Source organism: Pleurodeles waltl, chromosome 11, assembly GCF_031143425.1.
Source record: "Pleurodeles waltl isolate 20211129_DDA chromosome 11, aPleWal1.hap1.20221129, whole genome shotgun sequence".
NCBI lineage: Eukaryota > Metazoa > Chordata > Amphibia > Caudata > Salamandridae > Pleurodeles > Pleurodeles waltl.
The window spans coordinates 698,375,560-698,663,917 of NC_090450.1; the positions used below are offsets into that span (position 1 = coordinate 698,375,560).

Sequence of the window (288,358 nt, forward strand, 5' to 3'; positions counted from 1 at the left end):
TCACTCCATGACAGTTGATCATCCTTTCTTTTTTACTTGACAATGGAGGAAACATCAAAGTAGAGGGTATTTAAATAGGCTTAGGCAGCAGCTGTGCTGTTTTTGAATACAAATAATTGTGAACTGCTGGTCAGATCTTTTTGAGAGAGTCCATCCAGCACTTCACACTTAGGTGAATATGTACAAGCAGCTTGCCCTGTCGTTGCGTCTTTATTTTTGATGCACCAGAGGTGCAGTAAGTACACCATATTTACAGTGCGAAGCATTTACACCAATGCGTCAATTTCTGGAGGCCTGCTTCAGAAAATACCTGTGCTAGATCTGGCTGTGCCCCTCAGATCTCAAAATATGCAAGGTAGGCGTTCCCCTCTTAAATTCTAATGTAAAAGTGACAAAGTGATATTTATGAGTTTTGGCAAAAGTGACGCATCTGCAAGGGGCATGCAGAACACGAAATGCATCAAAATCTTTGTGCATCGGCAACCCAAAGTAAGAAATGACACACTGGCTCTGGTACATAAACAGAACACACACAAAGCACCTTTGAAAGCTCAACTATGCTATGGAGGTGCTAATTTTTCAGCTCAGGGTAGTGAGGAGACCATGACCACCCTCACCACCACCACGTACGCAGCACAGGAGAAGGGAGCATGTGTACTGCCCGAGAATTACCCCCATTGACCTCAGGAGGATAAGGTCATCACCTATTATAGACTCCAGAGGGAGTCCATCATATGCCTGATGAACAACAGCTGGACACTAAGCAAGACTTTGCTGACTTTCCACATTTCTTGGGGGCAATGGACTGCACACATGTACAACTGGTGCCTCCTGCTATAACATCACATATGTACAGGAACCAGAGCGACACATAATCAATGTGCAGGCCATTGTGGACCATTGGGAGATCGTCACAAATGTGCTGGCAAGATACCCACGGAGTTCACTTGATGCTTACATCTTCCGGCACGCCATCAAAAATGACCATTTCTAGAATGGGCAATATGGGAAGGGCCTGCTTGTTGGTAAGCAAAACTGAAGTGCATTACAGATCAACTAGCAGTAACAAATGTATTACATAATACCCATCTCTGTGTCTGTTGACGAACATAGGGACATATCTCTGACAAGTGTGCCTCATACATGCACCATGCATCATGCTACACGAGTAATGCAAAACCATAGGTCACACAGGTTAAGATACGCAAAGCAACTTTCTGTGCCTTTGAATGGCATAAAGTTACAGAGCAATGCAACGCTGTTCCATATCTGTTCTAGGGGTGTCTACATGCAACTCACATGGAATGTGACACATAATTTGGGTTCTTCAGGTGATGTGTAACAAGGAAACTAAAATGAAGTCAGCCAAGTCACTAAAACCTCCTATTTGTGCTGCAGCTAGTGGCAAACATACATAGACAATCATGGCTTTGAGGGTACATCATGTGCAGGAAGGTACACCCAACTGCACAAAGACAATCCTGCATGCCATGCAGGCACCCAAGTGCTTTGGTGCAAATGTGTATGTGTCCATGCTAGGCAGCACATTGTTCCATATATATTGGGAATTGGCATAGAACAGTGTAGCATGTCTTCTTGCTACGCTGTCCCACACCAATATGAAAGAGCAGGAATGCATCAAACTACTGAAATACAGTGCATTCCTCTCCTTTCCTCCTGTGCTGGCACACAATTGGCTGTCTTGTACCAATGCAGGCACTCTTAGGCCATGGTGCAAAGGTGATTGTGTGACAATAGGAATTTATTTGCACGTGAAGGGGCAGCTTCCCTCAAATAAAAAATCCCCAGAGGCATATTCCTCCTGCTATCTGTGCTGCACAATGCAACACACATGGAAAGATAAATAAAAGACGAAAAAGGAAAAACTATTTCCTTATTATGCTTGTTCTGGAGAGGTGGAAGTGTTTGGCACTCTCCCAGGTTTATGTGTTTAAGTGAATCTGGGGCTGGGTAAAAGCTCCATGTGTGTTGTGTGTGAACACCCACCACAATGCACATTGAACACCTCCCTGGGGCAGAGTAAGGCAACGGAGCAACTTCTAATCTTTTGTCTCACACCATATTTGTGAGGCCATGCAAAGCAATACAAAGAGGCTTTGCATAGTCTCATACATAAGGTTGAGAGACTTGGGCTTCCGGAGCCTCAAAAAAAGTGACTCCACGGTGGGGCAAGCCTCTCATAAATATGCCCCATTGTCTACCTGTGTAGGGGAAGAGCACAGAGGTGTCATGTATGGGCAAAATACTGTGTACTAATGCCCTTTCTCTGAGCCACTTTGCTGAGCAGACAGATGACATGCACCATTGAATAGTGCCACTTATCCAAATATCTGGGCCCCTGTGTCCTGTGCACATATTGGGATCAATGGACTGCACTGTGTAGACAATGATGTGCCACAATGACATGCACTCACTAATCTGTCAATGGCAATAGTGGTTGATTGTCAGTGTGTATCAATGTGTCATTTCACTTTGTGTGAATGGATGGACCCATATCAACCACACTGGGAAATGAAGCATACATTAAATCATGTGGCATTACAGACAAGACAATTATGAGTGCAAAGGCAACACCAGACAAAGGTCTGAGGTGAGTGTCCCCACAATGGTGTACTAACTCTTGGTATCAGTCACAGGTCAACAAGCTCAGTGTTGTGTAAAAAAGTACTGTGGAAATCAGCAAGTGTGTTACACATGGCAGTATACTTGTATGCTGCCCAAAGCTGTAGGAGCAACACAGGAAGAAGTATGTGTAAAGCCCATGTGTGGCAAGCCATGTCAATGTAAGGCCTATACAAATGTAAATGTCAATCCTGGAAGACATTGTGCCCAACAGTACAAAACACACATGTCTTGGCGATACTATGTACACACATACATGTAGGCAGTCAGCCGCATTGATGGATGTAACCATTGTGATGGTTCACCTGTTGTGTGTAGTATGTTGCCCAAATGATACGAATACAGCAATGTGAAACTCACAAAGTCTAACACAATGCTGACAAACATTCAGGATACCAATCTCAACATGCATTTGCCACAGCAGTGTTGAAAAATACAAGCTATAGAAGTACATAGTCCTCTACAAGTTAGACACATACACATATGTTAAAAAAATCATTGTATTGCATCTACGTTTGTTGTACCCAGCTTCTTATAACAACATCACTGTGTCCCACATGAAGTTGGCCCACATTGCAATATATTAGTGCAAATCCAAGTGCACCATTACAACTTCTATGCCAAAAATGATAGCTCAAGCCTGACAATGAACAGCATAACAATCCATGTAACATGTGTGAACTGCACTACATGTATGCTCCGAAGTCAAATGAACAAGTAAGTGTACTATGAAACAGCTGTGCCAAACTCATTTAGGTCAACAATGACATGTGTGGTTTACCATGGACCTATGTATGTGTAAGCGTTATATATGTTCACAATGTGACTACCTACCCAGGGCGGGCCAACAAGCCAAATATTGGGTCATCAATCTGTCACTTCACACATGTGGTGAGTGCACCTAACATAGAGTGGTCAGAAACATCTCCAAAAAGCCAGCACAGAAAACTAGTGGATCATCATGAAAGTCAGGATGTAGAACTGTACAGTGTACCAGGCCATGCTCATTATGTGCTATTACACAGAGAAATTGATGGGACATGTGTAAACCTATGGTTAACTGTGTAAGTAACAGGTATTGTGATATATTGTAAAAACTGTGTCTGTTTGTTGGTGTACAGATAACACACATGGATGGGAATGTAGCTTTAACAGAGATCGAAGGCATTGACAGTTGCTATTTCTCCTCCACTTCCAGCTGACCAAGGATATGGTCTCCAGCCATGGGTCATGATCCCCATACCACATCCCAAGACTGAGCCGGAGAGAAACTACGATAATGCACTTATCAAGGCACATAAGATTGTGGAGTGGACCTTCAGTGAGTTCAAGTCCCGCGTTAGGTGTATGGACATGTCAGGGGACAGATTGCTCCCTCTTGTCCGAAAGATAATAGTAGAATGTGCCATCCTCCTCAATAACTGTGTCAGGACAAATGTCCAGTGGAACGGGGACCATCAAGAGCAGGACCCTGTAGAGGATGCGGAGGATGCTGCTGCCAAAATCCAGAAAACAGTGGCTGGAAATAGGTGATGCACACACATTGTGCAACATTTCTTTTCATGTCTACTTTTGTCTACTAGAAGCAGGCCTCAAATTTAACAACCCTGTCATCAGACCTGTCAAGCAACGTGCAGCCATGCCTCACATCAATCAATTGCACATATACAGAAGTGAGATGTGAAGCTGTGTACTGCATTTAAGGGACAGGCCAGCTATGCAACATTACAAATTACAAATTGATCAGCACTTTCCACTTGCACTTAAGCGGTGCACAGATGCACAACTAGCACTCTTGCTATGCTGTGCAGCAGAAATGTGTACAATAGATGGCACACACTGAAGTGTTTAATAAAACCCAACAACTTCCATACCAGAGAATAACTTCACAATGTAGTGTGTCTCAAAATGTGTGAGCATGCGTAATCACAGCATCTTCCTGGAACTAATGTTGGTGCTGATACCATCAGTGATAATGAGTGACAGTTGTCATGAACTAATGCCTAGTCTCATGGAAACATGTAAAAGATGTCACTTGCAACAAACTCATGCATGTGTCGATTTTCACAAAACACAGCACATGTAAACATTTTGCTGGCAGTGTCATCACATATCCCACATCATGCTACAATAGATAAATGACACATTTCTCATGCATTTCACAGCCTCGCAATAAGTCAATCAATCAAAAAATTTATAAAGTGCGCTACTCACCCATGTGGGTCTCAAGGCGCTTGGTGGGGGCAGGAGGATCACTGTTCGAACAGCCATGTTTTGAGGTTTTTTCTGAAGAACAGGAGGTCTTTGGTTTTGCGGAGGTTGGTGGGGAGGGAGTTCCAGGTTTTGGGGGCGAGGTAGGAGAAGGACCAGCCTCCTGTGGTGGTGTGTTGGATGCGGGGGGCTGTGGCTAGGGCGAGGATGGCTGATCAGAGGTTGCGGGTGGGAGTGTGAAAGTTCACTCTTTCGTTGAGGTGTCGGGCCGGTGTTGTGGAGGGATTTGTGTGCGTGGATGAGGATCTTGAATGTGATTCTCTTGTTTATGGGGAGCCAGTGAAGGGTTTTGAGGTGTGGTGAGATTCGTTCGTGGCGGGGGAGGCCAAGGACGAGGCGCGCGGCTGTGTTCTGGATTCTCTGGAGTTTGCGTGTAAGTTTGAGTGTGGTGCCGGCGTAGAGGGAGTTACCGTGGTGTAGTCTGCTGCTGATGAGTGCATGGGTGACTGTCTTCCTGGTCTCTGGGGTAATCCATTTGAAGGATTCTTTTAGAGTGCGGAGTGTGAAGAAGCAGGAGTAAGTAAGAGCATTGATTTGCTGTGTCATGGAGAGGGAGGGGTCCAGGATGATGCCGAGGTTGCGTGCGTGGTTTGCTGGGGTGGGTGTGGGTCCTAGGGCGGTGGGCCACCAGGAGTCGTCCCATATGGTTTTGTTGGGGCCGAAGATGATGATCTCGGTTTTTTTGGAGTTAAGCTTGAGGTGGTTAGTTGTCATCCAGTTGGCGGTGTCGAGGAGAGCTGCGTGTAGGTTGGTTTTGGCGGTGGTGGGGTTGCGGGTGAGGAAGAGGATGAGTTGGGTGTCATCTGCGTAGGAGAGGATAGTGATTCGGTGTGATCGGAGGATGTTGGCTAGGGGGATCATGTAAATGTTGAAGAGTGTGGGGCTGAGAGAGGACCCTTGGGGGACTCCGCAGATGATCTTGGTGGTGGTGGAGTGGAAAGGTGGGAGGCGGACTCTCTGGGTCCGGTCAATGAGGAAGGAGGTGAGCAAGTCTAAGGCTTTGTAGTGAATTCCTATGTTGTGGAGGCGTGTGCGGAGTGTGTGGTGGCAGACAGTGTCAAAGGCTGCGGAGAGGTCTAGAAAGATGAGTGCGACGGTCTCGCCTTTGTCGACTTTGGTCCTAATGTCGTCAGTGCATGCGATGAGGGCGGTTTCCATGCTGTGGTTCTTGCGGAACCCAGATTGTGAGGGGTCGAGAGTGTTGTTTTCTTCGAGGTAGTGGGATAGGCGGGTGTTGACTAGTTTCTCGGCGACCTTGGCGGGGAAGGGGAGGAGGGAGATGGGGCGATAGTTGGAGAGGATCTCTGGGTCGGCTTTGTTTTTTTTTTAGGAGAGCGGTGATTTCCGTGTGCTTCCTGGGGTCTGGGTAGGTGGCGTCGTCGAAGGAGGAGTTGATTATGTCACGGAGTATGGGGGCGATGGTTGGGCTAGCTTTGTTGTAGATGCGATGTGGGCAGGGGTTGGAGGGGGATCCGGAGCGGATGGAGTTCATGGTTTGTTCGGTTTCTTCGTGTGTGGTGGGGGCCCAGGTGGTGAGTGTGGTGGGGGGATCATGAGTGGGGGTTGAGTTGAGTGAGTGAGGGGTGTGTATGGTGGGTGTGTGTGGTATGAAGCTGTTGTGGATGTCCAGGATTTTGTGGTGAAAGTGGTTGGAGAGGGAGTCACATAGGGGCTGTGTGTGTGAAGGGTCTATGTTGCTGGCTTTGGGTTTGGCTAGTTCATTAATGATGGTGAAGAGTTCTTTGCTGTTTTGAGAGTTGTTGCCAAGGCGTGTCTTGTAGTGGTCTCTTTTGGCGGTGCGTATGAGTTGGTGATGGGTGCAAATGGTGGCTTTCAGGGTGGAGAAGTTGGTTTTAGAGGGCTCTTGTTGCCATATTTTCTCCGCTTGGCGGCATTTGCGCTTGGAGTCTTGGAGTTCGGGGTGAACCATGGGGCGTTCTTGATGTTGCGGGTGGCGATCTGTTTTCTGAGGCGGGCCAGTGTGTCTGCGCAGGTGGTGATCCATTTTGAGAGGTTGTGGGCTCCTGCGTTGGGGTCGTTGGTGTGGAGGGGGTGGTTGAGCCAGTTGGCCAAAGGCAAGTAAAATTAAATTATGAGCAGATGAAATTGTAGACGGTAACTAGGTAGAGCAGTATGGCAATGGATAGTTGATATGGAAACATCTGAACATTTGAAGAATACTGGAATGTCAATAGTGGAATTACACTTGGATTTAAAGGCAGAAAACTGTATGTGGTAGAGCCATGTTGGGGAAGGACAGAGCTAAGAACCTGTCCAAGGGAGAGTTTGGGGGCCTACTTTGGCTGCTGGTCCATTATGTGGCAAACATGATACCTATGGGGGGTAGGTTCAGCCAAGGCTACCCCACAAAGGTGCGCAAGAATGGCTGGGAGAAAGTGCGCTACCATATTAGCTGGGTGTTTGTACACCAGCTGAAGCACAGATGGGTGAGTGTTGTGAGCCGGGAAGCTGATCTATTGAATCACCTTGACATACAAGTTGGTGACCCCGTTGGTAAGTACATATTTTCCATACTCTTGCAGTTGTGTGTCTTTTGCAAAATTATGGAATAGATTTATCAACCAGCAGGGGCAGATATTCAGAGGGGTAGTATTCCATAATACAAGTTACATCTGTCAAATGGTAACACCATGTCCCAGAGTCCTGTTCACAGTGGCCTAACAATAACTGATGCAGACCACGCAGTGCAGGAGAGGATCAGAGGTCCCAAGGCCTCCTCTGGCACTGTACAAGCAGTGATGGCCCCTGGCCTGCTAGCTCATGACTGGATCCAGATCATGAGGGGCGACTGCCATGTATGCAGCAGGGGGCATACTCACATTTCATCACAACACTGGCTAGACATGGTGTTTTGTTCACACCAGATAAATTCACATGCATGTATTTGTATACATAACCTCAAATCACAAATGAGCCTGTACAAAGCAGGAGTGTTTAATGTTGAACTACCCTGCACTTATACCATGTAAGTAGTAAAGTAATGAAAATAACATATCATGTTGACTATCGGATGTGTGTTGTAATGTTCGGACCACGCATAGAGTTGGACATGCACTAGCCAAATTGATAACTTGCAGAGTGTGGTCTGTCAAATATGACTGTCACCATGTAGCAAGGAAGGATGTTTTGGGCATAGTACGCACTTTGTTCACCAGAGACATGACTTGTTTGATATTGTCCTTAAATACTTCATTATGGCATAGCAATGTCCCTAATTAAGCCATGTCAGTTTTGTCACATTCTATGTGTCCAACATGCAGACAATACCAGACACTTGTGAAGTCATTGTATTGTGCTTCATATGTACACAGTGTACATATTCAATATTCACAAAGCAATGTACCATGTTTTTGTCGTGTAGGTGGACCTGCACCATACACCCGTGCCGAGGGGGAGTCCTTCCGGGATCCCAATGCTACCACTAAGTGTCTCAGTAAGGATTGTGTGTGATCTGTGATGTTACTAACATTGTGCTGTATAAGGAGTAGCATCATTCACGGTGCACATCTTTTCAAATATAATACTTCTACTAGTGTTTAGCATCATGCCACGACCATACATGCAAAAGACCTTTAACATCGCTACCAAAATTAGTACAGTGTGAAAGACTCTAGGCATGTTCAAACATTCATGCTGTTCAAATACTTAAATGTTTTTTTATCCATACGTGCACCAATAGCTAGGAGTGTTGTCAAATTTCACAATCAGATAAACTCGGATGGCCTTGTGAGCCGGCTAGGCATCACGAAAGAACACTCCTTCCTATGATAAATATGTAGTTGTGAGGGGGCAAATTTAAACATAATCATTTATTAGAGTAATCACAGTGGCAAAATGGCATATCACTGTGTGTTGCTGTGAGGGTGTAAGTACATTGTCTGTAGGAATCATTCACTTTATTTCACCACTCAGGCCAAAATTATCATGATGTATGGCAACTGTAATCCGACCTCATGGGGTACCAGAGCATCCCTTAGAGTACTCCATATCATTAACATGTGAGATTGAGTGACAGCGGGCCATTTTCAAAGATTTCATGGGTGTTTTAAGGATGTAGGAGATAAACTCTGTTTGACCATTGAATTGAACATTTCATCCTCAGACTGCCTGTCTGATGTGCATTACTAGTGTAGGTGTCCACATGGCAAGGTATGGATATATGGCCTGGCATGTCCTGCAGGATGTGAGGAATCCTATTTCAGTGCAGACAGAATAGGTATGTGTCACATGTCACTAGTTTTCACATAGAAATACAGTTAAATGCCTGACTCGTGGTCTCATAATCCTTGTAGGGAGTTTTTCAAATTAGATGCAATGTGGAAAGGACCAAATGTAGGTCTGCAGCATACAGCCCATTACACAGTTCGCCTACTGGTGGTGTTACCCCTACTGGCTAGCAACAAACCTGTCACCCTTGAATCATAGTGGAAGATTACCTGCGAAATACAGCACAAAGTAGTTATAAACATGTGATCTACAGCATGCATGCGCACACACATGATCCACAGCATGTATCCACACACGCATTACATAGAGATGTTTTTTGGTAATGAACATTAAGGAAAGAAGCCTTGCTGACATGTGTGGACAGACACTAGGATATGTAAATGTCCCCATGGTATTGTAGGAAATGTATTACAAAAGTTATGTGTTAGGGTTCCTTGTATTTCCATGAGTCAATATTGGAAAAGTGTCTAACAGGTCTGTTTTATGGGAGGTAACTAGACACCCTTCATTTATGCTTTAAAGACCTGGCACAGAGTCAGTCAATGCAGCAATGTGTGTGGCCTTATGTATTTACCATACAAGTTAACCAATGTTGAGGCACACTACCTGCAGTTGCCTGACATAACTCATTTCACATAGACTGTTGACCATAAAACATACCCTGTTGCATGCTGCATAACAAACACCAGTGAATCCCTATGTTGACAATGTGTTCAATTCCATGTCTACACCACATCATAGTTACAACTCAGTCTCTTGAGTGACATGATTATAGGTTTATTTGTGTGGACACTGCCATTTTATATGCCTACAATGCCAGCACTTGAGTATGTTTGTTTTGTTACATTAGGAGAAGTATATGTTTAAAAAAAACATTGGTCATTTCTCTTTCACTATATGTTGTTTTGGCTGGACATGCCACATGTGATGTTTCAAAAAAGTAAGCCTATTATTGATGTCAACATGTACAAGTTCAGCTTTGTCTGATTCATATTTCCTTTCTTTCCACCACGGAACATTATGGCAGAAGAGGAAAAGGCCCATATAATTTGTCTTGAGGCTACCACAACATCAGGCATGTTACCAAGGCCTACAAATGTCTGTGGGCATGAACCATACCGGAGTCCCAGAGGCGGTTCCTGGCACATCAGCTGCACTGCCAGACCAAGGACCACAGACCATGACCACGACTCCTGCATTGAGGTCATCGTTTGAGACACAGGCCCTGAAAGACCTCATGGAACTTACGCAGAGGATGGCTGCAATGGAGGGTGAACTATCTAGCCTGCGAGCCATGATGCAGGCCTTGCAGCAGGCAGTGGACCGAATAAGTGCCCAAATTTAGATCTCCATCAGGCTTTTCCCTTTCCCCTGTTGTTTCTCTGTTGCTTTTATAGTTTAGTATTTTTAACATAGGTTAGAATAGGTTTTAGCATAGGTATTGATTAGGGTAGTATTCATTATTTTAAGATCTTATTAGTGAGTAGTTTTTAGGTGGAGTATGGTTGGGTATGTTTTTTAGAGGGTGGGGGATTGATGTATAATGTGTGTTGTATAAAACAAAAAATATATATGTAATAAAAAAATTGAACAAATATATATTTGTTTAGATTTATATGTTAAGTTGTGTATGTTTAGGATGTTTTTTGTCTTTTGTGTTGTGTTGTGTTGTGATATGTGTCTTAAGGGGAGTAGGGGTTGATGTTTAACATGTCTGTTGTGTTACATGTGTAGCATAGGTTAGGCTACGTTTAGGTACGTTAAGGTAGTATTAAGATAAGTTAGTGTAGGATAGTTATGTTAGGTTAGTTTAGGCTTAGGTAAGATAGTGTTAGGTAGTGTAGGTTAGTTAATTTTAGGTAGTGATAATTAAGATTTTCATATATTAACAATCTTTATACTTTCACAAAAGTATCTCCTGCATAAGTTGTCAGGATTGTTAACATTGTTTTGAGTACATGATATGAGATTTGCCTGCAGTGTTTGTAGATATTTGTAACTTAGTGAGAGGCCTATGAACAAGAGTCAGTTAATGTTACAGTGGAGTTACTTAGGGAATCTTCAACATTCTTTGGGCACTGTAACTGGCCCTCATTGTGTGACTGAACACACATCCCAACACAGATAGTCACCTACTGTAGGACTGTGTGTTTGTCTATATACATGTCCTGGATGGATTGATCTGTCACCCCATGGTACCTAATCATGCCTGTGTTGGTACACGCACTGGTGCCTGGCACCTACGCAGTCACCCTAGCAGCAGTGTAATAGTACGTCATTGTGGTTTGCTGGTTTGTATCCATGACAGTGGCTCCCACCTAACTGCAAACATAGATCATCCTTGCCAATGAGTACTTGCTAGGTTTGGCACTTCCTGCATGGGAATTAGTGCACCTACTTGCTAATTTAGAATACACAATTGTATGAGATTTCCTCTCAGCCTAGGAATGTGTAGCTTGTTTCAAAGGTCTGTGATCTGGTTCCCCTATGGTGTCATGTGTGTATATAGTACAAACCATGTCATGTATGCTTACATTCAATGCATGTGAGAGCAGTCACTGCCAAAGACACACATTGTCCCTATGTATCCCATTGAGCCATGATACACCATTTTTCATTTTACACAGGTCCAAATTTACTTAGTAATTGCAGTTCCTGCTTAATGACATCCGAGGGGTAGCACTGAACTTCTTCATCATTGATTCACATAGAAATTATGCTATACTGAAGGAGTCTGGACATTATTATGGATATAATGTCAGTGCTTGCATTATGATAGTACTAATAGGATATGTTCAATGTAAGCATTGAGGCTGACATATCTGCATGATGGCATTGTCCCTCATTATGACATTGGTGCTAAGTCCCGCTTACTGCCATGCCGCCCGCCGCCAACATACCGTCGCAGCGCTTTACCGCTACCCATATTAAGAAACACACATAGCAATCCGTCACTATACAGACACACACAAGTCCGCCAGCCCAAAGGTCAGTGATAAACTGGTGGTACCAAAACCCACACTGTTACGCCAACAGAACTACGACCACAGCATTATGACCCACAAATCACAGTGGCGGACATTGAACCGCAGTAAACCATTGGCGGTACATACCACTGAGCTCAAAATACACACACACATACAAAACACCACCATATTGGACAATTCAAACTACACACACCACACCCACACACCCACACCACTATAAAACACACACCCACAATACCCACAACCCCTTACGACGAAAACATATTGCCAACTGAGAGAGACAGACTAATGAGCACCCACAGAACCAGAGCTACAAAACACCATCACCTATACACCATCCAGGTACCTTACAGCACACACCCTAATACATCACCCCACACACCCTCACACACACCACTCACACTACACCCATGGCACCACAAAGACACCTCAGTTTCTCAGAGGAGAAGCTAAGGGTCATGGTGGAGGAAATCATCCTGGTAGAGCCACAGCTATTCGGATCACAGGTGCAGCAGACATCCATTGTTAGGAAGACAGAGCTATGGCGGAGGATCGTGGACAGGGTCAACGCCGTGGGACAGCACCCCAGAACAAGGGATGACATCAGGAAGAGGTGGAACGACCTACGGGGGAAGGTGCGTTCCGTGGTAGCAAGACACCAAATAGCAGTACAGAGGACTGGGGGTCGACCCCCACCTCCTCCCCTACAACTAACAACATGGGAGGAGCAAGTCTTGGCAATCATGCATCCTGAGTGCCTGGCAGGAGTAGCAGGAGGACTGGTCTCTGGTAAGTAAAATCTTTACTACTATCACCCACTACCTGCATGCCATCACAAACCCCCGCCGTACCCTCACCCCATTACTCCACCACCTCTCACACACCCCACCCATCCCAATACCAAGCCCTGCATGTAACACCAATGCACGGACCCCCATCACAGACCTGCATGGACTCACATCACTAAAGCATGCACACTTGAGACAATCACCTAGCCCACCAAATCACTACTCACACAAGGCCAAGCTGCCAGGGCAATAACAACCATAGAGGGCAACACACCCATGCACAAGATGGCACACAGAAACAATAACAATGCATTTACATCCGCCACAGGTCCCCCATCCAATGTAACCGGAGAGGAGTTGCCAGGTACATCCAGCACCCCCCTTCCCTCCCCCCCCCCCCCCCCCCCCTAGAAGAGGCCCACAGTGATGACAGCAGCTCTGGGTGCCTGGATCTGGATGACCAACCTGGCCCATCAGGGACCTCCGGACAGTCGGTTACCCAGGTACAGTCCCATACCACCACAGAGCCTCCCCCCTCAGGAAATACCAGCACAGTACCCACCCAGCAGACACATACCACTGTCCACAGGACACGTCAATCAGCAGTGTGTCCACCACTACAGGGACCCCAGGGCACCCCACAAGAACAGGACGATCAGGGACCTGGGGTCAGTGGCAGTGGGCACATGGTTCAGGGGACAGAGGCACAGGAGAACAGGGAAGCTGGGAGGACTGCTGTGCGACAGGGAGAGGACAGGCCCAGGGAACCGACTCTCCAGGAGGCACTCACCAACATCCAGGGAGCATGCCACCATTCCCAGGAGACGATGGGCCAGATACTGTACATGTTGCAGGAGACCCAGCGGCTGAAGGAGGGACAGTACCTGGGGATCAGGGAGGACCTCAGGGACATCCACACCACTCTGGTCACCACTGCAGGGGTGCTGGCAGACATGGCCAACACCATGAGGGAGGCAGTAGCACACCAACGGCCCCCTGACACTAGCCACACCGATGAACAGCCCTCCACCTCTGCTGCCGCTAGTGGACAGGAGGCCCTGCCACAGGAACAACAGGCCACCAGCACCCCTCCCCCTGCAGAAGGAGAACCACCCCGCAAACGGTCCCTGCAATCCAGGCAGAAGCCAGAGAACATTGCTAAGACCCCCGCCAGGAAATAAGACTCTCCTGCGTGTCACCCTTGTGTCCCACTCTGTCACCCTGTCCACCTTGAACTGTCATTGCTCCACTTCCTATGCCCCTTCGGACAATGCACCTGTGATACAAATAGACTGGACTCTAACCTGGACATTCTTCCATCAGCAACCCAGCCCATTGCAATACCCCCTCCACTTATAAGCACCTAAATAAAGACCCTTGGAAAAAATACAAGTATGGAGTCTGTCAATTGATTGAACTATGTATATGTTTAACAAGCTTTAAACATTGCTATTCAACTGTATAGTAATGTATACATAAGTATGACCTGTAGTTGGCTGCAGTCAACACACCAGGAGCCAGAGTGGGGCACAGATATCTGGAAATAGAGATGCCAAAGGGTACAGTAAGTGGCCATAGTAGTGTGAAAATCAGCCTGCCATGTACAATGTCCAACACAAAACTGTCAATGGAAGGTGAAGTTACAGTGTCTTACCTGTGTGTCACTGGAAGTACTGGCGTGTGATTGTTCTGTTGTCCTCATCCTCATCCTCTGCCTCCTCTTTGTCACTGTCCACAGGGTCCATTGCTGCCACACGCCCATCTCCAGCCTCATCCTCCTGCAGAAAAGGCACCTGGCGTCTCAAGGCAAGGTTTTGCAACATACAGCATGCCATGATGATCTGGCAGACCTTCTTGGGTGAGTAGCACAGGGAACCATCTATTAGATGGAGGCAACGAAACCTGGCCTTGAGGAGGCCGAATGTCCTCTCGATTCTTCTTCTTCTTCGCCCATGTGCCTCATTGTAATGTTCCTCTGCCCTTGTCTTGGCATTCCTCACAGGGATCAGTAGTCATGAGAGGTTGGGGTAACCAGAGTCACCTGCAAATATCAAGGGATACCTGTTAGCCAAACACTAACCCTTAGGGCCAACACCATACCCATACACCAACATATACTGGGTGGGAACCATGGGCTCACCTATTAGCCGCACCCGGTGCCTCTGGAGTTCAGCCATGACATATGGGATGCTGCTATTCCTCAGGATACAGGCATCAATCACAGATCCAGGATACTTTGCATTGACATGGAAGATGTACTGGTCCGCCAGGCACACTATCTGCACATTCTTCAAGTGAAAGTTCTTTCGATTTCTGAACACCTGTTCATTTCTAGGGGGGGGGGGGGGCGACAAATGCAATATGTGTACCATCAATAGCCCCAATAATGTTGGGGATGTGTCCCATTGCATAGAGGTCAGCTTTAACCTTGGCCAAATCCTCAATCTGGGGGAAAACAATGTAGCTGTGCATGGTTTTATCAGGGCAGACAACACTCTGGTCAGCACTATTGAGAACATTGGCTGAGACATTCCTGCTGCCAAGACCACTGTCACTTGGAAGAAGCCAGTTGCCAGGAAATGGAGCACTGATAGGACTTGCACAAGAGGGGGGATCCCAGTGGGGTGACGGATATCAGATATCAGGTCTGGCTCCATTTGGGCACACAGCTCTGTGATTGTGGCCCTCTAAAGTCTGTAGGTGAGGATAATGTGCCTATTCTCCATTGTTGCCAAGTCCACCAGGGATCTGTACACGGGGGATGTCTCCGTCTCCTATTCATCTGCAGCGGTTGTAATCTAGGGGGCAAAACGGGGAGCAGCTAGTCAGTATTCCACATTTCCAAACTGTACACTGCACTGCATGTTGTGACTGATACAGTATGTTGTTGGATAGGCCCAAATGGTGCCTATGTGTACTGTGATGCAGTTAGGTGCCATGGCCTGCCTCCCCCCTGAAATGGCATCCGCCTGTCCTGTGTGGATGGACACGTGGAAATTAGGTAATGCAGCTGACGTTGTGCGCCGTTGCAGGAGGCGGTCGAGTACCGCCATGCAACTCCTCATTGGTTGTCATTCGGCCCTATGGGTTACAGTGGCCAATGGTGATGTACGCCGGCGGTGACGGTACGCACCGCCGCGGACGTGACTGCCATTTTCTATCTGTTCTCTCACTTGCTACCTGACCTTCAACAGGAGTTCTGCTGTGACCTGTGTCTGGAACCGACCATGGCTCGAGTCACTGGGGAAAGGGCCCTTGCCTTCACTGCAGTGGAGTTGGAGAGACTAGTGGCTGGGGTCCTACCCAGTATCGAATGCTGTATGGGCCTCCAGACCAACAGGTGAGTACACTGTGAGCACGATGCATGGGACATGAATGAATGGAGTGCTGTGTGTGAGGGCCTCGTGTAAGGTGGGGGGGTTGGTGGAACGGTCCTGGGCAGCTTGCTGCATGTATGGTGGGCAATGTCTGCGCGTCAGGGGATGTGAGGGCTGTGGTGGGCCATGGGTGTAACAGGCCGGATGGTATGGCTGATACCTTTTTCTATGTTTATTTGTCTGCAGGTCAGTGCCCATCAGAAAAAGGGTATATGGCGTGCCATCGCCAAGGGCGTGCAGACCCTGGGGGTCTATGGCAGGCGGAGCACCCACTGTCGCAAACGGTGGGTGGACCTGAGACGCTGGGCACAGTAGACGGTGGAGGCCCAGATGGGGATGGCCTCCCAACGAGGAAGGGGTGCCCGTCGAACCCTGACCCCCTGATGTTCCGCATACTGGCGGTGGCCTATCTGGAGCTGGATGGGCGCTTGAGGGCATCACAGCAGCCACATGGGGGGGGGAGTACAGTTTACAGATATACTACTTGCGTGTGGTGGGGTGGTCTTCGGGTGGGGGATGTGGGCCTGTGGGTGCCCCTAGGCCAGACATTGCAGGGTAGGACCCATGTTAGGCAGGGGCTGATGAACACCACCTTCTACAAAGCTAGGAGGCATCCACTACTGGGCAGGGGTCTGTGGGTGTCAGGTATGCTGCTATTGGCATTAGGTATTCCTGTCCTTGGGCTGGTGACTAGCATTGTGACTGGTAGTGCATTGCATAGTGCGTAGGCCTATTCCTGTGTGAGAGTGCTATGTACGCCAACGGTGGTGTTGGTGCAGCCATTGACCAAGTGTATCCTTTGTCTCCCTCCCCCTTTTTGTTTTGTCACCCTGTCCTTATATGCATTAGCATCATCTGGTGGAGGAGCAGAGGCACTGGCGACGGAGGGAGTTGCATCACGCATGGCCCATGAGGCCGAATCCACCAACGGTGAGGGAACCAGTGGGAGGGAGGGTGAGGGGTGCACCATGACAGAGACAGGAGGGGACAGTTAGGACAGTGATACCTCCTCCGATGGAAGCTCCCTGGTGGTGGCGGACACCTCTGTGCCCACCCCAACTACAGGTACAGCCGCCATCCCCTGTATCAGCACTGCCCTCCCAGCAGCCCCTCAGCGTGTTTCCCGTGCCCGCTTACCCAGGAGGGTGGGCATCTCCTTCGCCCCAGGCACCTCAGGCCCTGCCCCAGTTAGCCCTGCTGCCCTGAGTGAGGAGGCTATTGACCTCCTGTGATCCATCTCTGTTGGGCAGTCAACCATAGTGAATGCCATCTAGGGGCTGGCAGCTCATTTGCAACAAACAAATGCATTCCTGGAGGGCATTCACTCTGGCATGGCGGCCCAACAGAGATCAATCCAGGCTCTGGCCTCCTCCCTGATGGCAGCCTTTGTCCCTGTCTCTAGCCTCCCCCCTCCAACTTCCTCTACCCAGTCCCATTCCCCTCAACCTCAACCTATCCCAAGCACACATTTAGACCAGCATGCACCCAAGACAGCACACAGGAGTGGCTCAGGCAAACACAAGTGCCACACATCATCCCACAGGCACTCACACAAACACCATCCAGATGCAGACACACCAACATCCACTGCCTCCACGGTGTCCCCCTCCTCCACCTCCTCGTCCACCACCCTCCCAGTAGCGTCTCCACTCACACTTGCATGCACTACATCCTCATCCACTACCGCCATCACCATCACACCTATCACTACATACCCCTCACTGGCAGTCACCACCCCCACATCCATGCACACGCCCCCTGTGTCCTCTCCCACTGTGTCTGTGCTCCTCTTCCCAAAGTACACAAATGCAAGCCCACTGGGCCCAAGGCCCCCCTCCAGAACCAGTGGAAGAAGCCATCCACGCTAGGATGAAGCACACTGGGCACAAGGCCCCCTCCAGAAACAGTGGAAGAAGCCATCCACTCACTCCCTCCTTGCCAGGAGGAAGCACACTGGGCACAAGCCCCCTCCAGAACAGTGGAGAAGCCATCCACTAGAGAGACTGTGGCTTTGCACTCCCCAGGACCAAGCTGTGGGCAGACCACCCACTTGAGAGACTGTGGCTTTGCACTCCCCAGGATCAAGCAGTGGATAGAACACCCACTTGAGAGACTGTGACCTTGCACTCCCCAGAACAGAGTGATCGGAATGTTGCCCCCTCCAGGACTAGTGGTGTTGTACCATCGTCCTGCTGAGAAGCCCCCCGTTCCCCGTCCCCCTGAGGTGCTTGTGTAATTTCAACCTGATGCCCCTGCAGTGTTCTCCCCGTGTTTTTGCAGGAGTCAAGTGGGGCCTTGGCCTATATAATGTGGCCCTGTGGCCCACGGACATTGTGGACTGGGCTGTGTCCCTCCATTTGTATATATGTATATACTGTTTTGATTTTGAAACACGATTTTCTACAATTCTCTTTTATTACACTCACTTTAATCAATTCCTTTTGTCCTTGCATTATTCCTGAGGGGTGCTTGGTGAGTATGTACTGTTACTGCATCTGCTTGTGTGTATGAGGGTTGGGGGGGGTGGTGTGTTGCGTGTGTGTGTCACTTTCTTTTTCCTCTCCCCTCCCTTGTGTGTTAGGCGCCAGTACTCACTGTGGTCGTCTTCGCCGGCGTTGGTGTTCACAGTGAAGAAGGAGATAGACGAGCATGGGGAACACATGCAACTCTGGCTCCATGGCGGCGTGGTTCTTCCTTGTGTCTCCAGGGGTGAGTCCTTTGCCTTCTGTGTACTGTTTCCGCCGAACTTTTGATGTCGTTGGTACCGCCCTGGAAAAGGTGGCAGATAGGCATGTTGTAATAGTGTGGGCGGTACATTGTCTTCCCCCTGGTTGTTGACGGTTACTGCCATGGTGCTTGTTGCTACCACAGTGGCGGTCGTTGTGTTAAAGTAGCTTTCTGTGTGAGTGGTTTCCGCCGTGGTCATAATTCAATTTTTTTTACCGCCGGCCTGTTGGCGGTATTACCGCAGCTTTATCACCGACCGCCAGGGTTGTAAAGAGGGCCATTGTCTTGAGAACCAAGCTAAAAATCTGTGGATGTGTGAGCATGTGTTAGGGGCTAACGTGTATCACAGACCCCACTTTGTGCAGTCCTTTAAATGTATGATTATTTGGCTTAATTCACTGTGTCACTCAAGGTACCAATGGTTATTGTCACACCATGACATACATTAGTTCAATGGGATTTGCAACATAATGCCCTGGCAGGGGATGTCCATTGATGCCTGACCTTGTCCAAAAAGAGAATGTGACGAGGACAGTAGCATGATTCCCTTTAGATGGTGTAATGCTATGTGTATTTGACCATCAACTCCATCTTGACCATTTTGTGCTTAGCTTCAGGTGCCGTCACAGCGGCGGCACAGGGTTTTTCCACATAGTTTGTTTTCCACACTGAACGTGCTTTCGCTCTTATCACCAAGGCAGGGTCATACCGTGCTAGAACTTATTATGGGGGTGGGGGATGCGAAAAGAGTATACCAGCCTGAGAATGTTTTAATCAGAGAAAGGTACAGCTCTGTCCCTGGAATGTGCACTGGGGCAGGGCCCGTTCCTTTGCGACACAGACCAAGTACAGCCAGCATTTGCATTCCATAACAGAAGGGAGGGGGGTACTAGAATCTTCCTCTCAAGTTAGTTTAAGATATAAAAGATGAGGGAACTTGGTGCTGATGTAGGGACCTGCCTGTGGAGTGGACACACTGCCCAGGAAAATCCCATTTGGTGAAGGTCTCCTGTCTCAGCCGTTGAGGGGCCCCCGGCTTGGTGCTGGCAAGGATGATGGATGTAACCGACATGGTGATGCATTTTTATTCTTAACTATTTAACATAATTATATATATACATATATATATATATATAAATATATACATTGCACTTTTTTGCCAGTAATTGTTTAACTGCTGTGAGTATTTTAGCATATTTCACTACATTTGAGTTAAATGCTTATTTTCATCTATTTGTGTGCTTTTATTTGATATCTGGGAAGTCCCTTAATAAATTCATTACTCAAACTAAGAATGCTGCTTACTTTGACATTGTTTCCTCTCAGTTTAAAGCAGAGCAACACAACTTGGTGTCACTTGCAGGATTCAACAGAAAAGATTAAAAAGTGGAAATGTTTGGCAAAAAATCAAAGGCAATTTCCCAGATACCAAATGAAATTCTGGGGTGGGAAAAAGCACTGTATGATGCACTTGCGAATGAGTGGGCTTGCGGTGCTGGGTTGAGTAAGAATTGGGACACATGTATGAAAGATGCGAAACCAGCAAAGGTATTAAATTGTTTGCAAAAAATGCCAGTAGAGAAGGGATGGGATTTATCTATCTTAGGCAGATGGAGTTGGATCCTTTTATCTGCTTATAAGAAAATGTATGAAAAATGTGTTCAGTTAGAACAGGAATGTCAGCAATTGGAGAGGCAACTAGTTGAAGCCAAAAATACCTCAACAATGTTGTCATGTCAAAATAAATTAATTAAAGATAAAGTTGATACTTACCAGACCATTGCAGAGAAGGCTGCAGTGGTGTGGCTCAATATAAATACAAAAAGCGCAGGGGAAGAGTTAATGAAAAGATAGTTAATTTAGCCATTGCTAAAGCAGTGCTAGACTGGAATCCGGATGATTGGGATGCTAATATTTGGGATTCCTCTGACTTTTCTGACTCTGGCGAAGAGTCTTTTCAAAACAATGGTGGTCAGGGCGAGGCAGATGAGCGGAAAGTGATTAGTGTGCAGCCCATAAACGGACAAAAGCTACAACATGGTCCCCAGTACCCTCGGGGGGATGCCATGGACTCTCTAGAGGATTATACTCAACAGGAAATCAATACTATCAAAGACAGATTCCGGCAGTGGTCTGGGGAAACATTGCTTACATGGTTGGTGCGATTATTATTTGACACAGGAGCATCTGGAGTGATGCTGGATGTAGAAGACGCCCCAAAGTTATGTATACTTGGCACTGATCCCACTGAGCAGGAACAGTTTAGGGGTTATCAGGGTAACCAGCGATCACCCTATTGCAGTTAGCAGTCACAGGGTGTAATCATAAGTACTGTACAGAGTCAGACTGGCCACAAAATGATAAGCCCTGGTATACATTAAGAGATGCAGTGCAGATAATAAAGGAAGAGGGCATGAAAACTGCCATTTTTCTGGGGGATGCTCACTGTCTGTTGGATGGACTGCTGACTGTGTCGGTGCGAAAGAAAATAATTCGCTTTGCTCCCCCAGTCTAGAAACATGTGATAATGACCCTATTAATCAATCAAACAGGTAATCCTTTACAGGATGTACAGGAGGCCATCCGTGAGTTGGGAGAGCTGGGAGAATGGATGAAACCTGAGAGAGCCTCAAGGTCTGAGGGCCGTACAGATAATAACAGAGTATCTAGGAGAGATATGTTTATGGCATTACTGAAGGATGGTGCCAGCAAAGAACAGATAGATGGGATAAATACCAGGAGTATGTGGGAGATGTATAGTAAGAAAGGACTGGACAGAAAGGAGGGTAGCAGAAAGGTGATTAAGTAGGATAACAAACAAGTGAATCAGGGCAAGTCACAGATGCAGGAGGAAGGAAAAGAGAGGAAGAAAAATGTTTCTCAGAGGGAGAAGGAGGAGGAAGATTTGAGTACTGACTGGTTGTCAGAGGAAAACAGAGAAGGAGAGGAATCTCCTCGTAGATATGAGAGTATATATCCAGACTTGACTTGGGAAAACCCTGTGACGCCGCTGTGATGGCACCTGAAGCTAAGCACAAAATGGACTCAATGGTCAAGATGGAGTCAGTGGTCAAATACAAATAGCATTACACTCCACCTTTTGACCAGTGACTCTCATAAAATACTGGTGTAAATGTAACCCTTTTTGGTCTAAAGATAGAAACTAGGTTAGGTATCCATTGTGTACAGCAACATAGCGAGTTAGCTTAAGGTATGAAAGACGAGGAGACTTGGCGCTGAGGTAGGACCCTGCCTGTGGAGTAGACACATTGCCCAAGAAAATCCCATTTGGAGAAGGTCTCCTGTCTCAGCTGTTGAGGGTTCCCTGGGTTGGTGCTGCCAAGAATGATGGATTTATCCCCCATGGTGATACATTTTAATTCTTAATATATATATATATTGCATAATTTTGCCTGCAGTTGTTTAACTGCTGTATTTTGACATGTACTTGTGTTTCACTGCATTTGAGTTAAAGGTTTATTTTCATCTAGTCGTGTGCTTTTATTTGATATGCGGGAAGTGCCTTAATAAATTCATTACTTAGACTAAGAGTGCTGCATTCTTTGGTATAGTTTACTCTTAGTTTAAAGCAGAGCAACACAGATGATAGAAATTGATTTATTGAGTCTGCACATCCACCATGGTATAGTTAGTCCTATCTGCAACAGACATACAACACTCAGTTTAAATGTAGTGCATTTATTTACAGGTGTGTTCATAGGCTGATTCGCAGTAGCAGTTCCTGCAGCAATAACCGCAACATTGTTTGAGAGCTAAAGGATGTCCAGACACAGTCGAATGGGGATACATGTCGTGTGACATATGGAGAAAAGGAGTATTCCAGTGAGAAGTAGGGCCAAATTGCCATAGGGCCCATAGGCCTCATCCACAGTCCACAAATGGATCAGACTAACAGGTGGGCAAACACAAAGGAGACAGTACCGTGTGACCGAGGCAATAGCATGATAATCAACACAGGTCCAATGTGAAACAGAACAAGAGCCACAGACAAATGTTACTGGCTAGTTCTCTGCCAGAAATTGGTAGAGTCCACATCTTCCTCCTCTGATGTGTGTTGTGCCTCCCTGAGGATGGTGGTTTTTGTGCAGGAGGCATCTTAGGCACACACACATCAGGAGCTGAAGATGTGGCTCCCCTGTCCCCAGCAGCATTTGCCTATGCCAACAAGGAAGGCTGCGCTGAGAAGCACAGCAACAACTTCACAGTGAAAGGTACCCATTGTTGCAATATAGGAGTCCTGCTTCCACTCTATAGATTCATAGTGCTCATAACCCCAGCAGGGTGGCAACCTCACTGGTGTCACATCAGCAAGCCTATTGTTGTTACCTCTGCCTCATGACACCAGTTCAACATTGATATGTAGGACCTATGTGACTTCCAGGCATTGAGGCCAAGAGGCACTTTAGTTGCCTTTCAGATGGCAGTATCTGTGCATTGTTTACACACCACTGTGTGCATGGGTGATTGTTTGTCCATACCACACATTGCAACACAGTTACACAGCTTGCTGGCCTGCCCTGCCAGTACGGGTAGGTTGAGGTAAGGTCCACATTTGCCTTGGAGATAATCTTTCTTTTTCATAATGGTGATACTGAATATGTTTTCTGGTACTGAAAGCACTACTGTCACATTGCACCAAGTCACCAGAGTACCATACGTTCCCATACTCAAGCTGCAGCTCCTGAGAAGGTGATGTGGGTTTGGTCATGTATTTAAATTGATCCTGCATTCTGCCTTATACATAATACACTACAGCAGGCTGCTATGGTATGCAGTCTTGCATGCACATTGTGCATTCCAGTGGCCAAGGGCGCATACTGGTCACACATCTACAGTACTCTACACAGCTAGCAAGCTTGCTACTCTGAGGGAATGTGTAAGGGAATGTGTAAGGGCATGTACTTACCATGGTTGTGTTATCTGTGTTTACTCATGGGATTTTATTACCCACACAGTTGCCTCCATAGTTGAAAATAGTGGCCAGTGTGTGATGACTCTGAGGGGATAGGCCCAGTCAAACTAGGTAGATTGCTAGCACTGATGCTCACCCCATTTCATCTTTGCCAGAGTTGGTTATCTGGTGAGTATCACACATCTTTTGACTCAGCCCTGCTTACTCGTACATGTATGTGACTCCTCTGGCAATCTTCATTTAGGCCCAAGGACTCCACTTACTGTCACACATGGATGGAACCCCTCATGTGACATCAAGCCCTACAATATGAGTCACCACTTCCAATTGGCCAACATGTCTGCTTGTATTTGAGGGCTGCGTGTCAAGCTGTACGCCCACATGCTAGTAGTTGTGATAATCAGTGACAAGTACCTACCCTGGTTTGTCACACAACTAAGCCCATACTTCTCAGCCTCCAACCATCACTGAATCATGCACATAGATGTGGCAACCAAGATCATCCTGTCACATCTAGATTCCCTGTTTGGCATCCTCCTGCTTTGACACATGTAGACTGGTAAGAGATTTCTTCTTCCATCGCCTTCCTGACATGTGCCACATCTTCACCCAGGTCCACATCACATGTAGGATGTAGTTCACCTATGTCCTCTTTTGTCATCCCTTCCCAGCTGCGACAGAAGTGTGACACTATCTGACACAGCAGTGCGTGTGTATTCCTTAGGCTACCTTGCAGTACACATGCCACTTCTCACCTCTTTGCTATGCAATGTGTCCCCATTCAGACACAGTGCCAGTTCAATATGCTCAGCTCACTTACATTGCACAGCACTGCCAGGGGCCCACCGTGCTCACACACCACCTAATGTTTGACACCAAAATTTCAAAAATCCAATTAGCAGAACCAGAGATATGCAATTTTATAGATTTAGGTAAAATTGCATATCTCCGATTCTGCTAATTGGATTTTGGACATTTTGGTGTCAAATAATTTTTTTAATTGTACCCTATTTTTTAAATTGGTGTGGGATTTTTTTTGTTGTCTTCTGTTTTCACTTATTGCCTTTTGTGTGCTGCATAAATATTTTATGCATTGCCTCTAAGTGAAGCTCGACTACTTTTGTGCCAAGCTACTAAAGGATTATGTACATGTTACTATGGGGTTTCACCCTGACAAGAATTGTGGTTGCTGCTTGGGTGGGGATTTGCCCCTCCCCCAACCACAAAGCACCACCTGTGGTTATCTGGTTGTGACGGACCAGGACAAAATCACAAGTTCAGAACGACCGCGATGGAGCACAGGTTGGCTACAGAGACTAAGTTAGGTCCGCTGACCAAAGCACCTTAAATCCTGGTTACAGAGTGATGCAAAGACCTGCGTAGAGGATGCTTCATGCAGCAGCAGTTCTGAGGAGCTGCAGGACTGTGATGCAAGCCCCTGTGTCAAGGACACATCACGCAGTTGCGTTTCCGAGGAGCTACAGGGCTGCGATATATGGTCCTGCATCCGGTTGCAGCGCGCAGAAGTGATTCAGAGAAGCTGAAATGTCCTGGTACGGGATGTGTTGCAATGCATTGGTCTGCTAGGACCACAGCTGGGCTGGCAGAGCACCTTCAGGCTCACTTCCAAGGGTCCAGAACTGGGGTGGCATCTCTTGGGGTGGGTTAAGTCTCACAGAAGGCAAAGCCCAGGTGCAGGGTTCACTGTGGTTTGCCTTTTCTGTACCTAAGGCTCTGATCATGAGGCTAGCCAGTTCAAGATGCAGGTCCAGTCCTTCTCACTCAGGCAGCAGGGCAGTAGAGTAGCAGCCCTTACTGTAGCAGAGCAGAACAGCAGCCATCTTCTGAGTCTCCCACAGTTCCAGATGTATACTGAAGAGGTGAGTCTGAGGGATCAATATTTTATACCGAGTGCCCCCTTTAAAGTGAGAGAAGCTTCTAGAGCCCTTCCCCTACAGAGGTGTCTTTAATGTCCTTCTTCCCTGGCGCAAAAGACTAGTGTGAAACCCTTTGTGAGTGTGCTGAGGTAGAGTCTTTTGATGTGCAAGTGTGGTAGGTGACAGCTCCTTCTCCTCATCCTGACAGATATGACCCATCCTGTCAATACATATTTCTCCTTGTCTCACTGTTTGGGAGTAATACACAAAGACCTACTGCCAGCTACACTCAACCGTGTGACCCAGGAAACAGACTGCCCGCAGCAATTGGGCGGGACAAGGAAACTCAAACTTTTTAAATGTGGCATTTTCAGAATTGTGACAAAGTCCAACTTTACCATTAAAGATGGTTTTAAATTACAATTCTTTAGAGTCCAAACTCAACTGTCCTACCTGTCTACCAGTTGAAATTTACAGCTTCTTAAATGTAATGAGGTACCCCAATGTTATCCTATTGGAAAGGCAGACCTTGCAGTAGTGAAAAACAAATATGAGCATTTTTCACTACCAGGACATTTAAAAGTTAAAAGTACATGTCCAACTTTTAAATACACTGCACCCTGCCCTATGGGCTTTTTAGAACCGAACCTAAGGCTGCCCTACATGCATTAAAAAAACAGGTTATAGGCCTGGCAAAAGATTTACTTTACCAAGTCGAAATGGCAGTTTACACAGTCTACAAACACAGACTGCAATGGAAGGCTACTTAAGTAGGTTGCACGAGTGCGTCAGGCCCACTAGTAGCATTTAATTACCAGGCGCTGGATATGTGTAGTACCACTTTACAAGTAAATTAAATGTACCAATTGAATGGAAGCCAATGTTAACATGATTTAGTGAGAGAGCACAAGCACTTTTGCACTGGGTAGCAGTGGTAGAGTGTGCAAAGTCCTAAAAGCCAACAGAAATGGGTTCAGAAAACAGGGAGGGAAGGCAAAAAGTTTGGGGATGACCCTACACTGGGGGGCAAGTCCTACACTATTCATCACAGGAACCTGGGTGGGAAAATATATGGCTCAAGTACTTCTTGAAGCAATTGCATCTGAATATTGAACTGTTACCCACAATTAACATGAAAAATAAAAAGGTACACTGGTGACTACCTTTAAGGAGACCTTAAGAGTCAACAAGATGGGAGAAGTGACAGTACATGCTTGTAAATCCCTTTTAACTAGATCTCAAATTCTGTCCCACATTTATCTGAAACTTCCTCTTGCTGCATAGACCTCCCCAACCACCAATGCAGCCTTTACACGTGCTTTCTTGAACACAGTATCAGATTTGTTAGTCATACTCTCCATGTATACTTGATGACCTAAACATCTGGATCGATAAACCAAATATACCTCACCCATATTTCACTATACCAAGAATAAACAGACACGACTTTTCAGTCCACAAAGCTGGGCATACGTTGGAATATTTTCCAACCTGGTGCTAATAACTATACAAAATTCACCAACCAGGTGGACTGACCACCCCCTTCTCAATAATATCCCAAATAAAATACCAACTGAATCCCACCAACCCACAACAATTTTCAGACAATTGAATACGATAAATATGCAGTGTCGCAATCTCACCTAACCAAATAATGCAGTAGAGAAAGGGCCATATGTACCAAAGCATTTTCCCGTAGACACAGAATGGGTAAAACCCTTTAATACATCTGGCCCAAAGTCTCTGAAGGGATGACCATAGCTTTTAACATACTAATCCCAATAAGAACTTCAAATCAAGAAAAAGAAAGGCATAGCTCATTGGAATAATAAAGAGTTGAAAATGATAGAAGGACAATCTCGGCAGTTCAGCTGAGGCGGCACATACCCAAGAACCCTCCAGACAAAATTAGTTTAGAAGACACAATAGAAACCACAAGTCATATGTAAAAGGTAATAAAAATCCACTATTCAAGCAAGATCAGCAATATTAAATGCCCAACCAAAGAACTCCACAAAATTCTGTCACCATTTTGCAATCCAGAAAGCAGACAAATATCCACCATACTTTCAGAAGAGTTCTGAAATTAGCTAGCAACACATTTTACAAACAATTCAGACACACTGGATTCATATCTAACAATCCAGGAAAACAACTGTACCCCAATTGTACAATCAACAACTGTAGTAGCAGAACATTTATATTCTTCTGTCAACCTTTCCAGAAATAACAACTTGAGAGTTTGTGGACCTGATAAAAGCCAGAAGCTCAACTGGGTGGCCATCATACCCCCTGCCCTCTGTCAACATCTGCAGCTATCACAGTCAGAAACATTATAGGAAATTTTACGAAAGGAATTGAAGCTGCCCTTTACTTAAGGAGAATCACTTGGACCTACAACAGCTACAACTCATTCTACAACAAAACCTTACCTCAGCAAATACATGTAGATAGCAGCTTTTCTCCAGATCTCGAATTTATTCTAAGAAAACAAACTACTCTCAGAATAACAACCAGAATTCCTCCCAGGAAAAGAGTCTGTATCAGCCCTAATTGCTACTTGGGATAACAAGTTACTTAGCTCTTACTTTCAGTAACACTCTTTCTAGTCGACACTCAATATAATTGCAGAATCTCCACCTTAGAATACTCCCTAAACACCATATTGAATCCAGAAACTTTTTCCAGCAATACTCCCACATGTGCAGAGTGGTGGCACTGTGCGGCGTGCAGCTCTGCACCACCCTCTAAGTGATGGAGTATAGCCACATACAGACCCCACCCTTGCATGCTGCTGTCAATTTATTGCATGTCACTTTCCGTACCCTCAGATGCAGAGTATGAACAATTCTCAGTATAAAGGTGCAGATTCCTAACCTGGGACCTCTTTAAATGGTAAAAAGAGGCTCCTGCACAGAACAGGGGGGTGGTGGGAAGGCAATGTAGAATCTGATGTTAGACAGAGTGCCCAACAGAAAACACATTATTAAAGGTAAGTAACATGTTCTTCTGATGCATATTTGTAACTGGAGGTTCATCACCAAAGAATACAACTAAAAGAGCACCTCCCCAGGGCACGCCCATTCAGTGCAAAAACAAATGCATCTTTGATCTGCTGATAGATACAGAACTGGACATACTATTTATCACAGAACTATGGTTGGGAAAAGATATGGCTCCCGTACATCATGACACTATCCCATCTGGAGATCGAGCTATTACAAACAACCAACATGGAAATAAAAAAGGCTGTCTGGTTACTGCCTTTAAAGATACTTTAACAGTCAACATGATGGAAGAGGTGACAGTACAAGGTTGTGTATCCCTTCTTACTAGATTCAAATTCAGCCTCACTTTTATCTGTGACTTCATCTTTCTGTATAGACTCCCCAAGCAAAAACAAAGCTTTTACACATGCATTCTAGGACACTGTTCAGATCTGTCAATCATACACTCCAATACATGTTTACTTGGTAACCTGAACTTCTTGGTTGGTAAACCAAATATGCCTCAACCAAATGTCGTTATTCCAGGGATAAACACGCACATTTACAGATTGTCTCCAGACCAGTCTGCACAGATGGTCATAGACTGGAGGTAATCTTCTCCAACCTAGTGGTAATTGCTGCTGAACAAAATTCACCAATAATATGTAGTTACCATCCCATCATCTCCTTCTCAGTCAAAATCACAAATAATATACCAACTGAATCCTACCAACCCACAACCACTTTCTGAAAATCGAATACACTAAAAAAGCAGGGTGAAAAACCCACTTAAAGACAAACACACATCTAGAGACAATAAACTCAGTAGGGAAAATCTGAATGAATGACCACCGCCTTTGTCATAATAATACCAATAGGAACTTCAACGTAAGGCGCCAAGAAATTAAAAACTCATTTGATTAAAAAAGAGTTAAATAAGATAAAAGAACAGGTCTTGGCACTTCATCTGAGATGGTACGAATCCAAGATCCCTCAAGACAAAATGAGTTCACACGACACAACAAAAAGACTAAATCATACATAAGAAGGCCAAACAAATACACTACTCAAGTAGTATGAACAGTGTCAGAGTCCCAACCTAAGAACTCCACAGAATTCTGTTGGAATTCAATTGAAATTCTGCAATCCAGAAAGCCGTCAAATATCCACCATGCCTTTACAAAACTTCAAAACTTCTGAAATAAGCCAGCAACATATTATTTATCTAAAGGAGGAACACTGGATTCACTGAACACACTGGTGGAGGTTCCCTGGAGTGGGGTCACACCAGAAAGCCTTTAAGGACATAGTGGGTGAAATGTCCTTCTTGCTGGACCTGGATGTCAACTTAGTAGTGCTTCATGATTGTATGTATTGACTCCAATGTCACAATCTGGCAGATGTCAACAACAAGCGCTCTACATGCCAGCGTAGTTGTAGCAGCACTAGCCGTGGTGTAATTGGATCTCAGACCTTCCAATGCCTCGTTCTTGACCAGTGCATATCAGACCTTATTGCAGAGGGTTGTCCCCCTCAACAGCGCCCTATTTTGCACAGGCTTTGCCCTTCTTCATGCTGGAAAACTCCAGATAAAGCTGATCATCCACAGTTTTCCATGGGACAATCAATATACAAGCATAAAACCCTTTTAGGTCCCACGTGCAACAGTGCAAATGTGCTGTCGCTTGTGATGATCTATTGTTTCTAAAACAAAAAAAACAAAAATAATAATAATAAAATAAACATTACAAAAAAATTTAAACCCAAGAAGGGTGTTCTAGCCTGCCCATTAATTACCATTTGTTGGTTTCATTGTCCCTCTTATTATCGTTCTTTTCACTGGTGAGCGCTGCCTGCTTCACTTCATCTCATGTTTTTGTTTTCTTCCCTGGAGCATGGATTATTTTTCTTCTGCTTTGCTCGTGCTCTTATTGTGGTAATTTTTGTGAGTATGTATTGTTTGTTTGTATGTACTTTTTACACACACCTATGCCGCTCCATCTTGTTTTTCAGCTGCTTTTATGGCCCTTCATTTTTGCTTTTTCATCTTGGGGCTGCCAATTCCCTCACTTGTTGTTTGCTTTCTAGATTTTTCAGAACTTCACTTTAAAGCAAGCCACTTTTTCCAGCCAGTTTTGTCCTAACCACATAACAACCAAGCACAATTTTTTACTTTTATGTTACAGTATTCACTAAGGTTGCACTTATTTATGACTCGTCCTTGCTTTGGCTGCATTGCCGTTTTCCTTCTCAACTTGGGAAAGCAAACATAAGTTACATGTTTTTAAATTGTACCAGATGATGGCATTGACGCTTGCCTAAATGATTGTGTATGGATGCTGTTAGTAGTTCATAGGTTGTATGCCTCAATAATACGCCATACTCATACTTATATTCATACCATTGCATTCTATACAAGAACAGGCCATGACAAACCATACAATAACAGCCCATAATATACAATACTATAAAATTACAGTCCATACCCTATCACAACACCATACCGCACAATGACAGGCTGTACCATATCATGCTGAACTCTCAAGTCACTCCCACCTCCCTTTACCTCAAACTATAACATAACCCACAGGCCACCCCTCCCCCTTTGCCTCAACCCACCCCTGAACCCTCAAGTCACCCTCACCTTATTTAACCTCTACCCACCCACTCCTGAGCCCTCAAGTCACCCTAGCCTCTCTTTACCTCTACCGTCTCCTGAACCCTCAAGTCACCATCACCTCCCTTTACCTCTACCCACCCCTGAACCCTAAAGTCATGCTCACCTCTCTTTATCGCTACCCATTCCTAAACCCTAAAATGGCTTTTTTTTTAAATATCATAAAAAGTATGTTACTTAAAAAAATTCTTACCTGCATGATAAAGTACAGAGGGGTGAAGGTGCAAATACCTACCTATACAGTAAAGGCCCTGTGTGGTAAGGCTGTGAAATAAACGCTGTTTCCCCTCAAGCAGGACCCAACTGGTTTGGGGACATTGTCGGTTGTTTTATGCTCTGCATCGCCTTTTTGATGATATCTTGAAGTGGGGCCAAAACATTAAACTTCAGCTCGGATGTAAGATAATTACATGTTTTTTGAGAAAGCAGTGAATAATACAATTCTAAGAAAATGGATCACTGCACCCTGCAGTCATTGCTGAACATGCCATACTGTGTTTTTTTTTTAACCTTTACCTGCTATACAACATGGCTAAAAGAAACTGAAAAAGCCAATATATTTTCCATAGGGAACACCTGTTGGCTCTGCCAATGCTTGTTGGGTTCAAGCCTCTCCTCTCCTTTTGAGGGGTGAGGAGAAGCAATGAACACAAGCAATGTGATAGATTGCACAATGTGGAAAGAAGTCACAACTTTATACAAGAAGGATGACCGTGTTCTCAATACCAGTTTATATGGGACAAAAATGGTTGTGTGGGTTGGTGTAGTGCCTTAAGTTTTCTCACGCAATGATCTGAACTAATTGAAATAAGGAAGATATTCTTCAAAGTCCAGAAACACATTGAGCACCTATGCAGCAGATATAAGAGCACTGTACCTTCACAAACGGTTTGGAAAGATACATGTCAACAAAACGTTTATAAACATCTTCACAACAGATCATTAAACAGGACAGTTGGTCTGGTAAATATTAAAAATGCTGAAAGGACTAACAAATAATCTTTAATAGTGCCCATTGCATGGCATTGGTGGGAGAAATAAAACAAAAACAAAAACAAAACATCACACACCTTGGCTTCTAAAGGGTCAGTCTTATTGCTTTATGGCTATCACATCAGGACACAAACCTTTCCCTATGTCCATGTAATGTAAGGTGGATTTGTAGAGTGCCTCTTGTCACCCGTGAGGGTATCTAGGCACTGAGCAAGGCATTGATTGGGCATTGGCGCAGACACCTGCATTATATCACAATCACGTAGGATGGGACAAGGATTCCCCCTACCATGTAATTCCTATTAAAAATCCACCCCAATCTCAACCTCAGTATCCAATAAAACATGATGCTAAAGCACCCGTGAGGGAATTCCTCACACAACTGGAGTACAAGGGCGTAATTGAACCCTGCGTCTCCCCAGTGAATAATACTTTATTCCCAGTAGCCAAACCGGACCATTCATACAGAACAGTCTTAGACTACAGACACATAAACAGTCATACCCTCACAAATGCGATACAAAATTCACATAGCACAGCACTGATGAGCAATATAGTGCGAAAAAACACAAAACAACACTGGATATTTCCAACGTTTTTTTCTGCCAAAATATATCAACTGAGAGAAGAGACTTAACAAGTTTCAGAACACTAGGCTCCCAGGGGTACAAGAACAGTCCAGGACTGTTCGCAACTTGTGTGACTTCAATCTTGCACGACATTGATCCTGAAGCATTGTCCTATGTAGATGATATCTATCACACGGATGATGAATTACTACGACATTTAAGATGGGTAGTCCGCATTGTTGTAGGATTTGCCGAGTTCGCCTACAAATTCAATAAAAAAAATAATAAAAAAGTAGCCTTCCTCTGTGTCCTGTTTCTGGGATATGAGCCATTGAGTGAACGAAGAACCCAGCGCCACAATTCTTGGAAAAATGTGCACAATTACAACCTCCAAATACCATTCAAAAACACCAATCTCTTTTGGGTTTCCTAAATTTTGGCAGAAGGTACATTCATGACTATGCAACATGCATAAAACCCCTCTGTGACTTACTATGCCCAGACTTTTCAAGTAAATTTTGGACAGTCGAACATACATGCATTCTCAGAGACCTGCAAATAGACATGCTTGCAGCACAACATCTACACACAAGGGACAATAAAACACATTTGGTCATCATCAGAGTAATTGCTGGTGCTATTGGTTTCACCTATGTAACGTTTAATAAGGGTGAGACAGTTCCAATTGCATACAAATCACACTTATACTCAGCAGCAGAACAACGCTTTGCTCCCACTGAGAAAATTCTCAGTGCTGTACAGATGGCTGTCATAAATAAAGACCTCTAGCCCACGGCAAACGCATTATTGTAATTTCTCCGATCCCAGCCCTTGAGGATGTCACCAAATCCAGCGTTCCAAATGCTAAAGCATTACATCCATGTTGGATACAAAGGGACACGTCTTTGACGGCCACTGATGTAGACTACATTTTCGACCCAAAATTACAAACTCAAGAATTTTTGCAATATGAACTACAACACCCAGTTCCTGCAAACACGCTGCCTATCGATCAATACCAAAGAGTCATTTACACTGATGGCTCAGCGCAACCTGCAATTGGCACAAAGCATCAATAGACATTTGTAAGTGGCTACATGGAGGATAATAAATTTTGGCCCCAACATACATATACGCAAACTCTAGGGGATTGCACAACACAGCTCGCAGAGCTAAAAGCTCTGGTGATGGCACTGGAACATACAGATCCCGCACAGCTAACACTGACTGTTTGTGATCCATACTGCTGTTTCCAGTCCTTCAATGAATACCAGCATTACTGGCGCCAGAATGGGTTCAGAAATTCTAAGGGCAACACCATTAAATACAGACTTTTGTGGGGGGAAAGTAGCGGTTCTAAAGGAAACGCTACCAAATGTCCATGTTGTACATACACTTGGACACAAGCGCGTTGGAATACACGTTGCTGGGAATACACTGGCGGATGAAGCCACAAAGTCAGCAGTCACTACGGCCACTGTTTGCGCAGTAACGTGCTCAGGTGAGAAGCCGGATGAAGACATATGGGCTGCTGTGAAAGTTGCGGCTGATGGTACGCCCTATCGAAAAGCATTTCCTGCTAAATATTCCTACCGAATGGGAGGCTGCCTGAACGCTGAGGTTAAGATACCAGGCGTAGGGGTTCGAGATATTCCCAACAAAGATATAAGACCAGAGTTGATTAAAGCAGCTCATGAGGGGGTAGCATCTGCCCATGCTGGTGTGGTGACTACAATATCATTGTTACAAGCCCATTATTGGTGGCCAGGCCTATACAAAGAAGCCAAGCAGTATGTCCTTTGTTGTGACATCTGCCAACAAATTAAAGTTTCCACTGCTAAACGCCCACCGCAGACACCCCTCCTAATTTCCAACAAACCTTTACAATGTGTGTACTTGGACCATTGTGGTCCCCTAACACCGGACAGTGCATACAAATACATCTTAGTCGCTGTAGACTCCTGCTCCAGATTTCTGTGGGTGTGGCCACAACGCTTGGCTGACGCTCGGACTGTTATAAAGATTTGCGAGTCTTTATCGGTACATATGCAGTTGCAGCTTTCCATTCGGACCAGGGCCATGATTTTGCCTCAAGGGCATTCAGGGATGCCATGGCTTTGGTGGGGGTCCAACTCCAGTACTCGTCTCCATTTCATCCCGAGAGAAATAGTGCAGTGGAGCAATTAAACTGTGATTTAAAGCAATGCTTAACAGCCAGAGTCTTAGGTACGGGTCATAGTTGGCTTAATCACTTGTATAGAGTCCAGAGAGCACTTAATATTGTGCCTGGAAGGTCCCTAGGGGGTCTACTTCATATGAGTGCCTGTACAGAACTCAAATGTATGTTCCAGATCATGATGGTCCTGGCGTGGAGGTGGCAGAAACACCCTTTGACATAAATGAACGTGCCACTGTCTTGCAGGAATTGCAACAGTTCTGTGATGACAAGGCTTCTGCAAGTGCTGTCTCCACAGGAATTAAGGATGTACCTGTTACGCCTACAGGCTGGATTCCTAAAGCTGGGGATCTAGTACGTGAAAAGGTTGCTGTGAAAAAAAGAGTTTGGTCCTTCTTATCGTGCACCAGTCCCAGGTCTTGGCAATACACTGTACCAGAACTGTCGTTCTACCACCATTGGCAGGTGCCAAAGAAAATCGCTTTGTATTTATCGACAATGTCAAACTACACCATGAGGCCGATCCTGCACAGCTGATCAAAAGGAACAGCCAGTAGTTCCCAAATCCCTCTCACTACTGGTCAAGACGTTCCTTTACAAGTTGTTAGCAGCAACACTGATACCTCTTCGAGCTTGGGGAGGGTGGAAATGCATTGGTTCCACTAGCATCAACTAATAGGGAAATAACTGATCAATTTACACAACTTCAACACAGACAGATGGCGTCATTTATTCTGAGCCACCACGGGAAACACCCACTCCACCTACTAACACGGCTCCAGTTTTTGCACAAACTGCTTCTAGATACTTTGCCATACTAATTCCTGATGGGATTGTTTTAGGATAAAGTAACATTTGATATATACGGCCCCACAGAGGTCATTCAAATACCATATGTGTTTATATTTTCAATGAATGATGTAATAATACCCAGAGTTGTTTCTGATTATTGGGATGTAAAAACAGTTGATTCTATGATGACTGAATTGCAGTATTATACTGTATTTGAAAACAAATATGTTTATCAATCTAAAGAGAATTACGGTGATATGTTTTGCTATATTCATTATGGGCACCATTTCATCCACATAGCAAGTAACCCAAAGACTGTTTTTAATTACACACACTGGGAACATTGTCCAACTCCACCTCAAGAGAGATCTAAAACATATTTTGAAAAGTTTACATATTTTTCTGGCCATGATTTTAAAAATGCTGAGTTGTATTATTTAACATTTGCCACCTACAGAAAATGTACACATATTATTGACACATACGAAATTTATTTATTCTGATTTTTTTGTTTCCCGGTTGACTATAGAAGGTTATGAATATTGGCTGAAGTCGATTGACTGAAAAAGTGTATGTGGAACTAGACATTGGCAAATACTGGGTAAGGAAGCTTTATTTAGAGCATGCCTGATACCTGTTCAAATGATTTTTTTAAATGAAACTGTACAACAAACAAGTTGTTTAGGTTTAGCAAAGAATAAGGAATTGAACACGCCCAATATTCCTGCCACCGCAAAATTTCATAAATGGCAAAAATATATCAATGCAACTGAAGATCAGTTTGATGGATGGGTCCAGAATGGTATATTTAATGCTTCACTGTCACGTCCTGGGGTGATTATTGTGGCCAATAGATACCAATGGGTGTCATAAGCGTCTTATAAACTCCATGGGGGGTTTTAGAACTAGTAGGCCAGACCCACGATACATATCATCCGAACATGCAGGTATAGTAACAACATCCAGTGTAGGGATCCTATGCCAGCAATGGTTAAAGAGTTCCTCACAGGATGCGGTTCGAGAACACCTCAGTCTCCTGTCTAATAATCTAATAATACTGATTTACAGGACTTCCTGTTAGGCCCCAGAAAACAATGCAGAAAGCGCTTCTTACATTAAGTATATTATGAGATTTGGAAGCTTTCCCAACAAGAAGCTGCTGCCCGGTTAAGGCAAATAGACCACGAACATTTCCAGAAGGCATTAGCTTTTGTAGATAATGGGTGAAATACCCTGTCCGACCGGATATACACCTCAAATAACACAGTCTCTTCTGCTATAGACATCATACAAACAGATATGTCTTCCTTACACCATGGACAGAGTCAACTAAGGTCCATTATGCAGTTCAGTTGGACACTTCAAACACTGAAGGCAGGTCTCGTTCCCTGGCAACACGTTAGCGCAAGGGACATATTTTCTACATTGAATTTAACGCGACAACAACTACTAATGGCTAAAAAAAGAAGCCACTTAGGTCATGCTAAACATCGAAAAGTTAGAAAAGAATGCCATCTGCTGAGTGGTTAATACACAGGGTCAATAATCTGCCTATTTCCACACTACAATTCACGTCCTGTTTAAAACACACTCCAGTAGGCAGGTATGAAAGGCTGGGAGAAAGTTACATCCATGAGGTGTGGTAGCTTCCCTTCTCTTACAAATGTCTCAGTGGCATGAAAGAAGTCTTTATTAGCGGTAGTGAATGCGAGACTTCATTACCGGACATGCGCATTGAGGGTGCGTTTGCTACGGGAAGCTGCTTATGAGCTGCTCTTCCTGGAGGATGCGGCTCTTAACTCATCATTGGGCACACCACGGAATGCTGCTGCCTTGGCTGAGGCTCAGGCTACGGAACACAACTGCTCCTTGGTCCTTCTTGGCGATGCCTTCCCAACGTTAACACCTGCCGAAGTGAAAAATTTCCTGTCCTTCATTGTCCCGGATTCAATTGGCAACTTTCAAAATGACTCTGACTCTTGAAATTTGTTCCTTTTTATGCCACATGTTAACATTTTCAATTGTCCTTTTATATATGCTCGTGTCTTTTTAACTTGTCATTATTAACATTTTTTACATGTATCTTAGGTTGTGTTGTAGTAGCTTTTATGTATATTTAGGCTTTGAACCACCTTCAACTGACAAGGGCAGGGTGTTGTGTTATTTTAGCATACTAAGCCTGCCGCTGTGCACTTTCACCTAGATATATTTTATTCAGCTTCATTTTATTATTCTTACAATAGCCACTTTTGTGGTCTTGTTTTATTTCTCTCTATCTAGCTGTTTTTGCCTAAGCCAGCACTACATTCTCAAACAAGACATTCTTGATCACTCTGTGCTTCTTTCAAGACTGCAGTAAGATAGGTTGCTGGTGAACGTGGTACAAGTTTTGTCTCCTGACATTCTTAGAAAAACACACATCCTTACGTAGGGACATTTTCTCAGAATATCAGCTGTTTTATTATAAAAAAAAAAAAAACACTTCCCTGTCCCTTATACGTTAGAGGGAGATTCCAGCCAGAGAAACACGACTGTATGCTGATTGCTTCGCTACAGCTGCTTATGGAGACTTCAGGCCTTTGCTCAGGTATGGGGGATGATGTCTTCCCAGGGGAACCTGAAGGGCAGAATTAGAGCTTAACACGATGTGCTCTATTATAGCCTACGTAGGAATTAGTCTATTGACTCAAGTGACAATACGGTAGCATTATTCCCATGCTTTACTCCCCTTGTCACAATTTTAATCTTGTCATGCTGTATAGTCCTGGTTATTGCAGCCCATGCTTTGCAAAGCTGCAGTCACTTCATTAAAACCTTATTGAAACATGTACTGCCTCTGTTTGTCATTGTGTATGTGAGACTAATGCAACTGAGCGAAACAGATGAGACCTGAGTGACCATGTTTTACCTGAGAAATCAATTATGTCATGCACTCGGCTGCCCAATCATCCCTGCCCTTGGGTAGAGATGAGGCACTGCTAGTTAGCCGGAGCAAAACCCAGATTGGGGCAACAGGTGTCACCTGTACTGGGTCAGACTCAGTCTCCCACACCGCAAGCAATTCTGCCGCCCAAAATCCAGTAATCTCATTAGAATGATGAGAGCCTATGCAACAAAAACTGTGGGGTGAGTGATGATCTCTGTGGGACTCCACAGAGAAAGTCCTTGGGTTCCGATGTGAACAGTGAGAGCCTGACTAGTTGTGTTCTTCCGGAGAGGACAAAAGCTATCCATTGAGTGCTGGTCCTTGTATTTCTGCTGTGTGTAGTCTGGTAATCAGTGTTTGATAGGAAATTGTGTCGGACGTTGCAGAGAGGTTGAGGTGGATGAGGACAGCGGTCTGTCCATGGTCAAGGGTGATGCTTATATCATCTTGTAGCAGCGATGAGGACTGTTTCAGTGCTGTGGTTGTTTCGGAATCCTAATTGAGAGTAGTCCAGGAGGTTGTTGTGTTCTAGTTGGTCAGAGAGTTGTCTGTTGAACATCTTCTCTGTGACTTTGGCTGGGAAAGGGTGCAGTGAGATTAGTCTGTAGTTTCTGTGTACTTTGTGATCAGATGAGGGTTTTTTGAAGAGGGTTGTGACTTTGGTGTGTTTCCAGCTAACTACGAACTTGGCTGTCGCAAGGGTGGTGGTGATGATGGAATTGAGGGCAGCGCTGATTGTGTCTCTTCCGAGGTTATAGATATGGTGGAGGCAGGGGTCGGTGGCCACAGATTTACGACTTCTTCAAGCAACACAACAACCCCGCTACCACTACCGACATCAGACTAGCTAAGTGGAGCCAGCTCGCCCCCTCCCCAGGCACCATCTCCATCATGAACTTGGTCCACTCCGGGACCACAAATGAGCCATGCCCTCACCACATCTTCAATCTAGGCGAAGCCAGAATCCGCCACATACTCACTGTTGTTTAACACCTGAGTTGCCACAGCCACCTTCCCCAAGGACTGGAAACAGGCAGAAGTCAGTGCCCTATTAAAGAAACTATTGGTAGTCCCTAGCAAACTCTGGAACGCAACCCCCTAATCATCTCCTTCCAATCCGGATTCTGCAGAAACAACAGCATGGAGACAGCCCTCATGGTGGCTACCAATGGCGTCCAAGCCCTACTCAACCAAGGAGAGACTGCAGCTCTGATCCTCCTAGAACTCTTGGCAGCCTTTGATATGGTCTCCCACTACACACTCATCACAAGGCTGCACAACATAGGCATCCAAGGAGTCACTCTCAGATAGATCACCTCTTTCTTCACCAGAAAAATGCAAAACGTTCGCCTTCACCTCTGAACCCAACAAAATCATCTGTGGAGTACACCAAGGATCCTCGTTCAGCCCCACCCTCTTCACCACTTACATAACACCTCTGGCCAGCATCGTCAAAACCCACGGACTCAACATCACAACCTACGCCAGTGGCACACAACTCATTCTCTCCCTCTCTGAAGGCACCACCAATACCAATTTCAACAACTGTGTGACAGACGTCGCCAACTGGATGAAGGACAACTGCCTGAACCTCAATGTGGAAAAGACAGGTCTTTGGAAACAAAAGCTCCTCATGGGATGCATCCTGATGGCCCTCAGAACTCAGACCTACTCCTACCCTCACTGACGACTCTAGGAACCTAAGCATCATTCTGGATAGCAAGCTATCCATGATGACCCAGGTCAGCTCCATCTCCTCCTCCTGTTTCTTCATCCTCTGCATACTTCATAAGAGTTTCAAATAGCTACCCCAAAGTTTAACCTACCATTACCCAGGCCCTTATCTCCAGCCGACCTGACTACGACAACACTCACTACACATGTATCGCAGCTCATCTCATCCGATAACTGCAGACCAAAGAAAACACCACAGCCATACTCATACTGGTTCTCCCTAGATGAACCCACATCACCCCTATACCTCAGGGAACTCCTCTGGCTCCCTGTAAAGAAAAGATGCCAGTTCAATGTCCTGACCCATGCATACAAGGCCCTACACAACTGTAGGCACGCCTACTTTAACCACCGCCTGAACTTTCATTAGCCCACCAGACAACTGTACCCCACTTCCCTTTCTCTAAACCTCACCCCCTGCATCTGATGTTGCAAATGCAGAGGTTGTTCTTTTCCCTACCTAGCAATAAAGACATGGAATGAGCTGTCCTTTAATCTCCAGACCTCCCCATTTCTTCCAGAGTTCTGAAAGACACTGAAGAGCTGGCTGTTCGGCTAATCAACTGGACCCTAACAGCATCAGAATACCCTGATGGGTGACAACAATCACTCTATAAATCTTCTGATCGATTGAGCTCCTGAGTGGACCGTCTTCATTATTGTTGCAGTGTTCTTGAGGGACAGAGAGCTCCTTGCTGTCAGTTGGTAGTCTTTGGTTGATGAGGTTAGAATGCGGGTGGTGATCGAAACTTCTGTAGATCTTGGTGATTTTTTCATGGAAAAAAACAGAGAGGCTGTTACAGAGTTATTGTGTAGGGGTGATGGTTTGGGTTGAGGCTGTTGAGTTGGTGAATTTCTTGACGATGGTGAAAAGTTCCTTTGGCATTGTTGGAGCTAGATTCAATTTTCAGGATCAGGGCATTTTTTTTGGTCTCTTTTACTTGATGGTGATAGTGTCTGACAGCGGCATTGCAGTCGTATCTTGTATTGGTACCTTGGGTGGTTCTACAGTTCCTTTTGAGTTGTTTGCAAACTCTCTTGGATTCTCTGAGGCCAGCATTGTACCAGCTAGCTTGTTTGTTGGATCTTTTGGGATTGATGTTTTTTCAGGGGCACCAAGGTTTTGGTGCAGGTAACGATCCAGTTGTTGAAGTTGTTTGTGTTGTTGATGAGGTTGCTAGTAGGATCTCGGTAATTTAGTTGGAGGGCGTTGAGCCATTCTGTTTCTGTAACTTTCTTCCAGCAGCAGCTTGGGGTGTTGCTAGACTCTTTAGGGGTGGTTGATGGCCCTGCTATGTGAAAGTGGGCAATGGAGTGGCCTGACCATCTGAGTTGGGTGATGTGACTGACTTTAACCTTGTCGCTGGAGGACAAATTGGGGTCCATAATGTCCAGTGATGTGGGTAGGGCCTTGTTCGAGCTGGATGAGGTTGATGTTTTGTAGACTTAAGATCAAGTCTGTGCAGCCTGAGTCCATGGGGTCATTGAGATGAAAGTTGCAATCCTCTAGGACTATGAAGTTTTTGGTGCCCATGGCAAGGGATGCAGTATGCAGTGAGGAGGCTGCTGAAGTGGGTGCAGAGCTCTGAGGGTCAGTAGGAGAAGGTGCCTTTGAAAGTGGTTTTACTGTCTGTCTGAAGCTTGAAGAGCATGTGTCCCATAAAAGTGGCTTCTGGGTCAGTGTAAGAGGTACACTTGATGTCTCTGTGGATGATGGTGGGTCCTCCTCCTGGTTTATGGGGCTAGTCCTAGTGCAGGATATTTTATTGAGTAGGGATGGCTGTGGCAATGTCTAGCTCCGATGTGGGGTTGAGCCAGCTTTCAGTGATGAAGAGGAGGTCCAGTTCTTTGGAGTCAATGAGGTCCCAAATCTCAGTGGAGTGCTAGCCAAATGAGTGTGAGTTGAGGAGCATGTATGCTAGTGAGTGTTGTTGTGCATCATACATTGCAGGGTAGCCAGGATTAAATCCATCACTTCAAGTGGCATATCAACAGCAATCAACTGCAGCCGCTCAGTCTCCTAGCATGAAGGTGTAAATTACATAGATGTGGGTGGAGGGCCCTACCCTGATACTGAGACAGGTCCTTGCAACGTGGCAGCCTGAACAGCTGCGGATGCCCATCCCAGAGCCACCAGGATGATACGTGTATGTTTGTTCCAGATCTATTTAAAACCTTGGGGAAGGAGAGGTAGAGGTTAGAACACATACATGGTTCCAATGTTCCATTCCAGTCTGAATTAATCTCCTAGAGAGCGCTCTAGCCACAACTCCAGCTCTCAAAACTGTTGACACTGTGTGTTTGACAGTTCCAAAAGGATGTAGCCATGGTTCTCCCCACTGTAGGAAAATACCCTGCATCACCTTGAGCTGTAAACACCATTAGTAATCTGTCTGAGCTCATTCGCTCGGGGGAAGGGGGCAAGCCCAGTGGCGTAGAGCAGCACAGCAAGTGACCTTGCTGCGCTGCCTAGCACCACTGGGAAAGAGCAGAAATACACTGTATCTATAAAATACAACGCATTTCTGTCATCTCCCCCTGTGCTAGTTTGTGACCCTAGGATTGCGTGAAATCGCTATGTTTCCCAGAGGATGGCATAAAATATTTTTTTCTCTTCGTTATTTCCTCTTTCTATGTGTGCCGCAAACTGCAGCACACATAGAAAGAGCAAAATATCTCAAGGTATCCCTTCCTGCAAAAATCAGTTTTCCTTGCAACGGTGCCTGTGTTGGTGCTAGGCTGCATGAAGTGCGCAAGCACAAGGAGAGAGAAGAAATGCTCCATATATTTGTAAATATGGAGCATTTCTGCCTTCTCCCTTTCACGCAACTTTGCTTGCTGCCCTGCATTGTGGGAAAGATTAGTAAATATGCCCCAGGGCTTGTAAATAAGACCCTAGGTGTGAGTCCTCATGTCACTGTGCCACTGGAACCAAGTTGTACCCGACTGGAGAGCCCCAACTAGGGTGAAACCAGTCTTGGGTGGCATGTGCTCCAGATCAGAGGGGTCATGCTAATTGAGAAGGGCCAAGGCTGATTTGCATGTAATAGAGTTTAATCTGAAGTGGGACAGCGGACCAAAAAAAAAATGGACTAGGATGCAGCCCTAAGGAATATACTAGTGGCTGAGATTAATTAAAGCATCCCACCCATCAGTTGCATGAACTCATCCTAATGACCACACGTGACTCCTATCAATTGAACCTACTGTGCACTCTTGTTGCTAATAAGTTGCATCTTCACCCTGACTGGGCAGAATGTAAATTAACTTGGAAATTGTAATTCCACTGCTGATAATTCGATTTTGGACATGTGTTAGGCCCTGTGCACTTGAGCTTTAAATGACTTACGCATTAATACTGGGTTAGGCCCAAAGCGGCTTACTCCAGTACAATGCACGTTAGCTGTTTCTGGGTATGACCTGATCTTACAAACATTGTTTCACTTGTTGCTGCTAGCTAGAGATATTGTATCGTTTCATTTTTCTTTTTAAATATGTTTTTATCATAACTTCTTTTTAATCAGTGTTGAATTATGATTATTGTTCCTGCTGTTATGTAGTAAAGTGAATTGATGACGTTCTGAACCTTCTACAAAAGAATTGGAGTACATGCATGGAATAGTTTTTTAGAGCACAAGACTATGGGGCATATTTACAAGCTCCTTGTGCCAAACTAGTGTCATTTTTATTACGCTAATGTGGCATTAAGGAGGCAATTTCCTCATGCCATCGTTACAAAGTAGGGCAATGCATGCATTGGGCCACTTTGCAACCCCTTGCGTCACATTATGCCTGCACCAGGCATAATGTATGCAGGGGTGCTTCCACGCAGGGAGGACCAAAAATATGGTGCTGTGAAATTTACAAGCTTTCACTGCGCCATTTGTAACGCCATTTTTAACACCTTGCTAAGTCAGGCATTGGAGTGACACTCCCATTGTTTTAAATGGGCCTCCCTTGACTTTGCAGGATTAGCGCCATCATTTTTGGGTCTAATCCTGCAAAGCGCCACAATAGCGTCAACATTTTTGACACTATTGTCCTAACGTGCACCATGGTGCGCCTTATTCTAAATATTTTGCACAAGTAGTGCCATTGGGGGGACGCTAGAAAAGTGACGCATCAAAGCATCCCCCTAAGTCTAATAACAACTAATAAACAAAACAAAAAAAACAATAACCACTGGAATACTCCAGTAACCTTGGGTTTCCAGAGCAGCATGCAAATCAACATAAAGCAGTTAATTCTGGATAGTTAGTACCAATACATGTTCCGCAGTCCTTTTACGAAATGAGAGTGGTCACTACCACACCTATTTTAAAGAGGCCTCGCTAGCACTTATAGAGTATGCAAAATCTGCAAGGTATATTGCATAAAACTTTCAGCAGCTGGAGGAAACTCCATCGAACTAGGCCACTGCTTTAAACCAGTTATCTAACTATCTTCTTGTCTCCACTGTTTATTGTTCACCTATTTCAGTATTTATCTGGAAGGTTTATAGCGTTTTAAAGGTTATGATGATATTTGCTTTGAGCCTCCTGTTATTCTAGTAAAGACGGTTTTTATGGCTCCTAGAGCCGTCATTTGATTACCCATCATTAAGGCCAGAACAGAAGCAGAGTCATACGTGGCTAGATAAAGATCCTCTACTTGCACGCTGCGCAACTCGAACACCGTGACTGCAGCGTACCCTGGTGGACATTGCTTGACATTGTTGTAACGCGCTGATTCCCAGTCCCAACGTTGCTAACCTTGTGTCTCAACAGGTACAGGGACTTTCCAGAAAATTCAGACTCTACCTTTTCGGTGAAACAGGATTTGAATTATTCAGGTGCCACACCCAGAGCCTCTTTAGCCCATAAATAAAATTACTTACCATTCGTAACATAATTTACATATCAATCTTATTTCTTCGAATAAAGAGCTAAGTCAGTACCCATATGTTAGTCTCAAACAAATGACGGGATGCCGAATGAATGAACATAACGAAACAGTGATGCTGAACAATTAACTATTTTGTAGATGCAGGTGTAGTGCGAGTACTTAAGTCCCATTCATGTGTAATGCACATGAAAAAAACACAGATGTGGTAGTAAAGTATGGATTTCGAAGTACCCAACATAAATTAGCATATTAGCAGTTTCTACTACGTGATACAAAATCCTAATTTCTATGTAGTGCTATATACACAATTATACACAATTTGAGCACTACAATTAGATGAGTATGCTCTGGTTACATTATAATGATGAATATTGTTTTCTACAAAAATTGAATTACAGATATTTATTTTGATTAACAGACTGGTGACGTTACAATCGTTCCAAAAATTGTTTTTTTTAATTTAGAAACAAAATTACTTGACTGAGGCATTAAGTATGTATACCGGTAGCCATAAATCATTTGTTTCACAAATCTTAACCATTTCTTGAAAAACAGCAATTTTGCAATAACCTTTAAAACAGCAACTTGCAATGTGGCAAATTAATATAACATTTAATTTAAAAAATGAAGGTCGAGATTAAGTTTGTAGTGGAAATTAAAAAATTCTGAAGTCCTAATATAATTTGGATGTGATAATCTGTAACCAGTTTCAAACTACGGAGATATTTGTTTAAAAATATAGCTCATTGGGTTCAGTGAACCCAGAGAAGAAAAGGAACATACCTAGTATAAGCTCAAAAAATTATAGTTTTCAAGATCTTCTACAAGAAATGTAAACTCTTCCTTAATAATGTGGCAAAAGCTGCCACTTTGGAGTAAACAGAGCAAGCAAGTAAAACACACACACACACTAACCATCAGAGCTGGTAAGAAAGAGACAACATGCATGACTTATTCAATTAGCAATCTAATAAACCAATGTAAAATCATGAGTAAGCACATAATAACCAGCAGAGGGTAAGAAAAGACTGACCATGGAAATTGCTGCCACTTTCAAGATTGCAAGAATGTATCACTTTCAATTCAACGGGAAACTTTACTGGATGCTCTGAGGGTGTGTGACCTTATATTATTTTGTATTATTATGATAAGGTGACACGTAAAAGGGCAGTGACATCTAATACCCTCAGAGGTCGACTCAAATCTTTTGACTCAGACAGGAGTTAGAAATCATCCAATCAAACAATAAGAACCAATAGCCATCAAACAATAACAACAAATGCAATAATGAGTCAGTAATTTAAACACCATGACCTATGTGACCATGAATAACCCCACCAGTTTAGTAAAGTTTAAACATGTATTTCCCTTAAATTGACAATACTAAATTCACTAGATCATGAGCAAGATCAGATAATAGAAGTACAAAAATAACATAGGTTGTCCAAAGCATCTCAATTTTGCCAATGCATTTAGCATCGAACACTCCAAAAGAACAACACAGAATAACAACAGAATTAAATGAAAAATAGAAATAGCATACACTTAGTATGTGCAGTTGAATTAATCACAATCGATTAATAAACATTTAAAATCAAATAATAGGTCAAGCATCCCTAGCTCTTACTTTAATTTGAAAAGCATGTGTGGGCTTCATGCAAAACATAAAAACAAGACGAGAATTAATTTGGAAAAAATCTAACTATGGCGTTAACCAAAAACATGCAGTTGGATTTTCTAAAGGGAAAACCTGCAAAGGAAAAATAAATGCACATTGGTTATAACGCTCCTAAATGAGACAGCAACATGCAGATTATTTTCAGCAGAGCATAGGAGCTGCAGGTCTTCAGAGAGAAGCATCAGACAACAGGAAAATGAATGTGGCAACAGTTCAGTAATAATGAGGCCTAATGTATCTGAACTGATAGAATCATAGGCAAAGACAAAAAGACGTATACCTCAGACCAGAACTGGAACAGAACTAACTTACGTCACCTAAAACTCTGCTATAGTAAAGTCCCAAAAAGTTACTAGATAAGCCTCTATTGGACAAGACTATGAGGTAGGTTAGGGTGCAGCCAATAAACTTTCATCTGTGCTTCAGATGTATCACTTTTCGTTCTTCTTTTGCTCCTCTCTAGTCAACAAGTTCCATAAAATATTACAATTTTATGAAGCAACATGAAATATGACATTGAGCACTGAAGCCCATTGTTAACACGTACAATTATTACTTTGAGGAAATATGACAAGTGCAGTAGGAACAGAACATAATTTTTCCAGTATGCAAGTCACACATGATTTTTAATAAAGTGCTTGCAAAACATTTCAGTGAAGTCAGCAACATTTAAAACATTGTGTTTCTAGAAAATGCTAAAACGTGGGCCTTTTAACTAATGCTAAACACGTGAAGATTAAACATTTTTAATTATAATTTCAAACCATTAGTTTTATAATTCATTATTAATTCATCTTTATAGTACATATAATTATGATAATTCAAAAATATATTGTCGTTAGACATTATAATTTCATATGAAACACGTTGTGGTGGACAACGTAATTCACTTTTTAAAGCTGCATGTTTATTTTTCTAACAAACATTTTCAGTTAGGCCTTTAAACACATTATTTCACATTAGTTTTAGTGATTCATTTTTATTTATAATGTTTGCTCTCTAACAATCCCGCCTCTGATGGTTATAAGTGCCGTCACAAAGGAAATATATATTAATACCAATGAGACAATTCAAAACTTAGTTTGTCTAATATAGCTACTATTAGGCTTCCTCAGTTTTCTCCATAATTCATGAAAAAATATGCTTCTCATCTTCTCCATTTTAATTTCCTCCCGTCTCTGTTCATTTTTCATCCTTTGTCTTTGTATGAATCTATACAATTTGTAAAATCCGATTATACAAATAAGACATAAAACCACTATTAATAATGGTTTCTATCATTCCCACAGCACCATGACCAAGATTTCCCAACCAATTTTGGATTTCAGTGAAGGTTTGCCCATATTTTCAGGTCTTTCAAATCAGAATTTAGATCTGTCAAATTTCTAATGACACTCCTAATTTCTTTACTGTTATCAGAGATAAAGGTGCAACAACATTGTGCTTTAAGCATCTGGTAGACTCCGCCCTCATTTGCTAAAAGGATGTCTAGCGCAAGCAGTTCTGAGAACCATCGAACATACCACAGCCAGTTCAGTGTCCATCACTATTATAGCTCCAGCAAAATCTGTTAGGATTCTATCTACAATAGTAGACAACTTTCTATTTTTCATGTCATTCAGAACAACTCCTACAGAGAGAATAATTGCTTCACATATATCCCCTACTATTTCCAAATAACATGCCTTTTTTGACCTTAGTCTTTGAATTTCAAGTGCGGTCGTCTATGTTGTCAATTTGATAAATCTTTGGAAAATACACTCCTAGGTAACGATGCCATCCCTTAGGGAGGCAATAATAAGCACTTTTTCCACAGATGTACTAAACCCCACCAATTGCAGGATCTTGTCCATTCAATATAAACTCCCATGTATTTTTACTAAATAAGAAATATATATCTCCATTAACTTGTTCCCACAAACTTAATATCAGTTCTGGATTGTGGCCTGTATATACTAAGCTTTCCTAGAAGTTGGTAATCTTAAGCAAGCTTCCCTTGTGTGTTAGTTACAATATATGCATGATCATTCCTAAATGTGTGTTTCACTAAACCCTTCTCTATTTTCTCCTTCATTGCCTTTCTCCTATAATCAGTTTGATCCAGGAAAGTTTTCTCCACTCATGAAGGTGTATATGTTAAATTATTTCTATGTGCATAGGCAGTTCCAAATGTTAGTGTAGAATCAAAGAACCCCCTGACAATGTCAATCTTTCTAGCAATAGTATTTAAGTGTTGGTTAACTGGAACAAAAGAAAAGACAATATCAAAGTTGGAGAAGATGCAATGTATGCATTCTTGATTATAAAACCTTGTTAATAGAAGACTACAACTGATGCCATAAGTTAGTGGTAAGCTATGATAAGTAATTCCTCCTTGCACTGATGAAGGAATTTGCATACACACATAACATTTTCTCACATCCATTGTCTCAACATATTAAAACAAAAGCGATAGAAAACTTTAGAGGAAAGATCTCCTCACCAGGGCTTATAAAATAATGTTTATAAGTTCCCTGCTTATAGTTACATGGCACCTAACCCTAGGGGCACTTAGGGCCCACCTTAGGGGTGACATATGTAAAAATAAGGTAGCTTAAGACTTTGGAAATACTTTTAATTACAAAGTCGAATTCACATATAACTTTAGTTTAAAAGCAGCCAGTAAGACAGGACTGCCTTTAAAATGACACTGGGCACCTCCGCAGTGCACTTATGGATGCACTACCTAGGCTGTGGTCCCTAAACCTACATGCCCTACCATATATTAGGGACTTATAGGTAGGTTGATACTGCCAATTATAATTAGCCTAATTTGCATAATCATTTTACACAGAGCACAAGCCCTGGGACTGGTTAGCAGTACCCAGGGCACTTTCAGAGTCAGGAAAACACCAGCAAAAAGTGAAAAATTGAGGCAAAGAGTTTGGGGGGCCTCTGAAATCAGCTCAGTTTTCTCACATCAGTCATCTGTTATGTTTACAAGTGCATTTGCAGGAAGAGCTGGCAATCTCATTGCTCTGCCCATTAGAATTTCATGGGGGGAGAGCAAAGTCTTTTTGTCAGGGGTACTTCACATGCTCATAAGAAGCAAAGGTAAAGCATCAGGCCATTTCAGACTAGTAGAGGCACACAGTTTTGCTAGTCAAGCCTTTAGAGTGCCATTAATTTGCTCTACTAGTCCAGAAGCTTCAGGGCGATAGCTACAATGCAGCTTCTGCTCAACGTTTAAGTCTGAACATAGTACTTTAATCACCTCATTATTGAAGTAACTTCCTCTGTCTGATTCTAAAGAGGCCGCAAAACCAACTCCCTAAGTAAAAGCTTTGCCACTGTGAGGCTATCATTTCTATTTTTAGCATAGGCTTCAATCCAGTGATTAAATATACCGATAATCACCAAGACGGATCGCAAACCACACACAGGCATTTCAATGAAATCCATCTGCATTTTGTTAAGTGGACTGCTCTTCTAATGTGACTAAAATTAACAACAGTTCTTTTTCCCACGTTCTTTTGTTGACATATAATGCATCTGTGCAAATTGCTTCAGCAACCTGTTTAATCTTTGGATTGAACCAGGATTGCTTAAATGTTGGAATCATTGCATCTCTGCCAATGTGTGTTTGACCATGATCGCATCTTGCCATTGGCATCAGTAGACAGTTTGGCAAAACCACCTGCCCTTCATTTGAAACCCACATTTAATCAATTTCTCTTTGAATGCAACCCAATTTTGTCAAGCTTTTATTTTCATCTTCTGGAAACTCATCTTGGAGTCTCTTTATCTCCTTCCAAGTATCAATTACTGTCAATAGATAACTTTGACATGTCTCATCAGTACTGATCACATTTTTCCACCCTTTATTAAAAGTGACACAGTTTAAAGCACAGAACTGAGCGACCTGATCGACATGGGAATTTCCCACAGAGATTAAATTGCTTGATTTTTGGTGAGCACTGCACTTAACAACATCGATCCTTTCAGGCAGCTGTAGGTCTTGTAACAAATCATGAATTCTATCACCATTTCTGATTGGTGAACCAGAAGGTCATAAAACCTTGCTGTGACCACAACTGTCCAAAGTCGTGCACTACACCAAATCCATATTGGCTGTCTGTAAGAATCGTACTTTTAAACTGTGCAGAAATACAGCATGCTGTAGTAAGACACACCAATTCAGCCACTTGTGCTTAATACTCTGTGAAGCCATGAAGCTTCGGGTACACAAGAAACAGTGCACACAGCATATCCCGATTTCAATGTTCCTGCATTATTTCTTAAACAGGAACCATCAACAAAAATTATTTGATCATATTTCTCTAACGGAGTATCCTGAATATCAGGTCTGGGTTTGGTGCACAGCTCAGTAACCTCTAGGCATTCATGTTTAACTTCTATTACATTTTAATTTTCAAATTGTCTATTGGTAGCAAGATTGCACGATTAAGTACAGTGCATCTCTTGAGGGTCACATTTGGGGATCCTAAAATCAACAATTCATATTCCGGCAACCTGGAATTTGTCAAATACTGAGTCTTGTTCCTGGTAAGCAAGACCTCAACTGAATGAGGGACCAGTACAATTAAAGGATGTCCCATCACAATGCTCTCGCTTTGAGCAAGACTAACACCAGCCACAGCCACACCTTTTAAACAGCCGGGTAAAGCTGCAGAGACTGGATCCAAAGTAGCAATAAAATACACTACAGGGCCATTTACACCACTATCTACCTGTGTTAGGACCAAGTGCACAGCAATCACATTATTGACTAAACAAAGAAAATGGTTTTGTGTAATCAGGCATTCCCAGAGCTATCGCTCTGCACAAACTCTCTCTCAGCTCAATAAAAGCTTTCAGACAAGCTTCATCAAATGGGACTGGGTCAGTAATATCTTTGTGAGTCAATCTCTGCAGTGGCTTTAAAATAACAGAAAGTTGCCAATCCATTGGTGACAATAACTCACCATTCCCCAAAACATCGTGACATCTCTTTGAGTAACAGGAGGATTAATTTGCAAAATAGCTGTAACCCTTTCTCTGGACATCTTCCTTGCGCCTTTTTCTATCTGATGTCCCAAGTACTTTACTTCTTTTTGACCGTACTATAATTTTGCTGGGGACACTTTCCATCCATCTTCACCAAAATGATTCAACAAGACAATAGTATCTTGCCTCCATGCTTCCTGTGTCCTTGAAGCAATTAATGTATTGGACCAATGTTGATTGAAAAGGGTTTTCCAATGATTCCAAATTATTTTTCAACACATGATTAAATATGGACAGAGATTCTAAAAAGCAGCGTGAGATCATATACCAAGAACACACACAATACATCATTTGAAACAGAAAAAAAAGTGGCTATCCTCATGTAGAGACACTGAGAAAAATGCTTGTGACAAGTCCACTACTGTGAACCATTCTGCATCACATGGAATTTTGAACAAAATCACTGCTTGATTGGATCCCACTGGACAACATTTGACCATAATGTTACTAATCTTTACCAAATCCTGAACAATGTGACATTTTCTATGTGATTTTTGCAAAACCATAATAGGTCAATTACATGGGCTGCTCAGCACTTCTTTCAAAACTGCTTGCTTAACAAAACAGGAGTAACTCCTTTAATTACATCTGGTGTCATATGATACTGAGGAGTTTTGGAAAGACCACATTAGGTTTGACTGTAACTTTGACTGGTTCAACTCCTTTAATTAGACCGATGTCTTTCCCAGAAATATCCCAAACTTTCAAAGTAACTGTACCCTATTGATCAGTTGGAAGGTATTGTACTGTAAATGCAGGATAAAAAGTAATTAGTGGGAATTCTTCATTAACTGGATTACAGTCAATTGATATGGATGATTCTTCATCGGCATCACTATTTTTCTGAATGAGAGTTCCATCATTTGTACAAGTAATTGAACATCTTGTTTTTCACAACAGATCTCTTCTCAGAAGGCATACTTTAACAGAAATTGGTTCAGTAATTGGATTTGTCAGGAATTGATTTGCTACTCCTACAACCTGTACTGTTTTTCCAGAAAGTGGCACATTAGGAACTTCTGCAGTTATGACAGTAGAGCGTGAAGCTCCTGTATCAACCAAAAATGAGACTTGATGACCCATTACTGTTCCATTTACATAAGGAACCCCTTGATCCACCTCTACAGAAGCTGCTAGCACACATTCTTGTTCATCTGAACTCTCACTCACAATTTCATCACTCAATTCATCCTCACTGAGTAGCGGGAACTGCTGAATTAACGTATTATTTTGACTTAGTCTTTGATCTGGGTTCTGCTGAGGAACCACTACCTGCTGCTTTGTCATTGGAGCTTGAGATATTTGCATTTGTTTATGTTGTGGCATTGTTTGCATCTGTGATTTAATTTGCTTTTGCTGTGGTACCTGAAAATGTGGCACCTGCTGTTGGGGAATTTGCATTTGCTGTGGAATCTGCATTTGATTATTCATATTCTGGACATTAAAATTAGGATTCTGAATTGTCGGTCCTCTCAAATTTGAGAAAAGATTATTTTCATTCATCTGCACAACACCCTCCTGTACAATCATTGGACACTCCCGTTTCCAATGCCCGAAACCTCTGCAAGTGTGACAAAGTAACATCTTTCTCATTGTCTGCATATCACCTGCATTATTACCATTAGTATTCAAGTCAACACCCACAACACGATTTCCATTTCTATTTCCATCACCCCGTCCTCTGCCTCTCCCCTGTCCCTGATTCAAAATCACTTCCTGTTCCTCTGGGAAAACTCCCTGCATTCCTGATTGCGCTGCTTTAATCTGCATCAACATTGCTTTTTCTTTCAATCTCTTTCGTTTAATTTCAATCTCCTCACTGCAGTATGTAGCAACTGTGATACTCCATCAACCGGTTTTGCTTGCCAGCAAATCAAATGACTCTTAAGCATGTGACCAACTTCAGGTCTCAACCCTTCAACAAATCTGCACACAAAATGAATCATATCTTTAGGTTCAGTTGTCTCTGTGCCACTGTAATGTTTAAATACCTGCAACAACCTTTCATAGTATGTATGTATTGACTCCTTTGTTTCCTGTGCTGGCCTATCTATTCTTTGCCAATCAATGTTTTTAGGGGAAATTCTTGTTTTCAAAAATGAAATCACTTGGTAATAGCTTCTCACTACATCAGGAGATGGAGCACCTATAACTGGATCTCGTGGAGGCTCCCTTGTTGGCCAGTCAACACTCCTTTTGCATTCAATCCATAAATCAGCTGGGAACACTATTTCTAACAAGGTATTTAAATCCCCTCACAGGTATTCTGCAAGTTTTACAAACGTATCTGTCTGCTGGTACCATTCCATTGGTTTCTCTCTCAATCTCGGGTAATCATTTGTGAATGACAGAATATCACTCCTGCTCCAAGGGACATGAATAGGATTCCCTCCAGGAATTTCTCTCATTGGTAATAGTTTTACTGGACTATAAGTCTGCTGTGTGTCAGTAGAGTTTGAATTTGCAGACTCTTTTCATTTTATCTCTTTTTCTTTACCCATCTGCCTTCCCATTTTTCTAATGCTCCCCCTGTTTTAAAACTTTGCATTCATTCTTTATTATGAATTTTCATTCCAGGTGATCTCATGTTCTCAGTGTCGTTTGGATCTAATTCTAATCTAAAACTCCTTTTCAGTGGTTTTGATTTCTCAATATCCACTTCATATTTCTCTGCAAGTTCTGATAACGTCTGATGTGCTAATCCCGCTATGTGACATCTTTACACATGACGCTTAACTCATCTTCATTATATGAGTCAATTCTAGTTCATTCAAATATTCCCTCGATCATTTCATTCTAATTTTAATCTTGCCAAATTCACTGTTCTTCCCTCTTCACCAACTGTTTTCACTCTACCTATTTTCTCCAACTAGTCTGTTAACTGTTGAGCTGTTAAACCTGGTAAGGAAACATTATTATTATTCACATTGGGCATGCATTGTGGAGTATTACATGGCAGACCCATTACTCTCTCAGTTGTCAAATTGAATTTGAATCTGAATTTGACTTCTCCAAATTTTGTGAAGTCCTGGAACAAATTAAGACTATAAGTAGACCTGTTCTGTCAGGATCTGTCCGCAATTCATTCTGAGGTGTCATTACAGTTCTACAGTGATACGCTCACCACACACAGCACATAGCACGTCCTAAATGTTTTTCTTTCGGTGACACGCATACCATCAAAGGTCAAATGTTATTACCTCGGATCCATGAACTTAACTATCATGCATGTCCTGAACCCAATCTTTTGGTGACACGCACATCATAATAACCTACAGTTCTGGCGGTGAGGAATTCTCATGCTTGTGAAACAGTACATGCACTTTTCACTACAAAGTCCCTGCGGTGACATGCACACCACAAAATCTCTTTATATCGTGTCCTAGTCGATATGGTGACATGCACACAGTCATACACACAAACTTCAAGAGGGAACCTTCACACTTCCCCAGTCTAATCTCCGCGGTGACATGCACACCAGAATACCTTGCCTCAACATGTCCTAAAATTTATTGTGAAAATTCATTCTTTTAAAGTCAAAGTGTGTGATATCTGAAATACAAGTAATATTGCCTTCTCCTGGCCATTTACGGTAGGGTCTCTAAAAAACGTTGTTGTATGCATAAGTCTATAAAAATATGAAGTGAGTACTGTTTACATACGTCGTCTTATAGAATATCAACATATTCTGACAATTTACAGTATCTACTTACCTTCACTCTTGATGTTTGTATAGTTCATTGTATTATTAATGGTCCCATTCTTCAACAATAGCACTGTCGTTACAGATTATACATCCTACAGCAAGTATTTAAAAGCATATTTATGCTAATATTACAGGTACATGATACATTTAATTACACCTTTATAGGTTTTAAATGTGCTTTTAAAATCCAGTATATAGTTCTTACCTGTGTACCATTTCCAGGGAAATTTAAATTTTCTTTAATAGTAGCTGCCAGTATGACAGAGCTCCCACCATTTTTAAACAAATTAGGTGAACCTAATGAACGGTGGAAGGAATGTATAAACATCTATGAATCCTACCTCAGCCATTGGGGGTGAACAATTCAGCCCAGTAAGGAAACAACACATTTTACTCCACAATTTAGGTACACATGGTAGGAAAAGTTTTGAAACACTTCCAGAACCAGGAATCACACAAGATAAGGTTAAAGAAGTACACCAGTACAAAATTACTTTATTAAAATTAGAAAATCCATTTAGTGACAAAATTACATTGTACTTGAACGTCATGAATTTTCAGCCGTGTCAAGGGAAAACAAGAAAGTGTAACTAATTGTGCAGTGGTGCTTCAAGGGTTGAGCAAGTTGTGTGAATTTGAGGAGTTGAATGACTGTCTAATTAGAGATCAGCTAGTGTGATGCACAAACAATTCCAAAATACAAGAGAAAATATTACAAAACAACCTAACTTACATGAAGCTATAGAAATTGCTAAGTCAACAGAACACACAGCTAGGTGTTTGAAGGAAATAAAAACCCCTGGAACAATTGAGCAAGTATCAGAAATAACCAAAGAAGAACAAAAAACAATGTGTGTAAGATAAAAGCGAAGAATGACACAAAGAATGAGTATGTGTATGTCAAAGGAGAAAATATGAAAATACTAAACCAAAACGTTATTTTTGTGGCAGCATCAATCATTTGGCTAATTACTCTAATTGCCAAGCCAGATCTGGCACTTGTGGGAAATGTAATAAGAAAGGTCCGGGCGTGGCTTCGGGCGTCAAGATGGCGGTCGCACTCTGAGAGTGCTCTGGATCCCTCCGTCATCCGCCCTTAACCACTGTGGTCCAAAAGAGCGGAAAAACGCTGTACATGGCGCCCCGGTGTCCCGGGGACCCGTAGAGAAGTTTGTTGGGGCGAATCGATGGAAAGCCGGCGGCTCGCCCTCATACGGCGACCCGGCTGCTCCCGTGAAGAGGAGCTCAAGATGGCGGCCGCTGCGAGATGCACCCGGCGGATCTGAGGTGGGCTTGGGGGCCCCGACGAAGTTGACTGCCGCGGGCTGAGAGGCGGCGAGTGGCCCGGTGAGAGCTGGGGGCGTGCCCCGAAAGTGGTTCCCTGCTGCGGGGGCGCCGGCGGACCCCCCCCCCTCCTGTCGTGGAGGAGGACGCGGGGTGAGCGGCGCCGCACCGGCGCGCGAGGCGCGAGTGTGACCCGGAGGACCGTGAGCCCTCCCTGACCGCCTCGGCGGCTTGCGGTACCGCGCTGGGGCTGTGGCGGAGACCCTGGCCCCCGAGATCCCCCTGCTGCGGGGAGTTTAAATTTGGAGGCGAGAGGCCCGGAGAGAGCTGGGGCGCGCCCCGAAGGTGGATCCCTGCCGCGGGGGCGCCGGCGGGCCCCCCGCCCTCCTGTCGTGGAGGGGGGCGCGGGGTGAGCGGTGCTGCACCGGCGCGCAAGTGTGACCCGGAGGACCGGGGGCCCTCCCTGACCGCCTGGGCGGCTTGCGCTGCTGCGCTGGGGCCGTGGCGGAGGCCCTGGCCCCCGAGATCCCCCTGCTGGGGGGAATTTAAATTTGAAGGCGTGCTGGGGACCAGGACCCAGCTGAAAAGCGGAGTGGTGCCCGGGGGGGCAGGGAAGTGAATCGAAGACCGGGGGGGTGGAAGGAGAAGACGAGCGGTGACGCCCCCGCCCCTCCCCCCCGTCCCTGCAGCAACAAGAGGGGACTCCGGGGCCTGGGGACTTGGCTCCGGCCTCTCTCGGGCCTGAGCCCAGGTGGAGCGCGAGCTGGACTGCGGCAAAATCTGGACTGCGAGCCGAGCGGTGGAGGGCAACACCTTGAGGCAAGTGGATACCCTGGGTTCCGGGTCGTGCTTGGTTGACTTTAGACCCTGGTCGGAACGACCTGAGAGATCAAGAGCACGATCGCGACGGCACGAGGCCTACAATGGAGGCGCAGAGCCCTTAAGGTGGAGAGACCTGGGTCTGGGTCTCGGGCGGGTCCCCCCCAACTGGTGGAGAGAGCGAGAAAAGGAGCTGAAAAGAAGGGGCCAACGGTGTCATTGCCGGCCGTCCTTACGTGATCAGACACAGCGAACCCACCCACAGTCCATGGTACTTAACAACGCACTAAATTCTCAGGCTTGAAACCGCGTTAAGGAAGGTGTGGCCCACCTGACGCCCGCCTCAAGTGCCACGATGGGGAAGGATAAAACGAACAAACAACCTCCGCCCTCCCAACAAAAAAATCGACCAGTTCACGACTGCGACGGGCCAACGAGGAGGGGGAGAAGTGGCTGGTGGGGGTTCAACCCCGGACGGGGTGAGTGCCATTCTCCAAGCTATTCAATCATCGCAGATAGCCGTGGAAACGAAAATTGGTGAGGTGCGAGTGGACATGGGCCTCATCAGACAGGACCTTAGAAATGCTGTAACCCGAATTACGGAAGTGGAAACCCGAGTCTCCCAAACCGAAACTGATTTGTCTGACCTCAAAGCCAAAGTAGCCCAGCTGCAGTCCCGAACCGGCGAGCTTCACCGTCGTGCAGAAGATGCGGAAAACCGGGCCAGGCGCAACAACCTACGCTTCATAGGTTTCCCAGAGGGCATAGAGGATGACAAGGCCGCCGAATTCCTGGAGACGTGGATCAAATCTTGGATGCCTGACCAATCCCTCTCGCCCTTGTTTGCAATTGAAAGAGCCCACAGGGCGCTCGCGCCTCGCCCACCTCCGGGCGGTCCGAAGCGCCCGATGATCGCACGATTCCTTAACTTTAAGGACAGAGACAATATCCTCAGGGAAGCAAGGCGGCAAGATGGTACGCAGTGGGAAAACCACAAAATCCTAATTTTCCCGGACTACACCAGAGAAGTCCAGACCCGCCGTAGGTCGTACGAACATGTTAAGCAAAAACTAAGGGCAATGCAGCTCTCGTACATGCTCCTTTTCCCCGCTCGCCTCAAAGTCCTCATGACTGGGAAAGCTTACTTTTTTGATTCCCCGGAGGAGGCTTGGGACTGGCTGACGGAGGAGGGCATTGGAGCCCGAAAGGGTCCCCCCGGGACCACTGGAAGAACCCCACATGTCGGGCCCTCACCATCAGAGGGGCCCCGGAGGAGCAGGCGGCGCACCAGATCCCGGAGAGGCAGACAGAAAGACACGATCGCTCCTGCAGAGAACGAAGCAGCCCGGGACTCTGGTCCTCAGACTAAATCTAACATTGAGACTCTTCCGGTGGCCCGAACACCGTCCCAACCCGCCGAGGATGGGCGATTGAGTCAGTCTCCGGTACTCGGCTGACAGGAGATGTAGGACCCCTGCGCGAGACGTAAGGGGATTCGGGCTTCGCCTGATCCTCTCAGGCGACCCCTAGCGAGATTAACATTGATGACTCCGGAGGCTTCCTAGAGTATGGTGTTGAACGCTTGTTTTGTGACTACTAATTGCAATTGATCCGAAAGAAAGGAGGGGTCCACCACTCCACCCCAATGACAGTTTTACTGGCTGTCTGGTTTTGGTTGGGTACATGGGCGACAGATGCTTCCGGGGGGGGGGGGGGGGGGGGGGAGTATGGGGAGGGGGGGAGTTTAGGGGGGAGGGGAAGTTCAAGTTAGGTTTAAGAGGCGACAAGTTGGTTAGCCTGGTTTGTAGATTTAAAATTTTACGGTCATGTCCGAAACGGTCATCCCTGGGCTTGCTCCCGCACATCCAAACATGCCCAACAGTGTTACACCTCACGCTTGGTCCTCAGTAACGCAGGTCCTCTCCTGGAATGTAAACGGCCTGTTAGACAAGATCAAACGATCGGCAGTATTTAACACCCTCCGCAGGTATTCTCCCTCAGTAGTTCTACTACAAGAGACCCATCTTCTTGGGTCCAGATGCCCTATGCTTGCGAGAGGAGGATACGATAGGGTATATCATGCAGGGTTTTCCAGAGGCTCTAGAGGAGTGGCCATTCTGCTCCACCGATCTCTGCCCATGGTAATCACTTCCACGCAATCTGACTCACAAGGTAGATTCATGGTGGTCACGGGGACTCTTCACGGACTACCGCTAAACTTGGTGTGCGCCTATGCGCCCCCGGCAAATCACGACTCCTTCCTACTTTCGCTCCACCGAGTAACCTCAGGATTACCCCAAGGAACTACCCTGCTGGGAGGCGACTTTAACGCGGTCCTTGACCCAAGGCTGGACATTTCTGGGGAAGCTACCATACATAGATCCAAGCGGGCCTCAGCCCTAAGTAGTTGGGCGGAGAGCCTTGGCTTGTGTGAGGTGTGGCGCACCTGGCACCCCAGGGAGCGCCAATACACACATACCTCGGCAGCCCACCAGACGCAATCCAGAATAGACCTGGTATTCATGCCCGCCCTAGATTTCTTAAAAGTAGCAGGAGCTGAGATTCTTCCACGGGGGGTCTCCGATCATGCGCCAATACGGATCCGGCTGGGTAGAGCAGACCCTGCCAGACGGCCTATGTGGCGCTTGAACGTGTGGCACTTACAAGATACAGAGTACACCCAAGAGATCAGGTTGCACCTCGACCAATATTTCGAATTAAATGAAGGCTCGGTTCGATCCCCAGGAATGCTATGGGCTGCTTGCAAGGCCACTATTAGAGGACATGCCAGAAGCATTCTTCGGTCCCGTGAACGAGATCATAATTCCCAAATCACCGAGCTAGAGAACAAGGCCCGGAGACTCGAATGCCAACATATAAACTTGGCATCGGCCACGACCATGAGGAAACTGACCAGGGTAAGAGAAGATATTAAACATATAATGCTAGATTCGGCCAAGCACATGTGGAGAGCCTCAGCAAGCCGAATTTATGGATGGGGGGATAAAAACGGGAAACTACTGCATTGGCTGGCCACCCGCCCCATGGCTAACAGTATTATACCAGAGATCTTAGATGACTCAGACACCCTTGTCAAAACAGCAGTGGAAATCGCACATAGCTTCGCCTCCTACTACGCCCGTCTATACGCCAGGCATCCACGCCCTGCTGTTGAGAGAGAGTCCCCCCTACTAAATGAGATTACCCTTCCCGTGGTAACTCCAGAGGCGAGAGATAGACTGGACGAGGCCATCGGTCTTGTGGAAGTCTGCAGCGCAATATCGGGACTGGCATCAGGCAAAACACCAGGCCCCGACGGCTTTCCAGCGGAATTTTATAGTAAATGTAGCGATATTCTGGGTCCCCACCTGCTCAACATGTACGAAGAAGCGGAGAATCAAGGCCGCTTCCCAACAGAGATTGATCAAGCCACTATTGTGGTGATCCCCAAAACTCAACCCCCATCACGACAATGTTCAGCGTACCGGCCTATCTCGCTCCTAAATGTGGAAGTCAAGGTGCTCTCTTCGATCCTTGCTTCCAGACTGAGGGAGGTAATGCCCACGCTGGTGCACCCTGACCAGTGTGGTTTTATGCCCACTCGTAGCACAAGACACTGCATCAGACGATTACATCTTGCTTTGGCGCACCGCAAAGTGCTATCGCATACGCAGTTGGCACTGCTTTTACTCGACTTCGAAAAAGCCTTTGATACGGTAGATTGGTCCTTCCTCAATCAGGTCCTATGTAAAAACGGGCTCGGACCTAAATTCCGGGGACTGGTGAAACTCCTATACTCTAACCCGACGGCTCGAATCAGGGTGAACGGAGTAGTCTCCGACCCAATCCCCATTGGTCGTGGGACTCGACAGGGATGCCCGTTATCTCCCCTGCTCTTCGCACTAGTGATAGAGCCACTGGCGATATTAATGAGAGGCGACCCACTGATCGAGGGCTGGCATTGGCCCTCTGGTTCGGAAGACAGAGTGGCTTTGTACGCAGATGATGTGCTCCTGTATATCTCTAATCCATCCAAAAGCGGCCCACGCGTCCTAGAGATCCTTAGACTTTTCGCGGAAGCCTCAGGGCTGACCCTGAACCCAGCCAAATCTTTACTGATCCCCCTTCATCGCTCACACGACTGTATAGATTGGCAACGGAATATCCCGGTACGGAGAAACAGCTTTAAATATCTTGGGATACATATCTCACTTCTCCCCGAGCTAGCGTGGGAACTCAATGTCACGCCGCTATCAAAGAAAATCAAAACCGACCTTCTGCGCTGGAGGGCCCTCCCCCTGAATCTACTTGGTAGAATAGCACTGTACAAGATGATGATTCTCCCCAGGATCTTATACCTCCTGCAGAATTTTCCACACCCCTTCCCCGTGAGATGGTTCAGGGAGATGGATTCTTTAGCACGCCAATTCATATGGAGTGGCTCACGTACAAGACTGTCGCTAAAAACCTGTCAGAGGGATGTTTATGAGGGTGGACTGGGCATGTCGAATATTCAATACTATTATCTAGCGATGCATATACTTGTAATTAATGACTGGATGGGAGGTGGATGGACAGACCCCGCATACCAACTAGAATTGCAGACAATGGGCTACCCACAGATCCTTGACATACTCTACGGGAGCCCGATACCCCGGGATACTCCAGATGTGACCAAAATGGTACTTCTGGGATGGCGTACAGCCCAGAAAGTGACGGGGTGGTGGGGGCGCCTAACCCAACAAACCCCGCTATGGCAGGGAAGCAGCTGATACATGTAGCAGGTCTGGAGGGCTTCCAGAAATGGGACACCATAGGGATCTCCACGCTGGGAGATATTTGGAGAGGGACACATATACGATCTTTTCAAGACCTCCAGAAACAATATTCCTTAAACAAAACACAATTCCATCGATATCTCCAACTACGTCATGCCCTACTAGTTCACCTGCAGACAGGAGACACCATACCTGAGCACAGCCCCATGGAACCCAAGGCACTGATGGGAGTCCTGGGAAGGGGAGGGGTTTCTCAGATTTACCGCTCCTTAATCACCGCCACTGGGGGACCCCTGAGAGAGCTTCGCCAAAGGTGGGAGAGTTGGGTGGGACCCATGGAAGAAGCGGACTGGACAGAAGCACTAATGGCCCCACGCTCCCTAACAATGGCCACACGCTTCCGTTTAATACAATCCTATTTCCTTCACACCGCATACCTCACACCCGCCATGTTACATAAAGCAGGCCTCCGCCCCACAGCGGAATGCCCCCGCTGCAGGTATCATACAGCGGATTTCTACCACATGGTATGGACATGCCAGATTATAATGGCCTATTGGGAAAGGGTGGTGCAAGAGATATCTGAGGCCCTACAGAAGGAGGTAAAGAGGTCGCCATTGCCCCTCCTTCTCGGGGTAATGGGAGATACAGAGCTACGAAGAGCAGATCGGTCCTTCTTAGGGGTGGCATGTCTGGTGGCCAAAAGGGACATAATGGCAGACTGGAAGGCCAGGGTGGCTCCGGCACTGACTAAGTGGAGACGGGGAGTGGATTGGTGTGCGCAGCGAGAGAGACTTGTGTACGAGGCCAGAGGTTGCTTACACAAACACAAGAAGATATGGGGGAAATGGGAGGATGTAGCGGGCCTTTAAGAGGGGATGGTGAGTAACATTAGAGATGAAAGCAGCAGGGACCGAGGACTTGACCATTATTGTATTGTTTTGATGCCCGTTGGCATCATGTTGTGCTGTATTCATAATTGTTCTATGCAAAATTTAATAAAATTTCTTTATCAAAAAAAAAAAAAGAAAGGTCACTTCACCATAGTATGCAGAGGCATAACTAGAAATGGGAAGGGAGTTGATAATATACCCGAAGAAATATCCCAGGTAGTAAAGACAAAAATTCTCCAAATGAAAGATGAAAGCACTATCAATGTAAAAAGATACCCGGAGTGAAATGTTTATTTAGATGGTAAACCCATTAAAATGTTTGCGGATTCACATTACCAATTTACTCTTATCAACGTATTGGATTTTAACTCTATGGCAAACAACAAAGATTTAATTCTTCAAACCCCAGAGCTTAGCTTGTATAGCTCTTTCTACCTGAATGTGATTTGCACAAGCTAATTGGCCAGCCAGTGCTACCCTCTGGGAATGGCAAACTTATTGCAGCTCTATACCATGCCCCCATAAACAAAGTCTATTTTCAGTCTCAATTGTTGATACACTTACAAGCTAGTTGGATTCAATATTTTATCATTTTCTATTTATTTTTTTCGCAATGTTACATAGTGTGAACTCAACCCGAAGGTATTGGAGTGCTTTACATGAGCACCAGTTGAGTTACACAGGGACACGTTCATTTTTGGTAGGCACTGGGAGTTTAAGTGATTTGCCCAGAATCACGGATGTTGGGTCATTGCAGAGACTCAAACCTAGTTCCCCACCTCCAGAGTCGGCATCTCTTGCCATTACTCCACATCCTCTTGTGTTTGAGTCCTGGCAGGTGGGTAGGAAAACGGTGTCATTATTTATGCTGCCCACTACGGGGTTGTATTTATTTCTGGCCATGCTCCATTTCTGGCAATTGTCCGTTAGAGTTGTATTGTGTTTGATATCAGCAATGCGGCTAGGTTCAAAGAATTCGCAATCAAAGTCATCTCTTCACACATGTTTTTTGACACATGCCCAGTACCCACGAAGGCATGGCACTTGTCTGCAATACATGCTTTGCTTAGTTTCTTTAGCACTCTGATTTACAAAGCTTTCAAATAAAAAAAGTACATGTATTTGAATTCAAATTTTGTTCGCCATAACCGGTTACATAATTTTTACCAAAAGTGATGCCATTCAATTAATATTCCACAGTGCTCTGGTCCTTTGATCATGCACTTATCTGAAAACAATCAGTTCACAGTGAGTAAGAACATTCATCTTTGTGAGACCCTTGCCTAGCTTTTCCTTTCCATGTGACTAATGTAATCCACTTAATACAGTGTTAAAAAAGACTGACTTATTTCATTAGGGTATTTATCTTTTTATCCACGCTATATATCCACACAAGGTCACTTGCCGATACCAAAGAATATTAGAAGTCCTGTGAAGTCCCTTCCATCTCCACCCTTTCATAAGGCTGAGAGGGTGGATGTATAAATAACACTCCATAGCCCTTCAAAAAGTGCTAAGGAGATGTAAAAAAAAAAAAAATTTGAAAAAATCAATAAATAAAACCGCCTGCTGATGGGCAAGGTGGTCAGTATTAAATTAAAACAGAGGCGGGGGGGGGGGGGGGCCAAGCATTCCTCCCCGGATGCTTTGCAAGACCAGGAAGTGCTGGCCTGGGATGTAGTGTAAAAATCCTCTCCCTCCCACCACATCGAGCCCCCGGTTCTGGCCAGGCTAGTAGCCTAGTGACTGTAGAGGGGGATAAGAGGATTGTCGATGTCGAAGCCTTTATTTGTCAAGACCTTTCTACAGTTTAACAGACTGCCAAACAAGATGGGGAGAAATCTATATAAGGGGGCAAGCCCAAGGCCTGCTCAATTAGGCATCATGCAGCATTGCCTTTCCCCCACAGTGCTGCATCTTTTGTTAGTAGTGCAATTGTGCATAAACATTTGAGTTGAGGGGTTTGTGATGTGTCAATTGCTCTTGCATAGTGGTTTCCTTTGTTCGCGATGGATTTTCTGTTTTGTCTAGAGCTCACACAGATTTCACGGAACTACAGCACTGGTAAATGTGGAAGATCATTCAAAAGTTTGCTTATAGCTAAAAAAAAAAAAAAAAAAAAAAATCACTGGACAAAAATTCATTAAACTGGGAAAAGAAACTAAATGAAGGAAAGGTGTTCTTGACAAAGCAATCGGTAGGCTTTTGTGTTTCTTGTTCCATTCAACTACAAGAACAAATGGGAGAAAAAAACGGTTAGATTTTTAAAAAGCCTTGGGACTGGCAAGCAAGGAGGGAGAAGATTGCCTAGCAAAGAATGATAAAATGCAAAAGAAATTAACATTAGAGTTAACTGAGTGACATCTCAAGAAGTATCATAAGGAAGAGAAGAAAACCGCTTTACTAAACCAGTTATTTTAGGTCGCACCTGAGACAGCATATGGGCAGTCACTTGCTTACCATTTGTTGGCTTAATTATCACTCATTCGCTTGCTTTTCGTTAGTCAGTGAATGCTGGCTTCCCTTCCTCTTCATCTGTTTGATCCTCCACAGGAGCATGGCCGACATATTTGTGTCCTTCCATTGCATGCCTTGTAAAAGCTGCTTTTGTTTTTGTTGAAATACTCCTGCAAATGCATGTGTTTGAGATTAGTCTACATCATGTGCACACCGATCAGTGTTGCGCTCTCTCCCATATGCTTTTGTTACCAGCATAGACTCATGTTCCCCTCTCACACATGTGCTTCTGCCTTTCCATTGCTCGCCCAACCAACCCTCCTGCTCCATTCCATTACTGCTTGCCTCTTGTCCCACCCCCGTGTTGTTGCTGGCCCCCACCCTCGGTCCTTCTTGGTGTTGTTTGCCCCACCCACTCAGTGTTGCTGGTTGCCTCCCTGCCCATGTTGTTGCTCAACTCCACTCTCCCAAACCGATCCGTTTTTGCTGTCCTGCTCCCTTTGATCTTGTTCAGTGTTGTTCTTTGCCCCCATCGTCCCATCCCGCTCTGTTTACCCTCCACCCTCCACCCACCATCTCATTCTGTATTGTCATTTAAGTACTCGTTCCATACTGTTGCTTGTCCCCAGCCTGCCTCCTATCTCACTTCATGTCGATACTTGCCCTCGCCTTCCCTCAGTCCAACTCTGTTGTTTCTTGCCCCAACCAATTTTGCTGTCCTGCTACGTAATTTCACTGTAAATACATGTGACAATGCCATTATGATTATATAGCATGTAAAATTATCAATTTTTTTAAAATCATGATGCCATCATTTCTTAAATGCATCAAAACATGCCCATAAACAACAGCCTGCTTAGTTTCACAGAACAAAACCATGTTCCCCCGTAGACTGACATATCTTTTGAACCCAAACTGCATGAGAGATTGATTTACAGATCAGCCTCACCAGTGAACCTGCTGTCAACATAGCAACAAAAATCAACGTCCGTCGTCCTAAGTTGAAAACTTTCAAATCTTACACCTATTCATGAACGGTTGTTTATATGAAGGTTCAAAGGACACCCGCAACAATGGCCTTTAGAGAGAACAGCCAGCTTGAAAAAAAGAAAAAACGCACACATTCTCTTACATTTTAGCTACACAAATCACACATATTAAAGGCAAAACCTTTTTGTTTTGCAAGTGCTTGTTTTTAACACAGCTTAACAGTCCACTATCCCAACATAGAAACCTTTTACAGATCCACTAAGTTGCAAACCTCTAATTATACAGAACAAGCATTGGCATAGCCAAGAGGTCTCGCCTTTGGGACCTTTCAAGTGTTCAACGATGCGCACGTGCTGCATGCTTACACACTTAGAAGGTCCCAAAGGCGAGACCTATTGGCTACGTCAATGCTTGTTTTTCTATGCAATCCATTGTTTTTTAGTGCTTGTTTAGGCGTTAACAGACATGCAAAGCTTAGTAATATTTAACCCTGTGTGATGCCTGTCGGCCAGGCAGCATGCAGTTTAGCATCCTTGCCTGGGGGACCAACCTATTATCAAATCTGCATCTCCCGGCAACACAAAGGGCGCCCAGATGATGCAGCGGTGCTAACATAGGAAACATTGAGGTGATAACACTTGCGATACATGCACCCATGAAAGGATGGAATTAATTAATCAGGAAACTATGATTAAATATTCCATAGTTGTGAATTGATAGACTGTGGTGCATTTTTTTTAAAAACTTTATGTTTTAGGGAAGCCAGTGTATTTCACCACCTTCATAACATTTGGATGTGGCCACTTTCCCAGCTCACTTCAGAGAGCTTTGCAGCCATTTTCGCTCAGCATCAAATAAGGGTGCTGACATATATTCTGTTTTGTTGAGTCTGAGTCTGATGGAGCTTCATACATTGGGTTGGAAGAGCCAGCACAGTATAAAAACACAGCCTGGGTTACTTCAGTGCCCAGCCGCGATAAGAAAGGATCCCGGCTGGGATGAAAGGCAAAATCAGACAGGGGGAGAAAGGTAAGGCCATCACACGCTCTAACAGGAGGAAGTGTGACATAGTGTGATGACCAACAAAAATGTTGGGCGGGAAATTGGCACGCAAAGGAGGGACATTTAGCACAACGCACCAATAAAAGTGAAGCATTTAAAGACATGTACAACAAGGAACAAGTTGCAAGAGTGGACGTGGTTAAATCCCATATACTGAACACAGCATGTCTTGCAGAGACAGCGCATGCGCTGCCTAGGCTCGACCTAAAAAGCACAAGCATTGAAGCCAATGTTTTAGAGCAGTCCACTACAAGTCTTTTCATTCACACTGGGTGAGTGCAGGAATTTGAGAAACATTGTGCAATATCACGTTAAATGTGATTTGCAGTACCTCAAATGAATTTTTAATGGAATAATTTGATATTGAAAAATCTGATGCAATATCGTCAGGACATTAGTTCAAGCATACAATGTCTGAAGTAAGGCATTTTCTTTATGAAATAGTCTCCCCAAGCCAATATATTCACAAAATCAAAGGAAGCCAAATTTGATGAAATTTTGCAGATTTTACACCGCAAAATTCTCAAATTTTGCAAGCATACTTAAAATTTTGTCCAGGTCTCATTCATACCAACTGAGAAGGTAAGATCACTTTACAGACCATTTTATATTTCATTAATTCCTATTTAATTTCTTTATTGCAACAGCATGGGACAGTAAAAGCACTGCAGCAAACCAAACGGGGCTCCCAAGCTTGGTAAAGCATTTGCTGCAGCAAATAACTTTTGTAGTTGGAGACAAAATCTTGAGACTGCCTTTCCTATTGTTAAAGATAGCAAGCTTTTGCAAGCTGTTTTTCTTTGAAGAAAGGAATTCTATTTGAAGTTAATCGAGAATATGAGAGATAAAATTGTTGCTATAGAATGAAGATACCATCTTCGGAAGGAATTGGTTCTGGAGATAACTCTGTCCTTGCTAACCTTAAAGAAAGAATCTTCGAGAATGCCATTTACCAAAGTAGCACAAGAGCTTCTTATGATAACATTGTACCATGAACTCAGAACTTTTCAAAGGTTTCTAGGCAAACATTAGGGTGTTTTCTTGCACATGTACTGTACCACCTGCTTGACTGGCATCAAAAGCAAGAACATCTGTCTTACCAATATCAAACCTCCCTAACTTTGGAGCTCTACTTAGATTTTACTTAAATATACTGAAAGTCTGTTCACCTTCTGTAGGAAGTTGGCTCTGTATGTGCTATTTCAAAGTAAGGAATAGCATGCACAGAGTCCAAGGGTTCCCCTTAGAGGTAAGATAGTGGCAAAAAGAGATAATACTAATGCTCTATTTTTGTGGTAGTGTGGTCGAGCAGTAGGCTTATCCAAGGAGTAGTGTTAAGCATTTGTTGTACATACACATAGACAATAAATGAGATACACACACTCAGAGACAAATCCAGCCAATAGGTTTTTATATAGAAAAATATCTTTTCTTAGTTTATTTTAAGAACCACAGGTTCAAATTCTACATGTAATATCTCATTCGAAAGGTATTGCAGGAAAGTACTTTAGGAACTTCAAATCAACAAAATTGCATGTATACTTTTCAAGTTATTCACAAATAGCTGTTTTAAAAGTGGACACTTAGTGCAATTTTCACAGTTCCTAGGGGAGGTAAGTATTTGTTAGGTTAACCAGGTAAGTAAGACACTTACAGGGCTTAGTTCTTGGTCCAAGGTAGCCCACCGTTGGGGGTTCAGAGCAACCCCAAAGTCACCACACCAGCAGCTCAGGGCCAGTCAGGTGCAGAGTTCAAAGTGGTGCCCAAAACGCATAGGCTAGAATGGAGAGAAGGGGGTGCCCCGGTTCCGGTCTGCTTGCAGGTAAGTACCCGCGTCTTCGGAGGGCAGACCAGGGGGGTTTTGTAGGGCACCGGGGGGGACACAAGCCCACACAGAAATTTCACCCTCAGCGGCGCGGGGGCGGCCGGGTGCAGTGTAGACACAAGCGTCGGGTTTGCAATGTTAGTCTATGAGAGATCTCGGGATCTCTTCAGCGCTGCAGGCAGGCAAGGGGGGGATTCCTCGGGGAAACCTCCACTTGGGCAAGGGAGAGGGACTCCTGGGGGTCACTTCTCCAGTGAAAGTCCGGTCCTTCAGGTCCTGGGGGCTGCGGGTGCAGGGTCTCTCCCAGGCGTCAGGACTTTAGGTTCAAAGAGTCGCGGTCAGGGGAAGCCTCGGGATTCCCTCTGCAGGCGGCGCTGTGGGGGCTCAGGGGGGACAGGTTTTGGTACTCACAGTATCAGAGTAGTCCTGGGGTCCCTCCTGAGGTGTTGGATCGCCACCAGCCGAGTCGGGGTCGCCGGGTGCAGTGTTGCAAGTCTCACGCTTCTTGCGGGGAGCTTGCAGGGTTCTTTAAAGCTGCTGGAAACAAAGTTGCAGCTTTTCTTGGAGCAGGTCCGCTGTCCTCGGGAGTTTCTTGTCTTTTCGAAGCAGGGGCAGTCCTCAGAGGATGTCGAGGTCGCTGGTCCCTTTGGAAGGCGTCGCTGGAGCAGGATCTTTGGAAGGCAGGAGACAGGCCGGTGAGTTTCTGGAGCCAAGGCAGTTGTCGTCTTCTGGTCTTCCTCTGCAGGGGTTTTTCAGCTAGGCAGTCCTTCTTCTTGTAGTTGCAGGAATCTAATTTTCTAGGGTTCAGGGTAGCCCTTAAATACTAAATTTAAGGGCGTGTTTAGGTCTGGGGGGTTAGTAGCCAATGGCTACTAGCCCTGAGGGTGGGTACACCCTCTTTGTGCCTCCTCCCAAGGGGAGGGGGTCACAATCCTAACCCTATTGGGGGAATCCTCCATCGGCAAGATGGAGGATTTCTAAAAGTCAGAGTCACCTCAGCTCAGGACACCTTAGGGGCTGTCCTGACTGGCCAGTGACTCCTCCTTGTTTTTCTCATTATTTTCTCCGGCCTTGCCGCCAAAAGTGGGGCCTGGCCGGAGGGGGCGGGCAACTCCACTAGCTGGAGTGTCCTGCTGGGTTGGCACAAAGGAGGTGAGCCTTTGAGGCTCACCGCCAGGTGTGACAATCCCTGCCTGGGGGAGGTGTTAGCATCTCCACCCAGTGCAGGCTTTGTTACTGGCCTCAGAGTGACAAAGGCACTCTCCCCATGGGGCCAGCAACATGTCTCGGTTTGTGGCAGGCTGCTAAAACTAGTCAGCCTACACAGATAGTCGGTTAAGTTTCAGGGGGCACCTCTAAGGTGCCCTCTGTGGTGTATTTTACAATAAAATGTACACTGGCATCAGTGTGCATTTATTGTGCTGAGAAGTTTGATACCAAACTTCCCAGTTTTCAGTGTAGCCATTATGGTGCTGTGGAGTTCGTGTTTGACAGACTCCCAGACCATATACTCTTATGGCTACCCTGCACTTACAATGTCTAAGGTTTTGTTTAGACACTGTAGGGGTACCATGCTCATGCACTGGTACCCTCACCTATGGTATAGTGCACCCTGCCTTAGGGCTGTAAGGCCTGCTAGAGGGGTGTCTTACCTATACTGCATAGGCAGTGAGAGGCTGGCATGGCACCCTGAGGGGAGTGCCATGTCGACTTACTTGTTTTGTCCTCACTAGCACACACAAGCTGGCAAGCAGTGTGTCTGTGCTGAGTGAGAGGTCTCCAGGGTGGCATAAGACATGCTGCAGCCCTTAGAGACCTTCCTTGGCATCAGGGCCCTTGGTACTAGAAGTACCAGTTACAAGGGACTTATCTGGATGCCAGGGTCTGCCAATTGTGGATACAAAAGTACAGGTTAGGGAAAGAACACTGGTGCTGGGGCCTGGTTAGCAGGCCTCAGCACACTTTCAATTGTAAACATAGCATCAGCAAAGGCAAAAAGTCAGGGGGCAACCATGCCAAGGAGGCATTTCCTTACACAACCCCCCCCCCAAACGAAAGAGGATGAGACTAACCTTTCCCAAGAGAGTCTTCATTTTCTAAGTGGAAGAACCTGGAAAGGCCATCTGCATTGGCATGGGCAGTCCCAGGTCTGTGTTCCACTATAAAGTCCATTCCCTGTAGGGAGATGGACCACCTCAACAGTTTAGGATTTTCACCTTTCATTTGCATCAGCCATTTGAGAGGTCTGTGGTCAGTTTGAACTAGGAAGTGAGTCCCAAAGAGGTATGGTCTCAGCTTCTTCAGGGACCAAACCACAGCAAAGGCCTCCCTCTCAATGGCACTCCAACGCTGCTCCCTGGGGAGTAACCTCCTGCTAATGAAAGCAACAGGCTGGTCAAGGCCATCATCATTTGTTTGGGACAAAACTGCCCCTATCCCATGTTCAGAGGCATCAGTCTGCACAATGAACTGCTTAGAATAATCTGGAGCTTTTAGAACTGGTACTGAGCACATTGCCTGTTTCAGGGTGTCGAAGGCCTGTTGGCATTCCACAGTCCAGTTTACTTTCTTGGGCATTTTCTTGGAGGTGAGTTCAGTGAGGGCTGTCACAATGGATCCATATCCCTTCACAAACCTCCTGTAATACCCAGTCAAGCCAAGGAATGCCCTGACTGGAGTCTGGGTTTTTGGAGCTACCCAGTCCAGAATAGTCTGGATCTTGGGTTGGAGTGGCTGAACTTGGCCTCCACCTACAAGGTGTCCCAAGTAAACCACAGTTCCCTGCCCTATCTGGCATTTGGATGCTTTGATAGAGAGGCCTGCAGATTGCAGAGCCTTCAAAACCTTCCTCAGGTGGACCAGGTGATCCTGCCAGGTGGAGCTAAAGACAGCAATATCATCAAGATAAGCTGTGCTAAAGGACTCCAAGCCAGCAAGGACTTGATTCACCAACCTTTGGAAGGTGGCAGGGGCATTCTTTAAACCAAAGGGCATAACAGTAAACTGATAATGCCCATCAGGTGTGGAGAATGCTGTTTTCTCTTTTGCTCCAGGTGCCATTTTTATTTGCCAGTACCCTGCTGTCAAGTCAAAGGTACTTAAGAATTTGGCAGCACCTAATTTATCTATGAGCTCATCAGCTCTTGGAATTGGATGAGCATCTGTCTTGGTGACAGAATTGAGCCCTCTGTAGTCCACACAAAACCTCACCTCTTTCTTTCCATCTTTGGTGTGAGGTTTGGGGACTAAGACCACTGGGCTAGCCCAGGGGCTGTCAGAGCGCTCAATTACTCCCAATTCCAGCATCTTGTGGACTTCCACCTTGATGCTTTCCTTAACATGGTCAGATTGTCTAAAGATTTTGTTCTTGACAGGCATGCTGTCTCCTGTGTCCACATCATGGGTACACAAGTGTGTCTGACCAGGGGTTAAGGAGAAGAGTTCAGGAAACTGTTGTAGGACTCTCCTACAATCAGCTTGCTGTTGGCCAGAGAGGGTGTCTGAGTAGATCACTCCATCTACTGTACCATCTTTTGGGTCTGATGACAGAAGATCAGGGAGAGGTTCACTCTCTGCCTCCTGATCCTCATCTGTTACCATCAACAGATTGACATCAGCCCTGTCGTGGAAGAGCTTAAGGCGGTTTACATGGATCACCCTCTTGGGGCTCCTGCTTGTGCCCAGGTCCACCAAGTAGGTGACCTGACTCTTCCTCTCTAGTACTGGGTAAGGGCCACTCCATTTGTCCTGGAGTGCCCTGGGAGCCACAGGCTCCAGGACCCAGACTTTCTGCCCTGGTTGGAACTCAACCAGTGCAGCCTTTTGGTCATACCAAAACTTCTGGAGTTGTTGGCTAGCCTCAAGGTTTTTGGTTGCCTTTTCCATGTACTCTGCCATTCTAGAGCGAAGGCCAAGTACATAGTCCACTATGTCCTGTTTAGGCTCATGGAGAGGTCTCTCCCAGCCTTCTTTAACAAGAGCAAGTGGTCCTCTTACAGGATGACCAAACAGAAGTTCAAAGGGTGAGAATCCTACTCCCTTCTGTGGCACCTCTCTGTAAGCGAAAAGCAGACATGGCAAGAGGACATCCCATCTCCTTTTGAGTTTTTCTGGGAGCCCCATGATCATGCCTTTTAATGTCTTGTTGAATCTCTCAACCAAGCCATTAGTTTGTGGATGGTATGGTGTAGTGAATTTATAAGTCACTCCACACTCATTCCACATGTGCTTTAGGTATGCTGACATGAAGTTGGTACCTCTGTCAGACACCACCTCCTTAGGGAAACCCACTCTGGTAAAGATACCAATGAGGGCCTTGGCTACTGCAGGGGCAGTAGTCGACCTAAGGGGAATAGCTTCAGGATACCTGGTAGCATGATCCACTACTACCAGGATATACATATTTCCTGAGGCTGTGGGAGGTTCTAGTGGACCAACTATGTCCACACCCACTCTTTCAAAGGGAACCCCCACCACTGGAAGTGGAATGAGGGGGGCCTTTGGATGCCCACCTGTCTTACCACTGGCTTGACAGGTGGGGCAGGAGAGGCAAAACTCCTTAACCATGTTGGACATATTGGGCCAGTAGAAGTGGTTGACTAACCTCTCCCACGTCTTGGTTTGTCCCAAATGTCCAGCAAGGGGAATGTCATGGGCCAATGTTAGGATGAACTTCCTGAACAGCTGAGGCACTACCACTCTCCTAGTGGCACCAGGTTTGGGGTCTCTGGCCTCAGTGTACAGGAGTCCATCTTCCCAATAGACCCTATGTGTTCCATTTTTCTTGCCTTTGGACTCTTCAGCAGCTTGCTGCCTAAGGCCTTCAAGAGAGGGACAGGTTTCTTGTCCCTTACACAGCTCCTCCCTTGAGGGTCCCCCTGGGCCTAAGAGCTCAACCTGGTAAGGTTCAAGCTCCAAAGGCTCAGTTCCCTCAGAGGGCAGAACTTCTTCCTGAGAAGAGAGGTTCCCTTTCTTTTGCTGTGTTGCAGTTGGTTTCCCAACTGACTTTCCTGTTCTCTTGGTAGGCTGGGCCATTCTTCCAGACTCCAGCTCTACTTGTTCACCCTGTGCCTTGCATTGTGCTCTTGTTTTCACACACACCAGTTCAGGGATACCCAGCATTGCTGCATGGGTTTTTAGTTCTACCTCAGCCCATGCTGAGGACTCCAGGTCATTTCCAAGCAGACAGTCCACTGGGATATTTGAGGAGACCACCACCTGTTTCAGGCCATTGACCCCTCCCCATTCTAAAGTAACCATTGCCATGGGATGTACTTTTCTCTGATTGTCAGCGTTGGTGACTGTGTAAGTTTTTCCAGTCAGGTATTGGCCAGGGGAAACCAGTTTCTCTGTCACCATGGTGACACTGGCACCTGTATCCCTCAGGCCCTCTATTCTAGTCCCATTAATTACGAGTTGCTGTCTGTATTTTTGCATGTTAGGCGGCCAGACAGCTAGTGTGGCTAAATCCACCCCACCCTCAGAAACTAGAGTAGCTTCAGTGTGGACCCTGATTTGCTCTGGGCACACTGTTGATCCCACTTGGAGACTAGCCATACCAGTGTTACCTGGATGGGAGTTTGGAGTGGAACCTTTCTTGGGACAGGCCTTGTCTCCAGTTTGGTGTCCATGCTGTTTACAGCTATGACACCAGGCCTTTTTGGGATCAAAGTTTTTACCCTTGTACCCATTGTTTTGTGAAGAGGCTCTGGGCCCACCCTCCTGTGCAGGTTTTTGGGGGCCTGTAGAAGACTCTTTACTATTTTTAGTTTTGGTTGTCTCATCACCCTTCCCCTGGGGAGTCTTTGTGACCCCTTTCTTTTGGTCACCCCCTGTTGAAGTCTTGGACACCCTTGTCTTGACCCAATGGTCCGCCTTCTTTCCCAATTCTTGGGGAGAAATTGGTCCTAGGTCTACCAGATGCTGATGCAGTTTATCATTTAAACAATTACTCAATAGGTGTTCTTTCACAAATAAATTGTACAGCCCATCATAATTACTTACACCACTGCCTTGAATCCAACCATCTAGTGTTTTCACTGAGTAGTCAACAAAGTCAACCCAGGTCTGGCTCGAGGATTTTTGAGCCCCCCTGAACCTAATCCTGTACTCCTCAGTGGAGAATCCAAAGCCCTCAATCAGGGTACCCTTCATGAGGTCATAAGATTCTGCATCTTTTCCAGAGAGTGTGAGGAGTCTATCCCTACACTTTCCAGTGAACATTTCCCAAAGGAGAGCACCCCAGTGAGATCTGTTCACTTTTCTGGTTACACAAGCCCTCTCAAAAGCTGTGAACCACTTGGTGATGTCATCACCATCTTCATATTTTGTCACAATCCCTTTGGGGATTTTTAACATGTCAGGAGAATCTCTGACCCTATTTATATTGCTGCCACCATTGATGGGTCCTAGGCCCATCTCTTGTCTTTCCCTTTCTATGGCTAGGAGCTGTCTCTCTAAAGCCAATCTTTTGGCCATCCTGGCTAACAGGAGGTCATCTTCACTGAGAGCATCCTCAGTGATTTCAGAAATGTGGGACCCTCCTGTGAGGGACTCACTATTTCTGACTAACACAGTTGGAGACAGGACTTGAGGGGTCCTGTTCTCCCTATTTAGGACTGGAGGAGGGACATTGGCCTCCAAGTCACTAATTTCTTCCTCTGTGATGTCATCATCAGAGGGGTTGGCTTTTTCAAACTCTGCCAACAGCTCCTGGAGCTGAATTTTGGTAGGTCTGGAGCCAATGGTTATTTTCTTTATATTACAGAGAGACCTTAGCTCCCTCATCTTAAGATGGAGGTAAGGTGTGGTGTCGAGTTCCACCACCTGCATCTCTGTATCTGACATTATTCTGCTAAGAGTTGGAATACTTTTTTAAGAATCTAAAACTGTTTCTAGAATCTAATTCAAACTTTTAACAAACTTTTAAACTCTAAAAAGACAATGCTAAACAGGGACTTAACACACAAGGCCCTAGCAGGACTTTTAAGAATTTAGAAAACTTTCAAATTGCAAAAATGAATTTCTAATGACAATTTTGGAATTTGTCGTGTGATCAGGTATTGGCTGAGTAGTCCAGCAAATGCAAAGTCTTGTACCCCACCGCTGATCCACCAATGTAGGAAGTTGGCTCTGTATGTGCTATTTCAAAGTAAGGAATAGCATGCACAGAGTCCAAGGGTTCCCCTTAGAGGTAAGATAGTGGCAAAAAGAGATAATACTAATACTCTATTTTTGTGGTAGTGTGGTCGAGCAGTAGGCTTATCCAAGGAGTAGTGTTAAGCATTTGTTGTACATACACATAGACAATAAATGAGATACACACACTCAGAGACAAATCCAGCCAATAGGTTTTTATATAGAAAAATATCTTTTCTTAGTTTATTTTAAGAACCACAGGTTCAAATTCTACATGTAATATCTCATTCGAAAGGTATTGCAGGTAAGTACTTTAGGAACTTCAAATCATCAAAATTGCATGTATACTTTTCAAGTTATTCACAAATAGCTGTTTTAAAAGTGGACACAGTGCAATTTTCACAGTTCCTAGGGGAGGTAAGTATTTGTTAGGTTAACCAGGTAAGTAAGACACTTACAGGGCTTAGTTCTTGGTCCAAGGTAGCCCACCGTTGGGGGTTCAGAGCAACCCCAAAGTCACCACACCAGCAGCTCAGGGCCGGTCAGGTGCAGAGTTCAAAGTGGTGCCCAAAACGCATAGGCTAGAATGGAGAGAAGGGGGTGCCCCGGTTCCGGTCTGCTTGCAGGTAAGTACCCGCGTCTTCGGAGGGCAGACCAGGGGGGTTTTGTAGGGCACCGGGGGGGACACAAGCCCACACAGAAATTTCACCCTCAGCGGCGCAGGGGCGGCCGGGTGCAGTGTAGACACAAGCGTCGGGTTTGCAATGTTAGTCTATGAGAGATCTCGGGATCTCTTCAGCGCTGCAGGCAGGCAAGGGGGGGATTCCTCGGGGAAACCTCCACTTGGGCAAGGGAGAGGGACTCCTGGGGGTCACTTCTCCAGTGAAAGTCCGGTCCTTCAGGTCCTGGGGGCTGCGGGTGCAGGGTCTCTCCCAGGCGTCGGGACTTTAGGTTCAAAGAGTCGCGGTCAGGGGAAGCCTCGGGATTCCCTCTGCAGGCGGCGCTGTGGGGGCTCAGGGGGGACAGGTTTTGGTACTCACAGTATCAGAGTAGTCCTGGGGTCCCTCCTGAGGTGTTGGATCGCCACCAGCCGAGTCGGGGTCGCCGGGTGCAGTGTTGCAAGTCTCACGCTTCTTGCGGGGAGCTTGCAGGGTTCTTTAAAGCTGCTGGAAACAAAGTTGCAGCTTTTCTTGGAGCAGGTCCGCTGTCCTCGGGAGTTTCTTGTCTTTTCGAAGCAGGGGCAGTCCTCAGAGGATGTCGAGGTCGCTGGTCCCTTTGGAAGGCGTCGCTGGAGCAGGATCTTTGGAAGGCAGGAGACAGGCCGGTGAGTTTCTGGAGCCAAGGCAGTTGTCGTCTTCTGGTCTTCCTCTGCAGGGGTTTTTCAGCTAGGCAGTCCTTCTTCTTGTAGTTGCAGGAATCTAATTTTCTAGGGTTCAGGGTAGCCCTTAAATACTAAATTTAAGGGCGTGTTTAGGTCTGGGGGGTTAGTAGCCAATGGCTACTAGCCCTGAGGGTGGGTACACCCTCTTTGTGCCTCCTCCCAAGGGGAGGGGATCACAATCCTAACCCTATTGGGGGAATCCTCCATCGGCAAGATGGAGGATTTCTAAAAGTCAGAGTCACCTCAGCTCAGGACACCTTAGGGGCTGTCCTGACTGGCCAGTGACTCCTCCTTGTTTTTCTCATTATTTTCTCCGGCCTTGCCGCCAAAAGTGGGGCCTGGCCGGAGGGGGCGGGCAACTCCACTAGCTGGAGTGTCCTGCTGGGTTGGCACAAAGGAGGTGAGCCTTTGAGGCTCACCGCCAGGTGTGACAATCCCTGCCTGGGGGAGGTGTTAGCATCTCCACCCAGTGCAGGCTTTGTTACTGGCCTCAGAGTGACAAAGGCACTCTCCCCATGGGGCCAGCAACATGTCTCGGTTTGTGGCAGGCTGCTAAAACTAGTCAGCCTACACAGATAGTCGGTTAAGTTTCAGGGGGCACCTCTAAGGTGCCCTCTGTGGTGTATTTTACAATAAAATGTACACTGGCATCAGTGTGCATTTATTGTGCTGAGAAGTTTGATACCAAACTTCCCAGTTTTCAGTGTAGCCATTATGGTGCTGTGGAGTTCGTGTTTGACAGACTCCCAGACCATATACTCTTATGGCTACCCTGCACTTACAATGTCTAAGGTTTTGTTTAGACACTGTAGGGGTACCATGCTCATGCACTGGTACCCTCACCTATGGTATAGTGCACCCTGCCTTAGGGCTGTAAGGCCTGCTAGAGGGGTGTCTTACCTATACTGCATAGGCAGTGAGAGGCTGGCATGGCACCCTGAGGGGAGTGCCATGTCGACTTACTTGTTTTGTCCTCACTAGCACACACAAGCTGGCAAGCAGTGTGTCTGTGCTGAGTGAGAGGTCTCCAGGGTGGCATAAGACATGCTGCAGCCCTTAGAGACCTTCCTTGGCATCAGGGCCCTTGGTACTAGAAGTACCAGTTACAAGGGACTTATCTGGATGCCAGGGTCTGCCAATTGTGGATACAAAAGTACAGGTTAGGGAAAGAACACTGGTGCTGGGGCCTGGTTAGCAGGCCTCAGCACACTTTCAATTGTAAACATAGCATCAGCAAAGGCAAAAAGTCAGGGGGCAACCATGCCAAGGAGGCATTTCCTTACACCTTCCTTGGTCTAATCATGCTGAACCGCCTTTTGGGTGATCCCTCTACTGTTAAGTTTTATCGCCCATATTCTCAAAGAACTTCAACAGGTTAATAAGGCTCAAAAGACACCACTTGTTACTGGTATTCGAACATCACATATTCAGAATATCCATTCCAAAACTTTATATAAGTCTTTTCCAATTTCTGCTATCCCAATACCCAGGTGATTTGGTTTCACTTTACACTTGCACATAAAGACTACAAGTTAAGAATTTCCATTGAAATCTAAGAAACTACTGTGAACCCATTATTATTTCCTACAGTGCCATTCCCTCCCACAAGACTGTGTGTGTCTGGTATTGTATTTATTTAGCACATAATACAATATCAACTACCCTCTGAAATAAGAATGCGAGCGACACCATGTGAAAGGCCAATCTACAAAATAACCTGCTGAGTTCTAGAACCTGTCACGTCTTTTGATTGAGAATGCAGCCCAGGCTGGTAATACACTGAACAAAGAACTAAAGTGGTGGGAGAATCTGCTTTTGCCCGCATAGTGACCATTTTTACCACCATTAGGCCTGCTGTGCCTTGCTTCAATTACACATCAAACCTTGAAAAGTCTATGCACAACCTTATATTCGCAGAAGCTTTCTCACAACAGCCGGACTAACCCACTCATTTGCCTCTATGTTGTCAGTGACCCCCTTTTTTGTACAATCTTACCACCAAAACGCCACGGCCGCACAATTGCATAATTTCAGAGGCGCTATGTATAACTCAGCACGACATGCATAACAGTCTCTTTGGGCCACTCTAATAGTTCACGGAACAGTGTCACAGGATGGCTGCCACTCAACTGGCTGTTCTCAGAGAAAGACATCATACCATGTGCTGTACGCAGCATGACAATATAGGCATTTGCAAAGTAACGTTGCCAAAAGTCATAGCAACACATACCAGCCTAAAGACAAAACCACTTTCTACAACTGATGGCCCACCTGCATGTGTACTCGCGGTACAGTTGATGTGTTAGGCAACCAGGGCACATAACCTCACGGAGAAGTAAAAACATGGGGCTACCCAGAGTACTGTGCAACTATTTAGAGTTCCACGCAGTGCCAGAGTTATAGGACTAGTACTCATACCTTTCAGCTGTGGACTCGCCTGCTACTCACTGATCCAGGTACAGTGCTCAGACCACTTCTTGTGCCGAACAGGGGATGCCTCCAACTGTTGTTCCCGATGATGAATCTTTGACTTGTCAGTTGCAGAGACAAAGAACAGCAGTCTGCGCAGACCTCAGCACTGGTCTAAACTTCTTGGTTCTGATACTGTGGAGTGCAGAATTTTTTCCTGTCCTATGCAGACACACAACAACAGACAAGACCCCAACACAAGAAACAAGTTCACCACCTGCATGACCTAAATTGCTAACTCGATGAAAGCCAGCTGTCTCAAGTGCAACAGTGACAAGAGAAGTGTTCTTCGGCAAAAACACCTTAGCATGGGCCTCCACATGGTGGCGGACGAACTCTGATCCACACCCACAGCCCATGCCAAGAACCTTGGAATAATCAACAGCAAACTGGTCACGGCCGCACAAGTCAACACCACCTCTGCATCCTTGCCCTGAAGATGCGGAGAACAATCTTCAAATGTCTCCCATGCAACACTAGAAAAACAAATTCATGCCCTAATCGGCAGCAAGTTAAATTATGGGAACACCCGGGATCATCATATTAGAAGAGTACAAACCATCTTCAACCTCTCACACAGAACTCCCACCACGTCACACCTCATGGAACTATGTTGGCTAGTATAGTATGTTGGCTCCAGATACAAAAACTTGCTCAAGTCAGACTCTTCTCACAAACATTCACGGGTACTACACGAGTCAGGCCCCACCTACCTGAACAGTCGCATCTCCTTCCAACAAACAGACAATTCTGCTTGATTCCTACTCGCACATATCCCATGCATACATAGAACCAGATCAGGAGGATGGGTGTTCTCTTATATCGCTCCTAAAGCGTGCAATTACCTCTTCCGCCACATTAGAGTTTCCTCCTCTATTTTTAAATTCCACAAGAAGCCAAAGACATGGCTTTTCAATTAACCAACCCGCCACAGGCAGCGCAAGGTGCATGCACACACCTGCCTAGCACCAGGATACCCTCGGTGGTGATAGTGCACTTTACAAATATACAGAGCTGCAGAAGCCAGAAACAAAAGGCTAAGGGCACCGCTAGCTAGTAAGTCCTTATCATCCTGGTTACATGCAAAAATGGTAAAGTAGATGCAGATAGACCAAGCAGGTTTATTAATTAGGCAGTAAAGTAAGAACCAATTTGTGCAGAGCTCCTGAAGTTATCACAAACTATACGTCTAACATTCTACACTTCAGACATACACAGTATAATCTACACTCCATTAAACTGAAATAACTCACTCTTTTGAGGTGGGCTACAGAAAATGCAATGTCCCTTCTAAAAAGAAACACCAGTCCAGTACTGCAATAGTTTAGCTTATCACCCTAATCTATCACTTTGAACCACAATTCCGCCCCTAGCCTTATATTGGGCCCACCTGCTTTCATTTTTTAAGCCCTCTCTTGTCACTGCTTTTTTTCTAATTGTTTTTCAACCCATCTGCTAGCAATGCATGCAACTCAAACTAAATGAATAAAACTAGTCACACATTGTTTTGTGGTCCAATTAAATAGTTTATTGCAATTTTCAATTTTGACTGTATATTTATAAAGGACCAGTAAATGTCGTCAGGATATAGGCAATGTGATGCAGTTTATTTCTGGTAGACAGCTTTGCTTTTTGAAATACGTTGTTTCTGGATCTCGCAAATGTTCAATGAAAGTCTGCGTTCCTGAATATTAATTAGGATCCCGAGACAGAAGTGGAAAACACACACACACACACGCTTACTTAAAAAAATAATAGTAATTTCAACATTTCTTCAAGGATATATTTATGTGCACCTTTAACGATTGAAGAGCAGTGCAGCAAATTGTAAATCACTTAAGCGGCAAAGTGAAACATCACTTTACATATCTATGTAGGAAGTATTTAACTTACACATGAAAACTAATTTTATTTCTGTTTTCCTGGGCAGGCACCAACGAACAATCTCAATGTGAGACAGTGTGCAAGTAAGAAGACACCTCGTGTATGGTGCTTCCTCGCGAGGTCTGCAACCGGGACCTAGAGTATGCTCAACAACTGAGTCCAGTGAGTCATTTCCACATACAGACTTCTATAGGGGCATGACCCCCGAAGAGGATATTCTGCAGGTCCCGGGGATCTAGTCCATGAGTGTAGAAAATGATTGTTTGCTGGAGTTTCCACCTCTACCCGATCTTCATGACTGCTCTGTTCGCTTTGGTTTCTGCTGACCTCTTTTTATGTACTTGAAGCTGCGTAGGGGATTCTGCTTGGTATAGGGCTGAAAGAGAAACCAGCATACAAATATTAACGTAGGTTTCATGGTCGCATGCCACGCCTATCTGCAGGACTCGGTCTGTTCCAGAACTCAGCTGAAAAGCATGCTAACTGGCCCATCTCTACTATAAAGGGCTATGGGATTTTAATATAATTATACAAACACAAGGCAGTCACATTCAAGAGTAGTGAGGCCACATGCTTGTTTTTTTATATTTATGTTTTTTTTATTCAGGTCCCTATAAAAGAACTCCTGTACATCAGCAATGATGGGATTCTTTTCCAACACTTAAAACATAAAAAGCCACTGGCAGTGCCTGCCATGTCACTGTAGGCAAAAGGAACAAAATAAGAGATTCTAAACAAATTCCCCTTTCAGCCCCCAAACTAAACAGTGCTTCAGACTAACAGAAAGAAGCTGATTGATATACGATATTCTAGCTACAGCCATTTCAAGAAATCAGTTTTCGATGCGGGTGGTGGCCTTTATGAAAGTGATAAGTGTGGATTCACTCTCCCAGCTTGGCGAAAAAAGGCAAATATATATATCCCAGTCCTCCTATCCCAATACATCTAATGCTAGTGAGCTAGTCACTAAGAAGCATGCTAGTTTTGAAATTATTTCTACCCTACTACAACACGTCTGCAAAATCATCTGGGTTTGAGGGTTCGTGTTTCCACTGGGTCAACCACAAATATACACATCACTTTTTTCTGACCTCATTTTTAGAATTCTTTGTAACAGTGGTATGGGAATGCAAACATAAGACACCAGGCTTTGTGCTGTTGCTTAGCTTGGCATTATGTGCACTTTGACAGCTATTGATCACCATTTACAAGCTAAGTATGACAACCTGCCATGTGTGTATCATTTTTCCAAAACTACTGGAAGGGGCTTCCAACAATAACCTGAGACAAAACCTTCATGCTTGAGCCGGGGTCTTTCTAGGAGAAAGTGAGCTCATGAAGTGTTCGAGCAGTTTGGGAGTTCCCACTGAGGTCTTTGAAGATTGCTTCGTTCAGGATACAAACTGGAAGCTGCTATCCTGGGACTTCTAAAGTGGTCTATTAACGGAGAGAAGGAATTCAGGCCTCATTTTATTGTTGGAGAAAACAAGAAAAGGGCAAGAATTTCTTACAAGGTCTCATATACAAGAGAATCAGGAGGTTGGGTTTGGATTCCGGGATCCAATTCGTCACCTTTTTGGCATGACAAGCATGTAACACCACCTAGATTTCATAAGAGTTAACCATAAAAAAAACAAGACCTATTGCTGCCTTTTAAGTCTTAGGTAGTGGAATGGCTGCAGATCTTTCCCAGTCTCACCAAACCAGAGACCAACCTTGAATGGCTTCTTGAAGTGACTGTTGGTGGCCCCTTGCTTCCTCCGCCTTTTCTTCTGGATCATTGGGCAGGCAATGCCACGCAGCGTTGGTGGAACTAGCAGAATAAAGAGAAAACAGTCAACAGAGTTCACCTTCATGGCAACAAGGGGAAACACAGTGTTTTGGCTCATTGTGTGCCATTATGCACATCTGGTACCATTCTCTGGTAGTGGGACAGGAGACCATTCAACAGAGGTAATCTGGGTGAGTACCTTTTGGCAGATTAGCGCTTGTTCATACCACTGTCCCTCTCAGCAAATCTGCTGTGAACCCACATGTTAACTAGGGTAGGTGAACATCCCGTTAGTTTTATGCTGAATAGAAAGAGGATGGTTTGGAAGTAAACAAAAGTGTAAGAAGAAAGTGCCAGTCAGCGCCAAGGTATTTTCCCCTTTCTTCTACACCAAGCTGTACCCCATTGTTAACCTGCTTTACTGAATACAAACTCGAGGTAGTTCAAGCAGTTGTTCCTCAAAAGACAATTTGGCCAAACGGAGCTTTGTCTTGCTAATTAAGTTTTCCTGGGTGTAATGTTTAGAGAATGCTTACGAAGACTTCCTTGTGCCTGCCTCAATGAAGCCCCCGGCAAGAGGAAGCTTCTGGAAAGCCAGAATTCATCAAGATATAATTTTCATAACTACTGTACTGTTGGAAATAACAACATGCTTGGCTATAAGTACCACAGATTATTTCCCTGCTGGTGTCCATAAGGAATTTAAAAACAGATTCCTGAGTTCTTTCAAGGTACAATTTAAGGATTTGTTGGGTATTAGCAATGTGAAGAACCAGACGTAAAATAGGTTGTGTGATGAAGGTTTAAATTAGTGAGAACCTCTAGCGCTAGTGGTGGAGGCAGAAGTAGTGGTCTACCACCGGAGCCAATCGTTGGGTCATAACCTTAGGGAAGCTTCAACATGGAACATCAAAGAGACTCAAAGGCCAGATGAGATCCTCTGTGCATCAAATTTCACAATTCCTAGTTTCCACGACGGCAATCCTAGGTATATAACTGAAATGGCCACACCTACTGCAAATTAAAAATTGCTGTCAATTGAAAGCTTAACCTCAATGTGTGGTCCATGGAGGTTGTTGTCTGTGTGTATCCTATTTCAGTTGAACAAATGTGTTTGAGGACTTGTGTCTATGATCCCAGAAAAGGAAGGAACTTCACTCAGAAGATCCCCAATTACAGATCCCCTCATTACAATTATAAAAAAAATATAACTATGCAGAGGGGTGACAACACACAGCACTCAAGCTGCCCAACAGATGGCATACTGATGCATGCATTACATTCCCAGTCCCCATTGCTTGCATCCCAAACTACTTAAATTTGCTAAACTGCAAGCACTTCTGGGGAATACTGACTTGCAAGGGTTATTTAGTGGGGAATCTAAACATCAGAGAATACCATATTCCTTTTGTGTAGAATACCTACTTAAGTAGTCTGGGACGTTCTTCAGATGAGGTTTCACCAGAGCAGGGTGGAGAGGCTGGTCGTGACGCAGCAGCTGAAAATCTCGAGGGTTATCTTCAAAGTAAGTCTACAAACAGGAAAAAGGTAAAAACAGCGAGATAAAATGATAACTACAATCTGAAATCCGATCTGGTATATCCGCATAATCTAAGGCCTCTTTTAGAAGGAACCTTATACTTGTGGGAGTGTCCTGGATTCTTCAAAAGGAACTTTATTACTAACAAGGCTCGAAAATATCCCAGACCCCCACCAACAATATGATGAATGGGGAAAAAGCAGTTGCTGATGCATGAGAGGGAAATACTGCATTAGTGTGTTCTTTAATTTTTAATTGTTGACCTGTCTAAAGCAGAAATTCACTTCAAAATTCAGACAGCAAGAGGGCAAGCAACAAGGATATAGTATTGGGCAAGTTAGGCATTTTGAGCATTGCCAGGTAGTGTTGGAGGGAAAGATTAATACGAGGAAATGCAAAGGGGTTATAGGATGCTCTTGGATCCCAGCAGTCATACTTCCTTTTGCCAGACACCACTCTCGCAATGAGCATCTTCTGTGTGGTGAACCTCCGAATTTTTGGCTTTAAGTTTCAAGGCTGTAGAACTCTGTGCACTTTGCCCCTACTAACCAGTGGTAAAGTGCCTGTGCTCCCCCTTTCATCATCATAAAAATGCTATACACCTGATTGGCATGTTTAATTTACCTATAAGTTCCTTGTTTATGATGCACTGTGCGCCCAGGGCCTTGAAGTTGACTGCCACTAAGACTGATATTGATAATATTTATTAAGCACACAAATGCCTGAATGAGTCTTGTAGTTGACATGTATCAGATATAAAGGAAGCAAAAAAAACCAGAACTTGAGCAATTTCTAAAACAACCGAGACTCTGCTGATTCTTGATTATTCCACAACTTACAACTGGAGTAAACAAAACTCCTACCACCCAAGATGCTTTATTGCATTTTGGAATAGAAACTCTTTTAAATACAGCTGAATGCAGGGTTCTCCTTGGAATTTAACAAGTGAACGTTTTCCTCAGATATTCTAGGCCTATCCCGTGAAGGGATTTATGTGCTATACAGACAGCCTTAAAGGCAACTTGTTTCTTGACTAGGAGCCATTGAAGCATCACTAAGGCCTGAGAGACTGACTGATATATAGGTATTGTTTTGAGGAGCGAACTACTGAATTCTTCAAAAGCTGAAGTTTATTTAAAAAATGCTGCTGAATGCCTTGCTAAAGGGCATTACAATAGTCCAACCTGGACAATACCAATTCAGTTACTACTGAGTTCGACAGATCATAAGGAATGAAAGTAAGAATTCTTCTCAAAGTTCTTAGGATAAAGAAAGAGCCAGAGGTGAGTTTGTTAATCTTATCTCTAAAATAGAGATAATCACCAAAGATCACCCCCCAGTTTCTTAACTTTCGAAACCGCGATGGTGAGAGGACCAAGAGACTGGGACCACCAGGACAGATTCCAGAATGATTGCTCTTTTCCCAAAAAGAAGGACCTCCATTTTCTCGGAGTTTAGCTTCAAACGGTTACATTTCAACCATGTGACAACCTCACACATGCAGCTACTGAAGAGGTGGGAGACTTGCTCCACACTGCTAGAAATAGACACAATAACCAGAGTGTCATCAGTGTATGAAATTGTCGAAAAACCGAAGGACTGAATCAATTTGGCCACATAAAAATGAAAAAGTGTGAGGCTCACTGACAACCCGTGTGGAACACCGCAGGGTAGTGAGAAGGGCTTTGACCAAAATTTTCCGAGGTAGATCGACTGTTCTCTATCCATAAGAAAAGCTCAAAGGAGTTCAGAGCACATCTGTGCAACCCTATATTGGCTAGGCGGTCTAAAAGGACAGAATGACTCTGTGTTGAAGGCTGTGGACAAATCTAAACGGATTACCACAGCCTTACCCTGTTGTCCATAAAGGATCTTTTCTCCTCTGTGGCTACAAACAGCGCTGTTTTGGTACTATGATTTGTTATAAAGCTGTGTTGAGCTTCATAACGAATTTCATTTTTATTTAAATATTCAGAGAGTAATATTAAGGTTTTTTCAACAATGTTCGCAGACATTGGCAAGCGAGCGATTCAGCAATAATTTTTATAATAACGGAAGTATGAAAAAAAAAATCCTGATCTAATACTATTCACTAGAGAAGTGAGGAGAGCTGCTGCAGTCTCTGCTACTGCATGTATGATTATTGGGAGGCAATGGTCTGATGGTGCTCCATATCTAGTCTGGGTAATAAGCTTGAGCACTCCTTAATAAAAAGAGGAAACCCACCAAGCGCCTGTTTGCTTGCTGCAAATGATTCTTTTCCCACAACATCAGTGTTAATATGGTAACTCAAGTCAAAGTCACCATATACTGCTTCCACCTTATCTTTAAAAAAAAGTTAGCTAGACTGACAAAGCAGCTGACTGAGGGCCATTGTACTAGTTGAACTAAAGCTGGAAAGCACGTTAATAGTTTTAAAAGGTTTGTTTGATGAGTTTTTGCTTGATACATTTTATGAGTAAAATACTGAGTTTTCTCAGAGATTTTTTACTTTTTATAATCCTGAATAAGCTGTTTATATTCAGTTCTTTTAGTTAACTTATAGCTTCTAGTCCACATCTTCTTGTCTGTGGCATTACTGTCTTAAAGCCCTTAGCTCTTGGGAGCACAAAGGCACTGTTGGCTTAGATCTATGGCTTTTATTGAACTTAGGTGGTGTGAGCTTTGATACTGCTGAACTGATCCAATGTGCAAACGTAATCTACTCTGTGGAAAGACTGAAATATAGGAGGAGTGGCAGATAGGATATTTGTAAGTTTACATATTCATTTTATGACATGCCTGTTTTTATAACTGGCACTGTTTTGCTTGATGGAGAATTCGAGGCAACAGTCTAAGCCGAAACACCTGCAGTACTTTTTGCGCCATCCGCTACAGTGGCAGTGCAAACATGGCTTCAGGCCTAACAGTAGAGCCAGCCTGTGGAGGTGTAAAAAACTGCAATAAGACTCGTCAAAATAAACCCTTTTGACAGGTCCAAACCTTCTTTCAATTATTAATAATTCAACCCTGTGTAGGCCTTGTCGCCCCCCAAGGCAGGGTGCATGGTGTTTAAAAGTAGGACAAGTAGAAACCTAATGTTAACATGTCCTTACAGTGTCCAGCACCCAAAAGCTATTTTTTCATTGTGGAAGTCCTAGCTATTTTATGAAGAAAACCTGAGTACAGATTAAGAATCCTAATATTGTATCTCAGGAATAGACTAGGTAGAAAAAAAACTAAATAACTATTTTAATAGGTATTAATAACCCAATTCAATGCTGAAGTCAGATTTATAACTAGCAAGAAAAAGTACTTTTTAGAAAGTTACCTTTTCCCTGCCTGAAGTTCCTGGAGGCTAGACTTGCATTTACCATCCCATTTCTACCAGACAATAATTAGCATTTGAAGAGATGTGAAAAAAAGATGTGAAATGCAAGGAGCAAACAATAGGCTGACCTGAATGGGGATAAATGACTCCTCTGAACCTCCAAGAATATGTAAGATCGGGACTGTGAGCATCCTTTTTGACATTACAGTGTCAAATATTGCTTGAGTGTCAAAGCCTGCCTGACAGGTCTGTTGTTTTTTCTACATACAACACTGGGAGTGCACTTGAAAGGAAGATAAACAGGATGCCAAAACAGTTCTTGGGAATCCACTTTCTGGTAGGTGGAAACCCTGGTTTGTTCTACCAGTCTTTTGTCTCTGGGTTTATTGAGGAACTGTGGGTGGACCCACTTCAGAACACTCCTTGAACTGTGGATGAACAGAAGTGAACTATTCCGGTTGTCTGTGATCTAAGAGGAGACTTGAAGGACTGGACCTGCTCCCTCCTATACCAAGTAGGATCAAATAACTGACCTCCTGTAAAAGCTACAGAGACCCAACAATCTAAAATAGGCCTTTTCATGCAACTGCGCACTGAACAGCGGCACCCAACTGTACCCTAGTACTGGTTTCTGCCATACACCCTGTGAGTCTTTAAGTGCCTCCCTTGTGGTCCTGTGGGGCTTTAGAAGTGTACTCCTGTGGTGGATTAGGAATTAAATGGTCTAAAGTCAGTTCACTGGAGGTCTCGTGTCTTTATTGAAGGAAGGCAGTCCTCCCAGGTTTCTGAAGTCACAGTTGCAGGACGAGTCGACTTTGGGGTGCAGATTTCAATGAAGGATGCAGACAAACCGGCAGGATTGGTACCAGGTCAGCTGTTTCTTTTCTCCTCTGCTGTTGTGGCTCTTTGGTGACCTTGGTCTTCTTAGGTCACCAGGATCTGCCTCTCTGGTGGCAAGGGATCCCCTAAATACTGAATTTAGGGCTGTTAGGGATGGGTAGGGTAGTAGCCAATGGGCTACAGACCGTTGGGGTCACTATGCCCCCTATATGACCACTTATTGTGGCAAGCTGACATAACTTTGTCCCAGAAGTCCAAGGTATGCCATCACAAAGATGGCTACTTCTGAAAAATCATATCCACCATGTAGTAACCCACCTTAGGGGTGTTACTAGCCTGGGAGCCTACCTGCCTAGCTCATTTTCCCAACTGTCCAGGTGCCAGATGGGCTCTGGCTCAGGGGGTAATGTCTTCCTCTTCTGTGAGGGGAACCAGATTTGTGTTTCAAAGGCAGCAGCCCTTTTAGACTTGCCACCTTAATAAGGCTAATCAGTAGGTCATCTGCAGGAGGGGGTGTTACACCCTCTTCCCAGACAGGCTGTTGTTCTGGGCCTCCTGAAAGCAGAAGGCTCTCACCCTAGGGGTCCAGAACAGTGTCTAGGCTGGCAGAAACTGGTCAGCAAGCACACTAGAGGCTGGTAGGGTTTCAGGAGGTACCTCTAAGGTGCCCCCTGAGTGCAGTTTTTAATAAATCCCTCAGTGTGGGTCCACCAATACGAAATGTTTGATACCAAACATCGCTATCCTCAGTGAAGCCATCATGTATCTGGGAAACTCATATTGACCAGTGACCTGCACATGCATTTATAACGGCTTCCATGGTCACTTGCTATGTCTGAGAATTGACAAAGACATAGTAGGAGCATATTTGCTCATGCAGATATACCCTCCCATGTTATATAATTCATCCTGCCTTTGGCTGTAACGCCTGCTGTAGGGGTGAGTTACATATATTGCATGGCGGTTATGGGAAATTACACACAGTCTGTGTGCCATGGTTGTGTTTTCAATTTTGTCTGCACCAAAACACGCAGCCTACAATGGCAGCCTGTCATTAGCTTGTTGAGGGGTCCCTTAGGGTGGCACAATTCATGCTGCAGCCCTTAGGGACCCTCCGTGGTACCCCAGGACTTAGATACCAGCGGTACCACTTACCAAGGACTTCTAGAGGGTGCCAAATGTTTTGCCAATCAGGGCAACAACCGGTTAGCAGGAACTCGGTGCACTTTCAGTCAAAGTCACGCCAAAAAGAGGCACTGTCCTAACACCAACCCTGAAGAATCTGAGACCCAGCAGAGTCAACACAACCGGAACAACCAGGCAAACGTCCTATTACTTAAAGAAACAAAATCACGAAAACCACCAAAACCTAAGTTTGACTGTGAATTCTGTATATTTGGCATGCTTGTTTGTGTTAGTGCCATGCTGAAAACCCAAACACACACAATGGACTGCTTGAGCTACAGGGATGATCTTAACATAGGCCTTTTCCAAGGACCTTTAACACTAACCTGTTTTAATTTTAGGAATGTGCTACTGTAGTGTGCATTTAGAGGGAGCATGATCACTAATCAAGTTAAATAAAAATAAATTATAAAAAACAGGAAGAGTTTACTTTCCTTTAACATGGCTGAAGTTTGACACACTTCGGTCACATACGATGTATACCTCACTAATAGCTGGAACTGTAACAACATCTTCCTGGAATGAAAGGTTTTGGGCATCGACGACAGGTGTAGTCTGATTAACTCATGATGATGGTGAACTATGCCACACACCTTAGATGGCAGATTTGTTTTTTCTTGGCATTGTGAATTAACTGAAGTAGTGAATGGAGTAAATGCTCCCTCTTCACAAGGGAGGTGAAAAATATAATCTTAATGTATAAAAATCTCTAGCTGCAAAAATATTCTTACAGTTAACAAAATGTGTCTTTTTGCACAGTGAACCTGTTCTAGATTCTCATGCTGTGCATCAACTGCAGAGCAGTATTCATCTATAAAGATTAGTGAGAACTGCGAGTGCTATCAATAGGATTTTTGAAAATAGTCTGCCCCTGTAGCTTTTTTCTTGCATGAATATTAGCTGTTCTGTTTAGTTTGTATGAATGGAAGGATATGCTATCACCCACCATATGTCCCAAGTGGGATTTTGCCAAGAATATACTGTCAGACTGGTTCTGCCACTGTCATACGAATATTAATTACCAATAAAGGGGCAGTGCAAAGATAGTGACCGCGTAGGACGTGTCTTACACACCCCCATCTGTCCTCTACCTAAAGAACAGACAAGGGGAGCAAGAAGAGCCCTGGAGCCACTTGGAGGACCAGCTCGATGTCCTGGAAGGCAAGTGACACCCACAGACGGTCGGAGCAGAAGTCTCTTGATGGCACAGAGGACAGGTGCAATTCTCTCTCTCTCCCCCATTACCCCCACCACCGAGCTGAGCTATGCTTTAATAAGATGTCAGCCAAGCTTAGAACAGGGAGAGGGGTGACTGAGCCCTGCTGCCGGCCTCGAATCCAACCTGCGCCGTGGTGACAGCATTGACGCTGGCTCTGGCCTGCCTTACAATGCCAGTTCTGAGGGTCCTGTGCGGCCGTAGAAAGTGACTCCTCCCCAAACAACGTACTGAGGCCTGCAGTGAGTCCACAGAGAACCTGTACTTGAGAATGAGTGTTGCGGTGTGTCTATAGCATCTGGTATATCTGACTGGGAGCTCCAGGTGGCGGTGTTCACCCGACATTGTAGTAAAGGATGCCCCTGAAGGGCCCAAAACTGCTCCACAGGGCACACCCACCAAATCAAAGCTACGGACATAGCCCGGTGCCGAGAGGAGCCCAGACCTGAGATGTGCAGATCCTGAATACACTGCCTTCTTCTCAGTGTTCCCATGGAGACTTCCTCTGTAGGAGAAGGGAAGTTTTGAGGATGACATAGTGGGGTGTTGACACCTTACTAAAACGACAGCCAGAGCTCCGCACATTGCCCCCTACGAGGGTCACAAGTGGCTGAATTTACAGGTCAATTCGCTGGGGGGGGGGGGGCTACTGGAGGAGGTATGAGTGGCCATCCCTAATGCCGGCACAACGGCTTGTCTACAGAGATACGGACACCATCACAGGGACACGCAGGCCCTGGCACAACCAACAACTGGTGAAACAGAAAAGTGTTGGCTCAGGCCACCAATTACAGTCCTCCCGCTGGCATACTGAAGGCCCGAGGCAGTTAATGACTTACCAGTGGTCTTGCATCCCCGTGCTTTGGAGTCAACCAGATGCACACAGAAAAAAAAATGCTCTACCCTCGCATAAGGAGTCTGGCATAGGATGCCACTAGACAAGGCAAGCACTGCCTGTCTTCTCACAGAATCAGTGTGCTTGTTCAAGGCAACAATTCTGATTCTTGCAGAGATAAACAGAGCATGACTCCCTCAAACGCAAGAAGGACCACAACCTCAGGGATATGCTGATCCGCTCGGTCAACATCTTGCCTAAGAAGGACCCCTCTCACAACCAAGCTAGGGTACGGATGCTGACACAGAGGTGGGGGCTTCAATAACCAGCTCCTTGATCCTTTATGGAATCCCTTTTGCCATGCTACGATCAGACCTTCAGATGGTAAAACAGGACTGGAAGCAAGTATTGAGGGATGAGAGGCAGGACTTCAATGCACAGGTGAGAGTGGTTGCACTGGAAGAATCCAAAAGAGCTAAAGGTTAAATAGTAGAAATTCTCCCGCAGGAGGAAGTGTATTTGCAAGCAAGCTAGCTCTCCAGGCCCGTACTGATTACCTATAGAATCGTTTAGGCAAGAGCAATATTAGAATCAGGGGATGCCCACAGGCGCGGAGGGGTTGGTTACTGGGCAGTACATGAGCCCTGTTTCTGCAGATTCTGGGGACAGAGAAGCCTCCAGACATTCACATCAACAGGATGCACAGGGTGGTTGGCCCATCTGCCAACAACTCAAAACCCTCAGAAATTCTGGCACATGTCCACAAAATAAAACAGCAGGATCTCATGTGGGCTTGAGACACTAACCCCTTAACATTCCAAGTTTACACACTATCACGGTCTGAAGACCTCTATCTAATAAAACTTCAGAAGCAGAGAGAATGCAAACCAGTCACCAACTACCTTAGATGCAAAGACACTACCTAAAGTTGGGACCACTCATGTAATATTCAAGTAGCAGGGATCAATTCAGCAGGTTCGTCCAATCGCTGCGGCACAGAGAGTAATAAGATTCACAGATGAGGAGACGCAGGCTGCACCCCAGCGCATGGAGTGACTTGCTTCATGTTGGTGCAGTTGCTGCATACTTGGCCTCTGATCAGAGTTCAGACTGGCTCGACCATTTCGGAGCTGGTTTTGATTGGCAGAGTGACCAGTCAGGGCTGCTCTCTTTCCCCATTGCTATTTTAAATGACAATGGAGCCCCTGGCGGCAGAGCTCTGACAACTGGGAGGCGCATGGTTTATCCAACCGATTGACAGACTGCATAGTGTGTCCCTTTATGCAGACGATCTTCTCCTGTATTTCAGAGACTTTCCAATGCTCCCAATGAAGTTGCTGTCACTCTGCAGCATTTTGCCACCCTGTCTAATCTGCACACGTACTGGGCAAAGTCATGCTTATTCCCTTTCACAGTGGACTCAATGAGACCCTAGCCTCGTATTCTCTGGTGTGCTTATTCCATGGCAGACCAGGACATTCTGATACCTGGGTGTTCAGGCATATCACTCTGTGGAGGATTTGCACAATGTGAATATTAAGCGTGCGGTCACACCTATCCGAGCTCAGACGACCTTATGGCAGACGCCATCTGAGAAGGGAGCAATAGCCCTTTTGAAGATGGTGGTCCTCCCTGCGGCTCTTATATTACTTCTCCAACTTACCACTGTACATTCCAGCCAGATTCTTCTGGGAATTGGAAACCAGGTTTAGAGAAGTCATTTGGACTAAATACCGCTGTAGAGTGGCACAGGCAAAATTGTATTCGTCACTTGATCAGGGCAGCCTCGCAGTGGCGAACCTGGAGCAATATTATTTGGCCTCCCAACTGCAATGGGTGGCTAAGTGGCTATCCGGCTTACAAATGTCGGACACAGCTACTGTCCTGCCGCCATGGACGCTGTCCAGGGTGTATCACCTGTTTCACCCAATTACACAGGTGGGGGTGCCAGACCCCCTGTTAGATGTGGCACATCGCATCTACTGTAAGAGCCTAGGTCTCATGCAGGGGACAGTTCCTTACGCACCTGCGCTAGCCCTACTGAGCATACACAGACGTGCCCTGTGAACGTCTGTTGCAGACCTTGAGCTCTAACACTCAGCTGGACTACACACCCTGGGAGGTCTGTATAGAGATGGCACACTAATCCTCCATCGAGCTGGTGGAGGACTCAGGCTTGTCAGGTCAGGTCAGTTTCTTCTGTACAATTCCTTACTTCCATCTTTGACCCAACAATAGGGGGACCTCTCCACCGAGCCATCAACAAACTTAGCGGTACAGTATCTGCAGGTAATGAGACTGGCGAAGTGTTTGTGCGATGGCTCGCCAGCTCGTTACATCTGCATACTGCCCCCACGCAGGCTGCCCTGCAAGCCAGGTGGGAGGGTGACCTTGCTCAACCGTACACAGATAAAGAATGGGTAGTAGTTCTGGAGGGCCCTACTAACATATTGTGCAACACGAGATTCCACTTGATTCAGTTCTACATATTACACAGGGCATATCTCACCCTTGACAAAATTAACCAGTACTTCCTTCGCACTGACGCAGCCTGTCCTCGATGTGCGTTGGTGGCAGCGGACCTGCTCCACATGTTGTCCTGCCCGTTTCTGCACTCCTATTGGCGGGGTGTTTTGGCTCAACTCTCTGCCTGCACGGCACGCCCACTACTGTACACATGGGAGGTGTGTATATTGGGAATGTTTCCTAGAGCTAAAAAACAAAAGGCGACCTCTAGGGTCCTAGACTTAGGCCTACTGATGGCCAAACGCCTTATCACCTGGCGGTGGAAGTCCCTGGAGCCCCCCTCACTCGAAGCGTGGTTGAGGTCTCTTGTGGTGTGGGCAGAAAGGGTGGCAATACGAAGGGAGGATAATCTGGGACTGCGAAAATACCCGCTGGCTTCTGGTTGGGACATAATGCTATCTGATCTCAAAGCGCTGACACATAGGTCTGAAGGAGACACTCTAGATCTGTGACTCACACTGGGGCTGTGTGGATGTGTGCTTCATACTCTACTCGTGGCACTACCGCCTAGTCTCCTACTCTGATATGGGCTAGATGAGTCATGTCTGGTCTGGGGCTTGCGCAGCAGGGAGCCTGGCAAGATGGGGCTGAGGGGAATGTAGGAGGAGAGAAATGGCTTGGGAGTTGCAGAAGTGGGCTCCAGTTATGGTTACAGTTGTTACTGTTGTTTATAGGGTTTTACACACTATGACTATGCTGAATCTTTTCTCCTTTGTCCTAATAAGATTATTCATATATTAAGGGACCACTTTGACTTGATTAACATTCGGCATCAAGGTACACTTTGAAGGTCAGAGATGCATAACAGTCTTGGGTGTCAGCATGTTGCTCTGTTTGAATTGTAACCCAACTCTTTTGTTAGCCGAGGTATGAAGCCCTGCAGTAACACGTTTTAATTGCATTAAATGTATTCAGGGCTGCATCCCTGACCTCTACCCTCATTGGAATAACTGTGTACTGATTGTAAACATCTTACATTTATGAAAATTTGAAATAAAAAGATTCAAGCATAAACAAATGTGACTCTTCACAATGCCACACATGGCAGAGAGACTCTGGTTCCACAGGCAAGCTACCACCAGACCCAGACACAATGGTGCATAACAGACAGACAGTGCTGAACTAGCGGTCTGAAGAAACTAGTAAAAACAAATATTTTGCAGTTGATGCCGTGAAGGAAGCATAATGTGAGTAGGCCCTGCTGGTCGAGGGAAGTCCGTAAGCACTAGCTAGCTACAAAAGATGCATGGCCTCACCCCGGTCTGAGTTTCACCCGATTAATAGGTCATATTGTCAGGTCAAACAGGACTACTCAAAGTGGCCGCAATTTAACTCTCCAGGCCTAGGAGGATGGCTGCGGTGCAAATGAACGCCTTGCCTAAAATCCTGTTTGACTTCAAGACACTGCCTTTAATTTCTGCCCCCAGTACTCTCAAGGCAAGGAAAATGTAGATCAATCCATTTGCATGAGGAAACCGGGGAGAGCAGAGGCCACCTTTGCACTACAAGCGGACCTGCAGGCACATGGTGGAGGGAGGCATGGGCGCCCCAAACACAGTCCTATATAATCAAGCAGCTCAATTACGCTATACGGTAGAGCGGAATCCGAGAAGCACTGGGGCTTCATGAACCGGATGGTAGCGGGTGTCCACCTCTGGAAAGTCACATGGCTACATAGGAAACATAGACCCTAGGGACAGTATTCCTCCCCTTTATCAAGAGTTAGCCTGGCAGTGTGGGATAATGAAAATGTCACTTACCCAGTGTACATCTGTTCGTGGCATTAGTCGCTGCAGATTCACATGCTATGCATAGTCCGCCGTCTGGTGTTGGGTCAGAGTGTTACAAGTTGTTTTTCTTCGAAGAAGTCTTTGAGTCACGAGACCGAGGGACTCCTCCTCCTTTGTTTCCATTGCGCATGGGCGTCGACTCCATCTTAGATTGTTTTCCCCGCAGAGGGTGAGGTAGGAGTTGTGTATGTTAGTAATAGTGCCCATGCAATGGAATGAATAAGTATGTACAAAATAAAGTTTAAGTAATATATTTACAAATGTACAAATGTTGAAGATTACTTCCAAACGGCTACAGGCTCCCGGGGAGGCGATGGGCGCATGTGAATCTGCAGCGACTAATGCCACGAACAGATGTACACTGGGTAAGTGACATTTTCAGTTCGGTGGCATGTGTAGCTGCAGATACACATGCTGTGCATGGACTAGTAAGCAGTTATCTCCCCAAAAGCGGTGGCTCAGCCTGTAGGAGTGGAAGTAGTTTGAAATAAAGTTCTTAGTACGGCTTGACCTACTGTGGCTTGTTGTGCGGATAGCACGTCTACACAGTAGTGCTTAGTAAATGTGTGAGGCGTAGACCATGTGGCTGCCTTACATATTTCGTTCATTGGAATATTTCCTAGGAAGGCCATGGTAGCGCCTTTCTTTCTGGTTGAGTGTGCCTTTGGTGTAATGGGCAGCTCTCTCTTTGCTTTAAGGTAGCAGGTTTGGATACACTTAACTATCCATCTGGCTATACCCTGTTTTGATATTGGGTTTCCTGTATGAGGTTTTTGAAATGCAATAAAAAGTTGTTTTGTTTTCCTAATTAGTTTTGTTCTGTCAATGTAGTACATTAGTGCTCTTCTGATGTCTAATGTATGTAGTGCCCTTTCAGCTACTGAGTCTGGCTGTGGAAAGAACACTGGTAGTTCTACTGTTTGATTTAAGTGGAACGGTGAAATAACTTTTGGTAAAAATGTAGGATTAGTTCTTAGAACTACCTTATTTTTGTGTATTGGAATAAAAGGTTCCTGTATAGTAAACGCTTGAATTTCGCTTACTCTTCTTAGAGATGTAATGGCAACGAGAAATGCAACCTTCCACGTTAAGAATTGCATTTCGCAAGAATGCATGGGTTCGAAAGGTGGACCCATGAGTCTTGTTAAGACGATGTTAAGGTTCCAAGAAGGAACAGGTGGCATTCTTGGTGGTATAATTCTTTTTAGGCCTTCCATAAACGCTTTAATGACAGGTATCCTAAATAGTGAAGTTGAATGGGTAATCTGCAGGTATGCAGAAATTGCCGCGAGGTGTATCTTTATGGAAGAGAAGGCCAGATTTGATTTCTGCAAATGTAGTAAGTATCCTACTACATCCTTTGGAGATGCATGTAATGGTTGAACTTGATTACTATGGCAGTAGCAAACAAACCTTTTCCATTTACTTGCATAGCATTGTCTAGTGGATGGCCTTCTAGCCTGTTTTATGACCTCCATACATTCTTGGGTGAGGTTTAAATGTCCGAATTCTAGGATTTCAGGAGCCAGATTGCTAGATTCAGCGATGCTGGGTTTGGATGCCTGATCTGTTGTTTGTGTTGTGTTAGCAGATCTGGCCTGTTGGGTAGCTTGACATGGGGTACTACTGACATGTCTAGTAGTGTTGTGTACCAGGGTTGTCTTGCCCATGTTGGTACTATTAGTATGAGTTTGAGTTTGTTTTGACTCAATTTGTTTACTAGATATGGAAGGAGAGGGAGAGGGGGAAAAGCGTATGCAAATATCCCTGACCAATTCATCCATAGAGCATTGCCTTGAGACTGCCTGTGTGGGTACCTGGTTGCGAAGTTTTGGCATTTTGCGTTCTCCTTTGTTGCAAATAGGTCTATTTGAGGTGTTCCCCAAATGTGGAAGTAAGTGTTTAGAATTTGGGGGTGAATCTCCCATTCGTGGACCTGTTGGTGATCTCGAGAGAGGTTGTCTGCTAGTTGATTCTGGATCCCTGGAATAAACTGTGCTATTAGGCGAATGTGGTTGTGAATTGCCCATTGCCATATCTTTTGTGCCAGGAGGCACAGCTGTGTCGAGTGTGTTCCCCCCTGTTTGTTTAGATAATACATTGTTGTCATGTTGTCTGTTTTGACAAGAATGTATTTGTGGGTTATGATGGGTTGAAATGCTTTCAACGCTAGGAATACTGCTAACAATTCGAGGTGATTTATATGCAGCTTCGTTTGATGTACGTCCCATTGTCCTTGGATGCTGTGTTGATTGAGGTGTGCTCCCCACCCTGTCATGGAAGCATCTGTTGTTATCACGTATTGTGGCACTGGGTCTTGGAAAGGCCGCCCTTTGTTTACATTTATACTGTTCCACCATAGAAGCGAGATGTATGTTTGGCGGTTTATCAACACCAGATCTAGAAGGTGACCCTGTGCCTGTGACCATTGCGATGCTAGGCACTGTTGTAAGGGCCTCATGTGCAGTCTTGCGTTTGGGACAATGGCTATGCATGAAGACATCATGCCTAGGAGTTTTAATACCATCTTTGCATGTATTTTTTGTGTCGGATACATGGCTTGTATAACCTTGTAAAAAGTTTGAACCCTTTGTGGACTTGGAGTGGCTATCCCTTTTGTTGTGTTGATTGTCGCTCCTAAGTATTGCTGTGTTTTGCACGGCAGAATGTGTGATTTTGCATAGTTGATGGAGAAACCGAGTTTGTAGAGGGTTTGTATGACATACTCTGTGTGGTGTGAACACTTTGTTAGGGAGTTGGTCTTGATTAGCCAATCGTCTAGGTAGGGGAACACGTGTATTTGCTGCCTTCTGATATGTGCAGCTACTACTGCTAGGCATTTTGTAAATACTCTTGGTGCGGTCGTTATACCGAACGGCAACACTTTGAATTGGTAATGTATTCCCTTGAATACGAACCTTAGGTATTTCCTGTGCGAGGGATGTATCGGTATATGGAAATACGCGTCCTTTAGATCTAAGGTTGTCATATAGTCTTGTTGTTTTAGCAGTGGTAATACGTCTTGTAGCGTGACCATGTGAAAGTGTTCCGATTTGATGTAGATGTTTAGTGTTCTGAGATCTAAGATTGGTCTCAGTGTTTTGTCTTTTTTTGGTATTAGAAAGTACAGTGAGTAAACTCCTGTGTTCCTTTGTGTACGTGGTACAAGTTCTATTGCGTCCTTTTGCAGTAATGCCTGAACTTCTAATTCGAGAAGGTCTAAATGCTGTTTTGACATGTTTTGTGTTTTTGGTGGGACATTTGGAGGGATTTGGATAAATTCTATGCAATAACCATGTTGGATAATTGCTAAGACCCAAGTGTCTGTTGTTATCTCCTCCCAAGCTTTGTAAAATTGGCTTAGTCTTCCCCCCACTGGTGTTGTGTGAAGGGGTTGAGTGACATGTGAGTCACTGTTTGGTTGTAGGTGTTTTGGGACCTTGAAATTTTCCCCGGTTTCTAGGGAATTGTCCCCCTCTGTACTGGCCCCGAAAGCCTCCCCTTTGATACTGTCCCTGGTAGGTAGACGGTGTTGATTGTGAGGTGCTGGCTTGTGTGGCTTGACCCCGAAACCCCCCTCTGAAGGGTGCTCTGCGAAATGTGCCAAAAGTGCCTCTGCCCTGCGGGGAATAGAGTGCGCCCATGGCCTTGGCCGTGTCAGTGTCCTTTTTCAATTTCTCAATTGCCGTGTCCACATCGGGTCCAAACAATTGTTGTTCGTTGAACGGCATATTGAGCACTGCCTGTTGTATCTCGGGTTTAAACCCGGATGTGCGCAACCATGCGTGCCTTCTTATGGTTACCGCAGTATTTATTGTTCTTGCAGCTGTATCCGCTGCATCCATAGAGGAGCGTATTTAATTATTAGAGATATTTTGTCCCTCCTCAACTACTTGTTTTGCCCGTTTCTGTAATTCTTTGGGTAGATGCTCGATGAGATGCTGCATCTCATCCCAATGGGCTCTGTCATATCGCGCTAGGAGCGCCTGAGAGTTCGCGATGCGCCACTGGTTTGCAGCTTGTACAGCAACCCTTTTCCCAGCTGCGTCGAACTTGCGGCTCTCTTTGTCCGGAGGTGGGGCGTCGCCTGATGTGTGCGAGTTGGCTCTCTTGCGAGCTGCCCCTACTACAACTGAATCTGGTGGCAGTTGTGATGTGATAAAAGCAGGGTCCGTGGGCGGTGCTTTATATTTTTTCTCCACCCGTGGAGTTATCGCTCTGCTTTTGACAGGTTCTTTAAAGATCTGTTTTGCGTGCCTTAGCATTCACGGGAGCATAGGCAGGCTTTGATAGGTGCTATGGGTGGAGGAGAGGGTGTTGAAAAGGAAGTCATCCTCGACAGGTTCTGAGTGTAACAACACGTTATGGAACTCTGCTGCCCTAGCTACCACCTGTGCATACGCTGTGCTGTCCTCAGGTGGTGAGGGCTTGGTAGGGTACGACTCAGGACTATTGTCTGATACTGGGGCGTCGTATTGGTCCCAAGCGTCCTGGTCATCTTGGCTCATGGTGGTATGAGCTGGTGAATGTGACGGAGTTTGTGCCGGTGATGTATGAGTTACAGGTTGAGGAGAGGGTGGTGGAGTTACTTTCTTCACCACTTTTGCTTGTGGTGTTCGTTCTTGTGTTTGGAACTCGAGTCTCCTTTTCCTCCTGATTGGGGAAGAGTGCTGATCTTCCCTGTCCCACTCTGTATGAAGATCCGCTTCTGGGTGTGGTCTACGTCAGTGGTTTGTAACTCTTCTTCAGATCTGTGTTTGCGCATTTGAGAGGACAGTGATTGTTCCTCTGAATACGAGCTGGCAGTCGGTTCGGTTGCTGGGCGTTTTGGCACCGAAACTGTGTCTCTGCTTGTTTTCGGCTCCGAGGAGAATTTTCTCTTTTTTGTAGTCGAGCCTTCTCGGCGTCGATCATCCTCGGTGCCGCTGTCTCTGCGTCGAGCAGCTTCGGTTCCGCTGTCTAGGCGTCGACCCTTTTCGGCAGCACTTTCTCGGTCCCGAGATTGCTGCGTGCCTGTGTCTCGACCCGAGTCGGACGATCTCGGCACCGGTTCGCCCTTTTTCGGTGCCGATGGACGGTCACCTATTTTATGGGTTGAGCCATGGCCTGTTGGCAGTGGCGTCCCCTGGGCCTTGTCTGTTTTCCCGTGTGGTGCTTGTTTCGACGTCTTACTCACGGTTTCTTCGACGTCGAACTCCTCCGAGTCTGATTCATGGATGGAGAAGGCTTCCTCTTCTTCTCCTTGTTCCTCGAACCCTCGTTGTCTTGTCGGCGTGGACGCCATTTGCAACCTTCTGGCTCTTTGGTCACGGAGCGTCTTTCGGGACCGAAACGCACGACAGGCCTCACACGTTTCTTTCTTGTGCTCGGGCGACAGGCACAAGTTACAGACCAAATGTTGGTCTGTATATGGATATTTACTATGGCATTTAGGACAGAATCGGAACGGGGTCCGTTCCATCGGTGTCGATGTTACACGCGGTCGGGCCGACCAGGCCCGACGGGGGTCGAAGTTACCCCGAAGGGCTACCGGAGCTCTTCACGATTCGGTGTCGATTCTATCTAACCCGATACCGAACGAAACAATACCGACGTAGTTTTCCGAAGTTCTGACTATCTTTCCGTCCCGAAACCCGGAGCGAAAAGGAACACGTCCGAACCCGATGGCGGAAAAAAACAATCTAAGATGGAGTCGACGCCCATGCGCAATGGAAACAAAGGAGGAGGAGTCCCTCGGTCTCGTGACTCGAAAAGACTTCTTCGAAGAAAAACAACTTGTAACACTCCGACCCAACACCAGACGGCGGACTATGCACAGCATGTGTATCTGCAGCTACACATGCCACCGAACAGTGACGGAACAATGCAGGCTCACCATATTTCCCTCACCAACTATGTCAATTCTCACCAAACTGGACACCATCCCAGCAAACAGCTCCAACACCTGGCTGACATCAAGGTGTAAAAGTGTAGGCAGCTTCTAAGACAGAAGGACAGACTATGGGTTCACTGAGAAGGAGTGTATGCATGTATACAGATTCAGCATTAGGTGTCACATTCCTCAATCAAACCATTTGCACAGGCCACTTATGGCTTTTGAGAATTAGATTTTTTCTAAATAGAAGTGACAAGCCCCTAATTTCTGAGATCTATTAATTTCTAGCCTGGATCTTCCCAGAAGTGTAAAGAAATACGTGCATGATGTCCTTACGTTCTCAAGTGAAAGGGGTGGAAGAGGTGTGCGAGTGTGTCTATTTATATAGCGCTGCTCATCACTGATGGCATCCAGGCACTGGCGGGGTGGTTATAACGGTTCTGTGCTTTTCACTCTTGTTCTTGCTCCCGCCCTCTTTTCTTTATACCTTTTTCTAGTGCACGTTTGCTACCCACCATCCTCAGAGTTGAAGGCAGCCTTTTGCATATGTTTATGAAGTTAATTGAAGAGACTTGAACAATAAAATGCTAATAAAAAGGGGGATAAAATAAAAAAAGTGGAACTTGACAAATTCAAGCCAAAATGTGGTTTTCTTTCAAAATGAGGGCCCCATCATACTGCTTGTGAAGCAACACTAGTCACATGAATGAGAGACATGATCAGAGATTTGTTCCTCAGTTGACTTGTCTGACAGTTTGCCCTCTGTATTACAACCAGTAGGTCTTCCTAGTCTCCTGTGGTCTGTGACCATCCACGTTTGAGACATTCTTGTACTAGTTTCAGTGTATTATGTTTTTTTGTGTTTTTTTTAAAAAGTTGAGTTGCCACTGATTTTGCAGCATTTATTTCTGTCCCCAGTCCAGTTTTATCCCATGTGGGCTTAGTTTGGGTCGACTTGAGAGCACTTGTGTATCTAGTGTACCACTAGAGCTTTCCTGCCTCAAAAGGCCTGCGAATACAGTCAATGGATAAAGGTCTGCAGACTTTGAAATAAACTTTGAACCAGGAAAACTTAGCGGGCTGAAACTACCAACCAGGATACCCAGGTGGCAAAAGCTGAACCATCCAAGTTTCAGTACACAAAGGCTAACCATAAACAGATGTTGCCCACAAATAATCAGTAATCCAAAAACCCACAATCCAAGCAAGGACGCAAAGCCAATAATATCAGTGGAGGTCCCCTGGAAAATTATTTCCTGTCAATGAAAACTGTGGGTCTGGTCAGGGTTTCCACTAGGAACAGTTATATCAACTAAAGTCCAAGAATAGTTAAGTCCTCAACAGGTTCCTATTATTTTTTAAAGAGGTTAAGGAAAATAGTTGGCCAAGTCTCAATATGGAATTTCAAAAGTGGCCTTTTCTTTAAATGGCTGTATCGTAGGATTTTGAGTGCTGCCATGATTTTCCAGTACAAGGGCATCAATTGCAATCATGGTGACACCAAACCCTATTGGGAACTGGTCTGTTTAAGGTCTAGCTTGACTACAGGACCAGATACATTTTTCAAATGGGTCTAGAATCCAGGCAACCACTTCCAGCCAGAACAACTAAACCCCACTTCAGGGTGTGAAGACCGACCCCTTCCTGGTCCTTCTAAATCAAAGGATTGGGGGTGGATGGGAGCCTTAGGCTTGGTGGTTGGGACAGTGGCTGGCATTACTGAAGTGCAGACCCAACCACTAGATGGCAGAATAATGCATAGCATATGAATCCAGACAGATTCATGCTGTAAAATACAAGCTCACACTCACAATGCTAACAGGCAAAGACTGAGCTTCACAACCCAAGTTTCATTCTTTTTTCTGGTCTTAATTCGCCTGGCCAGCTGGGCTGTACTAAGCAAATTTCCACTCTTGGTTCATTAGCCATCTCAATGTACTGGCGCACAGGCATTCCTAGTGTCCAAAGGATGACTACGAACACACACATAATTGGCCTACGAGCCTAATATTTATAATTCGCTAATGGCAAAGGAGGAAAGAAGGGGGAAAGCAGAGGGTTTGCACTTTAGTCTTGCTTGTCAGATTCTAGTCAAGCTACTTCGGACTGAGTCTGGGTGAGAAGTGTACTGTGCTTAAACTAAACCCTAAATCTGTTTCCTCTGTCATGGGAGATGGATACAACTAGGTGAAGCAAGTTTTACTCATGGCACAGGAACCTACTCTAGAAAAAGGAAATGGACTGATTACCATTAAACAATCCACTAGGTAGAGACATTCTGACGGACAGACAGGAAAGATGTGCAAGCTCAAATGACCAAGGGGAGTAAAAACTTACATACAAGAAACCATAATCCTGTGCAATTTGCATCCGGTGTCCAAATGGAAAAGAAAAGAGTGGACGGCAATGCAACACACATTACTGAATTTGTTTGGGTTTCAAAGCTAGTTATTTGAGTTCTATCTGGTGTTAGGTTGCAGCACCAGACTTTCACATCATGAAGTACAAGAAGTAGGGTAATTAAATGTAGTTAGGTAGATGCAATCGAGATCAGTGTAATATCAAGACCACACTTTTGTATTTAGGACCGAGAAACTCGCAAAATGAGTGCATTAAAATAGTTGATAACAGCAACCATGATGAGATTAGAGTTATATTGACTATATAAAAGGTACTATATTCACGCACCAAATGTAAACGTCTTCGAGTACATCATGCAGTTTTGGTTCTAACAAGGAACAGGTATGGTTTTCTTTCAACAAATGTTCCACTTCCTTTATTTGCAAAATAAACTAATATGGCTATTTGTTCACATCTCTTTATGTAATAGAGCCGCTGAATTATTCGTATCCCATCTCTTCATGTTTAGCTTTAAAAATATGGAGTTTAGTAAAACAAATTATAATCCAGTGGTATCTACTGGCAAATAAAGGAAGGATTTACCAAACTAAGTATTTACTTGAATTACTTTTTGTTTTCACTTCTGTAAAGGCAATGCTAATATCCATTTGATGTCTGATTTTACTGCAGTTACACTGTAGTACTCATGGTAAGATCAGGTAATGCAAACAAGGTTTTAAAATTATTTATGTACGACTGAACTGCTGAAAAGTGGGCATTAGTAAATTGTTAAAAGGAATCAGATAAAGTGATCCAATATTTAAAAATTGGGCATTCTTCTTGAACAAAATTTTAATAGAACTTGGCCAAAAGAATTAAGTCTCAACCAGAAGCCAAGAATAATGGTGAAATGTACTGATGAAGATACATATATAGACTATTTGCTTATCTTAAGTGCCCATAATGCAATTTAGATTTTTTTTTTAAAAAATTTTTTTTAATCAGATGAAGAAATGTGTGCGGCAGTCATTTAACTTTATGACCGTACATTAACTTGTTACCGCAGCTCACAGTAAATGCCCAGATCAATTTAGCCTATCCACAGTTTTAATTCATACCTTGAGCTTCTCGGAATTCAGAAGCTCTTCCTTGATCTCCTTCAGACGGGCTTCCTTTATGGCTTGCTTGGTGACAGAGCGCATTGCATCCTGGAAGAACAACAGCAAAGAATTAAAAGGTGAGCCAAAGACACGGAACACAGAGGAGGGATAGCTGTGTATATGTGAGTGACAGAAAAGTAAGGGAAGAGTAATCACACAGGAAGGTGAGGGGACTGCAGATACGAGAAGCAATAGGGGTTAGGGAGACTGGTCAGAGCAAAATGGGAAAACGTGCAAATATGAGTGCCCAAGAAACTATGCATTGGGAATACACAGGGGAGACAGCAGACATTTATTTACAATTGTTTTTACTGCTACAAAAACGTTATACAAATGTTGTACAGTTGTCACATTAAACACGCAAAACTTTGGGAAAAAAACAAGATGTGAGAGAGAAAATTCTGAATAAAACCGGATTCTTTCGGTCAATTTGCCATCTATCTTGGAAAGAAGTGATGATGAAGATGTTTGTGAGTTGTCGGACAACGTTTTGACTCTTTTTATGTGTCTCTTCATCGCAGCAGGTTGTGATCAGGGCAGATTTAGTGGTTCAGATACTTTTACACTTGTTTCTCTAACTCTACAACGAAGGGGCAGTGGGTGGCCTGGAGCAGCAAGAGGGCGCCAAGATTATAATTGGAGACAATAATTCAGATGTGGATGACATGATCTGTGCACTGCAAGGTGGGGTGCATCTGACATTTAGAAATGAGCTGTGGTACCCCATATTCTGACTACTCTGAAGTACAGACATCACTAAAAGCCTAGTAGAGAAGAGGAGCTTCTGACATCTTGTGGTTACTGCAAATAACACATTCGCCATTTTCCTTGCCATCATTTTTGAGTTCTGGGTCAATCAGAACAGTTTGCTTTCAGCAAAAATGCATTCTGCCAACACTTACCCGGCAACGGTAACGAAAGCCCTCGATCTCTTCCATACGAAATTTGTAGGGCCGAAGGATGGACGTCTCTGTACTTTCTGGAATGGAAGGAAAGGGAAGCATCTGAGACGAAGTTCACAAATGTACCTATCATTTAAGTAAGTGGCATTTCTAGAGATGAGATGGTCTTTGCGAATATCGGGTATTTTGACAGACCTGCACCTCTTTGAAATTGTGATAGGGCAATGATTGACTCAATCTCACTCTGCTTCAGCAGGCACAACATTGAAGTGTGTGAGCCGAGGCCTCCCTCTGACATCGATGGAGACTCTGAAGCTGGTCTCTGCAGTCTGAAGTGGCACTCTATGCGATTTCTCATTTAAAGAGCACGAGTATAGTTAGCCCACTGGGACTAACCGTGGTGGCAACAACAAATTATAAAGGCAGGACGGGGCTTTTCATCCGTCACCTGCCAGGGAGAATTACTAAATGGCCTCACAAGTGTTTTAAATTAGTCTATCAATGCCCTAAAACAGGGCATTTCCCTCGATACATGCGACACGTGGACTGCGCATGTGTGTATTTTAGAAGTGTGCAGTAGAACATACGTGGAGCTAGTGTGCTGCTTATGATTGTGACAGCATAGGACTCCTTTTAAATTCCCCGCACAGGAGAGGCGCATAGAATGAAAGTTGAGGCGCGCCCGAGAGCTCTGTGAATTGCAGGGTTTCTCCAAAGCATTCTGAAGCTCATTTGTAGTGAACTAGACTCTTGGGTGTGGAAGACAGGAGACAGAGGGTAGTATTGTCATGTATGAAAAGTCTTGACCCCTTTCTCCTGCAATCTTCTCCAGAAGTGCTGCCCACAACACGTTATGAGGTGGCTAAATGGGGAACACCCCCTGACTTTTGTGGCTCTGTTGTGGATTTTTACAACCTCCCTTCTGCTGACACAGAGAAATAGGTTGAATAGATCAGTCTGGGAGGCATACACATAGATCAGGAACTGCCTGAAACCGGTTGAAGTGTGCTTATGGAATACATAAGGTTTGCAAGCTTGATATAACTATGGGACAGAAACTACCAGCCACTGTGCAAAGATTTCTCCCCAGACACAGGAGATGAGACAAACCTGTTTGTGTTCAAGGGCTGGGGTCGCTGATTGCCAATTCCTGTTTGATGAATAGGAACCTGAAATTTCTACAACATGCAAAAAGAGCCATCTTGGGGCAAGCAGATGATGACTGCTAATGCACGGTGCAGGAAGTACCCTACACAAAGAAGACAGTCTAGAAAAGTAGGACTATGAGAATCTGTGGCAGAAAGAGCTGAAACAAGTTTGCTATAGTGTAGGTGTGGATTTGCACCGCTAGGTTCTGTACTCTTGAAAATTGCAATCACATCCTGAGGTTTTTCGCCAAGAAGGATACAGTGCCTGATGGCCTGGCACTAAGAAACTCACAACACAGTCAGTCTCGCCTGTAAAAAGAAGAACAAAGGGATCAAATAGGTGCAGAAGTAGACCAAGATTGCTCTCCACAATTCACGGCGGTTTTTAGCTTTCATCTAGAAGATCACTGCACTTCAACAAGGGTGAGTGCTTCCCTTTGACTCAAAGGGAGATTCCAGTGAGGAGTCAACTGAACGTGAACAGATCACAGCCTTCACTCCCATCCTTGTAGTCCACCAGTCTTTCCATCCATCCACCAGTCTTTCTACATTCGGCAACTGCACAGCAAAAACAGTAACAGCATTATCTTGGCCAGCCCAGAGTTTGTGTGATCCTGCTTGGTGAATCATGCAGACGGCACAGCACCTGGAGGATGCCTTGCCTCAGCAAGCATCAAGACAATGTACAGTGCAAAAACTAGACACTGCAGATGGGGACTATTGAATGTATTATGCAATATTCAATCACTACCATGAAGGAAATGAGGACTCAAACTATAACAGAACACACCATTCCTTCCACCACCACAAGGTCAACACGTTTGCAAATGTACTGCATTAATTGATACCAATCTTTTGTGAGCAGTCTCAATAAGATATGGACAGTCCCAATTGCTGTAAGCAGTAATATTATAAATGTTACAACTAATTTTTGGCTCTGGATTTTCATTTACAGCATTTTATTGTGCGTTGAGAGTAAAGTACTTTTTCTTCTAAAGAGCAGTAGTTGGACAATGTTTTACCAATTGCTAATACGCGTTTCAGTGCATTTCGAGTCTCCATTCTACACCTCCAACCCGAGTAAGCCTTGAACTGCTCGACTTTGCTACCCCATGTGCGCCAAATGCTAAAAGGATGTACTTAGTGCTCAGTTTTGTGATTATTAGGCAGAGATAAGGGGACACCAGTGGTGAAAAGCTCCTACTGTAACAACTGGAGCCCAGTAACCTCTTTATGCCCTTGGACTCCTGAAAGTTCAGTGTTGATGTTTTATATTTCATCTTCTTTTTTCATAATATGCATTTTTATCCATCCAGGTCTCAATTCTAAATGCTGCAGTTCCCCAACTGAAAGCAAAAGGTGTAGAATATGAAGAAGGCACAAGACGCTCAACATACAAGAACAGTAGGCGATACCTTGGGAGTATCTATTTCACAATACAGATGTAAGATTACAATTATTTTAATCATCAGCTATGTCGCCCCACAGAAGGGAGAAAAAAAAAGAAAAGAAAAAGGAAGCAATGCTTTGAACAGTTTTCTAAGCAAAATACATCTGAAATGTGAGAGTTAAATGACCAAGCTAAAACTGAGTGAAATCCAGCAATATCTGGTCCAAGAAGCTTAATCTTTGAAAAACTCTCATGGAGCCAGGCTCGAGATATGGTCAGCAATAATGCTACCAAACCCGAAGAGAGTATACTTGGCAATGCAAACCTCATATGAAACTGCTGGAAGGAATCCTAAAAAAAAATACTATCAGGCTCTCAAAGACAGATTCAGACGAGGCAAACAACGAAAGAGACAATTCTCTCCTGGAGAATTTGAAAATCAGTCAACTCTACATTCCATCCTTGGCAATACTTTATCAATCAACAGGGAGTTAACAAGCCAATACAATTGCGTAGTAATACAGACCCAACCTTGAAGACTATTTTGGCCTAAGCTTGCAACTATCGTATGTGGAAGATTTTGAATAAAATTAACCACATAAAGCCAAGCTCCTAATCAACAGCCTAAATCCATAGTGCCCAAACTGATTCACCCAGATTAATGTGGCTTTATGCTAAACCACGCCACGGTACGTGCCACATGTCACCATGGCCTGGATGGGAGAATAGGCTGATCCCTTGGCTCTTCTCCTCCTTGACTTTGAAAAAGACTTTGATTTGGTAGATTGGTCCTTTCCTGTGTACTGAAGAAAATGGGACTGGGCCAGGGACTACACAGATGCATCCTGCTTCTATAATCCAAGCCCCGGACGAGAACACTGATTAAAAGGGTACTCTCACACCCTTTTCCCATTCAGTGAGGAACCAGACAAGGGTGCCGACTCTCTTCAATCCTTTTTGCCCTTGCAAATTGAACCTCTAGCCCAGCTGTTGCGATGTGATTGGCGGACATCAGGTTGGCCCTGGGCAGACGGTACTGAAGACCACATCACCTTATACAGACATTTTCCATTTCCTTTAGCTCCTGCGGTACTCGAGTCCGCCAAGTACTGAAATCCTAGACTTAAATGAAGAGGCTTTGGGCCTCCAGGTCAAGTAGAGCAAATCACTGCTGGTACCACTTGGTGGAGAGGTCTCGACAGTGACAGGACACAATCTCATCTCCATTTAACTTACATATTCAAGCTTCAAATACCTAGGAATCCAATATTCTGCGACATAAAACTCACTTGGAACTTTAAACTAAGTACGCTTCTAAGGACCACAAAAGTGGATCTCCAACGCTGGGTGCTACTGCTGCTACAAGTGTTAGGGAAAATTGCCTACTTAAATTCATAGTTCTACCCAGTTACCTATACATTCCTCCCCCCCCCCCCACAACCATCGCGCAAAGGAAATGTAGAAAGTAGGTCTACGATTGGAGTATGAGCCTGGCAGACCTTTAGCTCATTATACAGTAGCACACAAAGTTATCAACAACTGGCTGATGGTGGGATGGGACAACGCGGGTCATCAAGCTGAACTCTCACTCCTCAGCCTAGATCAGCTGAGGGGACACATATGGCAAACACCTCCGACAGCCTGCCTGACATCACCAAGGTTGTGTTTGGGTGCTGGTGAGCAGCTCTACAAGAAATGGACTGTGGAAAAACACACTAGACCCCACCGCCCCCTCCGCTCCCACCCCAATGACAGGGGCAACGACTCTCACATAATGCACAGCTCACTGGCTTACTCAAACTTGTCATGAGGTTATTTTAGCATTTACACAAGCACATTATTCAGCTCTGGGCCCGAGGCCTGTGCCCGCTCACCTAGTTACATTTCACTTTTATTTCTTTTATTATTTTAGCAAAGCTGGTTTTATTCTTTTATCAGTTGCCCTTCCAAGCAGAATTTGTTAGTCATTTCTTTGCAAAACTTTTTAATTCTGTGCTCAACCCGAGGCTGTACACAATAGTTTACTGGGAGTTGCAGTCCAAAGAGTACACTGTCTACCCTACACACAATAATGTGTTGTCATGTCAGGGCAGTTCTTAGAACAACAGATATATTATAAAACACCACTGCCCACACCATCTTAGATGGGACATTCCAGCCAGCTTGCCATATCACGCTGCATGTTGTTCTCACAGTTTCTGATGCAACTCTGCCCCTTTCCTTCATCCAGGCAGAAGGTTTTCCAACAGACCTCTTCTCTACCTACTGCACAAGAATGGGGTTTGGGTTTACTTCCGGGGACTAGATAGGCATATTCGGGCTAACACTGCTATTGCTCTCATACAGAATATAAGGAGTGCGGGTAGGGATTTTATAATCACAATTGTGACAATATGGTGTGAATTTTCCTCTGTTTCACTTTTCTAGTCAACGCTATTATAGTACCATTTCATTATCTTAGTAATCACCATTCATGCCTTATTTTTTTGTTTACATAGAATGCTGTTGCTTCAATGTAATGTAATGAAACACGTCCTGCTTATGTTTGTCTATGAATTTATGAGACACGTATAAATGAGAGAAAGAGGTAAGAGATCTGTTCCACCACGATTTCCCTGAGGAGTCAGATTATCATGCACTAGGCTGCCACAAATCACCTTTCCCCTTGGATACTGGTGAGGTGCTGCTAGCTAGCCGAAAGTGTTAGGCCAACAGCTATCATACGGTGCGGGTTCAGACTCAGTCCTCCTCACCCGGCGGTGATGCTGCCCAAATTTCAGCAGTCTCGTTCTTACAGCGAGAGTCCTTTGACAAACTGGATGAGACTGGCAACACTAATCTGGGGAATGTCTGGCAAGGAGATATGATATACTCATTCCAAGACCTACAAACACAGTTTACCCTGTTTAACACCCAATTTCACAAATACTTTCAAAGTTGCCCCCTGTTGGTGGGACTCCTCAAGCAATGAATATCTCTGCTGCCCACTCTCCTCAAGTGACATACCAGCATGGTGCGGTGCACTAAACTTTAGGAGCCTATCCACACAGCTAGGTGCTGTCTAGAGAAACATGCCAAGATCTGTGGTGAATTAATCAAACACTACAGGCTCTATTTGAGACATACACTAAGCTAAGTCATATATGCATTCCTACACCGATTGCTGACGGAAGTACTCCTTCTTTTGTTTTATTTGTATCGCCTTGTTTTATTGATTATCTGTAAAACCATTAAAATTGCTTATAAAAAATAAAAAAAAATAACAGCGTAAAACCCTAGAAACAACAGGTGCCAATATCTAAGAAAAGGGTGAAACCAGGAACCTTTGTAAGGTTACCAAGATGGCACAACCTCTTTGTGTGTTCTCCCTTCGATTGAGCTTCAATCAAGCACTGATTAACGTCTTTAATGGCGTCCTTCCGCTTCTCGCGTTCAGATGGAAGCACTTTATTACTTCTGTTTTGCTTGCTGCCTCATTGCTCCTGCCCACTCACTCCTGCATTGTTGCTCGTTCTTTTTTGTGTCCCATCCCATGACAGCGCATGTAGTTTTAGGACTGATGTGTGCTTAGTTGCAACCTGCAACAGTATTGCTCGCTCGCTCTCTCTCTTTCCCACCACTCTCTGTATTCCTCCTCCTTATCACTCCCATTTTTATTTCATTGTTTTTGTACAGCACAAACTCAATCCAAAGGTATCAAGAGTGCTTTACGCGAGCACCAGTTACATTACACAAGGTCACATTCATCTTTTTTAGGCAAGGGGAGGGGAGATTAAGTGAACTGCCCAGAATCACAGGATGTTCAGCCAACACCGGGACCCAAACCTGGTTCCTCATTTCCAAAGTCAGCAACTCTGGCCGAAATGCCACATCCTTATTTATTTATTATTCAGTATGATATTTGGTTAGTATTTACAGAACAGTGATGTTTTATTTGAAATAGTGGATGGGTGTTTATTCGTTGAGGTGGCTGCATCTACTTATTCTTTTTGCAACCCGATCCAAATGAAATCTTTTCCTCGCTCATCTGCTTCTTCCAGCCCTCTCTTACCTGGCAGGCATTTGTTGTGGTGCTCACAGCAGCCAGTTGACAGTGACTGATTGATTGATTGATGCAGAAGCTAGGAGCAAACAGTTGCTGATTTGATGATTAAGAGTGCTATCTGAAGTTGCTTGTAGGTGAGCTCTTGAGACTCACCTTTGGTGGAGTTAAATCTGAAAATGCACATATCTGAGTGTAGCTGGAAGCATATCTGTGATGCAGATATGCACCAATTATTTCATGTGCACATGGCTGCTGCCAAGTTATGACACCTGCAAATTCTTTACTCAAAAAACACATCATTTGTGGGGCATGATAATTCTCAAGGTTTGTTGAACGAGTTCAACATCCTAGTGTGTTTGACTTTTCTTCACTTTAACCGCTTTATTTTCTTGCTATGAGCTTAAGCTCATTGAGGATGTAGACTTAGATTTTGTACAGTGACTACTTTCCTTTTTTATGTCCTAAATATCTTGTTTCAAATCCATTGAATTATTTTCCTTGAAACATGCACAGCTTTTTTTTTTTTCTTTCACATACTAGGCAATCACAAGCTGCATGAACTGCGGTTTCTGGTGGGTAGGTCACATAGTACTAATTTAAACTAAACATTTTATTCAGTCCAGAAGTTTGTCTTATGTGTGGTGATGAAGTGCCTGGCATTTTACACACCCTTCTGGATTGCACCAGATGTATTACTCAAAATGTATTTGCTTTCGTAACGTTAGTTATTGAGTGCACAATCAATTATAGCAACTCTTAAAAATAACTGCAATATACCGACTCCATGGAAATTTGTAATCGGCCAACTTATAACAAAGGGACACACTCCTGACCCTGTCATAACTCTCAGTTGTATTGTAACAGCTTTTACAATACGTTCTTGACTGGTCACTGTTAGCATGCTAACAAATCACTGCACCTTCGCAACACTAAGTAACATCGCAACTACTGCTCCATTTCTGTAAATCAACAAAATCACCAGTGTCTATAACAAGTTGCTTCTTAAAATTACTTCCCTTGCCGGTTTACAAAATACACCTATGAACTTACAGTCTAGCGTTACCGGGGTTTATAAGAGGGGAACACGTGCAAACAACAACAACAACAACAAAAAATGGCATACACAAAAAGATATCAAGACTAGATACCAAGCATAATTTTTAAGCAGCAAACCTCTGACAACAAATCCAGGGAATGTGTATTTTCGGCTGCATCTTTATTCACAGAACTAGCCATGCCTCATTATCACTAGGGGGCCCCCCTGCTCGTCTCTCTAGGCTACAGTGATAGCCTCTTACCAATCAGGATTCACAACTAACATTGGTAGAATCTGACCTCTAAGTGCTAGGGGATGCTTATGTTTTCTCGGAGGATGAACCATGGCTGCTAGAACTTTGTGACCTTCAGATGCCTTTGATATAGCGTATCATGATGTGCAGCTTAACACTTTCTCGCTATAAATTTAGTAGATGGGGCAGTTCAGGCAGATCATAATTTTCAAAGATTCAATCATGCATGTGGAAAATTTGAAGTTCTCTCCAGTTTTCTGGGCCAAACAAATTGGCCCTATTGTAAAATACCATTTGATAATGGCTGTACAACGGATTCAGGACAAGGTTCTTTCATTCATCCACTACTGAAATAAGCATTGACAAAGCCAACAGGTCTTCCTTACAAGCTTGCCAGCGCTTTTCAACAGGGGCAAAGGGGAAAAATAGTTACTGCCAATGTTGAACAGCATCAGCCAAAACAAAATAGAGGACACAGTTGCTGTGCCACATGGATAAAAGTTGAGAAAAATCAATGTCGGAAACATCGTAGGGGTCTTTCTCTTTACTTCCAACTACACTGCAGAGCAGCTGTGCTGCTGTACAACTTAGAGATTATGACAAAGCCATAAAACACAGCTATTTGGCTACAAATCATGCTGCACAGCAGCCGCATTGCTGGACAACATGAAAAAAATGACAAAGTAAAAAAAAAACACGCTATGACCATGCCAGCAGTCACTGCATTACAGGGTGTTTAGTTATTTAAAACTTTCAGCCATGACTGTACAACATGTTTTAAAATACATTGACAAAGTCAGCAGATATTGCATAGGTGACACCTGGTTGGCTTTGCCAAGGGTCGTTTCCTCCCAAACATGGGTGCAGTAGCTGCCTCAAGCTAACTGTTATAGTGAGAGGTAGGAGGATAAAATGATTACCATAGTACAGCCCCCCACACACACACACTTTTTGCCCCCAGAGCTGCCCAAGTTCAGTGTGGTTTAAGATTTTCACCATCCTGAAAATGCCCAAAGTGGGTAGGATTGGCCCTGGGAAATTTTATCCCATTGTTTAGGGTGTACCCAACAGTCTTTAGTACCCACCAGATACAGCAAAGCATAAATGAGGCACCTTGAGATTCCCACTGGAGAAAACCTTCTGGACCTGAGGAAGATCATAAGAGAACTGGACTTGCTTTTTGGGTCTTGAAAGACTTGCCCTGCTCCTGATTGTACTAGTCAGTTGGATGACCTGCTATGTAAGGTACAGGGCCATAAAAGGCTTTTCCCTGAAAGAATCCAGCTTACCAGTGGCAACGGGTCCCTGCTGTTAGCTTTTGGTTTACACCCTGCAAGTCTTCAAGTGCCTCCGATGAGTCGCCTGGGGTGCTATAACTGTACTCCAGTGGTGGACTGGGACTTAAGACTACATCAGAAGGTAACATTTTTGACCAGGACAAATCTGGTTGGTGTATCCGATCTGCACTCCCTCCTGGTCAGCCTGAGACTGTGTCTAGATCTTGGTCTATTGTGACAACTGACTATCACTGCAGATTTGTCGTTTTAGGCACTATTTCGATTTTTAAAAAATTACATCTCTGGTACTCTTATAACATTTTTATAATTTTTGTGTTTTTATTTTTGTTTTTTTTAATTTTACTTTATTTTTTCCAATCCAATTCGGGATTTCTTATTGTTTTGCATTTTGGCTTTATTACAGTTTTAGTACTGCATAAATACTTCACAGATGACCCTAAGTTAAGCATGTGTGTTCTGTGCCATAGCTCCTAGGGAGTTGAGCTCAGGTAATTTATTGACTTTGAGGGTTCACCCTAACAAAGGTTGTGATTATTCCTTGAGGTAGGTAGTCACAAATCCCAAAGAATAATCTAATTTCTTAGACTTTCTACCTTCAACCTCCATCCTGCCCTGCACATATTGTTAATGCATGCCTCCACCATTCAAGCTACTCTGTCAAAGATTGAGGAGAACATGTAATGTCTTCTCACCAATCCAGGATCCACAATCAAAGATGTATTGGACATCCACAGCCTTATTAAAGATGAAGCCCTGGACACCTTGATGATTACAGACTGTTCTAACTGCATCTTCAATCGGGTTTCACAGAACTACTAATTTTCCTACACATCTCAACCATGACAGTCAATCACAAGAGCTGTTTTCTTCATTTGTTTACTTATACCATGATTTGTTGATCTACCATTACCATTAAGCTGTTTCAACTTGGACTCAATTACCGTTGTCCCAACACTTGTCAGTCACAATAGCAATTAGCCAGCCAGAGAATAGGTTACAAGCCTTGTTCACAACATTGGGCACTACCCATAGAGGATTTGTCTGTCATTTGTCTGCAGCTTTCCCTGAACACATCACCGTTCCCAGCTCCCTAACCTCATTCATTATGATTAGTCACACTAACACCACAGGCAAAAGATAAAAACTACACTGTAGGAAAGTACCATCTTGCCTTGCATGTTACCCCCATATTTCACTGTATATATGTTGTTTTAGTCTATGTGTCACTGGGACCCTGCCAGGCAGGGCCCCAGTGCTCATAAGTGTGCCCTGTATGTGTTTCCTGTGTGATGCCTAACTGTCTCACTGAGGCTCTGCTAACCAGAGCCTCAGTGGTTATGCTCCCTCTGCTTTCCAAATTTGTCACGAACAGGCTAGTGACTAAATGTTCCAATTCACATTGGCATACTGGTACACCCATATAATTCCCTAGTATATGGTACTGAGGTACCCAGGGTATTGGGGTTCCAGGAGATCTCTATGCGCTGCAGCATTTCTTTTGCCACCCATAGGGAGCTCTGACAATTCTTACACAGGCCTGCCACTGCAGCCTGCGTGAAAGAACGTCCACGTTATTTCACAGCCATTTACCACTGCACTTAAGTAACTTATAAGTCACCTATATGTCTAACCTTCACCTGGTGAAGGTTGGGTGCAAAGTTACTTAGTGTGTGGGCACCCTGGCACTAGCCAAGGTGCCCCCACATCGTTCAGGGCAAATTCCCCGGACTTTGTGAGTGCGGGGACACCATTACACGCGTGCACTGTACATAGGTCACTACCTATGTACAGCGTCACAATGGTAACTCCGAACATGGCCATGTACCGTGTCTAAGATCATGGAATTGTCACCCCAAGCCATTCTGGCTTTGGGGGGACAATTCCATGATCACCGGGTCTCTAGCATAATACCCAGGTACTGCCAAACTGCCTTTCCGGGGTCTCCACTGCAGCTGCGGATGCCAACCCCTCAGACAGGTTTCTGCCCTCTTGGGGTCCAGGCAGCCCTGGCCCAGGAAGGCAGAATAAAGGATTTCCTCTGAGAGAGGGTGTAACACCCTCTCCCTTTGGAAACAGGTGTCAGGGCTGGGGAGGAGTAGCCTCCCCCAGCCTCTGGAAATGCTTTGATGGGCACAGATGGTGCCCATCTCTGCATAAGCCAGTCTACACCGGTTTAGGGATCCCCCAGCCCTGCTCTGGCACGAAACTGGACAAAGGAAAGGGGAGTGACCACTCCCCTGACCTGCACCTCCCAGGGGAGGTGCCCAGAGCTCCTCCAGTGTGTCCCAGACCTCTGCCATCTTGGAAACAGGTGTTTGTGGCACACCGGACTGCTCTGAGTGGCCAGTGCCAGCAGGTGACGTCAGAGGCTCCTTCTGATAGGCTCGTACCTCTCTTGGTAGCCAATCCTCCTTCCTTGGTAGCCAAACCTCCTTTTCTGGCTATTTAGGGTCTCTGCTTTGCGGGAATTCTTTAGATAACGAATGCAAGAGCTCACCAGAGTTCCTCTGCATCTCCCTCTTCACCTTCTGCCAAAGGATTGACCGCTGACTGCTCAGGAAGCCTGCAAAACCACAACAAAGTAGCAAGACGACTACTAGCAACCTTGTATCGCCTCATCCTGCCGGCTTTCTCGACCGTTTCCAGGTGGTGCATGCTCTGGGGATAGCCTGCATCCTCCCTTCACCAGGAGCTCTGAAGAAATCTCCTGTGGGTCGATGGAATCTTCCCCCTGCTAACGCTGGCACCAAAAGACTGCATCACTGGTCCTCTGGGTCCCCTCTCAGCCTGACACGCGTGGTCCCTGGAACTCAGCAACTCTGTCCAAGTGACTCCCACAGTCCAGTGACTCTTCAGTCCAAGTTTGGCGGAGGTAAGTCCCTGCCTCCCCACGCTAGACTGCATTACTGGGTACCGCGTGATTTGCAGCTGCTCCAGCTCCTGTGCACTCTTCCAGGATTTCCTTCGTGCACAGCCAAGCCTGGGTCCCGACACTCCTTCCTGCAGTGCACAACCTTCTGAGTTGTCCTTCGGCGTCGTGGAACTCCCTTTTGTGACTTCGGGTGGACTCCAGTTCACTTTCCTTCTAAGTGCCTTTTCAGGTACTTCTGCGGGTGCTGCCTGCTTCTGTGAGGGCTCCCTGAGTTGCTGGGCGCCCCCTCTGTCTCCTCCTCCAAGTGGAGACATCCTGGTCCCTCATGGGCCACAGTAGCACCCAAAAACCTCTGCCGCGACCCTTGCAGCTAGCAAGGCTTGTTTGCGGTCTTTCTGCATGGGAACACCTCTGCAAGCTTCATCGCGTCGTGGGACATCCGTCTTCCAAAGGAGAAGTCCCTAGCTCTCTTCTTTCTTGCAGAACTCCAAGCTTCTTCCATCCGGTGGCAGCTTCCTTGCACCCTAAGCTGGCATTTCCTGGGCTCCTGCCCACTCTCGACACTGTCGCGACTATGGGACTTGGTCCCCTTGTCTTACAGGTACTCAGGTCCGGAAATCCACTGTTGTTGCATTGCTGGTGTTTGTTCTTCCTGCAGAAACCCCATATCACGACTTCTGTGCTCTCTGGGGGTAGTAGGTGCACTTTACACCTACCTTTCAGGGTCTTGGGGTGGGTTATTTTTCTAACCCTCACTGTTTTCTTACAGTCCCAGCGACCCTCTACAACCTCACATAGGTTTGGGGTCCATTCGTGGTTCGCATTCCACTTTTGGAGTATATGGTTTGTGTTGCCCCTATACCTATGTGCTCCTATTGCAATCTATTGTAATTCTACACTGTTTGCATTACTTTTCTTGCTATTACTTACCTAAGTTTTGTTTGTGTACATATATTTTGTGTATATAATTTATCCTCATACTGAGGGTACTCACTGAGATACTTTTGGCATATTGTCATAAAAATAAAGAACCTTTATTTTTAGTACTTCTGTGTATTGTGTTTTCTTATGATATTGTGCATATGACACCAGTGGTATAGTAGGAGCTTTACATGTCTCCTAGTTCAGCCTAAGCTGCTTTGCCATAGCTACCGTCCATCAGCCTAAGCTGCTAGAAACTCCTCTTCTACACTAATAAGGGATAACTGGACCTGGCACAAGGTGTAAGTACCTCTGGTACCCACTACAAGCCAGGCCAGCCTCCTACATACACCATGAAGGCTGAAGATATTTTTCATCCTGTACCCTCAAACCTATATACCCAAAAACAGAATAAGACTAATAAATGCTGTCTCAAGCTGAAACCCAGAAATCCTGATTGGTGATGTATATACTAGCCCTAATAGGAAAGTTGCCAAGGAAGACCTCCTACACTTCTTTTCTACAATCAATGTAGAGCCACGGCAAGATGAACAAGTTACTTACATGCAGCGCTGCTCTTTATGATGGATACGCTATCGATCTGCAGATTCCTCATCTTGTGAATATCCATAGGTGCCAGAATTGATCAGGAAACACACAAAACAGTGTTCCTGCGCGACAGTAGGTGGAGTCGTGTGACTCTGCGCAGACTTTGTTCCACTGCAGACGTGAAGAACAAAAAGGTGCATGTCAGTTCCACCCATATGCACTGACCTCTGTTTCTTTTGGTAGCTCGACCTCACCCACATGGGAGAAAAACCTGTCAGCAGAATGGAAGGACCAGTGTGCACATTTCTAGGATCTTTTTTAATAAATAAAAAAAAATGAGACCACTGCACAAAATGGGAACTTGGAATGTGGTGAGGATTTTGCAGATAGACACATTATCCACCAAGAAAGAGCCTTGCCAAAGGAAATAACTTGTTCTTCAGATGGATTATTCTAACCGCGCATTACTCACCTTATAAACAAATACCAAAGCAGTAAGGTGAGAGGTCTGTGGAATGGCTCAGACCAAAAAGTCCAGTAGGATCAAACAGGCAAAAAAGCCCCCACACCCCAACCCCCCCTCCCCCCAACCAACATCCCCATGGACCATGCGCCCTCAAGGCAGTAGTGCTTTGTGAACGAATCAACTGATGCCCACGTAGCATTCTGACAGATATCCAAAACAGGCACTTGGCATGCCAGCACAGTAGTAGCAGCCGTTGCTCTGGTAGAATGAGCTCTCCGAGCTTCTGGAGGCTGCATGTTATGCAGTGAGAGAGATCTTAAAACAAAGAACTACCCTGTGGGATACTGTCAGCTATTGCACCATCCTGACTTTTTTTTGCCCCAGAGAGCCCCACAACAAACCGATCATTCCGGAGACCACCCAATGGACAATCAATGTAAAAGCTCAAGGGTCTCCTAGGGCCCAATCAATGAACTCTCTTTTCCTCTTTCAAAGGAGGAGGTGGAGCAAAATGATTTTAGAACAGTGACCGCTCAGACATGAAAAGATACAACTAAGTTCAACAGAATGCAGCTCCAATTCTTAATATCAGTTTGTTTGTAAAAAAAAAAGATGGTATAAGGCAGCTGAGTCGAGAGAGCGAGATGCACAGATGTTACTGCAACCAAAAAGACAGTTTTTATGGTTAAGAGACATAATGTACAACTGTGCATTGGTTTGAAAGGGGTATACAGTAGGAAAGTGAAAACCAAATTTAAGCCCCAGTGAGGCATCACAAAGGATTTTGGCATAAACATATACTGCATGCCTAACCCTGGGTAGCTTGGTTCTGAGCAGGAAGGCTTACACGAAAAGGAACAAGTGTAAAGCAGTTTAACAGCATAAAAAAAACTCAAGAAGAACCCAATGACACCCAAGAATTAAGACATTAATTTATAAAAAAGAAACTACATTTTTGTGTAATTGTAGACATCACAAAGAAAAAGATCCACCGGAGGGTTCCCGAGATATAGAATTTACAAGATATAATTAATTAAAACATTTGACTCAGCCGCAAACAAGCATTGGCAAATACAATTATTTTGACAGTTAAAAACTTTTTTCGCAAAATATTTAGGCGAACTATAATGCAGTTACTTAGAGTCACTTTAGATGACCAACTCCAGTGGGGCAAGAACAGATGATGGACGGAATGCAGAGCAAATCAAACATTCACCCCCAGACACAAAGATCTGGGTTTAATCCATCGTTTTTTTTGCTCACCATGCCACCCCAGGTTGGACCCAGCCATATGCACACTGTGCCACTGGATTCAAGCTAGCCTAGCTGATGAAGGGTGATACCCTGAAACCGGTTCTAAGATGCTTGTTTCTGGTCCAGGGAGGACCTAGCTTGGCAGTTTGGCCTGGACTGTTCCCATGAGAAACAGGGTCAAGACTGATTTGCATATGGCTGGGTCCAACCTGGGTGGCATGGGTGGCAAAAAAACAATGGATTTAGGCCCAGATCTCTGTACTGGGGGTGAATGTTTGACATTGTTCAGCATTCTGTCCATCACTTGTTCTTTTTGCATTTGTTGCCCCAAGTGGGAAGGGTATGCCCAGATGTGGGTCCTGTGCTCCCCATGCCACTGGAATCAAGCTAGCCTGGCTGATGAAGGGTGATACCCTGAAACCAGCCCTAGGTTGCTTGTTCCCAGTCCAGGGAGGTCCTGGCTTGGCAGTTCAGGCTGGACTTTTCCCATGGAGAACAGGGTCAAGACTGATTTGCATATAGCTGGGTCCAAACTGGAATGGCATGGGTGGCAAAAAAACGATGGATTTAGGCCCAGATCTCTGTACTGAATGGTTTGACATTGTTCAGCATTCCATCCATCACTTGTTCTTTTTGCAACTCCAGTGGGGAGCCAGTCCGGGGAAACAATGGAGGTGGTCAGAAATGGCTACCTCAGCAGGTGCAGCAGTCTTCATTACATTCAAGGCACTTTTATCCTTTGCAGGGCTTTCCTATGGAAGTGGTCCTAATGCAATGGATGACTGATGCTTAAGATGCTCAAAGGATGCAATGCAGTCAATAGGGGGTCTTGCTGCAACTACTCCTTGGTCTCTATGAAGGGTATGAGGTGGTCCTGGTCACAGGGTCGTTGCCCCTTGAATTCGTCTTGGTGCTGGCAAAAGTCCAATAATCACTGAACTACCGGTCGCAGGTCAATCCTTCCTGTGCCGATAACTCATCTTCTGTTTGACCCAGACTACTCCTGGGTTCAGCAAACTATGGTGCAACTTTATGCATCAGGTCCCTGGTACTGCACGGCGGCAGTTGGCACTGAGTAGAGGACTTTGAGCTAACAACTTGCCCCCGCAGGCTTCTTCAGCTGTTGTATTCCTCTGCTGCGAACGGGAGGCCAGTCAGCTGCCCCATAGAGTTTCTTGGCTTTGAGGTCTGTGAGAAATTCTCCTTCAGCCGAACACAGCAGACCTATTCCCTTTCCTAGGCAACTGGAGGAGTACAAGACCATTCAGCAGCATCTCTACACCGGTTTGAAGGGCAGCAGGGGAGTCCTTTCTCGGTCCTCCTTCCAGTCAGTCATGATCTGAGTTCAGGGTTCCAGGAGTGCCCTACTTATGCTCAGAAAATGCCCTCAGGGCAGGATGCAGTTGGTGGCAGATGGGTTACTAGGTTCCTACCCACCTGTTGATCACTTCATGTGAAGTGTGGCATCTGGGCATCCCAGGATGCATCATTCTGCCCACTTTCAATATGGCAAGACACCTCTCTCATTGTGTAGAGCTCCCTGGCCCAACCCAGAGGTGTGCTACCAAGGGGGCAGCATGCCCCTGGAAAACAGGTTTGACAACTGGTTTTCCCTTTTCTGTCTCTAGTGCGAGCCTATCTGCCTAACAATCGAGCAGCCCTTCTCCCAAGTGTTGACCCTTTGCCCTTCAAAGACGGCTTCTACTTTGAAGATTGCCTTTTGGGCCAGCACCCTTGTGCTATCCTTCAGTAGGGAGGTGACACTCATTAAGAGCAGTCCCCTACTGTATACTTTCCTGTGAGTCATTAGCTTTCTGCCCCCCTGGGGAGATGTGCTGTCTTGGCGACAGGAAAACCAAGCTTTTCCACACTAAGAACAACAGTATCACGAACATCTAAAATTACATATTCCATCTGTGGGATACATTGTACCCAGCCTTAATACTCGACAGGCCTGCCATAGGGGTGACTTGCACATATACCAGGGGGGCAGTCTGGCTTTGCCATAACTTTAATTAGCAAAGTCGGGCTAGCAGTTTATACTGCTCTTCCAGTCTGCAAAATGGCGGGCTGGGAATTTCATTTTACTAGTGTCATCACGAGGGTGGCTCAACTAGTGCTGCAATCCTTGGAGGGCCCATCTAACTTACAAGCCCTGGTTACCGTTTACTAGGGACTTACAGGTCATAAGTTAGATGAGCAACTGAGTAAAGGCCAAAGGTAAGGGCAAAGCTACTGAGGTCTGGTTAGCTGGCCTCAGTGCATTCTCAGAGTCTAAAACTAGCACCATCCGTCCAAAAACTTGGGAGTGACAATTCAAAAAGAGGCATTTCCTTACACAAAGAATGTGCCTTGTTCTGTTGCTGATCAGGGGAGAAACCAACTCAATATTGGTTGACGTATTCAACCAACTGGCATCCTGTAGGTCTATGTACTAGTTATCCTCATCATAGGGTGGCGCAAACTTGTCCCCATCATACCCAGTCATCTTCATGGTTTGAGGCCAAATCAAAATGTTAATGCAGTGTCTTTGCAGTAAAGGTATGGTATTAGAGGGGCTAAGTATTGGCTGCCCAGCCTCAGATTCTGGGATCAGCCTCAGTGGAGGCAGAGACTAATTCAGCACAGAGTAGGACACCATAACAATTACAAATCCACCTCTGCCATCGAAGTCCAGGAGGGGACTGAGCAGGTTTCGGCACCAGCGCCAAAGTCGGCATCAACACTAGTGTAAAATCCGATCTAGGTTGAAATGGCACAGACGGAACACAGGACAGGTGTACTGACAATTACTCGAATGGAGGTCTCCTTCGGATAAATGAGGCCCAAAGATGCACCAAAGGAAGTCAGAAGCATGCTGAAGATGTGCTGCATGACTTCTCTAAAGGCTTTGATTTGCGACTGACCCAGAAACTCAAGCTACATAGGGACAAGCGTCAACATCAACTCCTCTTGTGAATGGGAGCAAAACCTGGAAGGACCGATGCCCTCTGGAGAACAGTAGTGAAAGAAAGGGCCAGAATCCCATTTGGACTCCTTGCATTTCTTTTTGGACTTAACCGAAGCAATCGACTGAGAAGAACATTTGCTGCAGTAATGACTTCGGTAGAGGGTCAGCACTCTTCTTTGAGCAGGAGCAGAATCACCATGGGGTCTTTCAGTGTTGTGTGACAGAGCTTCAGTTCACATTCTCAGATGGCTTTTGGGGTACATCCAAGCAGTGGCATCGCAGGCTGTGAAGTTGTACACCAAACCAGAACACCAGAGACACACCTCTTGATGATCTGTCTGTAGGAAGCTGGGTTCTGGTTGCAGTACCAACCCCTAAAAAACACACACACACACACACACACTTTTTGCCTGGTTTTTGATGCAACTTTGACAGAGGTGCACTGGGTTCCTACTGGGTTCCTGCCTTGTTTTCCTTCCCCAAAACAAAACACCTGGTAACTTGATCCCCAAGGGGCCAGACCCTCTAGCACATTTAAGTCCCTAGTAAATGGTACCCCTGGTACCTAGGGCAGGGGTACTGAAGAGGGCCTCTAAGAGATGCAGCACAACTTGTGCCACTAAGGGACCCAGCACCAACATCATGTAGACTGCCATTGTAGGCTGCGTGACAAGGTACTTCCTAAAAGTGAAAACACAACATGGCACACAGCCCATGTGCCATCTTCCCTAAACACAATGTTTTTTAAGTCACCCCAACAGCAGGCCTTACAGCACTAAGGCAGGGTGCATTATATTACATGGGGGGATATATATGAAAGAGCATATTTTCCCCTGCTCTGTCTTTGTCGATTCTTAGACATAGTAAGTGAACATGGAAGACATTTTAAGTACTTGTGCTGGACACTGGTCAGTATGGCTCCCCAGCCACATGCTGGCTTTACTGAAACAAGCATTTGCATTGCAATGGATCTCGCATTTGCCTGAGTTAGAGCGTTGTAAACTCCTAACTGGACTTTTCTTGCCACATGAATTGAAAATGAAAAGTAAAACAGTTTCACATAAGTGAGCAGATTCAAAGTGCCAGACCGTGAAGGAGAGACACAACATTAGAAAAGTTTGCTTGCAGCCAAACATATCATTAAAAGTGCAATAAGCCATGCAACAGGGTTGATGTCCAAGGCAGTAAAAAAACAGTCTCAAGAAGGGACAAACAAAGCATTTACCAATGATAACAAAGGATTTTTGAAGGGCAAGCCCATGAACGAGCAATAGTGATGGGTGTGAAGTAGGAGTGGTTAAGAGCCCAAATAGATAACACGTCGGAAAAGCAGTGCTTGCGCCCTGCTATACTGAACCTAAAAAGGGATGTCTGGTATCAAGCATCTCGTATTAATAAACCCTCACCGATTCCGGTGATGGATTTATTAATACATACACCCAGAGGGCACCATAGAGGTGCTCCCTGAAAACCTAACAACTGCTGGCGATCTCACTGACTAATTCTAACCAGTCTGCCACCAACAGATGAGAATCTGACCCCCAAGGATGACAGCCTTTGCTCTCTGGAGGTCAGAAATAAAGCCTGCTCTGGAACAGGTGTTTATGCATCCTTCCCAAAAGAAGGACCTGCGAATCTGCATTCCAAAGCAGGGAGCTTCAAAGAAGCCCACTGCCTTTGGTATGCAGAACTGGCCTTTCTCAGAGGAGGATGTGGACCATCTCCACCCTCCCCTCTCCCCTCCCCCAACCACAGGGACCATCTGGAGCCGGGACAGGCGAGAAAATTAGCTATGCAGGAAACGTGTTACATTTCAGGATGGACACACCCCCTCTAGGGTGAGCAGTCTGAAACGAACACACCCTTAGGAATTCCACCATCTGGTGTGTGGTGGAAATTAGGAATTCTAGGACAGGGTGATGCCCACTCCCCAAAGGAAGTGGTCATCTAAGGGGTGTAGAGACCCCAATGGTAAGTGGCCCATTGACTACTACCCTTCACTTCCCTTAACGTCCTAAGGATTATGTTACTTACCCTGTAAGCATCTGTTTGTGGCATGTAGTGCTGTAGGTTCACATGCACTGCATCTTTCTGCCATCTAGTGTCTAAATGGATCCTGATGTGTACAATTTGTTTTTCTTTGAAGAAGCTGTTGGAGTCACGGGGTAAGTTGACCCCTCCTCTCGGGGGTAGTGCGCATGGGCAGTGACTTCATTGTTAACACTGTTTTCCCGCAGTCAGGTGAGAAGGGAGTGCGAATAGAGGTAGAAAGAGATCTCCATGCACATGAAGTGTAATATATTACTGCAACGGCCACGGGTGATCAGGCGGGCGCATGTGAATCTACAGCACTACATGCCATGAACAGATGCTTACAGGGTAAGTAACAATCCATTGGATGGCATGTGTTGCTATAGATGCAGATGCTCTACACAGACTGTAAGGCAGTGCCCTCCAAAAGCAGTGGCTAACCTGTGGGTGTTGCAGTTGTTTAGAAAAAAAAAAAAAGTATGAAGCACAGCTTGTGCAACATTTGCTTGTTGTCTTGCTAATACATCCACACAACAGTGTTTAGTAAATGTGTGCGGATTTGACCATGTGGCTGCTTTGCAAATGTCAGCTATTGGTATATTATCTAAGAAAGCCATAGATGCACCTACTTCACGTGTTGAGTGTGCGCTAAGAGGTATGGGTAGAACTCTTAGCTTTAGCATAGGACATTTGAATACATTTAATTATCCCTCTTGATATACCTGCCTTAGATGCAGCCTTTTCTGTGTGTGGAGGTGAGAAAGCAACAAAGAGTTGTTTAGTTTTACGAAAAATCTTCAGTTCTATCAATATAGTACATTAATGCTCCTAACATCTATGGTACGTAGAGCTCTTTCTGCAACTGAATCAGATTGTGGAAAGAAAACCGGTAATTCAACTGATTGAGGTGGACAGCGGAAACAACCTTTGGAAGAAATTGTGGGTTGGTACGAAGGACTACCCTATCTTTATGTATCTTAAGGTTAATGCCTGAAGCTCACTCACAAATCTTAGTGTAGTGATGGTTACCAAAAAAAGCTATCTTCCAAGATAGAAATTGGATTGGACAGTTATGCAAAGGCTCTGCTGGTGGACCCATGAGTCTAGTGAGTACAATGTTAAGGTTTCAAATTGGAACTGGAGGTACCCTAGGTGGAATTACTATTTTAAAATCTTCCATAAATGCCTTAATCACAGGTATTTGACAGGTATTTTAAAAATGTTAAGTGTTGTCTATTTTGTAGGTATGCCACTACTGATGCAATTAAAGTGAATGCTAACCCACAGGTTTGTAAAAGGTGTAAATAGCAAATAATATTTTGAATAGTTGCATTAAATGGGTCAATCGGTTTGTTTTGACAATAAAAAACAAACCTTTTCCCGCAGAGCACGCTCTAAGTGTAGCTCTTCATGCTCCCTTAAGAATGGTCATGCATTCTGGAGGTAATTGCAAATATCCAAACTCTATGATCTCAGAAGCCAAACTGCAACATTGAATTCTTTGGGATTTGGGTGTCTGATTTTTCCAAGGTTTGGAGTGAGAAGGGCTGGGTGTAGTGGAAGCGTCTTGTGTGGAACTACTGAGAGTTCAAGTAGTGTTGTGAACCATGGTTGTTGTGCTCAAGTGGGAGCTACCAAAATGAGGGTGAGTGAAGTCAGTCTGAGCTTAGTCACCATAAATGGAAGAAAAGGGAGAGGTGGAAAAGCATAAGCAAATATTCCTGAGCAGCTCATCCATAGAGCACTGCCCATGGACAATGGGTGTGGGAGCCTGGAGGCAAACTTTTTGGGCATTTTGAGTTGTCTGCTGTTGCAAACAAATCTATGTGTGGAGACCCCAACCAATGAAAATATGTTTGTAGGACTTGAGGGTGGAGATCCTCGTTGTGGGCAAGAGACAGACAGACAGGTTGCAAACAGAGTGGAGCTCTGCATGTGGATATTTGGCGTGACACCTCAGACAAAATCTAAAAGGTGTCCGTTCCATCAGCAGCGCATTCTTTATGGGAACCGAATTGTGAAAATAAAGTAAGCCCGACCGGGCAAGCCCCAAAGGTCAGGAGCAAATCTCATCTAACAGACGAAGTGTGATTTTCTTCCTGTTTTCAATGTATCTGAAATAAGCGTGAATTTAAAAAAAAAAAAAAAAAAACAGATGAGATGGAATTGTATGCCAGCCTGAAGAGAACAGTCTCGAACCGGAGCACTGAAGAACATGTCTGAACACAACGGCAGAAAGAAAACAATCTAACAATGGCGTAGATGCCTATGCACAGTATCACCAACAGGAGGGGTCACATTACCTTGTGATTCCAACAGCTTCTTCAAATTAAAAAACACATCCAGAACCAACACTAGATCTGATAGCTCATCACATCACCTAAAACAATGCACTATACCAGCACCATGAATGAAGCCACCAACAGAGGCAGAACATTTATCAAGACAATCAAGCCCTGTATCAACCCACTACCAGCCCCATCTATTCCTTATGCAACAGGAAAGTGCAATGCCATAAAACTCTTAGTTAGAGAAGAAATACAGAAGATCCAACAACACCAAGCCTGCTTTATTTGCCCACCCATTAGCTATTTTATGAAATTATTACAATAAGATGAAACATCATATTTTTCTGTATTTGCTGCGGTGTTCAACAGTATGGCATTCTAAATATTCATGTACGTGCTGGAGGTTTTAAACTGGACCTAGGGGAATCTTTAGATTTTTGGCTTTTCCTGCTATGCACCACAAATCTGGAACATCATCCCCATATCCATTAGGACCACCCCAATGTTGTTCAAATTTAGTAAAGAGCTGGAGACACAATGCACTAACAGTGCACAAACTAACTACATTTCCTATCACTTGCTAATTGTATGCTGGTTTTTGACCATATACAATGCCCTCTACCTTCCGGGTAGGTTCAAGCTATAGAAATCCCACATACAAACAGACACTTTTAGAGGCCAGGAAAGGTAACATTAAGATGCAGTAAGGAGCTTTTAGAGGCGGGTAGTGCTGAAAGTTTATTGTAATTTTGGGATGGGTACTGTTGAGTTGTGGTAAGGATATTTTAGGGTTTAGGTATGTTTAGAACCCAGAAGTAGTGTATATTATTATATAGACATGTACCTGAGCCTTAGTCACTCGACTAGAGGTTACAACAACAAACAAAAGAAAATAAACATCACATTTACCTCACATGCACAACAGCAACAATAACCACACATTTTCATTCAGCAAACAGACATTTACCATTGCAACACAAACACCAAATTCACATTATAGGAAATTACCTCTTTTTGTATGATCAACCTACCCCCAAGTTTTGGACTGATGCTGTTTTTTTCAACTCTGTAGTGCACTGCGCTTTGCTGTCCAGACTCCAGTGCATGTGTTCCAACCCCTCAAAGTTGTGTACAATTGTCTAGAACATGAATGACTTATTTAACTTACCCATAAGTCCCAGGAATATGGTAACATAGGTATCCAAGGCTAGTAAGTTAAAGGTCACTAGCGCTAAATTGGGCCACCACTAAAGTGGCAAAGGTGAAAATGGGACTCTAGGCCTGCCACAGCAGACAATTCCCAAACTGTCAACTCAACATCACAAAATAAACCCTTTTGCCAGGTATAATCCTTCATTTTTAGTATTAATAAGGCACCCCTAGGGAAGGCCCTGGTATCCCACCCAGGAAGGGTACTTAATATTAAAAAGAAGGGCATATTTATTTTGTGTTTAATATGCCCTGACAACTAAAACATAAAATTGCCATTTTCACTATAGTAAAACCGGTGGCCCCACTGACTAACCTGCAGTTACACTAGTCACTATGGTTCCATTTAGGAACACCAAAGAGACTTTGGTAACACTTTAATCCTTACATTAATCTCGACTCATTGCGGAGATCAGATTTAAGGTAAGTTTTAAACAGAAAGGTTTCTTTGGAAAGTCACCACTTTGTTGGCCAAGCTTTCGGTGGCCTTTCCTGTCTATCGACAGCAGATGTCGCCCCAGACAGCATTCTGGCCCCTATTAAGAATTATGAAGCACTCCCAGGAACAGGGAACAAAGAGAAGTGCTGAAAGGAAGAGTTGTGACTATCGGGTGGTGGCCACAGATGGCCCAGATACAAAGAGGCTGCTGCCTCAGTGAAACATATGGCGATTACACTTTCACATGCCCGCTGCTTTGTGTAAGCAGACAGACTAGCATCTCTTCCAGAGGGGGAAAGCCTCTTGCAGAACCGGTTTTCTGGTAGGAGTGGCTCATTATGTTGGGAACAACCAAGGGGTGTGCCCAGGGCTTCTCACAGCGGAGGAAGGCTTGCATCATCTTGGAAATGGGTAGAGATGGGTATCCTGGGATTGTTTGTTTAAACCTCCAGGAAGAGAAGTGGGAATGACTGCCTTGTGGGACCTCATGGGAATTATTGCCCCATTTGCTAGAGTCCTCCCCGCCAACAAAAGAGAAGATGGCACAAAAGGGCAACCCAGACACAGTCCTCAGATCACTACTGGACTGGAATGAAGACAGAAGGACTGTCCTGCTGCTCCCTGGACCCAGGAAAGAGGCTTCACCAAAGACTGGGCTGCACCTGCTGCACCCGAGAGACCTGCAAAGAGGCCTGTGCCCACTCATGGAAAAGAGTGCCACTACTGTTGAGATGGAAGAAGTGCTTCCAAGGGCTAACTGGCTAGGCTCCTGTTAAGCAGCAGACTACAAAAGCTAAGTAACCTGCACTCAGAGTCCAGCTACACCAGCGCACCACTGGACGTTATTGTGACATTATTACATGGCGAGTCTCACAACCACACCACATACCAATCCCATTTCTGAAACACATTACTTTACAACACACTATCACATTTAAAACACATATACACCTGTGTATATGGGATCAAATGCATTGGGCAAGAGCATCAAGCTGTAATTTACACTACTTCTCCATGCTAGTGATCAAGATAAAACGTTCTGGTCACATTAGTGATACTCAAAACATTGTATTCTGCCATCAATGCTCGATGTATAAAATCTAAAAAGTAATCTGTTGCAAACAAGGGTAAGCTTGGTAATCCCTTGCAAGTCACAGGACATATGCATATATGTTTAATGTGTGGTTGTTATTTTTCTGTATATTACCTATGGTGCAACTTTGTGTGCCTCAATCCTTAGAAATTCAGAACCTAGAGCAGGAATTAAAAGGAGGGGGATAAAGGGTAGAAATGGCCCCACTCTCACCAAAATTCAGAAACTAACAAACACTGGGGACAGCTATGAGCCATTCACATGAATGGGGCGGAAATCTCTCTACTACATCTCTAAAAACATTCTTAACAGGGGCGCGGCTTGAATGGGAGGCGGATGGCAGCCTGGCTCTGCCACGCCCGATGGCTCAGAACAAAAATTGAGATTTTGGTGACCTACATCGCAGTGCCGTGCCATGGACATAAGTGACATCACTGTCGCAATATCCGAGAATCAAGTCTAACACTCTTGTGATGAAGTGGGTTGCGCCAACACTACATTTTTTGGCCTGGACATTTTTGCTGAGAGCAAGTGCTCTGTTGGCCAAAACGGCTATAATGCCTGTCTGCAACCCGGTCACAACGGCAGTTCAGAAACTGCTCTAACTACCCGAGCCCAAACACCATTGCTCTTCGCACCCTACCATTGCCCTATTACATATCTCCTGCCTGCTAAGCTGCTCTTACTCAAAGCCCCTACCCTGTTTTGATTGCCTCACCATGCCTGACTTGAAAATGGCGTTGAGTAGTGGTTTATCACAGTGGTGGCTCGGCACAACGTGACTCCAGACAACGCAACTTCACTCTACATGTGCAGAGAGGAGAGCTGAGAATCTCTGCTGATTGTTCTCCTTAAAAAGTGATTTTTGGTTGCACACTGGATCCAATATGAAGATAACCTAGGGATAAGAGTGGTGGCTTATTACTATCTTTGTCTTCCAAATGATCATCTTAGCCGCGCCAATACAGATTTATCTCAATACTGTTACGACACTGGAATGAGTTCCTTCCTACACACTAGTGGCTTTCCGTGATCACTGCTTGTTGCACTGTCCTCTTCTAATGAAGGAATAACTTTTCTGTGAAGCGGCTCGACAATCTATACCACAAAACTACTAACTTCACACCAGTCTCTGACAAATCCTTTGATTTCTATGTGGGCAGTTAGAGTTCTTCTTTACACAATACCTCGGGTGTCTTGACCATGGCCGATAAAGATCTAGATTAATCCTTAAACCGCTCTAAAGCTGAATACCATCTCTGGACTCTCCGATTAAAGGGAAAACAGATATTAACACTACTAAAGACAGAATACTTTGAAATTTGGCGAGATCGTGAACCTCAGCCAACTGTTTAGTTGGCTGAGGTTCACGATCTCACCAAATCAACAAAGAATAATATGGGCGCAATGCAGCTTGATATGAGCGCCATAAGAGCAGACATCAACAATATCAGTGACAAACTCTCTGATGCAGAACTATGGATTGGCACCATGGAAGGTTTGTCGTTTAAAAGAGCCAAAGAACTTAAAGCGCTTCAATCACCTACAAAAACTCTCCACAAGGAGGTATCAGTTTTGGAGGACAGAAACCAAACAGGAAACCTCTGTATATATGGCATCCCTGAGGGAACGTAAGCGTCTGATGACTCCTGTGTTTCTTTTCTGGAAAAATGGCAGCCACAAGTTACTGGTCTTTCCTTTGCTAAGGACTTCAAACTTGAAAGAGCGCACCATTTGTCATCGTTCAAACCTGCAATCAAATCAGTCATGAGACAGACCGTCTGTAAATCTTTCCTCTTTCAGTTCACATAACTCATCCTAAACTTTATGCACCTTTCGAATGGCCAGAAAATACATATTTCACTGGACTACTCAATGTCAACTATATAAACGAGAAAATGTTTCCTGGCTCTTCACCCTCAACTTAAGTTTGCACTTGCACTTCTCATTTGCTGGACCAGCAAGATTCAGAGTATTCACAGATGGCAAACCCCATATCCTTTTCGACGCTCTCCTGCCTGGATGTGAAGATCATGAAATGGAAGTCCAGCTCCCCAGCTCAAACAAAAGAAAAGACTAACTCTACCTACGATACTTTGCACAGTCAAAATGTATGGATCGTGCAAATGTGCATCTGGTTCTCCGTTTGGTCACCGATAAATTGCTGTTCTTTATGTCTGTTATTGCTAATGTTTGACATATCGTAACCAGATGTATTTATCTGTAGACATTGCTCCTATCATGCTATGATGACTGCAATACTACATTCTGAATAAGACTAAGGTATGCAAGGTTACTCCCACTTTTCAAAAGCATGGGCTTGTTGCCACATAGAATGCTAACTTCTTGCTTTCCTACTTTTCTTGCTCTTTAAGGAATGCTTTCAAGAATATATTTATATCAGTCACTTCGCATTCCTTCAAACATATGCTGTGGTCTGGATGTATGCACCACATCGCTATTTTTTCCTCAGATGACTCGATGACAGATGTGACTCAATTTTATCTATAAACTCCTGTTAACATTTTATCACTCATGTATAGGTCACTTATGACTCAATTTAACTTCAGACCCATTCATAAGCTGATACCCTTCTGTCATTTGCACAACTATTGGTGGACGTCTCTCTGTCATCTAACCCGTTTTCTCTACTGTTGATGGGTTGGGTGGAAAGGAGGGAATGGGTGGGTAAAGGGGTGTCCTTACATGGGATTTTGTTTGTTTTCCTTTTCATGTTCACTGTTTGCTTTTTGTTTTCCTCTTCCTCATACCACAATTTGTATTGTGTGAACCACCAAATACGTCTCACATCGCTCACACAAGACCAACACACTCCCTGGATCTTGTTCCGTTTGACTATCCGCTTGCCTCATAGCTGCCCGGTATATGCGGCTATGCATCTGCTACTGACACGGTGAGCCACCAATGTTCACCAGTGCTATAGTTTTACTACCCCATTTCTGAACTCCATCCTGGGTTTGACCAACCAAATAATATCTCAAGGTGGCCTTAACAGATCTCACTGAAAGCATGAAAATAGTCTCACTTAGGGTCAAGGGTCTTAATCACCCGGTCAAATACAAGAAAGTTGAGAACTACATGTTTAAACTTAAGGCTGACTTAATTTTGTGCCATCAAAACAGTATTGAGGGAGGTCAGCTGGCCAACCTACCAGCAGTGAGGCCTTTATGTTACACCACACAAGGAAAAGGATACGTCCTCCGGAAACTAAAGTTACTAAATCAATAGTGGTATCTCTCTGCCTCAAAAAACTAGGGTGTGCTTCACGGACAGACACTACCTCAGCATGAGATGGGAAAAAAGTAAAAGTAATCCTTTTCTGTTTAACCCTCACCCACTCTAGTAGTGGCATGCTTCATCATCAGGTTCACTCTGGCCCCTAAAGGGCTCAACCATATTCCAGGGAGCTCTTTGTAGATTATGTGTCCGGGGGGAAGCTACATGTAGATAAAAATGCCTCAATCACACCCAATGTATCCCTTTATTATTTAGTAGGGTGGATGGGCATAGTGTAAAAAAAAAAAAAAAAAAAAAAAATGAATATAAGCAGGGCAAAGAAGGATATGATGGTCCTGTGACCCTCATAGTACCAACATTTCTGTCCAACTCTAATGGCCAAAGAAAGGTCCAAGGGACTTGTCAGGGCAGGTTTGTTTTGATATTACTACCCAGTGACGTCCAATGAGTGGATTATCACTGTGGCATGCACATGTAAATATGGCAAGCAAAGGGAGTATTGTTCTCGTCTGTCCGATGGTACCTACAAATAAAGATATCTAAACGGAATGGAAAATGTCACTTACAGAGTGTACATCTGTTCGTGGCATGAGACGCTGCAGATTCACATGCTGTGCACATCCCGCCATCTAGTGTTGGGCTCGGAGTGTTACAAGTGTTTTTTCTTCGAAGAAGTCTTTTTCGAGTCACGAGATCGAGGGACTCCTCCCCTTTCGGCTCCATTACGCATGGGCGTCGACTCCATCTTAGATTGTTTTCCCCACAGAGGGTGAGGTAGGAGTTGTGTATATAGTAATAGTGCCCATGCAATGGAGTAAATATGTATGTACATAATGTGTTTAAAAGTGATATATTTACAAATGTACAAGTCTAATTTTTTCTCAACTTAAAAACGGCTACAGGCTCCCGGGGAGGGCGCATGTGAATCTGCAGCATCTCATGCCACGAACAGATGTACACTGGGTAAGTGACATTTTCCGTTCGATGGCATGTGTAGCTGCAGATACACATGCTGTGCATAGACTACTAAGCAGTTATCTCCCCAAAAGCGGTGGCTCAGTCTGTAGGAGTTGAAGTTGTTTGAAATAATGTTCGTAATACTGCTTGTCCTACTGTGGCTTGCTGTGTTGTTAACACATCCACGCAGTAATGTTTGGTAAATGTATGAGGCGTAGACCATGTGGCTGCCTTACATATTTCAGTCATTGGTATGTTTCCGAGAAAGGCCATGGTAGCACCTTTCTTTCTAGTGGAGTGTGCCTTTGGTGTAATAGGCAGTTCTCTTTTTGCTTTTATATAACAGGTTTGAATACATTTAACTATCCATCTGGCAATGCCTTGTTTGGATATTGGATTCCCTGTATGAGGTTTTTGGAATGCAACAAACAATTGCTTTGTTTTGCGAATTTGTTTCGTTCTATCTATGTAGTACATTAGTGCCCTTTTAATGTCTAATGTATGTAACGCTCTCTCAGATACCGAATCTAGTTCTGGAAAGAATACTGGGAGTTCCACTGTTTGAGTTAAGTGGAACGGTGATATGACTTTAGGTAAGAATTTAGGATTTGTTCGTAGAACTACTTTATGCTTATGTATCTGAATAAAGGGTTCTTGTATAGTAAATGCTTGTATTTCACTCACTCTTCTGAGAGATGTGATAGCTATCAGAAAAGCTACTTTCCAAGTTAAGTACTGTATGTCACGAGTGCATGGGTTCAAAAGGTCAACCCATAAGTCGTGTTAAGACACTGCTGAGATTGAACGAAGGAACTGGTGGTGTTCTTGGTGGGATAATTCTTTTCAGACCCTCCATAAATGCTTTTATGACTGGGACCCTGAATAATGAAGTTGAGTGCGTAATTTGCAGATAAGCTGAAACTGCGGTGAGATGTATTTTAATGGATGAAAAAGCTAACTTTGACTTTTGTAAGTGCAGAAGGTAGCGGACGATGTCTTTAGCAGATGCGTTTAATGGTTGAATTTGATTATTATGGCCGTAATAAACAAATCTTTTCCACTTATTTGCATAGCAATGTCTTGTGGTTGGTTTTCTAGGTTGTTTTATGACCTCCATACATTCCTGTGTAAGTTCTAGGTGCCCGAATTCTAAGACTTCAGGAGCCAAATTGCTAGATTCAGCGATGCTGGATTTAGGTGTCTGATCTATTTGTGTTGAGTTAACAGATCTGGTCTGTTTGGTAGCTTGATATGGGGCACTACTGAGAGGTCTAGTAGTGTTGTGTACCAAGGTTGTCTTGCCCAAGTTGGTGCTATTAGTATGAGTTTGAGTTTGTTTTGGCTCAATTTGTTTACTAGATATGGAAGGAGTGGGAGAGGGGGAAAAGCGTAAGCAAATATCCCTGACCAACTCATCCATAACGCATTGCCCTGAGAGTGAGCCTGTGGGTACCTGGATGCGAAGGTTAGGCATTTTGCATTTTCTTTTGTTGCAAATAGGTCTATTTGCGGAGTTCCCCACCTTTGGAAGTACGTTTTTAGTATTTGGGGATGGATTTCCCATTCGTGGATCTGTTGGTGATCCCGAGAGAGATTGTCTGCTGTGAATGTGGTTGTGAATCGTGGTTGTGAATCGCCCAATGCCATATTTTCTGTACCAGGAGACACAACTGTGTTGAGTGTGTTCCTCCCTGTTTGTTCAGATAATACATTGTTGTCAAGTTGTCTGTTTTGATAAGAATGTGTTTGTGGGTTATTATAGGTTGAAATTCTTTCAGCGCTAGAAATACTGCTAGTAGTTCGAAGTGATTTATGTGAAACTGTCTTTGCTGAGTGTCCCATTGTCCTTGGATGCTGTGTTGGTTGAGGTGTGCTCCCCACCCTATCATGGAGGCATCTGTTGTTATTACGTATTGAGGCACTGGGTCTTGAAAAGGCCGCCCTTTGTTTAAATTTATAGTGTTCCACCATTGAAGCGAGGTGAATATTTGGCGGTCTATCAACACTAGATCTTGAAGTTGACCCTGTGCCTGTGACCATTGTTATGCTAGGCACTGTTGTAAGGGCCGCATGTGCAATCTTGCGTTTGGGACAATGGCTATGCATGAGGACATCATGCCTAGTAGTTTCATCATTAATTTTACCTGTATCTTTTGTTCTGGGTGCATGGCTTGTATTATGTTTTGAAATGCCTGAACCCTTTGTGGACTTGGAGTGGCAATCCCTTTTGTTGTGTTGATTGTTGCTCCTAAGTATTGTTGTATTTGACACGGTTGTAGGTGTGACTTGTTGTAGTTGAGTGAGAAACCTAGTTTGTGAAGGGTTTCTATGACATAATTTGTGTGTTGTGAACACCGTTGTTGCGTATTGGTTTTGATTAACCAATCGTCTAGGTACGGGAACACATGTATTTGCTGCCTTCTGATATGAGCAGCCACTACTGCCAGGCATTTTGTAAAAACTCTTGGCGCTGTTGTTATACTGAATGGCAACACTTTGAACTGGTAATGTACCCCTTGGAATACAAACCTTAAGTACTTTCTGTGGGAAGGATGTATAGGTATATGGAAATATGCATACTTTAGGTCCAGTGTTGTCATGTAGTCTTGTTGTTTGAGCAGTGGGATCACGTCTTGCAGTGTCACCATGTGAAAGTGATCTGATTTGATGCAGATGTTTAGTGTTCTGAGATCTAATATAGGTCTTAGAGTTTTGTCTTTTTTGGGTATGAGAAAGTACAGGGAGTAAACTCCTGTTCCTCTTTGATGAATTGGTACTATCTCTATTGCATCTTTTTGCAACAACGCTTGGACCTCCAGTTGTAAGAGTTCCATATGTTGTTTGGACATGTTGTGTGTTTTCGGTGGGACATTTGGAGGGAATTGTAGAAATTCTATGCAATAACCATGCTGGATAATGGCTAGGACCCACATGTCTGTTGATATTTCTGTCCAGTGTTTGTAGAACTTGGTTAGTCTCCCCCCCACTGGTGTTTTGTGTTGGGGATTTGTGACGTTTAAGTCACTGTTTATTTTATGGAGTTTTGGGACTCTGGAACTTCCCTCTACTCTTTGGGAATTGTCCCCCTCTATATTGTCCCCGAAAAGTTCCCTGCTGATATTGACTCTGATAAGTGGGCCTTGTTTGTGAGGTTGAGGGTTCTGTGCTCTGTCCCTGAAAGCCCCCTCGAAACTGTGTCTTCCGAAAAGTGCCTCTGCTCTGTGGGGAGTAGAGTGCGCCCATGGCTTTGGCCATATCTGTGTCTTTTTTTGAGTTTTTTGATAGCAGTGTCCACCTCCGGCCCAAACAACTGCTGTCTGTTAAATGGCATATTCAGTACGGCTTGTTGTATTTCCGGCTTGAATCCTGATGTACGCAGCCAGGCGTGTCTCCTTATGGTCACTGCTGTGTTTACAGTCCTAGCAGCTGTGTCCGCTGCGTCCATTGCTGACCGTATCGGATTGTTCGAGATACTCTGTCCTTCCTCCACCACTTGTTGTGCTCTCTTTTGGAACTCTTTGGGCAGGGGTTCTATGAAATGCTGCATTTCGTCCCAATGAGCCCTGTCATATCTAGCCAGCAAGGCCTGGGAGTTGGCAATGCGCCATTGGTTGGCTGCTTGTGCCGCAACTCTTTTCCCCGCAGCGTCGAACTTGCGACTCTCCTTGTCTGGAGGTGGTGCGTCTCCTGAGGTGTGTGAGTTTGCTCTCTTGCGAGCTGCCCCTACTACCACTGAGTCTGGTGTTAATTGCTGCGTGATGTACACAGGGTCTGTTGGTGGCAGTTTGTACTTCTTCTCCACCCTTGGAGTAATGGCCCTGCCCTTCACAGGCTCCTGAAACACCTGTTTGGAGTGTTTCAGCATTCCAGGTAGCATAGGGAGACTTTGGTACTGGCTATGTGTGGACGATAGCGTGTTAAATAAAAAGTCATCCTCAATGGGTTCTGCATGCAGGGTGACATTATGAAACGCTGCTGCCCTTGACACCACCTGTGTGTAGGCTGTACGGTCTCGCTGGATAACAGTCGGGACTGTTATCTGATACTGGCATCATAAAGATCCCATGCGTCGGGATCATCCCGACTCATTCCGGTATGAGTTGGGGACTGCATCATTGGTGGAGTGGCTACCGGTGATGGTTGTGGTGAGCATTGTGGAGATGGTGGCGGGGTTACTTGTTTTGCCACCTTTGCCTGTGGCTGCTTATCTTTCTCTTGGAAGGCAAGTTTTCTTTTCATTCGAATTGGGGGAAGAGTACTGATCTTCCCTGTGTCTTTTTGTATGTGGAGCCTTCTTTGAGTGTAATCTGGCTCTATTGTCTCTAGTTCCTGTCCGAATCTGTGTCCTTGCATTTGTGAGGACAGGCCCTGTTCCTCTGTGTAGGAACTTGATTTCGGTTCCGAGGCCGGATGTTTCGGTATGGAAACTTTTTCGGCTGTCTTTTTCGGTTCCGACAACACTTTAAAAAAAAAAAAAAAATTTATCTTCGGCGTACTGATCTCTCGGTGCAGACTCGTTTCGGTGCCGACATTGCTCTGACCCAGTGTCTCGGGGTAGAGTCTGCTCTGTGCCGGTATCTCGACCTGAGTCAGATGACTTCGACACATGCATGCCCTTTTTCGGTGCCGATGGTCGGTCACCTACTTTCCGGGTTAAGCCATGGCCTGCTGGCGGTGGCGTCCCCTGGGCTTTCGTGCTTTTTCCGTGAGTTTTGTGTATCGACGTCTTACTCAAGGTTTTCGGCGTCTGTTCAGGATCGACCTCGTCCGAGTCCGAATCCTCGATGGAGAAGGTTTCTTCTTCCTCTTCCAAGTGTTTTTGTCCTGTCGGCGCCGACGCCATTTGTAGTCTTCTTGCTCTTCGGTCTCTTAACGTCTTTCTGGACCGAAACGCTCGACAGGCCTCAGAGGTATCCTCTTTGTGGTCTGGAGACAGACACAAATCACAGACCAGATGCTGATCTGTATAAGGATACTTGTTGTGACGTTCGGGGCAGAAGTGGAATGGGGTCCGTTCCATTAGCCTTGAAGACACACGTGGTCGGGCCCGACCAGGCCCCGCCGGGGAATTGAAAACCCCGAAGGGCCACCGGAGCTCTTCAAGATTCGGTGTCGATCTGTTGTAACTAACCCGATACCGAACGCAAACAATACCGTCGAATTTTCCGAGATTTTAACTAACTTTCCAAACCGAACCGCAGAGCGAAAAGGAACACGTCCGAACCCGATGGCGGAAAGAAAACAATCTAAGATGGAGTCGACGCCCATGCGCAATGGAGCCGAAAGGGGAGGAGTCCCTCGATCTTGTGACTCGAAAAAGACTTCTTGGAAGAAAAACAACTTGTAACACTCCGAGCCCAACACTAGATGGCAGGATGTGCACAGCACGTGTATCTGCAGCTACACATGCCATCGAACACATAGTTATATACAGTGCAAAAGTGGGATTCATGTGATGCGCAAAGAATCAAACAAAAACACAAATGCATATTCATTATGCTACACAACATCTTCGATGCGGTATTAAGTGCAGTAACCACTGCTGCAAATCTAGTTTTTAGCATGGGCTAATCTATGACAACAATACTTTATATTAAGACCCATGGAGAACACGTGCATTCACACTGTGATGGTGGAGTTCCAGGTACAATTCTGCAATATTGGGATTTAAAACAGTAAGGTGTGGCTGACATATATGGTAAGGTGATATACAATGACCTTTGTAATTTACCCTGATGTGTGTATTTTTCAGGCCCCACGGGGGGGAAGAGGGAGGTTTGGCCCTGTAGTCAGACCTGGACTCCCATTTAGTGACCCGAGAAAAAATTGCATAAAAGACACACAAAACAGAAAACCGACAAAAACCTATCAATGAGCAATGAAAATCAAGCTTTTAGCATAGGAGAAAGGTCTTGTGGAATTTGTGGTCAGAACAGCGATGAAAGAGCTGCTCGGGACAATGGTCCTTTTGTTACTCGCATCTTCATGTGTCCCTAGACGACCGTACACCTACTAGGTTCCGCTCACGCCCAGGTTTTGGTGCAACTGGGAGCAGTGACGATTGGAGTATATATTTACCCTGCTGAACTAAGATGAAACAGGTTAGTGATGCCTGAAAGGAGCATGTGACACATCATGGGGCTCTTGGGAACTGAAGTCCTAATTCCCAAAATACTACAATCGGCACAGATAAGATGCCGTATTTTAGCAGGGGCCAGAGACTATTGTCCTAATGTTACAAAAAGGAAGAATTAAAAAAAACAACAACAAAAACTAACCTTTTGGTGGTATGCATACCGCTGTGAAGGTCAGAGGAAGTCAAAGTCAAGAGGCTGTCAGCATTTTAACCTGGATGTAAACCCAGGGGATTTGGCCTTACATGGACCTTGCATTGGCCTTACACTGGCCTATCATTCTCCAATCATAACCTAACCCATTTCGCAGCACAGTAGAACAACCATATTGAGAGGAGTTAGTAGCTGCTACTGAAATAAGGTGTTTGTTTTTAACTATCAGGCATTACCTCTTGGCTTTTAAACAATGTGTCAGGTGTATGTAAGGAATGGGGCTTATTCTTTACGTTAAGCTGAGTTGGTTCCACAGGATATCATCATTAAGCCCAATCCTGTTAGTAAGAAGTTTATATACTCATCTTTTCCCTTTTTCAAGGAGTTTTGCAGTGACCCTGCTTTTTGGTGACAATCTTTCAATTACTGTCCAACAAATATAATTGTCGCTGTGATTTTTGTCTAGGTAGTGAGCAGTATGTTTTGTGGATGCTCTCTTGCACTGGATGGGGCTCATACGTTCAGTTATCCTGACCCAAATTTTTCTCGAAGTATTGACAAGACAATAGCTGGCTACAAAATCAATATCTATGAATCAGAGATACTCAACCTTACGTTCTCACTTTAAATACCACAAGTACTCAAACGCAAAAATTTATGTATAATCAATATTAAGGTCAGTACTGAAACACACCAGTGTTACTGCCAGGCACGAAGGAGTGAGGATGGATGTCAGATGGTTTCAGGCATTTTATTTTTAAGATTCTACAAAAAAATAAAAATTCTTTGTCCAATGCAAACAAGACTTCTGTGTTGGAGAGATAGAAAGACTCCACTATGCCCTACTCTGCCATGGCTTCCTACATCCAAGCATGAAAAAGTCAGCCATAAAAGATAAACCACTAGAAGAGAAAAAAAAAAAAGGGAAATCAATAGGAACAAATGAGTAGTATCCAAATTATATATGCTACTTGTAGAGGCTCTTTGGGTGGGCAATGGACTCATGAAAAATAATCTTGGGAAATCAGTATCCCCTCATGACTTGAGCAGCCTGTGAAGGGATATGAAAACATTTGCATAGATGTGAAAACAAATAAGATACATTACAAATTAGTATATAGCTGGCACTGTACCCCAGTTAAAATTCATCAAATGCTCACTAGGATTTCTTACACCTTTGGGAGGGGTTGTGGAGTAGCTGGGGACACTTTGCATGATGGAATTTTTGTAAGCTCTGTAAGTTCTTTACTTTCTGGACGAGGGTTGACAAAACTCTCAGGGAGGTGTAAGGCTTTCCCCCTGCCCTTCGAGCTGAGAATACACGTGCTAGGTTTGAAGCCAGATAAGTACATACACATTTCAAAGACATAAGCAAACATGGTTTTACAAAATGTGGCGAACACCAAAGCTTGTAATCACATTTCAGTGGAAGAGACCAGAACCTCCCTCAACACCTCAATGGTTTCACAGACTGATCAATGCTGGTGACAGAGAAATGCATCAATGCCCTCGAGTGGAGATCTCTTTTTGAAGGAAAGTGGGAAGCACTGTTGAAACATTTCACCATGAGTATTCCAGCTACCTTCGTGATGGATGGCTTTGGGCATTTTCGCCAAGAAAGATGAAAAGTTGGAGCTCACTGAAACAATGCTTGAGGTATATGGGAACATTCTGTGCACTCTGTTTTGTAATTCTGATGATGTAGACAACTGTGGCAGGAGGGTAAATGAAACAATCATTCATGGTAACTGTAGCAGTTTCAGGCTGACAAACTAGCATGCCCTTTGTCGCTCTACATTGAAAATGAATTTTCTTTTTATAAAAAAAAAGGGCTTGGTTTAGGGGGAAAAAGTGGGCACTATGCAGAGCCAATCAGTGTTTTCAGGGAGGAGTAAAGGACCAGACATCTGGAAGCTAGTGGGTTTGTTGTAGGGGTGGACTCAGAACGTATGCCAGAAATGAGGCAGCTCTCTGCTGTAAAAAACATGCTATAGTTTACTTCTGTGGAAGAAAAAGTATTCCACAAGCATAAGGAAGTCAGGACATAGGAAATATCTTTTTGTAGCACAAATTCAAATACTTTTCAAATCTGCAGCACATTAAAAAGTAATGAAATGGGGAAGAATGCACTTTCAGAATATACCCATCATTGCTGCAGTTTTCCACAAGAAATCAAAGTGATATTGGAAGACCTAGGAAAAAATGTGGCAAGGTACAGGGAGATACAGTTGAGACATTTCACAGACACCATCCACAGGTGGCCCTAGACAACAACTGGCAGGAGAGATACAGCTTTCACCCCTTACAACGGGGTAAGAAACAATTAATAATCATCATGAAGAAATGGAGCACGAGTTGTACCTAGTGGAGGAGAGTCTCTCCAATAGGATAAGGTACCACCTGTGAGATCAAAGAAAACATCAGTCTATGCTGACATTCTGTGACTGTGGGGAGGAGCCTGTGTTTTACTGCACTCTAAAACCACCAAAGTACTGTGGTTACTGCAGTCATGCACATTTTAAGTTAGTCATAATCAATAAATCACCTCCCATGAGTGCATCCTCTATCTCAGCCAACTTGGGGAGCTCCTCGTGGTTCACAAGCGTCAAAGCTGTGCCAGGATTATTAGCACGGGCAGTCCTAGAGCAGGAAAAAAAATACACAAAGATCTATCAGCAGGGCCCACAAGGATTTCAGACTCTGCAAATGCTGCAGAGATCTGCACAGGCAGCCAATAAGACTACAGTGATTGCACAGAAAGTTGGTCCCCTCCTGCATTACCAGCATATCGGGTGCTACCTCTGTGAATCAAGAGCACAATAAATGATAACACCACTGTCCAAGCACAACAGAAGCTTTCCTGACAGCACTGAGAGCAAAACAGGGGCTTTCCCCGGTGCACCAAAGGCACGTCACAAGCTGCTCTTAGTGTACTGATGGCACATGAAGAGGTTCCACACTGCAGAGAGAGGACATACAAGCGGCCTCAACTGCGCTGCCAGAGGCAATGTGCTGCCTTCTTGTAGGTCCACACTGCAGTGCTATGCAACAAGAAAACACCATCCTCCTAACCAACTGAGGTTTACTAAGGACTGCTTGCTTCACTCCTGCCCAACTAGCTCTGCCAAAACATTTATTTCCATCCTAGCCACTGACAACCATTCCTTAAACGATATCTGAAGGTCTGCCAAAGAGCGCTTTGCTCATGCAGTGGTATGACAATCACAAATAATATCCCACAGCCAGTAATCCTTACTGTTTAGCCCACACACATTGCTCAACTAACCTGCCAGCACGGTGAATATAGGAAGCTAAAGACTGAGGGAAATCGAAGTTGATCACTGTAGAAACATTCTGGAAATCAATGCCTCGCGACACCCCATATTCTTGGTCTCGACCCCTGAAAAAAGAGAGGAAGTGAACAAAGGCTTGAGATAAATAAACAAGCAATCATTAGGTGTCCGATTTCTGGGGCACCGATTACAGTAAGAAGTGGTCCCCTGAAGGATCAAATCTGAGAAATTTGCTTCATGGTTATCAGGAATCCAGTAAAAGTATTCAACTGCAGAGTAAGTAGTCAAGTGTACAGAGTGTGCCTGAAAGTACTCATATGATGAGTCTATTCTTAAAAAAGCATGGGGTCGGATCAGGAAGACATTGTTTAAAAATATGTATTTGCAGAACTGGATTTGTAAAGTGAAGACATAGCACAACATCCAGCCACATTTAAATACATGGATATAAATACTTACCCATCGCCTTTCCCAGGTTTCTTTTTTTTATTCTTTTTTCCACCATCTAGCTTGGTCTGCCCTGCAGGCTCAGCCAGGGCGTGCTCATCAGTTGCAATTATATAGTCGTATATACCCTGGTTGAACTGGCTAATAATGTGACAACTGGAAGAACAAGGTTATTAAAAAGTTTGTCAAGAATGTGTAGAAACAATATCCATACACTGCAAGACAGTTCCCCATTGAAGGAAATTACAGTGGAGGACCATGATATTCAATAATCTTATTATCAGGGTGTTTGAGAAAGGAAAATGTTACTTACTCATTAAGCATCTGTTTGTGAAATCTAGTGCTGTAGATTCATATGCTTAGCATATGTCCACGATTTAGTATTGGCCTCGAAAGTATGCAAGTTGTTTTTCTTCGAAGAAGTCTTTCTAGTCATGTGGACTTCTCTTCTTGCTTGCAATGTGCATGGTCCTCAACTCCATTGTTTTGCGCTTGGAGGGTGAGGATGGAGTGTGAGGATGATGTATCTTAGTGAGGTGACCATGAAGGATAATGCAATGTGTATATACTTATAATTGAAATCCACACAGGCATCCAGGGAGGAGTGTGGAAACATGTGATTTTACAGCACTACATGCCACAAAAAGATGCTTTCTGGGTAAGTAACATTTTCCACTGAAGGCATGTGTGGCTGTAGATACACATGCTTAGCATAGACTGTAAACCAGTTTGCCTCCATACGCGGTGGCTTCTCTGTGTGGGTTGCATTTGTTTGAAATAAAGTTCTTAAAACCGCTTGATTCACATTAGCTTGTTGTCTGGTCATAACATCTACACAGTAATGCTGTGCAAATGTATGCAGTGTAGTCCATGTTAATGCCTTACATATGTCAGCTATTGGTATATTCCTTAAAAAGCCATAGAAGCTCTCTTCACAAGTGGAGTGAGCTTTTGGAGGGATAGGTAGAGTTTGTTCGGCTTTGGCATAACAAGTTTGAATACATTGTACAATCCAACGGGAAATACGTGATTTAGAAATGCCTCTTCATTTGTGTGGTTTATAGAACACAATAAATAATTGTTTTCCTAAACGATTGTGTTCTGTCAATATAATACAAGAGCTCGTTTACATCTAGTGTGTGTAAAGCTTTCTCTGCAACTTAATCAGGTTTTGGAAAGAATACTGTTAACTCAATAGATTGATTAACTAGAACTGGAAAACCACCTTTGGGAGAAATTTAGGATTGGTACGTAGTACTACCTTGTCTTTATGAAGTTGGAAAAAAGGTTCTTCTAAAGTTAGTGCCTTAAGCTCACTGAGACAGCTTAGTGACATTACTGCAATGCAAAATGTATTTCCAGGATAGAAACTGGAGATGGCATGAGTGTAAAGGTTCAAAAGGGGGACCCATTAGCCTTGTTAACACAATGTTGAGATTCCACGAAGGGGTTGGGGGTACCCTAGGTGGAATGACTCGTTTGAGGCCCTCTGAAAAAGCTTTGATCACAGGGTTTCTTAATTTAAAGGTGTGCTCTCCATTTTGTACATATGCTGCTACTGCCGCTAGGTTTAACCTTATGGAAGGAAACGCTAGCCCACAGGTATATAAGTGAAGTAAATAGCAGACAATGTCTTTTGGTTCTACTGTGAGAAGGTCAATAGGTTTTGAATGGCAATGCTGAATGAAACATTTCCACTTTGCCGCATAACAGGGTCTAGCAATGGGTCTTCTTGCTTCTTTAAGAATATCCATACACTGCTGAGGTAGTTTCAAGTATCCAGTTTCTAAGACCTCAGGAGCCAAATTGCAAGATTGGGACACCTTGGGTTGGGATTACTTACTGCTCCCTGGCATTGGGTTAGAAGGTTCTGCCAGCTGGGAAGTACCTGGAGTGGGATTACTGAGAGTTACATTAGTGTTGTGAATCATGGTTATTTTGCCCATGTGGGAGCTAATAGGACGAGGGTTAAAGATGTCTGTGGATTTTGTGAATCACAAACGGGAGCAGCGGAAGAGGTGTAAAAACGTAAGCAAATATCCCTGACCAATTCATCCACAGTGCATTGCCCTTGGACTGTGGGAACCTGGGTACAAAGTCTGGGCACTTGGCATTTTCTGTTGTAGCAAAGAGGTCTATTCCTGGATGACCTCATGTTGGAAGAATGAGAGGAGGTCTTGTGGGTGGAGCTACCACTCCTGGACTTGTTGCCGCTTCCTGCTAAGGAGACATGCAAAGTCGGTGACCACTCCTTGTATGTACTCCGGTAAAAGGTGGATGTTGTGCCTGAGAACCCATCTCCAAATCGTTTCAGCTAGATAAGATAGTTGAGGTGACTTGGTTCCACCCAAATCCCCTGCCTGCCATTTTTGCAGATAGCACATGGTTGTAGTGTTGTCTGGTTTGATGAGAACAACCTTGCCAGAGAGGCTCAGCTCTAGATGAACAGCTAGCAGATTGAGGTGATTGATATGGAAATGGGTCTGGCTGGGTGTCCAATGACCATCTTAGTTAACTGGGTCTAGGAAAGGCCGTCCTTTTAAAAGATTGTTAGTATTTCACCACTGCAGAGAGTGGTAAGCTCGACAGCTGAGCAAAACTGGATTTTCCAGTTGACCTTCCGCTTGAGACAATTGATGCACTAAGCATTCCTGCAACGGGTGCATATCGAGTCTGGCATGAGGTGCTATGACTATACAGGAGGCTATGGTGACTAGGAGGCGCATACCTATTCTTACTGTTATCTAAAGATAAAGCTGAAACTGTGGGAGAAGTGTCTGAAAGGACTGAATCCTTACTGTATTTAGGTAAGCTATCTACGATTGAGAGTGGAGGATGGCTCTGAGGTAAAGTTGTATTTGAGAGGTTGTAGGTGGGACCGGACTGCATTGACTGTGAAACCTAGTTGATGAAGTAAGTTGATGGCAGCTTGGGTGTGTTGAAAACGTCTCAGATAGTTTAAGCCTTTGATTAGCCAGTTGTCCAGATAGGGAAAAACGTGTATGTTTTGTCTGCTACGACAGCTAGACATTTGGTAAAGACCCTTGGTACTGTAGTGACCCGGAAAGGAAGTAGTTTTAACTGTGTTTTCCATTTAGGGCAAATCTGAGGTACCGTCGATGTGCTGGGTAAATTGGACTGTGAAAATAGGCCTTTACATCCAGTGTGGCCATGAAGTCGCCTTGTTGTAGTAGTGGAATGACATCTTGTAGAGTGACCATGTGGAAATGCTACCAGTGAATGTATATGATTAGGGGTCTAAGGTCTAGGATTAGCCTTAGGGACCCATCCTTTTTGGGAATAAGGAAGTAAAGTGAGTATCCTCCTGTTCCCTGCTGTTGTAATGTCACAGGCTCTATTGCTCCCTTTAGTAGAAGAGCTTTTACTTCCTCTTTGAGCAATAATCTGCTGACACTCTATGGGTGCAAGATGGATTGTTTAGAGGTGTTGAGGTGAGCTCCAGGAAACAACCAAGTAAATCAAAGTTTTGTGGCAGTGGCGGATGGTTTAGTGAAATCGCCTCTACAGTTTCCTCCTGCATTGTTGCCTCTGTAGGAGCCCTTCTAATATCCCCAGACGGTGTATTTTGTGACTGTGGATGTTAGTATGAGGTGGAGGTGTTTGCCGATTAACACTAGTTGGCGGACTTACAACAAGCATGTGCATCTACAGCCACACATGCTATAAACAATTTAGCAAATACTCGCCAGCTGTGAATCTAAAATATGTGCTATAAGCAATTTATATTTTAACGTGAAACAATGCCTGAAACAAAAACAAACCAATGTCAAGATACACATAAAACATCAACATATAATCATTAAAAAATCAATTCTTTAAATAAAGAAAACATACACAAAGTACACTCGACAGAATAAATGACAGTTCCCTTTATTATCCCACCTTCCCCACAGATGAGATATTCAGCTTTTAATGCCTAGTCAGGGAGGATAATTTTAAACACATATAGGAGTAAATAGTATGAAATGGGTGGGGCATACGTTTTCATCCATCCATTTACACAAAAACTATAACAAACATCTCAAAATGTTTCTCGGATGAAAAGTATGCTACCACAAGAGGATCTATTAACATTGCTTGATTAATCACACTTGTGCAACTCTGTCCATTAAAAAAAGACTGCATGCACCAACCTTGGATGCATACTACAATCTAAACAATACTAATGTCTGAATTGCTTTCTAAAACAGATAAGAGACAAAATGGATCAACTCTTTAATAAACAGGGATTCTAGGTCCAGGTTTACTATACAGAGTAAGCACAATTAAAAAAAAATATATATATATATCAGCTGATCCTAGGTGTAGGAAAGCGGACTATTATATGGGTTGGTTGTCAGACCTCACCATGTAATAAGGTCCAGGTCCAGTTAGGTTTCTTAAATAAATCCTTTAGGTCATTCCAGTTTAGCTGTGACACAGAGCAGTCAGGCTTAGTCAAAGGAACAAGTGCAAAGCATTTAGACGTACCAGAACAGTTTGTGAGTAAGAAACACAATAAAAATCCAACACCAATTTATAAAAATAGACTGCATTTTATCTTAAATTAGGTACCAAAGCTACAAAAATCTATAGAGGTAACCGGAGATATTATTTTTTAAAAGGTAAGTAAGTTATTTTAAGTTCCAATACATCTTTGTAATTGTTATTGAGATTCCTACATGCTAGTACCAGTACCAATCATTTCTGGAACTGGCTACAATAGTTCAGGAACTAGTCACCGGGACCATTTAGGTCCAGGGAGAGTGTTACCTGTCGGGTCCAGCTGTCTCAGAGCCCCAAGAGATTTCACCAGAACCGGGGTGACAGCTAAGAAGTGGGCATGATGTTGCAGATGCAGGATGCTGAGATGCTAAGGATATTGAAGATGCTGGCATTGTGGAAGAGATGCAGAGACTTTTCCTGGTGCCACCCTGGGGTCCACAAACTTCAGGGGTCGTTTCCGGACTCTGGAGCTACTACCATCTTCATCTCAGTGAGTTCCAGCAAAGGTCCAGTTGCCACTGGGTCAAATGGTCTTCAGTTACAGCAATCTTCAGTGGTTGTACACAGGTCTTTCTTGCAGGCTCATCGTCAGCCAGTTTCTCACCAGTGCAATGTTCCTTCGGATTTTGTGGCCCTGGATTTGAACAGGGAGTCTGTCCAACTGGTTCCTGGAGTCACGTCCTCTTTTCTGGCACACATAGACAACACTTCCACAACTGGGCACTGCAGGCTCATTCCTCTCTCTGCATGGTCCTCACCGTCAGCTGTGCAGTCCAGTTTTTGGTACAACCTCACTTTGCTGAGTCCAAGGAGCTGCAGGGCAGTCCTTCAGACTTCTTTCCAGTCTAGTATGGACTACTGAGCTTCTGGGGTGCCACTTTCACACCATTTGACTTGTTTGTGGGAGAGCGAGAGAGGATCCGCTAGCCAATGGGACAATAGATCCACAGGGCTACCCTCCCCACTTTAAATCACTTCCTGGGAGTTTTACCCTCAAACAATCCAAAAATACCCCTCGATAATGAGAGGACACAAAGTACCTTCCCCTGTGAGGAGCCCTGGGCAGACTACAGGGGTGTACCGAGCATAACGAGCCACGCCTCCTGGAAAACCAGCTCTGCAACACGTTTTTACCTCTATGGAAGAGAGGGCAGGCGAAGGTGTGATTGCAATTTCCTTCACTTAAAAATGTTGGCCACCACCTGGTAGTCATCCTGTTGGAGTAGGTCACACCACCTGCTTTAGGCAATTCTCTTGGTTTCCTGTTCCGGGGAGTGCTTCACACTCCCTTGTGGAAGGGGAAGAGGTCTTAGGGGTGATAATTATCTCGGGTGACAACTGCTGCAGACCAACAGGAAAGGCTACCAAAGTTTTGGGCAATAAAGTGGTGGCTTTCTAAAGTCACATTCCTATAAAACGTTACCTGAAATTCAATACTGGCAATGAGTTGGGTTTAATGTAACAACTAATTGGATACCTTGGAGTATCTGTGTGGGTCCCAAACAGGATTTAGCACTTAGCGGGGTGGCTAGTGAAACTCCATGTTAGCCAATAGGACAACCAGCCTTGCTACAGTGAAAACATCAATTTCCTGCCTTCACTCTTGGAGGACTATAAATACAGATGAAACATGCCCTTCGTTTGAATATTAAGCACCCTGCATGGTGGGTTATCAAGGCCTTCCCCTAGAGGTGGCTTACTAATATTACAAAGGAAGGCTTTATCCTTGCAAAAGGGCTTGTTTTGTCATGTCAAGCAAGCAGGTTTAAGGTCGCCTAACTAGGCTGCAGTAGCAGGCCTAGGGTCATGTTTTCACCTTGTCACTGCAGTGGTGGCACAATTAAGTGCTACAGTCCAGTAGTGACATATAACTTACTACCCCCGGTTACCTCTTGTACCATACAGGGAGTGCAGAATTATTAGGCAAATGAGTATTTTGACCACATCATCCTCTTTATGCATGTTGTCTTACTCCAAGCTGTATAGGCTCGAAAGCCTACTACCAATTAAGCATATTAGGTGATGTGCATCTCTGTAATGAGAAGGGGTGTGGTCTAATGACATCAACACCCAGTATCAGGTGTGCATAATTATTAGGCAACTTCCTTTCCTTTGGCAAAATGGGTCAAAAGAAGGACTTGACAGGCTCAGAAAAGTCAAAAATAGTGAGATATCTTGCAGAGGGATGCAGCACTCTTAAAATTGCAAAGCTTCTGAAGCGTGATCATCGAACAATCAAGCGTTTCATTCAAAATAGTCAACAGGGTCGCAAGAAGCGTGTGGAAAAACCAAGGCGCAAAATAACTGCCCATGAACTGAGAAAAGTCAAGCGTGCAGCTGCCACGATGCCACTTGCCACCAGTTTGGCCATATTTCAGAGCTGCAACATCACTGGAGTGCCCAAAAGCACAAGGTGTGCAATACTCAGAGACATGGCCAAGGTAAGAAAGGCTGAAAGACGACCACCACTGAACAAGACACACAAGCAGAAACGTCAAGACTGGGCCAAGAAATATCTCAAGACTGATTTTTCTAAGGTTTTATGGACTGATGAACTGAGAGTGAGTCTTGATGGGCCAGATGGATGGGCCTGTGGCTGGATTGGTAAAGGGCAGAGAGCTCCAGTCCGACTCAGACGCCAGCAAGGTGGAGGTGGAGTACTGGTTTGGGCTGGTATCATCAAAGATGAGCTTGTGGGGCCTTTTCGGGTTGAGGATGGAGTCAAGCTCAACTCCCAGTCCTACTGCCAGTTCCTGGAAGACACCTTCTTCAAGCAGTGGTACAGGAAGAAGTCTGCATCCTTCAAGAAAAACATGATTTTCATGCAGGACAATGCTCCATCACACGCGTCCAAGTACTCCACAGCGTGGCTGGCAAGAAAGGGTATAAAAGAAGGAAATCTAATGACATGGCCTCCTTGTTCACCTGATCTGAACCCCATTGAGAACCTGTGGTCCATCATCAAATGTGAGATTTACAAGGAGGGAAAACAGTACACCTCTCTGAACAGTGTCTGGGAGGCTGTGGTTGCTGCTGCACGCAATGTTGATGGTGAACAGATCAAAACACTGACAGAATCCATGGATGGCAGGCTTTTGAGTGTCCTTGCAAAGAAAGGTGGCTATATTGGTCACCGATTTGTTTTTGTTTTGTTGTTGAATGTCAGAAATGTATATTTGTGAATGTTGAGATGTTATATTGGTTTCACTGGTAATAATAAATAATTGAAATGGGTATATATTTTTTTTTGTTAAGTTGCCTAATAATTATGCACAGTGATAGTCACCTGCACACACAGATATCCTCCTAACATAGCTAAAACTAAAAACTACTTCCAAAAATATTCAGCTTTGATATTAATGAGTTTTTTGGGTTCATTGAGAACATGGTTGTTGTTCAATAATAAAATTAATCCTCAAAAATACAACTTGCCTAATAATTCTGCACTCCCTGTATGCTAGGGAAGTACTATAAATTTGCCAATTGGGTAATTAGCCAATTGTGAATGGCCCAGTGCACTACAAAGTTTTAAAAAAAAAAAAAAAAAAACACACAGCAGTGTTAGTCCAAAAACTAAAATGGGTTATCTTACAAAAAGGGATCCTTACTTACACTAGGGATTGGGATTAAGATAGTCTATAAAAATAGCTTCTTCATGATACAAAATAAAAAAGCCAACCTCTGCAGTGCTTTAGATGTCAAATACTGCTCTGTGTTTAATTCTGCTATTAGTGATTATTATAATTCTTTTCTGGTACCAGGCAAATGCAAATAAGACTCATGGATGAATATAAAGGAGACAAAAAAATGTAAACTGTAGCACTTGTATACAGTAGAAGTTTAGAGTTCAAACATCATCTCAGCACCCGGGATTTCATTGTTCAGTAATAACTGATTCACAATACATGGCCTGCTCCAATTCTAGAGACATTCTGCTCAGACGCACCCTCTTGGGAATTTAGCTGTGGCTGAAAGTAAAGGAAACTGTTGCCACTGTAGAAAGGTTTTTGTCATAAGGAGGTTTCATTAAATGTCAGCCTTTTGTTTTAATAATATTTACAGGTAAGATGCCATTACTGTAAGAAAGTCTTCTGATAGAATATCCTCCTTATAGGAATATCATCCACTGGCAGAAAATTCAAGAGCATTTTTTGAGAACCATTATTCATGTAAAGGACATTCTAATAACACCGTCTTTCACTAGACAAATGTACATTAAAAAATATCTGTCCTCACATGTCATTCCTATAAAATCCTCTTCTACTATCAGGGCCTTTTTTGAAAGACCTACTACAATAATAACATTCTTACAATAATTTATTTCACTACGAAGACATTATTATGAGAACGTTTTCCATTACAAAAACATTTTCATGAGTTAACCTTCCATACGATAATGACATTCCTAGTAAAATGTTTGTAGAAGCTGCTCTTGCTGTAAAGATAAACAGACATTTCTAGTAAACACAACCTTTAGTTTCTAACATCAGCTAGTGCCTGCATTTTGCAGGTACAGGCTGCACAGGAGACTCACCGAGACTGCACAGGCAGCTCAGAATTGAGCACACATGCCGGTATGCTAAACTGCTCCAGGAAGAGCTTTAGACGGTAACAACGGTCAATGGCATTGACGAAGATAATGGTTTTCCCTCGCACCAGTGACAGCTTAAGCAGAGTGTACAACAGCAGGAACTTGTCTTCCTCCTCACACTGAATCTGGTACTGGGTGAGCTGCTTACTGTCTGGTAGCTGAGACTCCTGCAACTTCAATGTCACCTAGAGTTGGATAAAAAAAAAAAAAGCATGAGGACAATATTGGAATACTGTGGCAGAACTAAGGAAGGTGCAATTTGCTGGTCAGTACTATGCACTTTCATCTATTAGGATGTGCCTTCCAAGTGAAGAGACGCTCTCAGATGGTGCCAGAAAATAATCAGAAGGAGGCGCATCTTTCCAGAACTGTACTCCATAAAATGCTAGAAAGATGCAATCAAACAACACTATTTCTTTGTTTTTTGAGCAGTTCTTCAAAAAACAATGTCTCATGCTTCAAAGTCCTAAAATAACCAAATATAAATGTGCAATCTACCAACATGTCTGCTGCAGAGATCTCTGTGCAGTCTGAAAATCACTGGTTCAGTTTGTTTAAGCTCAACAAAATCTGCACTAGTGTGCTCAGAAAAAGTAACCCCATTTCTTTACTTTGCTACAAAACAGCTATTGGACACAGCATGCAGGTGCAACCACATAGTCCAAAAAGACACAATAGTTAAACAGAGATCGAAATACTCCATTAAGCACAGTCATGTGCCTATAAGCTCTTTAACACACAGAGGAAGGAGACATGCACAGGGATTCCCTCACCGGGTTGTGCAGCACAAGCGCCTTCAGTGCTTGAACATCCTCGTTGAAGGTGGCAGACATGAGGAAAGCCTGGTAGATCTTTGGGAATTGACTGAAAAACAAGAAAGGGTTATATTCTACCTCAAATAAAAGAGAAAAAGGGTAGCTTGCCCAACACAGCCCCTCCCTTCTCCCTTTTCTGCTTATTGAACTTGTTCTCAGAATGCATTTTCTTAGAGAAGTAGAATCCAGCAGACCAGAAAATGTGTAAACTAATGGGGACAAACAAGAGGATATGAGTATTTGAGCCTTTGGAGGATTGGGTATAAGAGAGAGGGTGGCCGGGCAAACCCAGGGTCACTGTTCTACTATTTACCATTCTCTGAGTGTGGAACAGTACATAATTCTTGGTGGTGGTTACTACATTTAGGGTCTTTTGCTTTGAATAGCTAGCCAGGAGGTTTCTTCTCAAACTCGGGCATGTACATCTGGTGTAACCATTCTGAGCCGGTACAACCATCATTAAAAAGGATAAAAAGACATATCTGTGAGAGCACCAAGATTAACAGACACCAATGGAAGTAGGGCATTCTTAAAAGACATCAAACTTTGCACCAACCCCACAACAGACTCACGAATACAATACTACACAAGTGTAACACCAATGGATTTTTCAAAAAGAAAAAGGATAAATTCAGAAAGAACACCGTTAATTAACTAAATTACACACCAACTATTCTGCACGCACCCAAAAGATTCACTTCATCCTTCTCACCCTCTTGGATTTATTACCTCAACAGTGAACTCATCTCAAATGAAGCACTCAAGCAATCCCTAATATAGCAAATGCCTCCCTAATTTAATGCACCTTCATCTTCATGATGCTTTAGAATGTCTAACGTCATCGTCAACAACCATCTGACCTCTCATTTGCCATTTCTGTGAAATACTGCTTTAAAGTTGTTTTCCATCTGCACAATCAACTCAATCATAGGAACTTTATTCTTTATTATCAGTAAGGATTCTGACAACAGTGCACTACAGACATAAAGCACCGAAAATAGCAACCCTTACATCCTCTTAATCTGTTGTCATCATTCTAGAGTTGATCATGAAGGCATACTGAAAACCCCCTCTAAAAGAATGGGATATGGCAAACACCATCCTGGAAGGGATGGTACCTTAAGCTTCAATTCTGCTACCACTACATTAAAGTATTTATCTCTTAACATATGCAAACATCAAGATGGGCAAGTACACTGACAATATGCTGTGCTACTTGGAAGTCTGAACTACCACGATTGCCTGAAAGACAAACTACACACCATCTAATCTTAGATGTGAAAGTTTACTTAAGGCCGATCCTCCCTGAGCATTGATTTCATCCTCATCGCCAACAGCAAACTGCTCTTAACTATGATGATTGGCAGACTCGAAACCAAACTCACAGAGTGTCATATCACTCCATTTCTCCATCAACAGAAACCTCAAATTTCAATACAAACACAGGTGCAACGGCTCAAGCCCGGAAACTGCTTTCATGACTTTTCAGAAAGAAGGAATTATCTTCCAGACACAGGCACTCAATTCTTGTACAAGCTTTGGTCCTCTCCAACCTGAACAGCACTATAGCCATGCTCACGAAGACACTTATCTAGCAACAATTAAGAGAATCCTACATACTGCTGCCAGACTCAAATGACCCAGGATGTCCCACCAGACCACTCACAAGGTGCAAGATTTTAAGTGGATTCTGCTTTCCACTCACATAACCAATCAGTAGAAAAAAACAGATGTTCTTAGGACATACAAGACAATAGAGCAAGGCTCTCTGGTTTACATGTCTTAACTTCAGGCACTGCCATTGGACTTTCAATCACTTGAAGTTTAGGCTTGTATTAAGTCCACAAAAATGTTAAGTTACCATATATTAATACCTTAACACAATTTAGAATGTCTGAAATTGAGTTTTAGAACTGAACACTAGTCTTGCTTTGAGATACAGGAAAAAGCTATACATGGGACAAAGTTGGTTGCGTAGCCACAAACCAATGCTCCTCTAATGGAGAAGGATTTGCACAATGGAATCAGCATCTATTTGAAGTTAATCCATCTATGGAAACCCAGATCCTTGAGGTGGTCTGGCCTTTATGGAAATTTAGTGATTTTGCAAGAGGCTATTAAAGCAAGGCACGGTCACAGTAAGCTGGTCATGTAGTGGTTTCAAGAAAGAACATTTTAAACACACGACTTGGTAGAAAGGAATTCTGTGATGTAGCTTGAGAGGTTAAAAATAAAGAAGATGGGAAAAGATTAAGAAAAAACTAAGAAATGTTGCAACAACTGTTAAAAATGGAAACAAGCATTGGCACTGGTCTGGCTTTAAATGATTGTTGTATGGTAATGTGAAGCATTCCCAGACAACTAGAATGGGAATGTTACGTATGTGGGTGGAAGCAAAGAACTGTAGAATAATATTGGTCTAGATTAAAATGTCGGGTGACAATTGCGCTGTCAAGCCAGATCTAAACATCCATGTAGGTCAACGACTGCCCTCCTTCCATCTGAGCTGCTGCCAGAGAAAAACACCATAAACTATCTGGTTATCTAAGGCACTTTAGTAGCATTACAGTGTCATGTCTGTGCCCCTGAAAGTTCGAGCTCAAACCACTGGATAAATAAACAAAATTATCACAGCACTTTTTTGTAGAAGCACAATATTCCGGCCAAATCGAAACATTTAATCCTGGCTTCCAACATGTGGGTGCAGCCAAAGTTCCTCTTTAGTGATACTGATATAATTGTCTGGTGACAGCTGCACTGTCAAGCCAGACCATACAAACATGCATTCTAACATTACGTTTCATCTCATAACTCAAGTTTGTAATTAATAACATACTCCATATTAAAGAGGGGTACTGTGAATAATTCATCAATACTAAGTAATGCAGATGCTTTCCACCAGGTGCCCATGGAAGGAAAAACCCTCAACAGGGGCAAGAAATGTATGGTCTCTTAATGCTTGTGCATCTACCCAGCACAAGACCAGTAACATGCAAAGAATAGTTACACAGCACAGTCAGTTCTCTCTTGCCATCTGTCCATCCCCAACAACATAACCTCACCACAGCAGGCTTTTCAGATCCTCTTCAAACCCGAAGGAGAATAGTAAATCTGCCTCATCAATCACCAGCATCTCCAGTGAGTCCTTCAAACATAGGTTCTGGTGCTTCAGGTGAGAAAGGATACGGGACGGAGTACCTACTACTATGTCTGGTTTCTCCATTAGAACAGGCCTGTAAAAGACAAAAAGAAATACTGGCTCAATTTAGGAGTCCCTAAAAAGGAAAGAGAAACTGATGCATAGCAGCACTGTAGTATGAACGGAGAACAAGGGACAAGCTGTTGCAAGATTGTTAGTTCTTCCTAGCGAGACCCCATCACAATCTGATGAGGTGCCTCATGGCCAGCAAAACTGCAATGCAAAGCACACATATAAGAAATGTTCACAGATTTCCTGTAATAGAGAGAGCGAGTCATATGTCAGACAAGGTTGGAATATAGGACTCTTTTTTCAGATTACCAGACATGCCCTGGCTTGTCTGGTATCCTGGGTTACTGAAAAATCATTCTGTGTCCAAAAACTTGATATCAAGCACAGCTTCAGCACACTGCAACGTTAAATGTTGCTGTTCACCTCAAGATTAGTTTAATAAGACACAAAACGTGGTTACCACACAAAGCAAAGACAAACAGAAACACCAATAATTTCTGTATAAGCTCTGTAAAAGTTTCACTGAGAGCCTCAAGTGTGGGTCTCAGCGAGCATCGAGTAATTCTCCACATCCGCCAATATGGCGTTCCACTATTCTTGGATGCAGTGAACATCCCACAAGTCTCTGCTAACTATTACATGGCCCATTTCAATGCCTGGCCCCCTCCTATAGCTGAACCGTCCTCCCTCGTAGCAAAAAAATAAATAAAAATACATCTTACATTTGTTGGTCCCATCCCAAAGAGTGGATATGAAACCCCGATATACCTGGAAGAAATTAAAGTGGCAATTGCCTCAATGACCACTGGCTGCACTCCTGGCACAAACAGGTTTCAAGAAGGGTTTTCCAAGTGCTACTCTCTCTGTTAGACCCTCAACTACTGTCATAAATAGAAGGGTGGTGTTGATGGGTAGGATGCTCTATGATAGGAGAGCGAGCACCATTGAGGTGATCCTCAAACCTGGGAGGGATCCAGCTGACTGTTCCTTTTACCGCCACATGTCCTTAATAAATACAGAAACATAAATTCTGACCAAGTTATTGACTAAATGGCTGGACAAAAGTTATTCAGTTGTTGGTTCACACATCAGAATGGCTTAATCACCAGGCTGCAACCAGGGATTGCATCCACCATCTACAGGTAATTTTGTTTCAAATGGGGAAAATGAAAGAAGAAACTGCCTTGGTGTTAAATGACTGAGAATGCTATTTAGTCGGTCCACATTATGTTCCAAATTCTATATAAATCAAACTTGGGTCCTTCCATTCCTGAAATGACATTGTATACTGTACCGTGAATCTGGGGCCCGGGTTGAAGTTAACAAATTGATGTAATCCCTTTCTTGATTAAAAGGGCACCAGAGAGGGATGCTCTCTCTTTCCCCCTTCTTTTTGCAGAGTGGATGGATCATAGCTCAAGAAGACAGAGTGTCACTCCAAGCTGTTCAAAACGGTGTTGTTACCCTGCTTCCTAAATGAACTCCAAAACTGTCTAGGTATAGTAGCCATGTCCCTATTTACTGAGTAAGTTCCGTTGGGCAGCTGCTCAACTTTGGGTCTCTTTAACCAAATGCAGCCAGGCTGCACACAATGGAGTGCTGGGCATTCTAGGCATCTATTTATACTATAGGGCCTCTAAACTTGTGGTGATAAAGGACTGGATTTTTGTCTTCCAAAATAACCCGGCCTACAGAGTAGATGAGATTATTTGCACTCAAGAGCCCTTGAAGCGATGTTGTAAGGCTTAAGGAATTCTGGAGCCCTCTAGAGTCACACTCTTGTGTTGGCACAGGGTACTCAAACATAATGTGTGGTTTAAACACATTACGTATGAAAAATTGCTGTGGCACAGTTTTTGGCACCCTCACATGGCTGTGTTGGAGGGCTTCAAAGCCTGGGACGCTATTTGTATATCTAATGTTGGTGATGTCTGGTTGTATGGTTGCATTAAGTCCTTCAAACAATCGTTGGACAAATACAATCTGCATAACTCTGTTCTTTCGGTACTTACAAATATGCAATGCATTATCACAACACCTCCTGCCCACTTTGAACCCCCTCAAATCAAAAAGTAGTTATTGAGCGGTGGGGATTTTGTGATGGTGCAAAGTGGTTATTTCTACCCGTCCCTTGTTCGCCTATTTTGTTTTGAGCTGTGATGAACAGGATTATATATTAGGTTGTTGTATATAATCAAATAATACAAATAATTTTAAAAAATGTTTAAGGAAAATGTGGGCCTCAGCTACAACAGTGTGAATGCAAATAAAGACCGGCAGAGGACAACATGAAGGGAAAAAAGATCTTCATTTCTGTACAGTAGACAGGGCTCAGAACGGCCTTGCATCTTCCTCCGCTCCTAGATTCTCTTTGCATGCTTCCTGTAAGTGTATACCAAGTACCTCACAAAGCTTTAACCGGCAATGCCGGTAGGGTACGGCAGCTCCAGCTAAAAAGCAGGATAAAAATATTCCTCTTGCATTTGGGTACGTGACTTTCATAGGCAAAAGCAGCGCAGGAGTTCGCTTGGAGAAGAAACAAGGACAATATGTTCAGAACATACCTAAACACAGGCAATTGGGTTAGGGTGACATTGACCCCCACACTGACAGACAAGATACTGGGGGAAGAGAAAGACTGGAATGATTAACATAACTAAACAAGGACAGACTGAGACAGCAACATAATGAGTCCAGCGCATATTCTAGCACAGATAGGGAAACACCACTTGCAGAGGGACACTGGGACAAGGAAACAGGGACACTGACCTAGGAAACTGGAAGAGAGAAACAGGGAAAACAAACCTTGGGAGACGGGAAAAGTGAAACACAAACATTGGGATATGGAAACAAGGACACTGGGAGAGCAAGACAGGTAATCGATCCATACTAGAGCTAATATACTAACACAAAGTAACATAATATTTATGCACTTTAATTTTGGGGTATTCGTATTAAACTTTTAAGTGCGAGTGTCAGCAGTGTGTCAGCTACTTACCAACACTAGGGAGGTATTTAAATACCCCTCTGGTGCAGAGGGGGCCATTTTTTATTTTTTTTTTACATCAGGCAGCTTGGGAAGAGCTTCCCGAGAAGCCGGTTTTCATTTTTTCTTTAATGACAATCAGCACACAGTGTGCGCTGACCTCATTACAGGAAAGTGAAAGTAAAACGAACCAATAGGCGTGTTTCATTTTCACTGAATCGGTGCTCGGGGCATATCTCAGCCCTCAAGCACTGATAGGAACGGATCAAACCTGGGTCAATGGGAGACCTTGGCAAGGGCTCCTACTGACCTTGGTTTGATCAGTTCCTGTTGCGTGCACTATGCTCAGCCACACAAGTGGCACTCGCTGCTGTCGATGCTGTCCCTCGCATCCGCCGCTCCACGGCGGGTGGGAGAGCTTTCTCCTTCCTGGCGGCCAAGACCTGGAACTCCCTCCCCACCAGCCTCAGGACCACCCAGGACCACTCCGCTTTCCGGAGACTCCTAAAGACCTGGCTGTTCGAGCAGCGATAACCCCCCCTTTTTCCCCTAGCGCCTTGAGACCCGCACGGGTGAGTAGCGCGCTTTATAAATGTTAATGATTTGAAGTGCAGTAGCATTTTAAATGGGCCTAAGTGGAGTAACACTGGGTAGCAGGAATTTTGTGGATTCCGGAAGTTTCCATAAACAAACTAAGCGAAATGTGTGATTTCAGGCAACGTTTGAGCTTTGTAGGGCACTGTGTTAAGTGAATCTCAAGGGATCCACAAAAGGAACACTACCCTGAAATTTCCTGGTTGTCTAGTTTTCTAACAGATCAATGGTTCATAGGTTGGCTTGGGTGGTGCTACAGCAAGGCCCTAAATACTGCGGCTACCCCTATTGCTCACATATCAATGTAGAATTGTAGAGCCTTTTGTGTTGTGGGCTTGTGGGCCACCACAGAAGTGAGGTATTGTTTGTATAGAGGCCATGTGGGAACTAAGGGTGGTAGTAAATTTGTGGCTCCCCGCATATTACAGATATTTCCGTTATAAAAATGAGGTAAAATGTGTGCTTTTTTTTACAGAAGATTGAAGTTTCAATGGCAGGTTAGAGCCACGCAAGTCACTCCACCCTGGATTCTCCCAGGTGTTTAATTTTCAAAAATGTTCAAGTTTGCTAGGTTTCCCTAGATCTGGGCCGAGCTAAGGCCCAAAATCCAGAACTACCCACACTGGAACAAAATAGGTCAGTTTTCAGTGGAAAAATGTGATGTATCCATGTGTATTTTGGGGGGGGGCTTCCTGTCACGGGCACCAGGGGAGCATAGAAAACATTTGCTATTACCAATTGCATTTTGCTGCATTTGAACCTTCCAAGTGTACGTCACTGTGTTAATAATTGTTTTTAAAAAAAAAAAAAAAAAAAAAAAATACCCCCCCCAAAAATCATATGCTAGCACACAAATTCAGAGATGTACAAATAAGCATTGCTTCTAAAGTCCATATCTTGCACCTGTTTCAAAAATGCACAGGTTTCCTCAATACACATTTTTCACTCTACATATTTTACCAACTGACTCGGTCTATACTCGGTCCACACTTAAAAACCGTTGTACAGTGCAGCTCAGTTGTTAGGACTGGATACCTTGGGCTCTTGAAGAATCTACAAATTATATATATCCCTGCTACCAGAAGGGTCTGGCAGACAATGATATATTGATTTGTAAAATCGGCCATCGTGACAAAACGTTACAGATGAAAACCACAAAAGGCGATTTTTTCCTATTCATTTTCAATATTTCTTTACTTCAACCATAGGTTTCTTTGGAAAAACATAAAGGGATCTACACATATGGACCCCTTGCTGAATTCGAAACTTTGTCTACATTACAGAAATCTACAGCTTTCCTGGATCACCCATAGGTTTCACACTGGTGTCCACCGCAAACTGGAAGTAGACTGAGACCATAAAAATAGGCACCTTTCTGCAAAATGTTAAAACTGTGGTAAAAAAAATGTCTTTTTTTTTATTTAAGTCTGGATATTCCTGAAAGCTGGGAAGATAGTGGCTTTGATACAGCAAACCGTCGATGACATTGTTATGGGGGGAAAAAAAAAAAACCAGAAACTTTTAGTTAGAGCACGTTTTCCTTATTCCCTCTCCACCCCACCCCAAAAAAAAAAAAAAAAAAAAACACACAAAATGTAGCTATATTTTGCATATTTTCTCTGTTTCCTCCATGGAATCCACAATTCCTGATAACCTTTAGAATCCCTAGGGTGTTGGGGAAAAAAAGGACGCAATTTTGGCTTGGATACTTTGTGTAGGGGAAAAAGGTAGGGGAACTATGAACAAACTACCCCAAATAGTCAAAGGGCTCAGCACATAGCTGAAGCCTAGCTGTTAAGGGGGTAGGCACATAACCTTGACAGGCATTGCATCAACAGTAAAGGAGCTGATGGATGGAAGGCAGCTGACAAAGCCTGTCCTTTTCATAAAAGGCTTCTACACTGGAGAGATTCAGCAATGTTAGCAGACAACTGTCACCTTATGGTGCGTAATGTAACAGGATGGTTTCAGTGAATCTCAGAGAAGTTTCCTCAAGTCTCAGAGGTGTGGGGGAAGAGTACATTCCAGACAGTGGTGACAGTTTCAGTCCTTTCATGAATCTCAGGGAGCATTCTTCAAGTCTTAGATGTAGGGAAGAGAGTACATTCCAGACAGTGGTAACATAAGAGTGGCAGGATAAGCAGCACAACTCATTGTTTTTAAGCAGTCAAATGGCAAGCAAACTCAAAGAATGCTATCTTAAACAACAATCATCAGATTAAAACACCAAAATTTCCCCTTAGGTCGCACCAGGAATGGGTGCTGCAGAAACTTACCTCTGTGCAGAGAGGTCAACCTGACCTGAAACGTCAGCCACCCGCACGTCCCGGGCACAGTACTGAGTCAGCTGACGAATCATTTGCTGAACCTGCTGACCCAGCTCCTTGGTAGGGACCAGGATGAGAACTCGCACTGTCTGTTCAGTGACCACCTAGACAGATCAGATATAAGTGAGGTTAGCATAAAACAAGAAAGGGAACAAAGAATCTGAGGCACAGAAAGCAAGAAAAGGATGGAAGGTCAAGTGTGGAAGGGGAAGAAAACACCTTTCAGACACTATAAGCCCTCTTTTAATTAACAAAGTTATTACTTCCATGGTACTGAAGAAAGGTTGAGCACAACCACTCAATCCCCTGGTCCCTGCATACCTGACTTTCTAGAGGTTATAACACTGTGACCCTCGTACAGGCTAAATCCTATCATATGGCATGCTCCACAGCTCATTCTGTGTCACGTTATTTATTCTCCCTTCACAACACCCGGAGCAGAATACTCTGTGGCCAGGACACACAGGCCAAGACATGCACTAATCATTCTCCTTACAGGTGTGCCACTTTAGTCAGGGACATCTTAAGGATTTATGGGGGCCGTTGGCAAAACATAAATTGGGGCCCTCTGCTCAAAAAACAAAATAGCTCTGAATTGGTTATGCATTTCAGGCTCACACTGGCACTTGGTCTATCTGCCAAAAAAAAAAAAAAAAACCTTTGCCTATGCCTTAAAGTGCCTCTGATTTCAGTCACACGTTTCCCATCCGCATCGCCTAACTAGGTCTACCACAGTCCTATAATCAGTGAAACAAGTACTAGCCACAAGACAGACCACATACCCCTGACTAAACCAAGTGCTAGGATTTGAGTATCCCAATGAAATACTACAACCTTCAATTCCACTGTATCGGACCTCCAAAATAGAGAAAAACAAACCTGTAAGAGTTTTTCAAAAGAAAAAAGGTAAATGCACCAACAACTCTTCAGTAAACTAAAGGATTAATAGAAACAGTTACTCATTAGCAGGTATACCTTGGTTGACTAATCACTTGCTGAGTATCAGGGGACAAAAGGTAGTAAATATTAACCCCACTTAGGACAAAAGAGCAAGATTAACAGATTTTAGAGTTGTAAAGAAATGGCTCCCTGTTGCAGTTACCCCCCACTTTTTGCCCGATACTGATGCTGACTTGACTGAGAAGTGTGCTGGGACCCTGCTAACCAGGCCCCAGCACCAGTGTTCTTTCACCTAAAATGTACCATTGTCTCCACAATTGGCACAACCCTGGCACCCAGGTAAGTCCCTTGTAACTGGTACCCCTGGTACCAAGGGCCCTGATGCCAGGGAAGGTCTCTAAGGGCTGCAGCATGCCTTATGCCACCCTAGGGACCCCTCACTCAGAACAGACACACTGCTTGCCAGCTTGTGTGTGCTGGTGGGGAGAAAATGACTAAGTCGACATGGCACTCCCCTTAGGGCGCCATGCCAACCTCACTGCCTACGGCATAGGTAAGTCCCCTCTATAGCAGGCCTTACAGCCCTAAGGCAGGGTGCACTGTACCACAGGTGAGGGCATAGGTGCATGAGCACTATGCCCCCACAGTGTCTAAGCAAAACCTTAGACATTGTAAGTGCAGGGTAGCCATAAGAGTATATGGTCTGGGAGTCTGTCAAAAATGAACTCCACAGCTCCATAATGGCTACACTGAATACTGGGAAGTTTAGTATCAAACTTCTCAGAATAATAAACCCACACTGATGCCAGTGTTGGATTTATTAAAAAATGCACACAGAGGGCATCTTAGAGATGCCCCCTGTATTTTACCCAATTGTTCAGTGCAGGACTGACTGGTCTGTGCCAGCCTGCTGCTTAGAGACGAGTTTCTGACCCCATGTGATGAGGGCCTTTGTGCTCTCGGAGGACAGAAACAAAAGCCTGCTCTGGATGGAGGTGCTTCACACCTCCCCCCTGCAGGAACTGTAACACCTAGCAGTGAGCCTCAAAGGCTCAGGCTTCGTGTTACAATGCCCCAGGGCACTCCAGCTAGTGGAGATGCCCGCCCCCTGGACACAGCCCCCACTTTTGGCGGCAAGTCCAGGAGAGATAATAAGAAAAACAAGGAGGAGTCACTGGCCAGTCAGGACAGCCCCTAAGGTGCCCTGAGCTGAAGTGACTCTGACTTTTAGAAATCCTCCATCTTGCAGATGGAGGATTCCCCCAATCGGAATAGGGATGTGCCCCCCTCCCCTAAAGGAGGAGGCACAAAGAGGGTGTAGCCACCCTCAAGGACAGTAGCCATTGGCTACTGCCCTCCCAGACCTAAACACACCCCTAAATTCAGTATTTAGGGGCTCCCCAGAACCTAGGAAACTAGATTCCTGCAACCTAAGAAGAAGAGGACTGCTGAGCTGAAAAACCCTGCAGAGAAGACGGAGACACCAACTGCTTTGGTCCCAGCTCTACCGGCCTGTCTCCCCCCCTTCTGAAGAAACTGCTCCATCGACGCTTTCCCCAGGACCAGCGACATCTGAATCCTCAGAGGACTGCCCTGCGCTAGAAGGACCAAGAAACTCCCGAGAACAGCGGCCCTGTTCACCAAAGACTGCAACTTTGTTTCCAAAGGAGTAACTTAAAGACAACTGCGTTTCCCGCCGGAACCGTGAGACTTGCAACTCTGCACCCGACGCCCCCGGCTCGACTTGTGGAGAAACAACACTTCAGGGAGGACTCCCCGGCGACTACGAGACCGTGAGTAGCCAGAGTTGCTCCCCCTGAGCCCCTACAGCGACGCCTGCAGAGGGATTCCCGATGCTCCCCCTGACCGCGACTGCCTGACTATATATGCTATTGTGATTATTCAAAGTTCCTAAAGTACTTACCTGCAATACCTTTCATTTGAGATATTACATGTAAAACTTGAACCTGTGGTTCTTAAAATAAACTAAGAAAATATATTTTTCTATACAAAAACCTATTGGCCTGGAATTGTCTATGAGTGTGTGTTCCTCATTTATTGCCTGTGTGTGTACAACAAATGCTTAACACTACTCCTTTGATAAGCCTACTGCTCGACCACACTACCACAAAATAGAGCATTAGTATTATCTCTTTTTGCCACTATCTTACCTCTAAGGGGAACCCTTGGACTCTGTGCATAGTATTCCTTACTTTGAAATAGTGCATACAGAGCCAACTTCCTACAAGAGTGAATCAACATTAATTCACAATTTAAATAAATAACTTAGTATCTTGATTTAACTGGACTCAACCTTCAGAGAACTAGCCTCGGTGTCAGGCATACTGCCCTTGTTTTCGGTCTCCAGGAGCAAAGTGGGCACAGTGATTGCAGCGCTCTAAAGGCATCTTCAACCCCGATGCGCAGGCCTCTCCTGGGCCAAGAGCAGACCCGCCTGAGCCCAGACGAGGCTGGCCTCCCCATCCTGGCCTGTGGTTCTTAAGGCTCTCCGTCTCACTCCTCACTATAAACAATGGGCCTTGGTTATGAGGAGGAGGAAGACTGCCAAAGTCGATGACAGTTGACTCTGCAAAACCACTGGTAAATTAATTAATAAAAAAATACAACAAAAAAAACAAAAACAAAAACTTTTTAATACGATGCGCTCGATTGACATTGAAATCTCAAATGCCAAAGAAAGACTGAGGCCAGTACAACAGCCCGTTTGGAATAAAATCACCAACGATCATGCAAGATCTCTCTCTGTAGCCAGTGTTATTAGCACAAATATAAATCTAAGTCTCCTTTGAACCTGCAATTATTATAAATTTATCACTTTCTGCCTTTGAAAATCACCCACCATTTAGGGGAAGAAAAATGGATCAAAACAAAAACAGATGCTATGGAGTTTAGCTTGGGTATAATGTCCAATGGAGTAAGGGGGCACCCCACTGCAGTACGATTGCTGGCGGGACTTTTTCTAGGTGCTAATTAAAATCTTTTTGGTCCTGATGATGACCCTCATATAAGAATTAAATAGGGTCGAAACATCAACAAAGATACTAGTGGGCTGTTTTTAATCAGCCACAAGTCTTGTACATATGTTTTGTATATAACACTTGTGCACTTTAGTTCACTCTTTTCACATTCACTGCACCCTTGGATCACCCTAATTGCGATACAATGTTTTAAGATGTTTTCCTTCTTGATGCTCTTCAATGAATTAAATAAATCTGATTGGATTCTTGTTCAAACCAGTCTAATTATGGTTGTGTACAGTTGCTGAGGAAGTTAAGGCTTACATTTCCTCCAAAAGGATAGTTGTTTTAATTTACTGATTATCTTGCCCAGGTCCTGGAGTTACTGGGCTGCCCCTTTTAATTTTTGCACCTTCTTGTGCAGGCAGAGCTAAGAAGGAGGCCTTGTTACCTATGTCTCAACTATGTTTCTTGGGACAGTGGCATTGATATTTTTGGACTCCCCTTTTCACAAAATTATGGTTGTTGATTTGTTCAGGGGTTTAAGTGTATATGCCCTAACTATTTACAACAATGTTAATAATTCTGAAAGACCTTTTGTGTTGCACCCTCGGGATAAAACATTATAATTTATATGCACTGCATTAGCAGGGGAAAAGTATGTGGTTTGAGGTGGGGATTTCAACATACCTCTATGTATGCTACGTGCCAAAGTAGAATATGGTTATGTAGATGACATGGGTCAATCGCATTTTATGCAGGACCCTAATGCAAGGAGATTAACAATTTAATGTTCAAATACAATCTTGCCTTTGCCAATGAGTAAACCACTGCACATGTTCCTTTTTAATGACCTTTTCCAGGTAAAGGGACTAGTTCTATAATGTGCTGATCACAAGTAATTTGAGCACCTTTTTCACAACTTTTAAAAACCATGTGAACTGTATTAGTGACCATAATGCCCCAAGTACTGCTTTTTACTTCCCAGACGGTTTGTCAATGGCTCAATCATGAGGATCGCATAGAAACATTTAACATTGCCTCAGGTAATGGTATTACTCTCAGATGGGATTTTATAGAGTCAGAGGGGTTAAATGTAGATTCAGATTAAGGATAAAATTGTACATCTTTAAACATGGCAGCTGAGCAGGTGGGAGACGGGGGAAATCAAAAGTGCTTTTTAGACATTTCCAATGACATCAAAGGGCTTATGGGTGCGGTGAAATGAAGGAATCCTAACCCTGCAGCTGGTCTGATGCCAACTGCACTAAAGCACATAACTTGCTGAAAAGAGACACTGAACGTCACCAGATACAAACAGGAAGTAAAATCAAGCAGGCAGACGTATAGGGCTATTCTCAATCACAGACGGGCTAAGGTTAATCAAGAGGCACAGGCATCATTATTGGCAGCAGGTAAAGGAAAACATGCCTTTGAAAAGTGATCAATAACCTGTATTTTTAAAGATGATACGGTCTAATCATTAGAGTTGGCCATCCTTGCAGATGCTTGAGCGACACATTTTAGTAATATTTATTTGTACAGTTACAGGAACATGGGGATTTTGGTTGTAAGCCATATGGTGCAGCTAAGTTATGAGACAGTGATCCTAGTACCTTGGTATTTACATTGGAGGAGACAGTAGCTCCCACTGAGGATAGGCAGAGCAGAAAGGCCCCGGAGCCTGATAGTATACTTTATGATCTTTTTTAAAACTAATATAAAGCTTTGGGGCCTACTGTTTTGATGAAAACGCTGAATTCTGTTTGCAGAGGAGGGATTCTGGAAACATGTTCACGTTCTGTAATCGTACCCATATTTATTGTGTCCCAGCCCCATCTCTCTAGTAGACTCACAGATGAAAGCTGCTGGAAGAATTTTACTTGCTAGACTAGAGTACTGGGTCGAGAATCATCACACAATTGCGGAGATACCATGTAGACCCCGAAAGGGTTTAGGGACTGCGGAACAATGTTTAATTTTGAACTTGTTCATAAGGAAGTTTACCTTGACACAAAATGTGCTGTTCTACCTGGCATCTATGGACATAAAAAGCACCGTTGACTGTGTCAACCATAGTAAACTTTGGTGTATTCTTGGAGTTTTGGAGATAGAAAGCCCTGTAATAATTCACCTCAGGGATTTTTATACAGGTACCAGTGCCATGGTGATGCTTGGAATAAATAATGAATGTTCTGCAGAGTTTGGCACGTAGATGGGGGGAGACAAGGTTGCGTCCGGCATTCTTTCTCTTCATTCTATATATAATCTACATCAGCGTGCCGCAGGAGTAGTGCAGAGATTTGCCACAGTTTGGGCACGGCCCTGTCATTGCCCTCCGTTATGCAGATGACGTGGTACTTATGTCCTGTACCTTTACTGGACTGCAGAGGCTAATTAATACTTCTGAGGACTTTATGGCAGAGTGTTGCCCAAATTTATAATTATGAAGTGTGGTCCAAAGGTTGATAAATCCTGCCAGGTTAAAGCGAGGGAACCCAACTGTCTCAAGATAACACGTTTCTGTATTTGGGTGTACTATTCAACAACCTGGAGACTTGGAAGCACCCTTATAATGGCGAGGAAAATTTTACTTACAAAATCTGTGGCGGCCTTATTTAAATTTGCTGCAGAAATTGGGGCAGAAGCCACTGAAAGTGATGGGCACAGTTTATAAGACGAAGTGTGTTTTGTGGCTGACGCACAGGGGATTCGTTTGGGGGTATACTAATCTGGGGGATGGTGGGAACGACTTACAACCTGCAAAAAAATGGGTGCTTCTGGAGATTACTTGGAGATTACTTGTGATTCCCCAGAGCTGTGCTGCATTTGTTTGTCATGAAGAGTTAGGTATGAGTTTTATAGAGGAACAAATTAAGATTCAACCTGTATTAGCATGGCATAAACTTGTTCTCAATAGTTTTTTTGAGTTTTTTAAAATGTATGTTATCACAGGATCTAGCCATGAATGTTCAATGGCTACAGTACATTAAGAAATTTTCCAAAAGTCATGAAAAACCATAATATTATTATTATTTTCTTTTATTTATTTTTTTACAACTGCCGAAACCTTAAATAGTATTGGGAAACCTGAGATAAAAAAAAAAAATATGTATATATATATATATATATATATATATATATATATATATATATATATATAAGGAAGAACAGTTCGTCAGAAAATATGGAAAATCCAGTGTCATTTACAACCAATTGCTGTCAACTTGTGAGGGCCTCCAACCCTATCTGGGTATGCATAACAAACAGCACAGATTTGTTCTAATTAGGTTAAGGTGCAACACTGTTCCCCGAGTTCTAGGATAATCGTCTGGCCTGTCTCACTGATGAAATGATTACTCACAACAAACCATTTTCCACTTTATGTTCTTTTGCAAATACTACTTTGCACTGAGAAAGCAATACTACCGCTTTTAAAAGGGAAGGAACTTTAGGAAATGTAGGCCAGCTCCTATTTTTCTTCTGCATTTTTGAACATTACCAATTTGTTCTCAAGTAGCCACGTTCACATGGCAGGCAGTTACTATTCGGAAAACTATGAATGCTGTGTGTTTTAATTTATTATATTTTAATTACTGTAAATATTGTATTTATGAATTATTTTGGAATATTTTTCCTTGTTGTGGTTTCACAGATTTTAACTAAGCTGAATAAAGCTTAACAATTATGATAATTTGCCTGCTGCTATACTATGTAGTTCAAGTCCCTAATTTCTGCAGCACATAACACAAATCAGTGCCAACACAGGTTGCAGTGGTTCGCTCTCATTCAACTGTCTGAATTGAAAGGTCAGGTAACGTCAATAAATGAAATTACTACGCCCCACAAATTACAAAATTCCGGGTGCAAAGTCACATTATCAGTTTTAACCCCGGACTTGTAATCAGCCTGCCCAAGTTAGTCAGTGTCAGAGGTATTGAACCCAGCAATTCACTTCGGTTGAACAATTTTATTACTCCCACCACATCCAGGTACAACCTTTCTGCATGCAAATGTTACTTTCCAGGAGGATGAGCACTCCTCTGTCTTATAATATTTATTTACAACTTTTCCCCTCTGTGGCCTCCGTATCACTCGATACGAAGCAGGCAACAGACACTTGGCTATGCACATCACTGGTTCATTGGGGCAACGTATTAAACCGACCTTTGACATTGAGTGGTCACAGCTTGGCCAGCAGACATTGGCTTTCATAGCTCATCTGTTTTTTCTCAATAGGATCTGCTTGCCTGAAATTTCACAGGTAACACTGATTTAGACCTTGACTGTCAGATTCTGAAATGTCAGAGTGTAGGCTTTGTAATAGCTATTAGTATGAACAGGGAGGTACCCAGTGCCTTACATGTGTTTAAAAAAGATCTGCTTAGAAGCTGCAGAAAGTGCATTAAATGTTGGTACACATAATACTAAAGCTATGCAGTACACCTCTTGCCCCCTTACTCCACTGCCAGACACTCTCAGACCCTTTACCCGACTGTTGTAGGTTCCCACTTTCAACTCGGAGGTGTTTTCCGCTTCTTTCTTTTGCTCCCTCTTTCCAGTTTGTGTGTTTTCGTCTATGCACTTTGTAAATGTCTGACACAGAAAGATATGCAAGGCTCCCCAAAAATGCATGCCCTTGACCCCACCAGCAACCGCTGGCTCAAATTAAGCACTTGAGGGATCCGTTTTCTGAGAAGGCAGGGTACTGTGATGATGTAGCCTCATTTTGACTCACTTGCTGCAAGACCTTTTTATGGTGCCCCAGGGCAGTTAGATGTTCTTGGGTAGTAACTGAAAGGGCCTACGGTCAATTACCACTTGTGTCCTGGAGATTAAAAACGGCTGCACTCTAATTAAATAAACAAGTATTCTTAACAATGTATTCTGTTAGGGTAGCAATGTCGAGCACTCAAGGCTTACTCTAGGTGGAAGCGTAGAGGTAAAAATTCTAAAAGAGTGCAACAGTTTACAAAACAGTTAATAACTACGGGCAGGCAGTACTTTACTTTAACGGAGGTAATTAACAGAACTGCCTAGCACCTCATTACAACCCCTCCAGAGTTTAAAATTCCACCGCACTAGGCATTATGTTTTATCTAACATTAGCGCCTATGGACAATCCGCCCTACAGAGGACACTTCACAGACACAAGAATGGTTGGAAGTGTTTGATTTCTTCATGAAAGTCATTGTGTGAGATGCAGACAAATTGATAAAATGGTACAAACTCTGTACATTTTCGGTCTGATCTTCTGTATCCACGGCTGCCAAGTATTCCACCAGCTAAAATGCATATGGTCTAAGCCTACATACCAATCCTCCAGATTCACGCTGGAGACTACGGATTTCAAGGTTGGTCTCCTGCCCCCCCCCCCCCACCCCACCCGGATTCCTGCACGCAGAAACCTTATTCAGAATTTTGTAAAACTGCCAAAAATATGATGTTGATACCTGTAGCGCGTGTTCCAATCTCCCCTCCAAGAATTACCTCTGACATCGAAGGTTAAGGCTTTGTCTTGGTTAGGGAAGATAAGTGGCACCAAATTCTTTTTGCCAGCTTTATGTTGTGTAGCCAAAAAAAGTGTTTCGATCTGTTTTTGGTTTGCCAGAGTCTAGAACTCAGTTTTGGAATGCACTATGTTATAAAACTGCAAAAAAAATAATGCTGATTGTCTGTAAACATACATACCATTAGACCTGATTTATGCAGGTTGCCTCTGCTTCAATATGTCAGTGGGAAAAATACATTCTCCTGACTATTTAAAAAAAATAATCTTGAACTTGCCTGCCCTAAAATGCTAGCATGTAAGTCAAAGGGTTGATGGCCCTACCACCCAAATAAAGTGCAAACTTTGTATAAATGTTTGGAAGATACTCCTCGTGGTTCTTCTTGTGGTGTATGGTCACTGGTGCCAAGTTGGGGAGCACATTCCTCGACACTGGAATCCCTTGACCAGTAGCCAACAGCATTATTGATTAAGAAACTAGCTGGCCACCACTTTACCACAGATGCCCCTAGTTCACAAGGGTAAACAGTCTGTATCTTGGAATCGACTACTGCAAACCTTCTGGTGGCAGGAGTACCCAAGGTTCAAGGGCACCCATAAAAAAAAACACTGGAGTTCAGTGGACAGTTGGTTACTAGTCTGGACAAGGAGGTCTTGATCAGTGTTTTGCCAAGTGATATCTCTGGAATTGTTACAGCTAGAAGGACTATTTGAATGGTTCCAGAATCAGGAGAACTCCCCCGTCCAAGGAGATTGAGTCCCGGCTAGGATTCAAAGTCTTTGATTTCTCCAATTCTCAAAGGGTAAAAGAGGAAGAATGTATAGGCATCCCATGGATTAGGGAGGTTCATCAGAAGCAAACTCACCCTTCTCTAGGAGGAAAGAGAGTAGGCACCTACTCGACCTAAAGGAAGTCATGTTTTTCATGGACAGATGGCAGGGCTGACCCAGAGACTTCTGGACAGTGTCAGTCTATAGAGATACTCTCCACACACAGTCAACCAGTTAGCTAGACTATGGCCGTTGTTGGCAGATCAGGTCCTACCCATTTGAAAGACACATTCCAACTCTGCATGCAAGTTGGCAATTTCTCCCTTCCCACCACAGGTCCAGCAAAGCAACTCTGGAGGCTTCCCAGACTTAGGATGTACGCAGGGAAGAGCAACAACACTGCAGATACTCTGGTCCACATTATTCAGTTTCCCTGGTTTTCAACATGGTGCAACGGACATTCCTGGTGGCCTGTCCACATTGTAAAGTAGTACTAGTTGTAGAGGCCAATACTTATCCTCCTTTGGTGTCCATATCTGGTCAATTAGGGAGGCTGCCCTATCCCAAAGTCCTGAGGTCCTTCTAATTCTGGATTGACCTGGCATGCTGTATCCATGGAATACAAAAACAACAGATGGACAGAATGCAGAGCAAATCAAACATTCACCTCCAGTCACAGATCTGGGCTTAATCCATCAGTTTTTTTGCTTCCCATGCATTCCAGTCTGGACCAAGCCATAAGCAAATTAGTCTTGACCCTGTTCCCCATAAGAACAGTCCAGTCCAAACTGCCAAACCAGGTCCTCCCGTGACCAGAAACAAGCATCCTGGGACCGGTTTCAGTGTATCACCCTTCACGTGAACCTCGTGAACTACTTAATAAATAACTGAGCTTCCTGTTGAGCATATTGGGTAGCTCTTGAATTTTCTATATTTTAGATTCAAAGGAGTAGGCAGTTATAATTGACCTATGGGGCTGGGGTGACATGCCCCTAGCCCAGCTCTGATTAGTGGAGGAAAAAACCAGAGAGGCATGACCATATCCCATACTTAGTGGCCACGTGTGTCACCTTTGTGCAGTGAGGCCAAAAGGCAGGCCGCTACGCTGGGTTCATCTCAGAGGTTATCATCATCATCTAATTGCTTAGAGGTTAGAAGACCCTACACATGTCCCACTTTGTGGGCAATGACCTATCGCACACTCAGCCACTGAACTTTCTATAACTCCATTCATAGGGTACACAGGTGCTTGAGCAAACACAGTATATCCTCTAACCTCGGCAATTAACTCCCCAAGACGTCCCTTCAGGTTAGGGATGCTGAACTGCCACCACTTCATGTCACTTTAAAAACAAATATTTTCAACCTGAATGTAGTAGGGAAAAGTTCAAAAGTTAACTAGCACATTGTTAGAAATTGAGTCTTTAGATGGCAGTGTTTTCACACTGTCCAAATAGGGATCCTCACTTTAGTCAGGGCCAGGGAGTCACAGAGCTAAAGTAACCCTGCTCACCCTTCTGATTGCTTGGCACAAGTCCTTCCAGCTTATCCCACAGGCAAGGTGTAAAGTATTTGTGAGTACAAACACACACTCTTCCTCCCCCCCAAGTCACAAGCCACTGACGGGGGAGTGAGGGCCAGTCATGGAGTGGCACAGATGCCAGGTGCAGTACCTTGGAAAACGATGAGGAAACAAAGACATTGAGTCAGGGAGGTGAGGCGTCACTAGAACCAGTGTGGCATCAGTTCCTTACTGCTACCAGGGAGGTGAAGCGTTTGTTCCTTACTGCTAGACAGGGGAGGTGAGGTGTCAGTTCCTCGTGGTTGCAGGGGAGGTGATGCGACATCAGTTGCAAGGCATCAGTTCCTTACGACAAGGTAGGTTGGGTGGCCGACAAATCCAGTAGATCAAGGTACAAGGTGTTGACATTGCTGTGTTATGATCACACTACAGGTGCTGAGGTGGTGTTGGGTGCCACACACCGACGTCTGACATGGCACTCTGGACTCATGTTGTGGAGGGACTTCAAGGGTGCTGCACCGGCGTCAGTCGCGGCCGTTGCACTCAGCGGGGACCACGGCTCCAGTGCAGGCAGCGGCATAGAGTTGGACAGCAGCACCAGTTCCAAAATCGCTCTGGAGCCGATGCGTTTGTTTCTTCCTTCGTACACCAGAACTCACTCCCAGAACTGAATTAAACACCACTTAGCAAGTCAGGACTCTCAGCAAGAGAGCCCAGGTGCTGGCAGTTGAAGTCTTTGATGTCCCTGAGACTTAACAGGAGGCAAGCTCTGTCCAAGCCCTTATACAACCTTTGGAACCAGGATGTAGAAAGCAAAGTCCAGTCCTTTTACTCCCAGGACAAAAGCAGCAAGCCAGCACGGTAAAGCAACAGGCAGAGTGGTCGTCCTCCTACAACATCCAGCTCTTCTTCATGGCAGAATGTCCTCAACCCAGAAGGATTCTAACCATGTGGTGTCAGAGGTCCAGTACTTGTACCCATTTCTGTCTTTGAAGTATGCAAACCCTGCCTTTCCCTGCCCTGGCCCCAGACACACTCAAGGGGGTTGAAGACTGCTTTGTGTGAGGACAGGCACAGCCCTAGTCAGGTGCAAGTGCCAACTCCTCCCACCACTTTAGCTTAGGAAGACCTATCAGGAAGTGCAGGGCACACCTCCGCGTTACTGTCTAGAGTGAATTCACAAACAGCCCAACTGTCATCCTGACCCAGACGTTTATTTCATAGACCGGCAGAGGCACAAAATGGTTAAGCAAGAAAATGCCCACACTTTAAAAGTGGCATTTTCAAACCTACAATTCAAAATCTAATTTCAACAAAAGATGTATTTTTAAATTGGGAGTTCAGAGACCACAAACTCTATAATTCTATCTGCTCCCAATAGGAAAGTACACTTAAAAGGTATTTCAAGGCTATTCAATGTTACCCCATGGGAAAGACAGGTCTTGCAATAGTGAAAACAGCATGTAGCAGTATTTCACTATCAGGGCATGTAAAACACACCAGTACATATCCTACATTTTAAATACTCTGCATCCAGCCAATGGGTATGCCTTGGGCCTACCTTAGGGGTGTCTTACATGTAGTAAAAGGGAAGCGTTGGGCCTGGCAAGTGGGTGCATTTGCCAGGTCTAAAAGACAGTTTACAACTGCACACACAGACACTGTAATGGCAGGTCTGAGAATTTTACAGGACTACTCTGGTAGGTGGCACAATCGGTTCCAGCGGCCCACAAGTACCATTTGATTTACAGGCTTTGGGCACACATAATGCACTTTTCTAGGGACCTACTAGTAAATCAAGTATGCCAATCATGAAGAAACCAATCAGCAATACATTTTAGACAGAGTACATATATTCTTTAGCACAGGTTAGCAGTGATAAAGTGCCCGGAGCCCTGAAGCCAACAAAACAGGTTAGGAAAAATAGGAGGAAAAAGTCAAAAAGCTTGGAGATAACTCTGCAAAAAGGGCCAGGTCCAACACACATTCAGAGCAGAAAATGTTTTTCTCTTACCAAAGCTTTCTGCCAACAGTAAGCATGTTAACAATCCAAATGGCCCCTCTTGCACTGACTAATGTCGTTATATTGTTTTTACACACTATCTTTGCCAAAAAATCTTTTATCCTCATCCATCACAACAGAGTTTAATGCCAAAGGCACCCCAAAGCCAGCAGATTAAAAAGAATATATATATATACCTATATTACAACATTGTTCTGAATCCTACTGCCCTCACTCTTTCGCATCAGCCTGACATAGTAGACAGAGGAGAGATGCAAGTAGACCTTTTACAGACCATAACCACAAACATAGCTGCCTCCGAACGGAACCCTTGTCAGATTAACTACTAATGTAGATTGGGCCAATAAAGGGTCAACCTATCTCATTGTGACTGTTCTCTTAAACTACACAAGCTTACTTCTTTTTCCTAAAAGCTACAAATAAAAGACAGGCTATGCTGGGACACCCATTAGCTCTGAGCTCCCTCCTCCACTGCCCTCTAACACTATTTCTTCTAAATTTAGAAGAATATAGTTGCAGGATTCAAAGAGGAGGAAAGATAAATAGACATCAAAATCACTTAGAATTTTGCCATAACTTCTAGGACTGACAATTCATCGACAGATCTTTGGGACTTCGCCAATCGACTAAAGATCTGGCGACAGTTGCTTCAGGCTATATACCAGTTCTCACACAGGGTCGACGCGAAACATTAGAATAAAGATAAAAGAGCCTGATTTGTCTACATATTAAAACCCACCTCTCCTGTAACCTATAAAAACTCCTACCATATTTTTTCCAATCTTTTATAATAAGAATTCTGCACTATCTACCAAAACATTCAACGTCCATGACCGTTCTGCCGACAATGAGCTCTTTCGATCACTACCTACTACTGGCCCAGCAGCAGTAACATCTAAAGAAAGCTAAGCAGCAGAAGCTGGTCACCCTCACAAAGTTTCATTGTGCTTCCCCACCTTGATTGTACACCCTAATAAAGTGGACCCTCTAGAGAAAATAATTCCTGAGAACTTTTCAACCAATTTGTCTTCGACTTCCACAAAACAAAAAAACAAAAAAACACACACACATCACAGTCTCTGAGCTGGATAAGTCTCCCTCCGGTGAACTTGAAGAGGCAGAGCAACAGAACACAGCTCCTTTGGCCTCCTTTGACCTGGTCAGTGACCTGCTCTGCCTCCTGTGGCTCCACCTTGTAAGTAGAGCACTCATCCCTCGCTCCTTTGAACTGACCCCTGTCAGGAGTTCAAGGCCCTCCTCCTCCTGCAGGCTCCTGCCTGCGCCTCATCCCTGGTGTCTAGTGGGAGAGCTCTGCTTTCCTGCTAGGCTGCCTCTCTCCGCCTTTTATCTTCTCTCCGTGTGCTCTCGCTGTGTCTGCCCCCCGGTGCCCCTGCTGCCGTTCGCTCTCCTGTGTGCCCTTTTAGACTCACTTTCACCTTTTTACTCTTTTCTGCACTTCTTCTGCCTTCCTCTCTCTCTATCTTCCCCACCCGCCGCTGCAGCCCCTGCGGCCTGCCCTCCTCCGCTTCCTTGCGCTGCTCTCCCGCCGCTGCTACCGCCGCGCCCCACTCCCTTTTTTCGCACCAGTTTCACCCCGCACCTGCCTCCTACCTGTCCTCTCCTCCCCACTCCCTACTTCATGGCGGCCACTGGTGCACCAAATCGCCTGGATCGGGCCCAGCTCCGGAACCCCCGATTCTCGTACCCCCCCACGTCTTCATTACGACACCAGCCTCCACGCCCTCAACACCATCCGCTCTCCCGCCTGCCTTCAAGCCTCCCCGCAGACCACCCACAGGCCCTTCTCCTGAAGAAACTGCACCTTCACCGGCCTCCACGCCACGACTTACCCACCAAGGCAGGACGCAACCATCTCAGATGTATCCTTCTCAACACCTGCTCCGTCCACAAACACGCAGTAGAACTATGGAATCTTATTGAATCAGCTTCCCCAGACGTCGCCTTCCTGACCGAGACCTGGATGAACACCTCCTCAGCGCCCGACATCGCCATAGCCAACCCTGGCAGCTACAAGATCACCCTCAGGGACTGCTCCAACAAACCAGGAGGAGGCATCGCCATCGTCCACAAGAACACCCTCAGGATCACTACCAATACCGAAGACCCCCTCAGCACTGCCAAACACCTGCACTTCCAGATCCACACCGACCCAAACACCACCCTCTGAGGGACCCTCGTCTACAGGCCCACCCGGCCTCCGACAGCAGTTCAGCGACTCCATCACCAACGTCATCAGCACGCACGCTCTCGCATCCTCAGGGACTTAAACTTCAACCTCGAGAACACCAAAGACAACACCACCACCTCCCTGCTAGACAACCTCTCCAACCTCAGCCTCGAACAGCTCGTCATAACACCGACCCACTACACAGGACACACACTCAACCCTATTTTCTCTGCCAGCAAACACGTCTCCTTCAGCCACACCCCCAAACTCCACTGGACAGATCACTGCTGCATCCGCTTCTCCTTCAAGAATCCCACAACACACCATCACCCACAACAGATTCCCCACAGTAAATGGAACAAGGTGACCGAAGGCCAACTAATCACTACCCTCTCCCGTAACCCACCCCCCCCCCCAATCGACACTGACGCAGCTGGACGCAACTTCAGGGAATGGATCGACACTTGTGCCAACACTCTCGTCCAATCAAAAATACCTCCAACAGACGCACCGACAGAAAGCCTTCTGGTTTACCGCCGACCTCCACTAATCTAAGCAGACATGCCAAAGGTTCGAAAAGAAGTGGCACCAAGATAAGACACTGGACAACCACACAGCCTTCAAAAATGCCATTCGCAGACACCACCAACTCATCCGAACTGCCTTCAAAGAACGCATCAACAATGCACACAGCCAGAAGGATCTCTTCAACATCGTGAAGGAACTCTCCAACCCCAGCTCCAACTACAGCCTGCCTTTACAAGACCTCTGCAACGCCCTAGGCTTCTACTTCCACTGCAAGATCGCAGACATCCACGACAGCTTCAGCACTCAGCCCCCCCGCAACCACCAACACCACAGATTCACCACCGACCAGCCTCCTGCTCTCCTGGACCCCCATCAACGACGACACCATTGAAATCATGAACACCATCCACTCCACTTCGGCTCACCATCCGACCCCTGCCCTCACCACATCCTCAACAAAGCGAACTCTGTCATCGCACCCCAGCTCCAGAAGATCATCAACAGCTCCTTTGAGTCCGCCATCTTCCCGGAGATCAACACCTTCCTAAAAAACCCAAGCCGGACCCAAAGGACCTCAAGAACTTCTGGCCTATCTCCCAGATCCCCTTCCCAGCAAAAGTCATCAAAAAGGCTGTCAACAGACCCGCTTCCTCAAGGAGAACAGCACTATGGACCTTTTCCAATCCGGATTCTGCAGCAACCACAGCCCTCAAAACTGCCCCCATCGCCGCCACCAACAACATCAGAACTATATTGTACAAGGCCGAAACCACAGCCCTCATCCTCCTGGACCGCTTGGCCACGTTCGACACAGTCTGCCACCACACCCTATGCACACACCTCAGCAATACAGGAATCCGCGACGGAGCTCTGGGCTGGGTCACCTCCTCTCTCACCGGCAGAACTCAGTCTCCCTCCATTCTTCTCTGAAGCCATCAAAATCATCTGCGGAGTACCCCAGGTTCGTCCCTCCTCAACATCTACATGGCTCCACTTGCTAACATCACCCGATCTCACAACCTCAACATCATCTCATACACCAACAACACCCAGCTGATCCTTTCTCTCACCAAGGACTCCGCCAAGACCAACCTCCACGAAGGAATGAACGCCATCGCTGAATGGATGAAGAACAGCTGCCTCAAACTCAACTCTGACAAGACGGAGGTCCTCATCTTTGGCTCCACCACTCCTGGTGGCCTGCCACTCTCGGATCTGCTCCGACCCCCATCAACCACACATTCAACCTAGGATTAATCCTGGACTCCTCACTATCCATGACCCAGCAAGTCAACGCCATCTCCTCCTCCTGCTTCAACACCCTCTGCATGCTCTGAAAGATCTACAAATGGATCCCCACGGAAACCAGAAGAACAGTCACTCAAACCCTTGAAAGCAGCAAACTGGACTACAGAAATGCCCTTTACGCAGGAACCACAGCCAAACTCCAGAAAAGGCTGCAACGCATCCAGAACGCCTCAGCACGCCTCATCCTGAACATCTCCGCCACTGCAACATCACAGACCACCAAAGAGACCTGCACTGGCTCCCCATCAACAAGAGAATCACCTTCCAACTCCTCACCCACACTCGCAAAGCACTGCACAACACCGGACCAGAATACTTTAACAGACGGCTCTCCTTCTATACCCAGACCCGACAGCTCCGCTCCGCCGTCCCACTCATCCGCAGAACTACAACTGGCGGCAGATCATTCTTGCACCTTGCCGCCAAGACGTGGAATACTCTTCAGACCCACCTGCGTCAGACTAAGGACCTCCTTACCTTCAGGAGACTCCTCAAGACCTGGCTGTTTGAGCAGTAGCACCTCCCACCACCTCCCTACCCCCCGTCAACCACCCACCCCAGCGTCTTGAGACCTTCACAGGTGTGTAGTGCGCTTTACAAGTTCCTTTATTGATTGATTGATTTGGCCAAAAGGTAATTGTCATAACACTTACACACACTCTTTAATTATAACTCACTGTCTATGCAAAGATTTAAAACTCAAAAACAATATTGTCTGCAATCATCCCTTTCAAGAGCTCTCTTTGGTTACAGCAGCCAACTAACACATATTGAATACTCGGGTGCTAATGCAGCCATCTCCTCTGGCTCACCGCTTGGTTTTTGGTTTAAGTAACTCTACATTGAAAGCACAGGCAAAGCTAGAGGTATACCACAAAACCTTTCTGTGCAAGATATGACTCCAGATGCTCTTAAGATGTTTTAGAGGCAGGCAGCTTTCTTCACTTAATGCCATTGTTATCCTATTTAGGTACCTCAGGCATTAGTAGTGTAAAGTTTGGCCCAGTGTTCGTGAATAAATAAAAAACATTAATCCACTATTGTTGTCTTAACAAATGCAATAGGTGAGGGATTCTATTTTAACACATACAAATCCAATGGAAGATTGGGCCATAAAACTTTGCAATTCCTTTAAGACCGCTAATCTTCTATGCTTCAAATGCAAAGGGCATCTATCAATTCACTGACCTACAAACTGTTATTGAGCAGGATATTCACTGTTGGCCTGCAGAAACTATTCATCATTAACAGTAGTGCCCAACACAAATAAAAACAGAATTTTTACCAATTACCAGCGCATACCAATGTCCAGGACGACTCAAATGGCTTGCACAATTGTAAATAAGTGTACCATCATTTCACCCACTCCTTATCACAACCACTCACTTTACAATTATTTCAAATGCCCAATGCCGATGGAAGACCAGCTTTCTTATTGCTCGTGAAAAATTAGCAGTTTAGACTGAATCCTTAGCTATTCAGAGATAATTTAATTTTTAACCATGCAGGGTCTGCTCTGCTTTCAAGAGATCATGGGCCAAGTTAATATTTACATCGCACACTATTTGGCATTTCAAGTTTAGGCAAACTTAGCAGAGGAAGAACAATTTTTCAATGTTTTCCTGTAACACATGATTTTTTACAGCTGAAGAGCTTTTATTGCAGTTGTGCTTTTGGTAACGGTGGTGGATCAGCAAACCCCTTTACTTTATACTATCGATGTATGCATTAATCTGGAGTCCAGAACCAAAGGCAAACATGTGAAAAAATCTCAAAGCACTGCTCATTTATCTCATAGCTACGTAGGTCAACATTGCAATTTTTTTAACAGATGATTTTCATCATGACCTGACTTTTTCCAATATAGAAGACACCTGGAATCATGTCCAAAATGAATTTTAAAACATTCCTTGGGGCCAGGTACCACACTCATGCAATGTCAATAAGGGCATGGAGTTCAGGAATTTCTTAAACAGCACGTCTTACAGGATTAAAAGGAACGTTTGTGGACTACATCCTCATTAGTCCAATTCATATTACCAACTCAAGCACAACAGCACTAAACTATTCTTTAATGTCCATAATTTTTTTTCGGCAAATCAGGATTTTGTAACACTCAGTGGACCGAAGAGCCCAAGTTCACTGTAAATATTCTCCTTAACTAGACTCAGGAGGAAGAAGCCTCCCGCTTTAAATTTTGGGATACTAACTGGAATACAGATGCAGAAACGCTTAAGATTATATACAATATATGGAATGGAAATTTAACTCTGCAACTAAGCTACATTTTACCAACCTTTCCAAGACTTCTTGACTCACTGGAGAATCATCCATGATCAAAACACTTAGCTAACAGCTCCAAGTCAATATCTTATTATTATAACTTTTGAGGAAAATGGTTCTTAAAAGGTGTTTTTGTTCAAGAAGATAAACTTTCAAAGCATTTAGATCCCTCAGCTGTTGCAAAGGTACTCAACTTGGCATGATTATTCAGAGGACTATGGAAAAAAATATATAAAATGTTAACCTGTCAAGCAAAACAAATCCATAATGATTCATTATGGGTAAAAATCTAAAACATTTGGTAACCGTAAGACTCAGACACTGTGAGAATTTATCAATACCCTTCCATCCTCCAATAAGCCTAGCCTACCGTGTCCACCTATACTAATAGACTGGGACTACTAAATTAAATTTTCACCTCTGGGCGATGCAGCGAATCCGTACACTCACTGAACCTCTTCTGGCCATTTATTAGTCAGTGACTGTAGAGTATAAAGACATGCTAATTAAGACACTCAAAACAAATGAGGCTCCAGAACAAAAACTCATCTCCTCATTGCAATAAACAGGACCCAGTTTACTGCTTGGAGGATGGGGGAAGGGGGGGGGGGGGGGGGGGGACAACTGTATATATTTTGGCTTTTTTTTTTTTTTTTTTTTTTTAAATGGTATTTTAAGTGAGTCCATTCTTGGCTCATAGTGGTTCGGTTCTGTATCCCCCCCACAAGAATGGTTCCTTTAAAAGGTTAAGCAGCTCCACATTGAATGCTCTTCTGGTTGTCCAAACTGAAACTGAAAGCTGCATCCTGAACATTTGTTTTCTTGTCATTACTAAAAGCATTGCAAGGGACCGCTCCTGCTCTGCTATTTAATATAGTTCAAGCTCAATTGCCACCATCCTTAACTTATGGCTGCAAGGTTTTACTGGGGACATTTGCAAGCTTAGTTGGTTATAAAGCCATCTCTTTACACTTGTTCAATCCACTAAATTCTTCACCTCATACTCAGCTCAGGTTGGTGTTCGGTCTCACACTCTGCATCTGATGACAGAGTCTATCTCTTCACCCTCACTCAGTATTGGGCATGCAGATGAAGGCTGTTTAAAATGCCTGCTCGGGAGGGAACTGCATTATAGATCCGCCTCCCAAAGCTCTTTGTGGAAGTCCCATTAGGAGCAAGTTTTCTAAAAGATTTTGTTCACTGAAATATGGGGGCAGACACTCACACATTTTACATTCAAAAGACATTAGTTAAATATTTAACTATTCTCTCAAGTAAAGTTAGCCTTGCCTGGGTTCTTATCCTGGAGATATTCAAAATTGCTAAACAGCTCCTACTTTAAAAAGAGGCTGTCAACCTTTCTTCTAGAGCCTTTCTTGTCATCATGAAATATTAGGTATCTCAGGATGCAGACTGGATTGGACTGTTTTAGGAGACCATCTTACGTGTAATATGTTGCTGCTGTTTCATCTCTTGATGCACATTATACTTAAAAGCCTCTGTTTTCAGATTTCAAATTCGAAGTTCTGATAGTTAGGCATGCTTTTGTTTTCATGGCATGCAGTTACAAAATGGTTTTATAAAATTCATAGCAGCAGATAATGACAAACTGCTGTCTTTTGTTTGCCAATTATATGTACTCCATATTTTAGCCTTACTTAAACAATATTAATGAAGAATAAAAGTGTCAGAGTTCTCACGTAATTGATGTTTCTTAAAGATTCTGTGCCAAGCTGCTCATAGGGAAAATACATTTTTGTTTAAACATGTTTTTAATTATCATTTTCTATTTCATTTATTGCTGTCAATTTTGGTTTGAGAATTATATTAATGGTTTAATAAATAAACTTGCCTTAAAATATTTTGGTCCACTGCCCTGTGAAAGAGACAGCTACTCTTTTAAACTACCCTATAGAAGAAATTTCAGACAATCGGGTCCATCAGTTTTCAGAGACCAGCTGACCACAAGTACCAAAACATCTATAGAACGATCCCAATATGAAAAGGAACATTATATGATAATCAAGTGTCAAAGCAATTGCTTTCCAATGTGTGGCTGGGCGGTTACCTGAAGTGGATTAGACAATGCTATGCTCAGACATGCCACTGAGTTGTATTAGAGCGGTTCTGCCACCTCCAACATCTCCGGTAATGTGGCACTCACTAAATGTTTCTGATTTAACATGGGCTTGTTTGTTGCATCAGTACAAGTTCCAAGAACTTCTACTTCAAAAGACAAGCGACCCAAAAGCCCTCAAACCACACATGCCTTTAAGAAAGTGTCATAGTGAAAGTATCCTCATAAGAAAGGATAGTTTATAAGGTGTAGGTTTGTTTAGGAAAACGAAAAGGCATTCGCAACAGCCTGGTGTAACTTACCGTTTTAACATGCAAAAGGTGCTGAATGATGGGCACAGAGTAAGCTGCAGTTTTCCCAGAGCCTGTCCTGGCACGAGCAAGCAGGTCCTTCCCTTCCAGGGCCAGTGGGATGGCCTTCTCCTGGATGAGCGTAGGTTTGGCCCAGCCAAGGTCAGCGATAGCCTGAAGAAGTAAGATGCAATTCATAGTTACCAGGACTGGCATCCTATTCTTTCTACGGAATTTTAGAGAACATTTGATAGGCAACGTAGCCCTTGAGGTACCACGGTCTTTCTGTCAGCAACAACAGGTAATAGTTGCAAGTGTATGGTTCTTTGCTGAAGATACATCCTTTTCTGTTCTTAAGATCAACCCATAAAACGGCTGATGGCCACAAGAAAGGAAGTTAACATATCCATCTCTATTATTAGGCTATAACTGGACTACCTGCAAGTAGCAATTCACATTATTTTATTGTATGTCAGGAACCCAACTGGATCACATAAATGTTTTTTTTTCTAAACCCTTGAAGTAAGACATGGGCTTTGGATCTTAAACGCCAGAAATTAAAATCATAATAACTTAAGAACACTTTGTAACACAGATACCTGGAAACTGTTTCGAAAATGGATCTTTACTGTTCCTAAAGGCAAACTTGTTACGGTTTTGGCTTCAACAGCACAGCTGTCAACCTGATTTATTGCTAACAGTGTACTTTTGGTCCTTCCCTTTTGAAAATCTCAGCTTTCTTCGACCAGCCTTTTTCAAACAGTGCTTTGAGACGCTGTCAATCTCATTTTGCATCAGTCCAATGCTATTTAGCGCTCGTTTAATGCTATTGTCTGTTCTATCCATCTGTCTCCACACAAGTTGTTGCACTAAGCTGCACAAAATTTTACAACTTATGCACTGGCTGTGTGCTCCAACTCACACGCTCTCCTGTGTCACTCTTCTGATGAGCCAATGCTGCATGCATCGGAAAATTATAGCCATACTTATTTGTTGTACCAATGCTTGTTTAACTTGCGTCTCTTCTCTTTTGCTGTAGCCTATACCATTTCTCTCTGTACATAGCTAATACAGGACTGCTGTCCTCACCTCTGGACTGCATGTGTTGCTTCTTAGAAAAAGTTAAGAACTGCTTGCACAAGAAGGGCACTTTGTGAGTATCAGCCAGGTGATGCGATAACCTTATTCGCAGACACAGGACCTGTGCTGAACACAATGAGTATTCAAAAGTGCATTAAAATAGAAATGCAAGGAGCAACGAGCAAGGATGTAGGAAAGAGGCAGACACCATGAAAACAAGGTTAAAAGCTAAGGGCAAAGTTTCTCTCATTGCAGCTCTAGAATTCTGATTGTAATTCATTGCTCCGACTGAACTAATTCATAATGAACAACTCAACCAGTGAGTGGCTCTCTGGTCCGCTGCACTTTGTGTATCGCAAATACACCAAAGAACAAGGTAATGAATACACGTACGCCCCAGTGTCCAAATGCACTATCTTAGTAAAATTTCTAGCTGAGTGCCATTAGCAGTAACAATACAAGATGGTGCCCTACTGTTAATGAGGCTAATCCATAAAGGTGCTTATAAAATAAAATTTAAAGAAAAAAGGAAAAGAAAATTACTTGAAAAATGTGGTCTCGAGTTAAAATATATTTTTATCTGCATAAAAGCACATAAGTAAAATAATTTTGTATTTACTTCAAAATAAGTAATTGTATCTCCTACTACCAAATGCAGGACTTAAGCTGCTCTTTCTTCCCAATTTTATCTGAGGCCTTGATAAGGACAAGGAACACCATCTATGAAGGTCCAAGGGCGAGGTATGGAAGACTCTCTAGATCATTATCAGAGAGCTGATTCACCAGATAGCTTTCAAGTAAAATCTAAAACTAAGTTTGAGGGAGACCGGCGTTGTGAATACCCCTGACTGCTTCACCAGCTACGGGGGGGCGTAGTTCTTAATGGCCTCTTCTGTCTGCAACTGGGCAGACAAAACACCATAATTAAGTCGAAAAAAAGATGAGCGAACAGAAAAGGTAAAGAAGGATGGAAAGGTAAAAGAAAGGATGGGTGAAAGAGTGGATGGCTAAAAGGAAATATGGGTGGGTGAAAGAATGGGTGAAAGAGTGCATGGATAAAAAGATACATGGGTGACTGAAAGGGTGGAGGGATAAAATAGTGAAAGGCTGAATGATGGATTGAAAAATTAATGTGTGACAGAATGTAAAGGTAAAACTGTGGGTATCAGTGGGTAGTTAGACTTGTGAAAGGATGAATAACAAGATTCTTCAACAGAAGCTTTGCTTGCTCTGTGCCATCATAACATTGGTACTAAGTGGGGGGGGGTTATTTTAATTTTCTTGCTACCCCCTTGGAGACCGTCATGTTCTGGAGAAGACCAATCAGGCACACAAACAGCCCAACCTGCAGAACTGGGTTTCACCCGGAGCACCGCCCTTTACTGCAAAGGAAATATGAGCCCACACCCCTGAGAAAGGACTCTGGCCATTCAAAGTCAACCAATGATCATCCCAGAAATGTCTACATAGATGGGATGATTCCAATTAATGCAGGCCTCGAAAAATCTATTTGCACAAGTGCCATGGCAAGTCATATTTTATAAGGTTGAGCTATTTCTAGCACCTTCTTCCCCTTTCTGGAGAGCTGACAAAGAACAGGTGTTCGATTCAGTCAGGAAGTGAAGGAGCAATAAAGACGCCTTTAAATCTTGTTCTTATCTTGTCATATTCTTCACTTAGGAAGTCGGGCCGCGTTGTTCCGGTTCGGCTGTGCGTCGATCCAGTAGGCTGTACGTCTAATTTCCAGCCGCAACACAGGCGCATCGATTCTTCACTGGGAAGTCGGGCTGCATCATTCTGGCTCGACTGTGCAGCGATTTCTCAGTTGCAGAACGTCGGTGCGTCATTTCCAACAGGCTGTGCGTTGATTTTCGGCACAAAAGGAGTTTCCTCAAGAGATTAAGGGGGTCATTCCGACCCTGGCGGTCCAAGACCGCCAGGGCCGGGGACCACGGAAGCACCGCCAACAGGCTGGCGGTGCTTCCCAGCCCATTCTGACCGCGGCGGTAAAGCCGCGGTCAGAAAAGGGAATCAGGCGGTTTCCCGCCGGATTTCCCCTGCATGGGCTGAATCTCCATGGCGGCGCTGCTGAGATTCCGACCCCCTTCCCGCCATCCTGTTCCTGGCGGTTTTTACCGCCAGGAACAGAATGGCGGGAACGGGTGTCGTGGGGCCCCTGGGGGCCCCTGCACTGCCCATGCCACTGGCATGGGCAGTGCAGGGGCCCCCTAACAGGGCCCCATAAAGATTTTCACTGTCTTACATTGCAGACAGTGAAAATCGCGACGGGTGCAACTGCACCCGTCGCACCCCTGCAACTCCGCCGGCTCCATTCGGAGCCGGCTTCATTGTTGCAGGGCCTTTTTTGGCCCGAGACCTCAAAAAACCAGAGGCAACCTCAATCCAAGTCCTTGGAGACCACTTTTCAGCAAAGTCAGAGGGCAGCAAGGCAACAACAGGGAAGCAGTCCTTGGCAACAACTGGGAAGCAGTCCTTCTCAACAAAGCAGTCCAGATGAGTACTTTGGGCAAAATCCAAAAGGAGGGACAGGGAGATTAATGGTCCAATGTACAATCTCCCCAACTATAACCTATGCAAATCAAATAAAGTACACTGTTCCAACTAAATGGATTGAATAGGAGGCAAAAAAGATGACGGTTTCTTTAAACCAGAATCCTCAAGCTGGGGAATAGTAGTTTTTTTCTTTGAAAAAGGAATGTAGACACATTTTTCTGAAGAATTGTGAAAGTTCACAATTCAAACGAAAAAAGTCTTCATTAGGTGTCGGTACAAAACCTAATCCTCTGTTGAGGGATTTTGTCTCGTCAAGGGAAAGACAATTTTTCACTATTTCTTCGACATATTTTGCCTAGAAATGAGCACCTGTTTGTGGGATTGTGTACTCCTAGGGAGCCGTTAACATAATTTGGGACGGTAAGCGTGTTCTTTTTCAAACTTTTTTCGCCTACACACGGTCTTTCAGCATATTACAATTGTTTCACCCAGTGCTACATAATTATTGCATGTGGATAGTATTTCATGGCATGTTTGGCACTGTGCTTTTTATCCTTCCTCCACAGGGCGACCTTTTGACTAGTCTAGTCAGACATACAAGTGGTTGAAGTAAGTGACCGGAGCTTAGTAGACTGTTTAATTTTACATACACTAAGATTTTTTTATTAAGGAGAAGTTGACGTTTTTGGTCCTGATAAAGCGTCATTGGATCCGTGGGGACCCTTGAGACGCGAAATATGTCGACCCAGCACTAGAAGAGGTAGGAAAGTGTCCTGCCCCTTCGTTTTTGTTTAGCCAGTTTTGAGAGCGCATATAAGTATCACCTCTTCCAGCACTCTTCATACTTTTTTAACCTTGGCCTAAGCCGCCTTCTGAATAATTAAATTTGAAGCCGACTCCATGGTTTAGAGCCAATTTTATCCTATCTTTTTTTGCTCTCCTACTCTTATGTATTGGCCCAGCCACATTGGGGAATATGATCTCCGTCTAAGAGCCCGCCTTCGGGGTGCCCATCAGACACTGCAGCGCCAGTCTTATGAGGAGCAGGCCCAATGATGAAGCTTGACATCATATTGGATGTGTGAGGGCTTTTGCTTCTGAAAAATAGCACTTCCCAGTAGTTTTTCTCTCTTTTCATTGGAACAGTGTACTTTATTTGTCTAGAGTACTTTGGGCAGCCAGGCAGTTCCTCTTGAAAAGCTACAGTTTCAGGTCCATAAGTGTGAGTTGGTGGGGTGAGGGACCCAGTTTATATACCCAAAAATGCCTTTGAAGTGGGGGAAACTTCAAAGAGTGGTTTTGAAGTGCACAAGTTCCCCTTTCAGTACAGGTCTGTCTGCCAGGGTCGCAGTGGGGGTTTGGCAGTCCATTGTGTGAGGGCAGGCCACTAGCCTCTGAGATGTGTCAGGCCCTCCACCCTTCCAGCCCAGGAAGATCCATTCAGTAAGCAGATGAGCACAGATGTGACTGAGTATCCTGTGTTTGTCAGAGTAAAATGCACAAGGAAGCTGTCAACCAGCCTAGCCCAGACGTTGATTGGAGACAGGCTGTAAGGTACAAATGGATTTTAAGTGCAGAGAAATGCTCACTTTCTAAAAGTGCCATTTCTAAAATAGTAATATAAAATCCAACCTCACCAATAAGCAGGATTTTCTATTACCATTATGGCCATACTAAATATGACCTGGTTACTCCTTTCTGATCGGAATCTACCACTCTAGCAGTATGAGGGTATTCCTAATGCTATCCTATGAAAGGAGCAGGCCTCACAGTAGTGGAAAACTAATTTGGGAGTTTTCCACTACCCGGGCATATAAAACAGACATGTACATGCCCTGCCTTTTACCTACATAGCACCCTGCCCTATGGGTTACCTAGGTCCTACCTTAGGGGTGACTTATAGGCAGGAAAAGGGGCATTTAAAACATGACAGGTACTTTTAAATGCCGCGTCGAAGTGACAGTGAAACTGCACACACAAGTCTTGTAATGGCAGGCCTGAGACATGGTTAACGGGCTTCTTATGTGGGTGGCACAACCAGTGCTGCAGGCCCACTAGTAGCATTCAATTTACAGGCCGTGGGCACATGTAGTGCACTTTACTAGGGACTTATAAGTAAATCAAATATGCCAAATGGGAATCAACCAATGTTACCATGTGCACTTTAGCAGTGGTAAAGTATGCAGAGTCCTAAAACCAGCAAAAACAGTGTCAGGAAAGTGGAGGGAGGCAGGCAAAAAGTTAGGGGTTCGGGGGTTACCACTCTAGTGCTGTCGGGTCTAACTACAATTCTGTCCTGTTGGCAATGCTATTAATAAATTAAAAGGCAAGTCATGGATCATGTGTACTCTATATGAGGGCTAGATTCTCATTATACATGGAGCAAACGTATAGTCTATTTAATCAAACAAATCAGTTTTTTTGTACAGCAGAAATGATGAACTCACATATTTGAAAGTGCAATCAGGTGGACATGAAGAAAAAGGAGACTCTGTAATATAAAATATTTGCCTAGGGTGAGAATCTGAAACCAGATTACAGGTCAAGTACATTTGTTAGGTTGAGTAGATTATTCAAGTTCCTCGATTTGCAGGTCTAGTAACATTTTTATGACTTTGAGGCCTGTAATTAAGTATAATGTTTATATGTGGGAAGTGAAAGGACTATTCTGACATGGTGTATAGTTAAAAAGGAGGTTTATCGGGCAATAAGTAAAAATGATAGGAATGACCAAAGGATAACAAGGCATTATCACTAGCCGAGTCATGGTTCATATAAACCAGACTGTCTAAGTACTCCCAAATCACAGGAATCCCTGATCACCACTGTTCGACTTGGCCTTATTTTGCTCTGTTGTCCCCAAACATTTTGCCTTCTTCCTCCTATTTTTGTTACCTGTAGGACTCTGGGCACTTTATCACTGCTAAAGTGTATATGCTCTCTGTCTAAAATGTAATGGTGATTGATTTATCCATGACTGGCATAAATTATTTACTAGTGAGTCTTAGTATAGTGCACCAGGTGTGCCCAGGCCCTGTAAATCAAATGCTACTAGTAGGCCTGCAGCACTCATTGTGCCACCCACATGAGCAGCCCTGCAAACATCTTAGGCCTGCCATTGCAGTGTCTGTGTGTGCGGTTTTAAACTGCCATTTCAACCTGGCAAGTGCACCCACTTGCCAGGCACAAACCTTCCCATTTACTGCATGCAAGTCACCACTAAAGTAGGTCCAGGGATGACCCATGAGCAGGGTGCGGTGTATGTATTTAGTACATGGACTGGTGGGTTTTACATGACCTGATAGTGAAATACTGCTAACCTCGGTTTTCACACTTGGAAAGCCTATCTCTTCCCCATAGGGTAACATGGGGGTAGGCTTGAGGAGCTGACACTTGCACCTGAATAGGGTTGTGCCTGTCCTCACACAAAGCCGCCTTCCACCCCCTGAAGGGTGTCTGGGGCCAGGTCAAAGAAAGGCATGGTCTTTGCCAACTTCAAAGACAAAAATGGTTATCAGTACTGGCCCTTTGACACCACATAGTTGAAACACTTGTGAACTAAGGACATTTTGCCAGGAAGAAGAGCTGGTTGCTGTAGGAGGGACTGCCGCTCTGCCTGTTGCTTTGTTTTGCTGGCCTGCTGCTTCTGCCGTGGTAGTGAAAGGACCGGACTTACATTCTCCAAGGGCTTGAATTGAGATTACCACCTATTAAGAAGTCTCAGGGCCATCAAAGACTTCACCTACCAGCACCAGGGGTCTCTTGCTGAGAGGCCTGGCTTGCCAAGTGGTGTCAAATCCAGTTCCTGGGGCACTGGAAGTGAGATCTGGTGCAACCAAGAAGAAACTAAGCACACTGACTCTAGAGCAACTTTGGGAAAAAAAAAAAAAAAAGGAAAGAAGAAGAAAGAAGGGAAAAAGAAGAAGAAAGAAGGGAAAAAGAAGAAAGAAGGGAAAAAGAAGAAGAAAGAAGAAAGAAGAAAGAAAGGAAAAAGAAGAAAGGAAAAAGAAGAGGAGAAAGGAAGAAGAAGAGGAGAAAGGAAGAAGAAGAGGAGAAAGGAAGAAGAAGAGAAGAAAGGAAGAAGAAGAGAAGAAAGGAAGAAGAAGAGAAAGGAAGAAGAAGAGAAAGGAAGAAAAAGAGAAGGAGAAAGAAAGAGAAGGAGAAGGATAAAGGAAGAAAGAAGATAGAGAAATATAGGAAGCTGGCTCTGTATTTACTATATCAAAATGAGATATATAGTGTGCACAGAGGCTAAAGCAGTTAATACTAACGTTCTCTTGTGGTAGCATGGTCGAGCAGTTAGGCTTAACAGAGAGTACTGCAAAGCATTTCTTGAGCACACAGGCAATAAATGAATGAAGCACACACTCAATGAGACTAACTCTTAAAAAATAAAAAAGCAAAAAACTAAAAGGGAAGGCAAGAAAGAAAAAGAAGGAAGATCAGAAAGAAGAAAAGAGGGCAAAAAAAGAAAGAATGGAGGCTAGAAAGACAGACCAAAATAAAGTAGAAAGGAATGAAAGAAAAAAGAAAGCAAAAGAGAAGAAGGAAAAAAAAGAGAATAAAAGAAACAAGAAAAAAGAAAGAAGGCAGGACAAGGAAGGAAAGGAGTGAAAGCAATAAAGGCCTGAAACCAAGAATGAAAGAAAAACAAAAGCAGGTAGGAAAAAATGAAAGAAAAAAAGGAAATCAAAAAAGGAATGAAAGAAAAGGACATAAGGAATTAAAAAAAGAAAAATGAGTTAGGAATAAAAGAAGGAATGTAAGAAAAAGAAAGTAGAAAAGTAAAAAAAAAAACAAAAAAAAATTATAACAAGTGCTACAAATTCAACGTGATAAACAGTGGTTTTCTTCCTGGGCAAAGATCATTAAAGAACCATCTGTGAAAAAAAATTCTGAATAAATGTGTTCTGAAGAACGGTCTGCTTATGAATTCACATGTATAATATTGAAGCTTTCAACAATTTAATACAAACACTTTCAAATGGATGAAATCTGTTAAGCTGTGAAAAACCAGCAGTAGATAAAGGACACTAAAAAGGAATTTACAACATCTTCGGCCAGATCCAGGAACTCATCAATTGTAGAATGTGGCCTCCGCATTTGCCTGGCTCATTTGAATAAAATGTCCTGCTGTCACATCCGAGTATAAACTGAAAGCAAATATCACAGAAACGGATTTAAAACAAAAACACTGGCATAAAATGGAACTAACTTGTGTGCAGATGTGAACCTTGTGGAAGAGCAAAACGCAGTCACTAAAAGTGAAGTTATCCTGTGGCCGAACCCATGCTGTAAGGAGTAGCAAGCAGAAGCAAAATGTGAATGACACACCAAGAGAGCAATCGATGAAGAAAGCTGGCTAAGCCTCTTCTAATAACTATATGATATTATTTTTATTATTATTTTTTTTGTAATCAAATAGTCTCAGCTACACCACACCTAACAGGCATTGGCAAAGCCAATTGGTCTCGCCTATACAAGAGCTATTGGATTTGGCAATGTTTTTTTTTACCATGTTGTACAGCAGTGTGACTGCTGTTCAGCATGGCTAAAAGTTAGTGGTGTGGAGTATCAGAGTGGAGTGGGGGAGTAGAGTTCTGTAGAGTGGATCTGCTGGAATGTCGTGGAGTGGAGTAGGAGGAGTAGATCATTGTAGAGTTGAGTAGAATTCAGTGGCAGAGAGTGTTGTAGAGTGCAGTGGGGTAAGGTGGAATGGAGAGGAGTGGTTTGAGGTAGTGGGGTAGATTAGAGGGGATGAAGTAGAGTGGGGTGGATGGATTGAAATGGGGTGAGGTGGATGGGACTGGGGTGGTTTAGACTGGATTTGGTGAGTAGTTTTGATTGGAGTGATAGGGCTGGGGTGGAATGGATTGTGGTGGGGTGGAATGGATTGGACAAGGGTGGTGTGGGTTAGTTTAGACTGAAGCGGTGGGGAGGATTGGATGGGAGTGGGGTGCATTGGGTTGGCGTGTGGTGAATTGTAGTGGGACATATTGTTTTGTATTGGAGTGAGGCAGACTGGAGCAGATTGTAGTGGGACAGACTATTTTGGACTGGAGTGGGGCAGATTGGAGGAGGGCAAATTGTTTTGCACTGGAGTGGGCAGATGGGAGTAGGGTGTATTGGAGTGGGACTGATTATTTTGGATTCAAGTGGGGCAGATTGGAGTGAGGTGCACTGGAGTGGGGCAGATTGTTTTGGATTGCAGTGGGGCAAATTGGAGTGGGGCATTTGTTTTGGACGGGAGTGTGGCACATTGTTCTGGATAGGCGTGGAGTAGATTGTTTTGGATTGGGGCAGATTGGAGTGGGGCATATTGTTTTGGACTGGAGTGGAGCATATTGTTTTGGATTTGAGTAAGGAAAATTGGAGTGGATCAGATTGTTCTGTATTGGAGTGGATCAGATTGTTTTTGGTTAGAGTGGGTTGAACTGGAGGGGGCAGATTAGACTGGGGTAGGTTGGGAGGATTGGAGCGATGTGGGTTGGAGTAGTATGGGGTGAACTGGTGTGGAGTAAAGCGGTAAAGCGGGGTGGATTGTATTGGTGGGGATTGGGGCGTAATGCATGATTATGTGTTAAGGCACCATTTCAGAAATGACACATAATAAAGAAACAATGTCCTTTTGCAATACTGTGAACAAGTTATTTGTCATCTTTTGAGAAGAGCGCCCACAAGCAAACACAAAAGAAAACATGAGAGGAAAGAGAGAAAAGAAGACTTGGCAAAATAAATAAAGTTAGTTATAAAAAAAAAAAAGTTTAACTTTGTAATTTTGTTTGTCCTGCTGGGCACGCTTTTGCCCGTCACAAGCCGTCTGTTTGCAGGGCACTAGAAAATAATAACAAAATAGTACCTTGATCATGTCTGGAGCAGCGGATGGGCACTAAATAAGTTGAATCAAACAGTGCCTGGTTCCTGCTCCACACAGAGCAATGGAAATTATGCCATGCCTGCCTTGACAGATTACTAGGCTGTAAAGAAGACTGCCATGCAAATCAACAATTGGCGAGTGATAGGTGGGCTCTAAGCCCTTCGCTGTACACAACAGAATCTTGCAAGTAAAAGGCATGTGCTAGCGCATGCACTCGCAGGTTCGACCCTAAAAAGAGGGGAAAAGTCTGACAAAAGTGAGGAGTATGCGATGGGAGAGGGTGTTGGAAAAGATGGAATACAATTTGGCAGATGATTTTCAAATGTGCTAAACAGGGGCTAGTAACAGGCAATTTAAGGACTCACAATAGTGAGGTCCCCACAAATTTGGACCTGAAGCTCAGATCCACACTGTTTAATTGAATATCAAGGTTTGGTTGATAGACTTAAAACGGGCTTAGTTGTGTCCTTGAAGCCAACATTTGATCATTGCACTAGCCAAGTCATAAAAACCTGATGAAAAGGTATTGTCACCCAGGTTATAAGACGACAGATGAAGCAATCTTCAACTTAGGTCCATAGGAAGACAGAAGCTAGATGCAATGGTGAAATATACCAAAATATAATTCTCAAGCACAAAGCACTGACACCCAAAACCTAGTGTTTCAACAGGGGGCCTGTGAGGCTATAGGACAGGTTAACGAGTTAAGCCTTGGAAATTGAGATTTCACCAGAACGGAAATAGAGGCCTTGAAGGCAAGATCTCATGCGCTACTGATTCATTATTTTTTTTTAATCTTTTTGTTATATTTTATAAATTAACAATAAATAGTGCAAGCTCACACCCAATCAAAAACAATGGAGCACAGAAAATGCAGTATTATCACAGTAGTCAATTCCACATTTAGGTACATTAATACATCAAGATACTTAGGGGTCCCCTCAGAATCCACCATCAATTCTAGATCATCATATTTTATCCAGAGACCCCAGATCCTATAGAATTTCCTTGGGCAGCCGTTAGTTTTATGTGTGACCTTCTCAGCCGTCAAGCACAGATCTATTCCAGCCTACCACTGTCGCAGGGATGGGACTTTAGGGATACAACAGTGTTTGGCTATATCTCTTCATTTCCACCAGTCCCAGGATGCAAAAAAGGAGCTTTGCGGATGGTACATCTAGTTCTGAGGGTATACCCGGTAGAGCCTATTTAGGCTCCACAGGGAAGACTGCCCCATTATCTTGCCCAAATCTGCCAGTATCATGCTCCAGTATTGTGGTATGAGATGACAACCCAGATCGTGTGCAGAAAGGACCCTCTGTCTTCCCTACATCTCAGACATTCCAGAGAAGCTGCTCTCCCAAACTTATGCAAATGCCCCCGATCAAATAAACTCAGTGTGGGATATTAAATTGTATTAATTTCAGGAGTGATTTAATCACTACTTCCCTTGGGTGCATCAATGCTGCCTCCCAATAAATATCATCTAGTTCTCTCAGTTCACTCGCCCATTTGGTCCTCAATCTCATCAGGAAGACTGGTTCTGAATAACGCTTTTAACTTGAATTACAATAAATAAGTTGTGTTCTTGATTAAATATTGTTTCACTGTCCACGTGTATGAGGGCAGACAGTTTATTTCACTCATTTTTCAAGATCCATGCAGTTTGCCCCAGAAAAACTACTTCCTGCTGCATCACCTAACTTCTACCTCAACAACCCAAAGTAACAACCTGCTGTAACTATGCATAAGTACTTAAGCTTCACAAATAAATGACTAAATGACTTTCTCCCAAATTGAAAAGGCTTTTAGCAGTGGAGTCTGTTAATTAAGACACATTTACACGGTAAGAGTAATGCTCAACCTCTTTTAAATGGATATCTTGAAAAAGATCATGCAAAGAATTTAAGTTCTGATGGACTCTGCTGCTGTGGACTGTATAGAATCTCGTTGCTTACGAGGCTGAACTTGGGTTTTGCCGAACAGAGTTTACATTATGTCACGGGAGGGATGTATTCCAGTACAACATGTATTTGTAATTGGTGGGCCTTTTTTTGTTGTTCTTTGTTGTGTACTCGCAATAATTAATAAATAAATAAAAAAAGAAATTACAAAAAAAAAATATGAGAATTTAAGTTGTGGGAGGGGCCTCAACACTTTAGGTTCTGTTTCACTGATCTGCGTGCTGGCTTCCTCTCTGTTTCTCCAGGCATTCCCTATGAAATTTGTACCCCAAGTCTTAGAGAAATCTGAATAAGTGCTTTTTAGCATCTTGCCAACCTACGTATTGGCCACATACTACAGGCAACTCCCTCCCCTCATTCCTTATGAAGTGCAATCCGATCATGGTCTTTATTTGGAAATCCCTCCATGGACAATCATCAATAACTCTGAATCTCTTTGCCCCGCAATTGGAGTTGCTCACTCTTCACTCTCTTGCAAGGTGCAAACCTTTTTTGCTCTCCTTTGCCCCCATAATAGACGCTATCAAAATAACCCATGGAGCTCTATCTTCACTCTACAGCCTAACTGACTCCACAAACACTAAATACCTTCTAGCAAACCAGACACTGCATTCACCTTCCAATGCCCACCTCTCTATCAATTAGTAATGTCTCACTCCAGCCTCCATCCCACAGCTTTATCCCCAAACATATTTGCCAATCTTACTTTCCCTTGTACTCTCTTTCCCTGTCAATGATCAGTGATGATCCTCACACTTTTCAGCCCTTTCCTCAATTCAGCTCATTCCATCTTGACACCCATCTAGACTTTCAAACTGATGTAATTAACAGCACCTCTACTTCAGCCTTCAACCGCTGATGCCTCTATCTCCTCCTGATCCGACTCTCGCCCTCATCTGCTCTCTTACCCCACCCCCTTTTGTCTCCATTTCCTCTCTTTCCTCCTTGCTTGTGTTCATTCCTTTATCTCTCACTGGAGATGGTGCCTCTGTGCATTACTCAAATTGGAATCACTTTCTAGGTAATGGAAATAGTCCCAGCAAATCTACCTGGGATACAAACTGACTGCTGGTGCAAAGAGTAGTTGCACCTAATAACACTCTCTCATAGCTGATTGAAGAGCTGATTCTAATCACACCTACGTAGCACAATGCAAACATGAATTCAGAAGTTACAACAGGTGACACTGTGTTATATTCAACAGTGGCAGCTCTGACCAAGGCAATCTCAACAGTGCAAATACCTGCATAGCCTTTTACTGTGGGTTATCCATCTCTAATGAACCTCTAGATTTAAATCAAATCAAATCATTAACATTTATAAAGCGCGCTACTCACCCGTGCGGGTCTCAAGGCGCTAGGGGGAAGGGGGGGGGGGGGGGGTTACTGCTGCTTGAAAAGCCAGGTTTTGAGGAGTCTCCGGAATGCGGAGTGGTCCTGGGTGGTCCTGAGGCTGGTGGGGAGGGTGTTCCAGGTCTTGGCTGCCAGGAAGGAGAAGGACCTCCCACCCGCCGTGGAGCGGCGGATTCGAGGGACGGCAGCGAGCGCGAGGCCCGAGGAACGGAGGAGACAGGTGGGGGCGTAGAAGCTGAGGCGATGTTGGAGGTATTCCGGTCCCTTGTTGTGGAGGGCTTTGTGTGCGTGGGTGAGAAGTCGGAAGGTGATACTTTTGCTGACTGGTAGCCAATGCAGGTGTCTCAGGTGTGCAGAGATGTGGCTGTTGCGGGGTGCGTCGAGGATGAGGCGGGCCGAGGCGTTTTGAATACGTTGCAGGCGTTTTTGGAGTTTGGCGGTGGTCCCAGCATAGAGGTTGTTGCCGTAGTCCAGGCGGCTCGTGACGAGGGCGTGGGTCACGGTTTTTCCTAGTGTCGGCGGGGATCCAGCGGAAGATCTTGCGGAGCATGCGGAGGGTGAGGAAGCAGGCGGAGGACACGGCGCTGACTTGCTTGGTCATGGTGAGAAGAGGGTCCAAGATGAAGCAGAGGTTGCGGGCGTGGTCTGCGGTGGTAGGTGCGGTGCCGAGGGCCGTGGGCCACCAGAAGTCGTCCCAAGCGGACGGGGTGTTGCCGAGGATGAGGACTTCCGTTTTGTCAGAGTTCAGCTTTAGGCGGCTGAGTCTCATCCAATCTGCAACGTCCTTCATGCCCTCTTGTAGGTTGGTCTTGGCGCTGGCGGGGTCCTTGGTGAGGGAGAGTATAAGTTGGGTGTCGTCGGCGTAGGAGGTGATGATGATGTCGTGCTTGCGTACGATGTCGGCGAGGGGGCTCATGTAGACATTGAAGAGTGTCGGGCTGAGCGATGAGCCTTGAGGTACGCCGCAGATGATCTCGGTGGGGTCTGAGCGAAACGGTGGGAGGTAAACTCTTTGAGATCGGTTTGAGAGGAAGGAGACGATCCAGTCCAGGGCCTGGCCTTGGATCCCGGTGGAGCGGAGGTGGGTAATTAGGGTGCGGTGACAGACGGTATCGAAGGCAGCCGAGAGGTCGAGGAGGATGAGGGCGACTGTTTCACCGTTGTCCATCAGGGTTCTGATGTCGTCTGTGACTAGGATGAGGGCGGTTTCAGTGCTGTGGTTGGTTCGGAATCCGGATTGTGAAGGGTCGAGCAGGTTGTTGTCTTCCAAGAAGGTGGTCAGCTGTTTGTTGACGGTCTTCTCTATTACCTTGGCGGGGAAGGGGAGGAGCGACAGCCATCACTCACTAATAAACATGCACAATGGGTATCAACCTAGGCTCAATCCCACTGATCTGAACGTTCCCCAGCATAAAATTGATGCACTCAAGTCAAAGGGCTCCCATTGGGATCATTCAATGTCTAATTTAAACTCTGTGTTTAGTGTTTTTGTGAAATGTATATTCCAATACATGTGGAAGAAATATACTTGGTGCAAAATACTAAAGAGTTACAGTGCCCACATCCAGTTAGGCTCCCCCACTATTTCTCAAACTAGAACATTTGTGGACTGCTCTGCCTGAGGTCCATGTCACACACTTCTCCTCAACCACCTCGGTCCCGCAAACTCTGCCCCCATGGGTAATAGCTCCTTAAACATACTACTAATTACACAGTCCCATACAGCTAAATGTCACACTTATTCAACAAAGGCAGTAGTAAACAGGAAAATTATTCCTAGCCCAATCGAATCCCTGGACTTCAAGCACCAAAAGTATACGTCCAGCTCTTTGCTGCATGCAATTTAACTGTAAAGCAGAGGTGAAGTGCAATTTGGAAACTGATGACACTATTACTAGCCACAATATTGATTTACTCGCTTGAGACCTGATTCAGCAACTCTTACCACAATGTCATGAACCTTCCATTTCCTCCGAATTACCCTATAATTAGGTGTGACTGTGAAGTAAGGACTAGAGGAGTTGCAGTAATTTACAAGAATGCTTTTCAAACTAAATAAATAACAAATAACTTGTTTTTTTCGTTTCATAACTCTACAAAGAGCAAATTACCGTATTATAGGCTAAATGTAATCTATCACCCTCCTGTTGAAAATACAACACATATTGAGGAATGCATGAAGCTCATGACTAACCAACCAATTTGTTGAAATGATATCTTTCTTGGCCATTGCGATCTTTACTGATGCTACTCAGATGATACAGCAGTCTATCTCTTTTTTTCCGTGCTCTCTGAAAATGATTTAGTAGAAAAGAGCCTTAGACCTTCCAACACCAAAGACTACACTCTAAATCTAATTATACCTAAAGGGGGCTGCTCAACATAGAAGAACACATAACTGGGAACAGATCAGATCAACATCTCTTCCTTACTGCTACTCATGCTACCTATACGAGCCCTACTCAAAAAGGAGCTAACTTGGTTTCGTGACACTGAAAGTCTCGACTTCAACAATTTTGCCACAACCGTACAGTACATACTACTCCCTCTGAAAGTCTTCATGCCAATATCAATAACTCGATCTTCTACTATTTTAGCTGTGCTCAGAAATGCTTGATGATGTAATACCATCCAAGAGGAACATACAAAACACAAAAAACGTTGGCTCCCTTGTTCAATAAGGGATAATGGGCCAGATGTAGCAAAGGGTTTTACCCATTTTGTGTCTATGGGAAAATGTGTTCGTACATATGGCCCTATATGAGAGGAAATCCCTGAAACTGTTGGAGACGATTACTTTCCACTCTGAAAGTCAATCCCCTAAAGTGGGAAAGATCACTAATTACAAATAAATACATAAATGTAAAGGTGACCCATTTTAGACCACTGATCAAAAACCGTCCCAAACGACTTTCTGAGCTAGTGAAAGATGCTAACAACCCCGAACTATTAGATCTGGTAACAACTGCTAAAGCTGAATAATTTCCACAATTCTTAGACAATAAAGTGAAATCTATTGAGCAGACATTGCAAGATCATCCTCACTCACATCTAAACTTTAACACCAATTGCAAAGCTAAGAGTACATGGCAACATTTTGACTTATCAAAATGTATGACCACATCCATTGGTACTTCTAACACGCGGACGGCTTAAAACGGAAGCTGAGGCTATATAAAGAATGGTCTACATCAACCAGGCAGCCCTACACACCACCTGCCAGCCAAAGTACAGAAATTTGTCAGGAGCAGATTGTCACATAATGCTAAATCAATACTTCTAGAACTCCTTACAGTTAAGAAGGAATGCACTGTGGCCTAGTCGTTTTTGGGAAGTGTTTCAAGAGTCTGGATGTCTGTCTCTGGGCTTCCATACAACTGTCTCACTGCCTAGCTTCAAGACTGAACTGAAAGCCTTCACTTAGAAAGATATTTCAATTAACTGCTCTGCTCTGTTACACTGGCTAACAGTTCCCCCTCTCCCAAAAAAGTGTTTCCCATTGACACAAACATTCTGCTGGGGACAGGTCTCAAGCTTGAACCCTTTCACTTACTTTGTCCCTCTCCTACCTCATGCTGCTTAATATAAGGCACCTGTCAACCCTTTCGGATCATGGTTCCCGGTCAATGGAGAACTACATTTTGTATTAAGCTTTATTTGGCTGCTTAGCATTCCTTCTTGACTCTTTTGAATAGCATGGTTCCTATTTAAGTCTTATCACGCAATATGTAACAATGGTGGAATTTTGTTGCCTTAAGTAATGCACCACTCCTGTAAAGCAGCCTTAACACCTTAAAATCCACGCAATACAAAACCGCATCACCCCCCACCTCAAGAAACTCCACTGGTTCCCTGTACACAAGAATTGCCAATTCAAGATCCTGACACACCCCTACAATGCCCTGCACAACCAAGGGGCAGCATACTTCAATCACTGCCTGAAATTCCGACACTCCACACTCTGCCTCTCTCGCCCTAACCCACATCCCCAGCATCTGCAGCAGCAACAGTGGAGGGCGTTCCTTCTCCTACCTTGCAGTGAAACCTTGGAAAAGCCTCCCCATCCACCTGAGGACATCTCCTTCCCTCCAGGAATTCCGAAGGAGACTCAAGACCTGGCTCTTCAGCTGAGACCCCCCCGAGAAGCCTGGATACCCTCTGGGTGATTAGCGCGCTATACAAATCAGGATGATTGACTGACAGGACTGAATAAACAAATAAATACTGTGACAATCTGAAGGGAAGGTATAAGAGAGCACTGGGTGGGGAAGCACCATGAAAAAGTCGGAGCCGATGTGGGAGCTACCTGGAATTTTATTTGTAGTAATGAAGTGACAGTCTAGTCTATCGTGAACGAGGGTGAGGCACAGGTCACGCCAAGTCACTAGAACTCATAGCGAGGATAACTTTCTTGGGAAGATCAGAAGGGGCGGCCTGAGAATACTTCAAGTCCGGTCCCCCAGAGGAACGAGATTTTAGCCTTACGGGGACGACACAATTTCTCACCACTTCCTTTTCGCCCGCACCTTAAGCAGTCGATCTTCCAGTCCCATCTCGTGGAACCCCAGTACAGCATGATCGTCCATCCTGAAGCAGAAACCACTGTACACCGCACACGCTGCCTTCAATCCCAGAAAAGGTCAGAGGTCAGGCGGTTCTAGTTTGAAAAGGGAAAACGGACTTGAGTACTGGATTGGAGAAGCCATCTTGGACGAGAAAGAAGCGTGAATTATTTCGCTTCTGTCCGCCAAAGTGAATTACAGAGGCTACTGTCACTCAGTTCTAAAAGTCATTGACTATGTTCAGTTTAAGGAACTTTAAGTGCCTGGAAAAAGAGCATTGTTTTGTGAGTTGTGGGCCGTCTTTTCGGTACGTGAATGCGCTGCTAAACAATTGCCGAGACGTAGTCGTAAGAAGTAAATGCACGTGTAAAACTACTAGAGCGCTACCTTTACCCTTGAAAGAAAAAAGCGAGGAAGTCGCGGACTCCATGTTGATTGAATAAAAGGCAAAATGAGCTTTAACATATTCAAAGAAGCCTCCAGTAGTAAACGGGCAGGTTATTATTTAAAATAACTCTTTCATTAGTGCATACTTATAATGGATTAAAGTTCCTCAAAAATATTCAACACTTACTTTCCAGTGGTGTTTTCGCTAGCTTTTCAGTCTGCTTCCAAAATGCTAGATTAAAAAAAAAACATTCACAAAGAGAGAGGCCGATAGTTGATGAGTCGCTAAATGCAACATTCACTTCCTAGAAAGGTGTTAATGTTACCACAGTAAGGATAAGAAGCATTTACCTGTTAAATTATGTTTTTTCACAGGCTGACCACAACTCCTGTATTTCCTTGATTTTGACTGGAACGACCATGTTTGTACAGACCTCAAGCATCACTCATTGCGAATGAGACCAGAGCTGCCAACTTTCCAGGTAGCTTATGTGTGACATTTTCATGGTTTCAGTGTACTTATGAGTGACATTTAACAACCAAATGTGGGGCACTAGAGGGGCATTTTCTCGACAGTACGCAGTGAAGTCTGTGGAATGAAAGATCAGAAATGACCCACTTTTGAGCAGCTAGAAGACCTAAAGAGACGTTAAAACGGCTGCAACGCACCTGCAAAGAAATCAGATTGCATATTACAAAAATATATATTTTCAAAGCTCTTGTTATATTTTGAACACCATGCCTGCATATTTTGTAACAGCCTATTCTATACTGGGTTCAATACAATTTCAAAATAATGGCTTGCATATTCACAGTGCTTTCAGTTGCAGACTGGGACCTCTTAGCACCATAATACACTAGTTGCAATTCCTCTTGAACCAACCAGGATTCTGTTTTTTTTCTCTTTTGTTACACACACATCTGCAGTGTTTGCATTAATTAATGAAGTTTCAAATTGCATTTTTCTCACCAATCCTCATGGTCAAGCTACAGCTCCTCAAACTCCACTAGTACAGTGACACAATGCTGGTGCTCACTGTTGAGGGTGTGAATGTGTCAGTAGCGCTGTAGTCACCACAGAGAAGGCTCCCTTCTGGCTCTGTGTACAGCTGCAAGGCAGTCCTTTCAGCTGTCCTGGCAGCAGAGATGAATCTGCTTCAATGCCTGCATCGAGTCCAGCACTCTGGTCAGCGAGTGTGTTAAATCCAGTGTGAGAAGAAGACCAGCAGATCGGGAAGTATTCTTAAAACTTCGATTTTTATTCCGATATCAACACCAACGTCCTCAGCAGCCCTCCAGAGACCGATCAAGCCGTCAACCGTCTCCTCCAGAATGCCGCTGAGCACGCCAGAATTCACCGCAGGGAACCTTCCATAAAGGTGCCCTGCTACAGATAACCACACACAATATCATAAAACATAACACATCTTCCCCCTTAACAAATACAACAACAGACATTGATCTACAAACACCCCAATTGAAAACAAAATACATCTGCATTAATACAATACATATTGATTTAGATGTTTAGGTCTAACAACATTCCTTTTGGGCCTATTGACGTTTGCCTCCAGATTTTCACCCAGAACACTTTCACTTCTTATGCTCGAATTTCCACTGTTGTATCCATGTTGCACATTGCTTCCCTGCACGTTTTCCTGGTTACTCACACATCCCATACTGGAGTTTCCACTTTCATGTTCCACCCTATTTCTCTGCATAGTTTCACCAGAGCCCACTTCCTGAGCATTACCAACAATGCCCCCACCACTAAATTCACCTCCGACAAGAACACTTGGAGATTGAACCTCATGAACCACCTCTTGCTCATCACGAACCTTCACCACATTCCTCTTATTCCACCACTTACCATTTTCTACCAAGATAGAATGCTTTGATATTCTGATGACCTTAGTAACAGGATAAAAACTTGACTCCCCACTTCTTTTACCATGAGGTCTCTTCACTCTGACTTTGTCACCCACACCAAATTGAATATCCCACACACTTTTTAGATTATCTTATCTCAATTTACTTGTACCTTGCAGTTCCTCCACTCTCTCTTTCACCTGTTTAATATCAGGAGCGACCCTTCCCTTCATGGTTTCCTCCACCACCCATTCAGGAGACAGTTCATTGCAAGAGTATCTACCTTTTAACAAAACAAAAGGAGCTACACCTGTAGACGAATGAGGAGTGTTGTGATAGCACCAAACTCTTTCTTCAACCAAATCCTGCACACTCTTCCCCACACGAATAGCTAATTGAATAGTTTCCTTGAATATTCTATTTACCCTCTCCATAAGACCTTTACCTTGCGGACTATATAAAGCAGTGGTAAGATGCTTAATACTAAGACCCTTCAAAAATTCCATCATTTGATGCGAAACAAATTGTCCACCGTTGTCCGGGACCAAATATTTAGGAATTCCCTCCCGATGAAAAATCTCTTTAAAAAATCCAATTACACTGATAGTATTAGGTTCCCTCAAAAATTTGTACGAAATCCATTTGGAATGATAATCTACTGCAACCAACACATACCTCTTGCCTCCATTCATACCCCCTATTGGACCAATAAAATCTAATCCTAGTTTTTGCCAAGGTTTATCAGGAAAAGGTACTGGACATAATGGCACCTCCCTCGTATGCATACTTTTGTCTGCCCCCTTACAATCACAACAATTCTTGACTGCCATCTCCACTTCCGAGTCCATACCCGGCCACCAATAATACAATCGCAACCGTTTTCTTTTGCCAGTTATTCCCACATGTCCTTCGTGAGCTAATTTAATTAATTTGTACCTTAAACTACTAGGAGGTATCAAACGCTCCCCCCTCATAACAAGGTTGTCCTCCACATTCAACTCCTCTTTGACTTTACCAAATGATCTCATTACTTCAGGAACACTATTTCCTCCAGGCCAACCTTCACAAATATACTTTTTGAGAAGCAAAAGAGAGTTGTCCTTGTCCACTGCCTCCTTCCAATCCTGTTTGGAAATGATCCCTCCCAAAACAACCACACCATCAATCATACCCTCTACAACCTCTTCATCTTCAATTTGTTTCGTATCAATAGGAATGCAAACTGGACACCTAGAAAGAAAATCAGCCCTGCCATTACTTCCACCGGAAATATGCTTCATTTTCATGTTGAATTCATATAACTTAGCTAACAGCCTGGTCAACCTTGGACTGGTCTTATTAAAAACTTTATCATTCCACAAATAAACCAATGGTTTATGATCCGTGACTACAGTAAATTCTCTACCCCACACATAGGTTGAAAAATGGTTAGCACCCCACACGCAAGCCAATGCCTCCCTCTCTATTGTGCTGTAATTCACCTCAGCCCCAGAAAGTCGCCTAGACGCAAATGCAATGGTGTGTTCCCTACCATTCACCATTTGACTCAAAACAGCACCTAGGTCAACTCCACTCGCATCCACAGTAATGATGGACGGTGCATCCTCGCTGAAAGGTTGAAGGGCAGGAACCTTCACTATGAGCTCTTTGAGCGTAGAAAATGCTTGCACCTGCTCTTCTTGTCACTGACATTTTTCCCCTTTCCTCAATATTTTTCTCAATGGTTCAGTCAGATAAGAAAAATTCTGCACAAACCGTGAGTAATACTCACATAGACCCAATAATGACTTTAATTGATCTTTATCCCTAGGAGAAGGTGAATTTTCAATTGCACCTAACAAATCCTTCTTGGGTAAAATCCCTTTAGCAGAAATTCTATGTCCTAAATAGTCTACAGAATCAACCATGAATTTGCATTTCTCTTTTCTAACTGTAATTCCATGAACCTCCAGGATTCCAATAACCTTGTCAAGTTTGTGTAGATGTTCTTGGACTGACTCCGAACCAATCAAAATGTCATCTTGATAAGCTAACACGCCGCGCTCATTACCGAGCAGTTGATACATAAGCTTCTGGAATACAGAAGCCGCAGAAGCCAACCCAAATGGCATACGCAGAAAACGATAAGCACCAAACGGTGTGACAAATGTAGTAAGACTACGAGATTCTCTACTCAATTCAACTTGATGATAAGCCGACTTAAGATCAATCAAGGAAAACACTTTCATTCCCCCCAATTGTGCTAACAGGTCCTGAATCTTAGGCAACGGGAAACAGTCTACCAAAATGTTCTTGTTCAAAGACCTCAAGTCCATGCATAATCTTAAATCACCTGTGTAAAGAAATGGCTCCCTGTTGCAGTTACCCCCCACTTTTTGCCTGATACTGATGCTGACTTGACTGAGAGGTGTGCTGGGACCCTGCTAACCAGGCCCCAGCACCAGTGTTCTTTCACCTAAAATGTACCATTGTTTCCACAATTGGCACACCCTGGCATCCAGATAAGCCCCTTGTAACTGGTACCTCTGGTACCAAGGGCCCTGATGCCAGGGAAGGTCTCTAAGGGCTGCAGCATGTATTATGCCACCCTAGAGACCCCTCACTCAGCACAGACACCCTGCTTACAAGCCTGTGTGTGCTAGTGAGAACAAAATGAGTAAGTCGACATGGCACTCCCCTCAGGGTGCCATGCCAGCCTCTCACTGCCTATGCAGTATAGGTAAGACACCCCTCTAGCAGGCCTTACAGCCCCAAGGCAGGGTGCACTATACCATAGGTGAGGGTACCAGTGCATGAGCACTGTACCCCTACAGTGTCTAAGCAAAACCTTAGACATTGTAAGTGCAGGGTAGCCATAAGAGTATATGGTCTGGGAGTCTGTTTTACACGAACTCCACAGCACCATAATGGCTACACTGAAAACTGGGAAGTTTGGTATCAAACTTCTCAGCACAATAAATGCACACTGATGCCAGTGTACATTTTATTGCAAAATACACCCCAGAGGGCACCTTAGAGGTGCCCCCTGAAACTTAACCGACTGTCTGTGTAGGCTGACTAGTTCCAGCAGCCTGCCACACTAGAGACATGTTGCTGGCCCCATGGGGAGAGTGCCTTTGTCACTCTGAGGCCAGTAACAAAGCCTGCACTGGGTGGAGATGCTAACACCTCCCCCAGGCAGGAGCTGTAACACCTGGCGGTGAGCCTCAAAGGCTCACCCCTTTGTCACAGCCCAGCAGGGCACTCCAGCTTAGTGGAGTTGCCCGCCCCCTCCGGCCACAGCCCCCACTTTTGGCGGCAAGGCTGGAGGGAACAAAGAAAGCAACAAGGAGGAGTCACTGGCCAGTCAGGACAGCCCCTAAGGTGTCCTGAGCTGAGGTGACTCTAACTTTTAGAAATCCTCCATCTTGCAGATGGAGGATTCCCCCAATAGGGTTAGGATTGTGACCCCCTCCCCTTGGGAGGAGGCACAAAGAGGGTGTACCCACCCTCAGGGCTAGTAGCCATTGGCTACTAACCCCCCAGACCTAAACACGCCCTTAAATTTAGTATTTAAGGGCTACCCTGAACCCTAGAAAATTAGATTCCTGCAACAACAACAAGAAGGACTGCCTAGCTGAAAACCCCTGCAGAGGAAGACCAGAAGACAACAACTGCCTTGGATCCAGAAACTCACCAGCCTGTCTCCTGCCTTCCAAAGAACTCTGCTCCAGCGACGCCTTCCAAAGGGACCAGCGACCTCTGAATCCTCTGAGGACTGCCCTGCTTCGACAACGACAAGAAACTCCCGAGGACAGCGGACCTGCTCCAAAAAGACTGCAACTTTATCCAAAGAAGCAGCTTTAAAGAACCCTGCAATCTCCCCGCAAGAAGCGTGAGACTTGCAACACTGCACCCGGCGACCCCGACTCGGCTGGTGGAGAACCAACACCTCAGGGAGGACCCCCGGACTACTCTACGACTGTGAGTACCAAAACCTGTCCCCCCTGAGCCCCCACAGCGCCGCCTGCAGAGGGAATCCCGAGGCTTCCCCTGACCGCGACTCTCTGAAACCTAAGTCCCGACGCCTGGAAAAGACCCTGCACCCGCAGCCCCCAGGACCTGAAGGACCGGACTTTCACTGCAGAAGGGACCCCCAGGAGTCCCTCTCCCTTGCCCAAGTGGAGGTTTCCCCGAGGAAGCCCCCCCTTGCCTGCCTGCAGCGCTGAAGAGATCCCTTGATCTCTCATTGACTTACATTGCGAACCCGACGCTTGTTCTAACACTGCACCCGGCCGCCCCCGCGCCGCTGAGGGTGAAATTTCTGTGTGGGCTTGTGTCCCCCCCGGTGCCCTACAAAACCCCCCTGGTCTGCCCTCCGAAGACGCGGGTACTTACCTGCAAGCAGACCGGAACCGGGGCACCCCCTTCTCTCCATTGAAGCCTATGCGTTTTGGGCACCACTTTGAACTCTGCACCTGACCGGCCCTGAGCTGCTGGTGTGGTAACTTTGGGGTTGCTCTGAACCCCCAACGGTGGGCTACCTTGGACCAAGAACTGAACCCTGTAAGTGTCGTACTTACCTGGTAAAACTAACAAAAACTTACCTCCCCCAGGAACTGTGAAAATTGCACTGTGTCCACTTTTTAAATAGCTATTTGTGAATAACTTGAAAAGTATACATGCAATTGAAATGATTCAAAGTTCCTAATGTACTTACCTGCAATACCTTTCAAACAAGATATTACATGTTAAATTTGAACCTGTGGTTCTTAAAATAAACTAAGAAAATATATTTTTCTATAACAAAACCTATTGGCTGGATTTGTCTCTGAGTGTGTGTACCTCATTTATTGTCTATGTGTATGTACAACAAATGCTTAACACTACTCCTTGGATAAGCCTACTGCTCGACCACACTACCACAAAATAGAGCATTAGTATTATCTCTTTTTACCACAATTTTACCTCTAAGGGGAACCCTTGGACTCTGTGCATGCTATTCCTTACTTTGAAATAGCACATACAGAGCCAACTTCCTACATTGGTGGATCAGCGGTGGGGTACAAGACTTTGCATTTGCTGGACTACTCAGCCAATACCTGATCACACGACAAATTCCAAAATTGTCATTAGAAATTGATTTTTGCAATTTGAAAAGTTTTCTAAATTCTTTAAAGTCCTGCTAGGGCCTTGTGTTAGTCCCTGTTAGCATTTCTTTTAGAGTTTAAAAGTTTGTTAAAAGTTTGAATTAGATTCTAGAACCAGTTTTAGATTCTTAACAAGTATTCCAACTTTTAGAAGCAAAATGTCTAGCACAGATGTGAATGTGGTGGAACTCGATACCACACCTTACCTCCATCTACAGATGAGAGAGCTAAGGTCACTCTGTAAACTAAAGAAAATAGCAATGGGCTCCAAACCTACCAAAGTACAGCTCCAGGAGCTTTTGGCAGAGTTTGAAAAAGCCAACCCCTCTGAGGATGGCAACACAGAGGATGAAGATAGTGACTTGGAGGAAAATTCCCCCCTACCAGTCCTATTTAGGGAGAACAGGGTCTCTCAAACCCTGACTCCAAAAATAGTAGTCAGAAATGCTGGCTCCCTCACAGGAGGGTCCAGCCTCTCTGAAATCACTGAAGGTAACTCCAGTGAAGAGGACATCCAGTTAGCCAGGATGGCCAAAAGATTGGCTTTGGAAAAACAGATCCTAGCCATAGAAAGGGAAAGACAAGAGATGGGCCTAGGACCCATCAATGGTGGCAGCAACATAAACAGGGTCAGAGATTCTCCTGACATGTTGAAAATCCCTAAAGGGATTGTAACAAAATATGAAGATGGTGATGACATCACCAAATGGTTCACAGCTTTTGAGAGGGCTTGTGTAACCAGAAAAGTGAACAAATCTCACTGGGGTGCTCTCCTTTGGGAAATGTTCACAGGAAAGTGTAGGGATAGACTCCTCACACTCTCTGGAAAAGATGCAGAATCTTATGACCTCATGAAGGGTACCCTGATTGAGGGCTTTGGATTCTCCACTGAGGAGTATAGGATTAGATTCAGGGGGGCTCAAAAATCCTCGAGCCAGACCTGGGTTGATTACGTTGACTACTCAGTGAAAACACTGGATGGTTGGGTAACTGGAAATGAAGTGTATGACTATGTTGGGCTTTATAATTTGTTTATGAAAGAACACATTTTAAGTAACTGCTTCAATGAAAAGTTGCATCAGTATCTGGTAGACCTAGGTCCAATTTCTCCCCAAGAATTGGGGAAGAAGGCAGACCACTGGGTCAAGACTAGGGTAACCAAAACTTCCACTGGGAGTGACCAAAAGAAAGGGGTTACAAAGCCTCCCCAGGAGAAAGTGGGTGACACTAGAAACAAAGAAAAAGAGTCCCCTGTAGGCCCCCAAAAACCAGACCAGGTGGGTGGGCCCAGAGACACAACCCAAAACAAAGGTGGGTACCAGGGTAAGAGCTGGGATGCCACTAAGGCATGGTGCCATAACTGTAAACAGACAGGGCACCACACCAAGGACACTTCTTGTCCCAAAAACAAACCCCCTATTAAAATCCCAGGGGTGACCAGTGTAGCCATTGGGGATGACTCCTCAGATGAGGAGGTCTTCATAGCCTTCAACTGGAAAAAGGGCCCAATAGGTGAGTTGGAGATTCCAGAGGGAAGTAGACACTTCCACCACCTACAGGTGAATGGAATCCCAGCCACTACCCTGAGAGACACTTGTGCCAGTCACACTATTGTGCATGACAGGCTGGTGTTCTCAAACCAGTACATCCCAGGTGAGATGGCCAGAGTAAGAGTTAGCCCAGACAGGGTCACTAATAGGCCTGTGGCTTTTGTGCCCATAGAAGTGGGTGGAACTTTTAGCTGGAGAAGGGTGGTAGTCAGTACAGACCTCCCCCTTGATTGTCTCCTTGGAAATGACTACCCAGAGGTTAGTCAGAGCCTAAGAGAAGAACTGGTCCAGGACCAGGCCTCTCCCAAGGATTCTGGAGTGCCTGCCTCTGCAGTAAATGCAAGTAGGCCCCAGAAGAAAAAGAAAAGGAAACAGAGTAGGAAAGGTGGACAACCTTTAGCCAAGGTTCCAGCAAGCCGAGGAGATTCTTCTCCAGTAGAGGAGAACTCCAAAAGTGGCTCTGATAAAGTCCAACCTGACCCACAAGAAGTCCTGGCTAGTCAGGCAACTGTTAAGCTTGAGTGGGTGGCTCCTCAGCTAACAGAAGAAAGAGTGGAAGAAGGGTGTTTACTACAAGATGTGGTAACCCCCCACTCTAATACAGCAGACAGGCACCCTGAACCCAAAGAAGCCTGTAACTTAGCCCCTTCCCTTGTAGGTGAAGAGCTAAAGGTGTGGTTCTGGGCACTGACAGCTGTCAGTGGCCTCTGCTGGGTGTTAGCCTTTATGGCTGCACTATCCTTGGCATGGTGGTCTGACCCCATGCCAAATAACAAGTTAGGCCCCCTGACCCTGTTGGTCATGGTGGGGTTACTCCAGCTCTGGGTAACCTCTTTGGGTAAGCTAGGGGTGACCCTGGCTAAGATAAGATTAGCAGAGGTGGATACCTCTAACCCCAAAATAGAGAGAATGGGTGAAGACATAAAAAGCACAGACAAGAGGCAGTTCAGACTAGGTCCTATCACTGTGGAAGTGGGTCAGTTCCCCAGAGGGAATGACCTGAACAGGAGGATGTAAGGCAGAGTAGGCCCTGCAACAAACCAGCCTATTTCCTCTACTCTTCCTCGCCTGACAGACTAGGAAGACTCTCCCAGCTTTGGCTGAGTCTCCTGGCCTGTGGGCTGGGGGGGGCTTGTGTAAAGAAATGGCTCCCTGTTGCAGTTACCCCCCACTTTTTGCCTGATACTGATGCTGACTTGACTGAGAGGTGTGCTGGGACCCTGCTAACCAGGCCCCAGCACCAGTGTTCTTTCACCTAAAATGTACCATTGTTTCCACAATTGGCACACCCTGGCATCCAGATAAGCCCCTTGTAACTGGTACCTCTGGTACCAAGGGCCCTGATGCCAGGGAAGGTCTCTAAGGGCTGCAGCATGTATTATGCCACCCTAGAGACCCCTCACTCAGCACAGACACCCTGCTTACAAGCCTGTGTGTGCTAGTGAGAACAAAATGAGTAAGTCGACATGGCACTCCCCTCAGGGTGCCATGCCAGCCTCTCACTGCCTATGCAGTATAGGTAAGACACCCCTCTAGCAGGCCTTACAGCCCCAAGGCAGGGTGCACTATACCATAGGTGAGGGTACCAGTGCATGAGCACTGTACCCCTACAGTGTCTAAGCAAAACCTTAGACATTGTAAGTGCAGGGTAGCCATAAGAGTATATGGTCTGGGAGTCTGTTTTACACGAACTCCACAGCACCATAATGGCTACACTGAAAACTGGGAAGTTTGGTATCAAACTTCTCAGCACAATAAATGCACACTGATGCCAGTGTACATTTTATTGCAAAATACACCCCAGAGGGCACCTTAGAGGTGCCCCCTGAAACTTAACCGACTGTCTGTGTAGGCTGACTAGTTCCAGCAGCCTGCCACACTAGAGACATGTTGCTGGCCCCATGGGGAGAGTGCCTTTGTCACTCTGAGGCCAGTAACAAAGCCTGCACTGGGTGGAGATGCTAACACCTCCCCCAGGCAGGAGCTGTAACACCTGGCGGTGAGCCTCAAAGGCTCACCCCTTTGTCACAGCCCAGCAGGGCACTCCAGCTTAGTGGAGTTGCCCGCCCCCTCCGGCCACAGCCCCCACTTTTGGCGGCAAGGCTGGAGGGAACAAAGAAAGCAACAAGGAGGAGTCACTGGCCAGTCAGGACAGCCCCTAAGGTGTCCTGAGCTGAGGTGACTCTAAATTTTAGAAATCCTCCATCTTGCAGATGGAGGATTCCCCCAATAGGGTTAGGATTGTGACCCCCTCCCCTTGGGAGGAGGCACAAAGAGGGTGTACCCACCCTCAGGGCTAGTAGCCATTGGCTACTAACCCCCCAGACCTAAACACGCCCTTAAATTTAGTATTTAAGGGCTACCCTGAACCCTAGAAAATTAGATTCCTGCAACAACAAGAAGAAGGACTGCCTAGCTGAAAACCCCTGCAGAGGAAGACCAGAAGACAACAACTGCCTTGGCTCCAGAAACTCACCGGCCTGTCTCCTGCCTTCCAAAGAACTCTGCTCCAGCGACGCCTTCCAAAGGGACCAGCGACCTCTGAATCCTCTGAGGACTGCCCTGCTTCGACGACGACAAGAAACTCCCGAGGACAGCGGACCTGCTCCAAAAAGACTGCAACTTTATCCAAAGAAGCAGCTTTAAAGAACCCTGCAATCTCCCCGCAAGAAGCGTGAGACTTGCAACACTGCACCCGGCGACCCCGACTCGGCTGGTGGAGAACCAACACCTCAGGGAGGACCCCCGGACTACTCTACGACTATGAGTACCAAAACCTGTCCCCCCTGAGCCCCCACAGCGCCGCCTGCAGAGGGAATCCCGAGGCTTCCCCTGACCGCGACTCTCTGAAACCTAAGTCCCGACGCCTGGAAAAGACCCTGCACCCGCAGCCCCCAGGACCTGAAGGACCGGACTTTCACTGCAGAAGTGACCCCCAGGAGTCCCTCTCCCTTGCCCAAGTGGAGGTTTCCCCGAGGAAGCCCCCCCTTGCCTGCCTGCAGTGCTGAAGAGATCCCTTGATCTCTCATTGACTTACATTGCGAACCCGACGCTTGTTCTAACACTGCACCCGGCCGCCCCCGCGCCGCTGAGGGTGAAATTTCTGTGTGGGCTTGTGTCCCCCCCGGTGCCCTACAAAACCCCCCTGGTCTGCCCTCCGAAGACGCGGGTACTTACCTGCAAGCAGACCGGAACCGGGGCACCCCCTTCTCTCCATTGAAGCCTATGCGTTTTGGGCACCACTTTGAACTCTGCACCTGACCGGCCCTGAGCTGCTGGTGTGGTAACTTTGGGGTTGCTCTGAACCCCCAACGGTGGGCTACCTTGGACCAAGAACTGAACCCTGTAAGTGTCGTACTTACCTGGTAAAACTAACAAAAACTTACCTCCCCAGGAACTGTGAAAATTGCACTGTGTCCACTTTTTAAATAGCTATTTGTGAATAACTTGAAAAGTATACATGCAATTGAAATGATTCAAAGTTCCTAATGTACTTACCTGCAATACATTTCAAACAAGATATTACATGTTAAATTTGAACCTGTGGTTCTTAAAATAAACTAAGAAAAGATATTTTTCTATAACAAAACCTATTGGCTGGATTTGTCTCTGAGTGTGTGTACCTCATTTATTGTCTATGTGTATGTACAACAAATGCTTAACACTACTCCTTGGATAAGCCTACTGCTCGACCACACTACCACAAAATAGAGCATTAGTATTATCTCTTTTTACCACTATTTTACCTCTAAGGGGAACCCTTGGACTCTGTGCATGCTATTCCTTACATTGAAATAGCACATACAGAGCCAACTTCCTACAACCTGTTTTCTTAACTGCTACAACAATCGGAGACACCCATTGAGATGAGTCAGCTGGTTCAATAACCCCTTCAGCACATAGTTCACACAAATGCTCCTTCAACATCCCTCTAATACTCAATGGTACGTTCCATACTTTGTGTACTACAGGCACTGCCTCAGGTTTAAGTATAATTTTATGCTCGTACCCCTTTACCAAGCCAAGTTTGTTTCTGAAGATAGCAGTATGCTTATCAAGTACCTCTTGAAGAGAATCTAACTTTATGTCAATCTTCTCAACCAAACTAATTGGTTGATCCATACCTGGTCTGAGAGCCATGCCGAACTGTCCTTGATCTCTCCACCCCAAGATGTTGTACCCTCTTTTTGCTACGTAAACATTAGTATTGATGGTTTTATGTTGGTAACAAATCTTCTCCAAAAAATACCCCATGATATCTATTTCTTAACCATCGAATGCAACCGTTTTTATGTCAGGCGGCATTAAGGTAAGCTCATTCCAATTCAAATGGTAGTTCACATAAGATACGATGGTTATAGGTGAAGCAGAATCCACTGTAACATCTAACAATGTATCACCTATCTTGATTTCACATACAGGATCTTTCAAAGGCTTACAACTTGCATTACAGTTGGACATAGCACCCACTATCAAAACGCACCTTTTCACAAGGTCAAGTTCATTATTCTCTGTCTGCCATGAGGAATGTTGTTGCTCAACCATCATGACTGTAATGGGTTCTTTATCTCCAGGTGGGAGAGATAATGGAATAACTCTATAGGCGTAGGCTTGAGTGGATAAGTGGTTTATTTAGTATTAATTAAGGTTGTCCTTTTTATTTCTTATGTCTCAGGTCTGCTTCCTGTTATTCATCCGGGTCCCTTTTCTCTTGTCAGGATTTTAATTGCTTTCCGGTCTGGCCTGTTACCGAATTGACGGAGGTCTGGTCTTTCCCTCATGGCAGCAGCCCAGGTTTTCCCAGAATAAAAGAAGAGCGGAAAAATAGGTAAGTGTGGAGGTAAGGCGGGGTTTAATTAGGGTTAGTAGGGTGGTGGGAGGGGAGGTACGTGTGGGGTTTGTGGTGGGCCACGTCCATTCAATAGTGACTGTCACCTTCCCGTGAATACTCTAGTTTCTTCTCAGTTTCCTTCGACGGACTTCCCCTTACAGTGAGGTTAGGGAGGGAGAGTCGGTATGGTTTCCCCTTTTTACAGGATTTTCCCTTCCTTACAGGATCTCCCCTCCTTACTCCCCTTCTTCCCCTCCCTTGCTTCTTTTCCCCTTAACCACCCCGACCAGAAAACCCAGTTTAGGTACGAACGTACCTGTGGGTGCCACGCCCCTCCTGGGACGTGGCTGGCCCCTTCGTGGTCTCCCGACTTCACTCCGGTAGGGGCGGGAGGCGCCCTAGGGTCTCCTTCCTTCCTTGGCGTTTCTCCTGTCGCGTTGCTCTCTGTTTCGATGTTCTGCCACTCCAGCGTTTCTCTCCCTTCCGTGCGCGTCTCTCTGGTCTCCTTCTCTTCTCCCCGACGACGATTGAATGGTCCGTCTTCCCTTTTCATGCTCGATGAGACGCCTTCTGCGTCTGTCGTCATCCCTCCGGGACTCTCTCGAGTGCCCCAGGGGTATGTAAACACAGCCTCTGCAGTCGCGCGTGAACCGGCGTCGACGGATGCCCGGTTACAATGACCTTTTGCGATTGTCTACATACTCGTGCCAAATAGCCAGTTTTCTTGCATTTCATGCACACCTTTCCTATAGCAGGACAATTAGTTGCATTAGCTAAATGTGACTTAGAGCCACACCTAAAACAAAGTACACCTTTGGCATTATTTATCTTTAACTCAGATGTCGCCAAAATAAGTGTTTTAGATTTAGGTAAAACCATGTTCACATTTTCTACTAGGTTCATTTTGGTTTTGCTTAGTTCTTTAGAAGCTATTAAGGAACGCTCAATACCTCTGGCAATTTCTAACATTTCATTCAGTGTCGGGTTCCTACAACATAAAATTTTCTCTTGAATTCTCGTATCAAAACAATTCACTACTAATTGATCTCTAAAATATTGATCTAGGGGACCAATAAATTCACAAGTAGCAGCCAATACCCTGAGCTCAGCTCTAAAACTGTCACTCGACTCATGTTGAAATTGCTTCCTGGTGAAAAATTTGTGTCTCTCAACAATAATGCTAAGATCATCTTTGAAATAATTTTGTAGTCTATTGACCGCCTCTGTGAAAACATCCCATTGATCAGTGGACAAAGGTATTGCTTGAGGTTGGTGGTCAAAAATCCTTTGTCCTTCTGTCCCCAGGCAATTGTATAAAATCGCTTTCTTCCGAATGGGAGAAAAATTTAGCCCATCAATAGCCACCAAATAGCTTTCAAAAGATTTATACCAGTGGTGCCATTTTAATGTAGGATTGCCAGGTTCAGGTAGAAATGCCACTGGTAAATTTGCTGTTTGTAAAGTGAATGTAGCCAAAAGCTTACGAAATGCAAGTGGTGCAAAACTGGTTAACTTAGAGCACTTGAATAAACGCTTCAATTCGCTTCCTTTAAGGTGTGTGAGTCACCGTGAAATTAACTCACAAAACAAGTGTTTAAACGGAAATGTGCAAATCACAGAAAACACACAGAGTCCAACTCCTCCTGTTCACCTTCTTCCAACTGCGTGCGTCTCTATAAAATGGCTCATCAACAACAGCTAATAAAGTGTGCGAATCACTGAAGACACGCAGGAATACTCATGTGTAATAAAATTCGATGATTCGCCGAACGCTTTAAGTGTGAGACTCACAGTATATTCCACTCGCAGCTGCGTTTATTAGAAATGAGCAAAAGGTAGAAACAAGGCCTCCAACTGTGATGATTGCTCAGCTTCCAACTGTGATAATTGCCGAACAAATGCTTTCAAGAATCTCCGTCTCTTCCCGGCAAATCCGCTCACGGTAGAAACAGAGTGAGCTAGTAAACAATGAACAGTAACTATGGTAACCATGGCACGCGCACTGACCGGAGTTGAAAAATGCCGGTATGAACTCCAAGCTGTGTCATGAGTAAGACACACGCACTGCCAAAATCACAAGCAAGATAACACATTAGCACACAGTGCTTGAAATTGTCAAGTAAAATGTAGATCAGCGCTACAGCGTGCAGCGCTAGGAACTGTCAATAAATTGCGGCAAACTATCCTTAAATAATTGTTTCCTCACAAGTAATCTCTGGCAGCAGACTTGATATGCGCAAATGCAGATACGTCTCCCGGATTAAAATAACTTGCCCTTTAAAACGAAACACTTTTCCTTTTAGAACAAGTAAAGAAAAAGACTGCGAGGACAGCTGAATGTACCTATGGTAAGAACACGTAGGTTCCGTTGGTGTTGATAAGTTCCCCGCTCGTCGCCAAATTATGTTAAATCCAGTGTGAGAAGATGACCAGCAGATCGGGAAGTATTCTTAAAGCTTCGATTTTTATTCCGATATCAACACCGACGTCCTCAGCAGCCCTCCAGAGACCGATCAAGCCGTCAACTATCTCCTCTGGAATGCGGCTGAGCACGCCAGAATTCACCGCAGGGAACCTTCCATAAAGGTGCCCTGCTACAGATAACCACACACAATATCATAAAACATAACAGAGTGCCCACCTTTTAAAAACAGTGCAGCACTCAACAGGGATACAACTCCTTGTGTAGTTCCACAACACACATGGAGGGCAGGTGTTAGTGCGTCTGACCTTATTTGGTTACTTATCTTTAATTTATGAGAGGACACCTTAGAGGTTCGATAGACCTTTTGACTGCGCTTAGAGTAAATCCTACCATAGGATTCAATTTCCATACCAGTCAATAACAGTCTCAATCAATAGTATCAATAATCTTTGGAGTCTGTAATTCCACACACCATGACCCCTTGGCCATGAATAGCCACAATCTTTCTTGTAAAAGTTAGAATGTTTATTTCCCTATATTAACAAAGCTGATATCAAGTAACTTAGTCTCAAAATTAGATGATATACATACAGAAACAACACTGGTTGACCAAATCTGCTAAAAATCTCAGTTTAACCACAGCATGGATCACTACGCATTCTAGAGTTACAGTACAAATCAATAGAATAACTGTGCAATAGAAACAGCATACATTTAGATCCATCAACTGAGAAACATCTATTATTTATTAATACCAGCCTACTAACCTTTAGGGTCATCCCTCACTAACCTTCTGAATAGAATAGCATGTTTGGACTTCATGCAAAACAATTTTTGTCAACACAAATTTGGAAAAACATCTAGCTGTGGCTCTATCAAAATTAGCGGTTGGTACCTAGGAGCAAAAGACAAATGTCACCAAACAATAACATTTGATTAATACCTCTCCTCAGTATAGATCAGCAAGCTGAGACTGTCTTCGTCAATTAGAGATCTGTCCGGTCAACATCAGCATCGGACCGCGAAAGAGAATGGGTCAGAATCTGGGGCTATAACTATCCGAACCATTTACAAAAGTAAAGTCTAGGGATCAACATGTGGCATTAAAAGTCTAAGCAATAAAGTTTAAGACAGAATTTCTCGAAGTAGCAGAATCAAAGCGAGTACACCTCATCAGTGGTGAAGGAAAACAGGAATAAGCCTCTCTCCTCCCAGTACGGTCAGGCTAAGTTAACATCATCTAAAACTCTTTCCACATTGCTATTGGTCAAAGAATCGTACATTTAGCCAAATGAAAGTAGAATTTAAAATCTAAGATATAACTAAACTGTCCTTCACATGTCGATGATTGGCTCCTCTTCTGTTCCCATTGTCGAACTCGTCAGGTAACAATTTTTTGTCTCTCTGTCCTTCAGTCAGTGCATCCATTGTTAGCTCCTGGGAACATCGATTTCACACACACAGAACTTTACAAAGTATACAGCCTATTCTAACAAGCAGTTCTCATGGAAAAAGAAACCATCTACTAGCTTTTGGTCAACCAAGTGAAACAATGCAAGTATTAATTTCTCTAAACAGCCTTTTATGTGAATTATTTAAACAGTGCAACTTAACATGAGGCTTTGCAACTAGGCCCAAGACCTCGCTAACTTAAGGCCTACAATTTAATAAAGCAAATACATGATAAGTAATCATTAACATAACAGACTACTACATTAGTTTAAACATGAGCCCTCCTTTCATTTTAAAAAGGAATTAATAATGACACTTTGTGATTACTGATGGCCACTCAATTAGGCACATTTTGCAAATAGTGCATTATTTTCTATATTAAGTCATTTTCTATGCTGATTCAACAATCAGAATACATGAATATTTACTCGTAAAAATTCAGCGTTCGTAATCCCTCCTCTGATGACTAAATATTTCATTGTACTTACATCTTCCCACACAAAGTTTTGCTCAGCTGAAATTGGTTCTCCCTACGTCTTCTTTCTCTTTGCGAATTTTCTCTAAATAATGTTTCCATTTTAATTTTTTCCCTCATCTGATCATTTTTAATTTTTTAAAAAATTTGATCACATGATACAATTTATAAATTCCCCTTGCTCCATGTAACTGAAGTACCGTTATGATTAACACCAAGTGCCAGGACGCGACAGAGGAGGTTTCCCCTGTAAGGCGCCCAGAGGCATGACGGGGAGAAACTCCCCCAGAGAAGCAGAGTGGTTCCGGGGTCACACCCCAGAAGACCGCTGAGAGACAGAAACGGAGGACGGAGGTGAGAGGACAGTGTGAAATGGGGAACAAGGAGAAGAAGAAGACGCAGAAGAAGAAGACGCAGGACCTAACTGGGAGAAACAGGAACTGCGTAACAGGCGAGAGAGGAGGAGAAATAAAGCCGGCCACGAGCGCTGAGCAGTATGGAGAGAGTAACCCCTTGGGAAAGCCATGCCACGTTCCTGGAGGGACGTTGCTGAACAAGGTATGGCTGTATTTAGATTTAAAAAAGGCCATTATTCAGGAAGAGTCAGGGGTGGGAGGGAGAGAGAGAATAAGGGGTCATTCATAGAGAAATGACCATAGAATTAACCTGATCGGTGGTGGCAAAAGAATATTAGTGAGCACCTTTTGCATGAGAATCACCCCTCAACATTGAAATCACCATTAATGTATATACCCCACTCATCTACACAAGCACCTCACCAGTTGCCCCACCCCCATCTTAAATATTAGAAACACTTACCTGAAACCAGTCCATGTTTCTTTATTCCGAGGGGGACCAGTCGGGGTCTTGACCCAGAGAAAGCTATCACACGCTGCAGAAGCAAATCGGAAAGGGTGAAGACTCAGGAAATGACCTAAGGAGACAGAAAAGAGAAAAGCAGTCTATGATGCTACATGTTCCCCACCTCAGGCAAGTGAAATAAAGATAAATTAACTGGCAAAACCCCTAGTAGACCTTCATTATTACACTATACCCCACAACACTCCAAATATACAAAGCACAATAATCAATACCCCTTGTATTATTTTCAATATTATCCCTTTTCCTAGATTGCCAAGCCAATTTTCCACAGAAGCAAATCCTTTGCCAACCTTTTCCCAAACTCCTGTTTCTTTCAACTCTTTCAAATCAGCACTAACATTAGTCAGATTGCCAATCAAGCTCCTAATTTCTTTACTATTATCAGGAATATACAAGCAACAATTTTGTGACTTCAGCATTTTGCAAACTCCGCCATCCTTTGCTAAAAGAATGTCTAATGTAAGGCAGTTCTGAAGAGTCATAGATTTACTGCAGCAATTTCTGTATCCATTAGGATCCTGGCTCCTGAAAAAGTTGTCAGCATGTTATCCACAATAGTAGACAACTTTCAAATTTTCAATGAATTCAGAACAACTCCTACTGAAGGAATGATTGCTCCAAATATGTCTCCATCTATGCCAGAATATGATTTTCGCTTTTGTCTAACATGAAGTAATTCAGTCATTTTAGGTAATTTACTCAAGTTCTCTAACTGAAATATCTTTGGGAAAACTATCCCCAAGTAACGTGTGCCATACCATCTTGGAAGACAGTAATACACATTTAGTTCACAGATGTAATAAACTCCTGGAATTGCTGGATCCTCTCCATTCAACATTAATGTCCATTTACTCTGAAACAAAAACACATGTCTGTATTCACTCTTTCCCTCAAACAACATATCAGTTCTAGATTTAGGCCTATATACACAAATCTTTCCTAAATGTTGTGCATCTAAAGCTAACCTTCCTTGTGTGTTTATCTCACTAATGCATAACCATTTCTAAATGTCCTTTTCTCTGAGCCATTTTCTCCTTTCTCCTTTAATGCCATTCTCCTGTCATATGTCTGATCTGAGAAGCTCTTTTCTATGGCTGTAAGCAAGCATAAATTGTTGTAGTGTACGTAAGCTGTGCCAAAGGTCAATGCAGACTCAAAGAATCCTCTCATTCATTCTATGGTGTTCTCCTTAGTTTCTCTACTCAGGTGTCTAATTATAGGGACAAATGAAAATACAATGTTGTGATTGGAATAAAAATACTGAATGTACTCCTGGTTATAGAATCTTGTTAGCAACAGACTATAACTTATCCCGTAAATAAGGGTCAAACTATGATCAGTAACCCCTTCCTCGACTAATGAAGGAATCTCCGTGCAAATATTACAATCTCTCGCATCCATCATCTCAACATTCGCCATCACTCAAACCCTCCTTTCTCGGTGTGTATACTTCCTCCTCAATTGTCATCACTGTAATTGCTTCTATTCTCTTTGCTTGTGACTTCAGCCACTTATCTCCTTTCAGTGGACCTTTCGTTAATGCTCCTTCCAGTGTCGGACTTGTAGTTTCTCTTGACGGACCTGCAACTGGTTCAGGAGGAGTCAGAATACATTGGCTTTGATCCACCTCAACTCCTTCCCCCTCGGTGTCTGTTGATTGCTCTGTTTGTCTCTCAAGACCACCTGCTTCTGGGAGATCCCTCCTCGGACTAGACTCTCCTGCTACCTCAATTGAGGTAGGTTCACTTTCAGTTTCCTGTGGGTCTTCTTCATCTCTCACAGAAGTGGTTGAACCGCTTTCAGTTTGCTCAGATTCAGACTCAGTTTCTCCTTCTCCCCTCTCAAGTTCTGGGGTTGGTCTGGACGTTGTCGGTACTCTTAACAACTACTCTTCATTGTCCAACGTTCATGCCACTTTTCTCGTATGGCTTGCGGGGATCCAGCTCAGAACTCCAGCGCACTTCACAGCTGTAGTAATGATCAGCACTACTTGGTAAGGACCTTTAGCCGGGATGGGAGTTCCCCGGCTACGGAGAGAGACTCCAGCCCTAGCTGCCAGTACCCCGGGGGCACTGGGGAACACGGCGACCTGCCGGAGAGCAACCTGGAAGAAGATAATCGGGATGGAAGGCCCTTAAAGGGAGTGTGGCTAACGCGTGCAGCACGCAAGGAAGAAGGCTTCAAAGGAGCAGAGGAAGAAAAGGGAGAGAGACGCAAAGCCATAGCGGAAGGAACCGAGGACATCCAATACAAGATACTGGCACGGCGGCCCGTGCCGCAACAGACGAGCTCTCTTTCCCGCCACGTCCCTGGAGGGACATGGTTGAGGCAGGTACATTCCTGCCTTCGGGCTCGCTGCCCTGCTATGTTTGGGAGGGACGTGGGAGCTGGGTTGGAGCTGAACGGGACGCTTGACCCTCCCTGAGACATACCGCCTTCCTAACGGGCATTATCACGAAGGCCCGAAGGAAAGAGACAGAGAGAGGGGGAGGGGACACATGTTTTTTTTTTTTTTTTTTATGATCCCGTTTGGCCTCTTTTGTAATAAAGTGTTGCCTCATCGCCTATAAATATTTGAGTAACCATACTAACCCCACCGGAAGGTCTGTGAATATAACAGCCTTCCAGAGCACACCCATAGACTTCACTAGAGAATAATGCCGGAAGTTTCCTTCCACAAAGGGGTGGTTGTTTGGGAGTGGTCAACAGGAAAACTCCAGTACCCTCACCCACCTCACTATAGCCGCTTACTAACAATATTCAACATCCCCAGAACCCAAACTTACCTTCTCTTCTCCACTTTTTCTGGTGATTCCACCATACCGCATCGCTGTTTCCGCTGAGTCTGCCGAAACGTGAATCCAGCAACATCGGAGAGAAGACCTATAGAGAAAGAAGAAAAGGCTAAGTTGAAGCTACGAAGATTAACAACGTCAGAAACTAATATGACCCAAACACCCCTCTAAAGATAGAAAACCCAGAGACTCACACCCAGTGACGGGAGTAAAGACTACATCACATAAGAAAAATAAAACAATCACAACTGAGTACCGTATCGTTGGCTCCAAGTATTTTATTCTCTGGATCATCACTCCACGCTGGAACCCCCCCACCTCCTACAGTGGGGTCAGAAGTGGGATAGCGACACAGGAGACTAGACGGACCCGAAAATGGAGGGGAAGCCCACAATGGAGGACATGATACAACAATTGGCAGAGGGACAACGCCACCTCCAAATACTATGGGAGGAACAGCAAAGGGAGGCGAGGACGGACCTGGAGAACCTCCATAGCACGCTAAAGAGCCAGGCGAACATTATGGCGCGTAACCAATTGGTCCACGAAACCGCCTTAAAGAAACTGACAGATACCATTGCTGCAATGAGCGTTTATCCTAACGTACTGAGTTCCGTCCTCCAAAGGTATCAGGAAGGTGAACATCCGGATGCGTTCTTCACCAACTTTGAGAGGGTGGGAACCTCCACCACTTGGCCCGAAGACCGATTGGGAGAGTATGTGGCACCCGTGCTAACGGGTACCCTCGAAGCAGCCTATCAGGCAGTTAATCCTGGGGGAACAACCCCCTACCCTGAAATCAAGAAGAGCATACTGGAGCGTGTCAGTTTCGATACCGAATATTATCGGCTAAAATTTAGGAAAATGAAGTGGAGTCCATCCGAAAACCCTTGGTCGTTGTATTATCGAGTGAAAGACCTAGGACTTAAGTGGTTGGGTCCTATAGGCACCGAAAGGGAAGATATCATACAAACCATTCTCCTCGAACGATACCTAGAGGCACTACCTGCATTCACGTGCAACTGGATCAAGCAACACCCTAATGTAGACACCGCCACTGCAATTGATCTCGTCTACGCATATTATCGCTCTGCGGACTTCAGATCTGGACCCATAAAAGGGGCCAGTTCGGTCAGTTGACCCAGCACCTCCTCCTTCTGTCCTATCTCCAAGAAAAACATGGAGAAAGGAGAAAACCCTAGAGTTGCAGACAAATACCTGACCCAACAACCCCAGTGCTACAGTTACGGAGAATGGTGCCACATTGCCCGTATGTGTCCCCATAAGGAAGAGAAGCCAGGTCCTATGGAAATTGGGGTCACCCGTGGTAGAGTTTTTTATACAGGGAAAAACAATACGACCTATTTAAAAGACGTGATGGTTAATGGACGTCTTACGACCGTGCTAGTTGATTTAGGCTGTAGTCAGTCTGTCATTCGGGCCAGCCTGGTGAACTTCCCCAGTTTTATCCCCAACAGGACTGTATCCATATGTTGCATTCACAGGGACATGAGAGAATACCCAATGGTTCCTGTCTCCCTGGAATGGAGAGGAAGACGAGATGTCATAAAAATGGGCATCATCGTGCATTTAGTGGAAGAAGTCATCGTGGGCACAGATTACGTGTATTTCGCTGAGCTTTTGATGAGCATACAAGGCACCGGTCTAACAGATTAGTGGTGGAAGGAAGCACCTTTATCCAGAGAAGAGATCAGCCAGGGTAAACGCGTCGCAAACTTAGTAGAGCGGAGAAAAGAGAGGGACGGAAAATCTACCAAATCCAGGAAGGAGACCAAAATGGGGTAAATGGAAAAAAAATCGCAGTTACTATCATTCCTCCTTTTCGGAGTAGCCAAAGGGAGGACCCTACACTTCAAAACGCATGACGAGCTGCTAAGACCGAAAGAACGGGGGAAGAGGGAACCTATTTTCTGATACAAAAAGGCCTCCTTTATAGAATCACAGTTGCCAATAGTCAGGAAAAGAAGCAACTTGTAGTGCCTGAGCCCTATCGAATACAGGCTTTACACTTAGCACATAGCCACATGGGGGGGCACTTTGGGAGAGAAAAAACAGAAGAATATCTGTTACGACAATTCTATTGGCCTGGGGTATTCTCCCACATCTGCTGTTTTTGCCAACAATATCCTAATTGCCAGCCACTACCCATAATTGAGGTCCCATTCACACGAATAGGAATGGACCACGTTGGACCCCTAATCCCCTCCTCAAAGAGGTATACGTACATCCTCGTGCTCAAAGTATAGCCCATGCCATAGTTGGGTTTTTTTCACGAGTAGGATTCCTCAAAGAGATTCTGACAGACCAGGGGACCCCGTTTATGTCAAAGCTCATGACACAAATATGTCAGATCATAGGGGTAAAACATATAAGGACATCCATATACCACCCACAAACAGACGGCCTAGTCGAAAGGTTTAACCGTACACTAAAAACCCTCTTAAAAAAATCCATCTCAGAATCCAGCAAAGATTGGGATAAAAAATTACCCCTCGTTCTGTACGCAATAAGAACTCACAAAATTCTACCGGCCACAGTCCCTTCAAGCTGGTGTTTGGGCGACAGCCCAGAACCCTGCTAGATATGGCCGCAGAACTATGGGAGGAAGAGGAGGGAGGAGAAAAAGACCTATTAGAGTACACCCAACACCTCAAATCCCAGCTCCAAACTGTGTGGGAAGACGTACGACCACACCTAGAGAGAGCCCATGATGAACAAAAACAATATCATGACCGGAACACCAGCTTATGAAACTACAACCTGGAGATAAAGTCCTTATCCTCCTTTCTAGCTCAGATAACAAACTATTAGTGAAGTGGCAAGGGCCATATAGAGTATTAGTGGTGGTGACCCCTGTGACCTATACAATTGAATTATCATAAAACCCCCAAAAAATTCAAATATATCATATTAACCTGCTAAAGAAATGGGAAGAACCGGACAAGGTCCCCACAACCCCAGCAACCGGGTATCTCGTAAATATGGTGAAAGAACTAGAAATAGGGTTATGTCCCACTGATGAAAAGACGAAACCCGAGACACCTTACATAAATAATGCTCCACTACCAGATCAACAAAAGCAGATAGATCTCCTCCTTTCCAAACACAAACCGTTGTTTTCCTCCTCACCAGGAAGGACTACCCTGGCTACCCTCATCAAAACCCAACCCGGGAAGATTATCCGACTCCGACCTTATAGAATCCCTGAAGCTCGAAAACAAGTTGTAGAGCAGGAAATAGATTTTTTTTTAAACATGGGTGTCATAGAGCCCTCAGTAAGTCCGTGGTGTTGCCCAGTGGTTCTTGTACGCAAGTCGGATGGAACTATCCACTTTTGTATAGACTTCCGCCAATTAAATGCCATATCACAATTTGACACCTACCCTAGTCCCCGAGTGGATGAACTTATAGAACGTTTGGGAAAGGCCTGTTACATGTCTACCCTAGATCTCACTGAGGGGTACTGGCAAATTCCATTGGCGCCCGGGGACAAAGAAAAGACGGCCTTCTCCACCACCTCAGGTCTCTATCATTTTACTGTGCTCCCTTTCAAGTTACATGGGGCAGCAAACCTTCCAAAGGCTCATGGACACCCTATTATGACATTATAACTTGTATGCTGCCACGTTCCTAGATGACACAGTGATTTACAGTGAAACATGGCCTGAACACCTAACTCATCTAGACAACGTTTTTTACCCTGATACAACAGGCAGTGCTTACCGCGAATCCCACAAAATGTCGCCTAGCGTGTAATGAAATTGTGTACCTGGGCTATTATATAGGAGATGGATGGATTAAACCCCAAATGAGCAAAGTAGAAGCTATTTTACGAGTACCTCCCCCATCTACAAAAAAATAATTACGCTCCTTCCTAGGGTTAGTGGGCTATTATTGTCGGTTTATTCCTCATTACTCTGCTCTAGCCACCCCATTGACTGACCTTTTACGGAAAGGGCAACCCACGAAGATAAGAAGCGTGACCCCAACTCAACAACATAGCTATTCCCTCTTACAAAATAGCCTCACTACTGATCAAGTATTGAAATGTCCTGATTTCCAAAAACCATTTCATCTCTGACGGATGCTTCTGACGTGGGCATAGGCGCTGTGTTATTCCAAAAGGATGAGGGGGATGCCAACCACCCCATAGTATTCATAAGCCGCAAACTCTTGCCCCGCGAACAACAGTACCTCATAATCGAAAGGGAATGTTTGGCGATCAAGTGGGTAATTGAGAGCCTTCAATATTATCTTCTGGGTCATTCATTTCAATGATATACTGATCACGGTCCCCTTACATGGTTGTCCAGGCATAAAAACACCAACCCTCGCATCCTTCACTGGTTTATGTAATTGCAACCCTTTTCCTTTCAGGTACAACACCTACCGGGGGAACAGTTGGGTAACGCCGATTATCTGTCACAATACCCCACTGGTCGGGACTCAGAACTGTCACCGTCTAGGGGAGGGGTGTGTAGCTGGGTTGGGAGTTTCCCGGCTACAGAGAGAGACTCCAGCCCTATCTGCCAGTGCCCCGGGGGTACTGGGGAATGCAGCGACCGGGAAGAAGATAATCTGGACGGAAGGCCCTTAAAGGGGGTGTGGCCAACGCGCACGGCGAGCAAGGAAGAAGACTTTAATGGAGCCGAGGAAGAAAAGGAGGAGAGACGCGAAGCCGTAGCGGAAGGAACCGAGGATGTCCAATATAAGATACTGGCACGGCGGCCTGTGCCACAACAGATGAGCTCTCTTTCGCGCCACATCCCTGGAGGGATGTAGCTGAGACAGGAATGTTCCTGCCTTTGGGCTTGCTGCCCTGCTTTGTTTGGGAGGGACGTGGGAGCGGGGTTGGAGTGGAACGGGACACCTGAAATTCCCTGGGACACACCTCCTTCCTAACGGGCAATATCACGAAGGCCCGAAGGACAGAGACAGAGAGAGAGGGAAGGGACACGTGTTTTCTTTTTTTTTTAACAATTCTGTTTGGCCTCTTTTGTAATAAAGTGTTGCCTCATCGCCTATAAATATTTGAATAACCATACTAACCCCACCCGAAGGTCTGTGAATATAACAGCCTTCCAGAGCACACCCATAGACTTCACTAGAGAATAATCCCGGAACTTTGCTTCCACAAAGGGGTGGTTGTTTGGAAGTGGTCAATAGGAAAACCCCAGTACCCTCACCCACCTCGCTAGACCCGCTTACTAACGATATCCAACACCCCCAGAACCCAAACTTACCTTCTCTTCTCCACTTTTCCCAGTAATTTCACAGTACCGCACCGATGTTTCCGCTGAGTCTGCCGAAACGTGAATCCAGCAACACCGGAGAGAAGACCTATAGAGAAAGAAGAAAAGCCTAAGTTGAAGCTACGAAGATTAACAACGTACAGAAACTAATAGGACTCAGAGACCCCCCTAAAGATAGAAAATGCAGAGACTCACACCCAGGGACGGGAGTAAAGACTATCACATAAGAAAAATAAAACAATCACAACTGTGCACCGTATCTTTGGCTCCCAGTATTTTACTCTCTGGATCATCACTCAGCGCTGGAACCCCCACCTCCTACAGAACCCTTCCACTGAGGCTCCAAACACGTCTTCCTCACGTGCTTTCTGATCACAACCCAGCCACCTGCTCTCAGGTTGTATCCTTGATCTTGAGATGGTTGAAGTGTGGTACCTGCCACCTGATGAGAGAAAGGGCGAACTACATCAACCAAAACTTTGCAGTGGTCCAACACCATATCATCTGTTATGTTCAGAAGAGCATTTGCAGGAACCGCTGGCAACCACATTGCTCTGCCCATGAGGATCTCATGCGGTGACAGTCCTGTCTTTCTGTTGGGTGTGCTCCTCATTGTCATCAGAACTAACCATAGTGCGTCAAGCCATTTCAGATTGGTGGACGTACACATTTTCGCCATTCTTGGTTTCAAAGTACCATTCATTTGTTCCACAAGTCCTGATGCTTGAGGGTGGTAGCTACAATGCAACGTCTGCTCAATGTTTAAAGCTGAACATAGTAATTTAATTACTTAATTGTTAAAGTGACTTCCTCTATCTGATTCTAAAGAGACCAGAAACCCAAAATGTGGTATCAGTTCCCTGAGCAGTACCTTCGCTACTGTAAAATTGTCATTTCTTCGAGTAGGCGGAAGCTTCAATCCAATGGCTAAAGATGCAGACAATCACCAACACTTATCTCAATCCTCCACATACAGGCATCTCAATTAACTCCATCTGCATTCTGCTGAATGGACCTCCTGCTCTTCCAATGTGGCTCAAATTGGCCACTGTCCCTTTACCTACGTTCATCTGTTGGCAAATGACGCAATAATGGGAAACTGCTTCAGCAACCTGTCTAAACCTTGGATTGAACCAATTTTGTTTGAACACTCGAATCATAGCATCCCTCCCAACATGTGTTTGACCATGACAAAACCTCACCATTTGAGTCAACAAAATATTTGGCAGCACCAACTGTCTCTCTTCTGAAACTCACAGTTCATCTTCACACTGGACACATTTCAATTTAATCCATGTCTGTTTTATATCCCTTTCAACATTAACCTGCAATGTTTTCAATTCTTTTAAGGTATCCACAACATTTAATGCATAACTTGGCCACATCTCGTCTTCATCAGATAACAATTCCCATTTATCTTTGAAAGATATACAGTTCAATGCACTAAACCTTGCAACTTGATCCGCATATCCATTTCCCATTGGCATAAAATCTTGCACTGCATTTCACCACGGCAATCTTCTTAGGCATTTGAATAGCTTATAATAATTCATGAATTCTCTCACCATTTCTGACTGGTGAACCAGAAGAGGTCAGGAAACCTCTCTGTGACCACAACTGGCCAAAATCATGGACTATTTCAAATCCATATTGGCTGTCCATAGAGATGGTTACTTAAAACTGTGCAGAAACATAGCATGCTCTAGGAAGGGCTATTAGTTCCACCACTTGTGCCAAATATAGTCCTCGAAGCCAAGATGCTTCAAATATACCAGAAATTGTGCACACTGCATAGCCTGCTCTCATTGTTTCTGTGTTATCTCTTAAAAAGGAACCATCAACAAAAATAATTTGGTCATTTTCCTCCAATCGGGTATCTCTAATATCAGGTCTCGGTTTTGTGCACAAATCAGTTACTTCGAGACAATCATGTTTAACTTCTTCCATTTTGTCAATTTCAACATTCTCTTTCAGGAATAAGGTTGCTGGGTTAAGCACTGTACACCTTTTCGATGACACATTTCGTGACCCCAGGATGACCGTCTCACAACGAGTCAACCTGGCACCTGGAAGGTACTGTGTTTTCATTCGGGTAAGTAAAACTTAAATGAGGGTGTCCCATCACAATGCTCTCACTCTGAGGGAAGCTCAATCTAACCACAGCGACTGAACGCAGACAGCCTGGTAAAGCTGCTGCAACTGGGTCCAAAGTAGCTAAAAAATATGCTACTGAGCGGTTCACACCAGCATGGACTTGAGTCAAGGCAGACAATAAACATGCATCATTGCTCATGACAAAACAAAGTGAAGGGGTTTGTGTAGTCAGGCATTCCCTAAGCCGGGGCTTTGCACAGACTTTCTCTCAACTCCGAAAATGCTTTCATCCATGCTTGATCTAACACTAAGGGATCAGTAACATCTTTGTGAGTCAGCCTTTGCAAAGGCTTTGAAATAACTGAAAAGTTGGGAATCCAGTAGCGACAATAGCTCAACATTCCCCAAAACATTCTGACATCTCTCTGTGTGGCTGGGGGATTCATCTGCAATATGGCTGTGACCCTTTCTCTGGATAATTCCCTAATTCCTTTCTCAATTAGGTGACCCAAATATTTCACTTCTTTCTGACAGTACTGTCATTTCACTGGGGCACTTTATGACGATTCTTTCCTAAATGATTCAGTAAGGCAATTGTATCATACTTGCATGCTTCGCTCGTCTTTGATGTGACTAATGTACTGTACCATCGTCGACTGGAAAGGCATTTCCGATAACTCCAAGTTATTTTTCAAGATCTGGTTGTAAATGGAAGGTGACTCTGAAAACCCTTGAGGAATTCTGCACCAACAGTAGACTCAATCCAATTATTTGAAACAGAAAATAAATTGACTAGACTTATGAAGAGGAACAGAAAAGAATGTTTGTGACAGGTCTGTTGCGGTGAACCATTCAGGATCTCATGGGATCTGAAACAAAATCAGTGCTGGATTTGGCACTATGGGACAACATTTGATCGCAATGTCATTTACGTTTCTCAAATCCTGAACAATTTGAAATTTCCCCCAGGGCTTTCGCAATCCCACTATTGGTGAATTACATGGAGTGCTCAACACTTCTTTCAAAACTGCTTGGTTTACAAACTCTGCAATTATAGGTGCAATCCCTTCAATGGTGTCCTGCATCATAAGAATCTGGGGAAAAATCACGTTGGGCTTGACTGCGACCTTAACTGGCTCAACTCCTTTTATCAGACCAATGTCTTTTCCTGTAAAATCCCACACTTTCATCTTAACTGTTCCCTGTAAGTCAGAAGAAGATCTCTCACTTTGAAAACCGGAAAGAAGCTGATCAAAGGGTACTCGTCATTTACTGTGTCTCTAAAGACAGGTCATCCTCATCATCACTGTTTGTCTGAATTTCAATTTCATCATTTGAGCAAGTAATTGAGCATCTGGTTGTATACAACAAGTTCCTTCCCTTCCTAGTAAGGATACTGGACTCATAATCCTTTAAGGTTGCCAATATTAACTTGAACTGGTTCTGTATTTGGGTTTGTCAAATATTGATTCACAACTCCTACACTCTGGACTGTATTCCATGAAAGGGGCAAGTATGGAACTTCTGCAGTTCTTACTGTAGAGCGTGTAGATTCTGTGTCAACCAAGAATAAAACTTTGTGACCTATCACCTTTCTTTTATCATAGGGACCTTTCTGATCTACCTCTAGTGATGCGGCCAACTTGCATTCTTCCTCACCTGAACTCTCACTCATCCAGTCATCGTTTATTCCATTCTCACTGTGTAGGGGAAATTGGTGCACTGTGTTATTACTCTGATTAAACCTTTGACCTGTGACTTGCTGAGGAAGCATCTCATGCTACTGGTCTACTGGTGCTTAAGGGATTTGAATTTGCTGTCTAGGTACCATTTGAACTTGCGGTTGCATTGACTGGGGCATCTGCAAACGTGGCATTTATATCTGTTGCCTGGACTGAAAGCCTTGCATCTGATTCACATTGCTTTGAAAATGTAGATTATAACTCTTTATTCTCAGTCCTCTCATGTTTTGAAAAGAATTGGTGTCACTCGTTTGCTGAACAACATCTTCCTGTACCAATATCGGACACTCCCATTTCCAATGTCCAAGCCCTCCACAAGCGTGACATGGTAACAATCTCTTGTTCCCTGTGCCTCTTTCTGAGCCACTACAGTATTCAAATCAGGACTGCGATCCATATTTCCAATTCCTCCACAACCTCTACCTCTTGCTTGATTCTGAAACACCACGTTTCCCTGCTACTGCTGTTGCGGGAAATTTCCCTCCATTCCTCTTTGTGCCGCTTTAATCTGCTTCACCAATGCCTTTACTTTCAACCTTCTCTGTTTCAACTCAATCACGTCACTACGTACTTTGCATACTGCAATACCTCATCAATCGGCTTTGTTTGCCAGAAAAACAAATGACTCTTAACCAACTGACTAATTTCAGGTCCCAATCCCTCAATAAATATGAACACAAAATGAATCATGTCTTTCGGCTCAACTGTTTCTGTACCACTGTAATGTTTGAACACCTGCAATAATCTCTCATAGTATGCATGTATTGACCCTTTCGTTTCCTGGGCTGCCCTGTCTTATCTCTGCCAGTCTATGGTGGTCATTATGAACACAGCAGAAACAACCGCCGTGTTCATGCTGGCGGTCAAAACACTGACCGCCAGCGACCCCGGAACCCCGCTGGCCAGATAATGAACTTTTCTGAGAGTCAGCGGGTGGAAACATTGTTTCTACCTGCCGGCCCACAGAAAGGCTCGGCCAAGACATTGACGGCGGCTCCACATGGAGCCGCCGTCAGTGCCTCTGTGCAGCAGGTGCAGTTGCACCCGTCGCACAGATCACTGCCCGAAAATCGGGCAGTGACCTGCGCGACGGGGCTCTGCACCGGGGCCCCTGCACTACCCATGCAAAGTGGATGGGCAGTGCAGGGGCCCCCAGGCGTGCCCCGGGGCACCCCCTCCACCAGCCTTTTCCTGGCGGGATATCCCTCCAGGAAAAGGCTGGCGGCAAATGAAACATTATCTGCAGGGTAGCGCAGCTACCCTGGCGGAGGGTGTTTTATCCCGCCACCAGGCTGCCTGACGGCGGGAGCCTGGCAGTGGGTGACAGCTGCTGCTGGCGGCCGTCACCATGTACATTATATGGCAGTTCGGCCCGCCATGATCATAATGAGGGCCTATATTCTTAGGCGTAATTCTCGTTTTCAAAAATTCAATCACCTTATAGTAATATTTAATTACATCATGGGACTGTGCACCTGTTGCTAGATCTCTCTGGGGTTCTCTCATCGGGAAATCTACGCTCCTCTTGCATTCAAACCATAAGTCTGCTGGAACTACTATCTCTAACAAGGTGTTCAAATCCTCCCACAGGCATTTTGCGAGTTTCACAAACCTGTCTGTCTGTTGGTACCATTCCACTGGCTTCTTCCTCAACCTCGGATAATCATTGGTAAATGACAGAATGTCACTTCTGCTCCAAGGGACATGGACAAACTCCCTCCTGGAATCTCTCTCATTGGTAGGATTTCCACTGGGTCCCAACCAGCTGCACATTTGCAGTAAGATTTGCAGAATCCCTTTTCTTCTTGTCTCTTTTCTTCACCCATCTGCCTTCCCATTTGTCTAATACTTCCCATGTCTGAATGCTCTGTGTAAATTTCCGACAGTGAATTTTCATTCCTGGTATTCTCATGTTCTCAAAATCCATTGAGTCAAAATCTAATCTATAACTCCTCTTCAAGTGCTTCGTTTTCTCAACCTCTATGTCCTATTTCTCTGATAGGTATACTCATTTCTGATGCACTATTCCTGCTTTGTTAGTAATCAGCTTGCATAAGTATCACAACTGGTCTTCCTTGAATGTATCAATCCTGTCTAACTTCATGGTTCCCTCAATAAGGTCTTCTGCCTCTAGTCTAAGTCTGGTCAAATTCAGGGCACTTCCTCTGGTAGGATCTCCTTGAGTAATATTCAACCTCTCTAACCATTCAGTTAATTGCTGAACTGTCAACTCTTGTAATGTAACGTTGTTGTGACTCACACCTGGCACTTACTGTAATGTAAGATTTGGAGGTTTTGGTGTCACCATGTTTTGATTTGGACCTATGTATGTTCTCACCTCATTATTGGGAGGAGTCCTGAAAGGACTTAAATCAATTAACGGACCAGTTCCATTAAATGTTGGTCTCATGGGAGTTGGCATTCTAGCATTCACTTTGTATTTCTCCCTTTCTACACTCAGGTTCAGAGAGTTCTGCTCACCGTTCTCATTGTTTCCCTGGGCAAACAGAGGTATGACCACACCTATGGTAACTGGCACTGACACTACATCTCGGCTTGGTCTGACATTTGGCTCTCGTGGATGCACTATTCCTGTATTCTCATTTGTCAAGGTGAACGTCTCGGTCTCTGAACCTGTTATCGGGGTGTATCTTGGAACTGTCTGTGACTGTATCAGAGACATCATATTCGGGGTGGACTCTATCTGGACCAATGTTGGCTTCTGGTAAACTTGTCCTGTCGGCACTACGAAATTTGTTGCAGTATCTACAATAGGTACATCAGGGTAAATTCTTGGAATATCCATTTGTGGCATAGGCCTCTTCACTGCCAAAGTAACAGAAGAATTATGGCTAACCTGTATCTGGCTCTGAGTTGATTCAACTGATATCGAGGCTGTAGGATCTACACTGGTGTTCGAGCTTCTCGCATGTGCTGCATATGGCGGGGTAAGATTTCTCAATAACCGTAAAATGAATTCATCATCATCTGACTCTTCATCGTATGTCAAGTACTTCCTAGGTCCTGTAGATTTCTGCTCTGTGTCATTAGAAAGATACAAATCCCTCTTTCAAGTGCTCTTTCTAGCTTTGTTCTCATTCCCTTGTGTAATTGCAGGAAACAACTTAATTCCCTGTAAAGTCTTTGTTCTCCAAAACCTCTGATCACCATACCATCTAGCCTCTGCTAGTGTCTTCTCAGCTTTTCTCATTCTTCTCTCGAATTTCAATTGCTGTTGCTGTCTAGCCACTAGTTCACAAATAGCTAACGATTCGAACTGTGTTGGTCTCGGAGGAGGATTCAAATCATATAGCACTGTCCTCAAATTCTCTAGGCTCCTCAAAATAAATGTTCCATGGGCAGGAAACGCTAAACTCCCATCTTTATCTGTCACTTTGCACCATTGTTTCAGCCAAAGACATAGCGCAGCACCCTGCTCTTCAAATACAATATAGGCGGGTGTACCTTCTGGCGGTGCAATTTCTCCTATTTTTGTTGGAATTTATGTATCTCCCCTTAGGGCACTCTTTAAAGCTTTCTTACGCTATCCCTAATCAAATCAGAAAGTGACTTTCAATCCCAAAATCGTTTTCGCTGACCTTCTCAACCAGTGATGCTTCATGGTTGTCCACCAATCCATGCATTACCCTTCTCTCTAACCAACCTATCCCAGCACGGCTCCAATGACATCAAACTCACACGTACAGCAGCTGACAAAGTCTTTTGGCTTGTCCTCCTAAACTCAGACTCACACGAAACTAACGCAAAATTATTGCGAGCACTAAACAAAATTAAAAACAAACTTGTCCACTTACTACAGGTAGGGTAACCCAGTAGCTTCAGAAACCTTACGGATTTTTTAGTCACATCCTTTCACTCTAGCAGCTACTCCTTATTTCTCAGTTCCCTGATTCGCAAGCAAAATTTGACCTGCAAATTTTACTCTCAACTGATCAGTGGGTCTGTCCCTGGTGCACATAGGACTTGCCAGATCTCAGTAAAAAAAAAACCTTTCACTCACTCAAACACACACTCGAGTTTGTCAACCACGCCCGATTGACCTATTAAACCAGACAAATTAGAACCAGACAAATTACAACAAAAGCCAAGTGTCTCATACACTTTTCAATATACTCCGGAGTCTTAGAACTCGCAGGGCCCGTATACCAACAACCACATGGACAATTTCTGAGCACAAAGTACCACACACATATGAAGTTCGATGACTTCCCTACTCTCACACTTTTGGAATACGCAAACTCCTTCAACTACTTAATTTGGATTACACAAACTCATTCAACACCTTTATTTGGAGTACGCATACTCCCTAAGCCCTCAGAAACATCGCAATTCGCCTGCGATTTGCATAAGCTGTGCAAACGCAAAATCTGTTCCATTCACACTGTCACTAAAACGCCGAGAACATCTTCAAACACTCCTTGGCAAGCTCCACGGTTCTGGGAAAGTCATTCTAAGTTTTTAGGGACCCATTTTCTCTTCATTTTGTATCACTGAATCTGAAAACCTGAACTTTCACCAATTTCTCTTACCCAATCTGCGAATTACTTTCTCTCTTCTAGGGGAATAACCATTATCCCACTACCATCTCTGGGTACCAACTATTTCTCAAGGGGAAACCTTTGTAATGGCCTCTTAAGGAGACATAACCATTGTACTCCCTTACCTTTTCTAGAGGGCAAATGCAATTTTGCCTTATGATGATGGGCTCTTAAGGAGACGAACCATGCACTGGACCTTTATGATGGGCTCTTAAGGAGACAAACCGTGTACCGGGCCTTTATGTTGGCTCTTAGGGAGACAAAACATCCTCTGCTACCATCTCTGTTAGCATGTTTGACCTCTTTTATTTTTTTAGCTTTAATTTAGAAGGGGATGCGTTAGAGGTTCAATGGACCTTTGGACTGCGCTTAGAGTAAATCCCACCATAGGACTCAATTTCAATACCAGTTAATAACAATCTTAATCAATAATATCAATAATCTTTGGAGTCAGTAATTCCACACACCATCACCCCCTTGGCTATGAATAACCACACCTTTCTTGTAAAAGTTAGAATGTTTATTTCTCTATATTAACTAATATCACATAACTTAGTCTCAGAATCAGATGACACACATACAGAAACAACACTGGATGACCAAATCTTCTAAAGAATCTCAATTTAACAAAAGCATGGATCACTACGCATTCTAGAGTTACAATACAAATCAATAGCAAGAATCACTGCGCAATAGAAATAGCATACATTTAGATTCAGCAACTAAGTAACATCTCTTATCTATTAATAGCAGCCTACTAACCTTTAGGGTCATCCCTCACTAACCTTCTGATTAGAATAGCATGTTTGGACTTCATGCAAAACAATTTTTGTCAACACATATTTGGAAAAACATCTAGCTATGACAAAATTAGCGGTTGGTACCTAGGAACAAAAGACACATTTCATCAAACAATAACATTTGATTAATACCTCTCCTCTGTATGGATCAGCAAGCTGCAACTGTCTTTGTCAGTTGGACATCTGTTCGGTCAGCATCAGCATCGGACCATGAAAGGGAATGGTTCAGAATCTGGGGCTCTAGCTATCCGCACCATTTACAAAAGCAAAGTCTAAGGATCAACATTCAGCATCAAAATTCTAAGCAATAAAGTTTAAGATAGAATTTGTTCTAAGTTGCAGAATCAAAGTAAATACACCTCATCGGTGGTGAAGGAAAACAGGATTAAGCCTCTCTTCTTCCGGTGCGGTCAAGCTAAGTTAAAATCATCTAAAACTCTTCCCACTTTGCTATTGGTCAAAGAATCGTACGTTTACATTTAGTCCAATGAAAGTAGAATTTCAAATCTAAGATATAACTAAACTGTCTTTCACATGTCGATGATTGGCTCCTCTTCTCCTGTTCCCGTAGTCGGACTCGTCAGGTAATAATTTTGTGTCTCTCTGTCCTTCAGTCAGTGCATCCATTGTTAGCTCCTGGGAACATCGCTTTCACACACACAGAATTTTACAAAGTATCAATAACTAATACAGTATATTCTAACAAGCAGCTCTCATGGGAAAAGAAACCATCCACTAGCTTTTGGTCAACCCAGTGAAACAATACAAGTATTAATTTCGCTAAACAGCCAATTTATGTGAATTATTTAAACAATGCAACTTAACATAAGGCTGTGCAACTAGGCCCAAGACCTCTCTAACTTAAGGCCTACAATTTATCAAAGCGCATACATAATAAGTAATCATTAATATAGCAGACTACTACATCAGTCTAAACATGACCACGTTATTTCATTTGAATAAGCAATTAATAAGAACACTTCCGTGAATACTGACGGCCACTCAAGTAGGCACATTTTCCAAATTGTGCATTATTTTCTTTATTAAGTCATTTCCTATGCAGATTCAACATTCAGAATACATGAATATTTATTAATAAAAATTCAGTGTTCACAATGGCGATCATATTTGCATTCTGTCCTATACCCTGGCTGAGCAGGAACAATCTGCCTGATGAGGGCTACTGAGGTGGGTGGGGCCAGGTAGGACCTTTTGAAATATCCTTCCCGTGGCTCCTCCTCCCTAAGCACAGGCCCTCACCCTATTGGCTGTAATTTGGCATGATCAGCTTTCCTCAGTGGCTTTCCTCAGTGGCTAGTAAATCTCCATGTTTCCTTGTGAAAAGTTCAAGCTGAGTTAAACTTGTAAAGTGTCTGGTCATTGGTATTATTAATTCCCTGCCCTGTGGCGTAGAAAGTAGTTGATGCAATAGTTAAGGGAAAGAGAAACACTGCTACACTGTTGTTAGTACAGAGCAGAGCATGCAGCTTTGCAGCACTGCATCCTCGCCGCTTAAGTGCATTGCAGTCTGCCCCTCATACTAGAGCATGTCTTGGGGTAGTTCCTGAAGTGTTATAATGTGTGACTAATGCATTTTAGTATGGTGATGTAGGCATCTGCACTAATATACTTTATTCTAACCCCTGATCTGTGGCACTTGGCACACCTGCATAAAAAACCTAATATAAGGCACATCTTTATCAGAGATTTAAAACTGCACATATCATCAGTACAGAGTAAACACACCCAGTAGCAAACAATAGAATGTAAACATACATCATCCCTGCAGAAGTAAAGCGTTTGAAAAGCAGACTGTAAATGAATGATATCTCAGCATACAATGGTAATTGCAGAACCGTATATTAATATTATCATTAATACTCATGAAAACTGAAATATAATACAACTAATAATGTGTATACAAATATATATATATATATATATATATATATACACCAGCAATAACGTCGTCCCACAGATCCGACATTTCTCAGAATAACAAAACCGACGAGCCTTAACTCTCTGTGTGCACAAGCGCATTTATTGATTATCTGGCAACATAAGTATTGCAAAAACCTAACGTGTTTCGGAGCAAAAAGCTCCTTGATTACAGGTTACCGCAGTCGTGTTTCACAACTGTTAAATAGCAGCTGGCTTTTTCTTTTCCATTGTGAGCATAGACAAAGGACTTTCAAACCCATGTAACATTAGTGACAAACTGTCGGCCATCTTAAAATATTACAAAACTGTTGTTTCTTTGTAAAGAATACTCTTCTATACCGGCATCTTGTAAATACCACATTAATCTGATTACTTATACTGATTCAAACAAAAATGACAAACTATTCTTACCCAAAATTAACCCAAACAAATGGAATTCGACAATTATTCCTATTTAGATCTGTCATTACTGTACAATCAAATATATTATAGAAGCTCTATCTAATGCCAAACTAAAATACATATTTTACACATATTTCCATTCTTATTTAAACCAGATCATAAACTATAAATTATTTTAAACTGCACTGATCCAAGTAGAATATAATAGATCTTTTGCTTTTCTTAATGTTGTTCAGGTGCCGACACATCAACCTAAAAATATCATAAAAAGAAAAGAAACACGGAAAATATGTTATTACATTACTAAATACCTTGCTACATACAAAATTACAAAAACAAAAGTGTCCATATCTCTAAAATCTCTGTACCTCACCCTATAACATCAATTAATTTCATACCTTTGATAATATTTTCAAGTGACTGCAGGATACTCTATAGACTTCCATAATCTTACAATATTCAATGATTTATTCAGTGAACATAACTAGCTGAGAACGCATCTCTAATCTCATCATGAAATTGAACTGACGACCTCCTGTATGGTTCAAAACTACTCAAGCTTCTACTATCCCAGATGTACTGAGAGTTCTTCATCAAGGTTTAAACCCCCAGGGTGAATAGTTGCATACTTTATTATGAATTTTGATTCTAATCTTCTTAACCACTGTTCTCTATTACCTCCTCTCATGCGAATTGGAAAACTACCCAGAACACAAAATTTAAATAAATTCACATTCTTCTGATGAAATGTTGCAAAGTGTCTTGCAACGGGATAAGTTCTATCCTACTTAGAGATGGCCCTCATATGTTCCAACACATGTTTCTTTGCCTTATGGATTGTGCTACCAATGTAACACTTCTTACAGGGACAGCTTAAAGCATAAAAACAAAACTCTGTATTACATGTCAAATGTTTCTTCATAATAAACGGTTGTGTGTGTAGAGATAATTGAACTTGTTGACAGTTGTTGCTGCCCTTGCATGCTTTGCACATTCCACAGACAAAAAAACCTTGTATTGATGACTGTCTAGTTTTACCAGTAGATTGGATTAAACTTCTACACAACTTATCTTTCAAAGACCTACATCTCCTGAAAGTTATTTCAGGCTTCTGTTCAATAGCATCTGCTAAGTGTTCTTCCATTCTTAAAATCCCCCAGTATTTACTTAAGCCACGTTTAACATCTCACGCTTTGCTATGAAAGTTTGTGATAAATCTTGCCAGTTGCTGTTCCTCAGTTTTTTCTTTAAACTGAGGCATTATTTGTTTTTCTAGGTTTATTGGTAACACTTTTTTGCATGCATTATCTATAAACTTACAAGAGTACCCTCTCTCCAAAAATCTCTTCCTCATAATTTCTGTTTCCTGCAGGAAATCTTTTTCATCACTACAATTTCCCTTTGATCGCAGTAATTCCCCATATGGAATACTGTAAATTAGACTACTGGGATGGCAGCTGTTTGCATGAAGCAAGCTATTTCCCGCTGTTAACTTGCAGTATAATGTACTTACCAATCTTGTCTCCCTGACTTGTAGTTTAAGATCTAAAAATTCTATTTCCAAACTGTGGACATGTGCTGTGAATTTAAGATTGAACTGATTTGCATTCAATTGTTGGACAAAGTCCCTTGCCTCATTTTCACTGCCATTCCAAATGCAAAAAATTTAATCGATGTAACGGGCTCATAGGACAGCGTGTTCGTCAAATAGATGATTATTATAGACATTCAGCTCCTCCCACCAGCCCAGGAAAAGTCCTGCATAGCTGGGGGCAAAGCAGGTTCCCATTGCTGTCCCCTGACTTTGTCTGTAAATTTCATTATCAAAGATGAAAAAATCATTTTTTAGACAAATTTCAATCATCTGAAATAACATGTCCGTATGTTGTAAAAACGAAATAGACCGTGCTCTCAGAAAGTGTTTACATGCCTTGATACCTAACTCATGTGGGATACATGTATACAAACTCTCTACATCTAAACTCAACAGTAAATACTGGTTTTCCTAACAAACACCATTGATTCTTTTCAAGAAATCACAGGTATCTTTAACATATGATGGTAAGGTTTCCACAAATGGTCGCTGAAAATAATCCACATATTTTGACGTGTTCTCCAACAAACTATCTCTTGAAGAAACAATCGGTCTGCCTGGAAGATTAACCAAATTCTTGTGCAATTTGGGCAATAGATATAACACTGGGGAGCTGGGAGGATCACACTTCAAAAATAAATATTCGTCTTTCTCAATAAGTTTCTTATCTAACCAGCCCTCTTGTTTCATTGATTGTTCTTTGTTGGATAAACAATATTTTTGTATGGTTGTTTTCTCGTACTGTTCTGTACTTTTTAACTGTCTCAATCCTTACTCCAGGTATTTCCCTAATGGCCAAATTACAACATTGCCACCCTTGTCATATGGTTTAATTACTATATTTTTATTTGTGTTCAACTCCATTAGTGCTTCTACTTGTTTCTTATTTAGATTTTTGTAACAACATTTTTTATTCTTTTCAATCTGATGAAATTCCTTGATCATACATTTTTCAAATATGTCAATGGATGCATTCATAATTTGGGGACAGAATGTAGATCTAGGTTTAAAAAATGTTGCTGTCCCACTGTCCCTATCAGTTTCCACTCCTTCTTGTTCTAAGTTTTCAATATGATCGTTAACCGAACTGTCATCCTCCATTAACTGACCCATAGTTTGAAATACTTCTAAATCTCCTATTTGTAGCATAGATGGACTTCTTCCAACTGTTCCTGAAATCTGTGACCCCTTAGTCTTTGTTGCATGCCAATATTTTAATTTAAGTTTTCTAGTGAAATGAAATAGATCAATTCTACTGGAAGGGAAGTCAAAAGATGCAGTTGGACATTCTAGACTTCTTCCTGTGTCTTAGACAGAGTGATATAAGATAAATTGACTACTGTTCTATTAATACATTTGTAGTTGTTTGGCCTCTCGTGCGAATCCCCATGAACTTTCGATATCTCTTTGTCGCGGTCCACTTCCTCTGTTTCCTTCTCTACCTCCTCTTCCACGACCTTTGAAACCTTGAGCACCTCTGCCTTACTGGGTCTTCCTTCTTCCTTATGCCATCAGGTCGAACTCCTTTAAAATATGGGATTTTACTCCTTCCACTTCTGATTGAATTGATACATCACTTTCACTATTCTCACTTTCCGTTATATCACTCTGATTCCTGGTCTTACTTGCAACTGCTGGTGTTAATGCACTAGTTGAATTCCATGCCTGTTTTTCATAGCCTTTATCTATAGTACTGCTTCTTAAATTATCAAACTTCCTTCCAAATGTTAGCACTTGGCCTCTCTCATAATCACATTCATCCCTATAGAATTTACGCTGTTTTTTAGCCATGATTTCACCCTCTACTTTCTCAAGTTTCTTTTGTATGTTTTCCATTCCACTTCTAAATTCCTCCACATTACATTTATCCTTCAGTGTTGAGGTACATTTATCGATTTCAGCAGCTGTCTTTTCAACATCTTTTTTAGCATAGTTAATCAATATTTTGTGCATTTCTAAAAAGCAATTGTGATTATTCATTGCCCATTCCTCTATAATTTGTGGGTCGGGATTGTACACTGTTGGTAGTAAAAAAATCCTTAAACCAAGTGGAATCCGGTCTACATCAACATATTTTTGTAAGGTGGCCTCCTACCATTTAGCTTGTTCTCTTTTTGAAAGCTTCCATAGATTGTCCCATAACTGTTTCTTCATTAATTCATCCTGTTGTCCTCCAGTCATCTTGGAAAACCTTTATATATATATACATAGTGAATTGCAAAAGGATATATTTTTCAATTTAATTTGAACTGAAAGTGAAAGATATGTGCTTAGAGCAACACTCAGCAATGTGCAAATGGATGGCAAAACGAGATTGACATTATGCAAGCACAGACTTTCACAAGTACCAAAAACGGTAACGCAAATTACTATATTGATTGGAATGAAATTTGTGTGCTGAAGTGAAGAGAATTAACGGAATAGTTTCCAGGTGTGGGGAATTCATGGACTCACAATCCCAGAATGCTGAGTATAAAGGAAGACGGCAGGAGAGAAATGGAGAAAGCAAACAAAACCACTTGGAAGAAGACATTCTGTCGAAACGCGTTGTGGGATCTGTTTGAAAGATTTTCTTAAATAAATGACAAGTAAGCCTCCGGGAGTGCAGCGTTGTTTCTTTTTGATGGTCAAAGGTGAGGGTTCTGGTCTTAACCCTAACGCTGCACCGACAGGTAGGTGCATCGCTAGTAATGACCAAGCACGTGTGTATCTTAATTCAACATAGCAACAGTGCCCGGCATGAAGGATTGCAAAATTTGGAGCCAGCAAAAAAATACTTCTCTTCAGCTTGTGTACTCACACTGGAAGTTAAAGAAATATGATGACTTCCAAAGTGCCTGGTGCTGCTCCACAATGGAAGGCACTACTCCATTGGGATATGGTGAGCAGATGCCTATCAAGTTACTTACAATGCTGATGCGGCCCGAAATACAGGGTCCGGAGACTTTTAGTGTTATTTTGCTTGCGCATTTCGAAAAGATGTCGAGTAGGAAATGGATTGTGTGATTCATCTTGGAAACTAAAAGACTTTTACTAAGAGCGTTTTAAAGGGCACGATCTGTAATTTACATAGTGAATTGCGAAAGGATATATTTCTTAATTTATTTTGAACTGAAAGTGAAAGATATGTGCTTAGAGCAACAATTAGCAATGTGCAAATGGATGGCAAAACAAGATTGACATTATGCAGCACAGACTTTCACAAGTACCAAAAACGGAAATGCACATTACCATATTGATTGAAATGAAATGTTCGTGCTGAAGTGAAGAGAATTGCCGGAATAGTTTCCAGGTGTGGGAAATTCATGGACTCACAATCCCAGAATGCTGAGTATAAAGGAAGACGGCAGGAGAGAAATGGAGAAAGCAAACAAAACCACCTGGAAGAAGACATTCTGTCGAAACGCGTTGTGGGATCTGTTTGAAAGCTTTCCTTAAAAAAATGACAAGTATCCTCTGGGAGTGCAGCGTCGTTTCTTTTTGATGTTCTGGTCTTAACCCTAATGCTGCACCGGCAGGTAGGGGCGTCGCTAGTAATGACCAAGCACGTGTGTATACATATATACATGTATATACATATATATATACACACATATTTCACAATGTGTGCTTTATTTTCAATTAAGAATCAGCAAGTTTGAGATCAGTTCCCCCGAAAACCACCAAACACAGTGCCTAAGTAGAAATAACACTTGGACTTATGGTATTGTTATTTTAGCTCTGTCCATACCACTTTCAAGGCCTAAATTAATGTATTATGTTATCTACTAACCTTCGTATTTAACATGTCTCAACACAAAAAACAAATTAAAGAATTAGACATAGGATTTTTTAAATGTGTGTTAAAGTTCAACAGTCAGCAAAATATGTGAAGTCATTACAAATGTACTGGCTGCTTCAGCGCTGCAACTCTGGCAAGAAATATGAGTTAGGCCTTGCAGGCGTTAATGGTAAGCACAGCACATTAGGCCATCTTCAGCAAACCAAACTTGTTTAATAATCAGTTTTCACTTGCTTGTTATCCCCCAAGCCAGCTCGACTACTGTAGGGTCTGCTAAAGTCCCTGTAATACATTTATACAGTGTGCATATGAGGTAAAAGGCACCTAAGATATCACGTGTTGTACTGAAAAGTTGGGAGCTCTACTGAAACTGAAGACAGACTGCTAGGTTTAAAACAACCTTTGATGTTTGATATAATCGTGGAAAAGGCATCAGGCATGTTGAGGAAGTACTTTGCACATCAATAAAGATATAAACTTTATTTTACAAGCCACAAGAATGGGAAACACCCAGAAGAACGAGTCCGGAACCACAAAGTTGTGAAAAACGAAAGCGAAACAACGCTTTCGTTTTCTACGACTTCCTGGTTTTGGTACCTTAACCACGCATATCTGAACAACGTACATGCGTGGTTAAGGTACAGAAGAAGGGAGTCGGAGTGGATGCGGTGAAGGAGGAGATAAGTTGGGCTGGGACTGATGCTGTTTTTTGGGGGGTGAGTGGGGGTGGTGGGGGGCGATTAGGGTTTAGGGGGCAGGGTTTAGGTTTAGGGGGGTTGGGGTGTTTAGGTTTTAGGGGTGGGGTTGGGGACTCAGGGTATTTTTAGTTTTTGGGGCTGGGGGTGACTAGGGTTTGGGGTGTCAGGGATTAGGTTTAAGGGGTGGTTTGGGGGTTGGAGTGTTTAGGTTTTAGGGGCGGGGTGGGGACTCTGGGAATTTTTAGTTTTTGGGGTGGGGTGGGGGGCTGGGGGTGATTAGGGTTTAGGGGGAGGGGGTCAGGGTTTAGGTTTAAGGGGTGGGGTGGTTTAGGTTTTAGGGGAGGGGGTTTGGGGTTCTGGTAATTTGGGGGGTGGGGGTTGGGGTTGTTATGGGGATGGGGGTCACGGTAATGCTGGATTGTGCATGCTGATTGCTAATTCCTTTACCAGGAATGCGTTTACAGCGGTAAAATCGTTGTAAACGCATTTGTGGTAAAGGCATTAGTGGTTAGAACAAGGTCGTTGTTCCGACCTCGTTGTTGAGCCACGGGTGGTTGAGGCACTCGTGCTTCCGACATATAACCCACAAGAATAATTAAAAGCACCTACTTACAATGACAATTCACAGTGGATGTTTCTGGCAATGCAATCACATGAGCTCAGTAGTCATATAGCCACACAATGATTAAAAACAGATTTGCCCATCAGAATCTGCCCCTGTCCACCACTGTAAGTGTCAGTGTCTCGGACATTACAACCGCGGAGTGGTGGTGCCAGTTGCTAAAAAAGCAACAACTGTTAAGGGGGCCACACCTGGAGTTACATAAGGGCACGGCCAGGGACAACCCACATAGGCTGTGTCAGGAATGCCATGTGGAACAGACTTTGAGGCATCTGTGGCGAGATCTCAGATAATCAATGCTGTTAGCTATGTCTGGCTGACGGCATGCAGTGATGACAACAGCTGCAGGCAGGCTGCTTAAAATTAATTGGGTGAAAACGGCATGCAAAACACCATGCTACACCATCTTAAGTGGTAAAGGGCTACTTAAATAGAAGAGGTCTGGTAACTTAAACCACCTTGGCATTAAGCCTAACAAAACTAATCATGTCCTCACTAATACATAAAACTTTTCCTAATCCCACCCCCACCCTCTAATAAAATCCAATGCCCTTTCTCAAACAACCTTTGCCCAAAATCCAGTACCCCTGTGCCCTGGTCTCCACCTCTTGTTGTTCCCCCTTGCCCGTACAACCCTTTGGTCATTCTCAATATCCTTGCCCTCTCCTTATAGTGATTCCGTACCCCTTCCCAATCAATGAAATGTCTTTCAGGTCCACCTTTCCCAGACCAGTCTACCAGCGGCAAAGAAACATCACATCAAACATAGTAGACCTGCCCTAATAAAACATTGTTAAAGAACAATATAAAAGAGAAGACGATCCTTAAAAAGCCAACTAAGAACAAATCATACCACCTAATAATAAAGGAATCCTGAAATAATAAGAAAGGCAGACAAGATAACTAAACAATTTAAGGGAAGGGTGGGAGGGATGCCAAAACCACACCCTGGCTACCTGGGGTGTGACAGCAGCTAAAAAGGCAGCCCACAGCATGTTGTACAGCCATTTCAGCGATGTCTCTGGGCACTTTATTTTAGCAACTAGGCTTGCTGCTTGTGTCCTTTAGCCTAGTACCGTTTTATCTTATTTCATTGTATTCTTTAGAATCTGCCACATTCGTGGGCGTGCTTTATTTTCTTTATCTCGTCCTTTCGTCTAGTGTTTTGCTTCTCTAATGACCAAGCTGAAACACTCATGCACTGACAAAACTCTCTGGAATGCGCTTCTTAGTCCAAAGACATTTATTATTTCACTACGCAAGGTTCCTAAAAGGAAATTAACACCTTGAAAGCACATGTTCAAAAATGGTCACAGCAATGAAATGAAAGAATGTTCAAAGGATTCTCCACTGCAATATACACAGCAGATATATGTATCTATGTTATAATGCAAAGCAAATAATGAATTAAAAAATATGCATCACCATGAGAAAAGGGCATCACTGCTTCCTCTCCCTCCTATTCAGCATCAGATCGCCAGATCCCAGAATTGATCGAGGAGAAAATAATAGCAGGAACAGAAGGAACAAACAAGGAAGGAAAGCAGGAACAGGACTGAAAAACAAGGGACAGACTTAGGCTGAAGCAAAGCAGGAACAAGACTGGTAAACAGGGAGAAGGTTCAGGCTGAAGCAAGCAGGTACATAACTGGGAAGTAAGCAGGTACAGGGCTGAGAAACAGGGAAAAGGCTCTGGCTGAAGCAAGCAGGAACAGGACTGGAACACAAGCCAACAAGAGGTCCGGCATACAAAGGAAACAAACTCCAATGCACGACAGGGAGCTTCAGGAAATGGCAGCTAATAAGCAGTTCCAGGTAGCAGAAAGCCCAGGGCATATGGCCACTGATGCTGATTATGTTTTTGATCCAAGATTACAAACTCAAGATTTTTTCCAATATGAACTAGAATACCCAGTTCCAGCAAACACATTGCCTGTTGACAATATCAAATAATTATGTACACCGATGGCTCAGCCCAACCAGCAGTAGGCACTAAACATCAATACTCCGCCTCCTGTGCCGTTGTGAGTGGCTACATAAAGGATGGTGAATTCTATTCACAACACATCTACACGCAGACCTTAGGGGACTGCACTGCACAACTAGGAGAGCTCAAGGCTTTGTTGATGGCACTGGAACACACAGATCCAGGACAGTTAACGCCGATTTTCTGTGATTCGTATTACTGTGTCCAGTCCTTTAATGAATACTTGCATTACTGGTGCTAGAATGAGTTCAGATATTCCAAAGGCATCACCATCAAACACAGACTACTGTGGGGGAAAGTAGCAGATCTGAAAGAAATGCTACCTAATGTCCATGTAGTTCAAACATTGGGACATCAACATGTTGGAATACACATTACCTGCAATACCTTGGCTGACGAAGCGGCCAAGTCAGCAGTACCTATGGCTTCTGTTGCTACAATAATTCGTTCACAGATGGATGATGAAACACTGGCTGCTGCGAAAGCTTCGGCTGAAGTCAAGCCCATGCCAAAGTCAAATCCTGCTACATATCCCTACAGCATATCTAGCATAAATACTGCCCCGTAACAATACCAGGGCTGGGTGATCATGTCACAAAGATCAAAGACCTGAGTTGATTAAAGCAGCACATGAGGGAGTTGCTTCTACCCATGCTGGTGTGGCAGCTAATAGTACAAGCATGTTATTGGTGACTACGTCTATATAAACAAACCAAGCAGTATATCCTTTGTTGTGACATCTATCAGTAAATAAAAGGGTCCACCGTCAAAAGCCTACCACAGACACCCCATCTAATTTCCAACAAATGTCTGCAATGTGTGTACCTGGACCACTGTGGTCCCTTGACACCTGATGGTGCATACAAATAAACCCTATACACTGTCCACTCATGCTCCAGATTGCTATGGGTATGGCCACAATGCTCTGCTAACGCTCTAACTGTTATTAAAGATTTACAAGTCTTTATCTGCACATAAGCAGTCGTGGCCTTCTACTCGGACCAGGGTCCTGCTTTTGTCTCAAGGCATTCAGGGATGCAATGGCTTTGTTAGTGGTCCAACTGTATTATTCATCCCTGTATCATCCTGAGGGAAACGGTGTTGTGGAGCGAAGAAAGTGGGACTGAAAGCAATCCTTAACAGCTAGAGAACTAGGCATAGGCCGTAGTTTGCTTAATCAACTGTATGGAGTCCACCAGAAAGCACTTAATAATCTGCCCAGAAGGTCTTTGGAAGGGTGTACCCCATGTGAATGCCTGTTTGGAACACAAATGTATGTTCCAGATCTTGATGGTCCTGGCACGGAGGTGGCAGATACACCTCTTGACATAAGTGAACGTGTCACTGTCTTGCAGGACCTACAACAGTTCTGTGACGACAATGCATCTGCCTGTGCCATCTCCTTGGGAATAAGGGATGTACCAATAACACAGACCGGCTGGATTTCAAAAGTTGGAATCTAGTATATGAAAGGATTGCTGTGAAATAGGAGATTGGTCCTTCTTATCATGCACCAGTTCCAGTCCTGGGAATACACGGTACCAGAACTGTTATCCCATCACCGCTGCCTGGCTCTAAAGAAAATCGCTTTGTCTCCATTGACAATGTCAAGCTACACCATATGGCCAATCCTGCACAGCAGATCTAGAGGACTCATGGGTAGTACCTGACTCCCTCTCACTACAGACCCGGATGTTCCTCTACAGGTTTTGAACAGCAACTCTGACACCTCTCCAAGCTTGGGGAGGATGGAAAATTATCTTTCATTAGTCCCATTAACTTCTTCTGCAACAAGCAGTGTCAACAATATTGAGAGATTTTACTCAAATTCAACTCAAACGGATGGAATAGTCTACTATGAACCACCAAGAGAGACTTCTGCCAGTTCTCCTCTTCCAAACTGTGCTCCAGTTTTTGCACTAACTACTTCTGGATATTATGCCAGTGTCAATGACTCTTTTTCCGACTCATCTGCCTCTTCTGCAACAAGACTGTAAAGAGCAGGTAAGCTGATAAGTTGGCTCAAAATGAACTATTTCATTCTTCCATGGAACGATCTGAGGCTCTTATTAACTATACTTGGCTTCCTCCTTTGGATTGGGTTTGTCATCATCTTTTTCTTATTAATACATGGTCAATACCTTCCTGAACATTCTAAAGTTGAACTGGTGGATGAGGTTCTAAAACCACATTTTGTCTCTCATAAGGTCCGCAGAGACTTGTCCCTAGAGAATATTTCAGGTATACCAATTCCTGATGGGATTGTTTGGGATAAAGTAACCTTTGAAATATATGGTTCGACGGAGATTATTCAAATTCCATATGTATTTGAACTTCCAATGAATGATGTAATCACACCTGGAGTTGTTTCTGATGATTGGGATGTAAAAACAGTTGATTCTATGTTATCTGAATTAGAATATTTTACTGTATTTGAAATTGAAGATGTTTATCAATTGAAAGAAAATTATGGAGATATGTTCCGTTATAATTATTATAAACATAATTACATTCACAGAGAAAGTACCTCAAAGCCTATTTTTAATTACACACAGTGGGAACATTGTCCAACTCTGCCAATGGGGAGTTTGAAAACGTACTCTGAAAAGTTTGCATATTTTTCTGCGCACAATGTTAAAAACGCTGAGTCGTATAATTTTAAATTACCAACAATGGAAATGCACCATATCTTATTAACAGATACAAAATTGATTTATTCTGATTCCTTTGTTTCCCGGTTGGGTATAGAAGGCTATGAATATTGGCTGAAGTCAATGGATTTAAAAAGTGTATGGGGAACTAAAAATTGGCATATAAGGGGAATGAAAGCTTTATTTAGAGCATGCCTGATAACTGTTCAATTTATATTTTTTAATGAAACCAGACAACAGACAAGTTATTTGGGTTTGGCAATAATTAAGGATTTAAACGCCCAGTATCCCTGCCCCTGCTAAAATTTATAAATGGTATAACTATACAATGCAACGGAAGACCAGCACGATGGATGTGTCCAAAATGGATCATTTAACACATCACTTTCCGGCAGGTGGTTATTGTGGCCAGTGGACATAAATAGTTGACATGCACATTTTGTAAACTCCACAAGGGATATAGAACAAATAGACCAGACCCTTCCTATGTGTCATCAGATCATTCAGGTATAGTAACAACATACAGTGTAGGGAAATTGTGCCAGCAATAATTAAAAAGTTCCTCACTAGATGGTGTTAAAGAACACCTCAGTCTCCTGTATAATAACACAGACTTGCAGGATTTCCTGTTAGGCCCCAGAAGACAACATAAAAGTGCTTGCATGCAGTTTATAATGAAATTTGGAAACTTTCTCAACAAGAAGCCGCTGCCTGGTTAAGGCAAATAGAGCAGAAAAATTTACAGAAACCATTAGCTGTTGTAGGTAATTCGATTAACACCTTGTCCAACCACATATACACTTTAAACACCGTTTCATCTGCATGAGACATTGCACAAAGTGACATGTCATTTTTACAACATCCATTATGCAGCTGGTTTGGACACTACAGACACTGAAATCTGGTTGTGCTCCCTGGCAACATGTCAGTGAGCGGGACATATTTTCAGCATTTAATTTGATGCTACAAATAATGGCTACGAAGGAAGCAACTTGTGTTATGTTAAACATCAAGAAATTAGAAAAGTTGCCTTTTACTATGGCTAAAGTACCATCTCCTAATCTGCCTATTTCAACACTGCAATTTTACATCCTGCTTGAAACACATTCCAGTAGGCAGATTGAAAGGTTAGGAGATAGTTACCTTCATGAGATGTGGAAGCTTCCCTTTTTGCACAAATGTCTTAATGTCATGAAAGAGGTCTTTCTTAGCGGCAGTTAATGCAAGACTTCTGTGAGCCATTTGATGATTTGTAGGCATCTGTCCTTGCACAGGGCATGTAATGCTCTGGCAGCGAATTTGGCTTGCTATCTGAAGGGAGTTCCAGTCCCCTTGATTAGACCTGCATTCCAGGTGCTCTCTAAGAGAAGCTATGTGCTTCTTAAAAGTGAGAACTGTTGTGGAATGCGAGCCGTTTCAGTCTCCCAAATCGTCACCTGTTGCAGGAATATTCTTCCCCCCCCTACAACAGACAAAAGTAGCAGATATTTGGCCTTAAATTGCTACTTCAAATGTGAATTTTGATAAGTTAAGCACACTAAAGGCTTTATTGTTTCAAAATCACATGGCGCTGACATCTGTATGCAAGATCTATGCGCACCAAGTGACAAGGTCATCTGTAGAAATAGAGTCCCTTTTAAACAAACATTCCCAGACGCTTTGGTGAACACGTAGGACGAACTGTTAATGAGTCTAGTACTATTGGGATTGTATATTTCTTTAAGGCTGTTATTTCTGGTTTTGTTAAGACCTTCTCTATATTTGGCTTAATACCTTCAGCCATGCACTTGATATTTTCGAGTATTTTGGGGGGATTTCAAATTACTTTGGCTATGTTAGGTGGCATCTTGCTGTTGCTGTTTATTATCTGCAATGGCTGTCCCATTGCTACAAGGAGGACTGATGGTGCTTCCATTAGCACAACTGTGTCGTGAACGCATGATGCAGTATTTAGGAGCACCACTCCTGGAAGAACTGGAGTGCAACTGGTCTCTGTCATTCAGACCGGTTTTGGATTGTGTGCAGCCCGTGTTTTGATGCCCCTGGTACCTTTTTGAATGTGCACTGAAAGTTTGTCTTTCTATGGGGCACTTCCTTTCATTGGACACTGATCTGTTAATTTTCTCGCTGAGGGCTCATTACCAGACAGGCGCATTGAGGGTGAATCTGCTTTGGGAAGCCGCCTATGAGCTGCCCTTCGTGGATCATACAGCTTTTTGCTCAACATACGGTACAACACAGAATGCTGCTGCCTCAGCTGGAGCTTTGGCTTCGAACATGAGTGCTCTTTTGTTTTCCTTGGCACCGATTTGGTCCCATTACCACCTGCCGAAGTGGAACATTTCCTTGCTTCAATTTTCCCCGCTGTAATTGGAGATTTTAAAAATGACACTGACTTTTAAATATGGTTTCATTGGCATCACTGCTAAACTTCTTAATTGTCCTTTTCTAACATTTCACATGCTCAAGTGTGTTTTAACTTGTCACAATTTCCATTTATGTATATATGTTTTAAAGTATTGCATTTTAGTTCCTTTTAAATGAGGAGATAGGCTGCTTTATCACTTCTGAACCGATGAGGGGAACGTGTTGTAGACCCATTTTAGTGCTGCCTCTGGACACGTTATGTTAGCAACTAGGCCTGCTACTGGTGCCCTTTAGCCTAGTAACGTGTTTTTAAATTTCATTTTATTCTTTTAGAATATGCCACATTTGTGATTTTTTTTTTTTTCTTTATTATCTTGTTACCTTTTCGCCAAGGAAAGCATTACATTTCTTAGTATGGATTCGTTTACTCCCTGCTTTCCTCAAGGCTGCAGGGAGATGGGATTATCGGCACAATTGGTACACTGCATCTCTAACATTCACAGAAACACAATTTTTTTTACTTGGGGGCATTTTCGCAGAACATCAGTTATTTTATTATAAAAACATTTCCCTATCCCATGCACATTTGAGGGAGGTTCCAGCCAGATGATCACTACTGCATGCTTTTGGAATTCATTAAGCTGCTTGCCGAGACCATTGGTGCCCTGGCCCATATGGGGATGGTGTCTCTATAGATAACAGGCTTCTTCACTACTGTCATACTCAGGTATGGGGGATAATGTCTTCCCAGGGGGGAAATCCTGAAGGGCGGAATAGGCTTATCCTGCTGTGCTCTAACATAGCTTAGGTAGGCATTGCATATATTGTACATAGTGACAGTATGGTGAGACTTTTCCTATGTTTCACTTTTCTTGTCACCATTTTGCTTCCAGTATGTTTAATCATTCTCATTTTATCTAAGACGCAGCTGATTCAATAAATCTTATTGAAACATTTTCGGCATCTGTTTGTCTTTGCATGCTTGAGACTAATATAACTGAGATAAAAGGATGAGATCTGATCCACCAGGATTTCCCTGAGAAGTCACAATGTCATGCGCCTGGTTGCCACAAATTGTCCCTGCTCTTGAGGAGAGATGAGGTGTTGCAGGCTGGCTGGAAACGGATTAGGCCTACAGTTGTCACCTGGTGTGGAATTGGATTCAGTTCCCCACACTTCAGGTGATGCTGCTGTCCAAAGCCAGCAGTCTCATTGGTAGAATAAGAACCAAAGTGACATCCACACCTTCCCTTTATAATGCCTGTCACTAGTCCCACTCCTAATGACCGCCCAACAATCTTGGTGATCCGCGTTGCAGATTGCATCACCGACGCCTGAACCTTAGGGGAGACTGGGCAAGCCATCCACCCCAACGCCCCATGGGGCAAAAATGGTGTGCAAAACACAATGATACACCATGCGAAGGGTAAAAGGCAGCTTTAATAGAACATGTCTGGTAACTAAGCCTAACAATACTAATCATGTCCTCAATAATACTTAAAACTCCTTCTAACCCCACCCCCACCCACTATTAGAATCCAATGCCCTTTCCCGAAACATCCTGGCCTGGCCCAAAATCCAGTATCCCTCTGCCCTTGTCTCCACTTCCTGTTGTTCCTCTTACCCCTCCATCCCTTTGGTCCTTTTCAATATCCTTGCCCTCTCTTTATAGTGGTTCCATACCACTTTCCAACCAATGAAATTTCTCTCAGATCCACCACCCAGGAAATCCTGTAGGTGTTTTCCTTTCTCACCAAACCTGGTGTGTCCCTTGCAATATAAATCCCACAAACACTCACCCAACAATTCAGCAATCCTCAGCTGTAGTACCAGGATATAAAACTCATTACCCAGAAAAGATAGGTGTAGCCTACCCTCCCTATAAAGAGAAACATCAGTGGCAACAATTTCTGGATGTTGCAAAATAGAAATCCCCTGCAGCCTAAAGAAACACCTAATTTCCCTGTTTTTTGCACTGCTTCTCAATACCAGAAAAAACTCTGTGCCCCCTCCAAAATCTCCTGGGCAACAATTTGATCCATAAAATATTTGTTCCAGACCAACTAGCTTTTAACCTAAGTAAATCTAAATTCATAACTTTTAACAACTCAGTACCTGACAACTGAACCAAATCATTCTCACCTAAGTGCAGAACCAACAAATCAGAACAAAACCCCTGTGCCAATGTCTTAGAAAGTACCCCCATTTCATTCCACTCCCCCCACCAAATCTTGACTCTGGCCCCCTCGAGGTCCAGTTGCCCACCAAAACACCTTGACCCCGCCTGCTTGGCTTCCCAGCACACAAATGAATGACCAACAATTCAGACTGATGACCCTCATCGTCCAAGATCCATAATCATTTTATCACTTTTACCATCCCTTTAGGCATCCGTGGCAGCTGCAATGCAGAAAGAATGTGTCCCATTAACCTTTGGGGGTATGCCCAACTTACCCAAAGCAACTCTTAAAACCGCAATAAGCTGAAAAGAAGTTAGGGCAGAACCATCCTCATGTAAAAACACATATTCACTCAATGGCGATAAAAACATAGAAGAAAACAAAATCCAACAATTTAGAGGGGAATCAGGAAGACAATTTGCTCTTAAAACCACTTTTTGACCTCTACACAACTTGTCTGTTTTTGACGAGCCCAACCAAAATTTGACTCCATCTTTCACGATACTTACGTGACAATGTAGTAAACCTCCGCCCATTTTCGTTCCAATTAACTCAGCACCTTATAGGTCTCTCAGCAATGTAAGAGAAATAGGATGCCTTCTGTCTGACCTAACCCTACCCGCTCTAGCCCAGCCTGAAACAATTGTCCTGCAAATTTCACATGCCATTGGGTCATAACCCCATTAATACTTACCATACAATGAAATACCTGACATCTTCCCTTATATAGTAATCACCGCCAATCCCAGGTCGATCTGACCCATGACAAAACGGGCTGCATCCTCTCTCCTGTGCCATAAGGCATAAGGTCCTTCCCATCTCCTAACTGAACCTGACTTAAGGAAATCAAACCAAGCCTTATCATACATCTTCTGAGTAGACAGAGCTATGGATTGACAAATCAACTGTAACATCCTCAGATTCCCAGCTCCCAAAGGTCCTGCCGCAGAGCCGTCTTCTGCATATCCACTCCTGGTGCAGGTCCATGGAATCTCTGCTGCTGTGAATGAGAGTGCGCATCAGCGATACCATTATTCACACCTGGAACATATTGAGCCTTAAACAAAATGTTGAACTTCAAGCAATAAATCAAAAAGAGCTGCAACAACTTCAAAACGTTTTCATCGCGTGCCTTATGTAAATTAACCAAGTTTACCACAGTTTGATTATCAACACTGAATACCAAATTGAACTGCAGACTTTAACATCTTTGCCCATCTACCTGCTCTAGAACCTTGATAACGCAACCTAAAAAAAAACAGTACAACAGTTTAGCTTCCTCTTACAGTGCATAAAACTGTAACCAGTAAAACAAAACATCCAAATTAATAGGAGTAAGGCCATTTTCCCACCACCTGCTGCACCTGACCCCTGCCTGTCTCCACCTCTCCCAGAGCTGGCCTGCCATCTCCATTGCATCCTTTCAAAACACTGCACCAAGGAATGTTTGCCCACACAGTTTGAGCAGTCGAGCTGAAATTTGCACCGGAGACGGGTACATGAACCTCTGTTTAAGGACCAACAAGAACCATTTTGTGGAAACTGACCTCTGGTAAAGCCGCCCACCCCGAATTGGGTGGGACACCCCTGAAGGGGTTTGTATGGTAAAGGAAGCCCGTTAGCTGTGTGTACAGCTGGGGCATTCTTGGAATTACGTAGCCATTGCTTCCATATTTCATTGTCAATATCGCCCCATTCCTTCTGGAAATAAAGCCATCAGAGGTCTAAATTCTTCATCATATCGAAACCATCCAAACCCACCATAATCCATTTGAGCCCTCCGGACTACATCGATATATTTGAATAAAGAAATACATTGCTCTGGATGCCGCTTACAGTATACACTTGCAAAAATCAGAAATGCAGATGTCCAATTCTCAATGGAGGCCTCCTAGCTAATTCCCACTCTTCCTCTTTCGATCCTTCCTTAGCCTCAACCTCTCTGTATAGCAATTTAAAAACATCATCAAACTCACCATTACAAATGTTATCCTTCATTGCTTCGGTGAGATGCCAAACGGCATTGGCACCCCCATGTACTGTAATTTTTTGCTCTTAATACCACCACTAGAAGACGTCCCTTCTTTCTTACCTGACGACTCTGTTCTAGCAGCATCCGTACTGTCCGAAACGGACTTATCATCAGTAACTCCAGCTTTATTACTCATCAAAGCCAGGCTATCATCCGCTACTCCCTTGACCCCTTCATTATTTGTCTGAATGGAGATATCCTTACCACCCAAACTTACAAGACATTTTGACACAGGTGCACCAGGGCTATTCCCCACAGCTACCAAGAATAACTGAATTACCCTTTTTGGCTCTCGTCCCCACTCACACCCAACACATCCTTTTTCTCACCTTTAGAAACAAAACCGCCTAAAGGTGCCCGCCATTCTCTTCTGCCCCTTCGATTGCGCTGGACCTTCCTTGGAGGCAAATCCTGTAAAACACCAAAACTCCTCCCTTCATTAGATAACATACCCATATTTTCTTTAGCCTTCTTCCGCACATTCCTTTCCCCCAAATCCTACCGAATTTCACCATCAGCACCCCGGCTGGTAGATGGTTCTTCAAGGATCTGTTTGCATCTGGAATCTAAAGGCTCACTAGGCAATGCCCTCGAAGCCAGGCTATTCACCCTAGAAACACACCTCTATTCCGACCGGAGTTTTAATGGTGCCCGAACCCATGTCGGTAATTCTGCTGTTGCCGTACTCACCACAGGACAAGTTTGCATGGATCTATCCCTTGAGCTGCTAAGCCCAAAGGAGCTGTTGCACCCTAAAGTTCCATCGCACGCCCTGGGCTGTGCCTGACCACAAAACTGACCAACATGCAACTGATGCCTTTCACTCTGTAAAGTGTCCACAAAATTCAACTCCCCTGCATGAAACTCTAAATTCTGTACTACATCCTGCTCATTGTCAAATGACAAATGTGCTGGCAACATAGCATTGTTATCAACCTGCCATCTCTGCACCTTATAAATCATAGGACTAACTAACCTATGCCCCACCAGCACTGCAGGATAATCCTTGCTCAAATTTACTTTGAAAAAAGCCTTGCCCAATCATATAGTCACCTCGCCATATATCCAGATCTTCCTCTGAGTCAATTACAATGGCCGGGTTGGAAGAATCAATGGGGGCGGCCATCTTCGAATGCTTGCCCCAGGTACTTTCTTATAATGAGTCAGGTGGCCTCGCAGTCTGCCCTGACTCTTGTGTGTGCAATTCTGGAAGTCCTTCCTCTATTATGTTGCCTCCGACTTGACATGTGCACTGGAAACAGAAGCCCCCAAGCGGCGCACACGCCTCACCACACTCGTGGCCCGAACACCTCTCCCTCTGCCACCAACGCATAGACTTCCTGACATTCCCGTGCGGCAAGGCAAACGGAGCTCCCCACGCAGTATAATCAGGCGCTTATCGCCTACAACTACTGACTCAGGTGAGGAATGCGCGTGTCTACCCAACGTGCACTTCTGATGGTATTTTCTTACCCTTTGTACAAGTGATGGGCATGCTAAAACTGCTGCAGCAACCCCTTCTATGGTGTAGATTGCACCATAGATGCCCGATAAGCCCTGGGGGAGACCAGGCAACACCTTTCTCCCCCCAACTCCCCATAATATACTGAGTGTTAAATGAATGCATCAACTCTGGTACCGACACACAGAGACTGTGGCCAGTACGAGTTTCGTCTACAGCACTGGCCATCCTGCTGCATATAATGCAGCTCCTCTCGACCTTCGCCTTGCGGTCATTCCCATCTTGCACCTCTTAGCGCAGGTGGAGCTAGAGCGCTAACAATGTATGACTAAGCATTTTAGGGCCAGATGTAGCAAACTGTTTGCGAGTCGCAAACGTGTGTTTGCTATGCAGAAATGCATTTTGCGAGTCGGAAGCGACTCGCAAAATGCATTTCCGACTCGCAAATAGCAAGGGGTGTTCCCTTCCTATTTGCGAGTCGCAGTGGTATGCAATTCCATTTGCGACCGCGTATGCGCAGTTACCAACCACTTGAAGTGGATGGTAACCCACTCGCAAACTGGAAGGGGTCCCAATGGGACCCCTTCCCCTTTGTGAGTGGACCCAAAAATATTTTTTCAGGGCAGGCAGTGGTCCAAGGGACTACTGCCTGCCCTGAAAAAATCAGAAACTAAAGGTTTCGTTTTTTTTTCTAAGTGCATCTCGTTTTCCTTTAAGGAAAACGGGCTACACTTGGAAAAAAAAAAACTGCTTTATTTAAAAGCAGTCACGGACATGGAGGTCTGCTGTTCCCAGCAGGCCTCCATCCCCGTGAGTGCCCAGAGTCGCTATGGGGTCGCAAATTGCGACCCACCTCATTAATATTAATGAGGTGGGTCTTTGCGACCCCATAGCGACTCGCAGAAGGTGTCTGAGACACCTCTCTGCATACCAATTTGCGAGTTGCAAATTGCGAGTCGGAAGGACTCGCAATTTGCAACTCGCAAATTGGTTTCTTCCTACATCTGGCCCTTAGTTCATTGATGTGGGCCACCACACTAATATGCGTTAGTCTAAACCCTGATGAGTGGTACTTAGCAGGGCTGCGAAACTCATAATTTTGTAGGTCGCGTTGAGATTTCACAAAATACAAAACATTACTACTGATGAGACTGAGAAGGCCTAGAATTAGACTTCAAAACTGAGTTATGTTTAGAGGTCTGCTCTGTGCAAACCCACTTCTGGGCATTGTGCAGACTACAGGAATCCCTTGCATTACTAGTGTAGCCACCCAGAAGACCTCTCAGTTGAGTTGTCATGAACACCCGCCTGCACTTGGCCACAATTGGGACAGTATATGTTGAAAATTTAATATGGACACTCACATATAGTATCCCTTTTGTGCAGTTGTGGGCAAGGATTATATTTTAGTAAGGTTTGGATGTTATTTTATTAATTGTAAAGATTTTTTTTATTTTGTCATATAGTTCCTCATGTCACTTTCCAAGTTGTCAGTTGTTATTTCTAGAAAGGTTCTATGACATCACTTTCTGTGATGTCATCACATAAGATAAGCTCTGTATTTGCAATGGTGATTTCCGTCACCTCAAATGTAACTCCTAAGTTTGTTTTTTGTCTTTTCTTTGCTAATGCACAAACCTGTTGAGCACACAAAAGTAGATATTGGCAAAAATAAAAGCAAAATGTGACGGAACCTAATCTGAAATACTAGTACTCAAAAAGCAGTCAGTAGTGGCACTCAATTCCAAAGACCCATCTATTGTAAGCCCCAACATTTCTTTTTGGGTTATGGTCATTTCATAAGCAACAAAACTACCAATATTATTGACCACTTTAGTGCTCACATGTCACCATTACAATACTGAGCATTTATTATTGAAGCATAAGTTGGTCTTAAAGACTGAGCTGCACCAGCTGCTTTCCACTCAGAATTTGTCACATTCTCTCCCATGAGAAAACCAATGTGGGAAAGGGACATGCATCCTTCTCAGCAGATCTGTCACAATTGTTTTTTCTGGCATACTTCATCATTCCACATCTGCTTTGGAATTCTACTCCCTCACTGCCACTACCCTCTTTTGTATCCACATCGAGGTCTCTATGAGTAGACCTGAATCAATGATTTTTTCCATGATGATCCTCACAGCATCGTATACAGTCTGCCACCCAGAAACCTCTAATCATTTTAGAAAACTTCAATCTTGAGCTCAACAATACAATTTACTTATCCCTATTCACTAATTATTTCTCCAACAATCCACTTATGAACGTTCAATCTCTCCCCATCCACACTTATGGTATACCACTTGATCTGACACATATCTCCAATACCCTCCCACAAATCACCAAGTATTAATCTCTCCATTTTGAAACATGGTATGCTACACAAGACTTGCACCGCTCCCATCTCCTGAACACAAAACACAAATCCAGGGGACTAGAGGCTCTGAGATGGTCCTTGGAATTTGAAACTACAATTCCCACAATACACCTGGCCAAATCCTCAAAAGTCGACTGCACCCACTCCCAGCTGAGGACATCTTGAGGGAGATGGTGAAGGGAGCTCTGTTAACCTAGTGCTTTCAGGAAGTCCACTCCTTAATCCGTTTGGAAGCAAGGCAAAGTTCTCAGGGCTGTAGTTCCCAGTGTTCAGGAGGATGTCCTTCAGAGAGAAGTCCTTTAAGATGCAGAAAAGGGTTCCAGCAGTGCAGTCCACTCTTCCTTGTAGTTGCAGGCAGCAGATCTGAGTTGCTATGCAGCTCTCACATATATATTAAATGAGCTGCGGTGACAAGAAGGGGGCATCCCTGTCCAATGAAAGACAGGGTGCAACCCAAAAGCATGACAGCTTCCTCCAAAGTGTGGCATAATCTTGTCCCACAAAGCACTGCACTTTAAATATTCAAGATGTGGGATACATCTCCAAGAGAGTAAGGTCTGGCTAAGCCAACCCACTGGTGTGGCTCATTTCCAATAACACTCCCCCATCCAGATCTTCTGCAAATTCCATTCTTGAGCCTGCCATCTGGATGGGGGAGGTACAGGAAGAGGCAGTAGGCCTGGCTGGCATTCCTTACTGTCCTGTTTTCTTTGAAGACCAGTTTGGTTTACCCTGCCCCCTTTCTGACCTGTGCTCTGCAGAGCTCCCCCCCCCAACAGATAACGTCTGCTCTATGCAGGTCACTTATTGCCTCATCAAACCAGCTTAGCTAAGCCTGTTAAGGCTGGCCAATCAGAAGAGGTTGCTAGAAGGCTGAATGTTGGCTCACAGAAAAGAAAGCCCAATAACTTCTCTTCTGTATTAATTATGATACATTCAACAGTGGCAAGTTGTTGGATTTATCATTACCAATCTTTTGACTCCTTGAATGACATTTATAGCTCCTTCCTAGCAATATGTATACTTAAATCAAATATGTCAATATTAGCCTATGGAGCTAAGTATCTACAATAGAGGAAAACTAAATGGGCAGTTTTTCCCTCACCAGGGCATATAAAACATCTTTTAAAATGTCCCTTCTTATAGTTACATGCACCCGACTCCTGAGGCACCTAGGGGGGACCCTAGAGGTAACCTATATGTAAATGTACGTTTGATTACCACTTTGGAAGTACTTTTAATTCCAAAGTCAAATTTGCATATATTTTACTTTTAAAGACAGTCTACAAAGCAGGGCTGTCTTGAAAAGTAACAGCAGGCAACACCTCAGTGCACATTCAGTGCAGGAAATCTACTGGGCCTCTAAACCTCCCTGTCTGCGTCCCTTCACCGTATTATATACTAGGGACTTACAGGAGTCTGTCACTGCAAATTGTAATTATACCTAATTACAATATACCTTCTTAATAAGAGCACTGTGCATGGTTAGCAGAGTCCAGGGCACAGTCCGAGTCAGTTACCACCACTATCATTCAGGAAAGATGGGGGTGAACAGGGCTAGAAGGATGACTTTCTGACAGACGTGCCTCCAAAAATGACAGAAATCAAAAACTGATGACCACCTAACTAACTACAAATTAGCATTGAGGTAGGGCACTTCTGCTCCAAATGCTACTAAACTCACATACTATTAAGATCTTCTGAGGCAACCACAGCATCTTGCTGTTGTGATATAACTCCTTTTATAATAAGGGGCGACAGTTTGATGACATGTTTCAACAACTTTTCATTACTATGAGTACTCTATTTGTTATTAAATGTTTCTTGTTTCTTCCTCGGGTTGTATGTCCATGCACAGAAGGAATTCCGCTGAGTACCTTAGGGAGAAAAAGAAGAGAAGTGCAGGTAAGTCTCTCTGTTCTTTGTATTATTGTATACCCGTCACCAATCACCCAGTGACTTCTCACTCTGTAAGCTGTTTTATGTTTTGCAAGGTAGTTAGTAGGCTTGCCTCGTTTAGATTCTTTCTCACAGTGAGTTTGGTAAGATGTGAGATGAATTATAGTTCAGAAAATGGTAGTGCAATAAGTGGTTACTTTGTGAACAAGAATGTGAAAAGAATAGTGATAAGAAAAGAAAAGTAGTGAGCATGTCAGAGTTTGTTATCCCAGTATCACGCATGTTCTCCCCAAGCCTGCAATTGGCTATGCACCTGCCTGGGTAGAAAAGCGTTTCGCAGGCTCCTTCCCGTACTGCTTTGGTTGGTGGTGGGTGGGATATGCTTTCTGCCTCGACCGGTGAGGGAACTCGTCTGCTTCTGGATGGTTGGCTGCTTCAGTCTTTTCTCCTACAGTGACTTTTTCGGTCAGTGGCATCCCGCCACTATGGTTCCTCGTGTCACCTCCTGGATCCTCTCGCTCTGGTCCCCGGCTCTCCGCATCCTGGAAGTTTTGAACATAGATGTCCCAAGGGGACTCCGCCCACCCCTTTTCGTTGTCCCTCAATTTAAAGGGCCCACTCTATTCATCCTGCGGAATAAGAAGACGGCTAATATCAGAATCAACAGGGAGTGGAGGAGAAAACGTCCGCGTTGAGGGTCCCTCTAGCTCATGACACTTACTCACTTGATAAAAAGCTTTCCCACCCCTCTTCGCCTCCCACTCACTCAGTCCCCCCTCACCCTCAGACTTTGCCGCTTATTTCAGCTCCCAATCATGCATATCAGAATAGTGACAAACTGACTCCTAAAAACCCAACACCCATTCATATTACTTTAACAACCACTTTCTCCGGAAATATCTCCAGGCAAACTCATTCCTATACTTAAGAATTCCACCCCTTTTGCGCACTATCCAACTCTTTCTGCTCTCAAGCCAACCCACCTCTAGTCCTCTGATCACACATACTGTCTGATAACTCTTCTTTAGCTGGTCTCTTGGGTCCTGTACTTACTTTCAGTGCTTCAGAATAGATATCCTACCCTTAATCAAGGAATACATTACTGATCCATTACACCCCTCAAATGTGGCCCCATTATACTACTCCTATTCTTTTCTAAAACCCTTGAATACCTTTTTTAGCCGTTGTAGGAAGCTGGCTCTTTATATAGTATATCAGGAAAGGGTATGCTGTGTAAAGAGTCCAGGTATCCCCTTAGAAGTGGACAGGGCTTCCTTTAAAAATCCCAAGTGCTGTACTTGTGGTAGTGGTCGAGCAGCTTAGGCTAGTCAAAAGGGAATGTTAGACATTTGCTGCATACACATAGACACTCAGTAGGGAGATCCACACCAATTTAGAAAAATATTTTTTAAATATATTTAACACCAAGAACCTTGTTATTTGGTAAGTACTTTTTAGGTTAGCAGCTTTGAAGTATACAGCAAATACACTTGCATTGACTTTAATGTGGTAATGTTATCCTATGGAAAAAAAAGCCTTTACTGCATGTGGGTACTTAGCAAAGGCTTACAGGACTGTTCTTCTAGAGTTGAGGTAAGTATGGTGCAAGATCCAAGGAAGCACCAACAGGTCACCTCGGTCAGCTTTGTGGCATCCGGGTGCAGAGATGTTTATCAGCTTTGGGTGCCTATGGGAAAGAAACATATACTGGTACTTGGCAAGGACTTACAGGACTGTTCTTCATCAGTTAAGGTAAGGAATACGGCCCAATGCACCACCAATAGGTCACTTTGGGAGGCACTAGGGTTTCCAGGTGCAGAGGTGCTTTACCGCATCAGGTGTCCTATTCATTTTATTGGGAAACGATCCTGGGGAGAAAAAGCTGCAAGTGGGGAATGGTTGACCAGTCTGGCTGAACCCAAAGGGGGGCTAAAGACTTGAGGGTCTTAGGCACAGAGGCACACCATCAGTCCATAGCAACTCAGGCTGGGTGGAGTCTTTGTCCGGTGGGGTTGCGTTGTGAAGACTCCTCGAGATTCTTGGTTCCTGCACAAAAGAGGCTGCGACCATGGGATCAGTCTGTCAAAACCCAAGGTGAGGTTCATCTCTGGAGGGTCTCAGGACCTCACTGGCACCACTGGCCCACTTCAACTCAGGCTTGGGGGCTCAGGTGTTCGACTCGGGATTGGGGGCTCCGGTTCAGCAGTGGTGCTTTTTGGTGTCAGGTTTTCCAGGGTCCAGGGCTCTCACAATTCTTCTTAGGTACCTGCAAGGTGCAGGGGAGTAGCTCTGATGCTCCATGGGAGATGCTGGTTGTTCCTTGAAGTGATGACAGTTCTCCCAGGCATTTGGGGAGAGCAGCTGCTGGACAAGTCGACTTTGGCACAATTGTCGGGGACAGCAGACAGGCCAGCTTGGTTGGGGTCAAGTCAGTTGCTGCTCCTCAGGTCTTGCTTTTCACGGCTGTTTAGTGTCCTTCTTCTTCTTAGGTTGTTAGAGTCTGAATTCTTGGTGTCTGGGGGACATGTAAAAACTGAATTTAGGGGCGTTAAGGGTAGTGAAGGGTAGTAGCCAATGGGCTACTTCCCCATGGGGTCACTACACCCCCTGTATGACCACTTCCTGTGGGGAATGGATGCAGCCCTGTCCCAGAGTTCCTAATTTCACCACACACAAGATGGTCGAATTCTCCTTTTCATGTTCACTTCAGGTAGCCCGACCTAGGGGTGTGAACAGCCTGACAGTGTAACATGCCTCCTGACTATCTAATATCCTGCCTGTCCTGGTGCCAAATGGGTCTCGTGTCAGGGGATTGCCTCTCCCAGGTGTGGTTGCATATCAAAGGTGGCGGGGACTTTGAAGTACCCTGGCCTTGGTATGCAGATTTACTAGCCATCCTGCTGGAGGAGATGATAACACTTCCTGCCAGAGCAGGCATTATTTCTGATCTCAGTGCATGATCGCTCACCTCCAGGGGGTCACAAACTTGTCCGTGGTGGTAGGCTGGTCGAGCTAGTAGGGCTTCAGGGGCACCTTTAATGTGCCCTTGGGTGCATGTGATAATATATCCAATACTGGCATCAGTATGGAATTATTAAGATGAGATGTTTCATACCAAACACCATAGGTTTCAGTGAAGCCATTATGTAGGTGGGCAACTCATTTTGACCAGTGCCCAGTACATACCTTCAGATGGCTTCCCTGCTCATTTGTAATATCTAGCAATGGAACTAGACATTACAGGGGCATATCTGCTCATGCAGAAATGTCCTCACATGTGCTACAATGCACCATGCCTTTGGGCTCTGAGGCCTGCTGTGGGGGTGACTTACATATAGCTCATGCATTGTTAAGTGTGACATGTCATATTTTCAAACATGGTTTGCACATTGTCACGCAGCCTGTGAAGCAATCCATGCAAAAAACGTGTGTGGGGGTCCCTTAGGGTGGCATAAGACATGCTTCAGCCCTTAGGGACCCTCTTTAGTACAGATGTCCTAGGTACCAGGGGTACAATTTACTAGGGACTTACAGGGGTGCTAATGTCCATCCCATTTGGGTTACAATTTGAATTTACTTGTTTAAGGGGAAAGAGTGCTGTCACAAGGTCCGATAATCAGGCCTGAGTGCACTGTCAAGAGTCAAACACCAGCATCTAGTAATTCTAAATGGGGCAAAAAGTGTGGGGACGTCTGCAAAGAAGTCCAGATTCCTACAACCGCCTTGCCACATTTCCTACTTCTTATTACAGAATGAAGCTTTTCCAATCAGGCTTTTGAACTCTAGACTCCACTGTCACATGTCTAATTTCATCCCTTTCACAAGCCACAAAAACCGTCATTCATAAAAACACTCCCTTTTTGTTGTGTCGTACTTAAAAGGTTTCTTCAGTGCACGGACCCCCAAAGATGTATCCCAGGAGTTAAAAAGTAGGTCACTGCGGTGGCACTGCTATAAGCCAATAGTATTTGAAAGAAAATAATATTTTGTAGATCCCCAATACTATAGGTAAGTAAAGAGTCACATCTATTTAATTTTCCTAAGCTCAAGATTATTTGATTACATTCTGAAGGCTAATTGCAATGACTTCATGGTGCGAAAGCAAACTACACGTCCACCTACTCTCTAAATTTTCAGCACCTTCAAAAGGTATTTAATTTGTAAAATGAAGAGAGCTTCTTGATATGTATAGAGATCCTTTATTTGACAGAAGATTTTGAAAAGCATCTGTTTGAGATAGGTAGCCAGTGCAGTTGCTAGCGATGGTGTGGAATACTGACCACTCAGCCGCATTACATATTGTCAACTACATTACTGTCCTCTATGTACTCACCACTCTAGGCATCTCTAACAAAGCTCTCTACTGGTTTTCGTCCCACCCTGACCAATTATTTTTGTCTCATGGTGTTCATCACTCTCTAGCAAGTTAGTGTTCCTCAAGGATCATTTCTAGGTCCTCTATTTTTCTCTTGTTGAAACGCAACACTAACACATCACATTGCGTTGCAGAATTTCTTATCCTGTAAATGCCATTGAAACGCATTTTCTCTCATTTCCAACATGTGCTGCTAAGATTAACTATAGTCTTCAACTGCCTCACATCCAATCATTATTGGACGGCTAATGAGCTGCTTGCGCTAAATCCTACAGGATAAAAATGATATACTTAGTGCTGCCAGATACAAAGTACTTCATATCTGAAAAAACAGCCAGAAAACAACGTTGCCTATTGGTTCTGAGCAAGTTGTGTTGCCGCCAGAACACAGTTCTGAGCACTCACTTTGAGCAGACTACTAAATGTTCTTCCTCAAAACACATCCATTCAACGCTACAACATGTTTAAAACATGCAGTATGAATCCTTTTTGAGTTTTCCAAGCACACTCATACATCATCCTGTCGTTCTCAAGTCACCTGCTTTTCAGCAAAAAACAGGACTATTTACAACCCACTGTAATAGTTTTTAAAGCTATAAACAATCTGTGCCCTAGCTGTCCATCCAGAATGCTAACACTAATCACAGCTTCTCACACCCTTCCTTCAATTTGCCTATCTGTCTTGTATACCTCTAAGCTGTTTGTGCTGATTCATAGTTTAGCTCATCTGAGCTACTCGGATAAACTTCTGAAATGGATTCCCAGTTGTCCTGTGACATCTGCATCTTCTCTTCCCACTTCCGAATTTGCCTTGTAGTCTTTTTTGAAAATGGTCCTAAGCAAGTCCATGAAACCCATTCATGCACTACGATTCCTGCCCATTATCCCTCAAGTAAACCTGTATATCTAATCAGTGATTTACAATTTTATAAACTCTTTGTCTAGCCTGTTGTTTGCTCTCTCCGTCAACACCTATCATGCACCTAACACACAAATATGTCTGCTACCATCAAAACTGTATTTGACTTTGTTCAAGGTGGTTCCCTTGGCAAACACTACATTTCTTGTCCAAATACATGTTTCTTGTAGACAAATCAGTAAGTAAAATATGCAGTTTGAGTAGATGTTATGTCCTGACAGAGAGTAGGTGTTGAAAATTAAATGCAACATATTGTACAAGTCCTTTCAGACTCTTCAGGAGATACTAAGGTACACTCTACTGATTTATGAAAGTAGTCTACTTTCTCAAACTTTCTAAAATGACCACATATTTCCAAAGAAAAAGTGAAAACTATGCACACTAAGATACTAGTAGAACAATAAGAAACATCAGAAATAGGATATGTTGTATCAAGTATTCAATAGATGCAAGAAAATGACATTATTTAACACATAACCAAATCTATGGCTTGCAGGTTACCTACAGGTGTTTGCAGCAAGTATATAAACCACTGAGCAGTTTTACTAGGATCAAAGCTTTGTGAACTGCAAGCAGCACAAGGATGTCCACAGCAAACACATAGCCCCACTCTGCTATCTTACAAGAGTTCAAATTTGTGTCACAATAAAGTTAATGCCCAGCCCAGTACTGATCTTTGCAAAAAAAAGGACTTCAATAACACAGCTGTACTAAATATTACACACTTCAATGAACATACACAACGCAGTGACTATGTATGCTATGTCCAGTAAGAGCTACACTCACCCACTCCCTCTCTCTCTCATTCCGGGCAATATCCCTGATGTATGTGTTTTGCCCCTTTCTAAGGACAATCTGTAGTATTGTGAATCAGGCTCAGATGCAGTTTTGGTTACCCACAGTTAAAAAACGCTCTCATTATTTATCACACCTCTTTCTCGGGATAGGTGAGTACTCATGAGTCCTTTCAGATGCCACCACACATTTGGAAGGGCCACAGAAAACCGGCAAGACCTTGTCAGAGTTTGTCAGAGACAGGCACAGGTCGCGTTCAGCAGCACAATTGCCAAGCCTCTCCTGCAGAGATTTTGGTGCAGGGTCTTACTGGTATGAGGAGGAGGATCCATCCGCAACGGTCATGATGGAGTGGCTCCACCTCCTGTGGTACAACCTGCAAGATGGGCAATAAGCAGTCCTAAAGGGTTGCAGTCCTGGCCAGATTTAAGGTAGGTGCAGTACCTGGGGATCCTCAGCAACCATTAGTGATACTCCCTATCCAGGCCTACTGTATTCGGCAAGTGCAGCCCCCAACAAGGCATCAGCAAATGGGAGTTACAGCTCCCTCCAAGCCTACTGTACTTGACAGATGCAGCTCAGACTGTGCCTTCAGCAAACAGTGGTTGATGCACGTCTGGGCCCAATGTATTTGGCAGATGCAGCTCAGACTAGCCTACTATGTTTAGCAGGTGTCATGGAGTTGCAGCCCTGACTAGGTCCTCAGTAATCACATTCTCACAGTGTGGTGATTCTCAGCAGAAACCAGCGAGAGAGTCTGGAAGCTCCAGAGGAGGCACCATTGCCCATCCAAATCAATCTTGAGCAGTCTGCTTCTTCCTGGGTGCTCCACAGCCACTGGGAGCACACTGGACTTTGGCGGACTTTCCTGGATACTCTCTCCTCCTGCAGGGCCAGTCATGGTCCTTCCCTCTCATAGCAGCTAGACAGGATTATAGAAGGCCCAGTAGGACATACAGACTTTAGTCAGTGTCCTCTTGCCACTGAGAGACTGGCTGTCAGGCAGACACCAGCCTTATTTCCACAGCAGTTGTTTCAGTAGTCTGTGGGTCACTCCTTTCCTTGATCACAAAGGACTTTGAAAAGAAACAAAGTATTTGGGGTGTTGTCCTTCATTTATACACAGCCTCTACATAGAGGAAGTGGATCCAGCGTCTCAAACTGTAGGACAAGGTTGCATGGTTCTTCTGTTAAGTGTTCTTTCCAGACTGGTCTCCGGAACAACCTTCAGGAGAGTGAGGCTTCTCATTTCAGGTAGCAATGAGGCTATCTCCATCCTAGAGCATCCACAATAGAATCACAAAGAGGTGTGAGGATTCAGCACTTGGCTGTTAGCAGCACAAATAAAGAAGTCATCAAAAAAGACAAAAGGGCAAGCCTCACTTAGAGACATTCTTACCTTTCAGAATAGAGTCTCCAGTCCCACCCCTCACCCCTACCATCCCCAAATGAAGTTCTCATGAACACTAATCATCTCTTTGTTAACCAAAATGTTATTAGAATTACTAAAGGCAGCCCTGTCTCCATTCTTCACTTAAGGATCTTGGTCTTCTTCCTCCAGCTACATGAACGCACGCAATACATTCCCACTGCCTAGGAACACAGTCCTCACCCTCCATCTTGTGCTATGCCAGATCAGGGGTATCCATAATGGAACCAAATGGGCTCCATCATGCTATCACACTCATACCATGCATGTGCTACACTTGCTTGACACAAAAAACACAGTTAACACCCACTCAAGATGCCGGTACAATGTTCTGCGCATGCACATAAAAGCAGAACTGTACACAAATGGGCTAGTAGGTCTCAACATGAATGACTCAGATAAAAAAATATGGCAGCACTATTACTTTTAGTGAATACAATACACTATCACCGCTTCTATATAAGCTATACTCAAGTCATGGACAGTGAAAATTGAGGTCATGGTTGGTGAACCCCTCGAGGTCAGAGAACAGGTCCAGGACATCTTGTTGCCAGGGACAGGCCTAGACCTTTGCGCACATGCTTACATTAATGTGACAGAAGAGCTAAAATAAAAAATCAGGAAAACAGATATTCTTACAGTACGACATGCAGGGCAGCAGGAGATGCCTGTATAGCATGCAAGGGACACACCTGCCCCAACAGTGACCATCTGGGCAAACATTTGAGAGCGGCTAAAAGGTAAATCTAGGAAATGAATCAGGGAATGTAATTTTCCTATCACTTTGCACTGAAGAAATGAGTCTCTATAATGGTATTTTGGGGCTAAAGAAGTCAGACATCTGACTTACTCCTATCTACATCAGAAGTATTGGCTATTATGCATGTGACCTGCAGATTGTGCAAAGGTCTCTGCATTAACGACTTGCCCTAAATTACCCATAATATACTCTGATAGGTAGCTCATTGAATGGTGAATTCAAAGCCACTGGAGGTGTGTTGATGTGTCAGCCTGTTTCTCGTTTTCTCAGTCTAACTGTCCCAGTATCTTGTCATTTGTAATGAGACTTCTGACAAGTGTTCTGCATGATTTTGATATGTTGCGCAACAGTAGATTGGTAGACTCAGTTGGGTGCAAGGGAAATAACTAAAGAGGTGCTCCTGTTTTATTTTTATGAGCGCTTTGACGCCTCGTCAGGGGTAGTAAGTGCTATATAAATGCTATTACAATACAATACAATACAATACAATGAGTGATTGCGACCACATAACCGGGAAATGACTATAACAACTGTTGTTGGCACCTGATTAACAGTAGTGTGGTACCTGCTTTTTTATTTTTACCCTTTGGAAGATAGCCTCCCGTCTCTCAGTGTAGTAAGACATGACTGGGCTTGCCTACTGGTATGTTTTGGCCATGGGTGTGTTTTGGTGCATAATAGACATTGGAGAGGTCCCAATGTTTGTGTATGAATGTAGCTCTTAAGGTAATTGCCCATCTTCCTTAGAAGGTAGGATCCGTACTCCAGGACTAAGGAAAATACTTTGCTGCTGCAACCTGAAAGGGGAACACTGCTTTATTCAGCCCAGCTATCAGAGTTCAGCTTACAAGTGTGCTGTCATGGAGGAAGCAGACAGATCACCTCCATGCCCAAAAAGCAATGTCCATCCCTACAGTGTGAGCTTATGTGCCGCCGCTGCCCACTATCATCTCTGGACCTTCTGCCTTCACCTCATTGCTGTTCATGATTCCCCTCAGTGACCCCGAGCTCCTGGTGTGAGGCCCATGTGCCTTGGCCTCATCGCTGCCTGTGAACACTTCCTTCTTAAGTACTGATGACTACCGGCTTACCTTCCCGACCGCACCACTGATGCCAGTGCGAGGAACAAAGTGCATCTGCCCTTCATCACTAAGTGAGTTTTCCTCAGCAGCAAAGATCCCCCACATAACGGCCGTGCGCCTTCACTTGGGCTGCAGCATCTTTTGTTCCCTTCCATGCAGCCAGGAACATTTGGTTGGGGGGCATGGCCCCTATAATGACGTCAAGAGAAGGTTCTGACAAGGTTCTATTGAATTAAAATGTTTGAAATCAATTCTTTTGTACTGCTGTTATTTCAAAGCAATGTATTTTCATTTGCATTTTTTGATTATAGTATACAGTTCCCTCTGGATTTTTGGTGAAAATGGGTGACAAATTATGGGGGTCATTACGACCTTGGCGGGAAAAGGCGCTTACCGCCGTGCAGAAGACCGCCAATACACCGCGGCGGCGGCGGGAGACCGCCACAGCTATTATGAGACACCTTACGGAATCCGCCGAAATTCAGACACCCACACAATACCGCCACACCAAAGGTCAGTGATAAACATGCGGAAACAAATCCTCCACCTCCACGCCAAAAGAAACACGCCCATGCTATTACGACACACAAATCCACGCGGCGGTCTTTCAACCGCGGTATTCCATTGGCGGTACACACCGCCGCGCTCAAAATACACACACATCTCCAAAACACCGCCACATTGGACAATTCCAAATACACACACCTGATACACATACACACACCACTCCCACACACCCAACACTATATAAAACACCAACCCACATCACCCACAAACCCCTATGACCAAAAATTAGAGACGAAGGCCAGAGAGAGACAGCACAGAATAGAGAACCCCATCACACAGAGGCACACTACACCATCACCCACACAACATCCATGCACAAAACACCACATACCACTACACTCACCACACTCATCAACACATACACCGCCCCACACATCACACACACCACCCCATGTCACGCCAAAGACACCCCCGCTTCTCAGAGGAGGAGCTCAGGGTCATGGTGGAGGAAATCGTACGGGTAGAGCCACAGCTATTTGGCTCACAGGTACAGTACACATCCATAGCCAGGAAGATGGAGCTATGGCAAAGAATAGTAGACAGGGTCAACGCTGTGGGACAGCACCCAAGAAATAGGGAGGACATCAGGAAGAGGTGGAACGACCTACGAGGGAAGGTGCATTCAACGGTCTCCAGGCACCACATCGCGGTACAGCGGACTGGCGGCGGACCCCCACCTCCTCCCCCACAACTAACAACATGGGAGGAGCAAGTCTTGTCCATCTTGCATCCTGAGGGCCTCGCAGGAGTCGTTGGAGGGAAGGACACTGGTAAGTCAAATCTCAACTATCATATCCCCCACCCTACCTGCATGCTATCACACCCCCCCACCCTCACACCCTCCACTAACACCCTAACTCCTCACTAATGTACCCATAACACCAACCACCCATCCCAAGACCTGCATGATACAACTAAGCATGGACACCCATCGCTAAAGCATGCCCACTGCACAGACCCAGAACACCCCCCAACCATCAGCACACAAGCTCCCACACAGGAATGCTAGCACTGGGGTACACGCACACCCAAACATTGCACATCATGAAACACACACATGCAATAATCCTGTACTCATACCCCCGCAGGAACCTGAAGAGACGTCACCACACCAGAGGGTCCAGACAACACCACTCCACCCCCAGAAGAGGCCCACAGTGCCGACAGCAGCCCTGCCCTACTGGATCTTGATGACCAGTCCGGACCATCGTGGGCCTCAGGACAGTCGGTTCCCCTTGCCCAGCCACAGCCCAACACTGAGCTTACACCCTCTGGTAACACCAGCACAGCACCCACCCAGCGGGCCCATACCTCCCTACCCAGGACAGGTCAATCAGCGGTGTGTCCACCACTACAGGGCACCCAGGCTAACCCACCACCCCAACAACAACAGGGACCTGGGGGCAGTGGTAGTGGGCACACGGTCCAGGGGACGGAGGCACAGGAACATAGGGGAACTGGGAGGGCTGCTGTGCGACAGAGGGAGGACAGGCCAAGGGAACCTACTCTCAACGAGGCCCTCTCCTCCATCATGGGAGCATACCACCACTCCCAGGAGACGATGGCGACGGTCCTGGACAAGTTGCAGGAGACCCTGCGTCTGCAGGAGGAGCAGTATTTGGGGTTCAGGAAGGAGCTCAGGACCATAGGTTCCGCCCTGGGCACCATCGTAGGTGTGCTGACGGACATTCAAAAGACCTTGAGGGACACCGTGGCACTCCAAGGGGGCCCTGACACTAGCCAGGACGACGAACTGCCCACCACCTCCGCCGGCGCTAGTGGACAGGACGCCCCGCCACAGGACCAACACACCAGCACCCCACCCCCTGCAGATGGAGAACCACCACGAAAGCGGTCCCTGAGATCCAGGAACAGGACAGAGCAAGATGGCAAGACCCCCGCCAGGAAATAAGACTACCCTGATTGTCCCCCCACTGTCCCACTTTGTTACCCTGTCCACATTGGAACTGCCCCAGCTCCACTTTCAATGGCCAGATGTGCAATGTACCTGTGAGACTAATAGACTGGACTCTGCCATGGACATTCTTCCACCATGACCTATCCCCATTTCACAACCCCCTACATTTTTATGCACTTAAATAAACACCCTTGAAACCTTAATAATATTGGAGTCAGTCAATGATTGTGAACTTTGTATTGTCAATTACAGTGTTAAAAAAGGTTACCCATTGGAAGGCCAACATACCAATGTCACACATCACAAGCCTTTCAAGGATGCAAGCTGTTGACACATAGGTTACCACATTACTGAAACTGAAATGGAAGGGGACAACTCAGTTAACAAATAGGGAGTGAAATGTAGGTACAGGATAGAGGTAGACGTGTGAAATTTAATATTATGTGAAACATGAAAATGTACTCACCTGTGTCTCACTGAAAATATTGCTGTATGACTGACTCCCTGTTGTCGTTTTCATCTTCATCAGCTTCATCCTCATCACTGTCCACAGGCTCACAGGCTCCCCCGCTGCAACAACACCGTCATCTGGATCATCCTCCTGCAGAAAAGGAACCTGGCGTCGCAATGCCAAGTTATGGAGCAGGCGATGATGATGTCGCACACCTTCTTCGGTGAGTAGAATAGGGACCCACCTGTTATATGGAGGCACCTGAACGTGGCCTTCAGGAGGCCGAAGGTCCGCTCGATCACCCTCCTAGTCCGCCTATGGGCCTCATTGTACCGTTCCTCTGCCCTGGTCCTGGGATTCCTCACTGGGGTCAAGAGCCACGAAAGGTTGGGGTAACCAGAGTCCCCCAATAGCCATACACGGTGCCTCTGGAGTTCACCCATCATATCAGGGATGCTGCTATTCCGCAGGATGTAGGCGCCATGCACTGAGCCAGGGAACATTGCATTTCCCTGCGAGATGTACTGGTCTGCCAAACAGACCATCTGGACATTCATCGAATGATAACTCTTCTTGTTCCTGTACACCTGTTCATTCCTGCGGGGGGGACCAGAGCTACATGGGTCCCATCAATGGCACCTATGACGTTGGGGATATGTCCAAGGGCATAGAAGTCACCTTTCACTGTAGGCAAATCCGCCACCTCAGGGAAAATGATGTATCTCCTTACGTGTTTCAGCAGGGCAGACAACACGTTGGAAAACATAGGCTGGGACATCCCTGATGCCATGGCCACTGTTGTCTGAAAAGACCCACTTGCAAGGAAATGGAGCACTGACAGCACCTGCACGTCAGGGGGTATTCCAGTCGGATGGCGGATTGGTGACATCAGGTCTGGCTCCAACTGGGTACATAGTTCCTGGATTGTGGCACGGTCAAACCGGTAGGTCACGATGACATGTCGCTCTTCCATTGTCAACAGGTCCACCAGCGGTCGGTACACCGGCGGATTCCGCCATCTTCCAATATGTCCCAACTGACGGTGCCTAAGAAGGACAACAGCGAAAAAACTGTCAGCATTCCTCCAGGTATGTACCCACAGTCACACACAAGACTACACCAGACAATTAACCCATCCGGCAAAGGTTTTGAGTGTAGGCCTCGGTATGTGTGACGCAGTAGTAATTGAAGCCATGTGGGCCCCTGAAATGGCGGCTGCCTGACCTCTAAACTGGGACAATGGAATTGTGGGTAACTGCGCTGGCGTTGGACACCGTCGCGGTAGGCAGTCGTAGAGCGCGGCGCAATGCTGCATTGGTTAACATTGGACCCTATGGGTCCCAGTAGCCAATGAACAGGTGCGCTGGCGGTGATGATGCGCACCGCCGCGGATGTCACCGCCGCGGACGTCACCACCATTTTCTATCTCTTCAATCACTAGATACCTGACCTTCGACAGGAGAGGACCTACACTGTTAGTGCTGCTGTGACCTTGGTCTGGAAGCGACAATGGCTGCTGCGTCTGGGGAAAGGGCCCCTGCCTTCACTGCACAGGAGTTGGAGAAACTTGTGGATGGGGTCCTCCCCCAGTATACGCTACTCTGCGGTCCTCCAGACCAACAGGTTAGTACACAGGGAGCACGTTGTACGGGCTAGGCCTGGGTGGAGAGGGCTGGGTGGATGAGGGAAGGGGGCAGAGTATATAAAACAGTCATGCATGGGGATGAATGGGCCACAGGGATAGAGATGGGAGGGGGCCAATTACAACGACGGTGCAGTAGGTAATGACTGTTCCTCTTTCCTTGTGCATGTCATGTAGGTCAGCGCCCACCAGAAGAGGGACATTTGGCGTGCCATCGCCAAGGATGTCCGGACCCTGGGGGCCCACCAGAGACGGGGCACCCACTGCCGGAGGAGATGGGAGGACATTCGCCGCTGCAGCAAGAAGACGGCGGAGGCTCAGCTGGGGATGGCCTCCCAACGTGGGAGGGGTGCCTGTCGCACCATGACCCCCCTGATGTTCCGGATCCTGGCGGTGGCCTACCCGGAGTTGGATGGGCGCTTAAGGACATCACAACAGCCACAAGGGGGTGAGTAATACCTCATCCTATGGACTTTGTGTGCAGTGGAGCTGTCTGGGTGAGGGTGGTGGGCTGTGGGTGTCCCTAGGCCAGGGCGAGTTAGGTAGGCAAGGCCCCTCCGTTATGTAGGCCATGTGGCACTCTACCCCAGCTCAAAAAAAAGGCAAATTGATGTATAGTTGCCCCTTTGCCATCCATGTGGGCAGATTTCTACCATTGCCATGTAGGCCATGTCCCAGAAATAGCATGTGCAGAGGGCAGGAGCACGGCGTAATGGATGGGGCTGCTGCGTCTGTCTTGTCCGCCAACGGTAGCGGTATGCCATGCACTAAAACTCTCTTTCTTCTGTCTCCCCGTCCTTCTGTACATCAGCATCAACAGGCGGAGGTACAGTGGCACTGGAGTACGAGGGAGCTGCATCCCACATGGCCATGGAGGGCCACACCACAGACTCTGAACTCACCAGTGGGACGGAGGGCGAGGGGAGCTTCACGTCGGCCACAGGATCACCAACCAGCGACACAGACTCGCCCGCCGATGGGAGCTCCCCTGTGGTGGCGGCACCATCTGTGCGCCCCACTTCTACAGGTACAGCCGCCACCTCCCCTACCAGCACCGCCCTCCCAGCAGCCCCTCAGCGTTCGCCCCGTGCCCGCTCACCCAGGAGGGTGGGCATCACCTTCGCCCCAGGCACCTCAGGCCCTGCCCCAGTCACCCCTGCTGCCCTCAGTGAGGAGGCCATTGACCTCCTCAGGTCACTCACTGTTGGGCAGTCTACCATTGTGAATGCCATCCAGGGTGTAGAACGAGAGTTGAAACACGGTAATGCATTCCTGGAAGGCATTCATTCTGGTCAGGCTGTCCTTCAGCGAACCCTGCAATCTCTGGCCTCAGCACTGATGGCAGCCATTGTCCCTGTGTCCAGCCTCCCCCCTCCAACTTCCTCCACCCAGACCCAATCCCCTGTACCCCAGCCCATCCCAAGCACACCTACAGACCAGCATGCACACAAGTCAACACACACAAGTAGCTCAAGCAAACATAGGCACCACACACACCACAGGCACTCACACAAGCATCAGACCCCCTGTAAAGGCTCTGAAATTGGAGAGTGGACGACGGGACCGTGTCAAGACTCCTAGTGGGACAAAAAGTAAAATGGGATCCAAGGCGATTGGTGAGTCAGCTGTAACTCCAAAGAAGGTGGGGAAGGTCCCGAGGAAGTCTCCCCAACCTGTTGTGATTGTCATGGCGGAGAAGTGCGCCATCATTTCCGGCGGTCCTGACACAACTGCCAGCACCGTCGTTACTGGTCCAGAGACCACCGCCAGAGTCACAGCCCAGGAGGGCCCAAGTATTGTCACTGGTCAGGAGACCACCGCCGGAGTCATTGCCCAGGAGGGCCCAAGTATCGTCACTGGTCAGGAGACCACCGCCGGAGTCATTGCCCAGGAGGGCCCAAGTATCGTCACTGGTCCAGAGACCACTGCCGGAGTCACAGCCCAGGAGGGCCCAAGTATCGTCACTGGTCAGGAGACCACCGCCACCGCCGGAGTCACAGCCCAGGAGGGCTCAAGTATCGTTCCTGGTCCAGAGACCACCGCCAGAGTCACAGCCCAGGAGGGCCCAAGTATCGCCACTGGTCAGGAGACCACCGCCTGAGTCATTGCCCAGGAGGGCCCAAGTATCGTCACTGGTCAGGAGACCACCGCCGGAGTCATTGCCCAGGAGGGCCCAAGTATCGTCACTGGTCCAGAGACCACCGCCGGAGTCACAGCCCAGGAGGGCCCAAGTATCGTCATTGGTCAGAAGACCACCGCCACTGCCGGAGTCACAGCCCAGGAGGGCTCAAGTATCGTTCCTGGTCCAGAGACCACCGCCAGAGTCACAGCCCAGGAGGGCTCAATTATCGTTCCTGGTCCAGAGACCACCGCCAGGAGGGCTCGAGTATCGTTCCTGGTCCAGAGACCACCGCCAGAGTCACAGCCCAGGAGGGCTCAAGTATCGTTACTGGTCCAGAGACCACCGCCACCGCCGGAGTCACAGCCCAGGAGGGCTCAAGTATCGTTCCTGGTCCCGAGACCACCGCCAGAGTCACAGCCCAGGAGGGCTCAAGTATCGTTACTGGTCCAGAGACCACTGCCACCGCCGGAGTCACAGCCCAGGAGGGTCCAGGATCCCACAGCCCCGCTGGGCAATGATGGAACGTCAAACCACACACCAATGTCCAGTGTGGAGTTCGTCATGCCACACACCAATGTCCGTACCAGAACCGCCATGGCAATGCACCGCTGAACAGGCCAAAGACTGCCATGGCAAAGCACCGCTGAACAGGCCAAAGACTGCCATGGTGAAGACCGCTGAACAGAGCAAAGACCGCCACGGTGAAGACCACTGAACAGAGCAAAGACCGCCATGGTGAAGACCGCTGAACAGGGCAAAGACCGCCATGGCAAAGCACCGCTAAACAGGCCAAAGACTCCCATGGCAAAGCACCGCTGAACAGGCCAAAGACTGCCATGGTGAAGACCGCTGAACAGAGCAAAGACCGCCATGGTGAAGACCGCTGAACAGGGCAAAGACTGCCATTGCAAAGCACCACTGAACAGGCCAAAGACTGCCATGGCAAAGCACCGCTGAACAGGCCAAAGACTGCCATGGTGAAGACCGCTGAACAGAGCAAAGACCGCCATGGTGAAGACTGCTGAACAGGGCAAAGACCGCCATGGCAAAGCACCGCTGAACAGGCCAAAGACTGCCATGGCAAAGCACCGCTGAACAGGCCAAAGACTGCCATGGCAAAGCACTGCTGAACAGGCCAAAGACTGCCATGGTGAAGACCGCTGAACAGAGCAAAGACCGCCATGGTGAACAGGGCAAAGACCGCCATGGCAAAGCACTGCTGAACAGGCCAAAGACTGCCATGGCAAAGCACCGCTGAACAGGCCAAAGACTGCCATGGCAAAGCACCGCTGAACAGGCCAAAGACTGCCATGGTGATGACCGCTGAACAGAGCAAAGACCGCCATGGTGAACAGGGCAAAGACCGCCATGGCAAAGCACTGCTGAACAGGCCAAAGACTGCCATGGCAAAGCACCGCTGAACAGGCCAAAGACTGCCATGGTGAAGACCGCTGAACAGAGCAAAGACCGCCATGGTGAAGACCGCTGAACAGGGCAAAGACCGCCCTGGCAAAGCACCGCTGAACAGGCCAAAGACTGCCATGGCAAAGCACCGCTGAACAGGCCAAAGACTGCCATGGTGAAGACCGCTGAACAGAGCAAAGACCGCCATGGTGAAGACCGCTGAACAGGGCAAAGACCGTGTGGGTATGAATAGTCCGGCACATCAGGCATCGTCCTCCCATGTGCAGCTGGGACAGTGACAGGACATGTACTTTCACGGGGAGACTCATCCAGTCTGGGCACCAGTTCCACCCAGTACCAGTAGAGAACTGCATCTACTTGCGAAGATGTGTCTTTGCACTCCCCGGGATGGCTCAGTGGGCAAACCACCCACTGTAGAGACTTGAGAGACTGGCTTTGCACTCCCCAGGATGGTCCAGTGAGCAAGCCACCCACTGTAGAGACTTGAGAGACTGTGGCTTTGCACTCCCCATGATTGAACAGTGGGCAACCCACCCACTGTATAGACTTGAGAGACTGTGGCTTTGCACTCCCCAGGATGGTCCAGTGGGCAAGCCACCCACTGTATAGACTTGAGAGACTGTGGCTTTGCACTCCCCAGGATTGAACAGTGGGCAACCCACCCACTGTAGAGACTTGAGAGACTGTGGCTTTGCACTCCCCAGGATTGAACAGTGGGCAACCCACCCACTGTATAGACTTGAGAGACTGTGGCTTTGCACTCCCCAGGATGGTACAGTGGGCAAGCCACCCACTGTAGAGACTTGAGAGACTGTGGCTTTGCACTCCCCAGGATGGCACACATGGGCATGTAGCCCCGTCGTGGATCTGGCTTCGCATTCATCTGGCTGAGGGGCCCCCCCTGTAGAGAAAAACTACTAGAAGAGCTACTGAGATAGCCATGAAGATACCATCATCTTCACATACCAATACTTTGATCTAGAATGATACTAACAGTATATTATAGACCAGTTATATACTTATAAAGTCAGGCTACTACCTTTAAGTACTCAATTGCAAATAGAGTAATCCTATTGCATAATTAAT

General features: G+C 44.5%; 1 protein-coding gene across 1 annotated transcript; it reads right to left on the reverse strand.

The window, feature by feature from the left end:
- Positions 1-82,622: 82,622 nt before the first annotated feature.
- On the reverse strand, positions 82,623-207,630 carry DDX56 (DEAD-box helicase 56). Its single transcript, XM_069214263.1, has 14 exons — positions 207,493-207,630; positions 189,192-189,353; positions 166,752-166,906; positions 160,747-160,917; positions 157,643-157,733; positions 156,813-157,054; positions 147,785-147,928; positions 147,319-147,432; positions 146,578-146,672; positions 108,289-108,365; positions 107,345-107,434; positions 86,195-86,300; positions 84,714-84,811; positions 82,623-83,374 (listed from the first exon to the last, which is right to left on the reverse strand). Exons 1-14 carry the CDS (start codon positions 207,550-207,552, stop codon positions 83,291-83,293), a joined length of 1,689 nt encoding a protein of 562 aa, XP_069070364.1. The 5' UTR covers positions 207,553-207,630; the 3' UTR covers positions 82,623-83,290.
- Positions 207,631-288,358: the final 80,728 nt, after the last annotated feature.

What these genes read in the sequence shown, in the direction of transcription:
- DDX56 (XM_069214263.1), bottom strand. Translation starts at nt 207,552, where the DNA reads ATGGACGATCATGCTGTACTGGGGTTCCACGAGATGGGACTGGAAGAT. An exon ending in ACCTTTTGCATGTTAAAACG is followed by an intron (nt 166,907 to 189,191) that starts GTAAGTTACACC and finishes TGATCTGTCTAG; the next exon opens with GTGGTCACTGAACAGACAGT. An exon ending in GAGCTGCCTGTGCAGTCTCG is followed by an intron (nt 147,929 to 156,812) that starts GTGAGTCTCCTG and finishes TTGTTCTTCCAG; the next exon opens with TTGTCACATTATTAGCCAGT.